General features: G+C 42.7%; 1 protein-coding gene across 1 annotated transcript; it reads left to right on the forward strand.

Annotated features, from left to right (window-relative positions):
• Positions 1–104,194: 104,194 nt before the first annotated feature.
• On the forward strand, positions 104,195–241,808 carry LOC146856922 (indolethylamine N-methyltransferase-like). The gene is made up of 3 exons (XM_085647390.1): positions 104,195–104,417; positions 168,353–168,560; positions 238,965–241,808. The coding sequence occupies exons 1-3, from the start codon at positions 104,276–104,278 to the stop codon at positions 239,401–239,403; spliced, it is 789 nt and encodes a 262-aa protein (XP_085503516.1). The 5' UTR covers positions 104,195–104,275; the 3' UTR covers positions 239,404–241,808.
• Positions 241,809–288,358: the final 46,550 nt, after the last annotated feature.

Consider the following 288,358-nt stretch of genomic DNA (forward strand, 5'->3'; position numbering starts at 1 on the left):
TGAAAGGATAAATTAATACAGGGACCAGTATTTACGATAGACTGGTGGACTTATAGATGCTTAGGATTGGTTATGGGACAGATGTATCTATGGATATATAGGCGTATGGCTGCATGAATGACACAGTGCTTAAAATAGGTGAGTGCGCTCATAGATGCTTAAGATAAGTGCAGGAACAGATGTATGTATGTATATAAGTTAGAATGTATGTATCAATTAAAAGATGGTTGGATGGTGCAGTGCTTAGGATAGATGACTGCTGGGCTTTAATTGGGAAGGGTCTGAGGACCAGCACTTATTTTCAAGGAGCCTCCAAAAGGGTCTCTATCAGGCTCTATTTTCAGCCCTCGCAAACATAGTCAATTTTATTTTTGGCACTCGATTATATAGTCAATTTTTTATTGCACTGCAGTGAGAGCATGCACATTGATTTATGCATGCTTATTTTGCTCTCTACTGAGAACTGGAGACATCACGCTACATTACCCATGTTGTAGAAGGAAGGGAAATCCTTAAAAAGAATGTTTTTTTCCAAACGTAGGATAATTGGAGAGGATTTTCTAAAGCACACAATGATACTTATCTTGATTTAGACCACGGCACAACTTGCATAGCCCACAACCCTTTAAGAGCTTTGTCCCCCCCCCTTTTAGAGCACCCCCACTTTCTGAAACGCTCATAAGCAAAGCATATTAAAACATGCAAGTAAAACATATACCATGCCATAGGGCACTTTATAAGTGTTCCCAGTGGTACTACATCACCTTTATTAGCTCAACATCTGCACGTTACTATATTCTGTGTTTTAATCGGAAACATACCCACCTCCCCCACATCCACCCCCACCCTTGCTTAACATAAACATAAACAGCACGGTTGATAAATGGGCCCAGTGAAACTACATTACCTTTACTAACAACACATGCCCACATTACAAATGTTCGTCTTATAATCAGCAACATACGCACATCCCCCACCCCCACCCATACCATGGTTAACCTTACGAAATCAAACAACGAGCCCCTGCACTCCCGTTACCGCCACTATAGCAATAGATAGACTTAATGTCAACAGGTGTCTACCGAACGCTCATCAGCAAAAGCTATTAAAACTTACAATTTTGCAACTCAAACATACACCATACCATAAGACAGTTTATAAATAGTCACAGTACCACTACACCACCTCAACACCCACCCTTGCTTAACTTTACACAATGAAAGAAGGAGCCCAAGCAAACGTGAAAGCGCCACTATAGCCATACACAGCCTTAACTTCAACAGATATCTCCTGGAAAGCTCATCAGCAAACCGTATTAAAACATGCAAATATGCGGGTAAAACTTATACCATGCCATAGGGCGCTTTATAAGTGCTCCCAGTGGTACTACATCACCTTTAGTAAGTCCACTTCTCCACGTTACTATATTCTGTATTTCAAACAGCAACATAACCACCTCCCCCACACCCACCCCCGCCCTTGGTTAACAGTACGAATTCAAACAGAAACCGCCTATTAAAAGTAGCGCCACTATACCCATATACAGGCTTAATTTTAACATGTGTCTACCGGAACACTTATCAGCAAAAAGTATTTAAACATGCAAATTGGCGGGTAAAACATAAACCATCCCATAGTATGGTTTATGAATGGGCCCAGTCGAAATACACCACCTTTACTAGCTAGACATCTATATGTTACGAAAGTCGCTTAAACACTCTGTAGCATGTATAGCAGGGCATGGGGAGAGTAAACAAAGTTCTAATTCCCAAACTTTTGATATACAGTCCCTTTACTGTATCTATATTAAAGATATTAAATGGAATGAATAAATTGACGAGTGTCTCAAAAGGGATAGTGAAGCTCACCATTAGTAAAACACGAACCACTTCAACACCTACATATATCTGCCACAGTGACACAGCCTGACAAATAGTATCACTTATAATCACATGTAGTTCTCTAATGTCAACAAAGTCATACAGAAAATATACCACACATTTAATTTTTTTTATCTCTCACACATTTATAAAACATCTGTTCTAAAGAAGCACTCCCCAACTACTTCTAGTCCAACAGACAATAATTAATTTGTTTACTACCATATATTTTAGTATATCTACCTTTTTATTATTCACTAGTCAGAAACTACAAAAACTATTAACTATACCCAAATGCAAACCAGAAACCATATTCCTATTATATCTCAACTTAGGATCACATGATGGAAACTATGCCTACATATTAAAGGAACATAGCACTTTTCCTAACTCCATCTCCTCTCCATGTAATCTCCAAACACTGTACATGGCCCTACTGTACAACAACCTACCCTGACTTACATTCAAACCTACCTCTCAGTGTCAAAAATAAGACCACAACCTGCCCACATAACATTTCTGCATTTTGTTTTATCGCTTTTAACTTAATAACACATATGTCTCCTACCACCACCCAAACCCACTATTTGCACAAAAGGTATCAGTTGCAAACTTGCGACATTTTCTTTATCTCCCCAAATGCATTACAAACTCAAATTAACGCTGTACCTCATTTTCAATACAATACAGTTCTAGAGAAATTACACTTCTTCTCTGTGAAAAATTCATAAACATATATAAAATACTTATATAACAACAGCTCAAATTTTATGCATATTTCAAAAACAATATCAAACACCACACTTTACTAACACTATATTACTTTGAAATAAAAAATACTTTCAAAGATAAAATTATAACCTCAAATTCTTAATCAATACTATAAAACACACAACACACCTTGTTCATTTCTAACTTACCTTTGTAGTTGTTATCCAGATTTCAAATGGCACACGCATACAATTCTCTCTTTCTCACATAGTACATGTAAAGCTCCGTCTTCATCAAGAATGAAACCAGGAATGGCACAATTTCTCTGACGCTCAACACATAAATACATGTAAAGAGCAAATCAGAATACTTCATTCCTTCAATTACATTCCAAATCTTACCTCCATTGGTTAATTTTGAATTTTCCTTCCGAAAAGCTACTTATTATTCCGCACCACATACAGGTCACAAGTTCAACCTATTTTATCACCACACTTTCTGGAACCTTCTACGACACCTGCAGGTTAAAAGTTCATCATTTATTTTTTTAACCTAGCGATATACTTTTCCATAATTTTATCAAACAGTTAACGTTACGTGCACGTTAAAAGTTCACAATAGGGGTCAATAGTTCATCAGCTTTATTCCCAACTCCAGCAGGACCTCACCTTACACCTCCAGCGCCATCAGACCCATAGAAGTCAGTGCTTTCCCCTTTCCAAATACCAACTTCATTTCATACACACAAATTTACCTTCGCACTCCCAATATAACACCCCCTAAGCACCATACACAAGTTACAATGTTCTAAACAAAAGTTCCTCCAAGTAGCTATAACTACATGCTGACACTATTTGTACAGATGTGGCACCGCGGCCAGAGCACATGACTTCACAGCATATGACACACAGTTTGGGCTCACGCTTTCATCCCAGAGTCCGGCAGCAACTCAGCTTAGCAGCATGAGACACATTACCTCACATATTTTCCGTACCCCAGAACTTTCAGACCAGTACGGGTCAGTAGTTCGTCCTAGTAGTTATAAACACATGCTGACACTACTTCCACAGCTGTACTGCAGCGGCCACGGCACATGACTTCACAGCATAAGACACACAATTTAGACTCGCGCTCTAATCCCCGAGTCCTGCACCACCTCACCTTAGCAGCATCACACTCTAGGCAATACCTCACTTAATTTTTGTAGCCTAGCACTTTCACACCGGTAGGTATAATTAGTTCACTTCGCACCCCCTCTATAGCATACCCTAAACACCCCACAGAGGTTACAGTGCTCCTACCCTCCTATTTCCCACTTTTATCGCCCTTTTTTCCCCTTACTCGCTTCAACAGAATCACAAAATGGCAGCCAACACTTCCTTCTTCCATGAGACTATAGACAATACCTCACATATTTTCCGTACCCAGGACTTTCACACCACTACGGGTCAGTAGTTCATCCTAGTAGGTATAAACACATGCTGACACTACTTCCACAACTGTACTGCAGCAGCCAGGGCACATGACTTCACAGCATAAGACACACAGTGTGGGCTCACGCTTTAATCCTCAAGTCGAGCACAAGCTCACCTTAGAAACCTCACACACTAGCCAATACCTCACTTAATTTTCATAGCCTAGAACTTTCACACCAGTAGGTATGATTAGTTCACTTCGCACCCCCTCTATAGTACACCTTAAACACCCCACAAAGGTTACTGTGCTCCTACCCTCCTCCTTCCCACATTTTTCGCCCTTTTTTCCCCCCTTACTTGCTTCAACGGAATCACAAAATGGCGGCCAACACTTCCTAGTTGCAAACGATCGCCAGTAGATAATAAACATCTATATATCAGTGAAAAAACCATAGGTTTCACAGACGTTATAGTTAGCTGGACATTTCACTTGTAAAAAACCAATGAAATTCCCCCGTTATAGTTAGCTAAGCTAACTATAACTCGCGCACCCGCAATCCACTGCTGATGACATCACATATAACATCACTCATGACATGGTCACTGACATCACTCATGACATCACTGATGACATCTCAAATGACATCACTGATGACATCACTGACATCATCCAGTGAATGTGTGTTTTTCTGAAAATAACATATGTTTTAAATATGTATATCTGAAGGTCAATGGAAGAATAAATGGGTATATAAGTGTCTAAATGGATGATTTTTTTTTAAAAATATATTTTGTAACTGACTGATAAAGTGTATCAAAGTGAATACATGGCTTAGTGAGTAATGTTTTAATATGTAAATATCTGTATCAGTCTCTCACTTTGTGTATAAGTGGCTGCATGGGTTGGTGAGTAGCTACATGGGTGTCTATATAGGTTATTAGTTGGTTTTTTGAGTATCAGTCTGAGAGTCTGCATGGTTTGGTGGGGGGTATTACGTAGTGCATAGGTGCATGAATGATTGACTCACTGTATGTGTTGAAGACAGCATGTGTGCAGGACTGTATGGGTGGATGAGTGTGTGTATGGGGGTGTTAGTGAGTGAATGACTGTCTCAATAGTGTCTCCATGAGTAACTACTTATGTTTTAAACTAGTATATGTGACTATTGGTGTATATAAGTGAGTATATGTGATAGTGAGAGATTGGAAGAGTTCCTGTTTCAATAAGTATGTGTTTCTATAAGTGATTGTTTAAAAGACTAAGTATGTGTAAGTTTCCGTAGAAGTAAATGTGGTGGTGTGTGTATACCTGTATATGAAGGTAAATGGATGTTTGATTCTTTATTAGCATGAGTGACTATGTGTGTGAGTAACTCTATGGATGAGTGGCATTGTGTAACAGGATGTACAGGTGTATGAGTACATATGAGTGAGTACATGTATGAGTGACTGCATAGGACTGTTGGTAAATGAGTAGATGTGTATGTGGATCTTAGAATTACAGAAGAGATTGTTGAAACTGGTATTGGAATTTCCAATATTTTTTTATTTTTTAGTCTCTATTTTTGAATGTGTGTATCAAAGGTTATATTAGGGTGAGAGGAGGTCTGCCACTCTATCACAAGGATGATGTCATCAGTGATGTCATCAGTGATGTCATTTGAGATGTCATCAGTGATGTCATGAGTGATGTCAGTGACCATGTCATGAATGATGTTATATGTGACGTCATCAGCAGTGGATTGCGGGTGCACGAGTTATAGTTAGCTTAACTAACTATAATGGGGGAATTTCATTGTTTTTTTACGAGTGAAATGTCCAGCTAACTATAACATCTGTGAAACCTATGGTTTTTTCACTGAATTTGCAAGGTTTTTTAAATGCTAATTCCTAACTATAACGTGTGTGAAACCCATGTTTTTTTCAGTGAATTTGTATGTTTTTTTAAATGCTAATTCTTATATTTAACGTGTGTGAAATTTTTTTATTTTTTTATCTTTGCAAGGTTTTTTACATCTTTTTTTTTTACTTTATATTCCCTTTAAACACTGTGGTAAAATTTAAAAAATTCTGCAATATATAATTTTTCACCTTTTTTTAACCAAAGAGGTAAGATATAGTAGTATAACATAGTGAATCTTTTTTTCCAATTTTTTTTTTTTTCCATGCGCGTACGGTAAGCTTACCGTAAGCGCACGTTTTGCTTTATTTACGTAATATTTCTACTCTGTTTGCGTATGGTTACGCAATTTGCGTAGACGTCCGTACTGCGTACGCGACGCGTAAGCGCATACGTTACACGCGTACGCGCGCGCGCACGTTACGCGGAAGTGTTGGAGCGTGCCTGTTATGCGCATGCGCGCGTGCGCGTGTCTTTTATACGCGCTTGCGTACTTTTACCGTAAGTGCTCCGTAAGCGCTCCGTAAGCGTAACGTATGCGCACGGTGGGTCATGTGATCAAGAAACAACACTTTTGATTGGTTTAAACTACTTTCAGTCCTAGAACTCTCCTACAACACACCCATTCCCCTCATTTCTGGTTGTGATCCCTTAGGAGAAGGAGCTGAGTTGTCTTTGTGATACGATGGCAGAACAGCAGTCCTCTTCTCAGAGTGAGCCTGGTAGCAGCATCATCAGAGAGAGAAGAAGGAAACAAAAAACTTCTTATGTATGGGAATATTTCACCTATCCAGAGGGGCAGAAAAAGGTAAATGCTCCTTTAGTCACCTGCTCACTTTGTGAGCGTGTCTTATCTAGAGGGAATCCTAGGAAGAAGTATTCCTTTGGAAATCACTCTATGGTTAGACACATTAAGGATAAACATCCCAGGACTTATGCTAGACATACTGGAGAAACATCTCCAGTAAGTCACCCAAGCACACCTGCAGAAGCTCAGCCGAGTACATCTTCGGCAGCTCAGCTGAGTCCTTCCTCTGCGGTGGGAGCATCACCTTTTTCTGGTCCTCTGGATATAAACCCTCGTTTTGGAAGGGTTACAATGAGGTGCACAAGATGTCATGGCCTTATTGTTCATGCGGAGACCAGTGTTTCCCTCATAAACAATAGGATAGACCAGCACATCTGTGGTCCTTGTTAGTATTCCCATTCTTTCTTTCCTCTTTCCCTTTATGAACACAACGGTTCTTTTAAGAGCCAACCTTACCTCTTAACTTTTTTTAAAAATTTTTTAATTTTTTTTTTTTTTTTTTTTTACCGTACGCGCATTTTTTTTTTTTTTTTTTTTAAACTTCAAAAAATTTAATCAACCTACAAGGTCCATGAGGGACTACTACAGAAATGAGAAAAGCATAGAGAAGAGTAGTGAAAAAAAGTGAGCATTAAAGTAAATGTGTGATAATTCCAGAAATTTCACACTTACCTGACAATGAAAATAACTTAAAGAAAAATAAGTGATTTATTTAACTTTCTATAAAGAAGTTTATTTTTATATTTTTCCTTTCTCAATCTGTAAAAAAAGAAAAAGGTATTAATATTTAACAATACATTTTAGAATACAGTGCACATATTTTCATATTTCAACAAACATTTTTGTGCCCTTTTTTTGCTGTTTTCAGAATATATTGCATTTCACTGCTACCTGAAACACCACTCACTTGTGAATACTAAGCATGATTGGACAGGATAAACTGCTGGGTGTGTGCTAACAGTCTGCTTATGCAGACTGTGTACTTTCAGTTGCAAGAGACATATGCATGGTTACTTCCAAAAAGAACCAGAGAGACATGAAATACATCTCTGACAGCAATTCCTCTGTGCTCACAGACTCATGCAAAAATCACCACATATATCCCCTCTCAAACTCATAACTCACCTTTAAAAATAGTTGAGAAAGAAATGTGGCACTCAAACAGCAGACTATCAGAGTCAGAATATCAGAGCTGTACACCTCTCTCTTCTGAGCAGAACCAATTAATGGCAATGTTTCCCTCTCTTTTTTCACACATATACATGTTAATGACAAATCTCAGTGCTTCCCACTTTTTTTCAAATGAAATCATACATTTATATTGGTTGAAAACTTCAACCCTTTTCCAAATGTTCCCTTCCCCCAACTTGACTTCTGCCTGCTACCATAGCAACAGCTCATGGAACACTGCTGTGAGGAGAGAGGTCAGAAGTTCACCACACAATGTTTCAAATCGAAAGACCAAGAGTGCTTCACCTGTCCAACCTAACAGCAAATCCAAACTATTCTTCTGTGGGAACACAATTTTCTGAACCAATACAAAACATGCTTCTAAAAATGTACACATACAGCCTAGTTTTTAGTGTAGAATGGTGTGAAACAGCCAATGAGTTATTTTTATTTTAAAAAAATATGTATGCCTCAATTTTCAAACTGTCTTTCACTTCATATTGCCATTCTACTGAAAGACACCTTCAGAGTGCATCCAGATCTCCTTGAAAGATGTTCACAGTGTGGATTGTAGGTCACAGCTATGTCTTCTGGAGTGAAACATTTGCAGAAAAAAGAGGTATGGTGAGAGACCTTGCTTTGCCAAATGTAGACATTAAATGGATTGGTCAGAGAGGGTTAAATTGGCACCAATTAATGCCTTTGGTGAAAACCTTTCTACATCTCCCACAGCCTAACCTTATTATTGTGCACTGTGGTGGAATAGCACTAAGCATAATTTTGATGCAAATAAGACCCTCTCATATATGTAATTTCTAAAGGAAATGCTCTAGGTATTACAGTTTTGATTACATCAAGATGACGTCAGGCGTTCCACACTTTTGTAATAAATATAGAATGTTAGAAATCTAGTTGTCATTAGGATACCGTTGAGAGGCAGAGGCCAGGGACACGGACTCTGAAAATTGAAGGCAGGTAGGAGGGTGCAGTGGCAACAATTTGACCACAATGGGTAGGCCGGAAGGGCAGTGGCAGCACAACAGACTATGGAGGGCAGTGGATAGGGGGGCAGGGGCAGCAAACCAACAATACAGGACTGGCAGGAGAGGCTGTGGCAATATAATAGACCATTTTGGCCAGAAGCTAGAGGCAGTGGTAGTACAAGCATACATGCCAACAGACCCAATTCAGCCAGGAAACGTCCAATATTTTAAACACAAGTGGGCTTTATTTGATCTGTCTCCTGTCTACATTCTCCTCTTTTTCAATGTAAATCAAAAGGGAAAATCAATACCCCAGTTTTTTTCAAAATCTCCGTTACCAAGTTCAAAATGTTAGCAAGTATGGTACATTGGATCATGGAAGGCAGCAGGAATTGGGGTAGGGACATGGACTCAGATAACAGAGGACAGGAGGGACATGGAGAGGTGCACAAAGCTGAGCATACAGGGCAGGCATCAGGGTTTGCAGCAGCACAATATACCACACAGGGCATGCGGATGGTAGTGCAGCACAACATTCCATAGACAGCAATAGGGAGGGGACAGGACCATGCAAATGGACAACAGAGAACAGAGGGGAAAGAGGCAATGGTAGCTAGCTGACCATAATGGACAGACAGGAGAGAAAGCTGCACCATAACAGACCATAAAGGGCAGGAGGGACGGATCAGGGGCATTACAATCGAACAGACAAGCCAGGAATGAGGGAATAGGGATCTGCACATGGAAACAGAGGGCTGGGGGCAAGGGGGAAGGGCAGGAGCAGCAAGATGACCATGGAGGTCAGGCAGGATGGGCACTAGAAGCAAGACACACCATGACGAGCAACAGTGAGACTATGATGGCATACACACAGACCATGGAGGGAAGGTAGGAGGGGGTCAGGGGCAGCTAGCTGACCACACAGGGAAGGTGGGAGGGGCCATGGCAGCACAGAAGACCATGCATGGCAAGCGGGAGGGTTAGTGGCAGCACAATGGCTATGATGGACAGGAAGGAGGGTGCAGGGGCATGCACAAAGGACCATGGAGGATAGAAGGGAGGGTCAGGACCTGGGCACAGACAAGAGAGTTCAGGGGAAGGGGCCCCACAACAGACCACGTGGGGCAGGCAGGAGGAGCAGTTGCAGCACAACAGACCAGGGAGGGCAGAAGGATGTGGCAGTAAAATGGACCATGGATAACAGAAGGAAGGGGATAGGGGCATGGAATGTTGACAGGCAAGGTGGAGGTGGCAGGGACAGGTTACAGTCATCTGACAATGCTAGGCAGGTGGGGGAGGAGTGGCAGCTCAACAGAACACTCAGAGTAGATAGGAGTGGCAGGTCCATGGAACATGGTGGGCAAAAAGGATGGAGCAAGGGCATGCACAAAGACATCAGAGGACAAGGGGAAGGAGAATAGGGGCAGCAAGCTAAGAACAGAGGCTAAGCAGGAGTTCAATGAGGGGGCATAGAATTCGGCAATGGAGGGCAGGAGGAGTGGACTGGTACATCATGCTAAATTGAGGGCAGTGGCAGCACATCAGACCATGCATGGCAGGAGGGAGGAGGCTATTCCATGGATTCAGACATCAGAGGATAGGGAGGAGGTGGATGGGGCATCAAACTAACTGTTCAGAGAAGGCGGGAAGGCCAGTGGCAGAACAACAGCCAAACCGGGCTGTAATAAGGGAGCAGGGACATGGACTTGGACAATGGATGGCTAGGAGGAGAGAAGGCAGGAGCAGCAAGCTTGGGTGGGGGCAGCACAATGCCAGGCCCTGCTTCCAGCCCCCCACCATCCATTGTGATATGGATCTTACTTAACATTAAAAAAAAACTAGAAATCTGCTGAAAAAAACAAAGATTACAGGGACGGTATAGTTAGACTCAGATTTCCCTCATACACAACCAGTGAAATTCAGCAGTTATAGTTACCTGAGCTAACTATAGCATACGCCCCCGCAATGTACTGCTAATGACCTCAGACATTACATCATTCATGACATGGTCAGTTACATCACTCATGACATCACTCATGACATCTCAAATGAGCAGTAAATGGAATGTAACTATAATCGCTGGAACTTTAGTTAGGGATAGTGTGTGTATATTAACACCCCTTTTTTTCCTTTTCTTTCGTGTAAGAACCATTATAATACGCAACGAGCCCAGATTAATATGGTCGATAGCCTTTCACTTTAAAGTAATGTGTAGTGCATTGTTTATGTTGATGTTTGCAATTCTAAGTATGTTTATTATGAATAAGTCACGTTGACGAACATACAGGTATGGCGGTCACGGGGCAAGATATGGTGAAATGACATTGTGTGCATATTAACACTTGTTTTCTTTTCTTTATTGTATCAATTCCTGAATTTTCACATCGTGACCAGGCCAATATGGCCGCCAGCTTTTTGGATTGAAGTAATGCACTGCTGATGACGTCACATATTACATCACTCATGACATGGTCAGTGACATCACTGATGACATCACTGATGACATCTCAAATGACATCACTGATGACATCATCTACTTGATCATCTGATGCACCTCCTCACACCCTAAAATACAGACTACCATTCTCGAAACCATAGACACACCAATACTAGTACAGCTACAATATTCTGTGCACTATACATGCAGACCTCTTACCAGCTACAAACAATTGACTGTATCAAAGCTACATAGCTTTGATACAGTCTTTTAAATACTCAGTTGGTACCTATGCAGTCTAGTAATCCTTCTGTCTGTCCCATGCACTTCTCCATTCAACCATCCAGCACTATCTACGTACCCTATCACTCTGCCAATACCTAAGCACCAAACTTTCACACATTATCTTGCAATTATAGTGCTTTCTTTAACCAGATAAGGTAGTTCTGATAGGAACTTTTTTTGTCTTCTTTTTTCTTTTGTATTTTTTTTTTATTTTCTTGAACAATTTTTTATTTTTTGGGGTGTTTTTTCAAAAAATGAACAAAAAAAGAACGAATAAAACAGGAAACATTTGGAATGACTTATCATTCCAAAAACAAAAAAAACAATAAATTAACAACGATGGTTGCGTTGCGCAGGACAAACTGCATCCACCGACTGCTCACCGAATCATATAAGTTTCTTACACTTCACGCAGTGTTGTTCGAGAAAGGCGAATTCTGGCCTAATGTCCATTGCAGGTATTCCTAAGAACGCTCCAGATGTACTTGCAACAGCTGGTGAGGGGTTCAAAGCAGCTCGCCTCATTTCCTCCCAAGCAAGATTGAGAAGATGTTTGGTCGGGAGATGCTTGTACATAGAAGCAGTGCTACAAGAGTATTTTTTTTCACTGCCTCTTGACAGGACTCGGTCACAAATTTTGCACGTCACCTTTCTCGCATTTACTTTCTTCTCTCCAGGTGGAAAAGTTAAGAATTTCCACACAACAGATTCCGGCCTCTATGGACGTGTTGCCTCCTTCAAGAATTCTTCTTCAGAAGATCCTTCCTCCTGCTGCTGCTGTCCAGATGCCATTTTGTTTGATATTTTTTGAAAAATACAAAAAAAACAAGCAAAAAGGGTTCTTGTAGGAAAAGAGATGTCTCTCTAAAGATTCTCCAACAAGAATGATTAAAATGGGTGTGGTCCTTCAATAGTTAAAGTGGGAAATGTTATGAACCAATGAAATCTTTTTTTTTTAGGCCACATGGAATCCGCAAGTTTATTATAAGTACAAATATATTATTTTTATGAATATCTTAGATAGTCTCTTGCCCTAATATGTATATTAAACACACATACATAACATTTTAAAACATAAAAAAATTTCACGGGAGTCGCACACCCAGCGCACCCCAGCACGTATATGAGGTCACGCGGGAGCCGCCACCGCTCAAGCGTCGCGTACCATAATGCGCATGTGTCGCAAATGCGTGGGAGCAGGAGTCGTGGACTGGTCGCAAACCAATCACGCACATCACGTAATATTAAATGTATATGATGTAACTGAAAAACACGCAGCAGTCGCACACCATACGTGGATCCTTCACGACATTTCTAAAATAGCGGCTAGAATCCATGCACCCACCGTGATGTGTACGCTTTGGGTGCGCAATTATGAAAAAACATTGGAAAAAAAAAATGAAAAAACAAAATAAAATAAAAATATTGAAATTTAAAAAAGCAAAAATTTTAACAATATTTCAGTTTACATTTTTTTACTTATTTTTTGCAATTTTCAGAAAAATATATAATGTTATTTAATGTATAAAATATTTATAAGTAAACAGTTAAAAACTGTAGAAAATCAGTACAAAAAATAGGTATTACTACTATTACACTTAAAAATTTGCATTTAAAAAACCTTTGAAATTCACTGAAAAAACCATAGGTTTCAGAGACGTTATAGTTAGAAATTAGCATTTTTAAAAGCTTTGAAATTCACTGAAAAACCATAGGTTTCAGAGACGTTATAGTTAGAAATTAGCATTTAAAAAACCTTAGAAATTCACAGAAAAAAACATAGGTTTCAGGGGTGTTATAGTTAGCTGGACATTTCACTCGTACAAAACCACAGAAATTCCTCCGTTATAACTCGCGCGCCCGCAATGCACTGCTGATGATGTCACATATTACATCATTCATGACATGGTCAGTGACATCACTGATGACATCACTGATGACATCTGAAATGACATCACTGATGACATCATCCAGTGAATGTGGTTTAGTTTGAAATTTAAATATGTATTAGATATATATATACAGATCTGTATTGAAGATTGAGTGGATATATAACTGTCTGGATGGAGGATTTAGTAGTTGTATGACTGTCTGTTTAAGTGAGTCACTAAAAGTGTCTCACTTAATACATGGATTAGTAACTAAACTATGTGAATGTGTGCATCACTGTCTCTGTTGTTGTATAACATGCTGCATCAGTTGGTCACTAACTACATGAGTGTGTATATTAGTTATTGATTAGTTGGGTGAGTATTTGTATGGGACACTGAGTTTGTGTGTGGTTGGATGGGGTGTGTGTAACTCTAATCCAAACAACCAGTATGCAATAGGGTCTAAGGAAAAAAAGTTTAACGACCTGCCACAGTTCTACTCCCCAAGTCCTACAATATCAAAAACTAATGGAACTGGGGGTCTTGCGATAGACAAATGTATATAAAAATATATATATCTGCATGTGTCAAAAGCTACCAAGACCAGGGGTGCAAAGACAGAATATCATAAGGAGAAAACAGAGAAACAAGAGAAAGGACCCTTGAGCACAGCTTGGATACCCATCAATTGTCTAAGTTATCAGTGTTAGCATCTGGTCATCCATCCCAAAGGAAGATATATCTCTTGATCATAGAGATTATCTTGTAAGGAGTAAGCTCTCTCAGTCGGATCAATGTAGGAACATCAGATGATCAAGGAAAGGAGACCATATATGTCTGATTATAGATCAATTGAGAGATTAGTGCAGTGCTTAGAAAAGAGTGGTGCGGTGTACTAAAATAGAGTTATGAGGAGAAGATACTGTTTAATGTAAGGAAGAGACCTCATACCCTAGATAAAAACAACAGTTCAATAAGCAGTGTTCAACAAATAACTGCTATATGTAAAGGTCGACATGTTTCAGCCATGCAGGAAAGATTTTTAACCAAGGCTTTCTTCAGGACCCCAGTTGTCAACTCTTTGCTACTGCATTAGTGTATAAGGGAAAAACAAAATAAGTAAAATGTGCTTATATCGCTATTGGAAGGTTGGACTTAATACAACCTTAATCTGATCCTCCGCCTCAAAAGATGCAGTAGGCATCTGTGAAAAAAACACATGAAGAATTTCTTAATCTCCAAAAATAATATCTAAGGAAACACTCCAACAGTAGGGCAGTTAACTGAATTGCCCTACATCAACACACCAATTAAATGTTAATGCTCACCCATTTTGATCGGGGGATGGACCTCACCTCGCCTGGAACCTTACTCAGGACTACGAGGCCCCGCTCTAAAGTAGGGGTGGGCGGAATTTGCGTAATCGCGTTACGCAAATCTCCGCGAAACGGTAAAAAATCTCCGCGAACACGCAGAAATTCCGCGAACACGCGGAATTTCTTGTTCGCGACACTTTTTTCCTGTTCGCGATCGCTGTTGGCGTGCTCGGGGTGAAATATCTCGCGAACACGCATATTGAGAACGCGAACAAGCAAAAAATTTCGCGAAGTCGCGGAACACAGATTTTTGGGCAATTTCGCGTTCTCCGCGGAACGCGAAATTACCCAAATTCCGCAAATTCCGCGAACGGAACGGAATTTACCGCCCAGGCCTACTAAAAAGGGAGAAGAGTCGCTATAGTGGTCAATCTCAATTGATAACATGAGGAAGCTATTCGTCCTCTATAAGGTGCTGCTGAACAAAGCTGCCGCACCCAAACATCTCGTATGTATACTCTTCATCTTCACAGCAGCTCATGTAAATGTGAAACCCTTTCCCCAAGTCTTAATATAATCACGATTAGCTGGTTAGGATTTAAAAACGTGGTCAACTAGCCCCACAGTTCGAATAAAAATACCGAATGCGGGAATCAAGTAAGGAAAGTGCACTGGTACGCTTATTATTCCTGCATAAAGCAGGAAGATGAACCTAGCTCTCATCGCAAGCTTCTTTATCAGGTTTTATACAGACTGCTAATTTGAAACTCTGCACAAGTCTCTTAAGGGCGGTGGGCATATTGACTATACACTGCTGAGACATGCTGTTTAAGCGTATCTTCCATTTTGAGGACAGATTGTATGAATAGGTATCTCGTGTTAGTCTCATAATAAGGACAATAAAGTACAGATGCAGATAGGTTCATCTTCCTGCTTTATGCAGGAATAATGAGCGTACCAGTGCACTTTCGTTACTTGATACCCGCATTTGGTATTTTTATTCGAACTGTGGGGCTAGTTGACCACGTTTTTTAATCCTAACCAGCTAATGGTGATTATATTATGACTTGGGGAAAGGGTTTCACATTTACATGAGCTGCTGTGAAGATGAAGAGTATACATACGAGATGTTTGGGTGCGGCAGCTTTGTTCAGCAGCACCTTATAGAGGATGAATAGCTTCCTCATGTTATCAATTGAGATTGACCACTATAGCGACCCTTCTCCCTTTTTAGAGCGGGCCTCATAGTCCTGAGTAAGGTTCCAGGCGAGGTGAGGTCCATCCCTCGATCAAAATGGGTGACCATTAACATTTAATTGGTGTGTTGATGTAGGGCGATTCAGTTAACTGCCCTACTGTTGGAGTGTTTCCTTAGATATTATTTTTGGAGATTAAGAAAATCTTTATGTGTTTTTTTCACAGATGCCTACGGCATCCTTTGAGGCGGAGGATCAGAATAAGGTTGTATTAAGTCCAACCTTCCAATAGCGATATAAGCACATTTAACTTATTTTGTTTTTCCCTTATACACTAATGCAGTAGCAAAGAGTTGACAACTGGGTCCTGAAGAAAGCCTTGGGTAAAAATCTTTCCCGCATGGCTGAAACATGTCGACCTTTAAATGTAGCAGTTATTTGTTGAACCCTGCCTATTGCACTGTTCTTTTTATCTAGGGTATGAGGTCTCTTCCTTACAATAAACAGTATCTTTTCCTCATAAATCTATTTTAGTACACCGCACCACTCTTTTCTAAGCACTGCACTAATCCCTCAATTGATCTATAATCAGACATATATGATCTCCTTTTCTTGATCATCTGATGTTCTTACATTGATCCGACTGAGAGAGCTTACTCCTTACAAGATAATCTCTATGATCAAGAGATATATCTTCCTTTGGGATGGATGACCAGATGATAAGACTGATCACTTAGACACTTAGACAATTGATGGGTATCCAAGCTCTGCTCAAGGGTCCTTTCTCTTGTTTCTCTTTTTTCTCCTTATGATATTCTGTCTTTGCACTCCTGGTCTTGGTAGCTTTTGACACATGCAGATATATATATTTTTATATACATTTGTCTATCGCAAGACCCCCAGTTCCGTTAGTTTTTGATATTGTGTGTAACTCTATGCATAGATGTGTGAATGGTTGATTGACTAGGTGTATAGGTTTAAGAGTGCATGTGGAAACAGTTGTTTGGGTGACTGAGTGTATCTATTTGTGTGTTGGTGAGCGAATATATGTTTTAGTTGTACATATTCAACAAAGTAAACAAATAAAAGGCATTGTATGTGAGAGTTGGTGTATATTACTAAGTATATATGAGTCAGTGATTGTGAGAGTAACTATATGAATGAGTGTATAACACAAATAAATACACTCAATCACCCAAACAACTGTTTCCACATGCGCTCTTAAACCTATACACCTAGTCAATCACTATATATTTGGCAAAGTATTTCGAGAGTAGTCAGACATCTGGGCTGCAACAATGAGAATGGTCTGATATTGATGACAACCTGTTGGTATCTGATCTTAGTGTACTACGTGATTTGGACAGTCTCATGAGAGACAATAGTAGCAGTGCAGATGATGATGTAGTGATCAGAGTATTCAATTTAAATGTATACCATTTAAAGCTGGGTCAGGTTTTTCACCTTTGGTCCCAAGTGATTCTACAGAACTATTTTCGGACCTAGTAGTGCAAGAACTAAAATAATTGAATACTGATCTTGAGCATGAAGTATCATCTGATTAATCTACAATAGGATATAAGAGTCTGGTGACAATACGTATATCTTTATATAAACTCTTGTGATGGTGTTCCAGCTAAAGAGAGAGATCCGAGTTTTGTCTAGTGCCAGTTTTGACATGCCATAAAATATCGCAGAGGGTTGATTGGTGGATTAGGAAAGCCAGCCATTACTAGCGCTTTAAAACAAATGAAATGGATTTGAGAGAGGGGCTATGGAGAGACGTGGGACACTTTTGCTGGGTGGTAGTGAGGGAATCCAATAAATAGGTCATGGGAGTGGTGGCAAAAAGGATTGTTGCACTGGGCCGTACTAGCGCTAAAGGCTGTGTTGATGGGTATGTGGCAAGGTAAAGTAATACTGTGGCTTTTTGTGGCTTTTTTAGTGTTTTTGTAGAACCTGAGGAAAGAGGACAAGGTAATGTGACTTCATCATTATTTATTTTTGCACACATCACTTACGCACACACCCACCAACTGGCTTAGAACAACCTATCTGTCTTCTACGTAGGATAGTGTTTTAGAAGGAAGGTTTTATGCAGTAGCAGAGATGGCATCTCGGTGGATGACTGCTGCTCAAGCCCTTACTTGGGTTATGGAGGACAGCTCTAAGGCAGGATCAGAGACTGAGACAGCAGATACTGAAACAGGGAGAGAACAATGGAGCTGAATCTGGAAGTGATTTTTCAGTTGGTGCAGCTCCATCCGACAAATCATCTTCCAGCCATTCTCAGTTGTGCTGTCCCTTCACGAGCTAGTCTGTGCAACAGGACAACAGTAGCAGGCTAGACCAACCCAGAGTGCTCTCTTGACAGCCCCTACATTTATTTCAGCGCCAAATTCTGCCGTTCACTGACGACGCTGGATGTAAAGTCGATCGGACAATTTTTTGTCAATTGACTATGTCCATCTCTTTTTGAATGTTGACTCCCTTGAGAAAATTGTGCAGCAAACAAATTTAAGTGAACAATTTCTGATGGAGACACTCTCGGGCCTCATTCTAGAGCACATAAGTGGACTCTTACTTCATTAGGGCCTTTACACTCAAAATGGGGGCAGTGCATAACGAACCTTGCTGTCCAACTGGTCTACTCCCACAGGTTGGGTAACCCCCATCTTTGCTGTTGCGGCACATGCTGCATTTCAATGATAATTCTGCTGCATTGCCGGGTACTATTCAGACCATGACATGTTGTTCAAAATACGGCCTGTTGTGGGACATTTGTCTGCCAGGTTTCCAGAGGTTTATACTCCTGGAAAGTATATAGCCTTCAATGAGTCCTTGATCCTGTACAAAGGGCGGCTGCTGTTCAGTACATTGCGTGCAAAAGAGTTCACTATGGCATCAAGCTGCACATGCTGTATGAGAGTTCTACTGGCTATATGTACAGCTTGAGAGTGCATACAGAGAAGGCCTCCACTCTAAACCCTGTAGGTTGCCCTCCCACACTAGAAGGCGGGGGAAGAATGTATGGAAGCGTGTCCAGCCTCTTCTTCACAAAGGTTATAACCTTTATGTGGACAATTTCTATACAGGACTAGAGCTGTTCAGTGAGCGGTACAAAGTTAGCACTATGGCCTGCGGTACAGTTTGTTGTGACCTCAAACCTTTCCCACAGAAGCTTGTTTGTACGAAGCTCCAGAAATACTGGAACAATGCATTGTGTTCCAACAAACTGCTTGCAGTCAAGTTCTCAGATAGATGTGATGTGTACATGCTCACTACAATGCATGATGAGAGCACTTCCACCATCACGGTTTGGGGTCTGATGGCCGAATTTCAGAATCCTACCTGTATACTTGATTACAACAAGAACGTGGATAAGAGCGACTAGGTTCATCAGTCATACAATGTAGGTAGTAAAACTCACACTTGGTACAAGAAACTGTTTACCCAACTGATCGAGATGGCAATATACAATGCACATGTTGTTTCTCTTCAGACAACCCCAGGAAAAGTTTTTCGTTGGCATTCAGTTGTCAGTCATTGAAAGTCTTACTGCCACAGAAGCAGCAGCTTCCAGTTCGTATGCTCTGGAGAACATGACAAGGCTGAAGGAGCAACACTTTGCTAATCACATTCCTGCAACACCTAAAAAGAGTCAACCATGTCATTGTTGTATAATCTGCTGTAAGCATGCTAAGAGACAGGAGAGCAGTATATACTGTACCCAGTAAACATCTTACTCAGCCCTGTGTTTTCTTGATTGCTTTAAGTTGTACCATACAAAAGTGAGCGTATGGGAAATTAACTGAGGTGGAGCTGCTGTTACTTAAACCTTTCAATGGCTGTGCATGGGTACCTGCCTTCCATAGGCCACTACTTCCCTAGGGAAGCAGCTGTATAATTTTTGTGCCTCTACTTGAAGAAATAATGGAGTTGCTTATTGCCTGCTCAACACCTTTACCCGCCATTAGAACATGGTAGTTGTTATGTTTGCCGCTTGACAAGTGCATCATAGTACCCAGAATGTGCACATAATGGTGGACGGAATGTAAGGCATGTTGTCACAGAGTACCTTGTGTGGTAAACATGTAAAGGCTTGACTAGATTATGAAGTGCTTTTTAGGGAAATTATGTTTAACATAAGGACCTCCCTGATTGCTTACGAGAACCAAAGGAAGTGTAATAAGTCAAAGAAATGTGCCTTGGAACTTATTCACCAACACTTCTACTTGTTTTCAAAGTGTGCAAACTCAATAAGTAGCTTGTATCATAACCAGTGTTATCGAAAAGGGGTACAGGACACAATATTGTGTATGATGATTGTTTTCACATCTTAAGTATTGCTTATGATGCTAGTTAGTATTTGAGTTTTCACACTTTCAAAGCAAAAGTAGAAGTGTTGACGAATGAGTCCCACAGGACATTTGTTTGGCATATTACTTTAGGGAACTTAGGCAATATACCCCAGGATGTTTGCTTGGTTTCAATGGTAGATTTGCTCGCTCAGTTCGAGGAATGAGCTCTCGGAGGAAGGCATACTCGGACTCCCCCAACTTACATCCACAAACTGGAAGGAGTTGGATTTAGCACAGTAGGTGCGCTGATGGCGCATGAAAGACACTTTTTCTTGAGCTTCAAGTAGCTAGGGACGGAAGTCATTAGCATAGGTTCACTTGGAAATTATACAGGATTAGTCAGGACTCTGATGAGGACAGGGAAATGACTGGGTAAGAAAAGCTTATGGTAGGTGTGCTTTCCCGGGGATATTGCATAGGAAAAAGGCAGATAGAAAAGGTAATACACAGATACCAATGCCATGACTAGATCGTCACCTATGGATTTAAACCCATTGGTGCCACATTCGCCCGATAGTGAATAAGAAGTAAGGCACAAATGGGTAAATGCTTGACCTGCTCGCCATGTTCATCCTCCGTCAAAACTTAGTATATGTTCAGTTTGCAGTAAGATAAGTGCATTACAGTCACAGCACTGCACATAACGGTGGATGGGACATATGCTACATTCTCACGGACTACCCTGTGTTTGAAAAACTACTGTTCTTCATAGTTTATGACGTTCTCTTTAGGAAACTTTGGAAAATTCCCCAGCACATTTGCCTTAGTTTCAATTGTAGATATGCTAGCTCATTTCGATAAATAGGCCTTGGGCATTCTCAGACACCCCCAACTTGCATCCACAAACTAGTACGAGTTGGATTTAGCCTAGTGTTCTGCTCGATTTTCCCGGCCTTCTTGTGAGGAGAGGTGATTGAATGTGACTTCAGTCTCTTACCATTCAAGTCTAAGGGTTAGAGTAGTGAATGGAGCCTATTTACTAGGCACTTCGACATGCTCCTGTGCTCTTCCCCATAGATCAGGGCTTGCACACATAGCCTAGGGGATAGATTCGTTAGTATTAGGGATAACCTGTCCTGTAGTGAGGGTATTTCATGGAGCCGTGCTGAATTCAGGCCTGGTAGGCCTCAAACGGGAGAGACTCCATCTTTCTTTCTGCTCCGGCAGCTTGGGATGCTTCTAGGTCAAATGTAATGTTTTAGTTATGAGGTGTTATTCGCTTGGAGAGAACCGGTTCAGGCCGGCCCTTATCGAAGGATTGTATTTTTCTTCATGCCGAAGACACTACATCAGGCCGGCCGGCTGGGAAAGTGTCCTTGGTACGGGGAGGTACAAGAATTTGGTGGGCGGCAGGTTACGGGCCGGAATTTTCCATGAGGAAACGCACCTCTATATTAGTGAAAGTCTGAGGCAGTTACATGTTCAGTCCGTAGGCGGCATCTAGCCGTTAGCAGTAAAGCTACTACTTATTCCAGGGAAGACGGACGCCATCTTGAAGGCGGAGAAAAACCGAGAGACAGATACTCTACTGGCAGAATAGCCAGAGAGGAGAGAGTAGCCGATAAGGAAGAGGTCCCAGTGACTCGGAGAAGGGTGAAGGGAACAGATCCGTGACTGCGGAGGTGTGACTTCCAGGCGAGCCGAGGCACAGACGAGAAGGGAACCTAGATGACCACGGAGTGCAGGCTACACACTACTAAGGTGATGTCGACCCTTTCTTATTAGAGTGTACAACTTAATCTTTCACTTTTCTTTGCAGGTTATGTGTTATATTGTAATGTTATGTGATCGCGTATGTAATGAGTAATAAAGTACCCAGTTTGTAGTGAACCAACATGTGCTGCGTGTTCTTGTATGAGAGGGTAGCCTATTTTTCTAGTCAGCTGCGGCTACATGAACAGATGTTAACCCTGATCAGGTAAGTGGTAACTGAATAAGGGAGAGAGGAGCCCCTCGAACCGGAGAACAGGCTATGCTCGAACTGGCAGTCCTTGTGTGATCTGATGAATAGTGAGACTGATTCCCTTTTTGTATGTTATGGTGATCATAGGATGAACTGCCGTCTGGGTAGAGAGGTCTGGATTCGTATGGGATCGCGAGGCCGCCACTTGTGCTGAGACTGCCGTCTGGGTAGAGAGGTCTGGATTCGTATGGGATCGCGAGGCCGCCATTTGTGCTGAGACTGTCGTATGGGCAGAGAGGTCTGGATTCGTATGGGATCGCGAGGCCGCCACTTGTGCTGAGACTGCCGCCTGGGTAGAGAGGTCTGGATTCGTATGGGATCGCGAGGCCGCCATTTGTGCTGAGACTGTCGTATGGGCAGAAAGGTCTGGATTCGTATGGGATCGCGAGGCCGCCATTTGTGCTGAGACTGTCGTATGGGCAGAGAGGTCTGGATTCGTATGGGATCGCGAGGCCGCCACTTGTGCTGAGACTGTCGTATGGGCAGAGAGGTCTGGATTCGTATGGGATCGCGAGGCCGCCACTTGTGCTGAGACTGCCGTCTGGGTAGAGAGGTCTGGATTCGTATGGGATCGCGAGGCCGCCACTTGTGAGACTGTCGTATGGGCAGAGAGGTCTGGATCCGTATGGGATCGCGAGGCCGCCGATTATAAGAGGTCTTGGTATGTATGAGTAGGAATTCCCTGTCCTTAGGTGGTGGATATATGTGGTTACCTATTGTAAATAGGCCCTAGGGAAAGGGAGGGGGTAACGTTCTGGCTGGGTTAGTGAGGCTCTGATGAGCGGGTTCTATCTGATCCGAAAACCCAAGCAGAACATTTGGCGTCACGAACCGTTTACGAAACCTGTGTGCGTTGTGGTTGTATCGTGTTTGCTTTCGGCGCGTGCGTGGTTTCGTTTCTATATTCTTTGTATATAATTGTGCGTATAGTTTTTTTTCTCTTTCCTTCTTTCTTTTCTTTTTCTTCTTTTTCTTCTTTCTTTTCTGAGATGTTTTCTAGAAAGTCGAAATCTACTTTTAAGTTGCCCGTTGATATTCCCGGCTGGAATTCAACGCTTTATGAAGCCTTAGCCCGTGAGTGGGCTGATTCTACTGGTTTGAGTGAGAATTGGAATTCTTTTTTGGAGCTGGCGGAGCCGGCTAATGTGATTACTTGTTTACAGAAGGCGCCGGTATCTAAGGGTGATGAGCTTCCCGTTTTGGGGCGCAGAGGTTGGATTGTTCTGTCTGCGTACAGAATTCTGCATGAGAGGTTGTTGAAGTTACAGAAATTGCATAAGGATGTGGAAGCGAACTTTGTTGAGATTCAGAATGCTCATACTTTGTTGCGGTGTCAAAATAAGTTGCTTGCTGACAAACTTGAGACTTACCAAACTATTGCCGAGAGGGCGGCTGTGCGAATTGCTCGTTATAAATACAAGAATCGGCGTGGTCGGGTTTCGACGCGAAAGGTGCGTCTGGTCGTAGCGAAAGCCGGACTAGATTGGAATCCTGATGAATGGGATGGTAATATCTGGAACTCGAGTGATTCTTGTTCCTCGGGTGAGGAGTCTGCCAAGCGCGAGTCCTCTCGCTCCGGCCGTGATTGTAAGTCTGCTTCTCGCGCCTCTGATGGTGCACCCCGTGATTGTGCTCGTCCTTCGAGTGGGGTCGATGCTCCTTACACTGATTGTTCCTCTACGTGTACTGATCGAGCTCCTTGTGATGCTCGCCCCGCGGTCTCGGTGCATCCAGTTTTTCGGCGGAAGTTGCAGCAGGCTCCCGGTGTTCCGAATGGTTTTGCTTTAGACTCTTTGGAGGATTTTACTCAACAGGAAATTAGTGATATTTTGCAGCGATTTCGGCAGCGAGCTGGTGAGACCTTACTCACGTGGATGGTGCGCCTTTATGAACTGGGCGCTGCTGGCATTATGTTGGATACTGGCGATTGTTTGAAGTTTTGTTCCTTGAGTTCCGATTCTACTGTACAGGATCATTTTCGTAACTTTAATGGTGGTGGTCAAATTTCTTTGCTTCAATTGGCGACTGAGGGTTGTAATCAAAAATATCCTACTGAGTCTGACTGGCCTGTGAATGACAAACCGTGGTATACTTTGCGCGATGCTGCACAACGTCTCAAAGAGGAGGTGATGAAAACGGCAATTTTTCTGAATACTGCTGACAGGTTGCTTGATGGTTTGTTGACATCTTCTGTGCGGAATCGTATTATTCGTTCTTCCCCTGTTGCTTATAAGCAGGTCATGATGACTTTATTGATTAATCAGACTGGTAACATGTTATCTACGGTGCTGGAATCGGTACGCCAACTCGGTGAGTTGGGTGAGTGGTTTAAACCTGAACGGCAGTCCCGGCCTGACACTCGTACTCCTGGTGACAATAAACTTACTAGACGTGATATCTTTTTTGGTCTTGTGGCCGATGGTGTGCGGCAGGAGGACATTGACGGTGAGACTACTGCTCGTTTGTGGGAAATGTTTCGCAAACATGGCTTGGATCGAAAGGAGGGTGCCCGGCGTGTTCGGACGACTGAGTGTGATCGTGGTTTTTCTGACGGTAGCGGTGATGACGACCGCCGTGGGCGCTCTGATCGTCGTGATGATCGACGTTATGTACGTGATTTGTCCCCCCATCGTGAGAGAGACAGAGAAAGAGAGGGGGAAAGAGAAAGGGGGAGAGATGATTATGTTAACAGCAGACGTAGAGATGATAGGGATCAATCCCCTGAGTTGAGAAGGAGAGAGGATCGACACAGTTTGGCCGATCGAAACCCGCAGTACAATGCAGAGGACAGGAATCCATTTCGTAATAGAGATGGATATGAACAGGAGGTATCGATACCTAAGAAACGTGAGAGTCTTTATCCTGATTTATCCTGGTGCACAGAACGCAGTAAAAATGACTAGGAAATAGGTCAAGCTCCAGTACACAGATGGGCTAACAGAGATAATAGACCCTATGTAGATATTGATATTTATTGGAGACATCGTAATGTCCAAAGAGCCCGAGCATTGGTAGATACAGGAGCGGAGGCCACTCTTATTCATGGAAAATCAAAGAAGTTTAAAGGTCAGCCTTTTACAATTACCGGATTAGGTGGAAAGGAAACTCCCGCAGTTCAAACTTTCCTTGAAATGAGAATAGGTAGAATTCCTAGAAAAGAATACGCTGTATTAGTGGTGCCACTCTTAGAATTCATAATTGGAATTGATATTTTGAAAGGAATTACTTTGCACTTAGAGGATGGATGTTACCAATTTGGAACTAAACATTATATATCGTCCAGGCCTGTACGGGTTGGTCGTTTAAGAATGCCCCCCATAAAAGTTCCCCAGGCGACAAAAGTGGTTTGTCAGAAGCAGTATCGTATTCCAGGTGGTCATGAAGAGATTAGTACCACTATTCAGGAGTTGGTGGATGCAGGAGTTATAACCCCAGTTACTTCTGCTTGGAATGATCCTGTTTGGCCTGTACGTAAGAGTGATAATTCTTGGCGCATGACTGTTGATTATCGAGAATTGAATAGACACACACCCTCTTTGACTGTTGCAGTACCGGATGTTATTACCCTAATTGAAAGAATCCAAAAACATCCAGGTACATGGTATGCGTCCATTGATATTGCTAATGCTTTCTTTTCGATTCCGATTGCCCCTGAGTGTCAGGAACAATTCAGTTTTACGTGGAACGGGCGTCAGATGACGTTTAGAAGTCTTCCCCAGGGCTATGTGCATAGTCCTACGATATGTCACCGGCTGGTGGCAGAGCATTTGGCTGAGGTACCGGTTCATCCACAAATTCAGATATGTCACTATATTGATGATATTTTGATCCAAGGCGAAACACAAGAGGAAGTTCAGACCCAATTGGACAGAGTCATTGAGTGCCTGCGTGAGAAAGGTTGGGAAATCAACCCGGATAAATTACAAGGTCGTCCCAGGCTGTGAAATTTTTGGGAATTAATTGGCATGAGGGGCACCGAGAAGTGATCCCTCAGGTTAAACAGAAAATTCTTGATTTTGCAGTTCCGAGGAATAGGAAAGAAGCCCAAAGCTTCATTGGTTTGTTTGGTTTTTGGCGCCAGCATATTCCTCATTTGAGTCAAATATTGGCCCCTTTGTACCGTGTCACGCGTAAAAAGAATGCATTTGAATGGGATAAACCACAGCAAGATGCGTTCAGTCTGGCAAAAGAAGCAATTCAGCAAGCTCTGGATTTATGGCCTGTACGTGATGGTGATGTGGATTTGAATGTGTCTGTACAAGGTCTTTATGCGAATTGGAGTTTGTGGCAGAAACAAGGCAAGAGTAGAGTACCGTTAGGTTTCTGGACCAAAAAGTTACCTGATGCTGGTGAGCGTTATACACCTTTTGAGAAACAGTTACTTGCATGTTATTGGGCTCTGGTGGATACCGAGCAATTGACTTTGGGACATGATATAGTTTTGCGACCTGAAATTCCTATCATGCAGTGGGTTATGAGTTCGCCGAAAACTCACCGAATTGGACACGCTCAAGAGGCGAGTGTGATTAAATGGAAATGGTATATACAAGACAGGGCACGTGTGGGACAAAAAGGAGTTGCATCTTTGCATGAGCAGGTGGCGCGGGCGCCATCGACTGAGACTGAGAGTGAATGTTCCGTACCTTTAGTACAGGAGTCTCCTGTTAAGTGGGGTAGACCTTTTGATGATTTGTCCGCTGAGGACAGAAACCATGTCTGGTTTACGGATGGTTCAGAAAGGTTCATAGGGACGAAACGGCATTGGAAGGCGGTGTCCTATAATCCGATCACACAAAAATTGCTGAGTACAACTGGTGAGGGTAAGAGCAGTCAATTTGCTGAACTCTATGCTGTTTATCAAGTTCTGAAACAAGAGTTACCTGGCACATGTCATATTTTCACCGATTCTTGGTCTACTGCCAATGGACTGGCAGTTTGGTTACCGACTTGGCATTCCCATAGTTGGAAATTGCATTCAAAAGAACTGTGGGGAAAAGAATTATGGCAGGAGATTTGGGAAATGCTCCCACAGAGTACTGTTACAATCTTCCATGTGGATGCTCATACCCCGATAGACTCTCTTGACAAATTCTTTCATAACATTGCAGATGAGAAATCTAAAATTGCTGAGGCAGTGGTGGACAGGCAAGATTCTGATATTGCGGGATTGGCGAAATGGGCCCACCAGAAAGCAGGACACTTTGGAGAGAAAGCCACTAGCAGGTGGGCTGCTGATCGAGGAATTTATATTCCCCTAGATTTAATCAAAAATGTTATTCTACATTGACCCATTTGTCAGCATATCAGGCAGCGCAAAGTGCCCCAAATTGTTAAAGGTCATTTACATCGCGGGAAATTGCCCGCTCAAATTTGGCAGATTGATTACATCGGTCCACTTCCTATGAGTAGGAATTGTCAATATGTTTGCACTATTGTTGATACATACAGTGGCCTGCTGGTGGCCCTTCCCTGTAAGCAAGCTACCCAATTGAATACTATTAAAACATTGGAATTGATTATGATGTATTATGGTGTGCCATTTCAAATTCAATCTGATAATGCATCCCATTTTCGTGGAAGATTGGTACAGGAATTCTGTGTGGAAAACAATATTGAATGGGTGTTTCATATACCATATTATCCACAGGCCTCGGGTCTTGTGGAGAGGTTGAATGGCCTGTTGAAAGATCAGTTACGTAAATTAACAGATGACAAGTATAAGAATTGGCGAGACTTTTTGTCTCAAGCGCTATTGATTTTGAATAACCGTCCTTTTCTAAATGCTGAATCCCCACTTATGCGTTTGTTTCCTCCGAATGTTGATGCTAAGCCCAATGAAATCAGAGAGACTGTGATGTACTGGGAAATTACTCCCGGAGCTTTGGCTCCATGTAGAGCGACCCCAGGGTCGGCAGGTTTAGACTTGCATGCCATGGATGACACCGTTATAAAAAGCAAGGATCGAGTCATCATTGAAACTGGTGTTGGTGTTCATATACCAACTGGGAATTTCGGATTAATCGCCCCTAGATCGGGGCTGGCTGTAAAAGGCGTTCAGGTGCTTGGAGGAATCATTGACAGTGATTATCAGGGAGAGATTAAGGTGCTCCTGCTGAATAGCAGTGAGGTTGACTTACTGATACATCAAACTGACCGAGTGGCTCAATTGCTAATAATGCCTGTTTTCAGTGGTGAGATCACAAAAGGCACTGCCCCAACGTTGCTAACTGTACGAGGCCAGAAAGGTTTTGGCTCCACAGATAATCCTGGGGCCAGAGTTTGGGTGCAGTCGCCTAAGAATCCCCCTGAACAAGCAGAGGTCATTGCAACCGGTCAAGACAACACCATTTTAGTTATGAGACCAGGGAAAGATAGCTGGGAAGCAGTCCCGGCTGACAAATGTTACTTACGAGAATGAATAATGCCTGTATTTGATTCTCTTTCAGATCATTCTTTGGACTGTTGCTGCAGGATGTGTCGGCGTTGGACTCCTTTTGGGCTGGTACGACGAGAGAGGAGGGATCCCATCAACCCGGGCTGAGTTGAAAACCCGAGTGTCGCGTTCCTTCGCTGCGTGGGATTCGTCGTCGAACTTTTGGACTACGTTAGCCAAACGGGTGACTAAAGCCCCTCATTTCTGCTTGACACCAATGAGATCGGTGACTGACATTCTAGCGACTTGTTTAGTTGCTGTCCCTGCTTCATTGGAGACTTTGACTCATATTTTCAATATATCGAATGCTCGCCCCAATGTTCTTCTGGGCGATTTTGCTACCCATGAGTATTGCCCCTTGTGTACTGTACTGTCAGATCCGATACCCCCCATCCAGTCCCAAATAGTTACCTATAATATCACACAGGGTGATTTGTGTTTTTTCCTTACCTGTGATCCTAGTGCGATTTCTGAATGTATGCGTTTAAGATTGAAAGGCGCCACTTCATTCACCGCTCATGAACGAACTTTGTGCCTTCAAAGGACACCGAAAACATGTACTTCTGTTCAGAATAACATGACTTGCAAGAGTTTGGTAGTTACCCCCAGTCATTATCGCACGATGTTACTACCTGCTGGATGGCTTTTCTCATGTGGTAATACCTCCTGGCCATATATCCCCGCAAATATTTCTGGAGGCCCTTGTGCCATTACTAGACTGAGCTTGTTAATGTTTTCATCACATCCGAATGCCAACTCTCGTGTGATTCGAGATACAGTGAGGTTACAGGAGGATTGTGACTCGTCTTTGCATTTATATTCCAAGTCTGAATACCTTAGCCTGGCTATTTCAATTATTGGTGTTCCTGCTTTGGCAGTTTATAATGCCAAATCTATTGGGAAAATGGCCTGCTGGATGGTAAAATCCATTAATCATACGTCTACAGTCCTGTCTGACATGCTATTAGACGCCCAGGGTGAACGTAGAGCTATCTTGCAAAATCGAGCGGCCATTGATTATCTTTGGCTTAAACATGGACACGATTGTTCTGATTTTGAGGGTCTTTGTTGTTTTAACTTGTCTGATCATACAAAATCCATTCAAGCTCACATTGATAAACTACATGACTTGACAGAAGAAGTTAGAAAACACATTGACCAGGGCTGGTTTGACTGGCTCTTTAATTGGTTACCTGATTTGCATATGTTACGTCAGATAGTAGGAGGTATTCTGGTTACTATCGGCATTTTGATTTCTATCTGTTGCTTTATTCAGTGTATTCCTTCACTACTTCAATTCTGCACACCTGGTACTAGACATAGATCAGTTAGTTTGGTTTCATATTATTCTTCCACAGATGTTAGTTCTGTTTAATGAATGTATAATAGACTGAAGTCAAGGGTGAAATGTTCTGCTCGATTTTCCCGGCCTTCTTGTGAGGAGAGGTGATTGAATGTGACTTCAGTCTCTTACCATTCAAGTCTAAGGGTTAGAGTAGGGAATGGAGCCTATTTACTAGGCACTTCGACATGCTCCTGTGCTCTTCCCCATAGATCAGGGCTTGCACACATAGCCTAGGGGATAGATTCGTTAGTATTAGGGATAACCTGTCCTGTAGTGAGGGTATTTCATGGAGCCGTGCTGAATTCAGGCCTGGTAGGCCTCAAACGGGAGAGACTCCATCTTTCTTTCTGCTCCGGCAGCTTGGGATGCTTCTAGGTCAAATGTAATGTGTTAGTTATGAGGTGTTATTCGCTTGGAGAGAACCGGTTCAGGCCAGCCCTTATCGAAGGATTGTATTTTTCTTCATGCCGAAGACACTACATCAGGCCGGCCGGCTGGGAAAGTGTCCTTGGTACGGGGAGGTACAAGAATTTGGTGGGCGGCAGGTTACGGGCCGGAATTTTCCATGAGGAAACGCACCTCTATATTAGTGAAAGTCTGAGGCAGTTACATGTTCAGTCCGTAGGCGGCATCTAGCCGTTAGCAGTAAAGCTACTACTTATTCCAGGGAAGACAGACGCCATCTTGAAGGCGGAGAAAAACCGAGAGACAGATACTCTACTAGCAGAATAGCCAGAGAGGAGAGAGTAGCCGATAAGGAAGAGGTCCCAGTGACTCGGAGAAGGGTGAAGGGAACAGATCCGTGACTGCGGAGGTGTGACTTCCAGGCGAGCCGAGGCACAGACGAGAAGGGAACCTAGATGACCACGGTGAGGAAATATGAATTTTATGATCAGTTATGTCCCCTATCTTAGACCCCAACGGCTCCATGTACATGCTACAAGTACATGTATGTTCCCTCCAGTTCCAGTTATGAAGACGCAAATACATGTGCGTCCAACGTCAACATGACCTCTTTCAGATCCGCCATGAATGGGTCGGATATTCCGTTCCTAAGTATGATTGGCCACCGACTTTATATGGTATACCTTTCACGTTTTACAGTTCAGGCGAGTAGGCCCTGAATTCTGCCATCAAGCCTTTTCCTGCCTTCTGCCTCTGAAAGCTCCAGTCTGAGCTCGCATCTGTATCCATGAACTTTGTCCTGCTCCCTCTGCGCGGCTAACGGTGCCTGACTCGGCCTGTTGCCTGCCAAAAACTGTATTTCACCTTCAAGTTATCTGCTCCGCTCCTCATCCAATGCATTTCTGTCTAGCAGTTTAGGTAAACATCCTTCCAGCTACCGAGCAAAGGGCCCGGCTTCACTGTCTTTATGCAAGTAATTCATAGCCCCTGTTACTATGGAAGATTCATGCCCCCTCGCATCTCATGTAGACACTTAGACGCCTGCACACGCACTAACAGCCAGTATAGAATAGATTCTGTCCGAGAGACCTTTCCTTTTGGATAATACAGTTCCTTAAACATAAGATATTAGATATGATTTAGGAATTAGGTTGACCTGACCCCCCAGACTTCTGTCTCCTCATGTAGAGCTAAATGTCAAGTCCCCTTCACCCTCTAGTTGCACGTCAATCACACGTCATGCGGCTGCGCGCGCATCCGTGCCAAGTATTTCTGCTGACACTGCAGGATTCTCTTATGGATCCACCCACTTGTGACATCATGTTTAATGACGTATCTAGTATACGCCTATATTTACGCCTCTTTTCATTACGTATGTGTATTCTTATCTGTATTATCAGCTGTTACGCCTCCTGCATCTGTCTTAATGTAATCCTTTTCATATATATATTGTTACTTGTCAATAATGTATTGCCTATCCCTTCCTGAACCTTCGTGGTGATGGAATTTGATTGCCTGGTTCGAACCATAATTCCTTTGTAAGGAATAAAGCCTTTCAGAACCTCTAATACCACGGATTCTGCCTCTTATTTTACTGAGTTATTCTTATTGTATTTTACCGCATCAAAAATAGTACAGGTAATTAAAATATTTACCACATAAATTGGCGCCCGAACAGGGACACTTTCCCATCTCACGCGCCGGAGGTGCGTTGCAGGCCCGGTCTCCTGCCACAGCTGGACGGACAACAACGCGTACCCGCAGGATTTCCTGTATCTCCCTCCGGCCAAGCGGGGGTGACTGAGGCTGCGATCAACACCCAGACGAGGCGGTGAGAAGTGCGAAGTATCCCGACCAGAGCCTAGCTGAGAGAGCAAGATCCGAGGTATACAGAGGCCCACCAGGTTCCGAAGTTCCGAGTCGAGTCGAGTCCAGTCCGGTCCAGTCCAGTTCAGTTCCGAGGCCTTCCGTTCCGTGCTACCCGGTGAGTACCGCTGCCGGGGAGGCATTTAGACGTGCACATAGTTTGTGCCGGTCAAGACGGGTTTGGGTACACAGACCCGGTCTGCACTGTTTCAGCAGTGTATCTGTACTGTTTAGCAGTATATCTAGTATATCTTGTATATAATTCAGTATTGTCTAGTATTAGTATTATGTCAGTAACTAGTTTTCTTCTAATTATCATTGTTCGTTAAATGTTAAATGTTAAATGTTTTATTTGTTTTAAAAATTGTGGTATGAATGGTTGTTCATTATTTTGTTTATTGTATTAATTGTGTTCAAAATCAAGTAGCAAGGTTTAAAGATGCCGCTCTTTTCAAAATTAAGACAGATCAAAACTAGAAAAGGGGTACTCGAAGAAGCTGTTCCCATTCCACCTAGGGACACTCCAGGGTACTTTATGTACCATAAGCATGGCCTAGATGCCGTATTATATCTTGATTTATGGGTGGACTACACCAAGGATTTACCAGAAAGCCAGAGGTGGCCCGCAGCTGGGACATGGGATGCAGATTGCATCATGAGAGTAGAAGAAGAATTATGGAAAAAGAAAGCCAGACAGTCACAGAAAGATGCCATTGAATTATGGCGTAAAGAATCGCATAGACGCACAGAGAAAGCGCTCAGACAAGAAGAGAAAAGTAGGGAGAATTCAAATAAAACCCGAGAAAATATATTAATTGAGGAAGGCACCCGAGTAAAAGCAGAACAAGTAGATAGACAAAGAAACACCCTTATGAATGGTATGTATCCTCTTCTGGCCGAGGGTTTACCTAAGGCCACCCCGGAAATACCGAAAGATCTGCCACCTCCATTACTCCCGACTAAAGCACATCCCAAGACCGCAAAAGATATTTTCCTTTCTTCCTATTTAGACGACGTAGCTCCCGAATATGTTAATGTTCCACCACACGCACTGTCTGTCGATGGTACTCAACGCCAAGATCATCAACCCCCACCTCCGCAACAACAAACTCCTACGCACATTCCAACAGGTCCATCTGTTTCTACCGCTTTTCCTGCATCTACAGTTTCTACCTTACATCAAACAAATCCTTTCGTGCCTAGCACCTCAGACGGTGCTACAGGAGGTACGACAGCAATTTTTGCCACGCCACCGCGAGGAAATAAATTATCTCTTAGAGATTTAGCATACCAACGTACACCCCAACTAGCAACTTCCGATATGTTTAAAGAGCAGCTAGTGGATTGTAGATATGATCCAGTGCCCGGTAAAAATGACAGAATGCTGCTGTCATCACTACGTATACGACGAGCTTCAACGTACTTAATGACACTACCAGGAATGCTCGCAAAGCTAGACAATATATATTACTTTGTCCAATCAGGGCAAGGCCCTGAAAGTATTGACGAAGCCATGGAATACCAGAAAGTGGATGTACAGAGACAATTGTTACGCTTCTTTATAAACTGCGTGATCAGAAACAGAGATCGGCCTGAGGTAGATCAGGAGGAAATGCAAGTACTTACCAGATGGGGTCAGAATATATCAGAAGGGAAACATGATAAACAGACGTGTATAGTAGCTATGTGCCGAAAGATCCGCAAAGAAGTAGAACGAATACATAAAGAAAGATTAGAGGCCGACAAAACTGAATCAGAGGGAGAGGAGGAGGAAGAATCAGAAATGCCCACAGGACAATTAGAAACGATGGCTTATGTAGGTAAGGGAAGATCTTTTAATAAAACCAGATGCTTTAATGATCCAATACGTCCGATACGTCCAGAATGTAATAGAAATTTTCAAGCCCCTATGTTGAATACAAGGTCTCCTGAACATCTATTCCAAGCTGCTGATAAATTACTCCGAGACCGAAGGGGGTATCATATGCTCGATTCCATGGATGAACAAGAATTAGCCAGGTCAGCAGTACAATGGGCTGACAGTCCTGGAAAATACAGTGATGATGCGCTAGCACACACGTTTTTAAATCTTACCCCAGACGAACAGCGATTAGCTGGTATATACATGATTCAGCACCTCCTTATATTATATAAAAGCCAACACTCCGATCCTGGTCCCCTACCTGACATATTGATAGAATTACTCACGAATAAATGGAGAGGTTCAGGTACTGATCTAATTAAAGAAATTCTAGAATATCGGAACCAGTATATTGTTTTCGTATGCCCAGAACATGTTTCAGTTCCCATCAAGGAAAGAAAAACGTATTACATAGATAGACAGAATCCCTTACGCGAGGTGCACCCAATTAAAGGTGATGACAATAATTTTAAACGCGTGTTTGTGTACACGCCCATAACTAAAATTGAATTATTAGAAATGAAGAAAGTAGTACCTAGCCATGACAAAGACCCAGCAGGTTTCCACCGTGAGATAAAAGACATGTTACTCATGGGAGAGTATACCTACCCCGACATTATGAAAATATTAAAAGTATTAATGCCTGCCGGTATTTACGAGAAACTCAAAGAAAAGGATTGGGAGGTGGGAGATCAAAAGATAGATTGGACAGCATTAGAAAACGAAGAAAAGGCCCGAGCTGCAGGTTCAGGGCTTGGGGAAAAGACTACAGCATTACCAGGATTACTAGTGCAAGTACTGCCACGCTTATTAACTACGAAAAAGGAAGATTGGGGTGCAATTTCAGCCTGTAAACAAAAACAAGATGAAGACACTAGTGATTTTTATTCCCGATTTGAAAAATGTTTTGGTATTAATAGTGGTATAAAAGCAAATAGCGAGTCGTATCCACATCTGTTTGTGACAAAATTAGTTGAAAATTCCCTGCCCCAAGTTAAGAATAGGGTATTAAAATTCGAGAGTACCTGGCAAGGTAACACCCCGTCACAGATGTTACAAATGTTACAATATCACCACAATAGAATTAGAGAGGAACAAGAACATGAACAAAGACGTATGAAAGACACAAAAATGAAAATGCTCGTTGCTCAGTCGGTACCAGCAGACGGTCATAGAAAGGGTACGACGCAGTCCAGTGATTCAGCGGGTCCTGTAAAAGGGACATGCAATTATTGTAAACAGCCAGGTCATTATATACACGATTGTGCAGTTCTGAAACATAATATCTCCACAGGTAAAACAAAGGAGAGATCACGTCCACCTGGACAGGATCAGATCCAACAGCAAGTACCTCAGCATGTGCAATCTATGCCAGTTCCACAACAACAGACCCTAGCAACATCACAGCCGCAGCCTATTGCTGCAACACAAGCAACGACACAACAGATGTACCAGTATGCACAAGCTGACTATCCCGATTATCAGCGATACACATGAAATAGCCTAGAGAGGGAAGTTGGCTTACCCCTTATCGAGGTTCCTGTAGACCAAGAGGGACCTTATGTACATAGCCACGTATTAGGGAAAGACCGAAAATTTCTAGTTGATACAGGGGCAAGCAGAACAACTATAAGTCACAGCGAAGTTCCAGGGGCACCCCTCTCAGGCTCACAGAATATTTCCCTTGGATTCTCAGGAAAGCCTATTATTAATGAAGTATCACTACCTCTTCCACTTACGGTTGGTCCATTGACACGAACTACAGATTTATTGCTTACTAAATCATGTCCAGAAAACTTGTTAGGTATAAAGACACTGAAAGCTCTAGGAGCTATAATATGTTGTTCTCCGGAAGGAGTACGATTATTTTTACGTCACTTTAAAGGTCACTATGCGTCCAGAGACATGGATCACCGGTTACAGAATTTACCTACACATTTATGGGCACAAGGCCCTACTGATGTTGGTTGCATGCACATTACACCATATCGAGTCACACTCAAAACAGGAGTGGTACTACCACGAATGCGACAATATAAGTTACCCCCAGATGCTGTTGTGGCTTTACTGCAAATCATTGACGAGCTCATTGCACAAGGAGTGGTTGTGGAAACCGACTCCAATATATGTAATTCCCCGATAATTCCGATTCTTAAACGAACTGATCCAAAAGCACCGCCAGTATATCGATTAGTTATTGATCTGCGCGAATTGAATAAATGCATTGTACCACAATACCCTGTGGTCCCAGATATCTCTTCATTACTAACAGCCATTGATTCAGAAGCAACGTTCTTTACTGTAATTGACCTCAAGAACGCCTTCTTTAGCGTCCCAATCGATCCGGAAAGTCAATACTTGTTCGGATTCAGTTTAAATGGACGAAGTTTTAAATTCGCACGCGCACCTCAAGGATTCACAGAAAGCCCCAGCATCTATAGCCAAGCACTGAAACGAGAACTTGACAGTATCCACATGCCAGCTAACACTGCCCTGCTTCAATATGTCGATGATCTGCTGATCACCGCCCGAAGCGAACGTGAATGTGAAAAAGCATCACTGACGGTTTTACAATTCCTAGCCGACAAGGGGCACAAGGTGTCCCCTTCTAAGCTGCAATTCTGTGTCCAGCAAGTTGTGTACCTTGGGCACTTGCTGTCCAAGGAGGGAAGACAGCTTACACCTGATCGCATCCAGTTAATTGTTAACATGCCGCCACCAAAGACACAAAAGGAGGTGCGGGCTTTCATAGGCCTCACTTCGTACTGTAGACAGTGGATCCCTCAATATGCATTTCTAGCAAAACCACTCATTCAATTGACAACACAGGAGGCAGCCACGTCGACTGTCCTCCCTTGGACTCAAGAACATACACAAGCCTTTGAAAGCTTAAAGAAAGCTTTATGTCAAGCACCTGTTTTGGCAACACCATGTTACAGTAAACCTTTTACACTTTTTGTTACAGAACGCGAAGGTACTGCCTTGTCAGTACTCACTCAGGAACAAGCAGGATCACACAAGCCATGTGCTTATTTTTCCAGTACATTAGATCCCGTAGCTCAGGCTCTTCCTGCGTGCCTGAAATCAGTGGCAGCAACAGCTCTAGCGATCAGACAAAGCGATGCCATAGTATTAGGACATCAATTGACAGTACAAGTACCACACGCAGTAGAGGTGCTTTTGAACCGGACACAAACACAACACTTGACTATAGCAAGACTGACGGGTTATGAATTGACATTGTTCCAGCCTCACATAGAAATCAGACGTTGTAGTACATTAAATCCTGCCACACTTTTGCCAGTAAATGGAACAGACCCATTGGCACATGATTGTATTGAAGTCATTACTATTACGACGAAACCCAGACAAGACTTGACAGATATCCCATTACCAGATCCAGACCTGACATTGTATGTAGATGGTTCATGCATGAGAACAAGTACAGGAGAGTTAGTGGCCGCTTATGCAGTCACAACAGACATTGAAGTCATTGAAACAAATTGTATTAACACTTTGTCAGCTCAAGCAGCAGAGCTCATCGCTCTGACACAAGCCTGTATTCAAGCTAAAAATAAGAAAGTCAACATATACACAGATTCACGTTATGCATTCGGAGTCGTCCATGACTTCGGCGTGCTTTGGCGAGAGAGAGGTTATCTAACTTCTCACGGTGCCCACATTCAACACGGACCCCTCATTCAAGCTCTATTAGACACAATTCATTTACCTACTGCAATATCGATCATGAAGTGTAAGGCCCATACGAAAGTTACCGATATCATTTCTCAGGGTAACGACCTAGCTGACAGAACAGCTAAACAGACTGCTCAGAATCAGACCCACACAACTGACACGACAAAGACAATAGTTCCGACACCAACACATTGCATGACAGTTAAGGATCCCGCCCCTGATGTAATTGACATACAGACACATGCTACACCAGAAGAAATAAAGAAATGGGCTGAATTAGGAGGGATCCAAACGGATCAAGGATGGATGACGAAGGGAAAATCTATATGGTTTCTCCCCGACTCCATGGTTCAAGTCATCATTAACACAATACATAGTCCAGCGCACCTAGGAGAGAAAGCTATGCTAGATAGTATTCAACACATTTGGTTCAACAAACACTTACGGGCAGCAGCCAAACAGAAAGTACGTACCTGTATGATATGTTGTCAGTTCAATCCCGGTAAAAGCATTCCCGTAGAGCAAGGTGGATTTCAACCTCCCGATCACCCTTTTGAAGTCCTCCAGATGGATTATATCCAGATGGAACGATGTTGAGGATTCAAATATGTTCTCGTAGTTGTCTGTGCTCTTTCCCGTTGGACAGAGGCTTATCCCGTCTCAGATTACACTGCCCCGACTACTGCCAAACAGTTAGTTCGAGAATTCTTCCCACGGTTTGGTTTGCCACGTGTTGTGTATTCAGATAACGGCCAGCCATTCTCATCCGAGCTAATGAAACACGTTTCACTTTTGTTAGGCTATCAATGGAAATTCCACTGTGTCCGACATCCCGAGGCAGCAGGTCTCGTGGAACGCCATAATCAAACTCTGAAAATTAGACTGTCCAAAGTATGTAGAGAAAAAGGTGTCGATTGGATAGTAGCCTTACCAGTTGCGCTCTTTTACATGAGAATGGTAGCACATTCTCGAACAGGGCTATCCCCGTATCAGGTGATCTTCGGTAGACCACCAAATATGTGGGGGACGCCTATACCCCGTAAAATCACTGATGTCGATTGTAATATGCTGACAGATTACCTGGCTTCCTTGATGTCTGCACTACAATCTTGTCGTTCACAGGTAGCTGCAGCTTTTCCCGATAACACTGAAGTAAAGCCCCATGACGTGGTTCCAGGGGACCTCGTGCTTGTGAGGAACTTCGACAGGAGGAGCCCGCTGGAGCCCCGCTGGCAGTCGCCTAAACTCGTCTTACTGACCACAAGGACAGCCGTGAAGATTGAGGGACGTAAAGGGTGGTTGCACTCGAGCCATATCAAAAAATTTCATGGACTACCATCTGACGTGGACTCTCAGCCCTGCATTCCCTCACAGACTGATTTAAAACTTCCCCTGGTTGAAAAGTCCGAGAGTGAAAATTATAAACTGAAACTAAGGTCTAGCAAGTCAGACAATTTGATTGTTTAAGTCCTCTCCAAGGTGAATCGGTTGAATTTGTCTCTGACATGTATCCTCTAGACCGAAATAGAGAGAGAAATAGACAGAAACAGCTCAAGAAACATGCGTACTGTAAATCACTTCGTAGTCACTGTATAATGACATTGTTAATTATGTTTTTTCTAAGTCTTCTGATTATTATTACCAGTATATTGCTACATATGTATTACCCTATTTCTAAGCGTGATTTCAATGCTACTGCTGAACATTCTTTTAGCGAATTACCTCCGCATGAGTTGTCCTATAGATTTGCGCTGCGCAACAACACTTTCATTAGTATGTTACATCATTCCCATCAGACCAGCAATGCTACGAATTGTTGGATATGTGGCCGACTCCCTCCCTATCAGAACTACAAGGGAGTTCTGCCTCTCTTTCCATATCCATTCACACACAATGGCTCCTGTGGAGCATGGTTTAGTTTGATTAATTCCCTAGATTCAAATTCAGTAGTTTATCAAGACAACTGGGTATGGGGAAACCTGAACCTAGTTTTACTTAAAGTCTGCTACCCTAACAAGGAGGGACTTCCCAAAAGAACAGGAACTGATCTAGAAAATGAAGTATATGGATTAGGTAACTTTACACTTAACCTTATGATTCTAAATGTTGAATCCGAAACCGTACCAATCTTGCCCGCTATGTCAGTATTTCCAGTTAAAGGTGAATTATGTGTAAGAAAGAATGGCTCCATACACATAGGCCATAGTAAATGTACTACTGTAATAGAATTCAGTGATCAAGGCAAGTCTACATTTAGAGCTTCTCGCCATTCCTACTTCATATGTGGCCAGACCGCATATATACGTTTACCTCTAGATTGGGATGGTACCTGTTACATTGCATTCCTTCTGCCACCTGTTTTCCTAGCCCCTCCTGATTATCATAGAAATACCCATTTAGTACACAATCGACAGCAGAGAGATCTCCCGATTGTCGATTACACTGAAACGGCATGGGAGCAATACACAGATTTCAATAAAGGTTTCTTTCCCTATATAGGTACAGTCACTAATAGTAAACTGATACGTAGATTAACTAGAACCCTTGAAGCAGTAGTGAATGAAACTACTTCCGCCTTAGGCAACTTAACAGAGGAGCAGTCTGCGATGCGGATTGTTGTTCTTCAAAATCGTCTTGTCCTTGACGTCATACTGGCCGATAGGGGCGGAGCTTGTAGAATCATCGGATCAAGTTGTTGTGTTTTCATACCAGAAAACGCGCCGTCAGTATATAAAGCCATAACTCGCCTTCATAAGATTGTAAGCCAGATACACCAGAATCCAGGCACCTGGACTTGGTCCGGTTGGTTCTGGAGCGTGTTGTCAGCCTGGGGATGGAGGATCCTATCCTTCCTAGGTATTGGCCTTCTCATACTATTCTGTTGCTGCTTGTGTCTACAATGTGGGCCAGCGATTTGTGGTCTGTGTGCCACATCGTGTATCCCGCCTTCAAATTTTCACTCAAGATCCCGGAAGAAGAAAGAAGAACAAATGATGCTATATGAACAGATTGATGGATTGATGAAAATCGATATTTCATGAAGGGTCCGTAGGGGACAAGGAGGGAATGAGGAAATATGAATTTTATGATCAGTTATGTCCCCTATCTTAGACCCCAACGGCTCAATGTACATGCTACAAGTACATGTATGTTCCCTCCAGTTCCAGTTATGAAGACGCAAATACATGTGCGTCCAGCGTCAACATGACCTCTTTCAGATCCGCCATGAATGGGTCGGATATTCCGTTCCTAAGTATGATTGGCCACCGACTTTATATGGTATACCTTTCACGTTTTACAGTTCAGGCGAGTAGGCCCTGAATTCTGCCATCAAGCCTTTTCCTGCCTTCTGCCTCTGAAAGCTCCAGTCTGAGCTCGCATCTGTATCCATGAACTTTGTCCTGCTCCCTCTGCGCGGCTAACGGTGCCTGACTCGGCCTGTTGCCTGCCAAAAACTGTATTTCACCTTCAAGTTATCTGCTCCGCTCCTCATCCAATGCATTTCTGTCTAGCAGTTTAAGTAAACATCCTTCCAGCTACCGAGCAAAGGGCCCGGCTTCACTGTCTTTATGCAAGTAATTCATAGCCCCTGTTACTATGGAAGATTCATGCCCCCTCGCATCTCATGTAGACACTTAGACGCCTGCACACGCACTAACAGCCAGTATAGAATAGATTCTGTCCGAGAGACCTTTCCTTTTGGATAATACAGTTCCTTAAACATAAGATATTAGATATGATTTAGGAATTAGGTTGACCTGACCCCCCAGACTTCTGTCTCCTCATGTAGAGCTAAATGTCAAGTCCCCTTCACCCTCTAGTTGCACGTCAATCACACGTCATGCGGCTGCGCGCGCATCTCTGCCAAGTATTTCTGCTGACACTGCAGGATTCTCTTATGGATCCACCCACTTGTGACATCATGTTTAATGACGTATCTAGTATACGCCTATATTTACGCCTCTTTTCATTACGTATGTGTATTCTTATCTGTATTATCAGCTGTTACGCCTCCTGCATCTGTCTTAATGTAATCCTTTTCATATATATATTGTTACTTGTCAATAATGTATTGCCTATCCCTTCCTGAACCTTCGTGGTGATGGAATTTGATTGCCTGGTTCGAACCATAATTCCTTTGTAAGGAATAAAGCCTTTCAGAACCTCTAATACCATGGATTCTGCCTCTTATTTTACTGAGTTATTCTTATTGTATTTTACCACATCAAAAATAGTACAGGTAATTAAAATATTTACCACAACGGAGTGCAGGCTACACACTACTAAGGTGATGTCGACCCTTTCTTATTAGAGTGTACAACTTAATCTTTCACTTTTCTTTGCAGGTTATGTGTTATATTGTAATGTTATGTGATCGCGTATGTAATGAGTAATAAAGTACCAAGTTTGTAGTGAACCAACATGTGCTGCGTGTTCTTGTATGAGAGGGTAGCCTATTTTTCTAGTCAGCTGCGGCTACATGAACAGATGTTAACCCTGATCAGGTAAGTGGTAACTGAACAAGGGAGAGAGGAGCCCCTCGAACCGGAGAACAGGCTATGCTCGAACTGGCAGTCCTTGTGTGATTTGATGAATAGTGAGACTGATTCCCTTTTTGTATGTTATGGTGATCATAGGATGAACTACCGTCTGGGTAGAGAGGTCTGGATTCGTATGGGATCGCGAGGCCGCCACTTGTGCTGAGACTGCCGTCTGGGTAGAGAGGTCTGGATTCGTATGGGATCGCGAGGCCGCCATTTGTGCTGAGACTGTCGTATGGGCAGAGAGGTCTGGATTCGTATGGGATCGCGAGGCCGCCACTTGTGCTGAGACTGCCGTCTGGGTAGAGAGGTCTGGATTCGTATGGGATCGCGAGGCCGCCATTTGTGCTGAGACTGTCGTATGGGCAGAAAGGTCTGGATTCGTATGGGATCGCGAGGCCGCCATTTGTGCTGAGACTGTCGTATGGGCAGAGAGGTCTGGATTCGTATGGGATCGCGAGGCCGCCACTTGTGCTGAGACTGTCGTATGGGCAGAGAGGTCTGGATTCGTATGGGATCGTGAGGCCGCCACTTGTGCTGAGACTGCCGTCTGGGTAGAGAGGTCTGGATTCGTATGGGACCGCGAGGCCGCCACTTGTGAGACTGTCGTATGGGCAGAGAGGTCTGGATCCGTATGGGATCGCGAGGCCGCCGATTATAAGAGGTCTTGGTATGTATGAGTAGGAATTCCCTGTCCTTAGGTGGTGGATATATGTGGTTACCTATTGTAAATAGGCCCTAGGGAAAGGGAGGGGGTAACGTTCTGGCTGGGTTAGTGAGGCTCTGATGAGCGGGTTCTATCTGATCCGAAAACCCAAGCAGAACACCTAGTGAGTGCGTTAAAAGTGCATGAAAGACATGTCTACCAGAGCCCTGTGTGGCTTTCGTGGGAGCCATTAGTAGAGGTTCACTAGGCATGCATTCAGTAATGTTCTGAAAGAAGGAGGTGGTTACCTTACAGATGGTAAAATGTAGTCAAACTGATACTGTCCTGTGATGGGCTCTTGTATGACAGCGGTATGTTAATGTGAGTGCACAGATCTCTTGGATTTGGCCTGTGGCCAACGGTATGAAACTCTTGTGTGTGGTGTATGAATGGCATGTAAATGGACCGTAAAGAGGTTGGTGCCTTGAAGTGGCGTCATGGCTCACCTTCAGCAGGCTTGGTTTCATTATTTAGATACTTTGATAAGTATTTGTGCTTTGAAGCTAGCATTTCTGGAGGTGCTAAAACCAACCAGTGTAAGTGGTTTATTAACTTTAACAAATGAGTACTAGATTTATATATGTGGCGGTACGATGGCCCTTAGTAAGAACTCCTTGAGGCTTTTTTTTGGTATTATGGGTTGCTGTGAATTTTTTGCCCTAGCTCAGCGATCACCTATGTAAACCTGCAATTTTTGAAAAGTAGACAAAGAGGGGAGTACAGGGGTGCATGACTTCAGTGGCTCTGACCAGGTTTTATTTATGAAGAATCCCCTAAAATGCTCATCCTTTGCTAAAAAAAATGCATTTTCCTTCCATTTCTGTGAGGAAAAGTCCTAGAATCTGCAGACAGCAACAAATTTCCTCCCACCCAGCATTCCCCCAATTCTCCTGAGAAAAACGTCCCTGTTGCAGGCACTTGTCCCACCCACACATGCAAGGTATTATTTTTGGGGGGAAACCGAAGGGAATACTGGGTGGTAGGACATCTGGCCAGCCCAGTAATCCCACAATATTCCCATACAGAAAAGTGAGGAAAATTTGACTTTTTAGCGAAATTTAAGGTTTGCCGGGGATTCTGGATACAGAAATATTGGGGATCAATGCAAGCCACATCTGCCTAGACTCCCCTGGGTGTCAAGTTTTCAGAAATGTCTGGGTTTGGTAAGTTTCCCTAGATGGCCTCCAATCTCGGAACCAAAAACGCAGTTGACCCCTTTGCAAAACCAGAATGTTTTGTGATAGATAATTTTGATGACTCCACAATACGTGGTTTTAGCCTTTTCCTGTCGCGGGCACAAGGCCTACCAACACAAATGAGGTAGAATTTTTATAGGGAGACTTGGTAGAATGCCGAGTTGATGGAAGTTATTGGAAGCCTGGAACTGAGGACTCGTGTGTGGCTGGGGTTGTGCCACTAAACCTACCTTTTGTCCAGCAGGAAGTGTCAGCGGCAGAGGAACGAAGAGCAAGGACTCCATTACCCAGATTCCCAGCGCCACTGGAACTGCTGCTGCGCCCGGAGGTGCACAAATTACAGCTGAGGCTACCGCTGGACGTGCTCGGGCCACGCCTGGGAAAAACCCGGGTCCAGGGCAGGCCCATCCTGCACCCATCAGTGACAGAAAGATGCAGGGCAGGGCCACCCTCTTGGCTTCTCGATCTAAGATAGTGTCCTGGGGACTTGAAGCATCCTGTGCGTGTCAAACCTACAGCCAAGGTCTGCTTTCTGCTTTGACTTTGTCACTACTGCCTGACCTCGTTTCATGCTTTTTTGACAGTGTGGCCGTTGACTTTTGGCTTTGACATCTGGGCCCAGTCGGCCACCAGTGTGACTATTATTTACTTTCCCAACTACACCTACTTATCCTCACAGTAGATTTTTCACTGTATTACAAAGGGTTTTTTCATTAACGTTATTTGTTGGGACTTTTCAGATTGTACTGGCCATGGTAAAAACGAAGCATCCGTGGGGGTGGAAACCAAATCCCCAAAGGATACCCTGCTGTCCTCCTCCATCTTGAACTGTATTGTGGGTGCAATGGGGGCGCTGGAAAAGAAGTTCATAAGTGCTGAGGAATCTTTAACAAATTGCGCTAACAACATCTCTGGTAACTCTGGCAAGATCCAACCTGCCCCTGTTATATCTCTCATTATTATTCCTAGTAGCCCACTTGTATATGGCCAGTGGGAATTTAAGGAGTCTGATAAGTGCAATCCAATTTCCCTCCCAACTGTCACATTAGATACACAACCACCTAGTTAACGTTTGAAAAACCCTTCTACGACTTTAATTATTACCACTCAGATTTCTTCTCTGCCTGAGTGTGCAGGAGGGGGGGCAAACGTCCCAAAATATTACCGTCCCAAAAGCAAATTTTAACCACCAAACCTGCTAAAAGATTGGATAACCGCCCGCATATAGAACATGCTTCCTTGACTGCCTTAGTATAGACCCATTATGACACGCTTACGACCACACTTAGCTCTCTCAGAGAGCAACTAAAAGGGTTTGACAGAAATGTGCTATGTTGATTAGATTTGCTGGGAGCGATCCAGACAACATCAGCGTGTTCCCCTCATCCCGGGAATCTCTCAGTCCCGACACAATATCTTCCCCGGTTGAAACCCGCGCCAACTCCTCAAGGCATCTACCATCCTCCTCCTACAGTTTTAACAAAGGCTGGTGGCACAAACAGCGCATCCTTATCCACCTCACAAAGTTAAGCACCCACCTTTCATTTCCTCAGCGAGCAAAGGAGCTATAAACTATCCTTTAGGGTCCGGTTCTAATTTTGGACCACTGTCTCTGCCATCCCACACAGACTCTAGTAATCTTCCTCCTCCACTATCCATCAATCCACAATGCTCCACACTGCCTAATCCTGATACCCTGGAGACAACACGTGTTTTCCCTACCTCCAAAATGGACCATCTGGAGCTTCCGCCAACAGCAACACACTATGTGGTGATTCTAGCCAATGTTCCCATAGTTTCTATTTCAACATTTGAATCATGGGAGTCCCTTTGGAACAAATGCTTAAATAAGCTGATCACAAGGGTAGGTCTCGGCGGGGCACTTTTTGCGGACCTTAAAATGATTAGGAGAATAAAAAGGGTGGGCCTGGGTATCAAAACTTTGGAGGGAGACTGTGTGGTGCTTTCATTCATATCACCTAGTTTAGTGAAGCTAATACTTGAGAGAGCTAGTTTACCATCCCTCACCACAAAGCAGATTGCTGTTCTACCTCTTGGGTTCTTTTACCAGCCGCCAGCCCAGTAGCCAACATCAACCCTTCCACACCATCAGGAACATCTTCCCCTCCCACAACTTCCTCTGATCAAAACTTTTAATAGGTTTGACTGCCTTTCCACTCTCGGTGGTGTGGACTGACTGAGGGATCCCACCTATTCCATTGGTGGCAATCTGCGTGGACCTGTAACACCTTTAGATCTCGCAAGGGCCTCTTGTCTTGACACTGATGATGCCAGCAGGTTTTACAAATCCCGCTCCGTTACGCCCCAAATCCTTGTATACCTGCTGATCCCATATTACCGAGACCTTCCCCGACTGTCACTAAGTTCCCTGCAGAAGCCAATACGGTTATGTACTGGAATAATGCTGGCCTACGCAGTAAAGCTACTACGAGTGAGTGGTATGATTTTATCACCCAATTTCATATTTTATGTTTACAGGAGACTTCGTCAGTGGGCCCAGTACACTTAACTGGTTTCAAAACTTATCATTGTCCAGTGATTCAATCCAACAGTGGATGTCCTAAAGGGGGCTTGTGTATTTACGTATCAATCTTGCTGTCTCAGGGTGGTGGCTGACCCCTTAGGCCCTTTACTAGAGATGGACATAGAGACTGAGGGTGAAATGAGGATGTCTGTGAAGGATATGCTGAACCTAATCGTGGATGAAGTGAGAGATATCAAGAGGTCGCAAAACGCTGAATTAACAGCGATTCATCAGAGACTGGACAAAATGGATAAAATCGAGGAACTAGTTTCTACTTTTCCAGCTCGTTTACTTGAGGCAGAGGAGAGGATCTCTTCTCTAGAGGACCAAATGGTTGAGGTAAAGCAGGAGTCCAAAGATGTCTCTAAAATAACAAAGGCTCTCGAGATCAAATTGGACGATTTGGAGAACTATAATAGAAGGTCCAATCTACGAATAGTGGGTGTTCCCGAAGGAATTGAAGGGACAGAGATGCTTTCATGGGTGACTACGTTTCTTCGTCAGGTGGTGATACTAGAGCATAAAGACGATCTCACTATCACTAGAGCTCATCGGGTTCCTGCTCGCCCATTCCCGAATTCAACTCTCCCGCGAACTATTCTTCTAAATTTTGCAGATGTCAGAATTAAGGAGCGAATTCTATCTAAGGCAATTCAGCAAAGGCAGTTCCCCGTGAATGACACAGCGATATGCCGAATCTTCTCCGATATGTCTGCAGCGGCGGCGAGACGTAGGAAGGAGTTCGTTAAAATCTTACATCTATTCAAAGCCAAAGGGGCCCAAGCAATGATTGCACAACAGTCTAAACTTAGAGTACTGATTAAAGGAAAATGTTATATGCTATCGGATGTGGAGGAAGCACAGGCGTTGATCCATGGGATTTAAAATGACCAGTCTGAAATTTAAGACTTAGTACCTGTATGCCTCTTGTGAAAATTGGATTATTCACAAATGTTTTTTTTTTTTTTTAAATTCTATGTTTGGTAATCCTTATTAGTATTTGGGGGGGGGGGTCACGGCCTTGGGGCCAAGGGGCGTAAGTTCATGACACACCAATGTTAAGGGAAAGGTTCCTGTGGCGAGCGTGGGTAGAGTCAGGTAGCGTTAGGAGGGTGCCACAGATTATTGGGGGGATGGGTTGGGTAAAAAAGTTAAAAATTAAGTTCTTGGCAAATTCTCTGTTGTTCTTATTTTCGTTGCTTTGACAATAGTTGGAGATAAACGTGGTTTTTGTGTTGGATTTTTTGCTGAACACTGATCTGGGAATTGATTGTCTAAAATGAGATTGGATAAAAGGAAAAAGGGGGGGGGGGAAATGTGTGTTATTGGCTCTAAGTAAGGGCTGTAATGATGACTAAAGTAAGTTTGAAAATTATTTCTTTTAATGTGAACGGCCTAAATAATAATAAGAAAATGCGGGCAATAGAGACATGGATTCTGACTGAAAATCCCGCAGTCATTTTTTTGCAAGGAACACATATTTCTATTTCAAATGCCGATAATTTTCCTATGTTTAAGGGGTGGGCCTCTTACCGGGGTTTTCCCTTTTTTTCTGAGTCACAGAGAGGAGCCGCACTTTTTCTCAATAGGATATTAGAGGCGGAGATGATTCAATCTGATGCGGATAGACAGGGTAGGTGGTGCTGGGCCACATGTAAATTAAGGAATAGACCATCGCACATTACCTTTGTAAGTTTTTATGCCCCTTTGAATGATAGTCCTGCAATATATGATGAAATGTTTCAGTCCCTACTGATGGTTGGTGGGGATATTGTGATCGGAGGGGACTTTAATATTCTCATGAAGCCGAATCTAGATTCCACCACCGGTGGGAAAAAACAGTTGAAACCTAAATCATTTCAGACAATTATGAATAATGTAAGGACTCTCGATCTTGTTGACCCATGGCGCTTTCTAAATCCTTATAAAAGAGATTATACCTGTTGGTCGGGAAGGTATAAGTCATTTTCCCGCATTGATTTTTTTCTGGTTTCTTCAAAATTTAAAACTCGGCATCATCGGATGTTACACAATGGCTTTTCCGACCATGCGATGTTAGTGGCTGAGTTTGTGCTAGGTGAAAGAACGAATATTCAGAGACGATGGGTCTTCAATAAATCTTATTTGTCTGATGAAATTTGGGTTACTTCTCTCAAAACTGAGATTAGGGAATATATTGAACGAAATATGGGGACAGCTCCTATCTATGTTGTTTGGGACTCACTAAAGGCATTCATTCGGGGGGCAGCTATAGGAAGGGATGCAAAGGAATCAGCTATTTATAGGGACACTAAGAATCAATTGCAGCAAAAAATACAGGTTTTAGAAGATCAAATGTACCATAATCCCTTTCCTAAAATACAGAATCAATTAAATGCCGCAAAACGGGAGCTGAATGCACATTACTTCGCAAGAAGTGAAGACATTTTTTGCAGACAAGCCCAAAAAATATACGAGCACAGTAATTTCACGGGTAAATTTCTGGCGTGGCAGGTTAAAGAACGAGCTGCAGCTAATTTAGTTTGATTACTTAAATCTCCAAGCAGCGGTGTGGATACTTCAGACGCAGGAGAGATTGGGGCAATTATGTTGTCCCATTATGAGAATATCTACACCTCACATCACACCACTGATCAGTGGAGATTAAACGATTTTTTAGATAAACATTGTCTCCCCACTCTTTCCCAGCTAGATCAAGAAGCAATGGTGTCACCATTTTCGTTTGATGAATTAGAGCTTGTAGTTAAAAGTCTTCCTCATGGCAAGGCCTGCGGTCCAGATGGTCTCCCTGCTGAATTTTTTGTTATGTTTTTTAGTTCTCTTTCTGAGTTACTTCTTTTATTAGCTAATTCTATGCTTGAGGGCGGTTCAATTCCAGCGTCCTTTACGATGGAACTGTGGTCAGTTTCTTGAAAAAGGGAAAGGAAGCTAAGGACCCAAATTCTTATCAGCCTTTCACATTACTGAATTCAGACTATAAAATTATTACAAAATTACTCTCTATTTGTTTTAATTACGTCTCTTTGCAACTGATTCACACAGATCAGAATGGCTTTATTGCTGGCCGCCAACTAATCACTAACACACATTATTTGATCGAGGCATTAGATTATTTTGAAATTCGGAACGTTCCAGCTTTAGTTCTCCTTTTAGATGCAGAAAAGGCTTTTGATTTGGTGGTCTGGGATACACTTTTTTTATTTTACAACATTTTGGTATTCCCCCTCAAATTATTACCCTAATTAGAAATTTATATTAGGGGGCAAAAGCTCATACTCTTGTTAATTCATGTATGGTGGGCTCGATCTTTGTGCAAAGAGGGACGAGGCAAGGCTGCCCATTATCTCCCGTTCTTTTCGCTTTTTTTATTGAGCCTTTATCAGTCGCAATCAGAAAAAGTACGGATATTCTTCCGCCTATTGCCGGCATGGATAAGCTTAAATTATACGCAGATGATATTATGTTGTTGCTGAAACCTGAGAGGCATACGCAAATACAGGCTTTTTCGGTATTTACAGAATTTGAAGCACTGGGGGGGTACCGAATTAACAAGAAGAAAACTGAGATTTTTAATCTGTGGTAAGAATCACGTTGAATTGCACCCAGATATTCAGAGCTGTGTTATTAATAGACCCAAAAGGTATCTGGGCGTCTTTTTTTCGCCTTTAGTCCGCGATTTGTATACGTTGAATTGCGAGCCCTTGATTCAAAAGGTACGTGATATGTTTTCACGATGGAACCCATTGCCTTTATCCATTTTGGGCCAGGTGGCACTAATTAAAATGTCTGTACTCCCCTTAGTCAATTTTTTGTTTTCTACTATTTCTTGCTCCCTTCCAGGCTCCTTTTTTTCAAAAGTTGAATCTTTATTTTCTGCCTTTGTTTGGGCTAAAAAGACTCCTCGAATAGCCATTAATACCTTATATGCAGATAAGGAACAAGGAGGTCTTGGTCTTCCAAGTCTGAAAGACTACTACTATGCATACTTTGCACAGTATCTTTCAAGATTTAAATTTCCACCACCTAGAAAGGCTTTGTTTATAAAAAAATGTTTTGATTTAATGTGTAAAGACACCAAAATTCCTTCTCCACTTTCGATATTCAAATCACCTAAATTAGTTAGATATAAGGTCCTGAGTTGGTTTTTTAAAAAGCGTGAAGTTATGCTGAAAAGGTATTCTCTTCCTTTTTTGAGTTTAATAACTCCACTGAATGATGCCGTTTCTGGATTCGAAATCAACATCGGGCCAGAAACTTTACATAATTGGGCCAGATCTGGGTTTATAACTTTATCAAACTTTGTGAAAGGTGGAGCATGGTTGACTATTGATGAGATGGCTATTTTAATTCGTGGAAACTTTCTTCTTATGGGTTCATATGCCCTACTGTATAAATCCCTGGTACAATTCGATTTAGCGCAGAATAGTCAATTTTCACACCTAACAAATTACCTTTTCTGGTCCCCAGTTTTCAAAAATCCCGGAAAATGGAGAAAAAGCTTAGTACAAAGTAGGGAGGAGGATGTTAGTGCCAAAGCAATAAAAAAGTGGCAGAAGCAGGAAAGTATTAAATTAACTGATAATTCATGGAATATCTTAAATAAATTTAATTTCACGGTCCTGAGAGGTGCCAACTGCCGACGAATGCTCTTTTTTAGTAAGTGACTCTTATATTACACCCCTGCTACTTTGGCTAAAATGTATAGTACTACGTCGCCCACTTGTTTTAGATGTACTCAACCGGACCTGGCTAACTGGTCTAATATAATGGCCTTTTGTCCCAAAATTAGGACCTTTTGGAAAGGAATGTTCTCTTTGCTTTCTCTTCATATACATTTTACGATCTCCAGCTATGAAAATTTAATTATATTTGGTTTTGATACAGAGCTAAATTTGGTTGATTCTTTGGCGAAACTTTTGTATATATTAGTAGCAGTGGCTAGATCATTGATCCTTCAGTATTGGAAGACAGAAACAGTTCCAACTGTAGATGAATGGTATCAAAAAATTAAGAAAGTCAGGAAAACTGAATTTATATTTGCTCAAAGGATTGGAGCATTATGTAAATTCACAAAAATGTGGGAATCTTACTTCGACTGAAATCATTTGATTATGGTAGATAAAATCCGATATCTGTTGTTATAATTTAAATCGCCAAGCTGTTTTTATGTATGCTTTACGGGGTCCTGTTTCAGATCCAGTATATTATTTATGTTTGATATATTGTAATATTTGTTTTGAATGGATTGCCAAGAACCCAATAAAAATTTAAATTAAAAAAAAAAAAAAAATCACCTCGGATATACTATCCTATTATCAGTCCTCTCACCTTCTGGTCCTTAACGACTGGTGGTATGGGGACAGAAGGGACCCGGCCTATGCCCGGGAGCGCTGTCTCATGGAACCCCACTCGCTACATACGATACTCTACGCGGCGCCGATACGAGGGGAGCTTCCCCCCGGGACACAGACGGTCTTCCGGATTTGGAGGCAGGCCCTGCGTCGTATGGGATGGTGGAATACCCTAACTGGGGAGACTCCCCTCTGGGGCAATGGATGCTTGCCGGAGCTGGCGGCTCTGCGGGGATTCACAGGTTGGGATAAAATTGGAATATCAACGCTGGGCGACGTACTGTCGGGTGTTACACTAAAATCGTTCCAGGAATTAAGCCGGGAGTATGACATGCCACGAACCCAGTTTTTCCGATACCTGCAATTTCGTCACGCCATCGCCCCGTATTTGGAGGGTCTGGAGTCCGTGCCGGAGTTCAGCCCCTTGGAGGTGAAAGTGTTCATGGGCGACCTGGAAACCAAAAAAATATCACGCATTTACCAGTCGCTGGTTATTCATTGCTCCCCCTCGCTACAGAAATTACGGGATGCGTGGGTAAGGGATGTGGGAGACCTAGATGAGGATGACTGGAGGGAAGCGTTAGCGGCCCCTAGGGAGGCGGCCATAGCGATGCGGCTGCGTCTCATTCAATTTAAGTACCTGCACCGCACATACTATACTAGACAGCGGCTGCGGCGGGCGGGTTTGATCGCCTCCCCAGATTGTCTTCGATGTGGATCGGAAGTGGGGAAACTTATACACACGGTGTGGAGCTGTGGGTCCTTATCTCGCTTCTGGAAGGGGGTGTGGGATAGCCTGTCGGAAGTCCTGAGGTGGGAGCTCCCTCGCACGCCGAGGTTGGGACTCCTGCACGTCATGGAGGGAATTGGGGGTAATGTCTTTAAGCGACATTTGATGCTACTGGGTCTTACCCTGGCCAAGAGGGACATTGCTCAGGCCTGGAAGGACCCGCGGCTCCCTTCGGTGCTAGCCTGGAAAAGGGGACTTGATTTTTGCATGGGCATGGAGCAACCGATCTTCGTGGCTCGGCGATGCCCGCGTAAACATTTTAAAATCTGGAAGCGGTGGGCAGACTTCAGAGGCATTTGGTTGGAGCCGCCAGTGGACCAGGACCCAGTGCTGGAATTATGAGGAGACAGGGCAGGCCAGGAACACACCACGTTATGGATGAGGGCCGAGCGATAGGAAGGGGGACCGAAACAGTGACCATGCGATGGGGGGGCGGGAACCGGGAGGAGGGGGCAGGGGGTTAGGGGGGGAGAGGAGGGTGGGGGGATAGTATAGGTTTGAAAGTAGGAGTAGCATGTTCTTAGTTTAACAGTAAAAAAAAACGAATTGTGATGTTGTTATTGTGATACAACCGCCTGGCTGACGTACCTGGAGGTCAGGGCTCAGCAACTGTAATGCAATCGCTTAATAAAATCTGTTCTTAAAAAAAAAATTAAAAAAAATCTTGCTGTCTCCTCTGAATACAACTGTAATCACTACTTGTGCTTTTTATCAAATTGTTATTTTACAAATGCCAGTGCACTCCTCCATTGCTATCGTAAACTTTTATAATAATGCTTATAGCCAGGAAATTACTAAAGTTCTTAATCGTCTAGACTACAATTTAGAGTCAGCCTTCCCAGCTAATTGCAAGAACCTAATAATTGTTTGGGGTGGTGATTTTAACATTTGCACTTGCCCGTATTCATCCAATAAGGTCTGTGGTATGATGTGTCCCGACAATAGCGATATTACTCACTTTTTCCACTCTGCCTAGGAGGATTCCCTAAACGACCTGCTGTTTAAATATAACCTGTCCTTTTGTAATGAGCTTATCAGTTCCCCAGTACCAGTGAGTTGTGTAGATAACAGCGTGATTGATTTTAAACTTTTTTCCCAGTGCCATTCTGAGTTGGTCTGAGGGTTTTCTCTCTGACGTTACACTAACGGATCCCCAAGTGGCAGCCTTAGAAAAAGGCCTCGGTTTCGTCCCCACTAATAGGGTAGACAAATTTAAACTCTGTCTAGAAATAAAAGAGTTTATACGTAAGCTCAAATTGAGAACTTTCTTTGCCGACAAGACTATCTCTGACAGTCATCCTTCCGACACAGGTTTGAGACCGAAATCTACCTTTAGTCCTTTGGACTCAACTATACCCATTGAATTGTTGACCTTTGAAAAGGCCGTGATGGAAGATCTGAACACGATATTCAAGAAGGAACACCAAACTTTTCAGAACACGACGAGATCTGAAAAGGAAGCACTACAGCAGCTTGCCAATAATTTTGACATCACCATAAAACCAGCAGATAAGGGTGGAGCAATAGTCATCCAAACGACTACTAACTATGACACCGAATGCAGGAGACTCCTAGGCGACCAGCGGAATTATGAAATCCTTCCCGATGACCCCACTGAGGCAGTTCGGATACGGATAATGGGTATGGTTGAAGAAGCAATCACACATGACTGGATATCTAAAAAAGAGGCTGATTTTCTTATTCAGAAATCACCCCGTACACCCTATTTTTATACCATACCCAAAATCCATAAAAACCTCGACAATCCACCAGGACGTCCGATTGTATCGGGTATTGGCTCCATTCTTGAGCCTCTATCTAAATTTTCGGACGCTTTCCTCCGCCCATTAGTTCAAGCCACCGATACCTACCTAAAGGACACTAAAGCAGTACTACAACTCCTTGAAGGTCTCACCTTTGACCCTACTCAACATCTATTACTCGGACTAGATGTGGAGAGCTTATACACCAGTCTCCCACATAATGAGACCCTTGACATCATAGAAGAGGTTCTTTTTTCCATCACCTGGAATTACCATACACCCAGGAATTTGGTCATGGAATGCATCACCCTAGCCTTAAAGAAGAATTTCTTCCTATATCAGGATGTACACTATCTGCAAAAACACGGTACCAGTATGGGGAGTACCTTCGCGCCGAGTCTAGCGGGTCTGTACGTCCACCATCTGGAATCACAGAAAATACTCCTTCAAAGTAACCCATTCTTCAACAACATCATTCTCTGGAAACGCTATATAGATGACGTTTTTGTGATTTGGAGAGGCGATTCTGAATCAGTATCCAGTTTCATGACTTGGCTTAATGAACAGAACACGTTCCTCAAATTCACCCACACTGTCTCTAACAACAACCTGGTGTTCCTTGACCTTAACATATATGCTGAAGAAGGAAAGCTAAAATCCAGAACACATTTCAAACCGACGGCAAAGAATTGCCTGTTACTCTATGATAGTTTCCATCCGCGGCATCTGCGGGATAATCTCCCTTACGGACAATTTCTCCGTTTACGACGGAATTGTTCAGAGCTAACGGATTTCAAAACACAAGCCAAAGATCTGGAAAGGAGGCTTCTAGATCGCAACTATCCAGAACGGATAGTCAAAAGAGGACTCAAGCGTGCCAGAAATAACAATAGAGAAGCTCTTCTGGAAAACCAAACACCGAAAGAACAGGAAACCAGACCAATTTGCGTAACCACCTTCAATACCCACTCTAACCAAGTGTCTAAAATTATCAATAAGAACTGGAAGATTCTAAACTGTGGAGGTCTGGACCTCCCAAAACCAATGTTCTCCCACAAACGCGGCTGCAACTTAAGGGATATCTTGGTTCACACCAGACCACGGCTTCTTCCTGCACATCAAAATACGTGTAGTCTGTTGCCACCCATCAGAGGGCATCACCCATGTGGCACGTGCAGTACGTGCCCTCTCACAAAAAAGAGTACCCAGCTCATTTTTTCAAATGGTACGTCATGGGAACAACGCAAGTTCACGAACTGTAACAGCAAGAACGTAATATATCTCATCACCTGCCCATGCGGTATGGAATATGTTGGCATGACCACGAGACAAATAAAGGTACGAATTGGAGAACACAAGAGTAATATCCGCTGCAAGAAGAGCACAACCAGAATGGCTACCCATTTTTTGAACATGAACCATGGTGTGGATGAAATCAAGTGGACTATCATTGTGCAACTCAACAATGATCGTGGACTCTTTGAAAAAGAACAACGTTGGGTGTTCCGTCTAGGCACTCATATAATGGGCCTGAACGACGATATACCTTGGGCACAACTGATATAACATGGAGGTATCCTTATTATACCTATCAGCAGCGTGTTGGTGCGAAAAGCCGGATTGTGTCCCTTTTCCCCCTAAAAAAAACCCCATTGTTTGGACACAAACTCCCCCTCCCCCCAATACGGCGCAGGTATACTTGCCTACACCAGCACACCTCTTTGGTGCAATCAATAACTTTATAGACTCATTTCTTAACTAGCGATCAGTGTCAGTAACAGGCCATGCGCAGCAATATTTTAATTACCAGCTCAGTGTAAACATCTTTCTCACACTGATTTTGAGCTCAGCATTGATCCTGCCCACGCACCCTAAATATTAAAGAAGCATTAGGTTCACCAGCACACCTCCCTTCATTTCCCCCGTGGTGTGTTACCTCTTTAAATCATTTTCATTTGATGTACCGGATTAGCAGCGGGCCATTTGTATCCTTCATGAATTATTTAACAACTTAAGATAAATAGTCTTTTAATAATTATGAGCTCAGCATTATTCTGCCATAAGCACCGTTATTAAGAATTTCTTTTTTCTTAGGTATAGCGTTTGCACGCTGGTGCATTTACATTGTTCCTGCCGACATCTCCTCACGGTTAATATTCTACGAGGAGCTGTATATCCACTTCCGTACCACAATGCACGCAGTCTAGTCTTCTTTTAAACCCTGACCCGGAAGCACTTCTATACACCGCGCCGCCACCAGCTGAAACCATTTTCCGAGCCAATCACGAGCTTTATAAGCATTCCTCCCGCCCTGGTTCCATCACACAGCGGAACCGCGGGAGGGACAGACTCGTAGCTGAGATTTTCAGCCAGGGCACGTAAGTACGGAGCCACAGCTCCGGGTTGCAGACGTCGCCCGGCACTTCTGTCAACGGAGGTAACAACTTGACCCCTTGTTTTATTTTCTCTCACCATTAGAATTGAGGCTCCATTACGATCCCACCCGTTCTAGGTTCATGAGGCATTATCCTCATTTACATATAAGTATGCTTTTCCTTTTTCAACCACGTTTTCTCACTTGAAATGCTAATAACTTTTCACGATTAGGTATAGAGTGTGTGTTTTCTGTTCTGTAGTGTCTTGTACTGTCCTTCCTTTTACAGGTCACTGCACCCCTTCCAGATAACGTTAATATTACAGCTGAAGCACGCAATCTAAGTCCCATTGCGTAGTTTTTCTGGTTTTTTGTATCTACAGGTACTACGATCTCCTACTAAGGAACTTTATTTAGTCTTCCATTTTTCCCTTGTTTTGCAGATTCACATACATACGATTAGGTATTGTATATACATGCACCATTTACTGCATCTGTCTCACTTTTGTATATAACTAAGCACATGCTCCAATTTGGGAGGGATCTTTTTTCCTGTCCTGATGAAGATGCTCCGCATCGAAACATGTTGACCCACAAGGAGTAACCACACATTACGTAGGCAAACTCCGCACTTTTGTTTTTAATAGCTCCAGCCCTCTTGGGACTAATTAAAGTTTTTTTCAGTCTCCTTGGGCTAGTTGCTTTTTAACACACACATATTCACAACCACAATAGACCCTCCCTTTACACCACACATAGTACTTCATCAAAAGTGCTCCCACGTAGTCGTAGGTCGCAGCACGCCCCGTCCCGCAGCGGGACGGGAAGACCCCTATGATGAAGCATGACACCATGGGCCATTCTTGGTGTGTGAGGGGTATTTAAACAACACTGAGTGTGCCCTAACACGTTTAGGGACACTCACTCACCATTATCCCTTTTATTCAGTCTCCACAGTACCTCCTTTTCAAGGTGGATCCTTTTGTTTATAACTGATACTAAAGTGGAGGACGTATCCACCTTAGCGCCTACGTAGGCCCTACCTCTACACTCCCTAATCTTGTTATATTTAGTTAGGGTTTTCTATATATGACATTGCAATTAGTAACCAGTTTCCCCAAAGTGTTGTCCTGAACACTAATCTTATGACTCAGAGGGGGGACGCACACAGAGCCACTATTTTGGAGGATATTGACATCTCCAGTCGTAATGGGTATGCACTAAGATGGTCCCTGGTGGAACCATCACATTTTTTATTGAAATTAATTTGGAAAAAGAGGGAGGCTTTTGAACTGTGCCTTGATGAGAACAAGTGTTTTATTATATAAAAAAGGGTATCAGTGAAGGGCTTTATGTTAACATGAGCAAAACCAGGGCATCTCATCCTGGCTCATTCGACTCGACTTGTTAAAAAACACACAGAAATCTTAAACTTGCTCTAGCTGGAAACGCAATACAAGTCCTGGAGGTACGGGAATGCAGATCCACATATAAAATGGCCATTGAACAATGAAAAAAAACCTTAAAGGAGGGCACTTGGAACTGTTTACTTGAAGCCAGTCTTTCTAATAACAATACTATGTTCTGGTGCATTATTGATTCTCCTTCGTATGAACCTTTAGAATGCCCCCGAGGGTTACTTTTAGACTAGCACAATGGAATCAAGGACACAGTTTTTCACACAATTTTTTACTCACTCATTTAGTAAGCACATCTAAAGAACTTATCAAAGAAACACATCTCATCAATCAAAAAACATCTGATCAAATACCCAAATGGCTAAAATAAATACTCTCAGGCTTATTTCCGCAAATATCTGTGGGTTAAACAACGCCGTAAAAAGACAAAAAGTCACCCAAGGCATACGGTCTTTAGGGGGTGATATCATCTGTCTCCAGGAGACACATATAGAGGGATGACAAAAACACCTAATAAATTCACTAGGGCTTAAAATTATAGGGGCTACTACACAAGGAGCTAGAATAAGGGGGGTGGGAATTATGGCTGACAGGAGACTTCCTTTAAAATACCCACGTGTCAAATCTGATCCACTAGGCAGATGGGTAATCACTGAGTGCCATCTCTTTTCTAATCCCCCTTTTACTCTATGCTCTATCTATGGCTGTAACTCTGACGACCCAGGGGTCATCAATTGGATCTCTGGAGAATTAGCTCACTGGCTCACCCCAATAATTATTTGTGGTGACCTCAACATTAATTTGCCCTGCGACTGGGAAACCGATACTAGGTGGAAATAGAAAGGCAGAAAACTGCTAGTATATCAAGCAATCATTAGCTTAGCCCAAACCCATGGGCTGAGCGATGTTTGGTCTAAACTTAATTCCAACCAACCTGGATATGCCTATTTTTCTGCACCCCACCGGTCATTTGCTAGACTAGACTATTTTCTCATTTCTTCATCCCTACTGGGCAAATGTACCATAGACACAGCGCCGCGTTTTATGTCAGACCATAACCCACTTATTTTGGAAATCAAAGGGCTAGAGAACTGGAAAGAACCCAAAAGATGGAGCTTTGAGAAAGCCCTCCTACAAGATATAGGCTATAGATCTCACATGCAAACCTGGATTCAGGAGTTTCTGGAGATAAACATCGGAACGGCCTCAACCATGGTAGTCTGGGATACACTAAAAGCGGGTATTCGGGGAGAAACTTTAAGGTTCTCGATTAGGAAAAATAAGAAAGACAAATTGAAAATACTCAATCTCCAGGAAAGGCTTAAAGAATCAGAAATTAAACTAGTCCAAATGGTTCACACTGGTCAGGATGTCGAGAACCTACAAAATGAGGTTATATTAATCAAGGCCGAAATAGGGACAGTATTTGCTGAAAAAACCGCAGCTAAATGGGCAGCGACGCGAGAAACAAATTATGAATGTAGTGATCGCATTGGTCATCACCTTGCAGTCAAAACTAGACAACAGACCATAGAAAGCCAAATACTTTCGATTCAAACACCAACAGGAGTTGAAACTAGCGATCCTAGTGAAATACAAAAAAGCTTTCAAGATTTTTACTCTAAGCTATATTCAGAGGAGAAAAACACGCCAGTCTATTTAGAAGATCCTGAGACTACCAATTATCTAAAAGAGATAGAGCTAAAACAGCTTAGCCAGGAGTATCGTGAACAACTGGAAATTATCCCGAACTGGGATAATATCTTGGAAGCCCTAACCAGCCTTCCAGACGGGAAAGCCACGGGAATGGATGGCATTCCCGTGGAGTTCTATAAAATATTCGCATCCCAAATTAAGCCTATCTTTCTAGCTGTGATAACCACCATATTTAACGGGGCTTCCCCTCCGGCCTCCTGGTCAAATCCCAAAATCTCTATCTTTCTTAAAAAAGACAAGTCACCTCTAGAAATGGGCTCTTATAGACCAATTACACTTATAAACTGCGATTCTAAGGTGTATTCCAAAATACTTGCTTCAAGAATTTCTACTGTAGCTGAATCCCTTGTGTCAGAATGGCAACACAGATTCATACCCAAGAAAGGCACCACTGAACACATTAGACGGGCCATTACTCTGTTTGACGCAGCACAGGTGACAGGAGACCCGATGTCTTTGATCTTACTAGATGCTGAGAAAGCATTTGACCGGGTCTCCTGGCTGTTCCTGTGGTGTGTCATGAAGAGAATGGGCTTCGGGCCAAAACTCACGCAGGCTGTACAGGCTCTATACCAAAGCCCGACGGCCTGTGTGCTGGTTAATGGGAGACTGACCGAGCAATTTAATATCTTTCGGGGAACCAGGCAAGGCTGCCCCTGCTCCCCCCTACTCTTTGCCCTTTATATAGACCCCCTAATCAAGAGGATTGAAAAGAACCCAACAATTCTGGCAATAAACATACAGGGAATCGACACTGAAATCATGGCTTACGCCGATGACCTGGCCATAACCACTTCTGAACCTAAGAGTGCCATTTTGGCATTGGAATTGGAGGCTCGAGAATTCGGGAACATTTCGGGATATGCACTGAATAAAAATAAAACCCAGATAATTATAAACAGGAAAATCAATTGGATTGATCCCCGGATCGTGACTCAGGCTAAATACTTGGGGGTCATAATCACAGCCAACATAGATGAAATTGTAACTGAAAATATATCCCCCTTGATTACCGAAACCAAAAAAGCCCTGAAAAAAATAGACAACTTACACCTGACTCTTGTAGGCAGATGTAATGTAATCTAAATGACCTATTTCGCGAAATTGTTATATTATTTCCGCTCCATCCCATTGGAATTTAGCAAGGCCAAGCTCCAGAAACTCCAACAAATTTTTACGCAATTTATTTGGGCTTACTCACAACCTAGACGAGCAATAAAACAATTGTCTCTTCCTAGGGAACGAGGTGGTTGGGCACTTCCTAATATAGCACTATACTATTGGGCCTCAGTTCTACAATACAGTACTGAACTGCTGAAGGAACATTCCATCCCTTTTCCAACCGGCTCTCCTTCGCCATTTCGGCTTCTATTGGGAGAAGCGACCCGCGGCTGCTTATTTAGACAAATATCCTTTGGATACTATAAGCATGTTAGGTTTAAGACATTGATGAACTCTTTTATGGCTTTCGCAGTATCCGCAAAACCTATGGGCTAGAAACATTTAACTATTATACTCCTATTACCGAGAACCCTAACCTTCCTGCCATTTTTGACAGGTCTTATCTATTGAATTGGTATACGGCTGGTATCACTAAGCTAGGAGACCTAATCTCCAACAAAGGAGTTAAGCCATTTTCAGAGCTACAAAGCAAATACGGACTGAAAAATCATGACACCTTCAAATACCTTGCTATTCACGACTTTCTCGTTCGAAAAGTCGGGGGGCCTGAAGGATTCTTGGAGAATGAACTCATTAATACACTGCGAACCCCAACGACCCCTCGAATAGGTCTCATTTACTCTATTCTAAATAGCCAAACCCCAGATGACTTGCTTAAAATAGCAGACAAGTGGCTTATTAAATTAGAGGCCCCGCACAGTATGTTTTACAACTCACTGGCGCTCTCTCAAAGCGACTTATTGTCAGCAAAACTACAGGCGCAACATTTCAAGACTATTTTTTTTCTATATATCACACCCAGTAAAATTGCAAAATGGGGGACAGGCAGGGGGACAATGTGCTCCCGATGCTTGGAGTTTGGTGCCGATGCAGTACATATGTTTACCGTCTGCCCCAAACTTACTCCGGTTCTCCGCAGAATTCAGGATTTTCTGGGAAGGGTCATCACACAGACAATAGCTCTAACCCCTATAACCATACTACTGGGAACCCAGGAAGAGATTAATAGGGAAAAAGGTGGGGCGCTCATCTATGTTGCTATGACAATATGGAGGATCTGTGTTGCATCGGCATGGATTGAGACTGACTCACCTTCTTTCCCCCAATGGCTAGCTAGGCTAGTTGCGACTTACCATCTCGAAAAGGCCATATACGCTAAAAAAGGACGCAAAGGGCAAAAAAAGGGACTAGACATCTGGGGACCCTTTTCCACCTGGTTGGAACAATCAGATCAGTCAGGTTCATATGTTTAATTGGACTGCCTTCTCTTTCCTTTTCATATTTTTCTTTTTGCTTCTTCTTTTAACTTTGCTTAAAGCTTCCTTGACGATTTTCGTACTTATTATTCTTAAGCTGTACATCTTTTCTCTGTGTCCTTGAAATTTGTCATTTGACAGTAAGGGGGGGTGGGGGGGTGGGGGGTGGATTGTTGGTATAACTCAAATCTATGTATCGTATGCATTGGAAAATAAAAAAAAAACTTAAAAAAAAAAAAAAGAATGCCCCCGAGTCGGGATAGCCATTACCGAGGCTGCTTGACTAGCTTATTTCACAGATCTATACTCCCCTATGAATTACTTAGTGAATACCCCGTCCACTGCATCCTCCACTAACTTAAGGAATTATCCAGTTTTTACTTTGGATGAGGAAGTTGTTGCACTGAAGACAAGCAAGGGTGGCAAAGCCCCTGGGCCAGATGGGATCCCCATTTATTTGTTCAAGTCCAACACTGACCTTTGGGGCCCCATCATTACCTTGCTCTTCAGAGCCTGTTTGGAAAAGGGTTTTCTGCAAACCTAGCCTGAGTCCCTTATCGTCCAATATATAAGAAGGGTGAACGTAACAGTCTAAAAACAATACAGGTTAATTTCCCTTCTAGATTCGTTAGTGAAGGTGGCAGGGCTCAATCTAATAATATCCTCTTGGACCTGTATTACAGCTTTAGAACTGGGTTGGGGACCATAGCACAGGCCATTAACCTGGATTTTATTATTGGTAAATACACACAAATTAAAGAAGGGAACCTGTTTTTATTTCGTGGACGTATCTTCCGCTTTTGATTTTCTGGTTCTCCAAAAATTATGGCTTATAATGACTAGCCTGAGAGTAGATTACACAATCATAAACTTCCTCAAAGACCAATACACCCTAGGTTGGGACAGAGTATGCTACGGCATTAAAGGCAATTGCACTCAGCCTTTTAATGTTAGACGAGGGATAAGACAAGGTTGCAAACTTGCCCCTATCCTGTTTAAACTCTATATTAACAGCGTAGGTTATACCTTGGCAAGCAAGTGCGCTGACCTACCCTAGGTTGGCCATCGTCCAATTCTGGCACTCTTTTACACTGAAGATGCCGTTTTAATAGCTCGTACTCCAATCGGACTTCAGCATCCAGTCGATGAATTTGTCAAGTTTATGCAGAACCAGGGCCTGAAAATTAACTTTGGTTAAACCTTCACCATGAAAATTGGGCGCACGGCCTCCCAAGGTTGTGACATTTTTATTGATGGTGTGATAATTCAGCACACAATTACTTTCTCTTACCTGGGGATAGTTTTTAGTCATTCTGGGAAGTGGCAACAGGCTATAAAATCCAGGTAACTTCAGTTCATTAAAACCTGCTGCAGTTTGCTAGTACTCACGGAATTAAACACCCGAGGGAAATGATGACAATCTACAAGGCTAAATGCAGACCCACTGCTATGTATGGGTCTGAACTATGGGATCACGGACAGATCGATAGTCTTTAACTAGAAGAAAATGCCTTCCTAAGAAACCTTCTTGCAGTTACTAAAAGTACTGCTACCTATGTCTGCCATACTGAAATAGGAGCCCCTCACATTGCAGACCTAATTAGGCTAAAGCCAGTATTATTATAGCATAAAATCTGGTCATCGTAACATACCACCCTTAACCGATTTATCATAACTGATTGTCTTAGATCCCCGTCTGCTCTCGATATTCCTTGGCTCAAATGTGTGCACAACTTTTTGGCAGATATTGGACATTCTGAGTACTTTGACCACCCCAAGAGCTTGGCTCTTGTTCAACGAAAAGTACTCAAAATGAAATGTTTATCGTCATTAGAGGAAACAAGACTAGCATCTGAAATCCTTAAACCTTCTGTCTTGAGGAATCAGATGATACTGGTCAGTTTTAATATGCAATTCTATCTAGCCAACGTGCTCAATGTGCGCCACAGGTTTGTGCTGACACGGTTCCACTTGGATATCTTCCACCATCTAATCAGCTTCCCCACCATCAATAACTGGTCATCGTACCTGGGGAAAAGTACCTGTGACGACATCTCTCTGCAGAGCTCTATGCACACCGTTCTGTTTTGTAAACATTTTTCTGAGACGAGGAAGAAACATGTCAAACCCTTGTTACTGCAGCTGGGCTTGTACAATATCGGCCAGCTTTTCTGTCCCTGCAATTTCTACCTAACATCTATATATGTGCTGTAATGTCTTGATTTCTGTGGTCCATCATTAATTGCAGGAATCAGCTATAGTTCGTACTTGAAGTTTCAATTCAGTGTGCACCTGATGATTGTTATTGCATCTGCATCTACTGTCGTTTTTTAAGTTTTTATACCTGTTTTAACTTTTATACTGGTTTTAAATCAATTTTTCTATGGACGTATTAATGTAGCTTTTATGATTCATGTGTGAATTTGAATAAAGCTTATTTTGATTGATTGGCTCCCCATATATTCCAGAACTTTCAATCACAGAAATTTGAGGAAAATGTGTTTTTTAGGCAATGTTTGAGGTTAGCAAGGGCCTCTTGGTAAATAAACATGCCGAGAGTCACACAAGTCAGCCCACCCTAGGTACTCCTAGGTGTCTAGGTTTTAAAAATGTATAGGTTGGATAGGTTTCTCTATGTGCCAGCCGAGCTAGGGTCCAAAATCTAGAGTTATCCACATTGGAAAAAAGGGTCCGTTTTTGGTGGGAAAATGCAATGAGTCCATGTGTGTTTTGGGCACATCCTGTCGTGGGCACTATGCCTACCCACAGAAGTGAAGTATCATTTTTATCTAGAGACTTGGAGGAATGCCAGGTGGATAGAAGTGTCTGGCTCTCTGTGGATTCCAGAATTTTTCATCACTAAATATGAGGAAAATTTGTTTTTTTAGTCAAAGTTTGCGGTTTTCAAGGTACTTTGGGTGAAACAAACACAGTGAGAGCCATGCATGTCAGTCCACCCTGGGTACCCCTAGGTGTCTAGTTTTAAAAAAAATATATAGGATGACAAGGGGGCAGATCTACAAGAAAGTGCTGCAGCGTGGCAGCGCAAGCCCTTTGGCTGCGCCACGCTGCGGCACTTTCGGAGCACAGGAATGCGCCATATCTACAATGATATGCTGCATTGCTGTGCTCTCCCCTACGCTGGCCCACAAACAGCTGCCAAGCGACGGTGCAGGCACCCTTGCACCATGATGCAAGGATGCCTGCGCCATGGGGAGATTGTTTTCGGGCAGGAAGGGGCACCTTCCTGCCCAAAAACAATCAATAAAGTGTTTTCCTCTTTCAATGCGTGCTGTAGAATACAGCACGCATTGAAAGAGGAAAAAATGAGGAGAAATTAAAACATTTCTCCTTGTTGCGCCTCGCTACGCCACCTCTAGGGTGGCGTAGTTTTCAGACGCATCTCCAGATTTACGATTTCTCGTTAATCTGGAGATGTTTCTTGTTCCATGGATGTTGCGTGGGAACACCCACAGCAACATCCATGGAACGCCCCTTCAACGCAAAGTGTTGCGTGTGAAGGGGCCGTATTTACAAGGAGAGGAAAAGTCACGCAGGGTGGCTTTTCTTGTCCCTGTAAATATGGAGGAGCCTCCTGTGCCACCAGTACATCACGAAAAGTGCCGTACTGGTGGCCCACGGGGCTTGTAAATCTGCCCCTAGGTTTCCATAGTTGCCGGCTGAGCTACGGTCCAAAACCTAGAGCAACCCACATTGGAAAAAAGGGTCTGTTTTTGGTGGAAAAATTTGATGCGTCCATGTTGCGTAATGGGCTGTTTCTTGCCCAGGGCACTAGGCTCACCCACAGAAGTTAGGTAACATTCTTATTCGGGGACTGGGGGAAATGCCGGGTGGACAAAAGTTTGGGGCACCCCCAGATTTCAGAACTTTCCATCACAGATATGTGAGGAAAATTTGTATTTTTAGTCAAAGTTTGAGGTTTGAAAGTGATTCTGGGTAAAAACAAGTGGGGAGAGTGACACAAGTCAGCCCACTCTGGGTACAGCTAGGAGACTAATTTACAAAAATGTATAGGTTGGCTAGGTTTCTCTAGATGCCGGCTGAGCCAGGGTCCAAAACCTAGTGCTCTCCACATTGGAATAAAATTGTCAGTTTTTGGTGGAAATATGTGATGCGTCCAAGTTGCTTTTTGGGCCGTTTCCTGTCCTGGGCACTAGGTCTACTCACAGAAGTGAGGTTGAATTTTTATCAGGAGACTTGGGGAAATGACAGGTGGTTGGAAGTTCTAGGACTTTCCATCACATAAATGTGAGGAAAATGTGTTTCTTTAGACAAAGTTTGAGGTTTGCAAGGGATTCTGGATTTTGTAATGTAGTTTGAGCCATGCTAGTCATCCCACCCTGTATGGATGTAGGAGTCTACATTTAAAAAATGTATAGGTTGGATAGGTTTCCTGTTGGAAGGTGGATTATTAGTAGGGTTAAGTATGCACCTCCCACCAGAAATAAGGCCGACAACACAATATACGGGTAAGAAAAGGTCTCAATAAAATACTCTTTTGCTCAACCCTTGGTAGCTGGCAATGAGCAGGCAGACTTAATACATTAAATAAGTAACACAAAATCCAACCCCAATTTATAAACATAGGAAACATTTTTATCTTTCAAATGACACCAAACCAACAAAAAAATTTCAACAGTGGCAAGTTGTTGGATTTAGCCCCAACAATCCTTTAAGTCCTTCAAATATTTTTTTAGCTCACTCCTGTCAATAGTAAAATGCAATAATGGGGAAAAAAGGAAATTTGCAGTTTTTCCCTCACCAGGGCATATGAAACATCTTTTAAAATTTCCCTGCTTATTTTTACATGGCACCCTGCCCCGGGGACACCTAGGGTAGATGTTAGGGGTGACCTATATGTACAAAAAGGTAGTTTCATGCTTTGAAAGTACCTTAAAATCCCAGGTCGACTTTGCATATAACTTCAGTTTAAAAGCAGTTTGCATAGGAGGGCTGACAGCTGGCAACAGAGCATTGCACACTTAAGTGCATGAAATCTGCTGGGCCTCTAAACCTACATGCCCTACCATTTACTAGGGACTTACAATTAGGTTGTCAGTACCCATTGTAATTACACCTAATTATCAAATATATTTTAATCAGAGCAGTTCCTGGGCCTGGTTAACAGGGCCCAGAGCACAGTAAGAGTCAGTTACCATTAGTATCAGTCACAAAATGGAGGTGATCAGGGAAAACTGGATGACTTTCTCACATTTCCCTAGGTGCCGGCTGAGCTAGGATCAAAAATATAGAGCAACCCACATGAGAAAAAAGGTCTCAGTTTTCGTTGGAAAAATGTGATGCGTACATGTTGTGTTTTGGGTCGTTCGCTGATTCGGGTCCTAGGCCTACCCATACAATTGAGGTAGAATTTTTATGGGGAGACTTGGGGGACTGCCAGGTGGATGGAAGTTTCTGGCTCCCCACAGATTCCAGGACTGCCCTTAACAAAAACATAAGGGAAAAGTACTTTTTTAGGGAAAATTTGAGGCTTGCATGGGATTCTGGATTTAAAAAAGTGGAGAGAGCCATATAAGGCAGCCCACCCTGGGTACCCTTCGGTGTCTAGTTTTCAAAAATGTATAGGTAGGTGCCGGCTGAGTTAGGGTCCAATATTCAGAGCTACCTCATTGGAAAAAAGGCTCAGTGGAAAAATGAGATGGATCGATATTGTGTTTTGGGTTGTTTTCTGTCACGGGCAATATGCCTACCCACACTAGTGAGGTATGATTTTTATTGGGACTTGGGGTTATACAGGGTGAATGGAAGTTTCAGGCTTCCCACAGATTTCACAACTTTCCATCACATAAATATGAGAAAATTTTTGTTTTTTAGTCAAAGTTTGAGGGTTGCAATGGACTCTGGATAAAAACATGTGATTGGAACCACACAAGTCAGCCCACCCTGGTTACCCCTTGGTGTCTACTTTAAAAAATGTACAGGTTGGCTACGTTTCCCTAGGTGCTGGCTGAGCCAGGATCCAAAATCTTGAGTTACCCACATTGGAAAAAAAGGGCCAGTTTTTGGTAGAAAAATGTGATGTGTACATGATGCGTTTTGCAGCGTTTCCTGTCATGGACACTAGGCCTCACAACAGAAGTGATGAGGCTGCCCACAGATTCCAGAACTTTTCATCACAGAAATATGAGGAAAATGTGTGTTTTTAGTCAAAATGTGAGGTTTGAAAGGGATTCTGGATAAAATATTTGTGAAAGCCTTTTGAGTTAGCCCACCCTGGTGCTGGCTGAGCTAGAGTCCAAAATCTAAAGCTACCCACATTGGAATAAAAGGCTCAGTGTTTGGTGGAAAAATGTGATGAGTCCATGTTGCATTTTGGGATATTTCATGTCACAGGCACTAGGCCTACCCACACAAGTGAGGCTTCATTTTTCTCAGGATACTTGTTGGAGCATAGAATAGTAGAATATTTATTATTACCAATTGGATTACTCTGCATTGTGACTTTCAGATGTAAACCAATGTATAAAAAACATGACTTTTAGAAAAATACAGTCTGAATCATATGCTAGAACGGTTACCCACAAATTTTGAGATGTACAGATAACCACTGCTCTTAAACTCCATATCTTGTGTCCATTACAGAAATACATAGGTTAACTAGATACACTTTTTCACTCTTTCGCTATATGTATTGGTCTATACTCAGTACTCAATGAAAAACCTTTGTATTGTGCAGCTGTGTGGACAATAAATTATTTGGCTTAGTCAGGGGCCTTGAGTACTGGAGCTATATACATGGCCTTCTGTCAAAGGCTTTCTGCCAGGCCTCTGTTCAGATCACTTTCTTGGGCTGTTTTTTTAAGTCAGCTCAGTCAAGGGAACAACAGTGATGCTATAGCTCTTGACAAACCTCTGGTAGAATCCAGGAGGCCTAGGAAGTCCCTCACCCCAGTCGTAGGCTTACGGGGTTTCCAAGTCAAGATTATCTGAATTTTGCCTTGGGGACTCTGCACCTTGCCCCGCCCACTTGGTGGCCCAAGTAGACTACATATCCCTGCCCTATCTTGCACTTACTGGTCTTGTTAGGCTTTCCTGTTGCAGTGCCTAAAATACCTCCTGAAGTTGGAACAGGTGGTTCTACCACATGAAACTGAAGACTGCCATGTCACCCGGGTAGACAGCACTGAAAGCCTTCATTCCCGCCAGGACCCTGTTAACCAACCTCCTGAAGGTGGCAAGGGCATTTTCTAACCAAAAGGACATCATACTAAACTGGAAGTGGCCCCACGAGGTGGAGAACGCAGACCAATGCTTTGACCCCTTGGTTAGGGAAATCTGCCAGTATCCAGAGATTAAGTCAAAGGTACTTATGACCTTGGCAGCTCCCAACCTATCTATGAGCTCATCGGCTCAGACGATGGGATGTGCATCAGTGTTGATGACTGAGTTGAGTCCCATATAGTCCACATAGATCCGGAGTTCTGTGGCAGTACTCGGTGGAGCAGCTTTAGGCACCAGCAATATTGGGTTGGACCAGGGACTGCTGGAGGGCTCCATTTCTCCTAGTTCCAACAACTTAGACACCACCACCTTGATGCTGGCTTTCACCTTGTCAGACAATCTGTAAAATGTATTTTTCACAGGACAGGCATACTGTCCCCTGTATCAATATCATGGATATGAAGATTTGTGAGCCCACTGGTCAGTGATAATAGACAGACAAACTGCCCCAGCAAGTGGTGACAGCCCCTCTGATGTTCTGGGGCTAGAGTAGGTGCGAGCTTGATACCTTCTATTGATTCATTTAGCTTCTTAGCAGATAGGAGGTCAGTGGTAAGTTCACTTACCCCTTCCACACCACCATCTATGACCAGGAGCATGGTAACCTCGGACCTCTCATAGTGGTGTTTCCTTGGGGTCCCATGTAGGTGACCTCTCCCTTTCTCTTATTCACCTCATAAGACCCAGTTTATACCAGTCTCGTGTGGCCCGGGGCTCCACTGGATCGACCACCCACACTCTTTGGACAGGCTGAAACTCAACCAGAGTGGTCTTTTGGTCATGCCAGACCTTCATTTCTTCCTGGCTGACTTCCAAGTTCTCCATAACCTTCTTCCAGAAGTGCTTCAACTGAGACTTGAGAACCAGCATGTAGCTGACTACATCCTGGGGTGGGGTTCCTGGGAGATCTTTCCCACCAGTCCTTCATCAGGCTGAGAGGCCCTCTCACAGGGTGGCCATACAGGAGTTCAAAGGGACTGAACCCAACTACTTACTTTGGCACCTCCCTGTAAGCTAAAAGAAGACATCACACTTCCATCTCATGGGATTTGACAGACCCACAATCATACTCTTAAGTGTCTTATAGAACCTCTCAACAAGCCTGTTGGTCTGAGGGTCATAGGGTGTACAGAACGTGTAAGTTATTCCACACTCATCCCACATGAACTTCATGTAGGATGACATGAAGTCGGTGCCCCTGTCGGACATCACTTAATTGGGGAACCCCACTCTGGTACAAATCTGCACTGCAGGTGCAGTCACAGTCCTCAGAGGCATGGCCTCTGGGTACATAGGGAAATGATCCAACAAGACCAGGACAAACCTGTTGTCTAGGGTGGTCTTAGGGTCCGGAGACCCAACAATGTCAATGCTCACCCTTTCAAAGTGGGTGCCAGTGGCAAGTAGGGGCATCAGGGGAGCTATTTGCTCTTTACCTGCCTTTCTACTGGACTTGAGGTGTAGCAGGACCTGCAGAATGCATCTGAGGTCATGCAAGTCTGGAGCCAGTGAAAGTGGTTGACAAGCCAGGCAAATATCTTGTTTTGCTCTGGATGTCCTACCAGGGGTACATCATGATCCTGACAAATTGAGAAGACTCTGTGGCACTGGGGAACCACCAACACACAGGTTGGCTCAGGTTTTAGACACCTTAAACTCACTATAAAGGAGGTAATTCTCCAGGTATATCAGGTGATCCCCAGAGGTGTTACATGCTTCGTGGGTCTTGGCCTGTCTTCTGAGACCCTCAGGAGTAAAACACTTCTTCTGAGCTTTGCAGAAAGTCTTCCTGGTTGAGTCTCCTTCGGCTTGCCAAGCAGCCATCTCAGACATTTCCCCCTGGGCAGCAATGTTCTGCCCAATAGATTCCAGCCTGTCACCTTAAGGCACAGCCTACACCAGGACATTGGAAGCTTCAGGGGAACATTTCCCATGGCCCTGACTATTCTCTTTTTGGCAGAGCCTGGTCTTTTCTTCCAGGCCCCCTTGGTTTTTCTCTAGGGCTGCCATGCACCTTGTGGTCAGGTACAAACACTTAGTCAACCCTAACATCTCCACTAAAAGGAACCAGAGCCACAGGATTGTGACTCTCATGATTGTCTGCTACAATAAACTGGGAGAATACATTAGGGATTGCCTGCTCTGAAGACAGGAAATGGCACCATACAGTTGTGTCCCTCAGAGCCTTCATCCACTGTCCCTTGATGATAATACGCTGTCTAAATTTTGAAGTTTGATAGACATTTGACACCATTTCCTCTTCACCAAGGGATACTAGGGTAACCTCGGCACTACCCACATGCTAACCAGAACAACCTCGTCCCCAAGTGCTGCACTGGCCCTGGGTTCATTGAAATCACTATCCTTGAGGTGGCTGTGTAGCTCTGCAAAACAATTACTGAAAATGTGCTCTCCGGCAAGCGGGTTGAATAGTCCTTTGTAGTCATTCACATCAGTGCCCTTCACACAACCATCCAGTCCCTTGTAAAATTAATGATCCACCCAAGACTGGTGAGCAGGCTCTCGCTGTTCCTCAACCTTTGCCTATACTTTTCAGGGGTGATACATATGGAGAAAGTATTCAAGAAAATGAAACTTGCTCAGGACATTCCCTCATTAACAGTACTAATATTGACATTAAGTGAAGAAAACAAAATGAATATACACGCACAACATCTACCCCCATGCCCTGACCCCTCTTATCCGGCAGCTGGAGTCTCTACCTGAGTTTCATCCGTGGCAGGGTCGCTTGTTGATGGGGAATATTGGGGCTCACAAAATCCAGCAAATTTACCAGACACTCATCGCACACACTAAGACCACTATCCACAAAACCCTGGAGGCATAGGCCGCCCACCTGCTGGCCATTACCGATGATGACTGGGTTGAGCCTTTTCTAGTCCTCGATATGCAGCCGTGTCTACCAGATACAGCCTAATCCAGTTCAAATAACTCCATAGGGTGTATTACACTCGCCATAGACTCTGGAAAATGGGAGCTATCCAATCTCCGATCTGTCTCCGCTGCCACGCGGATGATGGTTCGTTTTTGCACACAGTGTGGGGTTGCATGGTGGTTCAGCCGTTCTGGTCCAGCGTGGTGTCCTGCCTGGGTCGTGTTGTGGCGTGGGATATCCCTTTAGACCCCAGACTGGTGCTTTTACACAGTACAGAGGACATTGGGGGGAATCACTACAAGAGACACCTTTTATTTTTGGGCCTCATCTTAGCCAAGCGTGACATAGCACAACATTGGAAGGATTCTTCCCCACCTGGCTTCACCACCTGGAAAAAGGCACTGGACAGATGCATGTCGGCAGAGGTTGTAGTGTTTCAGGCGGGGGGATGCCCAGAGAAGCTCAGAAAGATCTGGTCCCGGGTGGGCCGCCTACAGAGGCATCGAATTGCCGCCAATGTTGCAGTCTGCTGCTCGTGACCTCATTGAACAATTAGTGGTGAACAACTTACATGTTTAGTGTCTCGTTGCTGATGAAACGTGGTTGGGAACTTCTTAGGTATTTACTTGTAATGTTTCTTAAGTATGTATGGTGCGCTTCGGGGGGTGGAAGGGTTCATGTTTCCTTGGTCTGATGTTCTACAGGCTATTGGGGATTTGCATAATGTGTCCAGGGATATTATTTGATGCCCTTCCTCTGTATTTTTCTTGTTGGGCTTTGCCCATCTGGTATGCTGAAAATTCAATAAAATCTGTTGTTAAAAAATATATATACACGCACAACATCTACATATGGGGATAGGAGCTTTACGCATGCTGAATTAATGAAAATAGAACGCAGCACAACTAAAACTCACTTTAAACTGGAAAATGATTTCGTGCATGCGCAAATTAGAATTACGTAAATAGTAACGTGACAAACCCTTTTTGAGAGGGACAGTTTTCATGCATGTGCAGAAATTACTAACATTGAGTCTTGAGTTACCGCATGCCTGGCATATGCTTGCCTGAATTTAAAGGGAGCTGTCGCTGCTAATGCTTTTGCTTGACAAAGAAGAAAGTAACATGGGATAGGGTAGAAGTGTGGGCTGAACAGTGAAAATTATGTATTTGAGAAATTAATATTTGTTTATGATTCCTTTATTAATAGAGTACATTTGGGCCTATTGGTGCGCCTAATAAAAATAAGATGGCTGTGAGATGGAGGCAAAGCCACGCATGCTCTGTGAAGTAATGATGTGACCTGTTGAAAGTGTGGCTGAACGGCTGCCAAGATTCAAGGATGAAATCCGTGTGAAAGAAGCCCTTGACTGCGGAACTGTATTGAGAAAATGTTATTTAATTCGCAACAATAGATGTATGAGAATTAAAATAAAATAAATTTTATGAATCAGCAAAAGGGGAAGGGTTTGTCAGACAAAGAAGGACTCATAAAAAGAATATGTCAGAATAAGGTGACATCAACTCGACTGCCTCTGGCCAATCAGAATTCGTATTTCATCTAGACTTGTAACTTTGAGGGTGGAACATTCTGAAATTAAGACTATAATCGGAGTGACTTAAAATTTTAGTAGTAGTCCTTGTCGTGAGTCTGTCAGTCAGTTAGGCGTATTGGAGAGACTGACATTGCTGAGCGAGGCGAGAGCTGTTGCTGCTGAGGAAAGAGAATAGACTAGGAAGGTTCACATTTGAAAGATACTTGATTAGATTGAAGATTCCGGAAGAATATCGAGGAGGGAGAGAGTGTAAGTGAGGGATGCATCGAGGTGTGTCGGGTTAATAGAGAAGTTTAGTAAGTATTACCCTGTCCTGAACCTGTCCTATAGCCTTTGTTTCCTGGGTCTTAATCAAGAGATCACTACCAGCCCTTTCTGGCCAGAGGGTTGATTTCCCATTTCTACCACTGGGTAACTATATTTCTGTCTCAAATGTGCATATGTTTTGCAAATGTATGATTTATTATGCATTCTGTCTCTTTATCTATCCACTCCTAATGCATTGATTTGTTGAATGAATCTGTGAATTGAATGTATATCACTAAATTAATTTTCTCTCTCATGAAATTTGAATAGTGTTTGCACTGTGAATTTGTATTAATGAGCGTTCAGGACTGAAATTTAGATAAACGTATAAAATCTTACCCAGAGTCTGTGGCTTATTTCACTAAGATCTATAGATTCAGAGTAAATTTGTTCATATCACCATCAACTATTCAACTAATGGTCCATTGACCAAAGGAAGAGTGTTGATCTGTGAAGATTAGTTAGACATTGCATGAATTTTCATGGGTAATATTGAATCTCAAGTGAGTTAACTTATCAATATCAGAGTGAATTACAAAACTTGACCACCAGCAAAACAGTCAGGAAAACTGATTATTGTATATGGGCCCATTGAAATTTTCAATTTTTTTATGAGATGTTTGTACCTGGCTTTTCGCTGGATCAATTTTTTGGGAAGTAGAGCGATGGTTATTATTGATTAGTTTGCTGATTATTGATTATTGAATAATAATTCTGAATATTAACTATATGTTTAACACCAAGAGTTAGTTTTGTGTTCTAAGTTGTCTGACAGTACAGGTACAGAGATTCCTGGGAATCCCAGGAACAGAATTTAGAAGAGTGTGGTAAGGAATTCACACTGCAGAAGATTACTCGTCTGTTGTCATAATACCTAAAAGCTAGGTGTTATATTAGGGACTATATCGTATAAGAGTAGAGTGTCAATGACAGTAGAGGGCCCGCCTGTGAAACTTTGGCCTTACCCAAAGGAGGAGTATCCATAGAGAAGTAACAGGTCCTCCTCAAGCTTAAGTGAAGGGTAAACAGTGTTTTTTACTTGTAGTGAAAGGAAGAATTCATTCTTTGAAGTGAGTGAAGACACCATCTTTGGTTTAGTTGAGCAGACAGAGTAGCGCTGTTTTTACGTTGTTACTAACAGACATTTATAAGGAAAAGTTAAGAAAATGCATTTTCATATACCCTTATGAAGGGAGGGTCAGTAGCAGGAGAAATACTGACATCACAGAGAGCCGCGCTGGTATTGGTTGAAACAGCGGGTGTGTGAAAAGTCCAGATTGTAAAGGGAGGGTCAGTAGTAGGAGCAATACTTAAGTCACAAAGAGCCGCGCTGGCATTGGTCAGACGAGTAGGTGTGGTGTAAGCATTAATTGGTCAATATACGAAAGCTGTGTTAGTATTGGTTGTGTGAAAGAAACAAAGTGAGATCTGATTGGACTGTTGGTGCGAGTCGCGCTGGCATTGGACGAGTGTTAACTAACAGGCTTAGTGAAAAACAGAAGAGTTTTTGGGATTTTATCAACTGAATTAAATAAGTCACAAGAATGAGAGAATAAAGTTGACTAATAAGGTCAAGAATTTCTTTAGGAAGGACAAGCGCATAGTAACTAGGGAGGGAATTCTTATGACACCTCCTAATACGCCAGCTTCTTATATGATGATGGAAAGTGGATATCATACGTGTGTGTGGTTAGAAAATTGGATAGAGTACACGAAAGATGATGGTGTTTTAGCTTTCCCTGAACATGATACATTTAATGTAAGAATTCTTCAGAATTTGAGAAATTGGATGAATTAGTTAGAACCAAATCCTAGGTTGACACAGTATGAGGCTTTGGAAGAGTGGGAAGTCGAGGCATTAGAGCTAGAGAAATAAAGAGGAGGCAGAAGAATTAATAGAGGATTTTTGTTTAGTAACCCATTTAACACTCGGGGAGATCAAATGAAAAGATGGAGAAGGGCTGTAGTAACAGAGGGTTTGTATCCAGTATTGATGGCTGAGAATCAAGAAGGGAGCAAATGAAAAGAAAAAACTAAACACCTGGGTGGGGCAGGAATAGGGTGTGATGAATCCAATGATGAGTTGTTGGAAGATATCCTAGTCAAGAGACCTCTGCCTTATCAAGAAAGTGTTAGAGATACGACTCCAAGTGCCCCTATGATGGGAACTCCATTGGTTCCACAAGTTCTAAATGACCCAGCAGCTCTCCAAGCATCACAAGAAAAGGAAAGGGATGTATTAAAACAAAAGAAGAACTAATTCAGAAAATGAATCAGTTAGGTTTGAATGCTGAAGCATTGACAGTGCCAGTAACTATCGATCCTGTTATTCGATTGTATGGTGACACACATGATACATCAAAGCCACAAAATATAACAGTTACTTAGAATAAAGTGAGAAAAGAGCTAGTGATGTTAGAAGATCTAAATAGTGATTCACATGTTGCATTAGTGTATCTCCCAAATCTTGAGACTGTGAGTGAGACCCCAAAAAGAATTACATCTAGAGATAAAAGGAGAAAAGTAATAGCTGTTACCCCAGTGACAGGAAATTCTACTGGATTTTCACCTGAAGATCTAGAAGAATAAGCAAAAGGAGTAGAGAAAAAGAACCCCAATCGAAAACTCTAGATGTAAGTAAGTTGAGAGTGGACTTGGAGGAAATGATTATTGGTACAATAAATTCAGACAGATTAGATTCATATGGAGGCGAAGAATTGTTGTTTTTGTGTAAAGGTATAACCTGGAGAACAAAGAATCTGCATGAGAATATAGTGGAAACTGCTTTAGAATTTGGAATAGATGCAGAGAAATCAAAAATATTACAGAAACCTTATAGATCGGAATTTACTGAGAAGGATCTGGAGAGTTTTAATGCGTCAGGAAGGAGATTACAAATAAAGGAATTGATGCACATTTTAAAGGAATGGGGAGATGTAGATCGATGGAGAAGTAGATGGACAAAAAAGAGGGATGAAGCCGCAACAAAAGAAGCATCTGCATTTCCGTTGAAAGAAGTAGAAAGGGTTGAAAGGATGTGTCCGATGAGAGAAGTTCTTGGTGGGGGATATGTTCATGTTCCATGGAGTAGACAGGATATTTTGTCCTTTACGAATGACTTCCCTAGATTAAGAAAAAAAGCAATTGAATGGTACAAGCAGGTAGAGAGATTTGTGAAGGTTTCAAAGGTTTTGGATGACTTGTTTGACATAGTGGTATCAGCTGAATTGTGGATAGAATGTAAATTTACACTTGATTGACCAACTGAAAAATATCCTAGAGACGCAAAAACAGGTGCGCCTTCGGAAGAAGTGATGATGAAATATAATCAAGTGATTACTTTCCTGAATGGGAAAATTCCCCCTAAAGAAAGAAACAGATTTGGTTAAAATAGACAGAACAACTTGAGAACCTAAAGAGTCGGTACATGCATACAACGAAAGGTTACTGCAGGTGTTTAAGCAGTATAGCGGATATGAAAATATTGGTGATAAAGATATGGGACATTTTGTCTTTTGTTTTGTGTATGGATTAAGGTCAGAAATTAATCAGATGATTTAGCAGCATATGCTTTGCTGGCAAAGTAAGCCGATCAAAGATATTCTGAAGTATGCGAAATACTGCAGTGATGACATTGATGCAAAGCATAAAAAGTTAACCTCTTCCATGCTCCTGACAGCCGGGAGCCATTACGTATCACGGTGGGCGTGTGCCACGACGGTTCCCGGCCGTCCGAATCCCCGCCCACTAATGGAAACGCACGCACAGTGCGGAAATTCCGCGCGCATGAAAGGGGTTAAAAGAGAAAGTGATGTGGGCACAAGTAAAGATAGTAGAATGCCAAGAAGCAACTTCTGGTTCTCAAAATGATAACCAGACGAATGTTCAGAATCAGTATAGTCAAGTGTCAAATGGAGGTAAGGGAAAAGGATGAATGAGTAAAGAAGAAGCGAAAAAGAAATATCCTTGTCATGGGTGCGGAAAACTTGGACATTGGAGGAACGAGTGTAGAAATATTCAACAGAATAATGTGGTAAATTAAGTTTTAAATCCACAGATGCAGAATGAGGTGGTTGTGAATCAATAACAGCAGCAACATGTAGTTACTCCTCAGTTGCAGGTGCCACAAGCCCCGATGCCCAACAATGTGAACGTTCAGGTGCAGAGGTACAGTGTAAACACCAGATATCATGGAGAAAGTGGTAAGAATGCACGGACAGTTCAACAATATTGGATGTAGGGTGATGAAAGTGAGTCAGCAATGTCCCAATGACGCTGCCTGAGGGGGGAGAAAGATTGCGTGCTTGTCGCGTCTTTGGTGGTAGATCAGTCAGGTCCATTTGTTGATGGAAAGGTTGAAGGAAACAACATAACTTTTCTAGTGGATACTGGCGCTACTCGTTCTACTGTGAGAGCAGCAGAAATTCCAAACCTACCCCTCTTGGGAGAAACTTTCCAAGTTATAGGAGTCTCAAACAAGCAAATAAGAACACCAGTCACAAAACCAATAGAATTGAATATTGGTATTTTCAGAGACATGCATCGATTTGTGGTATGTGATTCAAGTTCAGTAAATTTGCTAGGAAGGGACTTGTTGTGCAAAATGAATTGCACCATCTTCTGTACGCCTGATGGTGTTGCTTTCCAAATGCCTGATGAAGATGTTGCCTTTAAGATGATGCTAGCAAAACAGGGAACGGAAGTGGATGAGATGTTTTCACTTCTTACTGAAAATGATTTGCCTGATGAATTAAGAACCACAGTGAGGTCAGATGTGTGGGATTTTACAGTAAAAGAAATTGGTCTAATGGCGAAGGTAAACCCAATCAAAATTGTGATAAAAGAAGGAGCGATATATCCAAACACACCCCAATACAGAATGAGTCCTGAAGTAAAAGCAGGAGTTGCCCCAGTGATCGATCAAATGATTAAACAAGGTATTATAAAAGAAATATTGAGCAGTTATTGTAATTCGCCATTCATGGGACTTAAAAAGCCTAGTGGAAAATATAGAATAGTGCAAGATTTGAGAAAAATTTATAAAATAGTAGTACCTTGTTGTCCAGTAGTTCCGAATCAAACAGTGATTCTTTATCAGATACCATGGGATGCCCTTTGGTATACTGTATTGATTTGTGCCAAGCATTCTTTTCAATCCCATTGCGACCATTTAGCCAATATTTATTTGCCTTCTGGTTCGGAGACCATGTTTTGGCATGGTGCCGAGTTCCTCAAGGGTACACAGAGAGTCCCTTGATTTTTAATCCAATTCTGAAAAAATGTTTTGAGACTTTGGTTATGCCAAAAAATTCACTCTTGGTTCAGTACATTGGTGACCTATTGGTGGCACCAAAGACACGCAAAGCTTGTGTAATGGACCAAATAGCTTTACTGAATCATTTAGCAGAAGGAGGACACAAGGTGTTGCCGGAAAATTTACACTTTTCTCAATAAGAAGTCCAATATTTAGGGCACAAGATAGACAGAGGATTCAGGAAAGTAACATCAGAAAGAATAAAAGTAATTCAACAAATGAGCCTGCCTAAGACAAAGAAAGAAGTGCAAATGTTTTTAGGAGTGGTTGGATATTGTCGTCAATGAATCAGTGGATTTTCGCTGCTTGCAAAGCCGTTGACATGAAAAGATGTGATGGATCCGATTGAATGGGATGATGAAAGTGAGGAAGCATTTATAAAACTGAAAAGTTGGTGGTGTCAAGCACCAGCATTGGGAATGCCAGATTATACAAAAGAGTTTGGTTTGATCTGTTGTGAAAGAGAAGGTTGTGTACTTTCAGTGTTAATGCAAAGACATGGATTGCCCCAACGTCCAGTAACATATTTTTCTGCTACACTGGATCCAGTGGCTGCTGCATTACCCGGCTGCTTAAAAGCAGTAGCTGCTACTTGTGTGAGTCACAAACAGAGTTAATCAATTGTGATGGGACATCCTGTCAAAGTATATGTACCCCATTCAGTCGAGATCCTTTTAACAAGGACCCATACTCAGCACTTAACCCCTAGTTGGCTGACTAAGTATGAAAGAGTGATATTGGATGCTGAAAATGTAAGTGTGACAAGATACACCATGATGAATCCTGCTACTTTGTTACCTGATTCATATTGTGAAGAAGTGAGAGAAGATGTTGACCATGATTGTCTGGATGTGACTGAGATGTGTAAAAATCCCACATCTGACATCCTTGACGTTCCCCTGGAAGAGTCAAATTATGTAATGTTTGTTGATAGATCATGCTTAAGAAGAGAGAGTGGAGAATTGAGTTTTGCCTATTCTGTGTGTACTGTGTCAGGTACTTTAGAAGCTTCCTGTTTCGGAGGAGTCAAGCCTGCACAAATAGCTGAATTTATTTGCTCTAACAAGAGCCTGCAAAATTGAGAAGAAATTGAAAGTAACCATATTTACGGATAGTCAATATGGTTTTGGGATTGTGCACCACTTTGGCCGATTGTGGCTACAGAGGTGATTTCTGACTTCTTCATGATCTCCCATCAGAAATGGGAAAAATCTCAAAGAACTATTGGAAGCATTCCAATTGCCAAAGGAAATTGCAGTGGTCAAATGTTCTGCACATACGTCAGGAAATGATTATGTGACACTGGGTAATTCGTACGCTGACCAAATTGCACAATTTTGTACTCAACATACAATGTTGTTGAACAGAGGGTTGGAAAAAGAAGTTACCAATTGCCAACTAATGTTTTTCCCTGCTTTTGAAACATGGGACGAAGTTAGGTGTAGGAAGGTGGAATCTGACTGCATGGTTGCCCCCACTTTTTTCCTGGTGTTATGATGGTTTTTGACTAGTCTGGCTTGGATCCTGCTATCCAGGACCCCAGCCTATCTGCTTTCTCCCTTAAATGACTTGGAGTGCATATTAGAGGCACTAGTGATTGGATACTGTGGTGCCTTATGAGCCCCTAGTATATGGTACTCTAGGTACCAAGGGCATAGGTACTTCACAGGCTGAAGCATGTATTATGCCACCCCTGGGAAGCAGACTAAATCTGACACCACAGGCCTGCTACTGCAGCCTGGGTGAGGTAGTGTTAGCACTCCTCACTGAGGTATAGGTTCCCTATATCTCACCTTACACACACATATCAGTCACCCCTAAGGCAGGCCCTATCAATCCTGAGGGCAGGGTGCTTGGTTTACAATGTGAGGGGGTGCCTCTGCATGAGCAGGGCCCCTCTGCAGCTGGCAGAGTCTATTCTCTGTGACTGTTTGTGGATGCGGGTAAACCATATACTCTTAAGTGCATTATAACCTACTGGTAAATGCTAACTTTGGAATGACTGCATCAAAACATGTTGTGTTTGGTGTCAAACAACTTGGAACCATACCCCCACACCAGTAAGTGGTGTGGGAGTATGATCCCACCCTTCTAGAGGGGACGACATGTACCTACTGTGGTAACACGGTAGAAATCTGAAAGAGCCCTGGCATCACAAAATGGATGCCACCAGCACAGAAACTGGGCTGCCCTCCTGCTGCTGACCGAAACTCGCAGTGGAGGAGGCCCAACAATAGGCATTCTGTCACAGGGAGGTGTCACCACCTTCCAGACAGGGTTTAATGTATTGGGGCCGGGTGGGTGCACTTCTAGAATGCTTTGAAGTCCTGCACTGGGGGAGCAGTAAGCTCCTCTGTGCATATGCCAGCTCAAACCGGTTCAGCGGCTACCTGTCCCTACTCTGGCATGAAACTGGACAAAGGGAAGTGGGTGTAACCACCCCCTACCCTGACCCTCCCAGAGGAGTGGTCATAAAGCTAGTCCCTCCCGCTCTTTTAGTATAAGATAGGGAAAGCTTGCCATTGCAAGTTAGATATCCCTAGACGACGCTTTACAAGAAGAATCCTGGCCCATCGACATTCCACTACCTTTGGAAGACAGAAGAATCTCCCTTGGAGTCAAGGAGTTACTCCCCTGCTTGGCAGGCACCAAAAACCTTAATCAACGGTCGCAAACTTTCCCGCTTCTGCTGGAGTCCGAAGTTCCTGCAGCCCCAGAAGTAAATTTCCTGACTTCTCGACAGCCATTTGTGAGTCCCCAGCAAAGCTGTGGCAAGTGGACCCCACAAGTGATGAGGAACAGCAATACTCGGGTACCGTGCACTATTGTCAAGTTCAACCCCTTCACAACATTCTATGAACTTGTGCATTGGACCATTTGTGGCACAAGCCTCCAGCAGGTTGTGCACCAAACACCAGAGGCATACCTCGTCCCGAGTGACCGTGGGCTCCTGTAAAGCATTTCCTCATGAGGCATCTTTGCGATCCTTTGCCTGTTGGCTTGTGGGTCCCCTGAAGACTTTCTTATCAAACCAAAGGGCTCCCCTGGTTGCTCCAGGCCGGCCCTCCCTTACCCTCACTGGGTGAGACCCTCAGACCTTGCTGGTCTGCACCGCTGACTTTCGTCACATTCCACAAGACTTGCTGTTGCCAAGGCTTGTTGGCTCCAATCCGGTTGCCAACACCTCAGTAAGCTGCAGACATTGTGTGACACTCTGAATCCAGCTCCTGGTCATTGTCAATGCCTCCTGGACCTCGTGGGTGAAGAGTCAAAACACCCTTGATCACCTGAAGTCACCCAACTTCCGTAGGCATCCATCTTCCTGACCCCGGGTCACTGGCAAGTGACTGTGAACACTGTCCCTTCTGCTTTCAGGACATCTTCATCTTGAATCCAGCCTTGGATTCCACCGGACACTTCTTCAGTCTTCGCAAGCAGCAAATCTTCATCGGCTTCCATAGAAAACGACGACGCGACCCGACACCAAAAGACACCTATGCACCCGGCTTCCCTGGATGAGGTGACTCGTGCACTCTGGTGCTCCAGTATGTGTTGGCCCTCGAATTACTTACCTTGTAAGTGGCTTGCTTGTAGACTTCCTCGAAGTACCCTAAAACTTTAAAAATCCAACCGCGACTTGCTCCGTTGAAATCAAGAGGGAACCCGCTGCTGTGTTCTCACACTGCACGCGTCTCCCGTGGGTCTTTTATTTACATGCCTTGGGTGGATTAGTGAAGCCCTAGCGATTCTCCAGGCCTTGTCCCCGTGCAAGTCGACTTTCCTAACCCTCTTTTTTTTAAGTATATGGTCTGGTACGCCCCTAGGGCCCCAGCCATATATGTGCTTAACTTATTGTGTAACGTTGATATATGTGAATGTCCTTGACTTCTAATCTCATAAAGAGATTAGTAGAGTGTGTCTAGAAATAAATACATATATATTTTATATATATACCTGTGTGGTCTAAGGTAAAACAAGCTGCTTTACATTCTTCTGAGACTTAGCCTGAAGGCTGCTCTCCACAGCTACCACTAGGATAGCTTTCTTTAAAAGGTTGTCTTAAACCTATCTACCATAAGAGTCGAATTGGACTGGTGCAAGGTGGCCACTATAACTAGTGACCAGCATATGCCAGGCCAATTTCTCACATTAGGCAATTACAGGATGAGGCAGACTTAAAATAAAAGGTACATTGGATCAAATCAGGTTGCACAAGAAGAACAGATGATGAAGGTTGGGTGTGTCCAGATGGTAGGCCAATAATGCCAGATAGCTTGTTGTCACAAATTACTAGGGTGTATCATGGAACTACACACATTGGGAGGGACGCCATGATTAGACATTTCAGACAGATATGGTATAATCCCAAGTTTAGGGTAGTTGCAGAAAGCCTCTGCCACAGATGTTTGACCCGCCAACAGCAAAACCCAGGAAGGAAGACGGTTGTTAGTTGGGGAAAAATTGGAAGATTGGAAGAGCAGAGGGACCATTCACCAGATTACAACTTGACTTCATTGAGTTGCCAACGTGCAATGGTGGGAAGTATGTCCGTGTCATTGTATGTCTGTTTTCTCAACGGGTAGAAGCTTATCCTACGAGAAGGAATGACTGTCATACAGTTGCCAAACTACTGTTAAGAGAGCTCATACCAAATTTGGATTTCCAGTCACTTTTGAATCAGATAGAAGACCTCATTTTAATAATGAGATAATTAAACTAATTTGTGAAGCTTTCAAAATGGAGCAGAAATTACATTGTGCCTATCGACCAGAAGCCTCTGGAATGGTTGAGCAGCTCAATAGTACAATAAAATCCAGGTTAGGAAAGGTATGTGCATCCACTTCACTTAAATGACCTGATGCTTTGCCCCTTGTATTGATGAGCCATAGAAGCATTACTGACCAAAGAACAGAATTAAGTCTGCGTGAAATCCTCATGGGAAGAGCAATGAGACAAGCATTTGTACCTGGAAACAAATTGATGAACGTAACTGATGATTTAGTATTGGACTATTGTAGAGGACTAGCTGATCTGGTAGGTTCTGTGTCTCACCAGGTTGGAGTAGATGCGACTACATCATAGCCGAATCAAGCTCATGATTTGTGTCCTGGAGACTGGGTCGTGGTAAAGAAGCACACAAGGAAAACGTGTTTGGAACCCAGGTGGAAAGGACCTCATCAAATCATATTGGTTACGACAACCGCAGTGAAGTTTGCTGGCCTACCAAATTGGATTCATGCCAGTCACAACCAAAATGTCCCAAGTCCACATGAATGACAAGAGCAGCAACTGGTAGAACAAAGAAAATAACCAGATGCTGAGAGTTGTGAAGTCAAAGAAATCTGAGAGACAGACTCTGATGAACGCATTGACGAAGAACAACCGAATACAAGTCAAGTAGAGTGGGCACCAGTTACTGGGACTGAAGAGACTGCTCTAGAGACTGAGAAAGAGTTAGAGCTTGAAAGACAAGAACAAAGTGAACAAAGAACAGAAGAATTTTCTATAGAAAATCTAGACCAAACTCAGTCAGTGTTGTAACTAGTTTGTTCTATGTTACTGGTAAGTTGCAATATTTTTATTCTAATATGGATTTAGTATTTTCAGAAAACCCTATTAGAAGAAATATGAATCCAGTACTTAGTGGTAAAAATGCAGAGTTCATGGGAGAATTTTTCCTAACAACGAATCCCATAGATATATCACATGCTCATAGAAATAATTTAACATGTCTTTTGCGTGATGAAGAAAAAGATTTCCTAAATTTAGTAGAAGAAAGAAGGCAGGATTTCCAAATGAAAGCTGTTGCGCAGAAGTCACATGTACCGCCATGAGCTACATTGGAAGTAGATTATAAGAAAGGCGAGACTCATGCTGCAATGTCCCTAGACTTGTCAAAATTGGGGAAATTCTGTCTACATAAATTAAAAACAGAGTATAATACTATTTTCCTTGGTACTAGCAAATGTGAACATGCCTTCCTAACCATGGGGATTAAAAGGGGGAACTGATCCTGTTTTCCCAGGTATATATAATGTGAACGGTAAAAATGCCTCTTATAGGTTGCCTGCACGATGATACGGAAGTTGCTACCTTGACATTGTCTTCCCAAAGGTATACCACATAGCTAAGAACAATGAAATAGATGTAATAAGTAAAGAACTAACAAGAAGTAGGAGAGCAAGTTTTTCAGAGATAGTGGGCGACATCTTTGGTGCACTGATACTGTCAGTTGGAGTCATATTGAATTCATATAAGATATGTCAATTGTCTACAGTAGTTGATCATTTATCAACAGATACTGCTGGAGGATTTTTAATGATCAATACTGAAATGGTTGCAATAAGATCTATGCTTTGCAAAATAGACTTGCCCCTGATATTTTATTGGCAAAAGAGGGTGGAGTGTGTGGCATGTTGAAAGTTAAACAGCGCTGTACATATATCTCAGACAAAAGTAAAGGTATTGAGGGATATATCAAAAATATCACAAAACAATATAAAGACTTGACCCAACTGGACATTGACGGTGTTTGGGAAAGACTTAGTAAAAGTTTTTCAACAATAGGTAGCTGGTTTTCTACGTTTGGGAGTAGCTTTTGAGGGAAAATATTAATTCCAGCAATATCAATAGCATTAGTCCTCTTGATGATAATAATGACATATAAGTGTTGCAAAAGTAAAATGAGAACAAGATTATTGAATGAGACAAAGAATAAAAGGATAGGAAGGAAGAGGAAAAGGGAAGAGATAGAACTAGAGGAAATGAAGGAAAGTCTATATGGAAAGATGAAAGAAATGTATATAAAAGAGAAAAATGAAGGGTGTATGGAATGGAATGTAGATGCCAAGAATGGATAATGTTGGCACTTGGTAATGATGGGTATTTTCTGATGGCTCAAAAATGCCATCAGAAGTGGGATTGATGGAGCAAGGATTCAAGACAACAAAACTTGCTTGGAGCATTCCCTCATTAACAGTACTAATATTGAAAGTAAGTGAAGAAAACTAAATTTATATACATGCACAACCTCTACATATGTGGATAAGAGCTTTACGCATGCTTATTTAATTAAAATAGAATGCAGCGCAACTAAAACTCGCTTTAAACTTGAAAACGCTTTTGCGCATGCACGAATTAGAATTACGTAAATAGTAACGTGACTAACCCTTTTTGAGAGGGAACATTTTAACTCATGCGCAGAAATTACTAACATTGAGTCTTGAGGTACTGCATGCCTGGCACATGCTTGTCTGAATTTAAAGGGAGCTGCCGCTGCTAATGCTTTTGCTTAACGAAGACGAAAGTAACATGGGATAGAGTAGAAGTGGGTGGTGAACAGTGAAAATTATGGAATTGAGAAATTAACATTTGTATATGATACCTTTCTTAATAGAGTACGTTTGGGCCTATTGGTCTGCCTAATGAAAATAAGATGGCTGTGAGATCGAGGCAAAGCCATGCATGCTCTGTAAAGTCATGATGTGACCTGTTGACAGTGTGGCTGAACGGCTGCCAACATTCAAGGATGAAATCCGTCTGAACGAAGCCCTCAACTGTGGAACTGTATTGAGAAAATGTTATTTAATTCGCAACAATAGATGTACGAGAATTAAAATAAAATAAAATGTATGAATGAGCAAAAGGGGAAGGGTTTGTCAGACAAAGAAGGATTAATAGGAAGAATATGTCAGCATAAGGTGACATCAATTCCCCTGCCTCTGGCCAATCAGAGTTCGTATTTCATCTAGACTTGTAACTTTGAGGGTGGGAAATGCAGAAATTAAGACTATAATTGGAATGACTTAACATTTTAGTAGTAGTCGTCGTCGTGAGTCTGTCAGTCAGTTAGGCATATTGGAGAGACTGACATTGCTGTGAGAAGCGAGCTGTTGCTGCTGAGGAAAGAGAACAGACTGGGAAGATTCAGCTTTGAAAGATACTTGATTAGATTGAAGATTCCGGAAGAATATCGAGGAGGGAGAGAGTGTAAGTGAGGGATGCGTCCAGGTGCGTCGGGTTAATGGAGAAGTTTAGCAAGTATTACCCTGTCCTGAGCCTGTCCTATAGCCTTTGTCTCCTGGGTTTTAATCAAGAGATCACTACCAGCCCTTTCTGGCCAGAGGATTTATTTCTCATTTCTACCACTGGGTAACTATATTTTTGTTTCAAATTTGCATATCTTTTGCAAATGTGTGATTTATTATGTCTTCTGTCTCTTTATCTATCCACTCCTAGTGCACTGATTTGTTGAATGAATCTGTGAATTGAATGTATATCACTAAATTAAATTTCTCTCCCATGAAATTTAAATGGTGTTTGTACAGTGAATTTGTATTAATGAGCGTTCATGACTGAAATTTAGATAAACGTATTAAATCTTACCCAGAGTCTGTGGTATATTTCACTGAGATCTATAGATCAGATTAGTTAATTTGTTCATATCACCATCAGACCTCAGACCCTCGTCTAGGTCCACTCGCTCCGCTGTGCCATCTCTTGCCTCCAGACCCCAACCTCCTCTTCGGGAGGTTCGAGGGAGGCTGCTGCCTACTCCTTTGCCTGCTGCCCACTCCAACTGGCACCAGACTGCCTGAAACCACTGTAATCTTTCTCAACTGTTTTGTTAAATTTTCCCTGTTGTGCCACTGTTATTGTGCCCATCTGTGTCTTGCTCTAATTGCACCACTGTTTTTACTTTCTCGTGCCTGCCTGTTCCTTTCGCCTTCCGCCAGCTGCTGCCCCTGTGGCCCCTTCCCCTGGAATTCCCCCCGGGAATTCCCCCCGGAATTCCCCCCATAATTCCCCTGCTCCCACCTCCCAGCCTCTCCTCCCTCCCACCTCCCCTACTTAACGGCGGGTGCTGCGCAGTCGCGCAGCGGACGCACGCAGCGGGTGTGCTGTTGGCACGCTGAAGGCACGCAAAAGGCAAGCCCGTCAGCACCCGTTTGCGACCCGACTGCGGCCAGCGCCAGGAACCCTGGACCTCCCACTACCCATCACTATGACACCACCACCCTCCTCATACTCAACCCTGGAAGACTTAGGCCAACAGGCCTCGCCGAACACGACCCACGGCCAGTTCTCCTGCCTCCACTGCCGCCAAACCCTCACCGCCACCCCGGCCTCCAACACCGCCGACAGCAGCACCGGCGACATACCTAAAATGCATTCTCCTCAACACACGCTCCATACACAAACACACCATGGAAATCTAGAAACATACTCGACTCTCTCTCGCCCGACATCGCCTTCTTCACAGAGACCTGGACCAACGCATCCTCCGCCCCAACATCAGCACTGCCATCCCAGACGGATACAAGATCCAGAGGAAAGACCGTCCCAACCACCTAGGAGGGGGCCTCGCCATCACCCACAAGATCACCCTCCGTCTCACTACCTCCAGCAAAACCTTCCCTTCCGCCAAACACCTGCACTTCCAGATCCAGACCACCCCCAAATCCACACTCCGAGAAACCCTTGTCTACAGACCCCCTGGCCCCCGAACATCCTTCGCCGCCACCATCACCGACTTCATCGCACCCCACGCCATCACCTCAACAAACTACATACTCTTCCACCTAGACAACCCGAGTGACCCCAACTCCATTATCCTTTGTGACAACCTCGCCAGCATCGGACTTAAACAACTCGTCAACACACCGACCCACAGAGCAGGACACACCCTCGACCTCATCTTCATGGCAGGAAACAGCGTCCAATGCAGTTACACAATGCAGCCGCCATGGACTGACCACCACTGCTTACAGTTTGCCATCAACAAACCCAAGGCACAGTGTCTTGAACGCGAGGCAAGATGGACTCTCACTAGAGAGGCTCTGCCCGGCTGAGCCTTCTATCCGCCTACTATCCGCCTTTCACACAACATTTTAGTGCTGAATTACTAGCGCTCATTACCTCAGAAGTGTCCTGCACGGGTTGGAGCGTTTTTTGACAAATGGACTCGCCGATGCACCTGCTGGCGAGGTGAACCTGATTCTGGTGACCTCTACATTAAATGGCGGCTCCTGCGCGGCCCTGAGGTTGGCACGCCGCGATTGTGCTGGGGCCTCTGCACCCTTGAGGGACACTGTCACCTCCGGCGAGGCTGGCCCTGACCACCAAGCACACCCGGTGGTTATTGGTGGCCTGCCCCACGATCTGCCACCCTGTACAGAGAACTGTGCCCTTGTCACCGGAGTAGCTAGCGGAGCGGTGCCCCTGCTGCTTCGGGGCCTGCGAATCCTGCCTGGACCACCTGGAGCTGAATGGAGAATCTGTGCGGGACCCTGTGCGCTCGGCGCCGGCTGTGGTGAGTGGGGGGTGGCCTACCCCTTGGCTGATGACTGTGTAGGCGGCGCCGGTGGGGTTCGGGTCACGGCCTGCGAGCTGTGGCTGGGTGTAAGGACGTGCGGGAGTGCGGCGAACGGCGCTAGATGGCGGCTTGACGACACAGCAGTCCGTGATGCTCACTGGCTGACTGATCAGGCGAGGTGCTTGTATTGTGATGCACTGAGACAACTGCTGAATTCCAGAGTACAGTGCAGCTGTTGATCGATGGAAGCCCACCAAGTAATTACTGGATGCCGTGTAGCGCCTATCGCATTTGCATTGGGTGGTGGCCCCCCTCCGCTTCATTGCTTTGGCCTGTGACTTACTTTTGGAAGGCTACGCTCCTCTATGCCCCTAGACCCTGTTGTGACTGTACAACGCTGGCCTCATATGGGTGGTGAACTGTTCCTTTTTGGGGGGATCTCTACATCTGGCGTCACCATGCCCTAGCGTGCTTGGGGTGTACCTCTTCTGCAGAGGTGTGTTACAATCCACATATTTGTGCCACAAGGGGCTTACTTGTTGTGGCCGGAGTCTCCCTGGACCCTTTGTTGGTGAGAATTCTCACGGGTGTGTTGACTGGGCTTGTGATCTCGGGTCTCAAATCGCCATGGGAAGGACTGATAAAATTCAACCTCGCCTCACCTTTGAGGCGCGCAAATCCTCTAAGACTTCTCAGAGGGCGGCCTCGGACTCTGGCTGACGTCCTGGGTGCTGGGCCTCCCATCCTTGAGATAACGCTGCTGGCCATGCAGCGCAGTTTTCAGTCCATTGAGGGGACGATGGCTGCCGTGAATCATCACTTAGATCATATGTCAGCGCAACTTGAGAAACACAATGCTCATATGGGAGAAGTGGAGCAGCTCGTCTCTGCGACAGAGGATGGACTGAGTGAGGTCACCGAGAAGACGCTGAACATGGAGAAGGTTCTATCTCCAATTCAAGCTAAGAATGAGGATTTGGAGGCCCGTTACCGGCGCAATAATATCCGCATAACGGGCCTCCCAGAATCCACAAATGTTGGCAAGATGGAGCTATTTGTTGAGAACTTGATCAAGGATATTTTTGGTACTAAACAGCTCTCCCCCATATTTATTAAAGAACGGGCACATAGATGCCTCGTGGCGCGGCCTGTTCCAGACGCTCCACCTCAACCAATTATAGAGCGCCTGTTAAATTACAGGGATCGAGATGTGATTTTACGTATGGCCCGCGACAAGGGGAACGTTGTGCATCAGGGCAACTCTCTTTCCTTTTTTTTCCCCAATTTTACAGTCGTGGTGCAGGCCGCAAGGAGGGATTTTGGTGCCGTGAAAAAGTTCCTACACTCCGAAGGGGTCCTGTACGCTATGTTGTACCCTGCTTGCCTGCGTATTGGTCTTGAGGGCAACTCCAAAATCTTTACCAACCCCAAGGCTGCCCTTGAACACGCTAAACATTTGAAACAAGCACGTCAGGAGTCACAGGTGCTATCAGACAATGAGGAACAATAGGGGCTCGACAGCCCGTCCTTTGTGCTGTTGCTTTGTTGCCTGTCTCTGTATAATGCAGAAAGGTTGCTTCTAATCATTCCTTCTCTTCTCAGGTTGTTATAGTTGGGACTTAATGCCTATATATGCCTCTCTCCAACCGGGGGCTGGGGAACACTGTGACATTGTGTGTTAGGCATAGCTACCAGGATTGCTCAGCCACCTCTAACTAGCTAGGAGGCTAGAAGCGCTCTGACGCCCCCTAATGGGAGTACCCCATTTGTACTTGTTTGTACTTTTTTGTTGGTTGGGTTGGGTAGGCCTGGGTTGGGATGGCTACTCTAGTAAGGGGTTGATTTACCAAAACAGGGATGGCTTTGGAAAGTTGGGGAGGCCGAAGTGGGTGGGGGGTCAGCGGGGGGTCATGGGTGGGGTAGAGCTGGTACTGTCTGATTGGCATATGGCTGACTTCTGGAGCAATGTTCTGAATAATGTTCTTCGTACATATATGCATCCAAGGTCTATCAAGACTCATGAGTGGCCCTTTTAGATTCCTAACTTGGAATGTACGTGGTCTTAACAGTCCTAAGAAGATATGCACCGTGATAGCGAGCCTTGACAGGCCGAATATTCAAGTGGCCATGTTACAGGAAACCCATCTCACTAATATCTCTGAACGGACTGTGGGAATGCGATGGGCTGGGGTGTGGATTGCCTCATCTTATTCCTTGTATTCCCAGGGGGTGCTAATCCTGGTCAAGAAGGGAGTCCCATTTCAGGTTCACAACACAGAGACAGATGATCAGGGCCGGCTAGCTATTGTGTATGGAACGCTTGGGGGTACGAATGTGCTCTTAGTGAATGTCTATGGTCCGAATGTGGATGATCCCCCCTTTTTCGCGGATGTGTGGCATTGCATCTCTGCCTTTCCCACAGCTTAGACTATTTGGGGGGGATTTTAATACATGTTTGGATGTTCACACTGACAGGGTAGGAAAAGGGGCAGCGCAACATAGGCTATCTACAGATGCACTCCTGGGAATACAAGATGCCGGGAACTTACATGATATTTGGCCTGTGAGGCACACTGGGGTCAGAGAGAACACGTTTTTTTCTACGGTACATAGTATGTGGTCTCAGTTGGACTATTGGTTGCTGTCAGAGGCCGCTTGTACCTAGGGGGTGGACGTTCAACATCTGGCCAAGACTCTGTCAGATCATTCTCCTGTACTCCTTGAGCTGAGAGCTCCTGGTTGTGAATGCCCCCTGTTCTCGTGGCAACTGCAACCATCATCCCTGACTGATCAGGTTTTCAAGTATACAGTTGGAGAGGCTATTCATAATTATTTCAGCGAAAATGAAGGGACGGTCGACAATCAGGACGTTCTTTGGGGAGCATTCAAAGTTACAATTTGAGGGGTCTGTATTGGTGCACAGGCGGGGTTTCCTTAGGGATCTACGTAGTAGAATACATAAGTTGGCTGGGGAAATAGCCACCCTGGAACGGGCCTATGATCACGATCTGGTCCCCGAGACATTGTCTGCCAAACGCGATCTAGTAACTGAACATAACAAGACAGTGGATCAAGAAATGGCGCACAGATCCTGACAGTGCACTGCCAGTTATTACGGGGAGAGGGACGCCCTAGCCGCTCGCAGGCGCAGAAGTTGGCTGCCCCGCGCAGCCAGGCCCACATCACGAAACTGCTGGACGGGGAGGGAGTGGTGCATTTTGGCACTACTGAGATTAGCAAAATGGTGCTGGACTTTTAGACCTCTATGGGTACCGGGATCGGCCAGTTGTGGAGGATATTAATGCCTACTTGGATAATGTGGTGCTGGGCTGGCTGCCACCACACTATCGTGATTACCTCACACAAGCGTTTGGAGTTGAGGATTTTAAGCAGGCCAGTATGTCTCTACCGACTTGCAAAGCAGCTGGGCTAGATGGGCTCCCTAGTGAATTTTATAAGGCCTATGTGGACATCCTCACGCCTGCTAGAAGTATTTGCTGAGGCGTATGATTCGGGAACTCTGCCTTCCTCCCTTAAAGAGGCCCTACGAGTCATGCTCTTGAAACCTGATAAGGAAGCGAATGTATGTGACACAGGCCCCTCTCTATCATAAATATCAATGCCAAAATATTGGCTAAAATGATTGCAACCAGGCTTCAGCCATTAGTTCCCAAACTGGTACTTCCGGACCAGTTGGTGTTTGTGCCCTCAAGATCCACAACGCATACCCTCCGCACAGTTCTTTTCACTTTACATTATTTTGAGCAGAATTTCCAGGCAGTGGCTGTGCTCCTGGATGCGGCCAAGGCCTTTGATTCCCTGCAGTGGGAATTTATGTTTACTGTCCTGCTGCGGATGAGCTTACCATCATTCTTCTTAAAATGGATTCACCTCCTGTACACTGCACCAGTAGCAAGGATTTGCATGAATGGATGGGTCTCCGATCCCTTTTCTATTGAACGGGGCATGAGGCAGGGATGCCCCCTGTCACCTATGTTATTTGCGTTGGCGCTGGAGCCTCTGGCGTGCAAGCTGCATAAACTGCATGCCCAGGCGGTGTTGCGGTTTCGTCAGAGACCCTTGGTGGTGTCGTTATATGCAGACGACATGCTGCTCTATGTCCGCGAACCTGCCACGTATTTATCGGCGCTATTGCGAGAGTATGTCAAATTTGAGAGATACTCGGGTCTGGGCATCAACTGGGCTAAGTCCATCGTGTTTCTGTTAACGGCAGGTGCTAAAGAGATTGAATTAGACTATCCTTTGCAGTGGTCGGTCGATCCAGTGAAATACCTTGGTATTTGGCTACATAGGGACCCTGAGGTGGTGATCACGGCTAACTACGGCCGGGTCGTTGACACGATTTCAGACCAAGCAACACGCTGGGTTAAACTTCCTCTTTCACTTGCGGATCACATTGCGGTCATAAAAATGACTTTTGCCCTAACTCCTTTATTTATTTGGTAACATTCCTATCTGTCTAAATAAAGCGCTGTTCACTACACTGCAATTGACTCTTTTAACGTTTGTCTGGGGGGGTGGAAAGCCCCGTTGCGGCTGGAGTGTTCTGGCTCTGCGGTTTGGCCGCGGTGGCTTTGAGATCCCTGACATGCGCTTGTATTACTTATGCGTCCAGGCACAATTTGCGCATTTTGGGTATTACCCACAGAGGTTTCAGCCACACACTGCGATTGAGGCAGACTCCGTACTGCCAATGTCCCTGATGGCGGCGGCGTTGATGGGAGATGGAGGGAGCCCGCACAATGAAATTAGTCCAGTTCACTGTACGGCCTGGGCATGGAAAACTCTTGCTAGTAGAGCACAGTTGGATTATGTATATGCACCAAAACTGCTGCTCGCAGCGCACCCTGGTATTTCTGCCGCTCGTGAACGGGCAGCCATGAAGACATTGAGTGCGGTGGGGATCACTCCTCTTGGAGACTTATATAAACAGGGCCGTTTCCGGACTCTGCTGGACCTGCAGGCGGGTCATGAAGCCAGTCTGATGTTGGGATTTACCCTGCATTCCCAGAAGAACCGTAAACACTACTGGCCTTGCGAGCGGCGCTGGGGGGTGAGGATCAAAGCGGTCTGATCACCAAATTGTACAATGCATCTCTTCGAGAGCAAGAAATAAGTGCATCCTCCTCATACAATAAGTGGAATAACGTCTTGGGTTCTATGCTGACACTGGATGCCTGGACGTTTTGCTGCACCTTAGCTGGGCGCCTGACAGCAAATTGTAACCTCCGCTTCATCCATTTTAAATACTTGCACCAGCTTTACTACACGCCGTTTCAATTATGTAGGTTTGGCTTGTGTGCTGTGTGATCTGTGGCCAGGCTCATGCGGATTTTTTACACATAGCTTGGTCTTGCGCTGCTATTTCCAAATTTTGGTTACGTGTCACACAAGTATTAACTGATATTACTACGGAAACAGTTGGGTGCGTGCCTGAGGTATGTCTGTTGGGATGGGTGCAGAAGCTCATGCCCTGTAATAGGCGGCTAGTAGCCATATCTACCCTGTTCGCTAAGATGGCGGTAGCACAATGCTGAGGTGCAAAGACTGTGCCAACGGTCAGGGGGTGGATCCGAGATCTACTCTATTGTAGAGACCAATTGGAAATATACGCGGAGGAGTTGCCTGAAGCGTCCCGACCTAAAGACTTCTGGTCTCCCCTCTCTGGGTATCTTCTTACAAATCCAGATTTGGCATAATCTCCTGTGCAGATGTCCGCTGTCTATGGCCCGGGAGGAGTGGGACTGTTTTGTGATACTAATAGGTGCCACACTGTATTACTGTCAGAAGTCACGGATGTACGGACTAGTGCCGGGTTGGGGGGAAGGATGAGGAGGAAGGGTTTGTTTGCAATGGGTTTTTTCTTACTTGAACTGTAAAGAGGCTTGTGCATGATATATTGGCATAGAAACTCTGTTCAGCCCTTATTCTGGGGGCGATACATGTTAGTTGCTCTTACAAGCTGCTCAATAAAGATATTAAAAAAAACAAGGCACCCAAACCAGCCCCACACCCACTATGAAGGAACTGGAGCAAAGTTACCGACCCGACGAGCAACATTACTCCAGCCTCACCCAAGCCAACCACACCTGGGCATCCAACACAAATGACACAGCCAGAGAACTCCACACCTGGATCTCCAACTGCGCAGACAAGCTACCTCCACTATGCAACCCTGACAGACAACGCCCCAGGAAAGCCGCCTGGTTCACCACCACTCTCCAAGAAGCCAGACATACCTGCAGATGCCCGGAGAGGAACTGGAGATACACCAAGACAACCGAAAACCACACCACCTACAAGGACGCCATGACGGACTACCACAACCAGATGTGAGCCACCAAGAGGAACTTCATCCACAACAAAATCCCGGCCAACTCCACCAATTCCAAGGAACTTTTTTGTGTCATTCAAGAATTCACCAACCCACGCAGTGAAGCCACAGACATCACCCATTCCCAAGACCTCTGCGACAAGCTTGGAACCTATTTCCACCTCAAGATCAAAAACCTGTAAAAAAACTTCATCGACCATCCACCAGGTGACACAGACGGCCTGCCCCCAGAAACGTCAGCTAGCCCACCATCTCCAACTTGATACTGATCACGGCTGAAGACACCGACTCGACCATGAAAAGCATCCACTCGGGGGCCCCCACCAACCCCTGCCCCTTCACATCTACCACAGAGCCACGGTCGTCATCGCACCCGAACTACAATGCACCATCAACACCACCTTCAAAACAGGCACCTTCCCAGACTACTGGAAGCGTGCAGATGTCAGACCCCTGCTCAAGATGCCCACAGCTGACCCCACCGACCTCAAGAACTATCGGCCACTTTTGCTCCTCCCCTTCGCAGCCAAAGTTGCAGAGAAAACAGTCAACAGGAAACTGACACGATTCATTGAAGAGAACACCGTCCTCCACCCCTCCCAATCTGGATTCCAAAGCAAGCACAGAGACCGCCCTACTCACCGCCACAGATGACATCCGCACCACCACCTCAGCGGCATTCGACACCGTCTCCCACCGCACACTAGTCGCCAGACTACACAACGCAAGCATACAAGGAACAGCCCTGGACTGGATCCGATCATTCCTCACATGAAGAAGCCAAAGGATCAGACTCCCACCCTTCCTCTCCCCCCCCATGAAAATCACCTGCGGAGTCCCACAGGGTTCATCCCTGAGCCCCACCCTCTACAACATCTTCATGGCCACCCTCACAGTCATCGTCCGACAACACGGCCTCAATATCGTATCCTATGCCAACGACACCCAGCTCATCATCTTCCTCACCAAAGAGCCCACCACTGCCAAACTCAACTTCCAGAAAGGAATGCAAGAGGTCTCAGTCTGGATGACCAACAGCTGCCTGAAGCTCAACACCGAGAAGACAGAAGTCCTCATCCTCGGTCCCACCCCTTCTGCATGGGACAGCACCTGGTGGCCGACCGCCCTCGGAAGCCCAACTACCTCCTCAGATCACGCCAAGAACCTCGGCATCATACTCGACTCATCACTCACCATGAACCGTCAGGTCAACGCCGTCACCTCCAGCTGCTTCAACACCCTCCGCATCCTCTGCAAGACCTTCAAGTGGATCTCCCCTGAATCAAGGAAGACAGTCACCCATGCACTCATCACCAGCAGACTGGACTATGGAAATGTACTCTACGCCAGCATCACCAAGTCCCTACTCTGCAAGCTCCAGACAATACAGAACACTGCCACCAGACTCGTCCTTGGCATCCCCAAACATGAACACATCAGCCAAAACCTACAAAGTCTCCACTGACTCCCTGTGGAGAAAAACGTCACTTTCAAAATCCTCACTCACGCCTACAAATGCCTACACAACAATGGACCCAAATACCTCAACGACAGAATAAACTTCCTCATACCCAAAAGAAATATCCAATCTTCCAACCTCGCACTGGCCGAAACCCTGCGCATCCACAGAGCCAGAGCAGGCGGAAGATCCTTCTCTCACATTGCAATCAAGACCTGGAACGAGCTACCGGCAGACATCAGACGCGCCCCTTCCCTGGACACGTTCAGGATGACCGTCAAGACCTGGCTCTTCAGCTAAACAGATCTGCGGACCCCCCCTCAGCACCTTGAGACCCTAACGGGTGAGTAGTGCGCTTACTATTCCCTAATTGATTGACTGATTGATTAATTGATAGATTGATTGATCAACTACTCAACTAATGGTCCATCAACCAAAGGAAGAGTGTTGATCTGTGAAGATTAGTTAGACATTGAATGAATTTCATGGGTAATAGTGAATCTCAAGTGAGTTAACTAATCAAGATCAGAGTGAATTACAAAACTTGCCCCCAGCGAAACAGCCAGGAAATCTGATTCTTGTATATGGACCCATTGAAATTTTCAGTTGTTTCATGAGATGTTTGTACCTGGCTTTCCGCTGTATCAATACCATACTTTCTGACAAGGGCTTTCTTCATGAGGGGATACCTAAATCTACCCTTTTCCCTAGGGCCAGTAAAGCATCACTCTCTTTATCTCCTTTAGCTGCGATATGGCTGGCTGCAGCTTGGGTTCCTTCTGGGCTTTCCTGTTCTTCAGCTCCTCAGGTGGCAGGTTGTAACAGAACATACCTGACTGTTGTCCCTAATTGACAAGGGAGGTAATTTCTGTGAGAAAGTGGTCCTCCCACGTCTGCTGCTGCAGCTCAGGGCTTGGGGCTAGGTCTTTTTCCTCCTTCTCCTCTAAGTCTATCTGCCCATCCTCAAGATTATCCTTCTCTTGCTCCCCTGGTGTGGCTTGCATCCTCCTGACCTATTCAAAGGCTCTGAGGGCTATCATGAGTTTCATTTTAGTGGTCTTTCTCCCCCCATTTTGCCCCCTCCCCTTGCAGAGCTTCTGCAGCTCAAACTTACTGAGTCTGTCATTGCTCAGATCCAACTCCACTGTAGCAAAAAGGATGTGATGTAAAACATTTGGAACAAGGAAAAAATACCCAAATCAAAAACTTAGACAAAAAATCGACTTTACATTCAGATTGATTTAGGGATTTTAGATTTACACAACATCACTGAGTGACACTGCCAAACAGAAGTACTGGACCCCACCTCTAATCTCCAATGTAAGACATTGGGTTATTTGGTTATTGATTGAGGGAGATGAAAACCCTTCTCAAGCAAAAACTGCAAACCATATCGAGGTGAACCACAAAAGTCACTAAATTAACCTGTGCTTGACCCTCTTGTAGCTTGGCACGAAAGCAGTCAGGTTTAGCTTAGACGCACTGTATAAAGTGTTAATACCAGCCGCGGCCCGTGGAGGGAGTTCCGTGGGGCGGTAAGGCGGGGCGGGGGAGGGGCAGGGTGGGGGGTTCTAAAAACCGGAATATGGATAATTACAGGTAAGTAAACAAATAAATAAATAAAACGAATTTCGTAGCGCGCGCTGCATCGCATTTTGCGATGCAGCGCGCGCTACGAAATTTGTTTTATTTATTTAATTTTTTACTTACCTGCAATTAACCATATTCCGGTTTTTAGAACCCCCCACCCTGCCCTTCTCCCGCCCCGCCTTACCGCCCCACGGAACTCCCTCCACGAGCCACGGCTGGTTAATACAGCACACAAATAGTAATAAAGTGAAAAAACAGCACAAGAGAAATTCCAAACCAGTTAAGACAAATAGAGAAAATGTCAAAAAATAAAATGACATCAAATTAAATCTATTCAGTAGAACCAGAGTTATAAATGTTGTACGTTTTTTGTGAAATCTAGCACCTAAAATATCAAAGTGCCAACCAAGGGCATCTGGCTGAGCAAGAAAGGGACAAAGTCAAAAGTTATGGCCAACAGCGATGGAGCGTGGGTTGGAAACACAAGGAGGATTGGGTCCGGTCTCAGCTTTGCTTCAGGCTTAGATAATGTTCAGAAGAAAAGTCAAGTAGAAGGTAGAGTTTAGCTGGCCAATCCAGCAGGCTGTGTCAGAAGAGGCCTCTTCAGAATTGGGGACCCGCTAGATGAGGTTTCACTGAAGCTGTCAATAATGGTGGGAAAAAACTCTGAGTGGGAAAAGCTGGAATTCCAGGCCAGGGAGGTTGTCATTGTGGATGAGGAATCTGGGGCCATTGATCCTGGTGAATATTTTTGCTTTCAGGTTTCAATAACATTTTGGAGGTCAGAAACCTCCTGTAGGGTGCAGCTCAAGGCTATAGGAGATGATGCTTCTCAAGGTTGAGTACCAACAGTGAGGGGTCCTTCTGAACAGGATTTGCTGCTCTGGTAAAAAACATAGAGGGAGCTACCATGAAGTCAGGCCAACCAGCAATGCACCTTGGGTGGATCAGCTGGCAGGTAGGTCCTGGTCTTCTGTTGGTTCTTCTGGCACTTTTTGGTGAAAGTTCTTCTAGATGTCATATTTTGTGTGTTAAGCAGGAGGAGAACCTATAACACCTATAACACCAATTCCAAGGATCCAAGGCCCAAGGAGCCCCACTTGAGGGGTTTGGACTGACTTCAGAAGAGCCAGGTGCAGGGGTCAAGGTCTCTGGTGCTTGTTATATACCTGTAGCTCACACAGGAGGCCAGTTAACTAGCCCTTGGACTCACTTCTGGGGGTCCTGGGCTCAAAGCGATTGTGCAGTTCTCCTTCAGGCAGCAAAGAAGGCCTTCAAGCAGCAGGGCAGTCCTCTGGTGAGCCATGTAGACCACAAGCCGCAATGGCAGTCTTCTGAAAGTAGCAGGACAGTCCTTGGGGGGACAAGGCAGTCCTCCTAAAGTCTTCCTTAAGTCCAGGAGTGCATTAAAGACTTGTAATAAGGGTGGAATATTTATAACTGGTGCCAGCCTTTGAAGTGGGCGGACATCCTGGATTGCCCTCACATCTGGTTTTGGAAGGTTCGTCCCTTCCCCTGCCAAGGCTCCAAGAAGTCTGGGGTAACAAAAGAATAATGTCAGTTGTTTGTGTGTGCTGAAGGCAAGCCCTTTGAAATGTAAGTGGGGTAGGAAACATCTGCGCCCCCAACCATCCTTGCAGGATGGCCCATCATGCCTACATCTATTCACTCTCTGGCAGGAATACACAAACCCCCAACAACAGAACTATTCACAATCATATGACCCAGAAAACTGGCAGCAGACACCAAAGGTTAGGGAAATAAAATGCCAACTTACTAAAAGTGGTAATCTGAGAACTGTGGCAAAATCTGACTTTACCATTAAAAAGGGCTTAAAATTGCAAATCATTTGAGTCTAAACATGCCATTCAAACGTTAGCACTTCTTAAATGCAATAAGGTAACCCAATGTTATCTGAAGAGAAAGATAGGCCTAATGTATATAGAAGTTTTTTACTACCGGGATCATGTAAAACTTAAGGACACGTCCTATTTTTTAAATCCAATGCACTCTACCATATCGGCCTATTGGACCTACGCTATTGGTGACTTATTTGTATTAAAAAGGAGGTTTAAGCCTGGTAATAAAACTTATTTTGCCAGGTCAAAATGGCGGTTTAAAACTGCACTACAGGCTGCAATGGCAGGCCTGAGACATGTTTTAAAGTGCTTTTAAATTGGGTGGCACAATGAGTACTGCATGCCCACCTGTATTATTTAATTTATGGGCCCTGGGTACATGTAGTACCATATAATAATTATAGTTTAATAAAACGAGTCAATCAGGTGTAGGCCAATTTTATTATGTTTTAGGGAGAGAGAAGAACATGCACTTGTGCATTAGTTCGGAGCAGTAAAGTGCATAGAGTCCTAATACCTACAAAACGAATTCAGAAAACGTGAGGGTTGCAGGAAGTGCACAAAAAGGATGCTAGGCCTCACACTTTCACTAAACAAATCACAGATCTCGACATCAAGTTCATTAATCACTTCAGTTAGCATGCTGTCTCATTGTCCACTGGAACATGCTGTGAGCAGAAATATCTCTGCAGGTTGCTCTTATCTCTCCTCAGGCTGTCATTTTAATGGCACCCTGAGACCTTGGAGCCCTGTTCAATGGCACTGCTCGCCTCGCCCTATTGTTGGCACGGGGCACAGCTGCGCTACACTCCGGGGGCTCAGCTGTCACTTTAATCCTGAATGAAAGGCTTCAAATTTGTTTGCTTTTGATACATGCACAATGGCCACCACTGCCTCATGTAATGTAACTTGTGTTTTTAATGTTTTGAGTGTCTGCCATTTATTGCAATTTTTTACCTCTGCGTGTACTTTGTATGCTCTTGTAACCTGCACACGTCACTTTTTCCTTTTGTAACGTATCGTTTGCTACCTCTTGTATTTTGTTTGCTCTTGATACTTGCACAATTGTCACTATTGCCTCATGTAACGTACCGTTTGATTTTGTAACATGCTCAGTTGTAATGTTTCTCCTTATGTATCATTACTGTTCCTATTGTGAAGCGCTCTGACACCTTTGGGTAAAGTCCGCGCTATATAAAAACGCATTAAATAAATAAATAAATAAATACATCTGCCCCATCGCCTATACAGACAGAGGTCTCTAATGCACAGCACCTTGAGGGGGTGGAAGGTGTAGGACTTCGGAATCACACAATGCCATAAACACTAGTCTACTAACAAAAGTGTATCAAAGGGTTGAATCATGAGAATAAAGGTATTTAAAATAGTTCATGCACTTGCTACCTAGTTTTGTGTGCAAACGGTAAACAGCAGTTCAAGGTTTTCTAAGGCCAATATAGACTTGCATTTTCTAAGGTTGATAACAGGAGTACCATTGGCTTGGGCTAAAATCTAGTCACAGACCTAAGAAATCAAAAGTGCTGAATTAAAAATCCCAAGTATGCAGTATTAAAGAGCACACACAATACCTGAGTTCTAACGTTCAACAGCAAATGCAATCAACTATCCGTAGTTTGACCGGATTCTACGTCACAAACATGGCTGATATCCTGTCTGCTGTAGTATAGTCTATGGAATATGTAATATGGCAGACAGAATTTCTGATATGTTTGTGGATCAAGGCCTTATTTAAATTTTGGCTAATGGGATACCCTGTCCAAAACATTACAAGTATCCAGTCCACCGTGCTAGAAGTGCATTGTAGCCAATGACACTTTTAATATGATAAATGGGACATCCGTCACATTTTGACAGAGCATGCTATCTGGCAATATCCAAGTGAGGCTCTGAGTATGCCGTCCACCAAACTCCAAATAAGGCCCAGAGCTTCAGTGACCATACAATGAAGTTGAAGCCAAGAAAGAACTTCCGCTATCTTCTGATCTTTGGCTATCCACAAGGCGGGAGAGAGTGGGCTGCCAGTCCAGGGGCCCCATTTCTCGAACTTGTGGGGGTCAACGCTTGGAAGGGAGGAGGGGGTTGGGTCTGATTTCCAGAGAAGATCAGAATCTATCACCACCATGAAGATGCACAGTGATGGCAGGGTTAACACCACCCTCCTTCACAGTCACAATAATAGAAGGCGCTGGGCAATGAGATCAGCTGGGTGACACCCCAGTGTCCTGCTGCTGAATCCCCCTCTGTAGACATGCATCTCCATGGAGTCACCCCTTCTCAACCCTGTTGAGGCAGCAAAAATGTAGACTAAAGTATGTGAACTCTGAACTGTTGCAGTTTCCATTAATGCAAGATAGCAGTACCACGTGATGCAGGCATGCCTACACGCTTACCTATCAACAGATGTTATTTACGGTTGAGCTGCAAGTCAAACATTAATTTGCTACTATGTGCTCTTAACCTAACCGGTCAGAGACTTTCGTGGTTATTCTAGCTAGAAAGAGTCAGCTGAAGTAGAAACCTAGGAGGACACTGGAATAACAACATGAGCATCTTTACCCAAGGCGACGTTTACCAGACAAGCTTTGATCCAAAAGCCTACTTGAAACATTTCTGCAGCTTTGCATCAGGGCGGGATGGAATTCTGCATTTTCGACTTCAACAATATCACGAGACATTCGCACCAGGTGAGTGTATTTGCATGATCTTCCTGTCATGTCTTCCACGGCTCTATTTCCAAGCTTCGTGTTTTTTGCAGATCGCTAACGATGTTTTAGAAGCATGGGAAAAACGTGGTGCAGCCTTCTGCATGACTCTTCCTTTGTTATATTCAGCACAATTAGGATCTACGATGAGGCCTAAACGTGATCTGGACAACAGTCAGTTCACATAAATATTAAACTCTAATGATGTTATGCTCACCGGTTATCATAAATGAATTTGTTCTTCTAATATTGGCAATTTCTCTTAAAGCCAAAGTGAGTTGGCAAGAAAACAAATGTACAACCCGATGTATGCAATGGCAAACTAGTGACAGTTACTTGTTTAGGAAATGGTGGAGATAGCCATTCCTTTCATTCGATTTTCTTCCATGTAAAATACTTGCAGGCAACGTGAGAAAAGATGTGGTCTGTGGATGACCTTAGGTCTTGGAAACCGGGTGCCAGATGTTTGCATCTGTGCTCACTGCATTAATGTTCATCTGGTCTTTGTTTACCTGAAGGGGGGATTTGAGTGTTAAATAGGGGACGATAAGGCACCTTCGATAAAGTTTCTGCCTGCGTGCATGCATGTTTCATATCACAGAGCCAGGAGCCTGTGCAAAGATGCCAGTGTATCAGGCGCTGAATATGTGCATTCTTGGGTTTAACACACACTTAATAGACACCCCCTACCGAAGGCTGATTTGGCAGGAGGATGGATATCATTGGCCATCGAAGCCTCCCAATTTCCCCAAGCTGCCCCCCTCCCCTTTGTGTGTGAAAACATGGCCCCTTCCCACAGGAAGGCCACGGTGCCCGTGTGCTGACACTTACGATGTGGTAGTGAAAGCACTTTCAAGACATTCATTTGAACTCTATGCACGGGTATATTTGAGAGGAACCCTGACGCTTCCATAAAGAGAGGCGCTCTCTGTCTGTCTCTGATAAACGCAGGTGCTGTCTCACTCGCTTGAAAGTTAAAGCTCCGCCATGATGGGATGGGAAGGGGGATTTTACACAGACGTGGAGAAGCAGAAAAATCTCTCTGATATAGCGCATATGCTGTTCACTCGTCAGTGAGGCACAACGCTGTTGTCTGCGCTTGGTACACCCACTTCAGTTACAAAGCCGCACTCTCTTTCACAACACGCACTCAGGGTTCTAATGTCAGGTACAGCATTTGAAAAAAATTGTAATTCTGAGCAAATCAACTCCCCTCTATGGACCTCAAATTATTAATATGTGCAATGTAATGAATAGCGGTGACAGATAAACTTTCAAGGTCAAGGCTGTAAATTACGATTACAATTACACCTCAGGAGTGAAACAAGTCAATTTTGCTCCAAAAGCATCTATATAAAATGAGCATTACATTCCAGTTTCTCTTCACAATTTTAAATTAAGTGACTACCGTTTCAATTTTTGTTTTTAAAGGATCACTCATGAAATATTCCAGTACTTTATTCGTGCACAAAGTAGCCTGAATCCCGCAGTGGTTTGATGTGTCCCTGTCTCTTTCAAAAACTACATTGAAGGTACTGAGGTAAACTGTGCATATTTCAGTGCAAAATCCCTAAAAGACGACTTGTAGGTACTGGAAAGTTACATAGGTGTCACAGTCTAAGCAGAGAAATCTCAAAGTGTAGGCACGCATTGCTGAGCTTGCTTGCATGTTCGACAATACTGACAAACAACAAAGTGATGGGCTGAATAATTAATTATTCACAGTCACTGCCAATCACTCAGAGCTGTATTTCAGTCTTTCGTCCTCTGTTTTTTTTGCGTATCTATATGGCGCGAACTCGACCCGAAGGTATTGGAGTGCTTTACATGAGCACCGTATTTACATTATGTCCAGAATCACGGGATGTGGACGCGACCTCGGTACTCGAACCCTGGTTTACATCACCAAAGTCGGCAGTTTAAGCCGACAGACCACATCCTCTACCCTAGGCGGAGACTAGCTATATTTCTAGGTCCTGTTGCAATAGGAACAGTCCTTCTGAAACGCCACGTCAATGCCCCTCCAGGTGAGAATACAAGGAACCCCGGATTGGGTTTAGCATACACAGACCCAGTGACATTAGGTAAAAAGATGCTCCCTGCAGAATTAGATGTGGGGCACCTGAGTTTCCAATATCTCAAAAAAGTTGCCCCTTGGGCAGAGTTGGGTCCTTTGAGGGGCTTGGAGGCCCCACGTGCGCCGCAGTGGCTACAGGGGCCTGTGTTTTGTTCCTGCTCACACCTTGCCAATGAGTGAGTCCCATGGCTCAGTGAGTAAGGGACCCAAGTGTTGGCAAGAAGATTGCACTTAGGATTTCAACAGCAACAAATAACAAAGTGAAACAAATACAAAAGTGATGAAAGCGATGTTTGAATTCATCTTAGCTACTGTTCTCCAGAAGGAAGGACCTTCTGGCACGTGTTCCAGTTCAGAGGGGACCTGGCCTGGCATATCAGGCTGGACTGACCCTATCTGAGCTGAACCAAGGTTGATATGGATTGTCTGGTTCCTGCTAGGTGGACAAAAAACAGATGGACATGAACAGGACCATGGTAATTACGTCTGGCTAGCATTAATTCAAGCATTCCACACATCACTTTTTTCCTCATTGTGAGACCCTTAGGGCCATATGTACGAGGAAGTGGAGGAGCGTGTCGTTAGCCTCTTGGGCTTAATGACACGCTCCGCCACTTCGGAAACGCAGGGCTGCACCATATTTACAAGAATGTGGTGCAGCCTTGCATTTCCCCCTGCGATGGCGCTGAGTTTCACAACTTAGCGCCAACGTAGGCACCCTTGCACCAGAGTGCCAGGGTGTCTGTGTGCAGGGGAGGATTGGTTATGTGTAGGAAGGTGTCCCTTTCTGCACATAAACAATCCTAAAATGCCATTTTGTAACTTTCAAGGCAGTACACATGGAAATAGCAAAAACGAGGAGAAATAATGCATTTTTCCTTGTTTCACCACCTTAAGACCAGCATTTTGGTGCTGCCTCTTATGTACACCACCCTTGTACATAGAGGGCAGCATCAAAAACAACGGGTGTTGTGGTGGAACGCCCACAACAACACCCGCCGCACGCCCCTTTCATGCTAAACATAGCGTGAAATGGTGCCTTATGTACAAAGCATTGTTAAGCCATGTTAAGTGACTTAACACTTCCTTGTACATAAGGCAAGGCCCGATCGCCACGGGAACGTCACAAAAGCTGACGTTGCCGTGGCAATAGGGGCTTGTACATATGCCCCTAAGTGTGATGCTTATGTCCAAAACTGGGTTCCCACATCTCTGGGCTGCAGGACTCATGCTACACCTCAGTGCCTATCTAGCCTATCTAGGCTGAAGCCAGTTTCAGGTTGCTTGTGTTCCTGTTCAGAAAACACTTGGCTCGGCAGGACACGGTGGACTGTTCCTATCGGAGCAGAACCAAGGTCCAAGTGCACGTGGTTGGTTCCTGTCTGTGGTGGCATTGTTGGCAAAAATGATGGCTTGGACTGTGGCCCAGAGTAATTACCAGTGGCCCTGATTAATTCAAGCATTCTACCCTATATTTAAATGTTTTGCTTAGGGTGATGCCTCAAGCGTGGTGAGTATACTAAGGCAAGAGTCCGGTGCTCCCTGTGTCGCAAAATGCAAGATACAAAAAATTACATGGCCAAACTAGGACAAAACCATCTGGCATTACTTGTGTTGCATTTCAGAGAGGACATGGCCTGACAGCTTGGGCTGGACTGTCCCTACAGGTGCTTGGCCACGGCAGATTTGTGTATGGTTAGTTCCTGATTGTGGAGAAAAAAGTAACAAATCGACTGGAATGTGACTTGAGTAATTACCAGTGGGAGAGCTAAATTCAAGAATTCTACTGATCACTTTTTGTTTTCCACCTCAAGGTCTAAAGGTTCAGACAACACACTTGCGAACAAGTTAAGCTTATATTTCAGGGGATGTATGACGTTACAACGCATACATTTACATTGCGGTACACTACATCGCGGTTTTTACAACGCAAGTCGTTACAACGACTTGTGCTAGATGGCGCTCTAGGACAAGGAATAGGACTTAGGAGTAGTATAATTTACTATTCCAACTCCAGTCTACGTACAGTAGGGAAGGTGTTGGATAGTAAATTATACTATTCCTTGTCCTAGAGCGCCATCTAGCGCAAGTCGTTGTAACGACTTGCGTTGTAAAAGCCGCGATGTAATGGCATCGCGATGTAATCCCCGCGTTGTAAACGATGTTTCCCATTTCAGGCAGCAAAAGCATCAGACTGCAGCAGTTATGATAATATTATGACGGAACAGCAGCATTGATGATGCATAGATTTCACATTCTTCATGGATTCATAGCCAGAGGACAAATGCACCTCTGATGCCAAGGGAATAGTGTGCATCCCCAACCCAGTGTGACTAATGACCGACCCGGACATCAGCTTTAAATATAATTCTGCAATCCAGCCGTTGCCTTCAGATAAAAAAGCTTTTTGTGTGATTACCTGTGTTTTTGCTGACTTAGATGTGACTTGCTCCTGAATTTCAAAAATAAGACACCAATACTCGTGAAAATGCAAGCTTTTTTAGTGAAACCACTTGTCCCTAAACATTGGCATATCATTTTCTCAAAATATACATATTTTTTTCGTTATTTATCAGTTTCGTTTTTGGCTAATAAATGTATATTTTTCACACCAACTCAACTTGAAAATAATACCTTTTGCCCTGAAAAGAACATCTAATTTTTTCTAAATATAGTGGTGCGATCACTATAGGATAGTCATTTTAAGTAAGTATTCTCATTTCCTGCTGCCACCGATTGACCAAAACTGACCAAAATGAACATGCTCCATCATCGTGCACCGTGGATGCCTGCTAGATATTGGCTGCGGCTACCAGACGTCAGCGTACGCAACCAGATGGCGTGTTTACCAGCAGATACCTGAGATACACACAATATCCTATCGATGCCAACATGTTTTCCATTGGTGGGTACGCAATGTCAATGATGCGGACTGTGTGCCAGAAATACACCCAATTTATGGTAGGCGTGGCCATGAGATGATGCCCAAGAAGGACCATCTCATGCCTAGAATAGCATCCACATACCAGCATTAGCCATGGGTACTAGTATGCCATGGTTCCATACGCCAGGGTGACCACTGAATATCAGCAATGTCCTCATTATACAAAGCATTAACCCTTTGTTGCAGAAAACCCCCACTTATGCCAGGGATGCTCACCCAGTGCCAGTGATCCTAATCTTATGCTTGCTGCAGTGATGGGCTTAATGAAGGAAGATCATTCAGGAGTCAGAAGCCTGGACAGCTATGGAGGGCACAGATGGCATAACTGTGAGTTTTATTGGTAGTAGAGGTTGTACAAACATTGCCCAGCAGGGATCAGGAAGGGGCAGGCAGTGCTATTACTAGAGAAGATCTATAGGGATGCAGCAGAATCTGCACATTTCAGAATATCAAACTTGCCATATTCGTGTAGTTTATTCCACTGGAGAGCAATCTAGCTGCGGAGGACAACAGCGTCATGGGGCATGTCCACAAAGGTGTTTTGAATATAAGTGCCACTGAATCACTGGGAATGTAAGCTTTGGGCGACTGTAGATGAGAAGTAATATGGAACTTCCTATGGCAAGGAAGTCTCCCTTCTAAGATTCCATTCTAAGGTCCTGAAACACTCAAGGATGTCCCTGATGTAAGAAAGTGGGAAAGTATTGCTCTTACCCACTATGGTGTTTCCTTGCGCAAGACCGTTCCAATGCTATTTTAAGGTGGGAACGACAGTCATTAGAAAGGGCAATATTCTTCAAAAACCATGACCACCTTTCCTGGCCTAGCTAGTCTTAAGCCTGTCCCAGGGCAAGGACAATCTTTGATATACCCGGCCATGAACTCTTACTTTTGATGAGCGGTGTCCCACACGGCTCTGTTCTTTAAATGCACTTTTAAACATTCATTCATTTACTGCCAATGAGCTCACTGATGCAATAGTTCAGTTTTATTTTTTTCTGAGCTGAGTGGAGCAGAGAGGAATGAAGACATGGCCACACATGGGGCGTCGTGAATTGCACAAGCTCCTGAATCAGGCTGAAGCCAGTCGAATGTGTAATAAACTCAACCACAGGGTGCCATTCATTGTTTTGGCATAGCCAAGTATCCACATTTTCATCTGGACAATTAACACAAAAGAATGACAGAAGTCGAATAAAATATACTGCTTGTTATACCTACTCTAAACCTACAGAAAGAAGTTAATATCCAGAGACGAAGCTGGAAATCCTCCAACATAGACATGCAGGCGATAAAGTCTGGCAATGATTAACCAACAGTTTAGAATTCCAAGAGCTCCAGGCCACAAACACCTTGACCCCTCGGGATACACAGCCAAGCAGCAGCAAAGAGCACGTAAGGCTCGCTCTGCTTGGCTCGGCTATCAAACTGCAGTAAATACCGACGCTGTACGATGCGTTAGACACCGTTTGTGGGGTCACCGCAGGATTCAGAGTGCACAAATTCAGCACTGGGCATAAACTGATGCTACAGCTTTGTTTTGCCTGTTTTAAATCTAAAACTCAGAAAGAAAGTCCGCAAGAGTTTGCCTTGAGAAAATTGGGAAGGTGAAAAAGAGTGGCAGGACAGCATATACACTAATAGCAATCGGGTAGAAAACGACATTTACAGCCCTACTCGTGCTATCAAAATTTGCATTGGTGAAAACGCTGTCACCTTGCCAACATGCTGGGGGCATGTGATTTTTGTTAGAATATTCTCTTGCTAAAAGGGGTTGCCGCACTGCTTCTACTTACCTACCCTCAGACCTGCAATTGAGAACCTTCAGTAGCCCGGGGTCGATCGATACAGCCCGCGAGTCCTGCAGCCTGCCCTCCGCTGGTGACATGGACCCTGGGCCGGCCTTAGGGCAGTGCGACCGGTGCGGCGGCACTGGGCGCTGACCTGGAGGGGTTGAGGGGGGGCACTGACCTCAGGGTGGCGCTGTGATTAGCAATAATGTATCATTTAAAAGCACCTACTGCAGAGATCCTTGTGCGTCCGGTTTGCAGGCAGCAATAAAAATGTCATGATAGCTCTTGTGATTAATGGGCCTGCTAGAGAAAGAGATTGAGTTTTGTCTAGTGGCAGTTTTGTCTCAACATAAAGTAGTGCAGAGGGTTAGTATGTCTGCTGCAAATAAAAGATCTGTATTTTATGCGGATAGCTGAGTGGAATAGTATAGCAAGCCTTTACAAGTGCTTTAAAATAAATAAAATGTATTTCAAAGAGGGGCTATAGAGAGATGCGTAGCACTTTTGCCGGGTGGTAGTGAGGTAAACTGAGGAGGAAGCCATGGGGGGGGGGGGGGGCAAAAAAGATTGCGCACTGGGCACCACCAGTGCTACAGCTGGTCCTGCATGGACCGGAGAGGTGGTGAGGGGGTCCAGCATGGGGAGCACCCGTATCGACTGCATTACTAGAGTCCGAGGTCTGGACCATATTGTGAAGGTGTCTGGGGCTGGGTGCTCTGGAAGGGGAGCCCACAAAGACCCCACAGACATTGCTCGGTCTGAGGAGGTCTGCACACAGTAGGCCAGGACAAATTGACAGCCGGCCACGCGTTGCTGATGAGATCAACCCCCTGGAGGTGAGAGGACCCTGTACGAGGTGAACCGCATTGGTATCCTGTAGCAGTAATAGGGCCTGGCCCCATAGTGAGAGTGCCCAGCACCCAGGGCACTAAGGAGGGAGCCCTAATACAACACAGGGGCATTGCCTGAACTAAGGTGCCCGATCACATAGGTAGCCCTCCTAAAATTCTGCAGACCACGTTGGAGAAGGGTTAACCTCACCACAGGCAGACAGGAGCACCACACATCGCCCGAGGCAGAGAACCTACAAACAGCAGGGGAGCAGGGAAGTGTCCAGAGGAACATTGGGCTGCATACCGGTTTCGATTTCTGCTGCCAGTTGGCTTAACTCCTCGGCTGGGGAGAGAGACTACACCCTTCAGCCTTCCCTGATATGCCTGGAAGTCGCAACACACCTGGGGGATATCAGGGCGCCCTAAATTGTTAAGAGGCATCCCATAGCGCCTGGCTCGTTTTTCACTGTGTAGCGGAGGAGGTTATTTACCCTGATGTAACATGCCACCCAGTACAAGATAGTTTCTCTCTATGTCCAATTTTTCCATGACTGTTCCACCTGGATAATCATTGGTGATTTTCACTTGTCAATGTGGTAGCCTGTTACGAGGTTAAATAATGCTTAAGGGAGCCGTGACTATGGGAAAAAAGAAAGGATCCAACCTCTGCCCCATTCTGCCACCCCATGTCGCTACCATAGAAGATTTTCTTCATTGAGCCGTGGGGGCCAAATCTAAAAAAATCAAGCTGGTTGAAAGGAGGCATTTGCTGGACAGGGACATGTCCCTTGGACCCCCTCATAGATCACCCCCTTGCTCTAGCTTGGAAGGGCCCCCTCATGACAAGGGTCAATTTGGGGGCCGCAAGGAGGATCTGGGGGGTTATTCCTGGTATGGACATTTTGATAATTTCCACTACACCAGTTATCAGCTCGATGTGAAAACTGAAGGGTTGTCTATCTGCCGAGCCCCCTGCTATGGCACTGCCGGTGGCACAACCTATTTCTAACCCATCTGGAGAGGAGGGGGTTCCTCCATCAGGAATGTTTCAATTAGGGACATCAAGACACTGGTAAATAATACGTTGGATCCAATCTTGGTGAGAATTTCCAATATTGAAGACAGGGTTTCTGAGTTATTTTCCCTGATGATCAATGAGAGGGAGGGGTGCAGGGTAGGCCAGGAGCAGAGCAATGGGGGAAAATTGATTCTATTGGTCCGGTGTGGAATTCCGTGTCAACTCATGACCTTTGTGGTTTAGTCCCCATCTAAGCTGTATCAGAGCTAAGGGACGAGGGGGAACTCATAGAACAGTTGCTCCTCCCCGTCCTTTGGGTTACAGAAGGGGGAGTCTGCTCTCAGTGTTTCATACCAAGCCAGGGGGTGCTAAACTTGCCCCAGGAAGCAACTCCTTATAATATTGTCCCTGGAAATGTCCCCTCCAGCTCCATTGGGAAATCATATCAGGAACTTCTTATGAACAAGGCGATGCACTGACTTAGCTCACATCTCTCTCCCAGGAGGGAGCTTGCAGATTCTACCATCATGGCACGTAGAGTAAGCTGGATAGGGAAGGATAGGAATCCCTGGGCGGGAGACTGTGTGGTGGTTAATTTTAAACCCCTGGCTAGCTAGTAACCTACTGGCTGCTGACCCTCAATTGCCAACAGGTGCATTAGGGATAGGTTCCCTGCCTCTGACGTTTTTTTACAGACTGGGTAGCTTAGCTTGCCCACTAGATTGTCATCACTCTGTCAGGGAGTCCTTTCCATTTAATGGACGCCTTGCAATTAGGCCCTCCCCCCATGTGTCCACCTCGAACAGATTTCTCCCCTATATCAGTTTGGAGTCCTGTGACTGACTGGATTTATGCGATTCTTCCCAGTCTCTCAGGGCCCACAGTGTTTCCCCGGTAATTCCATCTCAGCACCCAAAGGGCCTCACGATGCTGTTCTGGAATATCGCGGGTCTTTCCTCAAAGTTTACTGATCCCAGGTGGGTGTGAGGTAATCTGCAGTTGACTAGGGGAGGAGGTTGAAATGGTCTCAGATGGACCCTCAGCGCCTTCAAGCCTCCCTCTTTGCAACTTGTTTGCGTGAAATCAACATTTGTCCCGATAGTGATGCAGGGTAGGGGATTTATTGGAAACTTTTATTGGCATAGCTCTGGGAGTTCGTAAACTAATGACTGTTACAGCCTCTAGTGCCCGGGTTACACAACACCCTAAATGGTTTGATAGGGACTGTTCGAGAACCCTGCCCCACCTGAAGCTGGCCTTTAAGCAGTCACTGAAGGACAGGCATTTGATAAAAGATTGTAGGCGGGCTTACAAGCAGGCTTAAATGGCATGAAAGCATACCTTACAGGAATCAGCCTGGGTGGAGCTCTGTCAAGCTTGCGAAACAGGGGACTGCTCTCTTTTTTGGAGTGTAGTTAACAGGCCTTGCTGTGCTGAGGGATCTGGTCCACTGTTATGAGATCACATTTCAGAACAACAGTGGGTGGATAATTGTTAGGATATTTACATTCAGGAGGCTGGTGGAGGTGTTATAACCCCATTGCACTCATTATAGTTGGGAATTGAGTGGTCTTCAATCTAGATGAAGTTACACAAGGCATTATTTCCTTGTAAAGCAACAAGGCCCCGGGCCCAGAAAGTACACCGCCAGACCTGTTTAAAGCAAATACAGAGGTTTGGGCCTCAATTCTAATACAGGTCCTGATTGCGGCTGCACAGGAGGGATTGTTACCCTTATTGTCTACTGGCGTGATTGTTTCAATTTTAAAGAAGGGGGACAAAGAGAACCCACAATGTTATCGGCCAATGTCTTTATTAGATGCAACGGTCAAGGTATTGGGGAGGGTTATCTTAAATAGATGGTGCGACTGGGCAGAAGAAAATAAAAGTTTGAGTGACGTCCAATATGGCTTTAGGGCAGGGATGTCGTCTTCAGACCAATGCTTGAACTTCCATCTAAATATTAATAAATACACGGTGGCATGGTCTGAATCTCCCCATTTAGCATTTATGGACTTGACGTCTTCATATGTCAGGGTGAATTTAGTGAAACTTTGGGATTTACTCAGTGAGATGGGGGTTGATCTTAGTTTTGTGGCCCTCCTAGTTGATCTCCATTCAAAGACCTCAGCCTCGGTGCCTTTTTCTCAAGGTGCAGCGTGTACTCGCTCATCCTTGACGAGCTGTGGGGGTTTGTCAGGGGTGCATACATGTTCCTTTTTTGTTCACCTTGTATGTGAATGGGCTAGACGCTGCACTTTTATCAGTTTCAGCTGACTGCCCCAAAATTGGTGACAGATTTCTCCCTGTTTTATTATACCGGTATTGCGAGGTCCTTATGGCTCAGACCGTACTAGGGTTGGATTTACTGCTGGCCAGGTATGTGTCTTTCATGGGGAACCTTGACTTGTTGGTCAACTTTTCAAAGTCATAAGTAATGGTAGTGGGCCCCAAATTGACAAGAAGAAAAACTTTTGAGGTATCTAATTTTACCCTGAGCAAAGTCAAGGCGTTCCCTTATTTGGGTGCTTTATTAGATGCTAATAATTGTTTAAAACCCTTGGCGGAGGCAACAAGTTTAGAGTCTGTAAAAACATGGGGGGCGTATTTAGTTTTGCACACAGGCTTGGCTCCATGGCACCAAGATATCTCCTACAAATCTTTCAGGCCAAGTGTATTGCACAGCTTCATTATGGTGTGAGGTCTGGGGGTACATCAAGTTGAATCGGATCCAAATGATGGAGAATATTTTTTTACATAAGATGGTTCAGGTCCTCTAGTCTACCCCAACATTTTCCGTGCATGCAGAGCTTGGGCTTAATCAAGTTTCGGACCTGAAAGCTTTAAACCGTCTCCTGTGCTGGATTAAGATCTGGTGCACAGCGGAACTGAAGCTAAGCCTGTTGATATTTGAGGACTGTTTGGCCTAGATTGGGTAAATAGTATACTGTGGATAGCTTATGTTAAAGCAGCTTTTTCTTCCATAGGCAGGCCTGACATTTTTTCGGACCCTACCACTCTCCTCGTTCAGGAGCTGGGGAGTGTTAAAAGGCTGTTTTTGGAATGCTCTCATTTGGAGCGAGAAGGATTAGAACTTCAGAAGCCATCAGTTCTAGACCACATGCTCTCAAAAACTGCAGGAGTGGGAGCCTTATCTGGTTTGGGTGTGCTCACAGCATGTCAGGTTTTCACTGGTCAGGTTTAGGTTCAATCAATTGCACCACCCCTTGGCAACCCCATGTGGGTGAGTACAGCCTGCAGCAAGGCCACCCTGTGGCTACGAAAATGTGTCTCCACAATATATGCTGCATTTTATAATGTTTTGCTCCTATTTCAGTTGGCGGAGGAAGTGCTTTTTAATTCCCTTGATGAAATCCCTGAATATGATACAAGTTAGGCCTTCCCTGGTGTATCTTCAGATGCTTCCCACTGAGGATGCGATTTTTACGTTTTTATCTTTTTTACGAGCTGTCTGGGTGTCTAGGAGGACCAGACCTGATTAACTGTTTTAATGTTCACAGTGTTTATGAGTATCATTTAATAATTTGATACTATTGTCTTTGCTCTGTATTCTTTTATGGCCATTTTATTTGCTGGATAAAGATTTATATTGATATTCTTGCTGAAAGTGTTTTTCAGGGGAGATCATTTTGTACAAAAGCTATTTGTGTCATAATATTTAATGAACTTTGCCTTTTTAAAATGTCACAACCTATGAGAACCGTGTGAAGGTTTCAATATTTTGCAAAAAATGTCCTGAAAATTCGAGAAGATCTTTGTATGCTACCAACCATAACCCTGGGTACTGTTGGCATCTGACTGCTGGATCATGTAGCAAGTGTGTAATAGGCTCTAATGAAAACAAGGTAAAGGGGTCATCTAAATTTCCAATTTTAGGAAGCTGCCTCTCTATATAGTGCACTAAAAAGAAGTACACTGCGTAGAGAGTCCAGTGGGTCCACAATTGGCTTACAGAGGCTAAAGTAAATACTACTACTACTTGTGGTAGTGTGGGAGATGAGTTAGGCTTATCAGAGCTAAGCATTTGTTGCACTCACAGAGGCAATAAATGAGACACAAACACACTCAAAGTATAAATCCAAATTAGAAAAATAACACTTCATTTTATATATGTTTTAAAACAAAGAAGTTTGTTCGAAGGTAAGTACTTTCTTCATCATCAATTTTTACACTTAAGTAAATACTTTACAGTTGTGCACCTTTACGCACAAAGCAATCCTACGAGAGGAAAAATCATAAATGCAATAAAAGTAAGTACAGTCGATTTCAGGGTTTCACCTTCTGGGTTTAGAACTGTGGTGGGCCAAGGTCCAAAGTACTACCAGCAGTTCTTCTGGTACTGGCTAGGTTTCACCGGGAGCATGGTGCTAGTGAGGTTGCAGCTGGATACGCTACGGTGAAGGGGGGCCACCTGGAAACAGGTTTCACTGAGAGACAAGTCCAAAAGCTCCCACATGGGTGCTTGGGTGTCAATGAGTCATGGAGCAAGGGGAAACAGCCGGTTCTTCATTACCCGGGCCGGGCAGATAGAGTGCAGAGTGGTTAGGGTGGCTGGGCTGGGGCGCAAAGGGGCTCCTTGCTATTAGGAACCAACAGCTGTCAGGGGCAAAATCAAGACAGCTGGGCTACTCATAAAGTGGGTCTCAGTGATTATAATGTCCTTCGATGGCTGCTAGGTTGTGGTACAGTGAGAATCCAGACTGGACTCTCACTGTTGGTGTTTAGTTCAGTGCGTCCAGTACCCCGGGGGTTGGTGCTGCACAGTTCTGGTTGGTCCTGCTGTTTTTACACTCAGTGGGGAGACATATTCAGCCTCCCAGAGCACAAGTATCTTTTCCTGGTCATCTGCAGCGTCGGTCAGGCCGGGAAGCTGCAAGGCGGTGAACCGAACTCTGCTTGTTGGTGCCTGCAGACTACTGGGGAATAGCTCCTCTACTCCAAGGTTGACTGTAGATGATTTTCGAAGTGCTGGCAGGATACACAAGGCTTTGATAGTTCTTACGTTTGCAAGACACGTCACTCTGTCACCATTGTCAAGAGAAGTGTCAAGAGAAGTGTGTGCAGGTAGGGTTTTGAGCCAAAACTTCTCATGTTCTCGCCAGGCTGTGACTCTTCTTCATCATTCTTCTCTTGATCCGTTGAATCTGAGTTCTTGTGTTCTGGGGTGCCACCTAAATACTCAATTCAGGGGTGTTAAAGGGGAGGGACAGCTAGTAGCCTATGGGCTACCTACCTTGAGGATGTCTACACGCTCCATAGGACCACTCACTGTTGAAAGTAGGTATACTCCTAACCTTAGAATACTAATATACTAATCTCACCTAAATCAAGATATGGTAATCGGAAAAGTGGGTTCCACATCAGCTGACCCACCTTAGGGTTGATGCTGGCTGAAAGTGGGACCACCCCCTAATTTTACTAATTTTCCCACCTGTTTTGCTGTCAAAAACAGGGGTCGGGACAGTGGGGTTGGCATCTCCACTATCTGGAGAGGCCTGGGTCGCATAACAAAGGGAAGTTTTCCACCCTGGAAAGGCTCATCCTGCATGAAGGAGGTGTAAACACCTCCACTCAGGGAAGGCTTTGTTACTGACCTCAGAGAGTGAAGGCTCCCACTACAGGGGGTCAGAAACTTGTCTAGGGTGGCTGTCTGTTTGATACCAGTCAGTGAACATGCTAGTTGTCGGTAGGTTTTCAAGGTTACCACCAATGTGTTCTCTGAGAGATTTTCTTAATAAATTGAATGCTGGCATCAGTATGGGATTATTATGATGAGATGTTTGGTACCAAATATCTGGGATACAGTGACGCCATCGTGTAGCTGGGGAACTCATAATCATGTATGTCCAGCCCATGTACTTTGTATGGCTTCCCTCTGCACTTGTGATATCAACGGGTGAACTTAGATAACACAGGGACACATCCATGTATGCAGATATGCCCTTAAATGGGTATAGTGCACCCTGTCCTAGCGACGTAAGTCCTGCTGTAGGGGTGACTTACTTATATAACATGCAGTGTTGTGTAGGCATGGCACACAAGAGCGTGTGCCATGACGACTCTTTGTTTTTCTCTGCACCAAGATATGTAGGCTCCAATGGCAGTTTCCATGAGGCTGGTGATGGGTCCCTTAGGGAGGCACACTTTTTGCTGCAGCCCTTAGGAACCCTTTTTAGTTGCAATGGTACAATTTAGGACAAGAATACTGGTACCAGGGACTCGGTTAGCATGAACCCAGTACACTTTCTGTCAAAGTTGCATCAGATGCCAGGCAAAAAGTGAGGATGTCATAAAGGGACACTTTCCCACACCCACTCAGTATCAGGGCTGGCCTTAGAGCAGTTCAACCAGTACTGCTGCACTCGGCACTGACCTGGGGAAGGGGGCGCTGACCTCGGGGAGGAGGGCACTGGGTTTAGCAGTAACTTACAATTTAAAAACACCTACAGCAGAGTTCCTTGTGCTTAATGTTTTCAGTCAGCATTAAAAATGTCAAGACAACTTTTGTGATAAATACTCCTGCTAGAGAGAGATCATAGTTTTGTATAGTGTCAGTTTTGACTCATCATAAAGTAGCACAGAGGGTCATATGCCTGCTGCAAAGGACGTGTACCGTGCAGATCACTCATCTGTATTGAATGTGGATAGCTGAGTGGATTGCTGTTTTTGTCACAGAGATGCTTTTGTTACTTCAGTTCATAATATAGAACCCTAACATAGAAGAGTGACTGTTCCAAACTGTTATCAAAGAGCTGCATGCAAACTGCATAAAATAGTTTAGGACGTTATGTTTTTTTCTCCCAGTCTTTCATTAACTATTCATAATGTTGCTGAAAACGGTTTTATTTGGGTAGATATACATTCTCTAAAACATGCTTTAAACCTAATTAGATATATCTTAGAGAGGGGCTATGGAGAAATGAGGTGCAATTTTGTCTGGTGGTAGTGAGGGAATTCAAGGAGGAGGTCATGGGTGGACGGTGCTAAACATGATTGTCACACCGGGCGCCAATCCTTTCGCGGAGCCTTCATGTCTATTCCAGAGGTGTGGCCTGGGAAATGAGCAGCCCCATCCTCTGTATCCACTTGAAACTGGTTCTGGTGGTTTTGGTGGCAGCTTTCCTCTCACTGTTTTGGAACCAGCCTGGCTTATTTTCATCTGTTTGTGAAAGGGCAGACCTCACTTAGGTAATCTACAAGTTAATGAAGTCCCAGAACACAACACACATGCCCTTCATCCAAGATGAAGAAAAAGACCACTTCACCCTAACTATTGTCTCTGCTGTGTGAGCAGTATTCATATCTTATTGTCAGTCAAGAACGCGCTAGGCCAGCTCCCTCCAGCTAATGAAAATTATCTGAACTAGGGCTCTAGCAGGAAAAGTATCAATTTCTTAAGTTAATTTTTCTTTTATTTGATAAAAATGTGACTTCACCAATGGATTGGATTTTGAATAAATATAAAAAGTAAACTTCAAATGACTGTTCAAGCTATTCTAACCATATCCTGTCAAAAGTTACAGATTAAAGTTTCCAACTTAAACACACTAAATTTGACTTTGCACATGTTCCACTCTTAGATAAGATGCACCCTTCCTTGTGGACTATATGATATACCTTATTAATATTAAAAATTGTAGAAAGACAATCCTTAGACAACTACAATTCTATGCAACTATGGCAATGATAGTTACAGGAAGATACTCAAAAAAGGCCAAGTGTACAACTAAACATGACTCATAAAAAGATTTTTGTTTTTACAAAAAATACTTTAAAACATTTTTAATGTACAGTGCCTACGTGATTGTGATTTGTGATTTATTTATTTATTGTTCAGTTAGTTAAAACCATAACAATATTACAAATACTAATTTTAAATAAGAGCAAATCGCATAAAAGTTACGTCTTTGAAAACATTTTAAAATGTATGTGTTTATAAAATATACTTCATGTTTTATCATTGCTCAGATTTAGCTTTCAGTTCTTGTTCGTGAGTATGTACAAATTTAATCAGTTTACCGTTCATTTGGGGGTCAGTAGAGTCCAGTCCTCTTATGATAGCTGTTCTGTATGACTTTATGCCTCTGTCCAGAAATGCTCGCCGTAATATTGGGGTTCATGCTGGTTGCAGTATCTTGCAGTGGCATACAAGATGAATCAGATCTTCCTTTTTATATCCAAAATGCCGGCAATTTTCATTTTCCTTATATTTCCAATGAGGGGCATCCGCAAGAGTGGGGAATTGTCCAAACCTTAATGTTATTAATTTCTTCTTTACGTAAATGGCGTAAGTGGAGTCCAAATAGGCCGCTTGTTTCAGTGTTTTATAAGTGTTGATCACTGTCCATGAATGACTTCTTGTAGAAAAAAGGTCTTTATCGACCAGCAGCGAGTGGAACTTTGCAGCCTTGTTTAGTGTTAATTTGAATGTTTGGTAGGACATTTGTTTATTCCACAGCTCACTTGTGCAGGTAACCTTTAATGCATGTTCCAAAAATGTGTATGCTGGCAAATGTTTATCTTGTTCCATTTTCTGCCATAAAGATTCATTAAAACTGTTTTCCTCTACGTTTTGTTTTATTTGGTGCCATACTTTTATGTATGTGTAAAGCCTGCCCAGTGTTTCGTTCATTAGCCCGAACACCAGGCGCATCTGTGCTGCTGAGGCAGTCTTCAGGAGTTGAAGAACCTTTTTATAAATGCGCGCCATTAGTTTTTTTAGGGTTTCCGAATCCTTCCCGTGCATTGTAGCACTGGCGTATGATAGTGTTGGCAGAGCTTTGGCTGAAATTATCGTTAATAATGGTTTCAAGGACAGTCCCTCCAGTTTCTTTGCAAGTGTTTTAAGGGCGAATATTAGTGCCCCTGCTCGCTGTGTCATATATTTTTTCTCAGTGAAAAACGATAATTTTTCATTGATGAATAATCCCAAATATTTGTAGCATGATACTTTCTCCAGTAGATTGCCCTTTAATCTAATATGTTGAGTCAAGGCTGTTCGGTTTGTAATAAGCATAGATTTGGTTTTTGAAAAATTTCATTCCACTTTATTTACCGACAGAAATTCGGAGAGTTTGTTTAGTAGTCTTGTTAAGCCTACCTTAGTCAAGCTTAAAAGAAAGATATCATCTGCGTAGGCGAGATGCGTTAATTGTACTTTTCCCAGCTTCGGTGAGTTAATTCCATCTAGCTGTCTTGAAAGGTCTGAGATGAATAAATTCTACGTAGTTTATAAGACAATGAAAAAACAACAACATATTTCATATTCAAATTGTCTCTCGTGATAATGATGGGAACTTAGTACTAAAATGCATATTATTATTTCAACAATTCACTTAATAATATTTGATACTTAGAATACACTAATTGCAATTATGTACACAATGATGAAATCAACACTGTATCAAAATGAATAACCTCATGACTCATAAAGTTGGTTATTTCATTCATTTAGTCAGCAAAATACTATTGTATCTCCTCTGCTTTCTTTTAGAATTGATATTATTAGCAGGGGGGCCTGATTTATTAATTTATAGACATTTAAAAGCAGGTGCATTTTGACAGGTTTACCAGGAGGGTTTATGCTTGCTGCAGGCAGGCTAAACATGATAGGCCTGAAGCCACGTTTTAATGGCCTACTGTGGTGATTGCAATGGATTGGTGTTGCGAGTGGTCTAAATACCATCCTGAATTCCGTCAATGTTAAATTATTTATTGATCTATTTGCATCTACACAGGGTATCTTCTAAATATGGGCATATTAATTTCTGTTTATTTTTGGAATGAAGGATTGACATTTCATGCCATTTTGTTTTACTTTTACTGACTTCTGCCCTTGTCACATAGGTTTAGAATTTTTCTAGCCTCTCTCCACTGCCTCGACTTTATCATACCCAACCAGCAATGGGGATTATTTCACCCTTTTTAATATTTTTGGGGATTTTCGCCCATTACGCCCACCCCGTATTCCCACCCATACCCCTCCCCGAGTAACCAACCTCAAGTTCTGTGGCATACCAATTGTGCCGATTTGGGTCCACCCCAGGAGGGAGAGAAAAATTATCCAACTACAAACATCATAGTGGCTCCCCTAGAAACCAAGATTTGAATCAGTGACCAAACCACCATGTAGTTCATACCTGCCCTCCAATCCACCCTGCTGGGATGGAAATGTCCTCTGCATGGTAAAGATGTGTACTCCTGCCCTGCGTGCCCAACTGTATCATTGCCTGGATCCCCAATGCTGATTTTTCTGTCATAGGCGAACATGGATCATATGTGCGCGCCATGGCATAGGCCTGTCTCATGGATTACAGCCTTGTTGGAATGGAAGGGGTGCCCAAAGCATTACCGTCATAATTGTGGGATGCTACTGCCTTCACCAGGACTTAAGCAGCACCAGTGCAGTGGTGGTGCAATGCCATGTGATGATTATTAGCAGTACCCAGGTCCTTTTCACCCTGAGTCATTGGACTGAGGCCTACAGGCTCACTCACCTTTTTAAAGGCTCCGCTACTGTGTTCAACTCACCCTTAGTCTACACTGGGTTGATGTAGAAGTGCATGCATTGGGCAAACATGTGCGAAGTGCATGTAAGTGCGCAAGCCATACACTACACTGAGGGTGCAGTGTGGAACAGTATGCACATGGTAAATTTGTGTGCGTTGGCAGAGAGTGTTTAAAGTGACACACTCTAGTGCAGGACTGAAGGACTGTAGTCTTGAACAGTGTGTGCAGACTGAGTTCATGTGCTGCAAGTGGAAATGCTGGTGGTAGATGGTACATGGGCACAACAATACTGGACAATGGAGCATAATGTGATTGTAAGCTGATTGCAGAAATGCCTACACTTGTACATTGTAAAAAGGACCTTGGGTTTCATTCTGGGAAGCCCAGGCCTTCCTGGTGAAAACTTGAGGAGTAGAGGAATCTCCCCCAGACATATTTGTATTCTGCTGCATCCCTGTGAGCTGGGTGGGACAAGCACTGGGTGAGGGGAAAGTAGGCTCTCCTTGTGCATTTCAAGGGGTGTTTTGATTCAGTGACAGATCACAAGGAAAGGGCCTCGACACATCTCAGGAGAAGGGAAATGAGGCTGATAAGGGAATCATAAATGCTAGCACTGAGGACCCCTTAATTAACTTTTGATGAACAGATCACAGTGGCTGACATCCAGATGTCAACTCTGCTCACTCTCATGAATCATGTGGGTTAATCAACTTCAGAGTCCTGACTGCTGTGTTAGACATCTTTCTGAAGGAAGAATGAAGGGGAGAGATGTCCATATCAAAGAAGCAGACCCCAAAATAAAACTTCAAAGTGCCAGACCTGAAATCACATTTTGTATCTGGAAAAGAACTATAAGTAGGGGATTCTGAGTCCCCATACTTTGCCATCTGCTGAGCAGCCAGTCTTGCTGCATTAGGAGGGAATACTCTGCAAGACTTCTGCCTGTGACCAGGAGTAAGGGCCTAACCTGCTAGTCTCCCTGCTGGGTGAGGGAACATCATCCAAGTAAACTAAGATCAACTACCCTGGGGCCTGGAGCACCAGTTCCTGTGTGCTAGCCAAGACCGGAATGCCCATGATGTAGAGGAGTGTGTTGCAGAAAGTGAGATCCAGATGGGAGCCCAGACGTGTGGAGCTCCTGTGCGAGGTGTGAGAAACGGTGTCGCACTTATCGGGCCATTGCCCGTGTGTTGTGTGGTGAAGTCCTGCGACCCCGGCTTAGACTACTGTACAATGACTCAGTGTTAACGTCAGGACAGGACTTTATTAATCTAGGATGATCCCATGAAAACACCGGATGGGTCTGGATTACTCCATGATCTTTATACAGCTCTTAAGATGGGACCATTAGTCCATGATGATCCCATAATGACTTCAGGATGGGTATATAAAACTCCTGAATGACTTTGAGGACTCCAGAATAAGATTGTTACTACAGGATGATGATTCTTTCATGACAGTTTCAAAGACTGCCATGCTTCCTATTGCAATTTTTTCTCATTGCTGTGTTATTAAGCTAAAAATTCGAGAATACCACACCAACATACAACCTATTATTGCACTCTTCTTAATACTTCCTTTTTCAGTTCTCACCTATTCTTTCCCATCTCTGATTACAATGTTGAGGGTAGACATAAATGAGTTATTCTAAATGCAAGTGTTACTAGTAAAAGGTTGCTTGGGTGAATCGTAGTTGTGTGCCTGCAAGTAAGACTGTAAGGCCCTCCTTATGAGTGGTCCAGGGTGGTATCCTGGACAATGAATACTAAAGCAGGCCATCCTTTCATGGTGTCTCAATGTCAGGAATTATCCGGCCTGCAAATACTGGACCTTGAAATCCTGGAGCAACAGACTCCAGACGTGTGAGTCGAGCTACTACAGCTGTAGACACTTGCTGCTCCCAGTCTCCATCTGAACTGCTTCTGCGCAACAGGTAGAGCTGCAAAGACTCACTCCAACCTTTCCCTCACTCCATCCCTCGCACAAAGGGCACAACAAATCCCCACATCCAATTACTACCTGCTCCAAGGAGGATGTAAAGGAATGCAGATTTGGCCTGTGATTTTCACTGGAATCTGGAAAGTAATATAGAATTGAATCATGTTTTCCCAGGTATGCATGTTAATCCTTATACCAGGAAACGTAGCTTATAATCTCCTCATTTTGGTGTGTTGATTCTGGCTCCAGTATGTCAGTACCATAATGCAGGGAACTCATAATAGGAGGCCAAGTGATGATGTAAGTGGCCTGCTTGTATTATGTGTCCCTGATTAAAGTGCCGAAGTTAATTAGATACCTAATTGAGAGATGATGTAAAAGTTTATGGAAATTGTTAGTAGCGGCTTATTAGTGTTCTAGTGGACGAGTGGCTGATGGAGTGGTTTGAGCAGATAGTAGGAGTAATTTTTGATGTTATGACTTGAGAAAATATTTGTACTGTTTCATCCATACTTTGAAGAGTGTAGTGAATGGCTGTGGATAATGGAGTGGTGCAGCATGAATCAGTGTGTGAATAGTGAGGTGAGATGTAATTGACTGAGCATGATTGTGTGGCAGGTGTAGAAGACTTAATAGTGAGAAATGCACTAAACGGATTAGATAAATAGCCGTGCATGAGCAAGTAATTAAAGAACTAGAGAAATTGGGTAATACTGTCATGTGGGTGAAGAGCACTGTAAGTGATGTGGGTGGCAACAAGTAATTGAAGCAGAGAGTGATTTATTGATTGTGCTGTGCATTCTTGAAGAAGTGTTTGTCGGTTTAAGAATGCTGCAACTGGCTATGGAAACTGCTGCTGGCATGAACAGATACAGGGTACTGATGTAAAATGGCTGTGGGTTGATGCTGTTTAGTGTTGCAAAAAGGACTTTAGTAAGTGGTTTGAGAGGCATTGGCTCCTGCTGTAAGTGACGTGGGGTTGGAAGCTGGTTTATTAGTAGGTGCAGATAGGCACCTACAATTAGTAATAACCACACAATCAAAAATAGGGTCCTGTCAAGTACTCACTACGGGCATATTATCAAGAAACGGCGTTAAAATTATTGCCACTTTAGCGGCAGAAAACTGCAGCTAAAGCGGCGATAGGGGGCTTGATAATATGCACTTAAGAACTCCAATAGAAGCCCATGGTCTGGTGTCAACATGGGCTTCTATGGGAATTCTCTGCGGTATATTATCAAGCCCCTTATCGCTACTTTAGCGGCAGTTTTCTGCCGCTAAAGCGGCGATAATTTTAACGCCGTGCTTGATAATATGCCCCTACATTAATCCTTGCTCAACCCTTGGTAGCTTAGCTGCGAGCAGACAGGCTTATCTTAAGAAACAAGTGTGTAAAGCATTCAAATACACCAATGCATTAAATACGTATGACACAACAAACAATAAAAATCCTACACCAGTTTTTAAAATAGCAAATATTTTTATGATTAAAATGATAGCAGTCGGGCATCAGAGTCTGCCTTGACAGAGGTAACAGATACTATCAGGCTGCTGCTAGACGAAGGGATCCCTACAATGTTGGTCCTTTTAGATCTGTCAGCAGCTTTTGACACCATCTCTCACAGAATCTTATTAGATAAACTGCGAGAGATTGGTGTCACAAGGATGGCATTAGAGTGGCTGCAGAGTTTCCTATCGGATAGATCTCAATGTGTACAACTGGACACCTTTGTTTCCAAGACTTCAACGGTGGACAAGGGTGTACCTCAAGGCTCCATTTTAAGCTCCACCCTGTTCAATATCTATGTGTCGTCTCTGGCCACCGTCATAAAATCTTGTGGGTTCCAAACCATCTCTTATGTGGACGTATATGCAGGTGATAGTCCCCATAGAGAAGGACCCCACAGTGACCAGAGACAGATTTAAGCATTGTATGCTAAAAATAGCCACATCGATGAGAAAGAACTACCTGCAACTTAATTCCAACAAAACTGAGATCTTATTGTTTGGGAAAGCGGAGGACTTGTGGACAGAGGAGTGGTGGCCTGGGAAACTTGGAGAATCTCCCACCCCAAAAAAATGGGTAAAAAATCTGGGCATTTTAATGGATAATAACCTATCCATGGAGGAGCATGTTAAGACTCTATCAGGCAAGTGTTTTGGACTGATGCGCACATTAAAAAGCTTTTCCCATGGATTTCTCTCTCCACTAGAAGGGTCCTGATACAGCCACTTCTAGTCAGTAGACTAGATTACGGAAACGCTCTCCTAGTGGGGATGAGGGAGGACCTGCTCTCTAGGCTACAAGTCGTTCAAAATACGGCGGCACACCTAGCATTAAATAAACCAGCGTGTACTCCATCCCTACCATTATTGAGAGATTTACATTGGCTTCCTATTAGGAAAAGAGCAGTTTTCAAACTTTTATGCCTAGTTTTTAAAGCACCCTATAGACGGGGACCTAAATACCTAACTAAGAAATTAGAATGGTACACCCCGGTACGACAGCTAAGATCCAGTATCCAAAAGGTCCTTCAAACGCGGAGAATTAAAAAAGTTAAGATGGGTGGCCAAGCCTTTTCCCACCTGGCTCCCAAATATTGGAATGCGTTGCCAGAAGATTTGCAGTCTTGTCCCACCTTGATTACCTTTAAGAAACACCTAAAAACTTGGCTATTTAACTGAATAACTCTGCATGAAGATACCTGCTTCCCGGGCGCCACGAGATCCCCTTGGGGATGATTTGTGCGCCATATAAATAATAAATATAAATATAAATACCAAAACGACAAAAGTCCAATGTAGGGAACCGGAGATGTGATTTTTTAAACAAGAATAACTTTCTAGTGCCTAAAAGCCAAAAGCGCCAACTTGGGACATCTGGTCGGACTCGACCGAGACAAAGTCAAAGTTTCAAGGCCATCCACGATGGAGTATGGGTCAGATGCAGTGAGCGGTAGGGCCTGATCAAGTTTTTGCCTTCTGACTTATTCACTTTTTAGGAGTTTTTTCTCTCAACATCGAGGGAAGGAGGCAGTGATAAGGCCAATTCTTAAAATGTCCAGTCTTGATAATAAATATCTTAACAACTAGAGTCCGATCTCGCTATTCTCACTTTTTGCCAAGCATTTTGAGAGACACCTAAACAGCCCCTTGATGGAGTTTGTGGAAAATCGGGGACGGCTGGACTCATCTCAGTTCGGCTTTTGGAAACATTACGGAACTAAAACTGCATTAGTTTCAGCCACGGACTGCATTGGGCAGCTAGTAGATGAAGGTCAAGGTGAGGCTCTAATTCTGTTAGACTTGTCCATGGCCTTCGATACAATCTCCCCTTCTCTGAACGCTTACAAGAAATGGGGTTCACAGATAAAGTAAAAGTAAATAAAGTAAACTTTTATTGTTAGATTAATTAAAACTGTTACAATATGAAATACAGTGACCAAAGTCTAGGATCAAACCCATCACTCCCAGATGTCTGACCAGCTTCCTCTTCTTTGCTGCCACCATACTTTTTCTCCTGCCTTGCCCACTTCTTCTTAGCTAGTTTCACATTCTCATTCTCTACAGCTGTATCAGCTAGTTGTGCCTCCAGCTCCTTTTCTCTGGGGGCCCTCTCTGGGTCCCCTGCTGAGAAGCCTCACCCCCCCATGAGCTGAATGTCTGGATCTGGTACTAGAAGTGATGGACACGTTGCCATCCTCTACCTGGAGGTTTTATTGAGGGGTCAACCCCCCCCTTCTCCTTTATTCCCTAGAGTTGACTTTGCCCAGGCCTTAAGGGACCTAATCATCTCTGCTTTTCTAATTCTGTTAGCAGCTGGTAGCCCCTTGGACCTACACAGTATCCTAATCTCAGCTATTGTGAGGTTTAATCAGAATAGCCAGATCAAGCTTCATGGCATTCCTAGTTTGGGTCACAATACAACTTTGGCACCAATTTTACCCAAAGAACAGTTTAGAAAATCAAAGATAAAGTCATTTAAAAATGTGTCGAAATTTCAAAAATTCTAAAATCTATTTTTGGTCTAGGTCAGTTCAGAGAATTTTTTTTTTTTTTTTTTTTTTTTTTTTTTTTTTTTTTTTTTTTAATTATTTTTATTAGGGCATCAGAAACATAACATAAATATAAAACAATATACATTAAAAAAAAAACAAACCATATCCGATGTCCAATTTAACATTTTTTATCCCCCCACCCCGGTGGATCCGACAAGGAAGAAGAGAAAGCGAAAAAAAAAAAAAAATATATATATATATATATATATATATATATGAGTTAAAAGAAAATATAAACATACAGACAAAGGGGTACATTACAACACATTAACTATTCAACCTTATTTAACCACTTGGTTAATGGTTCCCATATTTTTTCACCTTTGGCCCTTGTCTGATTTCCTCGTCTCCTAAACACAGATATCTCCCAGTTATAAACATAGATTAGTTTACTAAACCACATATGTAACGTAGGAGGGTCCGGATCAAGCCACATAGTAGCCAAACACAATCGTAATACAGCCATTGTGATATAAACCAGTTTCCTGTTGGCCTCCCCTATATCCTGATTACAAATCCCTAGCATTATAACCTGGGGGGACAGTGGGACTCGATAGCCTAATATAGATTCTAAACGCGATTCAATTTTAATCAATACTTGAGAGAGACTGGGGCAGGTCGCAAACATATGTGTGCTATCTGCTGCCAGAAGCCCACATCGAGAGCAGTGTATCCCCGAGGACCCCCCCCATCGGTAAATACGCGCCGGAGTTATATATAAATTACACCAAGTCTTATAGCCTTGTGCCTGTAAACTTGCAGAAACACATACCGTTTGGCTATACATGAGAGAATCTTCACATTCTCCCTGTCCGGCCTGTAGAGCTGTTTGCCATCTGTCAAAATGTTTAGCTAAATCATCGCCCATTGTTCCATTTAAAAATTTATATAGCGAAGATGTGGTGGCTTGGCCCCCGAAGATCATATCTAATAGGGGGATTCTATTCCGACACGTTACTTTTTTGGTGAAGAAATCCCTAATCTGTAAATACTTAAAGAAAAAATTATTCCTAATCATAAATTTCTCCTTTAAAGCCTCAAAAGGAAGTATTTCAGCATCGCGAATAAAATCCCCTATACAAAAAATACCTTTCTCAACCCAGTGTTTGAAATAAACATCCTGAAATATATCTGGGAGTAGGAAGTTATTGACTAAAGGGGAATATATATGCAGCCGCCCAATCCCAGCCTTTTTCCTAACTGCAGTCCAGACCCTATAAGCACCGAACAAAACCTTGAACTTAACCCTCTTAAAGTAAGCAAAATCAATATGTCGCATAAGAAGTCCTCTGGCTTCTATTCCATAAATCAAATGATAAATTGATATTTCCCCAACTTGAAGATTCCCCCAGTTGAGTAGTTCCCCCATCTGTTTCAACGCAGTTGCCCAATAGTAAATTTGAAAGTTGGGGACAGCCCACCCTCCCCTGTCTCTAGGTAAGGTCATATATCTAAGAGCCCTTCTGGGGCGTTGCCCCGCCCATAGAAACCATGAGACCACCTGATCAAGTTTCTGAAACCAAATTTTATTTATATCTAAGGGAATTGCTCTAAAAATATATAAGATTTTGGGCAAAAATATCATCTTAATAATATTGCATCTCCCTATTAATGTCAGATATAGTTTATTCATTCTTTGTGAATCGGATTTGATTTTCATTATTACTGGTTTCAAGTTAATATCAACTATATCCTGGATTTTAGAACTTATTTCAATTCCTAAATATCTTGCACTTGATGTTATCCGTGGGTCGGTTAATATAATTTTCTCATTGATGACAATTTGAGTTTTAGATTCATTCATATGATAGCCAGAGATATTGCCGAATTGCAGCGTTAAAATATTTATTTCCAGAAGGGTAGAGCGAGGGTCAGTTGTGATAATAGCCAAATCATCGGCATACGCCAAGATTTTGACGTTCCCCCCTCTTGCCGGTACAGGTTGTATTTTTGAATCTGCCAGAATCTTCCTAATTAAAGGATCAATATAAATGGCGAATAGCAGGGGGGAACATGGGCATCCTTGCCTAGTACCCCGTGATATATTGATTATCCCAGATTGGGTTCCCATTGATGCAATTCTGGCACTTGGATCTTTATACATGATTTGGATAGCTCTTATAAATCTTTCACCAATACCATTATATTTCATAGCCGCCCATAAAAAAGGCCAGGAGACCCTATCAAATGCCTTTTCAGCATCCAGCAGTATTAAAGCCATAGGGTCTCCTGTAACCTTAGTATAATCAAATAATGCGATTGTCCGGCGTATATGATCTATAGTCTCCCGTCCAGGCACAAAACCATGTTGCTGGGGGGAAACAATTTTTTTAATAACTGAAGCGAGTCTATTTGCCAATATCTTAGAGTAAATTTTGATGTCGCTGTTAATCAAAGTAATGGGCCTATAGGCCCCTAAATCTGTTGCTGCTTTCCCTTTCTTTAAAAATATCACAATCTTTGCCATTTTCCAAGATTCAGGAGGGGTATTTCCGCTCTGTACCATATGAAACATCTCCAACATAATCGGAGCCAATTGAATTCGAAAAACTTTATAAAATTCACCAGGCAGAAAATCAGGGCCTACAGCTTTGCCTAGTGGAAGTGAGTCTATAGCAACTTGTAATTCTTCTGGCTGAACCGAAGCATCCAACATATCCTGATCTAAAGTAGACAATTTATTTAATTTAGCTTCCCTAAGATATCTGTCGGTTTCAGATTGAATCCAACAATTATCTTCAATATCTTCCGAATATAACTTCTGATAGAATTTCTGGAAAGCCAGAAGAATTGCACCAGTATCAGTTACCAAACCGATGTCTGGATCTGAAACTCCTGCAATCCGTGTTGATACCTCATTTTCTTTGGTCCGGACAGCTAACATATGACCTACCTTTTCGCTACACTCATAAAGTTTGGACCTCCAGGCTAAGTATCTACCAGCAGACTTGGCGAATGAAATTTGGGTGATAGCTGATTTAACACTTACAATTGTAGATTGTGCTAGTTCACCCGCCCCACCTTCGGAAAGTATTTTAACAAGATTAATCTCAGCTTTCCTTAATTCTTCATACATCTCCTTAATCTTTTCCCTCTCTTTCTTTTGAGTCTCCCATCCATACTTCGTTGTTTCACCCCTGATCCCTGCCTTAAGAGTATCCCAAACATTTTGAACCCCGGTGCTTCCCAAATTGTACTCTAAAAACTGAGTGATCCATTTTGCCATATGATCTATATAGGATTTATCACTCAGCAGAGCCCTGTTAAAAGTCCAGCTGGATATTGGTTTAGAACATTTAATATTAAGTTCAAGGACCAGAGGGTTATGGTCCGACATAACTCTGGGAAATTTCCTGATCTTACTGCCCTGAACCAAATTTCCAGAAACAAAAAAGTAATCCAATCGTGCATGAGTTCTATGGGGAGCAGAGAAATAGGTGAAGCCCGGGTCATTTCCTTCCGTTTGTGCCCATATATCAATCAAGCCATGCAATTCTTTTAAATGCAAAAGAGACTTAAACACTTTTGGTTTCCGCCCTTGATATTCCACTTCGGGGTGATTGGATACCGCACAACTCACATTAATATTAAAGTCCCCACATAAAACAATTGGGGAGGGCCAGCCCACTAATTCTAAAGTTAACCAATCGAAGAGTTCGGGATCGTCCAAAACTGGTCCGTAAACAGAGCATAGAGTAAACATTTTGGAATCAATTGAACATTGTACAATAACCCATCTGCCATGTTGATCAGAGAGAGATCGCGTAAAGCACGCCAGACCTCTACGTGCCAGTATTGCAACACCTCTGGTTTTACCATCTTGCCGTGTCCATGAAATTAATTGAAACCCATCAAACTCTATTATTTGTTTATTTGTAACTGGAACATGAGTTTCTTGAAGGCAGATGATATCTGCCCTCAAAATTCGAATGTCCTCCCGTATCCTACGCCTTTTGGCCGGGTCATTAAGGCCACAGATATTGATAGAAGCAATCCTAATACAACCCCTTACAGATGAAGAAGACATCGAATTACATTGAATCCCATATCATCTAGCACCATAAAGGAAAAAACCAAATAACATCTAACCAACTCAAAAATATCACATGAAATCTTCACCTTCCCGATAGGATCCACAGCCCCCATCCCACCCCACCCCCCCAACCCAACATCAAAGGCAAAAAAGGTCCGCAGACCCTGGTGATGCCTCCCGTGTACCATCTGCAGCCCCGATCACCTCCCGACACCGAAGCAAAAGAAAAAACCCACAGAAAAAAGATCCTGAAAAAAAACCTCGAGCCGATTTGAAAGCCAGCATAAAGATACGTCTAGGAATATCTGAAAATGTCATCAATCCCAGAGTATGTCCCCCTCCTCAATGTTCAACCCCCCATTCTGAAAAAGCAAGCAGAAACAGGAATAATAAAAAGAATCAGTTACGATCCCGCCCAGTTAACTCCTGTAGATAAGTCCCGGCCAAAATCTCGGAAGTAAACAGCCTAACCTTCCCCTGATGGATAACCTTCAATCTGGCAGGGTTCATTAAATATACTTCACAGCCAATTTTTTGGAAGGGATTAATAAGCTGTCGCAGCCGCCACCTTCGTTCTACTGTTGTATGACAAAAGTCTGGCCGCACAAAGAAGGTCTGGCCTTCGGCGGATCTTTTGGCATCTGGTCTTGCTTTTTCAAATATTGCCTGTCTCAATAAAAAATTTCCAAAAAAAATTAGAATTGCTCGGGGGTGTACATTAGGACAAGTCCTGTTTTGGAGACAGGGGAGGCAAGATGGCGGCCGTGTAACCGTTGCGGAGTCACCTCCCGACTGATCCCTGATAATGCTCGCATAAAACAGATATTTGCACAAACCCGAGCCTGGCTTTTTGATCATCTTCATAGGTATATTGCCTACCTTTCTCAGATGATCGTTTTTCATGAGCTGTCTCGACTCTCGCTGAACATTGTAGGGGTCAGACGCGGCATCTTACGCAGTCATCGGCTGTTACGGGAGTGGCTTGCTGGAAGTCTCTGGCGGTGGGCGGTGAGAATGGCTCCACGAAGAGGCGTGCAGAAGGAGACCGCTAACGGCAAGGGCTCCGTTCTTTCCAAGAAGCCTCTCAAGATGCTTGAAGTGACTCGAGCTGCCGATCAAGAAAGAGCAGCAGGCGGCAAGAACGGAACTCCAAGTGGTGCCCGATGTCCCTCCTCCGAGGCGGGAGCGAAACCGAAGACTCCGACGGTTCCGGGGATGTTCTCCGGTAAACCGGTAAGCGGGAAACAGATAAAAACGCCGCTCGGGGAAGCTGCGAGCAGCATGATTGATACAAGTAACACATGTATCGTGATGGACAATGCTGGCAATAATGTAACAAGGGGAGCTCCTATAGCTATTACACCTGATTTCTCCTACACACGAGAGACTGACAATCTGCAATCTGTTATCCCAAATTCCTCTATAGAGGTGGCTGAAACAATGCACGGGAGTGGACAAAATATGGGTGAGGGTAGCACACAATTACTTATTCGCAGTAAACGCGTCAGTGAGCTGGAGGTTAAGGGCCAAATACCCGGAACTCCTGATGGGGAAAATTTCTTCTCTCTTACAGAGGATTCCGACTTTAATAATGCCACTGACCTAGATAACACAGATATAGATGCCTCCGGGGATGAAAGTGATAGCCCCCCCCCGACGGCTGACACTTTGAGGAGAGCTGCGAATAGATCCAAAAGGGGACGGAACATCTCTGAGGGTTTACGGCCTGAAAGTCTAGGAAACAATGAACAGCTACAGTGGGATTACTCTGCCTCTCCGGGAGCTATTGCTGCAGATGGATCCAGATTTCAAGACAGCGATTCTAGGGCTTCTGGCAGCCAAATAGAACCTGTTCCTTCTATAGGTCTAATATATGCTACACTCAAGGCAATGCAGGCAGAAACCCGTCAGGAGCATAAACGTACTCAGCTCGCGACTAAAAAAATACAATGTGCGATTCGTAAAACGACAAAAGCCTGCACTGAGATTGTTGCCAGAACTACTGCCCTGGAAGAACGTGTGGTAGGGCTAGAAGCTGGCTTGGAAAGCACGGAGCAGAAAACATCAGCGAATGATGTTAAAATGATCGACATTCTCTGGAAGCTGGAAGAATCCGAAAACCGACTACGGCGAAACAATCTACGCCTACTGGGTGTTGAAGAAAATGCTGAAGGGGGCGATGTGAGAGGGTTTGTGCTCAAACTCTTCAAGTCCGCTTTTCCCGAACTATCGCACTGGAATTGGGAGACAGAGATTCAGCGAGTACATAGATTCCCTTTGATGTTAAAAGTTCAGAGAATTTTTAAAGATCTTCACTTAAATGCTGTATGGTGTGGTGAAACACAATACTACCCTCACTGCTGATCACCAAATTTTGGAAGGTGGTGTATTAGTAGATGCAGGTAGGTACATACAACTAGTAATAATAACATAATCACAAGAAAGGTCCACTCAAGTTCTCAATAAATTAATCCTTGCTCAACCCTAGGTAGCCTGGCTGCGAGCAGATAGGCTTAACTTAGGAGACAGGTGTTTAAAGCATTTACAAACAACGATAGATTAAATAAGTAAGACACAACACACAATAAAAATCCAACTTCAATTTGTATAAATAGGAAACATTTTTATGATACAACTGACGCCAAAACGATTAACATTCAATTTAGGGAAACAGAGATATGAATTTTGAAAGAATTTCTAGTGCCTAAAAGCTAAAAGTGCCAACTTGAGACATCTGGTCGCACTTGACCGTGAAAAAGTCAAAGTTTCAGACTGACCACGATGGAGCTCGGGTCGAATACAGTGAGCGGAAGGACACGGTCAAGTTTTTACCTACTAGCTTAGTCACTCAGTCAGAAAGAACTTTATTCAGTCTAGCTAGAGCATAAAAGTATAAAAACAATGAATCCATACAGATGAATACAAACCACAATAGGATCATATAGCAAGTGGATTATAATTAAAAGACAATAAAACGCTATTAAAAACAGATGATCATAAAAATCTGAGAGACCCATACAGATACAAACAGGTAATAGAAGTGCACTTTTCACTTTGAGAACACAACGGAGGTGCTGTTATTTGCATGAAGCAAACAAACTTTGACATTATCCACAAGTCCTGAAATCCACGAAATATTGGATACTAGGACCCAGTTCAGTTCAGTTCATGAAGCTTTATTCGGTTCATAACATGTAATGACCATAAAAGCACACGGCAAAATGCAGAAATACAAAAAATACAGATGAAATAGAAACACATTTAAAAAGTCATACTTCTCCTGTAATAAATAGATTTACAGATAAAACTGGCAGTATAAAAACATATATCTGGAGAGTTCATATTATAAAGCAACCTCATTGCATCTTCCATATTAGAAATACCATATTTTAAAAACATAGGTTTTAAAAATGTAATCCTTACATTCAAGAAGAGAGTGCAGATGAGCATAAAGTGCATGCTGCTTTGTTTTGAATGACCATCGCACGGGCAAGGGCCTACAGGGTACCTTTTTTGTTGGGGGAAGGCCACCAAGACATGTACCATTCCTAACCTTAATCTGGTTAAGACAATGATACTAGGACCCAAATTGGGTCTTCTTGATGAAATGGCTTTGTAAACAGATTAGTAAATTTTACCTCAAAACTAGAGGATTCAACTAACTGGTTCTCCAAACAAAAAATAAAAAAAGAACATGGGAATGATACAGGAGACACATGTAAAGACATAGGGGAAGATTTACAAGCCCCTTGCGCCACTTTTGCGTCATTTTTCCGATGTTAAAAGTAACGCAAAAGTGGCACAAAAGGCTTGTAAATCTGACCCATAGTACTTTCACAAAAGAAATAGTCCAAGTAAGAGCCCTGTAGAAGTCCGTGAGGACGAAACACATTGGCTACCTTTGTAAGGTGATTTTCAAATGAAGAAAATGAATAAAGAACTTTCCTCTATACACAACAAAAGGGTATTGTGTACTATGTATTATTAAGTACAAGCTTTGTGTGTGCAGAATATTATGAGAATTGTGCTGAACTCTTATTTAAATTGAGCCATATGATTTGGTATTTATAGGGGGCTGGGGCTGAACCATTAAGGATTAATTTGTTATTTGGAGCTTTTCTCCATTAAAAGTTGAGAGGAGTTGAACTTCTGGTTCTGTGCCCAACACTGAGTATTCAGATTCTTCCCACTTTGATGGTAGGTGCGGTAATCTATTACCTCAACCCTTTCTGTATGTCATTATTATCGGTAATAGAAATGCATCAACTACTACATAATTTGCGTCACCCTCTGCTTTATAGCACATTTACTGATAGTGGCAGTTAAAAAACAAATTTCAAATAAGAAAAAGTCTGAAAACAAGTAAAAGCTTCTTTGCAATATCCAATGTTTGCTTCCCTTAAAAAAAAAAAGTAGCAAGAAGAATTTTCTCAGCAATGTATACAATCTACAGAAAAAAAACAAAAAGTGAATTGTGCTTGGTGCTGAGTAATCATCGCAGGGATGGGCTGTGGAAATAGAAGCGCTGAAAAAGGAGAGGCAGCCAGAAAATGCACAGTGCACAGTCCGAGCCTGACTAACAAAAATCGGTGGTGCTGGTTGCACACCCATGTTAGGTAAGTTTCAATGTCAGTGTTTAAACAAATCTCTATATACGGCTGGACAGTAGGCATATCAACCATCCTCTGAATTCTCTCTTCCATTCAACTAACTAAAGAGTGGTCTTTAGAGAAGTGTGGGAGGCAACTTCACCCCTGCTAGGAGAAGTAAATAGGTGTTTATGCCCTAGACTTAGGCAAGTGCCGGGAATATAACTTGTTCAGAGAATTGTCAGGCCTCGATCAAGTTTAAGACAGTCAGCAAGCACGGCCTTGTTGAATAAAGTCTGGCACCTAGACCAAATTCTAAGTCACAGGAGGAGTTATTGCAACCTTATAAAGTCATTTATGAGCGCATTCCCAACGGCAGAGTGGCATACAGTGCTTCTGGGGACAGATAATAACCTTTTAATAAAACCATTCTCAATTGCTTCCAGACTCCGCTGATCATTAATGCCCCATAACCCGGCACCATAGAAGGCAGTGGCACAGCATTTAGCTTTATAGATAGCAACAAGTTCTTTGATTGGTTTATGGCCCAATCTGTGGGCAAAGTTGAAGGGAGCCTCAACAGCTTTAGAGAAAGGAGCAGCTGTACTAATCTTTAGGAGGCCCCATGCTATATGAGTGTTAAATGGGATACCTAAATACAAGAACGAAGGCACAGTGTTAACCTTAGAGCTGTTAACCACAAAAATAGTGCTGTCCTTTTTCTTTGCACCAAAGATCATAACTTGTGTCTTGGTCTGATTGACCCTTAAATTAAGCTGGTCATAAGCCAAACAAAAACAATCCAGCAGGCGCTCTAGGCCAATTGCTGTCCTGGCCATTAGGACAGTATCGTCTGCATAGATTAACATGGGAACACAGCAGTTGCCTATGAAGGAACAGTGGACTCTGAGTTCAAGCAGATTCTCCTCCAGGCCATTCATAAACAATGAGAATAAGAATGGGGCCAAAACCAAGCCCTTACATGTGCCTCTCGCCAGGTTAAAGGCTGAAGTAGTCTTGTCGACCAGGGCATATCTCACACTGGCAGTGCCCTCATTGTGAAGCTCTCCAAGAAAATTGACAATGTACTGGTCGACCCCCATATCAGTCAACATGCTCCAGAGTTTGGACCTGTTAACTGAGTCAAAAGCTGTACTCAGGTTCATAAAGACCAGGTAGAACCTATCTTTCCTAGCTACCGTGTATTTACTTATGAAAAGGTATTAATTGAGGGACTGCTCCACAGTGCCTAGACCCAGATGGAAGTCAAACTGAACCTCTGAAAGCACATTATGTTCATCTGCCCAAGTCTAGAGGCGGTCCAGCAAAATGTGTCCCATAATGTTGACAGTTGACCTTATCAAAGATATGAGGCAATAGCGTTTCAGGTCACCTTTCGAGCCCTTTTTGAATTTCGGAACACTAATGGCATGGGAGCAACCCTTAGGCGGGCCAGTCACTAAGTCTATATTAAGGAGATTGGTCAAGAGGGGTGGGGGTCCATAATGAGGTATTAGCCTTAAACGTGTCTGAAGGTATTCCACCTGGGCCTGGAGCACTCATGGTCGAGCAACTCGCTATTGCCAGCAGGACCTCACTCAATTCTATCTCAGGGACAGCCAAGTATGTCGCCTGAGACTGAGAGTGTGCAGGTAAATCTAAGTGCGGCCCAGCTAGGTTGTTAGTAGAGCGATCTGAAGTCCCGGTGGCAGGACCATCATAATGCATTGGAGACCCAAAGCTCAGGGGGGATCATAGTGTCAATATACAGGCTATTGGCTTTCTCAAAATAGTTGCGACTAACTACTGCCCAAAATGCCTTCATGGCCCTTAGCTCGCTTGCTTGTAATAGAGAGGAAAAGACTTCTTCTCTAATGGCGATCTTCCTTACTTTGATGGTAATCTTATATATGGATCTACAACTTTTAACCAATTCCTGATCACTGGGTTTCTTCATTAGTAGAGCAAGCAGCTGGTTATGCGCCTTGGTACAGTCCAGATCTAACCATTTGGTGGACGATCTGTTACCTGACTTGACCAGGACCAAAAACAGTTCATAGGCTGTACTGAAAATTCTATTGAAGCTCTCCAGAAGCACCAGGCAACAACCCTGTTTGCAGTCATCAACTTAACATGTTAAAAAAAACAGAAGCCAAGAAACCACAAGCTGAGTTAGAAAGGTGGTTTCAGGAGCTATTGATCACCCCACGATTCCTAGAAAATGTTAAAGGGAGGGGGATAATTCAAGACAGCCTTGAAGGCAAATAGCGAGGCATGCAGTGAAAGGGCCAATATTCTATGGTCAGTATGGCTATAATCCAGCACCCATTTCCTGAGTGTCTGTGAAAAAAGAGTAAAATCTATTTGACTCTGGGTGCCCCTCCCATCATAAGTGGGTGTGATAACTGGTCTGTACTTAAGGAGTCATAAGAGAAAATTTAATTAAGTTTGACGAACAATCTGCTAAGTGTGTACCCCTGAGGGCAGTGAACAAAGTGGGCAAAAGGGTCTGTAGAGTCATTCATCAGGCCACAGACGATGGCAGCAAAGAACCGACAAGGTCTCATATTAAAGTGCCCCAGTAGTATCACAGCATAATCCCCTTCAAACTTCCAAATACATTTTTCAATTTCCTCTGACAGTGAGCCTACAAAGTAGGTTTCAGTGGTGTCAAAAAAATTGTTATACAACTTTTCCAAAAACAGGCAAGTTGATTGACATTGGAGCAAGATCATCTGATAATGAACAAAGTCACAATGCAACTACAATGCCTGGGCAGGGAAGCTGAGGGAAATTAGAGTAATGAGGCCCCCTTGGACCAACCCATAACTCCTGCAATGGCCAATTGGAAGTATATAGTGTTCCCATCCATAAAGACTTGTTCTTTGAGCCAGGTCTCTTGCAGGCAAATGACCACATAGTGATTAATGAAATGAATCCATTCTTGCCACCTAACTTGCTGGCCAGACCCACAACATTCCATGAAGCTATCAGTGTTGCTTGGGTTCCATCACATACAGAACCCTGAGAAGACCTGTCTCCAGTGGGCAAAATAGGCATATTGAGATCAACAGACTTGGTGGACCCATGCTTCACCGACAGGGTGCAAGTGACTTGAGGGGTCGCCACATTGGAGAGTCATTCCAGCTGGTCCAAGTTTGAAATAGGGGCGAATCTGATGGAGGTCAAGACGGGGTCTATGGGCAGCAGCGAGGTGGATAAACCTGCCTGTGGTTTGTAGAACTATCCCAATGAGAGAGCCTCGATTGCAGCTGTTGAAGCCCCAGAAAAACTTAGCCCATACAAAATATCTGCAGCCACCCTCTTGTCTCTAAAATTAATCACAACACAATTAGGGCATCAGGTTTGAGAGTATTACCCACCCAGGGGACTCAACTAATAGACTGATGTGGCAGTGAAGTAATACAGGACATTCTAGTCGGCTATATGCCCTTATTATCTAGTTTATTGTGGTCCTCCAGCATAGTATTGCTCGGGGGGATTGTTTTTCAACATCACCATAAAAGAGTTGCCTGGGGTGGGAGATGCAGCGTGTGGGTCCTACACGATAGGGCGTGCTGATTGTGGTCAGCACTTGCGATCCTGGTAGTTCGTGTCCCTTATGCTTGAGTCTGTCTAATGCTCCTTGATCAAGGGAAGACATGAGAGGCTGCTGTTGGTGCAATAATGAGCCTGAGTATACTTCTGTTCCTGAAGAGATGGCACCTGAGCCACCGCGGGGTGAAGACAATGCCATAGGTGCTGCGGGGTGGTGGTGCCTGTAGGAACAGATGGATGACGACTTTCTATACAATGCACAACATCACTTAATTTAGTCAAGGCTTCCTCCACCCTTTCCAAGCGGATCATAATAGGAGTCAATGCACTTGTGAAGGAAGACATCACACTGCTGACCGCCTCCCCAACTAAATCAGTCAAGGTTGTCTTCAGTTGATTTGAAGAGAAAAGACTGGAATCCGAGATTGAATCAGGGGTAGGGTGAGCATCACAGCTGGGGACAAATATATTGGCGTTTTGAATTGGCCCCTATTACAGCCCTTTTCTTTTTGCCTCCCAGACTTCTGAACCTTCCTGTATTGGCATTATTGGAGGGTCAGGAATCCCGTCTTGGATGGTCGCCAAGCTCCGTGGCCAAAGAGTCATCCATACTACCCACGCCCGGGAGGGAGGTGGTCAGGGCGTCGATTGCCAAAGCACGTACAGGTGAGCCAGGTGAGCCAGTGTTTGAGGCAAGCGTAATAGGCATCCTATTAGGCTCAGACAGGACACATGGTTGCTCACTCACCGGCTCCACCAGAGATGTCAGGGACAGGCCGCACTCTGCAAGATCAATTTCCCTATTGAGAATCCCCACGGCCCACTGCAGGAAGCTGCCGTGGTTAGTGCCTGGCACTGGTTTCATTGAGACTACCCACCATTTCACTATTGCCGACCAACTTGAGCTAAGGCCTAGCTACTAATAGCCACTACTAATAACTACTAATAAGTCAGTGAATATCAGCAAAAGTCAAAACACTGAGGTACCACTGAGAGGGCAGCCACTTACCTCCTCCCCTGAACTCATTGAACTTGGTGATGGCCGTCTCCACCACCCACAGCAGCCTAAAACACAATTGTAGACTTGTAGAATGTAGGCTATGCCGCAGTGTGATGCTGTAAAATATCAGTCAGAGCAACAGGCAGAACTCCCGAACATGAACAACTGCACACCAATTCAGTTCCAGGACAAACACTGGGCTGCAGATTATAGTAGGGTTTTCAAAAGCAGCTCCAGCTCCCAAAAAAGTCCACCAAATTCGTGTTTAGGCAATGCTCAAAATGGGGAACACGCACCTTTCCCTTGTGTCTCAGCACCATGAGAGATATACTCAAAGCTTCTGTGACTCCTGGAGAAGTGCTAAGAGCACAAGGCTAGCAAATTTGAGCCCAACCTGCTGCTAATCCTCCCATGGCTGTACTCAGTCAACCCTGATGCAAGAGCCTCCACAGTCCTGCCACACACCCATGCTCACCTGGCTCCCCATGTGAGATTAATGCAGTGACACCGACAGGCTGGCGGACTGGGGTACTGAGAGAACTTAAGATGGAAGCCAGCGAATGCTTAAAGGTGCCAACGTAGCTGAGGATGGGAACAGCGCAGAAACAGGCTTCACCTACAATGGATACAGAGTAGGAGATCCCATCCCTACAGTGGATCTACGGTGGTGGGTCTACTGTGAGCCTCCGCGGGCTTCATGGATTCCCAGTGGGTTTTGGTGCTCAGCTCGGCACTCCAACCATCACAGCATGTGATGTGTGGGCATGTGGGCAAGCATGAGCACAGCAGCAGGAGAAGACTCACTGTAGATTATCATCAGGACTGTACCTTAGAGGGGCACTGTATGAGGTGCCTCGCAAGAGCAATTAATACCTCATCACAGTGGAGCTCTGGATACTATGTGACTTTTTTGAGCTTTTTCTCTCAACATTCATCAAGGCACCTCTTCAAGCCTGTTTAAGAGTCAATGATGGCGGCTTGCTTCAGCGTGAGGCCTCAGTGAAATCCTGGAGGTCTTGAAGTTCCAGAGCTTCTGCAGGATGAACCTGAATTTCATGCCAGGTCACGGTTCAACGTCGGTGGCTTGACTGTCACGATGGGTCAGTCAACTTATGGAGCTTTTTCACAAAAAGTCTCCAAGGATCTTCTAGAAGATTCTTTTGGGTTCTTGAAGGGTCCACAGAATGAATCCAAGGTTTCAGAATCTCTGAGTTGCTCCTTGAGAAATTGGGACTGCAAGACCCACAATGCACTTGGTCTAATGCAAAAAAGTCCACTGAACCTTGTCTAGCTCTGTTCTTCTTGGTGGAAATGATGCAGGTACTTCTCTTTTAACCTGTTGCTTTCAGGGAGTCTACACCTCAAATGTTTGGATTCAGCCAAAGACCTTCCTCTTTCTGACGCCCAAAGTGCGCAGAAGGTGCAGTCCTTCAGAATGCAGCCCTCTTGGTTCAGGCCAGGGGTTCAGCAGGGCAGTCTTCTTCTTGTTACTTACAGACAGGGATACAAGTTGCTGGGCAGCTCTCCTGTATGTATTCAGTCTTCTGGTCTGGTAAGCAGGAGCGCACCCCTGACCAAATGGGTTGCAGTGTGCCACCCTCAGGAATGACTACTTCCCCTGAAGTGTGGCAACTTCTTGTCCCAGAAAGCATTGTTCCATAAATCTCTCCTGGAGCATCAGGTCCGGCTAACCCACCTACAGGTGTGACCAACTTTCCCTAACTCTCCCCATCCAGCCCATCTGCTAATTCAAATTACAGTGGTTCCCACCCGGCTGGGGATGCAGGAAGTGGGGGTGTGTTTTCTTCCTGTTCTCACTGTCTTTCCCCCTTTGAAGACCAGTTTGGCTACCGAACCCCCTTCCTGCCTTCTCACAAGATGTCTCTTTGTTTGCTTTCCGACACTTCACATCTCCTCAGAGCAGTATGGCTCAGCTTGTCAAAGGATGCCCAATCAGAAGAGGCTGCTACAGGGCTGAATTCAGGCACATCACAAAAGCAAGTGGTATATTTTCTTTTCTGAAGTAGTTATAATATGAATATGCCATGTTACAACGTATGCAATACATTGCATGCCATTTCAACGTGGTTGTTACAACGACCGCGTTGTTACATTGCATACCATTACAACGCAAGTAGTTACAACAACTTGCTGTAGGGGGCGCTGGATGTTGGAATAGTATAAATTACTATTTCAACTCCGGTCTGTGCAACAGTAGGGAAGGTGTTGGATTTTACATCCAACACCTTCTGCCCCCTACAGCAAGTCGCTGTAACGACTTTCGATGTAATGGTTTGTGATGTATCAACTTGGCTGTTGTAACAACCGCATTGTGATGGCATGCGATGTATCGCATGAGATGTAAACAATGTTTTCCTTATAATATATCCAATCTTGGCCAATTGTTGGATTTATTCTAGCTCTTATTTTGATGACACTTTGAGGTATAATTGTAGCTCACTCCTGTCAATAGTTAGACTTTAATCAATTTTAATAAAGCATTCCCATGTTAGCCTATGAAGCCAATGTACTACAATGGGGAAAATGAAATTGGCAGTTTTCCCTCATCATGGCTTATAAAACATATTTTATAATGTCCCTGCTTATTTAACATAGTACCCTACCCTTGGGACACCTAGAGTAGTCATTCGGGGTGACTTATATGTAAAAATAAAGTAGTTTAAGACTTTAGAAGTACCTTCAATTACAAAGTCGAATTTGGACATTGTTTAATTTTAAAAACAGCCTGCAAAGAGGGCCTGCAACACAGCAGTGCACACTTAAGCGCATTAAATCTGCTGCGCCTCTAAACCTACACGTCCTACCTTATACTAATGACTTATAGGTAGGTTGTCAGTACCAATTGTGATTATGCCTATTTACCATGTACATTTTTACACAGAGCACAGCCCTGGGTCTGGTTAGCAGAGCCCAGGGTACAATCAGAGTTATTAAAAAACAGCATCTAGTTGTCACAATGCTTAGCAAAGGAGAGGTCAAGTGGCTGAGATGTGTGGTGTGTTTTGTAACTGTGGGTTTGGGATGTGATTTATGCCAGTTTGCATTGCACAGTACCAAAGAATGGTGTGCATGACAGTGGGTAAGACTTAAATTAATGAGTGATTGGTTATGGAGGCACGCGGTGTTTTAAATGCCTGAGTCGGTGGTGTCAATAAATTGTGTCAAATATGTTTGGGGTACTGCAGTTGGGTATTTGTAGGAGTGAAGGATGAAAGTGATCAGCATTTGTGGATGGGTGGTGTTGAGTATGGTATTACTGAAAAGTAGTGGAGGGGTTGGGTGCAATACATTGGCAAAGGTATGAAGTTCAAAAGAGTGCCGTTAGTTGCTTTGCAACATAATGTATTGAGTTAGACATAAGCTCCAGAGGGAAACAGCGAGGTGAATATATAGTGAAAGTGACTAAGGGTCCGATTGTGAGTTTGGCAGACGGGTTGCTCCATCACAAAGTGATGAATATACCATTTCCTTTATTACAAGTTTGTTTCAACCTATGGTACTTGTAATAATGTGGATGAGATGTAGTGACAAAGGAAACTGTAAACCAAAAATTCAGTCAGACCCAAGCTGACAGTGATATTTTGCATGGTTGCACTTGATGGGTGCAGACTATAAAAATGGCACAAGTAACTGAGTAGCATTGTGAGTTGTTAAGTAATGGGTTGAAGTCAGTAACTATAATTAAATTGATGCAATAAGTAATATGGTGCATGTATGGTAGTAGGAGTGATTATACTACTAATAAGTGGTTTGTATAAGGCTGATGACTAATGAATGGTTTGAGCAACTTGTGTGGTCAGTGGTGGTGCACTTATTTATCGTTGGCATAGTAGTTTTTCGAGTGACTGACTGCTGCTGCATCAAACTGAATGTGTCTTACTGAGTGGTTTTATGTACTGGAATGTAGTTGTGTTTTTTCTTTTTTTTTCAATAATCCACATGCTATTTTCAACTATGTGAATGTATTCAATCTTTTAAAGTGAAGATTTTTATTCTTTTTTAAGCGATGTGATAGCGACCGTGTGTTGGTTTTGCAAATGACTGTTCTTCTACCCTCAGGATGGTGAAAGAATGGTCAGTTGTGTTGTGGGTGATGCTACCCGAAGGTCATCATGCTAGTGCTATCAGAAATGGTGTGTTCAGTGGCTGAGTGAATAAATGATAACAAGAACGAGGTGCATCATTCGACAGTCTTGCATGAAAGGAAGCAATTTCTTGAGATTGCTTTAAACGGAGTTCTTTTATCTCAGAAAGGATGAGCCCAAACATATTTTTCACTGTTTGTCCCAATTGCGGATCTTGTTGTATATTCTTAAGAGGAGCTTTCTCTCCGGCTAATGCTGGTGTTATGATTATATCAGTTGTCAATCCAATTTCTGTATGCAGAGGATGTTGAGGCGGGACTAAAGCAGGCTGTAGCGGCAGCAAAGCTTGTTTCTGATTACTTGCAGCTGCGTGAGATTTGGTAAAAAGAGGGTGCAGCAGATGGGGGGGGGGGTAGAGAAAGGCTCAGCTGTAGTTAAGGCAACCTTCCAGTAAGTTACTGTTTTCTGCATTCTCTAAGTTTTCTGCATGAGCCCTACTGACATCTCCACTGTTACCCACTTCTGATCTGCTCTCACTTCCCCTCTGAGTGCCCGGGACCTCCAGGCTCCCAGCTTCTAGGAGTTGCTGCACTTTAGTATCCTTCTCTGCTGTGTGTGTCGCAGTGCTCGTGCTTTCGGTGGGGGTTTCTCTGAGGTGCCCTTCTGGCGTTTCCTCTGAGCGGAGGTCGGCTGGATTGAAGGGACCGCATTAACCCCAAGAGGCTTGTGCTTAAGTGTGCGCATACTGTAGTTATAGCAGCAACCACCAACCGGCAGCAGTTTGTTCCCAACAACTAGAGGTCTCCCCTTTCCTGGTCAACTCCATTCATGACCAAGCAGGCAAAGGTCCAAACAAAGGGAATAGTTTTAACCAATATGGGCTTACGAAACCCTGTTAATATACACTATGGGGCATATTTATAATAACTGACGCATCCCTGCATATCAGCAGGGATGCACCAGTTATTTTGCGCCCCAGCTTCGCCACCATGGATGCGCCGCATTTATAATGCGGCGCACCATGGGGCAAAAACGGCACAGATGAGTCACGCATCTGTGCCGTAAAAGTGGCGCATTGCTGGAGTTGCGTCGCAAGCGCGACGCAGCTCCAGCAATGCTCTGGGGGGCCCTATCTTCACAATGCTGCGTCAATCCTTACGCCTGCTTCAAGCAGGCACAGGGTTTTGACGCAGCATGGTCTCAAAAGTGACTGAGTGAAATCTTGTAGATTTCACTCAGCCACTTTTAGGAGGCGTTCCTGCACCGGAACGCCCCCACCTGCCCTGGAACGCCTACATGTGGCGCAGGGCTTTACAACGTGACGCATCTCCCAGATGCGTCACGTTGTAAATACCCCGCACCATGGCGCAGGATTTGCGCCACTGCTGCGTCACAAAAGGGAGGCAACGGCGGCGTAAATGAGGCGCAAGTCAAACATAAATCTGCCCCTATATACCAAGGGAGCAAAGAGAGGGGAGGGAGGGGGGGGCGTAGCACAGACCCAATGTAGCAGTAGAGAAATGTAATAGTGAGCCCCTAATGCGCTGCTCACTATATCTCATGTGGCCGCCTAAGTTCTGGATTTGTAATAATAGTCTCAGGCGGAGCAGCTCACCACACTCCCTGCAGCACCTGAATATCAGCTCTGGATCCTGCCAGTATACATACTTCAGGGGTGGAAAGACTACGCCTTCACATATGCCCCTCACAGCCTCTCGCCGCTGACTGCGCTCTGACATCTCTGCATCCTCCAATGGCTCAGCAGAGCGTGGCAGAAGCAGGACAGCAGCGAGCCTGCGCGTCGGAGGCATGGCCAGACCTGGTGCACTAATGGAGACGTGTGTAGGAAGCGTTCACCTTCATCTAGGCAAAACTGTGCTCTGTTGACTGTCAAATATTGAGAAAGCTAGAAGCAAATGTCCGGAGCAGATGACAGAGGCAGAGGAATGGGTCTCTGTTTTAGAACATAAAGTGGAGACCTTTCAACAGGAGATTACGCAGATAACGCAAAGTAAAGATTCTCTGGAGTCCAAGCTTCAAGATTTGGAGAACTATATCAGATTCTAAAATCTTTGTTGGGGGTTCCAGAATTGGTTGAAGGGCCCCCAGTACAGAATAGGGTAGAATCCCTGCTGAAAGAGGCTATCCCTGAGCCAACAGGGGATTTGACAATTGCAAGGGCACATAGGATACCCTCTCAGTGTCTTACTAATGCAAAAAACTCTCAAACAATCTTGGTTAATTTTGTCGATTTTTGAGTACGTGAGAAGATTTTGACAAAAGATCTTTCACAACACAAACCGTGCCTCAATTTAAGATTTTCTCAGATATGACAGCACTTGCTGCAAAAAGGAGAGGGGATTTTATGCAGATGATTGACTCTTTTAAAACAAGAGGGGGACATGCAACTATTGTGCAGCAATCCATGCTGAAAGTTCTTACTAATGGCAAATCACATATATTTGATGATTTAGCGAAAGCACTGGGGTGCCTGCAGCAGATGTCTTGTGCTCTGTAAAATAGCCACATGCTGACAAGTTTTGATGTCTGTAGGCTGTAGTGGCATCTATGGGCGTGGAGGGGCTTCTGGTTTTGGCGATGAGGCCTTGTTAAAATATTATGGGAGAAGTGGCCAGGAGTGGAAAGACTTAGGGGCATATCAACAAGGGCTTTATCTCTGCTTTTTTGGCTTTAAAAGCCAAAAAAGGAGAGATAAAACTAGCGCCCTATCAACAACAGGGTGCTAACGTGCAAATTTGCATGTTAGCACCCTTTTACTCTACGCTTCCCCTTGCATCTCTAATGAGATGCAAAGGGGGCGTTCCAGAGTAAAATAATAGGAGAAATGTCGCTAAGCGACATTTCTCCTATTATCAAGAATGTCGCTAACCCTGTTAGAGACAAAAAAAGCAGCGCTAATCGCGGTTAACGCTGCTTTTTTACGTCTGGTATTTTTCTGACTTAGCCATGATATCCTATGGAAGGAGGATATCATGGCTAAGTTTGCCTGTCCCTATCAACAAGGTAACGTGAGATTATCGCTGGGTTTCCAGCGATAATCTCACGTTAGCCTGTTAGCGTGAGGATTTTTATCGCTATTGAGATAAGCGTTGCTAATAGCACGCTATCTCAGCGATAAAAATTCACGCTAGCCGGCGATAATTATCCTAGCGCTAAGTGCGCTTAGAGATAATTATCGCCGGTTGTTGTTGATATGCCCCCTAGTGTCTTTTTGCTAATCAGGGACACACAATCAGAGGCGCAAAGTCATGGCACCTAGGGCACTTAGTGGGATTTGGGAGAAGGTGTGGGTTATTCTCCCAAAGTGCACATGGGTGTGGGTCAGATACAGTGTGATAGATGGGGGTAGGGTAGGGCACTGGGTGTGTAAATGGGGTAAAAAATTGAGAATTCATCTTCTTGTTTTGATAAAAGTAATAGATGTGGAAGATATAAGCAAATGTTTGATGTAGCAAAGCGTCAGGAGAGGCCCCTTCTTTAACATCATTTCATAAGGATATGTGTCTATGTATTATGCGCCTTAACCCTTATAAGCACTTTAGGAACTTATTGTATCTCTGTACCCACAAGGTCGATCATAGAAGTAGGTGGAAAAGGGATATTACTTAATTGCGGTGGTGGTATTACCGAATCCTGTTTTAACTATGTGTATAAGTATGTTTTTTCGTTTTTCACCTTTGCTCAGAATGCATCATGCACTTTGCACTCTGTGTTTATATGTGCAATACTATGGAAGCACTCCACACTTTGCATTCCCCACATTGCACTTTATTTCCTATAGGCATTTTTACAAGGGGTTTAAAAATAAAACAAAAAGAGACTTAGTTTGCACTTTGATTAGTTGGAATTGTCATTGGGTTATTATGATTCTTTATGATAAAACTGCTGATGAAGGATATGTACTTAATTTTTCTGTACACTTTAGTGGTTTTGGTTCGGGGTGGTTTAGTACCTCAGGGAATGCTTAATGGGAATAGGTAGCTAGATAGTAATGTCTTTAAGATCAACTCATAGTGGGAGTTCTATTATGAATGCACAATGCACTTTAAAATATGCGTTGGGAGACGTGATGATTGGTAGGCACATTTATGAGTTTACTGTATAAAGATTACCTCTGCATTGTCTCTAAATGTGAATGGCCTCAATAATAAGATTAAAGCTTGAGCCATAGATGAATGGATTCAAGGCCATACCCCTGATATTGTGAAAGACTAAATCTACACACAGAATTATTGGACACTGGACTAGTGATCAATATGTTTCCACAGCTAATGCCACCCGTAATGTACATTGCTATTTTTATTAATAAATCATTTCATTTTCAAATTACTTCATTTCAGGCAGATAAAGAAGGTAGATGAGGTCTGATTAGTGGGTTAAACAATCAGTGTAGATTAACAATATATGCACCCTTAGAAGATAATCCAGCACCATTCTTAGATCCTTGCTATGCACTCTACAGATTTCAGGGGCGGTAATATTAGGTGGTGATTTTAATTTTTTGCAAACTCCGAAAATGGATTTGCCCTCTGGGACCCGCAAACAAAACAAACGCCGAATAGCCAGGGCTTTGACAGAATGCATTCAAAAACTAGATCTGATTGATATCTGGCGGGCTAGGTACCCAGAAAAGAAAGAATACTCGTGTTTTTCTGCCAAATATAAAACTGCGGCCTGACTGGACGCATTTCTTACTTCCCATAAGCTAAGACTAAATAATTATGTGCATATCCAGAATCACTTTTCCCCATCATGCACTGATAAAGATGGAGATAACAGGGTTTGACAAACGTAAGCTAAGCTCGAGATGGGTCTTTACTAAAATTCATCTTGAGGACGAAGGTTGGTGCACTGAGGTCCATAATTATATAAAATGTTTTGTTTTTCAATCAAAAAGAGCTACAGCTAAACTAGAAAGTGTCTGTGAGGCCTTTAATGCTACCATCCATGGCTATATAATCTCCAAAGATATTGTAACAAAGCGCTCTCAAAAGATAGAGAGGTCACAATTAGAACTACGAGGCAAATGAACAATATATCGGAAATAAGAGAGCAAAAACAAATTGGCTCTCGTACATGCATGAAAAAGGATGCAAGAATACTATTATAACATAGGTTGTTTGGCCAACTCCGCATACTTTCAAAAAGTATATGAAGAAAGTGAATTCTCTGGGAAATTCTTAGCTTGGCAAGCAAGAGAGTGGAAAGCATCCAACAGGATAACATCTTTGGTGGAAAAAAAGCAAGGATCTGCATGACAGAAGAATCACAAATCCATGAGTATTTCTTTAACCATTCAAAAGCCATCTATCCCACAACACAGGAGGTTAATGTTTTAAAACTGAAGGAGTTTATGCATACGCTTACAGTCCCCAAATTACAGGTAAATCATCATCATCATCATCAAGTCTTTACTTCAATTAAAATAATCATAAAAGACAGCACAAACAGTATCAGGTCAAAAATGCTTAAGATAAAAACACAAAGCCATAAATAGAAATCATAAGACATATCGCTAAAAACATTAATTAGTACTAAACTTTCTATCATATAAAAAGGCTCGAAAGTACAAAAATAGCAATAAAAACATAGAGATACATCGATAAAATGTGTGAGACAAGATAATTCAACACCATTATAAGTTCCTTAACAGGGCTACGCTAAAATAACTGTACGTAAAAGTAGTTATAACTAGACTTGGGTGTCTCCTATGTTTTTGGAACGGAGAAGCCAAGCCCATTTCAAAAATTTCGCCATAGCAATAACTATTGGGTCGTTAGTGGATGTCTGCAGAATCCTTAATGCCTCCGTGGCAGATCCAGTACCTAGGTTGATACAGATAGATTTCAACCATTTAATCCTGGGTAACTTATAGGCCGGACACACAAAGAGAACATGAGATATGGATTCCGTCTGGGCCTGGCAAACAGGACAGTGATCTGGCCCATGCAGAAGCCATTTGCTTGTAAAGGTGTTGATCGGAAGAGAGCCAACCCTAAACTGATGGTATAGTTTCCTATCCATAGGTTTTAGGATGACATCCCAGTAAGCTTCAAGTACAAAGTCCTGTTTGTGCGTCAAAAAGTCCCTCGACAGGGTGGGCCTAATAGTAGAGGAAAAATAATTACTCTTAATCATGTCCCAATAGGCGGTCTTAAACTCCCTTTTTGTTGGGAATGGGTTTTCTTCAGGGTGCTCCCATAGACCACACATCCCCGCCCACACAGGGTGTTTTTTACATTCTGTAGCCATTTGATCTTACCCAAACAACCAACCCCCCTGAAATCCAGAAGAGATTTAGCATATTGTGAAAGCTCGGGAGTGACCCAGAGCCGTCTCCAGAATGCTAGTGGTCTATATCGGGCTAAATCCTCAATACATAAGCACCCAAATCCATAAAGAGGGGCAACAGTGGAGAAGATTGCGGAAGACTCGTGATAGCTCTGACAAATTTATTCTGAGCTCGTACCAAGATGGAGATGTTCTCATAACCCCATAATTCGGCACCATATAGGATTGAAGTGGTGACCTTGGTGGTATATATTTTAAGAACAGGGGCTATGGGCTTGGTAAACAAGCGGCTATGTTCTTTCACAAGAGCTCCTGCCAGCTGTGCGTGTTTTAAAGCTAGCAAGTCAATGTGAGGTTTCCAGTTAAGCTTCCTGCTTAAGGTAATCCCCAGGTACACAAACGCATCTGTCTGTTCTAAAAGGGCATTATTCATGTACACACTGCTTTTAATGATCTTGTGTTTGTGAAAAACCATGAACTTTGTCTTGTCCACATTTACCACCAGCCCATGATCTTGACAGAACACCTCAAACCTAGATAAAGCAGCCTGCAGCCCCTTCTGTGTCTTAGATAGGATCAAGGTGTCGTCTGCGAACATGAGCAGTGGTATCCTCAGCCCCGCCAAACTCGGAGCATCAGTATGACATGTGGAGTAATAGTGGACCACCCTGTCAATAAACAGAGAAAACAATGTGGGCGCCAGGACACATCCCTGGCGCACCCCCTTTAGGACAGGAAATTTATCGGTGACCTCACCCTTTGAGCCCCACCTAACCTGTGCATAGTTCGATGTGTGCAATTTGATTAACATGGCTAATAGCTCCTGGGGCATCCCTGCGTCCGAGAGGACGCTCCAAATTTTATTACGAGGGACCAAGTCGATTGCAGGCTTAAGGTCGATAAAAGCTGCATAAAGAGATCCTCCCCCTATCTTAACTACTTTCCAGTAAATCATAGCGAACGTAAAGACTTGGTCGATGGTGCTAGTAAAGGGGCGAAAGCCGGCCTGCAGTGGTGATAGAATCTCATACTCCTCAATCCACACTTGGAGTCTACTGAGGACCAACCTGGCAATTAGTTTCTGCCTTGGTAAATCATTTAGGGGATCTGCTGGCAGATATTGCACTTAAAAAAATAGAGGAAGTGGTGCAGTCCTTAGCGAACGGGAGAGCAAGTGGAGAAGATGGATTCCCAGCCGAGTTATATAAAGACATTTCTGCTGTATTGAACCCTGATTTGGTAGTATTGGCCAACTATATTCTGCAGGGGAAGAGGTGCCATCCTCCTTTAATAAATGGCGGTAGTGGTCAGTTTTTAAAGAAAAATAAAGACAAGGAGGATATTAACTCATATAGACCAATAAGTCTCCTAAACACTGACTTCAAGATTATAACTAAATTGGTAGTCTACAGAATGAGTAAGTGCATAGGGTCAGTCATACACCCAGATCAGTGTGGATTTCTTCTAGGGAGGCAGCTATCTTTAATCACCACTTTGTTAATTGAGGCCTTTGATTACTTTAGCCAGAATAAAATCCTGGCCCGGATTATGCTGCTAGATGCAGAGAAGGCTTTCTGCATCTCGGCTGCATTTGGATTCCCTGCTAGAATTATCAGCCTGATCTCTTGGTTTTATAGAGGGTCCTCAGCACAAATAATAATTAATTCCAGTTGTATTGGCACGTGCAATGTATACAGAGGAACAAGACAAGTTTGTCCCCTATCACCGATACTTTTAACTGTTTTTATAGAGCTATTATCAATTACAATTTGTTTGAACAGCAATTTAATCTCTCCAATTTTGGGGATGATAAATATAAAGCTGTACACTGATGATATAGTCTTATTTATTAAACCGGACCTAGAGATCCAATAAAGTATATTTGAGATTTATCACAAATACCAACTGATGGGAGGCTACAAGATAAATAAATCAAAACCAGAGATCCTTCTATGTATTACTGCACCAGACACTTTAATACCAGAATTTTGTTCAGTAGTTAATACCAGACCTAGGTATGTGGGAATATAAGTTTCAGAGAATATCAATGATTTATACATTTTAAACTTCGTTCCTCTGCTGAATAAAATCAAGAGTTTGTTCCTAAAATTGAATAATTTACCTCTGTCAATAACTGGTCGAGATGCACTGATTAGTATGTCAATTTTACCACTATGTAATTTCTTATTGTCTGCCATTCCAAGTGCAATGCAGATGAAATTTTTTAAGGAATTGCAGGGTATGTTCACACGTTTTCTATGGGCAAATAAAGAACCTAGATTAGCTATAGATACATTATATAGACCTTTGAATGAAGGTGGATTGTCCCTCACAGATTTCAGGGAATATTACTTTGTGACTTTTGTACATACTGCGTACAGATCAGATAAAACTTTAAATACCCACAGATTTGAAAAAAAAAATTAGATTTAATTTTTCAAGAATATAATATTACCACTCAGGTATAAGGTTTCACAATGGAATATAAAATGTAGGCAGCAATTTTTCAGCCATTATGATATCCCGATACTCATTGCAAAAACCCGTTTATCAGATATATATATTTGGGAAGTTCCCCTAGTGGATAAGAAATTAGTGTTAAGTTGGTTGAGCAATGGGTACGAAAAGATATGGGATTTTCTGGATGGGAGTTGGAAAAATTGGAACAAAATTGAAGCTAGCATGCAGCATCATACAGCATCATTACAATGGTCCTTTCTTAGAATAAGGCATTTCCTACTGGATCTAAATCTCATACAGATGGTGGCATCTGCAAACCTTATCAAATATCTGATAGAATCCAACACCGTAGGTCAATTAGCTGCTAGGTTTCACTTTTACATAACTATGGAGCGTCTAAGCTCCATGAGAAAGTGCTAGCTAAATGGCAGCTAAATAGCAAACCTCCTGAAATATGACCAGGACGTTAGTGGCTAAGGACGGGAATGGACTTGTTCAACAAGTCACGATAGGCTAAATTGCCATATTTCCATCACTAACGTATGATGAAATTGAGCTCACTAATACTGTTCATGGTGCCTGGGACTCAAAACTTTGGTCACTCAAACTGAGCTCTTAATATCTAGGAGGTTTCTGAAAGTGACTGCTATACTGCAATCTCTTCTTCCCTTTTTTTGAAAAAATTTAAACAGATACAACAAGAATATATGGCCCTGAAGAAGTCCTTAGGGACAAAACGCGTTGGCTACTTCGTTTTCTTTTAAAGAAGATTTTCTGAATAAAGAGAAGTTATACAACGACCTGCTGATTGGTTTCTGAAATTCTGTCATCTACAATATATGCTATTACTGAGTGTTTGTCTATAATTATTTTTGTGTAGTCTTCCATAGGGGACATAGGGGTATTGCGTCTCAGATCTTTGGCACCCAAGCAAACTACCTCAACCCAACTAGGGGATAGGTGCAGTCATTGTTGCCCCATACCTTGTGAGTTTTGTGTTAATAGATTCTGGCTAACTGTTTTAGATGCGAGGTTGAGGAAGAGGACAATTGGACGCATATGTTGTGGACCTGCCCAAAGCTGAGTAAGTTCTCGGATGGGATCAGTCAATTTTGCTGTCACGTATTGTGGCTGCAACAACCATTTGACACTCTGAAAACCATTTTCAGGTATTCACTAGAGTTAAAAGCTGATTTACTATTGAAAAATACAACTCTACATTGTGACTTTAATAACTTGATCCTTTATCCTTAAAAAATGGCGGTCTGAGGAAATCCCCACATTCCAACCATTTAGATCCAAAACAAATAGGATTAAAGAGTTGGAAAAAAGGTACGCATTAACATCTGGATCAAATTGGAAATCTCTTGAGCTATGGCAAATATTTAACTAAGTAGGGGTTATGTGGAGCAAAATTCTGTTACAATTAAATTAGTTCAACATTTTAAAGGTAACTATGTGATTGATTGTTTAAAATTATCTTACTTTGGTATGTTCTGTTGTCATCTTTCAAACTTTGAGATGTGCTGTGAACAGTGAGATTGCATTAAATTCCACTGACCTTGCTGGTGATTTTTCAAAAAATAAAGGCAATTCTTCATGTTCCGGAAATGGCAGGAACTAGCACCCAATTAGGATATTGTTAAAATCACACATTTTCATTTGAACAGAAATAATTGCTTGTCTTTGCTTTAATGACTATTAGAGCATTTTTCAACAGTTGTAAAATACTTCATGTAATTTCATTGTGTATTTGGCATGATAAAGTTAATCTATTGACATGGAAAATAATCAAGTAGTTTAATGTGCAAACATACATATAAAACCTAAAGAAGAAAAAAAAGAATGAGGCACATTGTGAAACAATGTTGGTGCAAATGAGTGTCTAATGAAGCATATGAGTGACTTAATCATGTACAGGTGGTTGGGTTGAAAAGTATTGCACCTTGATGAGTCTATGGATGTTACGAAGGTCAGTCAGTAAAATATATTGAGAGTACGTGATTGAAATTGCAATTGAGGAATGTTATAAAAACTGATGGTAAGAAATAGTGTACACTGTCCTTATTAGGAATGCTGATATGAGTGTGTATTAGTGGTGTGTTGCAAGTAGCTGGGTAAATCACAGTATGTAAGTGGTGAGTGTTGCTGTACAATGGGTGATGATAAAAGCTGATTCAGACTCAACAGTAAGCAAATAGTGTTATGTGGTATTATGAGTGTATCATAAGTTGCCTGCCTCAGTGGTCAATTAGCTGTGTCACATGTAAACAAATTAGGTGGGGGTGATAACTACGAGGCTGAGCGGTTTCAAAAGAGGTAAAGGAGGGATGACATAACTGGCTTTGCTATTTTTTGTTAACTTATGGATACTGAAAGTGTGGCATTGATTGAATGTGAATAAGGAATGTTACCATGCAGGAACTGTTTCAAGTAGCTCTGGTTTAGCCTTCAGTATGTGATGATAGTTGCTATAGCACAGTGGTTAGGTGAACAACAATTCATGTCTGTAAAGTGTTAAAAGTGGCTGAGGATGATGGTGGAAGTTGTGTGATATCGTAGACATGTAAGGGCATTATGCCAATCTGGGGGTATGAAATGAGCAAATGGTGGTGCAAAGGTAGAGAACAGCTGACAACCATAACACAGTGCACATGGCAGAAGGCAAGGATGTGCGGTCAGTGACGAGTGGCGTTTTGAGTGGAGACGGCAAGTGGATGAGGGATATCTTGTGACCTGTGTGAGTGAATAGCACAGCTAGTAATATGATCTACTTTCTAAATGGTGTTTGAAATGAGTGCTGATGGGAATGATTGCAAATGAGTCCTATTGTGAGTGAAGAGATTTATACCCGGCTGTGGTGGGAAGATGGTGGTGGTTGGGAAATAGAATGTGTTGTTAAAGGATCTGAAAGATACAGAGGTGTGAAAAGATAGGGATTATTGTAAAAAGACAATGCAGTACTCAGTGGCTAAAGATGGTAGATGTGTTGTGAGTGATAGATGCATGTTAAGGGTGGTGCAGATGATGGGTACAGAGATGGCGGGTGACTGACAAAGGCCACCTCATTTCTAGTACAAGACATTTGACAAATATATGTATTTTGGCAGTGGCAGATTTGGGTTGGTTCAATTGAACTTAATGAATTTACAACTCTGAAAACAACAATTTGCAAATTAACAGCCCAGGATTTAAAGCATGCAGCAAACTCCTGGCTTCATACATTAGAAAAACAAACAAAGGTCTGGGTACATAACTTGCATTATTAGGGGCATCATTGTAAGACACAGTGTGCATGTACTGCCACAAAGATAAGATACAGTATGTGTCTGCTTTAAGTGTTGTTTACAATTTACAAACGAAATTGAAAATCCGTTGCCATTTTTAACATCTGAAAACCAGTAGAAAATGATGTTCACTAAAACTTTATGGGAGACGAAGCCCAATGCTTACTGCACCCCAATATTTTATTCTCCCTAAAATATACCTTCGGTTAGCTTGCTTCGGCACTCTTCAACTAGTGATATTTGTCACCACCCTTTTTAGCTTCATACACAGCAAAATAGCGGGGAAATTTAATACATGACTGAGTCTACTCAATATCTGTATTCGAGTCCAATGAAATGTTAAAAGGGTTTTATTATAAAATCTCAAAATACATGATAGAAAATAATTATAATGCAATGTCACAAAGGGTCAGATACAGGGTACATAATCGGAAATCAAAATTATTCCCACTAAGCAGTAAAAAGTATCAAATTGCATTTCCACTAGAAAAATAAATGTACTGATAAATGAACAGAATTCCTAAAAGGACAAAGAAGCCCTCAAAATAATCAGACAGATTCTTCTGAGGAAAACAAAAGGTATCAATGTCTCACCCCCAAAACAGGAGGTTTTTATACACATTTTACACATACGTAATATGTAAAAAATTGCAAATTCAGCACAGTATATGACTAGCAATCGTACATATTGGACAAATCAGAAATATGATTGTCATTAAAATTATTATAACTCTAATCCATTTCTATGGTAGAGAACATTTTCCCTTAGTTTCCACAGCAGCAGTATTGTTCAGGGATGCACAACACAATATGAAACATTTTCAAACAAAGACCCATTCATCAGTGTTCTAACATGCCTACATCCGACCTTCAGAATGATAATTTAAGTACACGAAGAAAGTTTAATTCATAAAACACGCTCTTGAAGAAAAATAACCAATAAAGTCACAGTGTTCTGTACTCTGCAAAGACTGAGAGAAGAGAAGACATACAGAGATACATTGATTGGGAGGGGTAATGAGCAGGATCAAGATTAACAAAACACCACAAACAGCATCCGTTTTGATAAAATGGTGTCACTGCAAACATGTGGCCTAACTAAACTACATTAATAAGCTCACTTCTAAACCTCTAAACTTAATAATTTGAAGTGGAATATTATTATTTCATCACTTATGACTGTATTCATTCTAAAAATCACCAGTATTCAAAAATAATTTGGCACGCAAAATTGCACATTTTAGGAATAGCTTCCACAACTGAAGAGTTTAAAACAGTTTTCTATCATTTGAAAAGTAGCTTAGATATTTATATATAACCTGTAATGGTAAAGAATGTATTCAGAGGAATCCATGCTTCTGAAATGGTAGCAGATCAGGTAAAGCCAGTTTTTACAGGTCAGCCTCCTAATGAGGATAAAAGAAACACCTTTAGAAGGAAATGTGTATGATAAAAGGTTGCCCAGTGCTGGCATACATTCATCGGGTGGATATCACTTGTTCTTCATTATAACATGGTGTAGGTTACCATGCCAAAAGGACATCCACATTAAAACCTGATACCACATTTCTTTTCCATATAGTGTTTTTCCTGTCCAATAGTGGCAAACAGATGAGCCAAGGGGACAGAAGGAGTAGCTGTGCATCAGTAACCTCTGGAATTACTGTACTACTAAATATTGACCACCAGAATATCATGGTACAAGAAATTCAAGGACACAATCAATATCAAGGGACAAAATATCAAAAGTGCATATAGGGAAGGACACATTTACTATTCATAACTCCACATCTTTGCACCTTGAAGTTACATGTGCCACCTAGGTATACACTTTGGAGTTAGGTATTAGCTGTTGATATTTTTTTATATTCTGCTCTCAATATAGGGTTCCATCAATAATCTGGGGTCAATATACAGGTTGCACACCTCTCCAGATGCAGTATGAGTGGAAATAACTATGGGGTATAAACTGCTGTACCTTTCCAGTTGGGTGGATACAGCAAAATGTCTCTTCTGAATCAACGTAGAGTACCCCACCACATTAGGATGTAGTCTATTCGAATGCTTGAATTAACAGGGTGCCCATTTCCAAGGTCATTGTAATGAAACAAGAGGGAGACTGATATGGAATGCATCACTTCTATTAGATGATTGAGGGGCATGGCTAGGATCCGAGATTTCAGGTTTCCCAGCTTCCAGGTCTAACTTAGCTCATCCAGTCTAGGTTCTTTTCTTTCCATTTCTTACAGTCCAGAGTATTACAAATATAAACTTAAGAGATAGCATAAAATATTTTATAGAAAAATATTGAACTAGATGAGCTCACTCAGTGTCTTCAGGTCGAGATGTGTGGATTGGACTGACTTCAAACTAAATTTGACAGTTTTCATCCTTTCTTTACAAGGCTGCTTCCTCTCCAGAGACTAAAACTTAATTTAGGGACATTTCTGCAGGTAACAAAGTAACCATTCGCAAAGTTTCTTTAATGCAAAGGCCTTCTAATACCTATGTTATTATAGTGGCCAAGAGATTCCCATGCTGCTATCAATGAATAACCAAGCTACTACCCTGTGAGGGTACTCCCTGAGGACCAGTCTAGGGTGGGTGGTGTAGAAGAAGTGAGATAAAACAAAATTTGTGTGATGTGCAATATATCATCCCCGGTAGCTGAGTCTCAAGCTACCAGATCTAGTGCTAATTGTGGAGGGAAAAAAAGAATATGATGGCAGGATGCAGGAGTAAAAGGAGGGTTAATGACAGAGTGGAGTAAACAATGGGAAAATTACAACTGGGTGCGAATGGTGTAAGAAGAAGGATGACAAGAAAAATGTCTAAGAGAAGGAAAGGAAGGGAGGACAAAGTAATATTGACTGGCTGAAGAAAATGAAAGAAAAGAGAGAAAGATGAGAGAATGATTGGAGAAAAGGGATGAGAAGGAAAGAATGCAGAAAATGGAGCATGAAGTCACAAGAGGGGGTAAAGAAGGGAGAAGAACCAAGTGGATGAGAATCTGTGAAGCAAAAAAGCATAACTGGGAAAAACAGGCTTAAGAAAATAAATAATGAGACATATTTGCTGAAAGGAGAAAACGCTGATTTATCTCCCAATGAGATATAAAGTTATCATCAGGAATCCCTTGCACGACCTCCTCAGCCATCTGTCCTTGTAAGGTTTGTCTATTCAATAATATTACATTGGGTCATAGTGGCACCTATTAATTTCAGCAATTGCAGCACTAAGAAACAGTCTGAAGTCTGTAAAACAAGGCATGCTTCTACATAGAAAAAGACAGGATGAGAAAGACAACAGGTAGAGGAAGACATGAGGCAACAGGGAGAAAGACTGAGGGGAGGAGGGGGTAAGTAAAATGCTTTGTGTTGGAGGTTCTTAACACAGTGGCCAAGGTCCACACCATTTAAAAATTAAGTGAGTATCTAAAGGAAAATGCCTCTTTTTATATTTTCACTCCCATTTTTCTGGACAGATGCTGCTGTTTTTTTAACTCTGTGTAATGGGGCATTGCTAACCAAAACCCAGTGCATTTGTTCTGACACGTAAAGCATGTCAAAATTGGCTACCCTTCTGAGTGACTTTTTTATCTTACCTATGAGTCCCTAGTATATAGTACAAAAGTGCACCCTGGACTTGTCAATGAAATGTCACCAGTGCAGTGCAGCCCGTTTTCTGCCACCATTAAATTGACAATGTAAAGCTTGTCTCCAGTCCGGCCCCTGCAACCTGGGTATAAAGTTTTAGAACTGCCAACTCAACTTGGGAAAGTAAAGGTTTGCCAAGCAAAAACCTTCATTTTTTATACTTATATATTAAGACTAAGATTGTCCCCAAATGGCTATAGGGTAGGGTGCATGGTATTTGAAAAAGTGGGCCATGCATGAGATATGCTTTACATGCCCTGCCAGGGAATCACCCCAAATCGACACCCCCCATGTTGCTTCTCACTGTAGCAAGGCTTTGGGTCTCCCTTAGGAAAGCACTGGCTATACTATAGCCTAACTTCAGTTTTGAAGTAGCTGAAAAAGTATTCGAGGACTCATTTACATAGTAATATAAAATCCAACTTAATGGCCATGATTCATTTTTGGCTCACGCAATACATACTTGCTCTGTTTCTCTTTCCTCTATGGAGTTTGTATATTTAGAGTGAATTAAGCTGTATCCTGCAATCCATCCATCAATCCAACGGTCCCCACAGGATAAAGCCAAAAGTGACATACCCAGGTACGCCCAAGGACTATAAAATTAGAATCTGCTCATGGAATATTCACGGGTTCAGAGAAATGGGCCAAGACCCTGAGACGTAAGCTTATTTGCAAAGTTTCAACATCATCTACAAGAAACGTGGAACCTGACACCAAAACCCATTATTGGATATGTAGAATTTCATGTCACGGCGGAAAATAATTATAAATATGGGCACCCAAGGGGTGGGCTGTCAACTTATCTAACAGAAAAATTAGTTTGGCAAACGGAAGAACTAGACACTGGTGAACGCTGGCTACAAGTTGTGAAACTGGAGAGCAACAACCTTGCAAACACAATGCCTTGGCAGCTACGGATTTTAAACATATATATCCACCACAGTAAAATGTGGAAAAAGGAAAAACTGGTATGCCTGATTAACCTAATAAAGGTTCTGCAGAAAAGCAATCAAAACTGTGAGGTGATAATCACAGGTGACTTCAACTCCAACTTAATAGGGAGCAAGATAAATAAGAGAATGTGTCAAAAGGAGCTGGAGGAAGTTAACGAACTGAAAAATGACCTTGACACCTTGGGATTATATATTCTGAATGGTAAACCAAAGGGAGATCAACCGGCTAGGATCACCTTTTTAAGTGGGAAGAAACAATCAATCATTGACTATACCATGGTCAGTAACGAACTTTACTTCACAGTTGATTCGTTCTATATACAATCCCACCCGGAAAGTGACCATTTGCCGCAAGTTTTGACCATCAACGCAAATCTTTTTTAGAAAGAGAAAATAACTGCACTATTAGAAATCCCGGTAACACACAATCTGAAGAAACTAAAATGGTGCGGTACGAGCGTCACACAAATAATGGTCGCCGTACATAAATACATAAATGATGGGGGGTCACAGTGTGCTGAATGATTAGAAGACATTTGGGAAAAATTAGGAAAGTTTCTTTTAAATACATTTCTGGCACTCCTGGGACGTCAAGGCACACAAAGAAGAACATACAAACCATGGTTCAATATACAGCTTTGCGACCTAAAAAGGGAAATTACAAGGGAAGCAAGAAAAAAAGCTACTACCGTAAGATCTGGAAAATCAGTAATGAACAAAAATATCACAGGCATGAGGAAGAAACATAGGGAGAGGTGTAGAATGGCAAAAAAGGAACGCATGGAAAAGCTCTGGGAGAAATTACTTTGGGCCAGTAAGCTGCCAAACAGTTGTGAATTCTGAGGCATAATAAATAAGTTAACAAAGAGATCAGGAATGCCTCAAAAAGCAGGAATAAGTGAGAAAACATGGGAACCACATATACAAAAAGTATACAAGAATACAAACAACGAAATGATAACGATTTTGGAATTTGGGGCAGATGCTCGTCAGGAGGTAAAGCATAGAACATTTGACATCAGTCCCCTTTCCCGGGAAATAGCAAAACTTGAAGACATCTCACTCCTCCACGATAATGTACAATTTGAGGATAAATCACATGAACCAAATGATAATGCTTAAACACCTTAATTAACAACAATCAACTAAAAGAAGTAATAAAAAAACTGAAAACAAAGGGAGCAGCAGGGCCAAATGTAGGTGTGGGCGGAATTTGCGAAATCCACTTTCGCAAATTATCGCGAAAATGTTTAAAATGATCGCAAACAAGCGGAAATATCGCGAAGATGCAGAATTTTTTTTCCCGCATGTTCACGAGATTTTCTGCATGGTTGCGGGTCGCCATGTGGTCGCCATGTGGTTGCTCGCGGGCGCGGCCATCTTGTTTTGAGTTGTCTCTCGGTGCATGATCGCGAGAAGAAAGACGTGATCGCGCGACGCATGACGTCACTGCGGGCGCAAACTGTCGCGAGACAGCGCAAATGGCTAAAAACAATACAACATCTCATGGAGAACGCGACCGGATCAAGAAAACTTGTCGGCGAACGCAGGGATTCAGGTAAGGCGATCGCGCGCGCATGAGAATGTATTATTTTACAGCGCCAGCAAGAAACAAATTATCGGCAAGCTGCGGAAAGCGGAAATTTTGACATTTTCGCGCTCTCCGCGGAACGCAAACATGTCAAATTATCGCAATTTCCACGAACGGAATGAAATTTTCGCCCAGGCCTAGCCAAATGGGCTTCCAAATGCAATCTTTAAACACGAACCGGACTTTTGGGCAAACTATCTTACGCCGCTCTTTAATTATTTGTACTCTCAAAATAAGATCATTAATTCTTGGAGAGGGAGCATATTTCATCCCATATATAAGAATGGTAATTGTAATGAGCCTAGTAATTACAGGCTTATAGCCCTGACAGACGTTGATGCAAAACGTTATGCTTCCTGTTTATTATTACATCTACAAGAATGGATGGAGGAGAAAGGTATAATTCCCAAATATCAAACCGGTTTTAGGCAAGGAATGGGTACAAATACGTACTTGGCAGCAATAGCAATCCTTATGGAAAAAGCTATTTCAAAGAAATCAGGTCTATTTGCATGTTATATTGATTTAAAATTGGCTTTCGACAGAGTCCCACGTGATCGACTTTGGACAAAATTGAAAGGATGGGGTGTACCACAACAACTAATAAACTCCATAGTAGCCCTCCATAGCGAAACCTGGGCTCGGGTGAAGCTGAGAGATGGCAGCATAGTATCATCTAAGATCAATATAAATAATGGACTGAAACAGGGGTCCGTTTTGGCCCCAAGCCTTTTTAATTTGTACCTTGCTGACCTGCACATCCATTTGTCAAAAGTAAACAGCCATCCTCCGAAATTGGCAGACGACCACATACAGTATCTGCAATATGCGGATGACATAGTGGTGTTGAGCCAAACCCCAATTGGCTTACAAAGAGTTATTGACCACCTGACAAACTACTTCGACCATCAGGGGCTGTAGATACTCAGGAAAAAAACAAAGGTGGTGCGACTAGTGGGCCCAAGACCCAAAAAGTTCAGGAGGTTCGCCAAGGGCAAACAAATAGAGGAAGTTGGCACTTACAAGTATTTGGGCATCAATTTAGGGCAATGCATGTCCTTTACTGATCAAAAATGTGCAATAAGAGCAAAGGCTCAAACCCTAACCTATGCAGACAAACAGCTACAATTGAAATTGAGTTGCCCTTCATATAGCCATCTTTTAAAAACAATGGCAGCACAATTACTCCCAGCGCTGGCATACGGATTGGAAATATGGCATGGCCGGGAATTTGGAATTTTAAACGATTTAGAGACAAAGGTGTATAAAGCTGTTATTAAACTTCCCAGAGCAGTGTCACTCACTAGCACAGATCCGCCTGGAATTTGGACTTCAAAACCAGAAATTACAGAGACAATCTGTTTTTGTGAAACTATGCTGGAAACTTCATTCCACAGAACCCGGCACCTTGAACAATCTATGCTGGACAGAAATAAAGGCCGAGTTTGATAAAAAAAAAAACACATTCATGGGGCAAACATCTAAGATCAACTCTGGTGGAACTGGACATCCAAGAGGCATGGAACGGCAAAATGGAGAGGGTGGCGCAAAGAAATGGTCTTTTTTAGACGATAAAAATACAGTGGCAAAACAGCGACATTTTTGGAAAGTGATAAGTTCTTATGTACAACTCAAACCGCAAGACTACCTAGCAGCTCACTTCAGATTGTTACTAAAAAAGAAGTATATGCTGTATCGGTTTGGAGTACATGAAACCAAGGATTTGCGACTAACTTGGAAAGGGAAATTTCAAAACGCAACTTGACAACTATGTGGATATCATAATGAATCCCTATGCCACGTAATTTGTGTCTGTCCTACAGTCAACAAAGCTAGAAGGACGCTTTTAAAACCAATTTTAAAAGAACTTAACATGCGTACCTGTAGACCGGGGGCGGGGGGGTCATCAAACATCTTAATTTGTCGACGGGTAAAGTTTTTAACTCTGATTAACTCACTTTTAAAAAGAAGCAGACATTGAACCTGCGAATATGGTTACTTTTGAGTTGGAAAATCTTGCATATACCCAGACATAATGATGCACTTTATTGTGAAACTGTTTTTAATTTATATTTTAATAATTTTTAGTGTCATGCTCTATGGTTGTAAAAAACCAAATAAAGAATAAAGTACCCACCCATCACCGCTATGCACTTAATCGGCCATGTATTTCAATATGACAATATTAGTAGATAGGGAATATTTTTAAAAGATACATGACAAATTCAATTGTTTTTCCTATAACATTTTAATCAGTAAATGATAGATAGTAAATAAATTGCCATATTAAAATAAATTTGTAGCACAACTAACATGTATAAGTTTCCGTCCGCTCAGAAGACAACGTCTGTTAAATGAAATGATTGCTTTTACTTACAGCAGAAAAATATGTTTTACTTTGGTGTCCCAGTATCATTATAAAACAGCTCTATCATAGTTCAACTAATATTTCTTATTGAAAGAAATCCCTTTCACATTTCCATCTACATACTTTTTTGTGTAAGATATACTTTGAAGAAGGAGATCAACTTCCACTCAACAATTGAACATAATTTACACATTTGCGTTAAGTGTTACTTTTATATGGTTATGCTATGCAGCCGAAGAGAAACTCAGAGGTGTACAAGTCAGAGTGAAACGCATCTCTGCTGAGCATCATATGCATCGAAAGAATGACACAATAAAAGGCTTGCTGGCAGATTCCCAGGGGCAGATTTATAAGGCCCCTGTTCCACTTTTGCATCATTTTTAACATGGGAAAAGTGGCTCAAGGGGCTTGTAAATCTGCAACCTAGTTTTTACCACCTTCTTGTCTCTTTAAATTCGTATCAAGATTACATATGCAAACGATCACAGAAGATAAGGAAAAGGTTTAGCAAGCTAGGATTTTAAAATGCATAAAGGACACATATGATCACAATTGTAAAATGAATGTGATTGGCACTAAATGACCTACTCATAAATCTATGCTTTCTGGTCCTTTCTCCCAAATGTGGAAGCCGAAGCTGCATCTATTTTTTGCAACTGTACTTGCCGCATTTGTCCTTATTCCCTGCTTTTATCAAATTCAAGTATGAACTTGTCTGGCATAAAATAATGTCCTTTGTTTATTCAACTCTTTAGCTATGACATCTTTCTGAATTTGAGATGCTGATCTTTTTTTTGTTTTTCTCACTAGGCAATGTATCTGGGCATACCCTGATCGATATTGGTTCTGGACCCTCTATCCATCAAATGATCTCTGCCTGTGAAGCCTTTGAAGAAATTATTGCTTCAGATTTCACTGACGCAAACCGCCATGAACTTGAAAAGTGGCTGAAGAATGAACCTGGAGCATTTGACTGGAGCCCAGTACTGAAGGCTGTGTGTGAACTTGAGGGAGATAGGTACAGTATTGGGCAAGTTTATGCCATTCCTTATTAATGAAAACCATGATTTTGAAATAAACTATTATATTAACTGTTCTCAGCAAATATGGTTGTTTACATTGCATGCAAATACATTGCATGCCATTACAACATGGTTGTTACAACGACCCCGTTGTTAGAACACATACCATCACATCGCAATTCATTACACCGACTTGCTGTAAGGGGTGCACTGGATTTAGGAATAGTATTATTTACTATTCCTACTCCAGTTTGTGCAACAGCAGGGAAGGTGTTGAATTTTAAATCCAGTACCAGTGCGCCTCCTACAGCAAGTCATTGAAATGACTTGTGATGTAATGGTATGCGTGGTAACAACGCAGTCGTTGTAACAACCGCGTTGTAATGGTACCGCATTGTGGAGACAGCATTGTAAACGCTATTTATCATCGTCATCATAAGTTCACATTGCATTTCTGTCTTGTCAAACGTTCTAGTCGCTGAACACGTTCTTCCTAGTAGATATAGGCTTGCTTAATGCTCACCAAGCTCTTGCCAATAGTAAGCACAAAATAACGTATGATACTGCCATAATAGATAGTTCGAATCACCATAAAATGTATGAGAAAGAAATGCAGCTGTTTTTTCAAAAGAGCGGAATACAAGTATTAATGCGGTTTAAACAGGTAATTCAAATAATTACAATGTAAGTGTAGAGGGAGCAGACGTATTTCCTTAAACATATTCTTTTCTGGGATTTTTCAGGCATAGGTTTAAAATATTTCAAAGAGACAGTTAAGGTGTATTATCTCTAGTAAGCAAAGCCACAGAACATTATTGGATTGGTAAGCATTAGGGTAATTTAATATATATTGTATGGTTACTGTTTTGTTTCAGACAGACTGCTATCCCGAGCAGTGGAAAGTCAAGATGGCCTCCATGTTTGCAAACCAATACAGTTATCCTCATCCCAGACTATAGACAAAGTGATCTAGGAAAATATACTCAGTGCAATATATATATATATATATATATCATATCACACCATCAATCCTCAGCTTCACGCCATAGACGGAGACAGACCACAAGTAGGTGCCAAAGTGTATAATTTATTAGCCTGTTCGGTCCTGACGCGTTTCGGTTCAAAAAGAACCTTGATCACATGACAGGGGTACAAAGCGTCATTACGTTTTTAAAGTGACAGTGCAATGAAGGTATGTATAAACATAGTAAAAAGACTGTACAAAGACTGCGGCAGCTTACAGCATTTCTAATTAAAAGATAATTCAAATCACTGGTCATATTAATGTATTATCTTCTGGCGGTCGCCAGTAGATAGTTATAGTTAGGACCGAGTTTCCATAGGAAATCTGAAAATTCTATTTTGAATAACTTTGGCGCCGGTTGACGAATCTTCGCGAAATTTTCAAAACTAATGGGGCGCTCCACTCAGCTCCTACCCTGAAAGTCAAGCGGGGGCTGAGAAAAAATGGGGGGTCCCAAAACGCGTTTCCCCATGCATTTTCCCATAGGATCTTTAGTCGAAGGTACAGCCTGAACGGCTGAACAGAATTACTTGAAATTTGGCAAAGAGGTAGTCCTCAGGTCAGGCATGTGCCTTTTGCATATATGGTGTCAATCTGTTCAGTAGTTCCTGAGAAAATTGCAGTTAAAAGTACATAAATATCTATAGGCGGGCACCGCGCGAGCGTAATTCTGATTGGTGGTTACATGCCAGTCAACATTCGAATCGGTCGAAATCAGGAAGTGTCGGCCGCAATTTTGTGTGTTTTGTGTGTGACAGTGAAAAAGAAAGGTGGAGAACGTGAAAAGGGGGCAGGGTAGAGAGTTCCTGAACCCCTAGCCTTTGTCAGGGGGTCCCTGAAGGACCCCGAAAGGTGAAAAAAACTATTTTTTTTTTCAAAAAAACGCGGGGTTCGCGCACGGTGCGCGCGCGGTGAAAAACCTTAAAAAAAAAAATAACATTTTAAACGAGCCATTCCATATTACAGGATACAGTGAATCTATACCTATATACATAGGTAGCTTATTGTAAAATAAATATATAAAAAATATAATGAAACATACATAACTTAGCATTTAAAAAACTATCACATGTGTGAAACCTGTGGTTTTTTAAGTGAATATATATATATATATATATATATCAGCGAAGGGCCGTGTAGGGCGTTTAAAACGAATTTCGTTGCGCGCGCAGCATCACCAAATGCGATGCAGCGCGCGCTACAAAATTCGTTTTATTTATTTTTTCGTAACTTACCTGCAATCGGCCGAATGCCGCATTTTGCAACCCCCCACCTTGCCCCACGTCACCGCCCCGGTAAAACGCCCTACACGGGCCGTCGCTGATATATATATATATATATTCACTGAAAAAACCATAGGTTTCACACACGTTATAGTTAGGAATTAGCATTTAAAAAACCTTAGAAATTCAGTGAAAAAACCATAGGTTTCACACATGTTATAGTTAGCTGGACATTTTACTCGTAACAAACCAATGAAATTGCCCCGTTATAGTTAGTTCAGCTAACTATAACTCGCGCGCCCGCAATGCACTGCTGATGACGTCACATATTACATCACTCATGACATGGTCAGTGACATCACTCATGACATCACTGATGACATCTCAAATGACATCACTGATGACATCACTGATGACATCATCCAGTGAATGTGTGTTTTTCTGAAAATTAAATATGTTTTATATATGTGTATCTCAAGGTCGATGGAAGAATAAATGGGTATATAAGTGTCTAAATGGATGATTTGTTTTTGAAAAATTGATTGTGTTACTGACTGATTAAGTGTATCTCTCACTTTGTGTATAAGTGGCTGCATGGGTTGGTGAGTAGCTACATGGGTGTCTATATAGGTTATTAGTTGTTTTTTTGAGTATCAGTCTGAGTGTCTGTATGGTACAGTGGGGGGTATTACGTAGTGCATAGATGCATGAATGAGTGACTCACTGTTTGTATGTGTTGAAGACAGCATGTGTGCAGGACTGTATGTGTGGATGAGTGTGTGTATGGGTGTGTTATTGAGTGAATGACTGTCTCAATAGTGTCTTCAGGAGTAACTACATATGTTTTTAACTAGTATATGTGACTATTGGTGTATATATGTGAGTATATGTGAGAGGGAGAGATTGAAAGAGTTCCTGTATGAATAAGTATGTGTTTCTATAAGTGATTGTTTAAAAGACTAAGTATGTGTAAGTTTCCGTAGAAGTAAGTATGGTGGTGTGTGTATTACTGTATATGCAAGTAAATGTATGTTTTATTCTTTATTAGCATGAGTGACTATGTGTGTGAGTAACTCTATGGATGAGTGGCATTGTGTAACAGGATGTATAGATGTATGAGTACATATGATGAGTGAGTACATGTATGAGTGACTGTATAGGACTGTTGGTGAATGAGTGGATGTGTATGTGGATCTTAGAATTACTGAAGAGGTTGTTGTAACTGGTATTGGTATGTCCATTGTTTTGAAATTTTTAGTCTCTATTTTTGAATGTGTGTATCAAAGCTTATATTAAGGTGAGAGGAGGTCTGCCACTCTATCACAAGGATGATGTCATCAGTGATGTCATCAGTGATGTCATTTGAGATGTCATCAGTGATGTCATGAGTGATGTCACTGACCATGTCATGAGTGATGTAATATGTGACGTCATCAGCAGTGCATTGCGGGCGCGCGAGTTATAGTTAGCTGAACTAACTATAACGGGGCAATTTCATTGGTTTGTTACGAGTAAAATGTCCAGCTAACTATAACATGTGTGAAACCTATGGTTTTTTCACTGAATTTCTAAGGTTTTTTAAATGCTAATTCCTAACTATAACGTGTGTGAAACCTATGGTTTTTTCAGTGAATTTCTAAGGTTTTTTAAATGCTAATTCCTAACTATAACGTGTGTGAAACCCATGGTTTTTTCAGTGAATTTGAAAGGTTTTTTAAATGCTAATTCCTAAATATAACGTGTGTGAAACCCATGGTTTTTTCAGTGAATTTGCAAGGTTTTTTAAATGCTATTTTTTTTTTTATTCTTCATTTTTTTCAAACATATTTTTAATTTAATTTTCTTATCTTTTATAAAGACTATGCTTAAATTTTTAAAATCCTTAAATATTTTTTTTATATATATTTTTTAAAATAAACATGTAAAATTTATTTCCAGTTTTTTTTTTTTTTTTTTTTTTTTTTTTTTATAGTACGCGTACCGTAAGCTCACGGTAAGCGTACGGTTTACGCAACGCCCGTAATCTATCTACGCTGCTTGCGTATAGTTCCGTACTTTGCGTAGCCGCGCGTACTGCGCGTAGGACGCGTGCGCGCTTACGCAACACGCGCACGTTAGGCGGAAGTGCCGGGGAGTGACTGTTATGCGCATGCGCGCAAGCGCGTGTCTTTTTTACGCGCACGCGTACTTTTTGCCGTAAGCGTACCGTAAGCGTACCGTAAGCGTACGGTAGGTCATGTGATCTTGAAACACAACTTTTGATTGGTTGAAACTACTTTCAGTTCTAGAACTCTCCTACACCACACCCATTCCCCTCATTTCTGCTTGTGATCCCTTGGGAGAAGGAGCTGGTTTGTCTTTGGGATACGATGGCAGAACAGCAGAGCTCTTCTGAGAGTGAGGCTAGCACCAGCAGCACTGTCTTGAGGCAGAGAGCGAAGAAAGTAAAGCCTTCTTACGTTTGGGAGTATTTTACTTTTCCAGAAGGCCAGCAAAAGGTGAATGCACCCTTAGTTACTTGCAAGCTGTGTAAGCGTGTACTTTCTAGAGGTAATCCTAACAGGAAGTATTCCTTTGGGAATCACACCATGAAGAGACACCTCCAGGAAGTACACAGAAGGACACATGGTCATCTTTTTGGAGGTAACTCTTCAGAAAGACGAGCCAGTACATCCACAGCAGCTCAGCCTGGACCATCATCTGCAGGGCAGACTCCTTCTTCTGCAGGTCAGGTGAGCCCTTCATCTGTGGGGGGAGAATCTCCTTTTGCTGGCCCTCTGGAAATTAACCCTCGGTTTGCGAGGGTTGAAGTACGGTGCGCCACTTGTCACGATCTAATTACTTATAGGGAGACCAGTGTTTCCCTGGTGAACAGTAAAATAGATCAGCACACTTGTCGTACCGTCTAATATTCCCAATCTTTCTTTCCTCTGTCCCTGCATGAACACAACGGTTCTTTTAAGAGCCAACCTTATCTTTCATCTTTTTTTTTTTTTTTTTTTAAAAACTTTTTTTTTTTTTTTTACCGTACGCGTACGGTAAGCGTACCTTTTTTTTATTTTTTAAAAAAAAACACTAAAAATCATTTATCTCATTACAAAGTCCTTGAGAGACTACAATTTTTATTTTTAACTTACCATACTCACTCAAAAAAATATTTATTCATTTGTTTTTTAAAAAAATAGTTTTTAAAATGGTTGTAGTTTCCGAAAATTTTCTATATCGATCTGAAAATAAAGAAAAAAGTATTAATATTTTTTATCCATTTTATAATACAATACACATATTTACATTTTTTACAAAAAAATATTTTTGCCTTATTTTTGCTGTTTTCAGAATATATTGCATTTCACTATTAATTGTGAAAGCAATTGCATTCATCATTTTACAGCGGGCAAAAAAAATTAACAATCACAAAGATTGTATTAAAAAAGCCCAGAATGTCTTCTCACTTAAACTTATCATTACAGAAATGCATATTATTCTAAAAAAATATCATCTAAAAACAATACTTTTTTCTTTAAAATACCGTCTGATATGTTTGTTTCAGAAGTATAATCACAATATTATATCTCAAATAACTCCAAAATACATCTGATTTTATTTCCTTTAGGCCAAATAGTATTTTTTTTTTTTCCTGGAATAAATTTCCAAGGGAAAACCATTAAAATTCTAAAGTTTAATCTGTCCAGATCTCACCAATTCTCTGTAACATTTTGGTTCACGAAAATTTTTTGAATAATTTATTTAGTCCACAATAGAATTGCTTACTTTTCCACATGGCCAAATAGTAATTTTTTAAATCATTTTTGAAAAAATTTCCAATGGCAGTCCAATAGCATTCCATAATTTAAAATGTGCAGAAGTTACCGATTATCTCTAAATTATTGGTTTTTGAAAATTGCATTAAAATTTAAAAAAGTCCACATTACAATTGGTTATCTTTCCTTTAGGCCAAATGATAATTTTAAAAATCTTTTTTCTACAAAATTGCAATGGTAATCCAGTAAAATGGTAAAATTATTTTGTCCAGATCTTGCCAAATCTCTCTAAAATTTAGGTTTCAGGAAGATTAGATAGGAATTTGCTAAATCAAAAGGCAAACGTTGTTTGAAAATCAATTGGGAATCATTACACAGTGTCCAGCCTTTTTCACATTTTAGATAAACTGTGTAATGTCCAGAAGTAACAGTAGGTCCATCATGGAAAATTATTGCAACAGTTACAAAAGTTTTTCCTGAAATTGATAATTGCTGTCCTGTAAACTTCTTTATTAAAGTATCCAATTTTGATCCATCAGCTCTACATCGTTGCATCATTAAAATTACATACTGTCCGTATTCCCTTAAAATTAATGTTGAAAACATGTCAGAATTACACTCACCACATTTCATGCTATGATTAGCATCTTTAACTAATTTTGCAAAAGTGACTGTTTTACTCTCTGGCAATGTCAAATAAATAAACCTTTCATTATCAACAATAGAGCCACATATATTATAACAATTATCACAACTATGTTCCCATTTATAAGAGAGACCAAAAAAAATGTCAATGGGAACTCCTTCTTCTTCCACTACCTGAAGAAAATACATCAAAAATTCGTGTGCATCTTGCTGTTCATTTTGAGAAAACTGTGTTCGTCCTGAACATACATCTAAAAGTTTTCTAATTTCAGTAGCACTTTCTATTTGAGTTTTATCTTTACTCAGCTTTTGAAAAAGGAGACTGAGCTCTGAACAGAATCTTTTTCCCTGATTTACTATTATCTGCTCTTGCAAACTTTCCAGATAAAATGCAACATTCAGCACTACATTAGCGTAGCAGTTGACACCAGAGCTATTTTCAAAATGACATCCTACAACCTGTTCTTCATTTTCCTTATTCTTTTTGCTTGCAATTACATCACTCCTCTTTTTTTTCCTCTTCTCTACATCTTCATTACAGATATTCTCATTTCTCCTTTTACGAGAAACTACACGTTTCTCCAACACAGGATACTGACCTAAATGAGGAGCATAGCTTCTTCTTAATCTATTATACTCCTTTACACAGTTTGTATCAGCACTAACTTTTGAGTCATCAAAGTCTATCATGAATAAACCTGATAATGTTTTGACTCGTGACAAAGCTACATATGCCATACCTTCTTTGAACACAGTTGAACCAATGTTCACAAATGCACAATCTACAGTCAATCCTTGAGACTTGTGGATAGTTACAGCATATGCTAGTGAAAACGGAAACTGCTTCCTACGTACATATAAGTCTTTCACAAGCATGAAACGAACTGAACAACGACAAATGTCTTTAACTTCCTCTATCTGATCAAATTTTATCTGTAAACATTCAATTCCTTCTTTTTTCTGATAATTAATAAAACCCACAACTCTTCCCATCGCTCCATTCACTAAGCCTTTCTCAACATCCAAATTTCTCCTTAAAAACACTCTACAGTTCATGCAAACATAAAGATTTTTTTCTAATCCTGCTGTTTTGGAGATGTTCTTCTCTAGTGAGTCCAATTTATTTTTCAGTTTGCCTGTTACTGTGACTGTAATTCTTCCATCCTCAATTTTGTCCACTGCTTCCAATTTCCTGATGTCTTCCTTTTCCAATTTCAAAAGCTCCTCATTAAATATTGAGCATTCACGTAGAGTTGGCATTAAGCAGATGACACTTTTGTTTTCTGCAATATTCTTGTATATTTTCTCTGCAACTATTTCTTCCTTTGGAAATAAATTATGTAGCAGCCGACTCTGTAATGCTTTTTTCCCAACATCTGTGAGTAGTCCAATCCTGATATCTTTCAGAATACTTCCATATTCTTCATCGTTTGCTTGCCTCATATTAGTTGTAAGTTCCTTGTACTCAAAGAAGGACCAAATATTTGTATTTCCAATGCTTCCCAATGACTTCTTTGTGTCTTCATGTGTCACAGTATTAAACACTGGTTGTCCTTTAACTGGAGTAAGTTGCAAAAGATCCCCAAAAACTATGACGTGTTTTCCACCAAATAACACGTCATAGTCTGTCTTCAAAATTTGCTGCATTCTTAAATGCACAAAGGCAAGCATTAAGTTTGATACCATGCTCACCTCATCAATAATGAGAACTTGCATCTTCTTCAATACTCGTGAAACTTCCAAGGATGCTTCTCCAGTTAGCTTGTTGAATTGTATTTTGTTCTCATGCTCCACTGGTAACATTAGCAAACGATGTAAGGTGATTCCTTTTATGTTATATGCTGCTAACCCAGTTGGAGCAGTAACCACACAAGACAAAGTAGAATCCGTTTTTTGCTTTAGGTAGCTTCTGATGACTTTAATTAGGAAACTTTTTCCAGTGCCAGCTTGTCCGCTTACATACATCCTGATTGGATGAAATGATGTGCATGAGCACTCTTTTTTGATATGTAGAAATCCGTGATCAATTTTGTTTTTGATCTCTTCATAAATTTGTTGCTGCTCTTGATTCAGTTGTCTTTCCAAATTTTCTAAGTCTATAAATTCTTCTTGAGCTTGATTCATAGCCGTTTCCACTTCATTCATGGCTATTGATGCTTCATTTTCAACGATTGGTTGTCCTAGGGGATCTTGACTGTGTGTTCCTGAACTTTGGCTGTCCTGAGAACTGTCTCTAGCTATTTCTGCTGCAATTGTAGTTTCCTGTTCAATTTCTTCATTTAACATTTGCAGATAAGTTGAGAATGTACTGCATTGTATGCTGTCTTTGCAAGCATTAAAAGAATCTTCATAGCTCTGGAATTCTCCCAGTGGTTCATCCTCTGTACGCCATGGTTTAAACAACTGTAAAAGAGCCAAGTAGTAAAATTCTTTCTTGTCGGTAGTGTCGCAACTCAGCTTCCGGTGATTTATCAAACTTCCTTTGGTTTGCTTCACCAAACATCCTTCTTCACCAACAACTTTATATTTTCCACTGTTGATGTCTTCTGCAGCTTTCCGTGAATAAATGTAGTTCTGTAACACTTCATAGAGACACATGTTCTCCAGATGATGACTTCTCTTGGGATAATATGTGTCCAACATGTTTGTTTTCAATATGTCTGTACTTTCTGGGTCATTCTCAGCCAAATATTCAATTTCTCCAACAGATTTCAGTACCCGATTTCTCATTGCTGCAAGGCCTAAACTTGCCCAAATTATTCTTCTTGACTTCGAGTAGAGACTTGCAGAAGATAACCTATCTGAACATTCGTAGGATCCAATTTCTCGATGCGATAACATCTTCAAACTGAAACTGTACAGCTTCTTACTGACAGTCTTCTCGTGAGAAATCTCTTCCCACATTTCCTTCAATTCTGTTTTTTCTGATTTCGTAATGTAAGACGTTACATATCGAGCAACAGCAATGGAATTGTCAGCAACATACTGTATATCCATGTTAGCGTTCCACATGGATAAAATGACTGGGTTGTAGTCATTTATATTTTTTGATTCTTCTTTTCTTTTAAGGTTGTAGGTATTCTTAGGTGATTTTCTTGTGATAGTATGTCTCACAGCTGACATAAAACTGTTGACTCTTCCATTTGTAAGAACAGGTCTAGGAAATCCAAATCGACATTTAGTGTAGTATTTTTCTTTGCTCTTGTATTTCCGTCGACAGTATTTTCCACACCGATGACTTTGGAAACGTAGAACTTGCTCCTTTAACTTGTTCTCTTCTGTGCTTTTAGGTATAGCACATGTTGCATATTCTTCAATGTAAGATAACACTGCTTCATCAGTATCTGTTCCAAACTTTGGGGCATCCTTGATCCACAGCAGCATATGAATATGAGGAGCACCTCTTGCCTGGTACTCTTTTCTCCAAAAGAAATCCACTACTTCTCCAAGGGGTGGATTTTTTTTATTGCAGATGAAGGACATCATAGCCTCAAATCTATGATTGAAATATCTGCAAACATTAACCGGATCCAATGAGCACAGTTCTCCTGCTGTCTTGTATTCGATGTTTTTAATGTTTGAATTGGCCTCTCGTAGAAAATCCAGTAAATCATCCCAAGCGTACTCGGCACAGCTTAGGGTAAGGAACCATGTTGGTGTTCCTAAATTGCGTAACATGCATTTTAGTTCACCATGGCGTCGGTACCAATATTCATTTGTCCCACGCTGACAAGCCATCAGATTGATCAGTTGTGTTTCCAAATGATCATCTCGGTGCTGCACTTTCTCCATAAAATCCTTAGCAGACACATTTTGTAAATGTACTCCACTTTTTAAAATGTGATTTACTGCATAAGACAGTGCAGACAAGTCGCTTTCAAATAAAAGATGGAACAAATAAGGAATACTTTGTCGAAATCTGGGATCTTCAGCATATAGTCTTGTAGTTCGATACTCTGAAGCTGGAATCTGTTCTGGACGTTCATCGTATCGTCCTCCTTTTCCTTTAGGAAACAGCTGGGGAAAACATCGAGCTTCCAAGCTCTCCTCCCATACACTCACGGGATTTCCTTTTGCTTTCTTCATCTGAAAGAGATCAATATTGTCTCCCATAACTTCTTTCGAATGGAGAGGATGTATGCTAAAATGTTCATAAATTTCTTCTTCCTTTGACTTGTCCACTTTTTCAATTTGTCCAGTTGGTGTTTCTGTGTCTCCTTGTAAATCTTCTTCTTCTTCTTCTTCTTCTTCTATATAAATTGATTCATACCATTTGTTATTTTTTTTCAAATACAAATTTGCTCTTTGTACTTTCCGCACATCTACCAGCTCCTGCCAAATCTTCTTATTCTTTGTAGGTACACCATTAACCAGAATAATTAATGGTTCAGTTTCCAAAGTATCCGCATCAATAGTTTCCATATTTTTTTTCAAATCCAAGGGCAAATACACCACTCTACCTTTTAAACCTCTCAGTAAATCTGAAGGAGGTAATTTACCAGTTTTGGGCTCCATACGTACTATGGTCTGGAACGGATGAACACATTGAATGAGTATAGACTCATATGTATTTAATTCAGAAAGTTCAGCAGGAATAGCATCCAATTCTAAATTATTATGTACAGCTCTGGTCGGCATTCTATTTTCCTCTAACTTGTTGTAGCAGTATTTACAAATACGCTGATCTTCACCCAATTCAAAACAATTTTCAAGAAATATATATGTGGCAAAATCCATCCACTTATAATTATCTTCATTTTCACTCTTTCTGTAGAGATCAACATTCCTAGTTTGTTTTCTATAATGAGTTCTGCGGCAACAAATACAAGTAACATTTGGTCTTTCATTAGAGATTATTGCAAATTTTGTTATGTGATCATTAAATGTCTTACTTACACAAGGTTCTACATTCTCTTCCACTTCTGCCTCATTTACTGTGTCCTTCTCTGCACTGTTTTGTTCAGGACCAAAGTAACAAAACTGAATTTCATCAACAACCTTCTCTACATCTGATACCGTTCCTCGGAACAGAGCCCTATTCAATTCATTTAACTTTATTGCTGGACTTTTGGCAAAATACAACCGTCTCACAAACTTTCTCATTTCAGTATGATGAACAGCCAGCATCCTAAAATGATGGAAAACACTATTGCACACTTTTCTAGATAGACAAGCAAGAGAATGACCCTGCAAACCAGTATTCTCTCTCACTCTGCATGGATCCAGACTTTGAAGCACCTTAATCTTTTGTTTTACACTTTTTTTACTATATTCTCTTAGAAACTCTCGAAATCTGTCAATAGATTCCTGACGCACAGTGCAAATACTACTACAATTCCAAGTGTACACTGGGGCTTTAGGACGTCTCCCCATTGCCTCATCTGCCATCACTTGTACCTCATCTCTTGGAACCATTATCTCCTTCTCCATTATGCAACCATTTTTTACTTCGTATGAACGACCTCTGGTGTCAACTGCATGCAGCAAACTATTACTTTGAAAATAGCTCTCTTCATTAAAAAAAGGTTCACTACTTGAACTATGCATCCACTTTCCTAAAAAAACTTTACAAAAGTTTGTTCTGTTCACTACTCTTTTGCTTTTGCTTTGTGATTTCAGTACATTAACCATTTTATCTAATGTACGCATCCTATTCAAAATTAAAATGAATAGTTTCCTTTTTAATTCTAATGCCTTTGCTGCAATGGCTTCAATTTCTTTTTTTCTCTTGTAATATTTTGCCTTTTGCTTATATTTCTTTATATCCTTTATCAAATTGGACATAACTCTTCTCTGAAACATTTTTCTACGTATCTCTTTAAATGCTGTTTTTCTGTTTATGTTAAACTTTTCAATTGCAGAAGGTATATTTGCATTAACTAAATTCTCAATTTTTTGCTGTTCTCTATTTTTTGTTACATTTTTCCGAGAACAGACATTTTGTACATTTTTCTTTGTTTTGAATATTTTGTTTAGAAATTGTTTTTTTTGCTTACCAGAAGATTTTTTCTTTTTCCCAACATCAGCATCTTCTACTAACTTTGGTCCTCCAGTTGTCTTCAAATATAGTTTTTTTTTTAGCGTTTTTTGAACTCGAGATTTTGTAGGCATCTTAAATTTTGTTCACTGTTCTTCAGCAATACCTGAAAAAAACTAAAAAAAAAATCCGTTATTGTATTTAAATATATTACTAAATTTCTTTTCACAATAGTCACAAAACGAAATTTCTTTGCCAATTTGAATGCACACAAACTGCTCTTTTTTTTGGGCAAGTGAAAATCTCTTTTACAAACTGTCACATTATGAAACCACTTTTCAGATTTTTTAAAAAGCCCATGTCCACAGTGCTACACTCCACCAAGGGCAACCAGCCTTAGTGATGCTGAATGTATTTGCATTACAGACTTAAACCTGAAAACCCCACTGGCTTGTACATACTGTGCATGACTATACACGGCAAGGACATGGGTGTGTGCTAAGCCTCTGCTTCTTCCCCAAAAAATTCGCTCCCCCTTTCCATCTAATGCAACTGTGAAATCACCAGAGCAAGACGCAATAAATCTCTGTCTATAATTCTTCTATGCACACAGAGTCATGTTTTCACATTAGTGCCAAAACGAAATTTCTTTGCCAATTTCAAAGCACACTTACTGCTCTTTTATTTTTTCAGGGGCAAGTGAAAATCTCTTTTTACAATTTGAAATCACTTTTACAGACTGACACATTATGAATCCACTATTTTTGCTTTATTTAATTGCACGTGTCCAAGCTGTTTTTTTTTCAGACCACCACCATGTGCATTCTCTGTGACTGCCTACACTCCACCAAGGGCAACCAGCCTTAGTGATGCTGAATGTATTTGCATTACAGACTTAAACCTGAAAACCCCACTGGCTTGTACATACTGTGCATGACTATACACGGCAAGGACATGGGTGTGTGCTAAGCCTCTGCTTCTTCCCCCAAAAATTCGCTCCCCCTTTCCATCTAATGCAACTGTGAAATCACCAGAGCAAGACGCAATAAATCTCTGTCTATAATTCTTCTATGCACACAGAGTCATGTTTTCACATTAGTGCCAAAACGAAATTTCTTTGCCAATTTCAAAGCACACTTACTGCTCTTTTATTTTTTCAGGGGCAAGTGAAAATCTCTTTTTACAATTTGAAATCACTTTTACAGACTGACACATTATGAAACCACTATTTTTGCTTTATTTAATTGCACGTGTCCAAGCTGTTTTTTTTTCAGACCACCACCATGTGCATTCTCTGTGACTGCCTACACTCCACCAAGGGCAACCAGCCTTAGTGATGCTGAATGTATTTGCATTACAGACTTAAAGCTGAAAACCCCACTGGCTTGTACATACTATGCATGACTATACACGGCAAGGACATGGGTGTGTGCTAAGCCTCTGCTTCTTCCCCCAAAAATTCGCTCCCCCTTTCCATCTAATGCAACTGTGAAATCACCAGAGCAAGACGCAATAAATCTCTGTCTATAATTCTTCTATGCACACAGAGTCATGTTTTCACATTAGTGCCAAAACGAAATTTCTTTGCCAATTTCAAAGCACACTTACTGCTCTTTTATTTTTTCAGGGGCAAGTGAAAATCTCTTTTTACAATTTGAAATCACTTTTACAGACTGACACATTATGAAACCACTATTTTTGCTTTATTTAATTGCACGTGTCCAAGCTGTTTTTTTTTCAGACCACCACCATGTGCATTCTCTGTGACTGCCTACACTCCACCAAGGGCAACCAGCCTTAGTGATGCTGAATGTATTTGCATTACAGACTTAAACCTGAAAACCCCACTGGCTTGTACATACTGTGCATGACTATACACGGCAAGGACATGGGTGTGTGCTAAGCCTCTGCTTCTTCCCCCAAAAATTCGCTCCCCCTTTCCATCTAATGCAACTGTGAAATCACCAGAGCAAGACGCAATAAATCTCTGTCTATAATTCTTCTATGCACACAGAGTCATGTTTTCACATTAGTGCCAAAACGAAATTTCTTTGCCAATTTCAAAGCACACTTACTGCTCTTTTATTTTTTCAGGGGCAAGTGAAAATCTCTTTTTACAATTTGAAATCACTTTTACAGACTGACACATTATGAAACCACTATTTTTGCTTTATTTAATTGCACGTGTCCAAGCTGTTTTTTTTTCAGACCACCACCATGTGCATTCTCTGTGACTGCCTACACTCCACCAAGGGCAACCAGCCTTAGTGATGCTGAATGTATTTGCATTACAGACTTAAACCTGAAAACCCCACTGGCTTGTACATACTGTGCATGACTATACACGGCAAGGACATGGGTGTGTGCTAAGCCTCTGCTTCTTCCCCCAAAAATTCGCTCCCCCTTTCCATCTAATGCAACTGTGAAATCACCAGAGCAAGACGCAATAAATCTCTGTCTATAATTCTTCTATGCACACAGAGTCATGTTTTCACATTAGTGCCAAAACGAAATTTCTTTGCCAATTTCAAAGCACACTTACTGCTCTTTTATTTTTTCAGGGGCAAGTGAAAATCTCTTTTTACAATTTGAAATCACTTTTACAGACTGACACATTATGAAACCACTATTTTTGCTTTATTTAATTGCACGTGTCCAAGCTGTTTTTTTTTCAGACCACCACCATGTGCATTCTCTGTGACTGCCTACACTCCACCAAGGGCAACCAGCCTTAGTGATGCTGAATGTATTTGCATTACAGACTTAAACCTGAAAACCCCACTGGCTTGTACATACTGTGCATGACTATACACGGCAAGGACATGGGTGTGTGCTAAGCCTCTGCTTCTTCCCCCAAAAATTCGCTCCCCCTTTCCATCTAATGCAACTGTGAAATCACCAGAGCAAGACGCAATAAATCTCTGTCTATAATTCTTCTATGCACACAGAGTCATGTTTTCACATTAGTGCCAAAACGAAATTTCTTTGCCAATTTCAAAGCACACTTACTGCTCTTTTATTTTTTCAGGGGCAAGTGAAAATCTCTTTTTACAATTTGAAATCACTTTTACAGACTGACACATTATGAAACCACTATTTTTGCTTTATTTAATTGCACGTGTCCAAGCTGGTTTTTTTTCAGACCACCACCATGTGCATTCTCTGTGACTGCCTACACTCCACCAAGGGCAACCAGCCTTAGTGATGCTGAATGTATTTGCATTACAGACTTAAACCTGAAAACCCCACTGGCTTGTACATACTGTGCATGACTATACACGGCAAGGACATGGGTGTGTGCTAAGCCTCTGCTTCTTCCCCCAAAAATTCGCTCCCCCTTTCCATCTAATGCAACTGTGAAATCACCAGAGCAAGACGCAATAAATCTCTGTCTATAATTCTTCTATGCACACAGAGTCATGTTTTCACATTAGTGCCAAAACGAAATTTCTTTGCCAATTTCAAAGCACACTTACTGCTCTTTTATTTTTTCAGGGGCAAGTGAAAATCTCTTTTTACAATTTGAAATCACTTTTACAGACTGACACATTATGAAACCACTATTTTTGCTTTATTTAATTGCACGTGTCCAAGCTGTTTTTTTTTCAGACCACCACCATGTGCATTCTCTGTGACTGCCTACACTCCACCAAGGGCAACCAGCCTTAGTGATGCTGAATGTATTTGCATTACAGACTTAAACCTGAAAACCCCACTGGCTTGTACATACTGTGCATGACTATACACGGCAAGGACATGGGTGTGTGCTAAGCCTCTGCTTCTTCCCCCAAAAATTCGCTCCCCCTTTCCATCTAATGCAACTGTGAAATCACCAGAGCAAGACGCAATAAATCTCTGTCTATAATTCTTCTATGCACACAGAGTCATGTTTTCACATTAGTGCCAAAACGAAATTTCTTTGCCAATTTCAAAGCACACTTACTGCTCTTTTATTTTTTCAGGGGCAAGTGGAAATCTCTTTTTACAATTTGAAATCACTTTTACAGACTGACACATTATGAAACCACTATTTTTGCTTTATTTAATTGCACGTGTCCAAGCTGTTTTTTTTTCAGACCACCACCATGTGCATTCTCTGTGACTGCCTACACTCCACCAAGGGCAACCAGCCTTAGTGATGCTGAATGTATTTGCATTACAGACTTAAACCTGAAAACCCCACTGGCTTGTACATACTGTGCATGACTATACACGGCAAGGACATGGGTGTGTGCTAAGCCTCTGCTTCTTCCCCCAAAAATTCGCTCCCCCTTTCCATCTAATGCAACTGTGAAATCACCAGAGCAAGACGCAATAAATCTCTGTCTATAATTCTTTTATGCACACAGAGTCATGTTTTCACATTAGTGCCAAAACGAAATTTCTTTGCCAATTTCAAAGCACACTTACTGCTCTTTTATTTTTTCAGGGGCAAGTGAAAATCTCTTTTTACAATTTGAAATCACTTTTACAGACTGACACATTATGAAACCACTATTTTTGCTTTATTTAATTGCACGTGTCCAAGCTGTTTTTTTTTCAGACCACCACCATGTGCATTCTCTGTGACTGCCTACACTCCACCAAGGGCAACCAGCCTTAGTGATGCTGAATGTATTTGCATTACAGACTTAAACCTGAAAACCCCACTGGCTTGTACATACTGTGCATGACTATACACGGCAAGGACATGGGTGTGTGCTAAGCCTCTGCTTCTTCCCCCAAAAATTCGCTCCCCCTTTCCATCTAATGCAACTGTGAAATCACCAGAGCAAGACGCAATAAATCTCTGTCTATAATTCTTCTATGCACACAGAGTCATGTTTTCACATTAGTGCCAAAACGAAATTTCTTTGCCAATTTCAAAGCACACTTACTGCTCTTTTATTTTTTCAGGGGCAAGTGAAAATCTCTTTTTACAATTTGAAATCACTTTTACAGACTGACACATTATGAAACCACTATTTTTGCTTTATTTAATTGCACGTGTCCAAGCTGTTTTTTTTTCAGACCACCACCATGTGCATTCTCTGTGACTGCCTACACTCCACCAAGGGCAACCAGCCTTAGTGATGCTGAATGTATTTGCATTACAGACTTAAACCTGAAAACCCCACTGGCTTGTACATACTGTGCATGACTATACACGGCAAGGACATGGGTGTGTGCTAAGCCTCTGCTTCTTCCCCCAAAAATTCGCTCCCCCTTTCCATCTAATGCAACTGTGAAATCACCAGAGCAAGACGCAATAAATCTCTGTCTATAATTCTTCTATGCACACAGAGTCATGTTTTCACATTAGTGCCAAAACGAAATTTCTTTGCCAATTTCAAAGCACACTTACTGCTCTTTTATTTTTTCAGGGGCAAGTGAAAATCTCTTTTTACAATTTGAAATCACTTTTACAGACTGACACATTATGAAACCACTATTTTTGCTTTATTTAATTGCACGTGACCAAGCTGTTTTTTTTTCAGACCACCACCATGTGCATTCTCTGTGACTGCCTACACTCCACCAAGGGCAACCAGCCTTAGTGATGCTGAATGTATTTGCATTACAGACTTAAACCTGAAAACCCCACTGGCTTGTACATACTGTGCATGACTATACACGGCAAGGACATGGGTGTGTGCTAAGCCTCTGCTTCTTCCCCCAAAAATTCGCTCCCCCTTTCCATCTAATGCAACTGTGAAATCACCAGAGCAAGACGCAATAAATCTCTGTCTATAATTCTTCTATGCACACAGAGTCATGTTTTCACATTAGTGCCAAAACGAAATTTCTTTGCCAATTTCAAAGCACACTTACTGCTCTTTTATTTTTTCAGGGGCAAATGTAAATCACTTTTACACACTGACACATTATGAAACCACCATGTGTAACTACAACAAAAACAATTCCCATTTCTATTATTCATTTCTTAAGTTACCACATACATACCCTCTCAAACTGTAAACTCACCTTTAAAATTAGTTAGTTCTGAAAGAAATGTGACACTCAAACAGCAGATTATCAGAGCCAGGATCTCTGTTGTGTTCACCTGTCTCCTCTCAGCAGAACCAGATAATGGCAAACTTTCCCTCTATTTTTCCACACATATACATGTAAGTTTCAAATCTCAGTGCTTCCCCCTTTTTTTTAAATGTAATCACACATTTCTATTGGTTGAAAACCAACCCTTTTCCAAAAGTACCCTGCCCCCAACTTGACTTCTGCCTAGTACCCTTCCCCCAACTTGACTTCTGCCTGCTACCATAGCAACAGCTCATGGAACACTGCTGTGTGCAGTTAGGTCAGAAGTTCGACACACAATGTTTCAATTCCACAGAGCAAGAGTGCTTGACTTTTCAAACCTAACAGCAAATCCATAGTACTGTTCTTTGGTTACACATTTTTTTGTACCAATACAAAACATGCTTCTATTAATTTTCACATACAGCCTAGTTTTTATTCTGGAATGGTTTGAAACAGCCAATCAGTTCTTTTTAATTTGTAAAAAATATGTATGCCTCCATTTCCAAACTGTCTTTCTTTTCTTATTGCCATTCTACTGAAAGACACCTCCTGAGTGCATCCAGTTCTCCTTTGAAGATGTTCACAGTGTGGATTGTAGGGCACAGCTATGTCTTCTGGAGTGAAAAGTATGCAGAGAAAACAGATATGGTGAGAGACCTTGCTTTGCCAAATGTAGACATTAAATGGATTGGTCAGAGAGGGTTAAAGTGGCACCAATTGATGCCATTGGTAAAATCCTTCATTCAAATCCAACACCCTGACCTCATAATAGTGCACTGTGGTGGCAATGACCTAGGCACTTTGACTGGGGTAGGTCTGGAAATGCTTATGAAGGACACCTTTGCACAACTGTTTACACTTTTCCCTAAAACTGCCTTTGTGTTTTCCAACATATGCCAAAGGCAAAAATGGAACTGGTCCAATCATTTCTGTCCGCAGATTGACAAAGCAAGAAAGCACGTCAACAAATCTGTTTCTGCTTTCCTCCGTGACTATGGTATGGGTGCCATTTACCACAACAACTTGCGTTATGACATGCAAGACATTTATAGAGGAGATGGTGTGCACTTCAATGATGAAGGGAACAGAGTCTTCCTCTTGAACCTTAGACTCTGCATCGGTACTTACTTGTAGGTACCACTAAAAAAATGACTTCATAAACACAACAGCTCTTTTTAGAGCTCCCTAATTTCTAAACTCTTAAATCTGCTTTTCATTTATTTATTTTTATTTTTTTTACCGTACGCTTACCGTAAGCTTACCGTACGCGTACCCCGTGATTTTTTTTAAAATCAATAAATGTTTTTATTGTACTTTTCTGTCCTTCTTTGACCCCCTTACAAATGTTAGGGGGTCTGTAACTCTCCTCATTGCCCCCTTTCCTTGTTTTCACTCTTTTTTTTCAGAGTGAAATACACAAAATGGCGGCCGCCGCTTCCTGGTTTCGGCCGATTCGAATGTTTACTAAGATCTAAGAGCCAATCAGAATCGCGATCGCGCACGCCACCGTACGCTTACCGTAAGCGTACGGTAAGCGTACCGTAAGCGGGCTCAGATATATATATTGATTTAAAGGCTATTTTCTCAGAATCTACTGAACAGATTTACACCAAACCTACAAAAGGCACTTCCTTGACCTAGGGACTACCTCTCTGCCAAATTTTGAGTAATTCTGTTCAGCCATTCGGGCTGTAGCTCGTTCTAAAGGTCCTATGGAAAAATGCATGGGAAAAACGCGTTTTGGGACCCCCCTTTTATCTCAGCCCCCGCTTGATGAATCCCCCCGAGACTTTCAGGGTAGGAGCGGAGCATAGCGCCCCACCTATTTTGAGAAATTCGCGAGGATTCGTCGACCGGCGCCAAAGTTATTCAAAATAGAATGTTGAGGTTTTCCTATGGAAACGTGGTCCTAACTATAACTACCTACTGGCGACCGCCAGTAGGTAATATGTATATATATATATATTTATATATATATATATATATATATATATATATATATATATATATATATATATATATATATATATATATATATATTATCTACTGGCGGTCGCCAGTAGATAGTTACAGTTACAACCTAGTTTCCATAGGAAATCTCAAAATTCTATTTTGAATAACTTAGGCGCCGGTTGACAAATCCTCGCGAAATTTTCAAAACAAATGGGGTGCTCCGTTCAGCTCCTACCCTGAAAGTATCGGGGTGATTCGTCAAGCGGGGGCTGAGAAAAAAGGGGGATCCCAAAAAGCGTTTTCCCCATGCATTTTTCCATAGGACCTTTAGTCGAAGGTGCAGCCCGAACGGCTGAACAGAATTACGTGAAATTTGGCAAAGAGGTAGCCATAAGGTCAAGGAAGTGCCTTTTGAAGGTCTCGTGTAAATCTGTTCAGTATTTCCTGAGAAAATAGCATTTAAAACCATATCCATATCTATATGCGCGCACCGTGCGCGCACGGTGCGTGCACCCTGCCGTGCGCGAGCGCAATTCTGATTGGTTGTTAGATGTCGGTAAACATTCGAATCGTTCGAAACCAGGAAGTGTCGGCCGCCATTTTGTCTCTCGCAGTCTGAGGGGGTGAAAAACAAAGGTGGAGAACGTGAAAAGGGGGCAGGGTGGACAGTTCCTGACCCCCTAGCCTTGGTCAGGGGGTCACAGAAGGACCCCCAAGGGAAAAAAAAAAACATTTTTTTTTGTAAAAAACCGCGGGGTGCGCGGCACGGCACAGACTGCGCACCGTGGGTGCTCGCTGCGTGAAGCGCACCGAGAGCCCACGGTGCGCGCACGGTGAAAAACCTGAAAAAATAAAAATTAATAAATACATAACTTAGCACCGTGGGTGCTCGCTGCGCGAAGCGCACCGAGCGCCCACAGCTCGCGCACGGTGCGCGCACGGTGCGCTCACGGTGAAAATCCTGAAAAAAAATAAAAATTATAAATACATAACTTAGCATTTAAAAAACCGTACAAATTCACTGAAAAAACCATAGGTTTCACACACGTTATAGTTACGAATTAGCATTTAAAAAACCTTGCAAATTCAATTAAAAAACCATAGGTTTCACACATGTTATAGTTAGCTGGACATTTCACTCGTAAAAAACCAATGAAATTCCCCCGTTATAGTTAGTGCAGGCAACTGTAACTCACGCGACCGCAACCCTCTGCTGATGACGTTGCAGAAGGCATCCTTTTCTCTTACAAAAGAAGACCTTAGGGCCTACTTTGCAAATTGTAAGCACATTTTGGCAATTCCTACACAGAACACTTCACATCCATTGCAAACAAATATTGGCAAGGCCTCACTAACACCATACTAAAAATGCAAAGGCTGTACTGCACAATGTAATCAGCAGAAATATAGCTGCATGCAACTGCAGACATTGAACAAGCGGTCACACCACCCAAAGCCCATCTCCAGACACAAATTAAGATTCTCCTCGAACAAACTGAGACCTAAAAAATAAATGGAGGAGAGATAATTTCAGAATTTGACATGTATGAGGAGATACTAATTGGTAGCATATGGTGGAATGCCTTCAGATGCCTTCCGACATTTCCTAATGGAGGATGCCAGCTTTCCAGTTCATACAAGAGAAGCCCTTAGGATACAGTTGTTGCAGCATCACATTTTTGCCAGCCATTGGGGTGCAGTTAAAAGTACCAGAGTTGAATTTTGCAGCTTTAAACAAACAGTTGTGTATGTTGCAGTAAGGCATCCTTTAGTAAGGATTCAAAGCACTGTGGCAGGCATTGACCTGTTTTTAATTTTCATTTTTTGGTCTTCAGTTAGCAGTAAGATTCTGATCATTTTTCAAAGAGCGAATCACTTTTGCTTTATACAGTTATTAGTGTTTGAATTATTTCATTTTGTTATCTCCCAACATCATGAGGTTTTGCTTTTATTAACGCTGTTCTGAGGAAAGAAACCTTGATAAGTTTGCTGACGTTGATACTGCAGAAGGTAAGTAACGTTTACAATGTGATCTTTGCCATGTTGGACATTACAACAGAAATAGGACAGTACAATGAGGGCCTTTTAAAGCATTTTGCAAGACAGGACTTTACAATGCACTTAAGTCTTTTTTTTTTTAAATGACAATTTTTATATCACTAAAAAGGCTTTAAATGTAAGGAATTGGGTATTAATGGATCAGGGGCAGGTAGAAATAAAGGAGCAATGGTTGTCAGGGTTCAGGGGTAGGTAGAGGGAAATGGAAAAGGGAGGTAAGGGTTCTTTAGGGTTCAGGAGTACAGAGAGGTAAAGGGAGATAAATATTGTTTTAGGTTTCAACGGTGGGTGGAGGTAAACGGAGGTAAGGCCAGTATGAATTCTTTATTCTGCTTTTAAGAGGTGTAGGAAGCTTGCTCTGTATATGATATTACCACTAGGTGGTAATACCGTGCACAGAGTCCAGAGCTTCCCCAAATGTGTACAGGGGTCAATTTAAAGTCCAAAGTGTTCTATTAGTGGTAGTGTGGGCGAGCAGCCTTAGGCCTAACACAGAGGAGTGCAATATATTTATTGCACAGCAGTGATCAATAATAGACACACAGCTCAAGAAGGAGATCCAAACCAATTTTAGAAAAATATACTTTGTTGGCATTTTATTTTAAGACCAAGGTCTTCATAATCAGGTACGTACGTTTTTAAATAAAAATACTTTTCGCTTTCATAAATTGACAGAAACTTTTCAGCACAGTCCAATGTTATACTATTGGGAAAACAATATTGAGGTTAAACAGGTAAATATGAAACTTACAAACCCAGTCTTCAGAGCCAAAAGTCAGTGAAGGCCAGGGGTAAGGTAAGTAGCAACATACTTCGACCCATTGCTTTCCATTGGAGACCGGGTGCCAGAAGCCACACTGCTTGCATGCTTGCAGGTAAGTAGATTGGTTGCAGGGGCCAGGCTTTGGGAATTAGGTCAAGCACAGAGGTGGCCACACTGCAGAACCAAACATACACCACCAGCGGCACAGGGGCGACTGGGTGCAGGGTGCAAATTTGGCATCGGGCCCCCAATGCTATTTAATAGGGATTCTTCTTTCGGCAAACAGGCTGCAGTCACGGTACTGGAGGTTGCAGGAGGGAGACCAATGACAGCAGAGGTAAGTAGAGATGCAGGGGGTCATAAGGGCACCATTAGTTCACCTCACCAAGGCCAAGGAGCTTCAGGTGCGGGAGTGCCTTTAGACGTCCGAGTCTTCTTACATGAGGCGGTCGCTGTCGGGGAGCCTCCGGATTCACACTGCAGGTGCCGTCGTGGAGGGCAGGAGAGGTCAGTCAATGCTGGAAACGAGGTCAGGATCACTGGGGAGATTTCACTACACAGGTGAGCCACTCAGACTCGGGCCGTTGGCATCGGGTGCAGAGTGGGCAAGAGACGTGGATCCACCTGCATCAGGAGTCCTTGGAGTAGGTTTCCTCAGGATAGTCCCACTGTTCACGAGAGATGGGCGTGTTTTTCGAAGGCAGCAGTCCTCCCAGGGGTTTGAGAGGTCATTGGCTGCAAGACAGGTTGCAGGTTTGCAGAAGCTGGAGACAGGCCGGTAGGGCTGGGGCGAAGGCAGTCGTTGTCTTCGGTATTCTCTGAACAGTCATCTTCTCTCTTCATAGGTCATCTCAGATCTGAGTTCAAGGTCTGGGGAAGCCACCTAAACATTAAATGTAGGTGCCATTTTAGGAGAGTGGAAGGTACGGCCAATGGGCACCTATCCTGGGGTGACTACACGCTCTATTATGCCACCCTCCTGTAAGAGAGAGCATGGACTTAGCCTTGATTGGAAGGGTCTCCCCATCTTCAAGATGGCGTGGAGTAGAATTTGTGGTTCACCTTACCTCCCCCACCTTAGGGGTGGGGTTGGCAAGGGTGGGCATACCTCCTATTCTTTTGTATTTTTCCTGCTGATTTTTGCGGCCAAAGTTCGGGGGGGGGCAAGAGCTGCCATCTGCTGCTAGCGGCAGTGGCTGGGGATCACATTACAAATGTGGCAGGCCTTTGAAGTTCCCCTCTTCGAGCACTGACCCAGCCTAGGGTAGGAAGCATGACTCCTCTGCATTTGTTCTGGTCCAAGAGAGCAGGGGCTCTCTACCCAGGGGTCCAGAAACATATCTGGTGGTGGCTGGCCTCCTACAGCCATTCAGCGACCACACCAGGGCTGGTAGGGGTTTGAGGGCACCACTGAGGTGCCTCCTGAGTACATGGTACAATAAATCCTGCACTGACATCAATGGGAATTGATTGTAAGTGGTAGTTTGGTACCAAACACACCTGTGTTCAGTGAAGCCGAGTTGTCATGTTCCCAGCCCATGTACTCTCTATGGCTTCCCTGCCAACTACAATATTTGAAAAATGGACCCCAATATTATAGGGGCACATTTGCTCATGCTATTGCAGATATGCCGTCACCTGTGGTATAGTGCACCCTACCTAAGGGCTGTAAGGCCTGTTAGAGGGGTGACTTAGCTATGCCTATAGGTAGTGCTGTTTGGCATGAACCCATTCAGGCTTCCATGTCAACCTTGTTGTTTTCTTCCTCACAGGGGCATTCAAGCTGCAAGACAGTGGCATGAACCCAGTGAGGGGGGTCCCAGGGGACCCTATTCAGATCCCAGGTCCTAGGTACCCAGGGTATCATTTTCTAGGGACTTACAGGGGGCAAAATTACCAATTGGGAGTCTGTTTTGGGGGAAGAAGCACTGACATAGGGAACCTGATTGGCAGGAACCCTGTGCACTACATTTGAAACCACATCAAACCAGGCAAAAAGTGGGGGGCTAACCATGCAAAAGAGTCACTTTCTCACAAGAGGCATAAATGAAACTAACACGGACAGGAAGAAACATGAATTACACTTAAAAAAGAAAAATAGGAAAACAAATATCCATACATCAAACATACGACAAGATATAAAAAATCCATGTTATGCATAAACATTATTATAAACTACTAAGTTCTATGATGGTTTGAGCAGGGGCGGATTAGTAAGGCGGGCACTTGGGCGATGGCAGAGAGGCGGGCCAGGGGGATAAAACAGGCCCCAAGTGCGGGGTGGCCTCAAGCTCCAGGGGCCCCTTTAGCACAGTACTCTGTCTGGAGAGCTCCTGATTGAGTCCAGAGGGGGCCCCTCCAAGTACCTTGCAGAGGAGATCCCTCAAGTTTCGTTACGCCACTGGGGCATAACGAATTACAGCTGTGGGCAAACTCTAAATTGATCAACTAATTACATGGATGTAAATATTCTTGAATTTGAGTGCTGAACCAATTCTGTTGATGTTGATTTCCAAAGCAAGATGAACGAGTTCAGAAATACTTAAGTGCTCGCAAATTCATTGAGGCAAGCAATACTCATGGCTTAAGCTGACGAAAGCAAATCAAGTACTAAGCAAATGGGGTTTACTAACCCATTTAAGCAGCACTCCTTAACAATCAACTGCATCGAGCTCCATATACATATATCTGTCATCTGTTTGATTAACTCTACATCCAAGATAAAAAGACATTAAGAGCCCGATTACATGTAGCTGCGGTGGTGGTGCAGGCAAGGTCGCACCCGCTGTCTGACCGCCCTATTACAACTTGGGTGCTCAGACCACTATTACACCGTCACAACCAATAGGGATCAGAGATCATTGGTGGTAGCATGGTGGTCTTGAGGCCACAATATGCTAGATGGGACCGCCACAGTCCTTCCAAGCATATTATGAGTTTCCTGTCTGCCATGACTTTCACAACAGTTCATACTCCATGAAAACCGTGGAGGAGAGAAAACAAAGGAATCCTTTCAGGGCCCCCTGTTGCCTCAGGGCCATGGAGTGCATGGATGGGAGGCACATGTTGTGCCCCACTCTGTGCATGCACCCCAGTACCTGCATGGCATGGACTGCACCAGTCCATGCCATGCAGGTACTGCCTTAGAGGTTTCCCTTGTGGTGCGTATTACCACCAAAGAACAGCTCGACAGTGACTGGAAAAGTCATAATCAGGTGGGCGGTGCGCACATGGTGTGATAGTGGGGCAGTGGCATTGCGGTCCCACCCCCACACCTCCAAACTCATAATCAGGCCCAAAGAGAGGAGTGGGATAATTACTTGCCCAGTTTTCTTTGACAGTGAAAGAAGATAGAAAGGGGAAGAAATCCCCTGCAATTATTATGAAATCAGTTGTGCTGGATGCACCCCTGCCAGTCAAAGTTGGTACAAAATAGAAAGGCTATAGCTTACATCACAGGTAAAATAAAGACTGTATGTTTGCCAAGACAAAATTCAAAGATTTGTTATAAAAAACGGGTTAAAAATGAAATTGGTCATCCCTAATCTTTTTTAGGTTGCTGTTGACAGATATGGATGAAATGTTACAGAGAAAGGTGTTAACATTTCCCACCCTTAAAAAAGACAATTTTAACACTTGAAGTCTTTGGGCCCGATTCACAGAACTAACTTAAGACAAAATCCTAAACTTACTACTTTTGGTATTCACAGAAGTTAGGATTTTGTCTTAAGTTTGTCTTAAGACAAACTTAAGACAGACTTAAGACAGTCTTAAGACAGACTTAAGACGGTCTTAAGACAGACTTAAGACAGACTTAAGACAAACTTAAGACAGACTTAAGACAGACTTAAGACAGACTTAAGTTAGGATTTTGTCTTAAGTTTTTCTTAAGTCTGTCGTAAGTCTGTCTTAAGTCTGTCTCAAGTTTGTCTTAAGTCTGTCTTAAGACTGTCTTAAGTCTGTCTTAAGACTGTCTTAAGTCTGTCTTAAGTTTGTCTTAAGACAAACTTAAGACAAAATCCTAACTTCTGTGAATACCAAAAGTAGTAAGTTTAGGATTTTGTCTTAAGTTAGTTCTGTGAATCGGCCCCTTTATATCTAATGCTGTCACTATTGTAATGATTAAGCCTATTATTATAATAATTAATCCTCAAGATGTGACGAGAACCATCACACTCAAGGCATACCAATTGAAAATATGAGGAATCATGGAAACAGAGAAAATCAAATCTCTTTATAACTAAAAACCTAGTCAGAGTTCAGCTCGTCATGAGGCATCCCAAGGGAAATCCCTCTGGTGCGGGCACCAGAGGGATTCCCTTTAAACCAAAATAGCCTCGGGAGCTGGGGAAGAGCTTCCCCAGCTCCTGAGGCTTCCCCCCCTGGTTTCCCTGAAATTACGATCGGCGCGCAATTCGCTCTGACGTCATTTCAGTGAAACCAAAACTGAAATGAGCCAAGAGGCTCATCTCAGTTTCCCTTTCTAGGTGCTAAGGGGGCTATCTCAGCCCCCTGAGCACGTAGAAAGATGGGAGAGGTATCGTTGGAAAGGGGAGAATCTCCCCTTTCCAATGGTTCCCCTCCCAGTGGATCCCTGCCTGATTTTGGCAATATGTAGTCTTTTTGCCCCCGCTAGGGGGAAGATGGGGCAGTAGCCCCCAATCAACCCCCGGGGGGCAAAAAGCCCACTAGACACCTGGGAATTTTTCAAAAAGTAAAAATAGGGGTGGGGCTGCCCAAAATAGGCAGGCCCATGCCCCCAACCCACCCCCCAATTATAACAGTCTTTCTGCCTCCCGGGGGGCAGATGGGGCATTGGCCCCTAATCTTCCCCTTCGGGGGGGCAGAAAGCCCACTAAACACCAGCGATTTGTTTTTAGGTTTTTTTAGGGTGGGGGATGCCCGAAATGGGCACGCCAATGCCCCCACACCACCATTACAGCCTTTCTGCCCTCCCTGGGGGGCAGATGGGGCATTGGCCCCTAATCCGCCCCTTCGGGGGGTGGAAAGCCCATTAGACACCAGGGATTTTTTTTAGAAACTAAAAATAAGGGTGGGGGCTGCCCAAAACAGGCATGCCCATGCCCCCACCACCCCAATAATTACAGTCTTTCTGCCCCCCGGGCACAGATGGGGCATTGGCCCCTAATCTGCCCCTAGGGGGGGCAGAAAGCCCACTAAACACCAGGGATTTGTTTTTAGTTTTTGTTTAGGGTGGAGGCTGCCCGAAAGAGGCACGCCAAGCCCCCACCCACCCGCCATCATTACAGCCTTTCTACCCCCTTGGGGGGCAGATGGGGCATTGGCCCCTAATCTGCCCCTTTGGGGGGGCGTAAAGCCCACTAGACACCAGGGATATTTTTAGAAAGTAAAAATAATGGTGGGGGCTGCCCAAAACGGGCATGCCCATGCCCAACCCACCCGCCACCATTACAGCCTTTCTGCCCCCCTGGGGGGCAGATGGGGCATTGGCCCCTAATCTGCCCCTTCGGGAGGGCGGAAAGCCCACTTGACGCCAGGGATTTTTTTCACGCAATTTTATTTAGGGTGGTGGATTTTATTTCGGGTGGTGGCTGCCAGAAACAGGCTCGTCAATGCCCCCACCCCCCGCCACCATTACAGCCTTTCTGCTGGGGCATTAGCCCCCAATCTGCCCCCCGGTGGGGCAGAAAACCCACTAAATGCCAGGGATTTTATTTTGTACAATTTGTTTTAGGGTGGGGGCTGCACAAAATGGGCATGCCAATGCCGCCAACCCCCCGCCACCATTACAACATTTCTGCCCCCCGGGGGGCAGATGGGGACAGTAGCAACCAATCTGCTCCCGGGGAGGGCAGAAAGCCCACTTGACGTGAGGAATTTTTTTGCGCATTTGTTTTAGGGTGGGGTCTGCCCAAAATGGGCACCCAAATGCCTCCACCCCCCCCCCCCCGCCACCATTACAGCCATTCTGCCCCCTCCAGAGGGGCAGAAAGCCCACTATCCACCAGGGATTTTTTTTGCGCAATTGTTTTAGGGTGTGGGCTGCCCGAAACGGGCATGCCAATGCCCCCACCCTCCCCCCCACAAAAATGACAGTCTTTCTGCCGCCCAGGAGGCAGATGGGAGCTGTAGCCCCCAATCTGGCCCCCCCTGGGGGGCGCAGAAGGCCCACTAGAAACCATGGATTTTTTTGTTTTATTAGTGTAGGGGTAGGGGCTCCCCAAAATGGGCATGACAATACCCCCACCCCACCACCAGAGAAATTTCAGTCTTACTGCCCCCCCGGGAGAGCAGATGGTGGCAGTGGCCCCTGATCTGCCCCCTGGGGGGCAGAAAGCCCACTAGGCTCCAGCGAGTACGCAGGCTTTTCTTATGCGTGGGGGTGGGGGCTGCCCAAAATGGTCATACCAATGCCCCCACAAAAAATAGCCACAGTCTTTCTGCCCCTTTAGGGGCATATCGGGATAAAACCCCCTTCCCCGATTCCCCCCAGGGCGGCAGAAAGCCCACTGGGCTCCGACTTTTTTTAGCAATGTGCCTACCTGTGGATTTTGGGCCCTAGCGCAGTTGGCACGTAGGTAAACCTAGCAGACCTGTAAATTTTTTAAAACTAGACACCGAGGGGAATCCAGAATGGGGTGACTTGACTGGCTCTCACCAGGTTCTTTTACCCAGAATCCATTGCAAACCTAAAAATGTGTCCAAAATAACACATTTTCCTCACATTTCTGTGGTGGAAAGTTCTGGAATCTGCGTGGGTCCACAAAATTCCACATACCCCATGTTCCCCAAAGTCTTCCGAGAAAAATGGTACCTCACTTACATGGCTATGTCTAGTGCCCGCATCAGGCAAGGGCCCAAAACCTATTGAGGAGACATCAAAATTACCTATCACAAAACAACCTGGTTTTGCAAAGGGGGTCCCATGAGTTTTTGGCCCCGGGCTTGGCGGCCATCTAGGGAAACCTACCAAACCTACACATTTCTGAAAACTAGACACCCGGGGGAGTTAAGGGAGGTATGGCTTGCATGGATCCCCCAAAGTTTCCTTACCCAGAATGCCCTGCAAACCTCAAATTTAGCGGAAAATATAACTTTTTCACATGTTTTTGTGTGGGAAAGTTGTGGTATCACCGAGCTGACAAAATTTCCTACCACCCAGCGTTCCCCCGGATCTCCCAATAAAAACAGTGCCTCACTTGTGTGGGAGGCCCAAATCCCCACGATAGGCAAGGGCCCAAAACATATTGGGGCAACATCAAAATTGCCTATCTCAAAACGACCTGGTTTTGCAAGGGGGTCCCCTGGGTTTTTGGCCCGGTGCTCGGCGGCCACCTAGGTAAACCTACCAAACCCACACATTTCTGAAAACTAGACACCCAGGGGATTCCAGGGAGGTATGCTTGTGTGGAACCCCTAACGTTTCCTTACCCAGAATGCCCTGCAAACCTCAAATTTAGCTGAAAAAATCACTTTTTTTCACACGTTTTTGTGTGGGAAAGTTGTGGCATCAGCAGGTCTCCCAATAAAAATGGTGCCTTACTCATTTGGGAGGCCCAAGTACCCGCGACAGGCAAGGGTCCAAAACGTAGTGCGCCTCAACAGGCAAGGGTCCTAAACGTAGGGTGCCTCACTACGTTGTGGGCCCTTGCCTGTCACGGGGACTTGGGCCTCCCACACGAGTGAGGCACCATTTTTATCGGGAGACTTAGGGGAACACTGGGTGGTAGGAAACTTGTGTCAGCCCGGTGATGCCACAACTTTCCCACACAAAAATGTGTGAAAAAGGTGATTTTTTCAGCTAACTTTGAGGTTTGCTGGGCATTCAGGGTAAGGAAACATTGGGGGATCCATGCAAGCCATGCCTCCCTGGAATCCCACGGTGTCTTGTTTTCAGAAATGTGTGGGTTTGGTAGGTTTCCCTAGGTGGCCGCCGAGCACCGGGCCAAAAATCCAAGTGACCCCCCTTTGCAAAACCAGGTAGTTTTGAGATAGGCAATTTTCATGTCGCCTCACTATGTTGTGGGCCCTTGCCTGTCGCGTGTACTTGGGCCTCCCACACGAGTGAGGCACCATTTTTATCGGGAGACCCGGGGGAATGCTGGGTGGTAGGAAATTTGTGTCAGCCCAGTGATGCCACAACTTTCCCACACAAAAATGTGTGAAAAAGGTGATTTTTTCAGCTAACTTTGAGGTTTGCAGGGCATTCTGGGTAAGGAAACGTTGGGGGATCCATGCAAGCCATACCTCCCTGGAATCCCCCGGGTGTCTTGTTTTCAGAAATGTGTGGGTTTGGTAGGTTTCCCTAGGTGCCGGTAGAGCTAGAGTTAAAAAACTACAGCTAGGCACTTTGCCAAAAAAGGTTAATTTTTCACTGCGAAATTGAGGTGTGTCCACGATGCGTTTTGCACCGTTTCCTGGCGCGGGCACAAGGCCAACCCACACAAGTGAGGTACCATTTTTCTTGGAAGACTTTGGGGAACACGGGATGGGTGGAAATTTGTGGATCCACGCAGATTCCAGAACTTTCCACCACAGAAATATGGGGAAAATGTGTTTTTTCTGGCAATTTTTTAGGTTTGCAAGGGATTCTGGGTAGCAGAACCTGGTGGGAGGCAGTCAAGACACCCCATCCTGGATTCCCTTGGGTGTCTAGTTTTTAAAAATGTATAGGTTTGCTAGGTTTCCCTAGGTGCCGGCAGAGCTATGGTTAAAAAGTACAGCTAGGCACTTTGCCAAAAAAGGGTCATTTTTCACAGCGAAATTGAGGTGTGTCCACGTTGCGTTTTGCACCATTTCCTGTCACGGGCACTAGGCCGACCCAGAGAAGTGAGGTACCATTTTTCTCGGAAGACTTTGGGGAACACGGGGCGGGTGGAAATTTGTGGATCCACGCAGATTCCAGAACTTACCACCACAGAAATGTGGGGAAAATGTGTTTCTTTTGGCAATTTTGTAGGTTTTCAAGGGATTCTGGGTAACAGAACCTGGTGGGAGGCAGTCAAGTCACCCCATCCTCGATTCCCCTGGGTGTCTATTTTTCAAAAATGTATAGGTTTGCTAGGTTTGCCTAGGTGCCGGCAGAGCTATGGTTCATAAACTGCAGCTAGGCACTTTGCCAAAAAAGGGTCATTTTTCAGTGCGAAATTGAGGTGTGTCCACGTTAAGTTTTGCGCCATTTTCTGTCACGGGCACTAGGCTGACCCACACAAGTGAGGTACCATTTTTCTTGGAAGACTTTGGGGAACACGGGGTGGGTGGAAATGTGTGGATCCACGCAGATTCCAGAACTTTCTACCACAGAAATATGGGGAAAATGTGTTTTTTCTGGCAATTGTTTAGGTTTGCAAGGGATTCTGGGTAACAGAACCTGGTGGGAGGCAGTCAAGTCACCCCATCCTGGATTCCCCTTGGTGTCTAGTTTTTAAAAATGTATAGGTTTGCTAGGTTTCACTAGGTGCCGGCAGAGCTATGGTTTAAAAAGTACAGCTAGGTACTTTGCCAAAAAAGGGTCATTTTTCACAGCGAAATTGAGGTGTGTCCACGTTGCGTTTTGCACCGTTTCCTGTCACGGGCACTAGGCCGACCAGCACAAGTGAGGTACCATTTTTCTCGGAAGACTTTGGGGAACAAGGGGTGGGTGGATATTTGTGGATCCACGCAGAGGCCAGAACTTTCCATCACAGAAATATGGGGAAAATTTGTTTTTTCTGGCAATTTTTTAGGTTTTCAAGGGATTCTGGGTAACAGAACCTGGTGGGAGGCAGTCAAGTCACCCCATCCTGGATTCCCCTGCGTGTCTAGTTTTAAAAAATGTATAGGTTTGCTAGGTTTCCGTAGGTGCCGGCAGAGCTATGGTTCAAAAACTACTGCTAGGCACTTTGCTAAAAAAAGGTCATTTTTCACTCCGAAATTAAGGTGTGTCCACGTTAAGTTTTGCGCCGTTTCCTGTCGCGGGCACTAGGCCGACCCACACAAGTGAGGTACCAATTTTCTCGGCAGTCTTTGGGGAACGCGGGGTGGGTGGAAATTTGTGGATCCACGCAGATTCCAGATCTTTCCACCACAGAAATGTGGGGAAAATGTGTTTTTTTTGGCAACTGTTTAGGTTTGCAAGGGATTCTGGGTAACAGAACCTGGTGGGAGGCAGTCAAGTCACCCCATCCTGGATTCCCCTGGTGTCTAGTTTTCAAAAATGTATAGGTTTGCTAGGTTTCCCTAGGTGCCGGCAGAGCTATGATTAAAAAACTACAGCTAGGCACTTTGCCAAAAAAGGGTAATTTTTCACTGCAAAATTGAGGTGTGTCCACGTTACGTTTTGCGCTGTTTCCTGTCGCGGGCACTAGGCCGACCCACATAAGTGAGGTATCATTTTTCTCTGAAGACTTTGGGGAACGCGGGGTGGGTGTAAATTTGTGGATCCACACGGATTCAAGAACTTTCCACCACAGAAACTTGGGGAAAATGTGTTTTTTTGGGCATTTTTTAGGTTCGCAAGGGATTTTGGGTAACAGAACCTGGCGGGAGGCAGTCAACTCACCCCATCCTGGATTCCCCTGGGTATCTAGATTTCAAAAATATACAGGTTTGCTAGGTTTCCCTAGGTGCCCACAGAGCTATGGTTAAAAAACGACAGCTAGGCACTTTGCCAAAAAAGGGTCATTTTTCACTACAAAATTGAGGTGTGTCCACGTTGCGTTTTGCACCGTTCTTGTCGCAGGCACTAGGCCGACCCACACAAGTGAGGTACCATATTTCTCGGAAGACTTTGGGGAATGCGGGGTGCATGGAAATTTGTGGATCCACACCAATTCCAGAACTTTACACCACAGAAATGTGAGGAAAATGTGTTTTTTTTTTTACAAAAGTTTAGGTGTGCAAGGGGTTCTGGGTAATAAAACCTGATGAGAGGTAGTCAAGTCACCCCATCCTGGATTCCCCTGGCTGTCTAGTTTTCAAAAATATATAGGTTTGCTAGGTTTCCCTAGGTACCGGCAGAGCTAGGGTTAAAAAGCTACAGCTAGGCACTTTGCTAAAAAAGGGTCATTTTTCATTGTGAAAATGTGGTGTGTTCACGTTGGGTTTTAAGCCATTTCCTGTCATGGGCACTATGCCTACGCATGCAAGTGAGGTACCATTTTTATCGGGAGACTTAGGGTAATTTAGATTTGTAAAGGAACTGTTATTGAGTGTGACGAGAACCATCACACTCAAGGCATACCAATTGAAAATATGAGGAATCATGGAAACAGAGAAAATCAAATCTCTTTATAACTAAAAACCTAGTCAGAGTTCAGCTCGTCATGAGGCATCCCAAGGGAAATCCCTCTGGTGCGGGCACCAGAGGGATTCCCTTTAAACCAAAATAGCCTCGGGAGCTGGGGAAGAGCTTCCCCAGCTCCTGAGGCTTCCCCCCTGGTTTCCCTGAAATTACGATCGGCGCGCAAGTCGCTCTGATGTCATTTCAGTGAAACCAAAACTGAAATGAGCCAAGAGGCTCATTTCAGTTTCCCTTTCTAGGTGCTAAGGGGGCTATCTCAGCCCCCTGAGCACGTAGAAAGATGGGAGAGGTATCGTTGGAAAGTGGAGAATCTCCCCTTTCCAATGGTTCCCCTCCCAGTGGATCCCTGCCTGATTTTGGCAATATGTAGTCTTTTTGCCCCCGCTGGGGGGAAGATGGGGCAGTAGCCCCCAATCAACCCCCGGGGGGCAAAAAGCCCACTAGACACCTGGGAATTTTTCAAAAAGTAAAAATAGGGGTGGGGCTGCCCAAAATAGGCAGGCCCATGCCCCCAACCCACCCCCCAATTATAACAGTCTTTCTGCCTCCCGGGGGGCAGATGGGGCATTGGCCCCTAATCTTCCCCTTCGGGGGGGCAGAAAGCCCACTAAACACCAGCGATTTGTTTTTAGGTTTTTTTAGGGTGGGGGATGCCCGAAATGGGCACGCCAATGCCCCCACACCACCATTACAGCCTTTCTGCCCTCCCTGGGGGGCAGATGGGGCATTGGCCCCTAATCCGCCCCTTCGGGGGGTGGAAAGCCCATTAGACACCAGGGATTTTTTATAGAAACTAAAAATAAGGGTGGGGGCTGCCCAAAACAGGCATGCCCATGCCCCCACCACCCCAATAATTACAGTCTTTCTGCCCCCCGGGCACAGATGGGGCATTGGCCCCTAATCTGCCCCTAGGGGGGGCAGAAAGCCCACTAAACACCAGGGATTTGTTTTTAGTTTTTGTTTAGGGTGGAGGCTGCCCGAAAGAGGCACGCCAAGCCCCCACCCACCCGCCATCATTACAGCCTTTCTACCCCCTTGGGGGGCAGATGGGGCATTGGCCCCTAATCTGCCCCTTTGGGGGGGCGTAAAGCCCACTAGACACCAGGGATATTTTTAGAAAGTAAAAATAATGGTGGGGGCTGCCCAAAACGGGCATGCCCATGCCCAACCCACCCGCCACCATTACAGCCTTTCTGCCCCCCTGGGGGGCAGATGGGGCATTGGCCCCTAATCTGCCCCTTCGGGAGGGCGGAAAGCCCACTTGACGCCAGGGATTTTTTTCACGCAATTTTATTTAGGGTGGTGGATTTTATTTCGGGTGGTGGCTGCCAGAAACAGGCTCGTCAATGCCCCCACCCCCCGCCACCATTACAGCCTTTCTGCTGGGGCATTAGCCCCCAATCTGCCCCCCGGTGGGGCAGAAAACCCACTAAATGCCAGGGATTTTATTTTGTACAATTTGTTTTAGGGTGGGGGCTGCACAAAATGGGCATGCCAATGCCGCCAACCCCCCGCCACCATTACAACATTTCTGCCCCCCGGGGGGCAGATGGGGACAGTAGCAACCAATCTGCTCCCGGGGAGGGCAGAAAGCCCACTTGACGTGAGGAATTTTTTTGCGCATTTGTTTTAGGGTGGGGTCTGCCCAAAATGGGCACCCAAATGCCTCCACCCCCCCCCCGCCACCATTACAGCCATTCTGCCCCCTCCAGAGGGGCAGAAAGCCCACTATCCACCAGGGATTTTTTTTGCGCAATTGTTTTAGGGTGTGGGCTGCCCGAAACGGGCATGCCAATGCCCCCACCCTCCCCCCCACAAAAATGACAGTCTTTCTGCCGCCCAGGAGGCAGATGGGAGCTGTAGCCCCCAATCTGGCCCTCCCTGGGGGGCGCAGAAGGCCCACTAGAAACCATGGATTTTTTTGTTTTATTAGTGTAGGGGTAGGGGCTCCCCAAAATGGGCATGACAATACCCCCACCCCACCACCAGAGAAATTTCAGTCTTACTGCCCCCCCGGGAGAGCAGATGGTGGCAGTGGCCCCTGATCTGCCCCCTGGGGGGCAGAAAGCCCACTAGGCTCCAGCGAGTACGCAGGCTTTTCTTATGCGTGGGGGTGGGGGCTGCCCAAAATGGTCATACCAATGCCCCCACAAAAAATAGCCACAGTCTTTCTGCCCCTTTAGGGGCATATCGGGATAAAACCCCCTTCCCCGATTCCCCCCAGGGCGGCAGAAAGCCCACTGGGCTCCGACTTTTTTTAGCAATGTGCCTACCTGTGGATTTTGGGCCCTAGCGCAGTTGGCACGTAGGTAAACCTAGCAGACCTGTAAATTTTTTAAAACTAGACACCGAGGGGAATCCAGAATGGGGTGACTTGACTGGCTCTCACCAGGTTCTTTTACCCAGAATCCATTGCAAACCTAAAAATGTGTCCAAAATAACACATTTTCCTCACATTTCTGTGGTGGAAAGTTCTGGAATCTGCGTGGGTCCACAAAATTCCACATACCCCATGTTCCCCAAAGTCTTGCGAGAAAAATGGTACCTCACTTACATGGCTATGTCTAGTGCCCGCATCAGGCAAGGGCCCAAAACCTATTGAGGAGACATCAAAATTACCTATCACAAAACAACCTGGTTTTGCAAAGGGGGTCCCATGAGTTTTTGGCCCCGGGCTTGGCGGCCATCTAGGGAAACCTACCAAACCTACACATTTCTGAAAACTAGACACCCGGGGGAGTTAAGGGAGGTATGGCTTGCATGGATCCCCCAAAGTTTCCTTACCCAGAATGCCCTGCAAACCTCAAATTTAGCGGAAAATATAACTTTTTCACATGTTTTTGTGTGGGAAAGTTGTGGTATCACCGAGCTGACAAAATTTCCTACCACCCAGCGTTCCCCCGGATCTCCCAATAAAAACAGTGCCTCACTTGTGTGGGAGGCCCAAATCCCCACGATAGGCAAGGGCCCAAAACATATTGGGGCAACATCAAAATTGCCTATCTCAAACCGACCTGGTTTTGCAAGGGGGTCCCCTGGGTTTTTGGCCCGGTGCTCGGCGGCCACCTAGGTAAACCTACCAAACCCACACATTTCTGAAAACTAGACACCCAGGGGATTCCAGGGAGGTATGCTTGTGTGGAACCCATAACGTTTCCTTACCCAGAATGCCCTGCAAACCTCAAATTTAGCTGAAAAAATCACTTTTTTTCACACGTTTTTGTGTGGGAAAGTTGTGGCATCAGCAGGCTGACACAAATCTCCGACCATCCAGCATTCCCACGGGTCTCCCAATAAAAATGGTGCCTTACTCATTTGGGAGGCCCAAGTACCCGCGACAGGCAAGGGTCCAAAACGTAGTGCGCCTCAACAGGCAAGGGTCCTAAACGTAGTGTGCCTCACTACGTTGTGGGCCCTTGCCTGTCACGGGGACTTGGGCCTCCCACACGAGTGAGGCACCATTTTTATCGGGAGACTTAGGGGAACACTGGGTGGTAGGAAACTTGTGTCAGCCCGGTGATGCCACAACTTTCCCACACAAAAATGTGTGAAAAAGGTGATTTTTTCAGCTAACTTTGAGGTTTGCTGGGCATTCAGGGTAAGGAAACATTGGGGGATCCATGCAAGCCATGCCTCCCTGGAATCCCCCGGTGTCTTGTTTTCAGAAATGTGTGGGTTTGGTAGGTTTCCCTAGGTGGCCGCCGAGCACCGGGCCAAAAATCCAAGTGATCCCCCTTTGCAAAACCAGGTAGTTTTGAGATAGGCAATTTTCATGTCGCCTCACTATGTTGTGGGCCCTTGCCTGTCGCGTGTACTTGGGCCTCCCACACGAGTGAGGCACCATTTTTATCGGGAGACCCGGGGGAACGCTGGGTGGTAGGAAATTTGTGTCAGCCCAGTGATGCCACAACTTTCCCACACAAAAATGTGTGAAAAAGGTGATTTTTTCAGCTAACTTTGAGGTTTGCAGGGCATTCTGGGTAAGGAAACGTTGGGGGATCCATGCAAGCCATACCTCCCTGGAATCCCCCGGGTGTCTTGTTTTCAGAAATGTGTGGGTTTGGTAGGTTTCCCTAGGTGCCGGTAGAGCTAGGGTTAAAAAACTACAGCTAGGCACTTTGCCAAAAAAGGTTAATTTTTCACTGCGAAATTGAGGTGTGTCCACGATGCGTTTTGCACCGTTTCCTGTCGCGGGCACTAGGCCAACCCACACAAGTGAGGTACCATTTTTCTTGGAAGACTTTGGGGAACACGGGGTGGGTGGAAATTTGTGGATCCACGCAGATTCCAGAACTTTCCACCACAGAAATATGGGGAAAATGTGTTTTTTCTGGCAATTTTTTAGGATTGCAAGGGATTCTGGGTAGCAGAACCTGGTGGGAGGCAGTCAAGACACCCCATCCTGGATTCCCTTGGGTGTCTAGTTTTTAAAAATGTATAGGTTTGCTAGGTTTCCCTAGGTGCCGGCAGAGCTATGGTTAAAAAGTACAGCTAGGCACTTTGCCAAAAAAGGGTCATTTTTCACAGCGAAATTGAGGTGTGTCCACGTTGCGTTTTGCACCATTTCCTGTCACGGGCACTAGGCCGACCCAGAGAAGTGAGGTACCATTTTTCTCGGAAGACTTTGGGGAACACGGGGTGGGTGGAAATTTGTGGATCCACGCAAATTCCAGAACTTTCCACCACAGAAATGTGGGGAAAATGTGTTTCTTTTGGCAATTTTTTAGGTTTTCAAGGGATTCTGGGTAACAGAACCTGGTGGGAGGCAGTCAAGTCACCCCATCCTCGATTCCCCTGGGTGTCTATTTTTCAAAAATGTATAGGTTTGCTAGGTTTGCCTAGGTGCCGGCAGAGCTATGGTTCATAAACTGCAGCTAGGCACTTTGCCAAAAAAGGGTCATTTTTCAGTGCAAAATTGAGGTGTGTCCACGTTAAGTTTTGCGCCATTTTCTGTCACGGGCACTAGGCTGACCCACACAAGTGAGGTACCATTTTTCTTGGAAGACTTTGGGGAACACGGGGTGGGTGGAAATGTGTGGATCCACGCAGATTCCAGAACTTTCTACCACAGAAATATGGGGAAAATGTGTTTTTTCTGGCAATTTTTTAGGTTTGCAAGGGATTCTGGGTAACAGAACCTCGTGGGAGGCAGTCAAGTCACCCCATCCTGGATTCCCCTTGGTGTCTAGTTTTTAAAAATGTATAGGTTTGCTAGGTTTCACTAGGTGCCGGCAGAGCTATGGTTTAAAAAGTACAGCTAGGTACTTTGCCAAAAAAGGGTCATTTTTCACAGCGAAATTGAGGCGTGTCCACGTTGCGTTTTGCACCGTTTCCTGTCACGGGCACTAGGCCGACCAGCACAAGTGAGGTACCATTTTTCTCGGAAGACTTTGGGGAACAAGGGGTGGGTGGATATTTGTGGATCCACGCAGAGGCCAGAACTTTCCATCACAGAAATATGGGGAAAATTTGTTTTTTCTGGCAATTTTTTAGGTTTTCAAGGGATTCTGGGTAACAGAACCTGGTGGGAGGCAGTCAAGTCACCCCATCCTGGATTCCCCTGCGTGTCTAGTTTTAAAAAATGTATAGGTTTGCTAGGTTTCCGTAGGTGCCGGCAGAGCTATGGTTCAAAAACTACTGCTAGGCACTTTGCTAAAAAAAGGTCATTTTTCACTCCGAAATTAAGGTGTGTCCACGTTAAGTTTTGCGCCGTTTCCTGTCGCGGGCACTAGGCCGACCCACACAAGTGAGGTACCAATTTTCTCGGCAGTCTTTGGGGAACGCGGGGTGGGTGGAAATTTGTGGATCCACGCAGATTCCAGATCTTTCCACCACAGAAATGTGGGGAAAATGTGTTTTTTTTGGCAATTGTTTAGGTTTGCAAGGGATTCTGGGTAACAGAACCTGGTGGGAGGCAGTCAAGTCACCCCATCCTGGATTCCCCTGGTGTCTAGTTTTCAAAAATGTATAGGTTTGCTAGGTTTCCCTAGGTGCCGGCAGAGCTATGATTAAAAAACTACAGCTAGGCACTTTGCCAAAAAAGGGTAATTTTTCACTGCAAAATTGAGGTGTGTCCACGTTACGTTTTGCGCTGTTTCCTGTCGCGGGCACTAGGCCGACCCACATAAGTGAGGTATCATTTTTCTCTGAAGACTTTGGGGAACGCGGGGTGGGTGTAAATTTGTGGATCCACACGGATTCAAGAACTTTCCACCACAGAAACTTGGGGAAAATGTGTTTTTTTGGGCATTTTTTAGGTTCGCAAGGGATTTTGGGTAACAGAACCTGGCGGGAGGCAGTCAACTCACCCCATCCTGGATTCCCCTGGGTATCTAGATTTCAAAAATATTCAGGTTTGCTAGGTTTCCCTAGGTGCCCACAGAGCTATGGTTAAAAAACGACAGCTAGGCACTTTGCCAAAAAAGGGTCATTTTTCACTACAAAATTGAGGTGTGTCCACGTTGCGTTTTGCACCGTTCTTGTCGCAGGCACTAGGCCGACCCACACAAGTGAGGTACCATATTTCTCGGAAGACTTTGGGGAATGCGGGGTGCATGGAAATTTGTGGATCCACACCAATTCCAGAACTTTACACCACAGAAATGTGAGGAAAATGTGTTTTTTTTTTTACAAAAGTTTAGGTGTGCAAGGGGTTCTGTGTAATAGAACCTGATGAGAGGTAGTCAAGTCACCCCATCCTGGATTCCCCTGGCTGTCTAGTTTTCAAAAATATATAGGTTTGCTAGGTTTCCCTAGGTACCGGCAGAGCTAGGGTTAAAAAGCTACAGCTAGGCACTTTGCTAAAAAAGGGTCATTTTTCATTGTGAAATGTGGTGTGTTCACGTTGGGTTTTAAGCCATTTCCTGTCATGGGCACTATGCCTACGCATGCAAGTGAGGTACCATTTTTATCGGGAGACTTAGGGTAATTTAGATTTGTAAAGGAACCGTTATTACCTATTGACTTTCGATGCATTTCTGCCTTCCAAATGAAAGACATTGTGTAAAAAAGAAGTCATTTTAAAAAATGACTGATAATTCTCATGCTAGTATGAGTATTCCCAATTTCGGAAATGTGGAAATATCTACTGTTTCTAATCTCTATATTTTGTTCCCATTTAAGAAATACATAGGTGTCTTTCATACCGATTTTTCCATGCACACATTTTTACAGAATAATTACTATATACCCGGTACATAATAAAAACCATTGCAAGTTGCTGCTCAGTTTTTGGCTCTGGGTTCGTCGGGTTCTTGGTGAAACTACAAGTCCTATATATCCCCACAACCAGTAATGTTCAGAGGATGTAACGGTATATTGCTTTCAAAGAGCTGTCATAATTAGAAGAAGTTACAGGTGAAAACGTTGGCACAAAAGGCTGTTTTTTTAACAAATTTTCAATTTATCCTATATTTAACTGTTAGTTTCTATAAAGAAACCTTGAGGGATCTACACAAATGACCCCTTGCTGAATTCAGAATTTTGTTCAACTTCTCTAAAATGTGTAGCTTTCCAGGATCCATTATTGCTTTTGTACACATTTCTACCATTAACTGGAAGGAGGTCAAAAGCACCAAAAATAGGCTATGTCCCAGAAAAATGCCAAAACTGTGAAAAAAATGTTGGGGTTCTGACAAAAGTTTGGTATCCCCTAAAAGCTGGGAAAATGGTGATTTCAGCCCCACAAACCCTTTTTGGATTACATTTGCAGGGAAAAATCCAGATGCTTTCATTTGCAGCCCGTTTTTCCCATAAAAAACAAACATTTGCTGTATTTTGGCTCATTCCTGTGACCCCTCCAGGGGAATCCACAAACCCTGAGTACCTTTAGAATCCCCATGATGTTGGAAGAAAAGGACGCAAATTTGGCGTGGATACCTTATGTGGTCAAAAAGTTACAGGGGCCTCAGCGCGCACTACCACAAATAGCCAAAAAAAGGCGTGGCACAGGAAGGGGAAAAGGCCTGGCAGCGAAGGGGTTAAAAGAAATATCATAAAAAGTATGATTTGCAGGACCATTATTAGGCTTGATACAGGCTTTGTATAAGGCCACCTATGTGCTAACTTGCTTTTTAATTTGTTTTTCTTCTAATTGTTTTCCTTATTTTTAGGCATTCTTCCCTGCTTTTAGAGTCAGCTTTTTATTGTTCAGGGACATTACTGGGGCACTGTTAGATTTCTTATCCTCTAGGAGAGGGCGGATCCTTGATTGCCTTAACTTTGTCTGTCTCTGCTCCCTGGTCCGCTTCTCGTTTCCGCAAAGGCAACAGAGTGTTTCTTCTAGGCGAAGCAGGACAATCTAGAGGCTCCTTTAGGGTTAGAGTTCACTCAAGTTTTTAATCCTGCTCATTTCTAGGCCTAGGAATTTAAGTCCTCAGTGCGGACACACAGCAAATGAAGGCAGCTAGTGCAAAAGAAAACCAGGCTGTGCCCATCTGTGTCCGGTTTGTGCCCAGCTCCAAACATTAGTTCGGGTTTAGCTTGGCTCTCGCCCCGTGTTGCACTTTCTCGAAGGACAAACTCTTAGCACTGAACCCTTGCATAAATGGCTGTAAAATGAACTCTCCGGATGATGCAGTGATGCCTCAATTTTGCGGTGTCTGCTTATCTGCTCGGCAGATACTTTCATAGATGCGTGTACCTTCCATGATCAAATGTACCCCTTCACTGATCGATACAGTTTATGCCTTCTTTACACTAGTACCAGACAATCTCACCGCTCTGTTCTTGAAGTTGGGTTGGCGAATGTTCAGTCATTACCCAAACACCTAAAATATGGTGCACTGTTGCGTATGGACAACAATTTAGACACCCTCCCGGTCCTGTCACAGATTTTCTAACATTGTGGATGAGAAACTTAGGGGCATATTATCAATGGGTAGTGGTAAATATCGCAAATCGCGCTTAGCGCAAATTTGATTATCGCTGTCTATCGCTGGTTTATTTCGCCATGTTAGCTGCGTATTAACAACGCTCTGCAAACAGGCGATGTACAAACCAGCGATAGACGGCGATAATCCTCATTAGCGTGTGAAATCCGGTGATGATTTCACACGCTAATGAAAAGCTTGATAATAGGGGAGTGTGGACGTAACCAGATGATCCACCTCCCATACAAAACATGGCTAACTCAACTTTCAGGTAGGCGTAAGTATCAGGCGATAACCGCAGTTTGCGTGGCCTTCTTAATCGCTTCGTGGGTCCTGGGTCACGTTATAAATACTGCGATATCGTAGTGATATCTGTCATGTTGTTTCTTGGCAGGAATGCCGACTTTGCATCTAATTAGAGATGTATATCGCTAAGATGCAAAGCGTCACGAAAACAGCAGCTAACAAGCGCTAATGCATGTTAGCGCCACCTTGATGATTGTGCGATAAAAAAATTGCCGCTTTTTCGGCGCTATGTGCCAAAAAAGCGGCGTTATGTCCTTTGATAATAGGGTCTTCACGTACTCTAATCTGACTGTGTTGGTTGACTTTATCCTGCCGTTGGATGGCTCTCTGACAAGGCTGGGAGGACCTTGGTGAAGGCTTGTCATGCCTTTGCCCTTTTTTCAGTTTGTCAAGCACGTAAAACTCTAAAGTAGCCATATGCTGGATCTTATCTGTTCCAATCTTCTACTTTGTTTGAAGGCTCCCCTTTCTTTAATTTGTTCAGATCAATTCTTTATCCTCTTTTATTTGGAGGGAAATACTGGGAAATCTCAACTTGCTTCGCAAGACCCAACAGATGTGCAGCTTGCATCTACAATTAATGCAGACGATATGCATGCATTTTTATGGCAACTAACCGGCTCTGTCTGATAATATGAATGATGAGGCCACATTATTTAACAATTGGCTGCAGGAGGCTGTTATCCTTTCTGTTATGATCAGAAAAATCTGAGTAAACACTTAGAGAAACAGTAGCATCGAGGTTTTGCCCCTGTTAGCAAGATTCATTACAAACTTGCTATGAAGTAATCTCATAACTCCATAATTCTTTCTAAACATTCCTTTTATATGGCCCATATAGCTTCCACCAAGAACTAACTTTTTAAACTTGTTAAATCATTTCTGAAGTCCTGTAATCCACCACCTATTGAGTGATGTGAGCAATTATCCTCAATTTTCAAGGATACATATTGTGCTTACTTGGTAAGCTTGCTGCCGCATTAGTATGCCTATAGTTGCTGCTGACTCTGAACTAAAATCAACTGTGTCCTACTCCTTGAACAACGTTCATCTGATCTCTCTGATGGCTTTGCAATAGGCCTTACCCATCCATTTTCTCCAATCAGAGTTTACACAGGAAGAGAGATTTTAGTTTCACTAATAACTTTCGTGTTGTTTGACATATCTTCATGAACTTTTCCAAAACAAACACTCATCCACTTCAGTTCCATTATGGAAAGCTTTGTGGTGATCTGCCAGGGAGGGGCTAGAAAAAGGGGGTCTCAAATGTTCATTTCCCATGTTAATTCCCACAGAAAAAGTTGGGAAGCGATACAGAATAAACAGCTAAACAGAATTACACCATATTTGGCAGAAAGTTAGAACTTTATTCAGGAATGTGCTTTCTGTGTTTTGGTGTAAATCTATTCAGCCGTTTTTGAGAAATACAAGTTTAGAGAGGTGCTCGGGGTAGCCATGTAGGGGTTAACAAAACAAGTAAGTCCTAATTGGCATGCCACAATATGCTATGGCAGCCATTACAAGACTCAGAGATGTGTTCCTGCATCCTGAAAATAAAATTAAAATATATACAAGGGCATAGGGTGAGCACACCTTGATCTGACAGCTCCTCCATTATTGGCTGGAAACAATATGTACAACATATTGTGGCAGCCATCACAGGACTTAAGGTTATGGTTCTCATTGGAATCTATTGTACTGAATGGAGGATTTTGAGGGTCACAAAAAAGTAGATAACAGATTTTAGTCTATTAATGAATCTTTTGTGGCATTATTTAGTCATTTTACAAGTTATGTTGTGTTCTAAGGTGATTTTACCCAGTGGAAAATGCCATTGTCTGCTGGGATTTGATGAACCATGTTTGAGAGAAAAAAATGTTAATGTCCGTGATGCGGCTGGTCCTGTAGTATACCCGGGAGTTTTGGCATTCCCAGCCACGCTAATCAGTTTGTTAACTTCCCAGATGAATAAACCAGTTTAATCTGAGGGACACCACTAAGGTACTGCCGGAGTGTTGTGGGGAGTTGACATAATTGATGACATGATATAATTGATGACAACACTGTGCAAGGCAAGGACACAAGTTGTAGTTACTTCAGTTAACTGTAACTGATGAATTTCAGTGTTTTTTTTCAGTGGCAAGCACCACAACACGAAGGTGGGGGCAGGGTATGCAGATAGGCAGCGGGTGGGGATTACAGGGAAGCAAAAAAATAATAATAGTTAAAAAAAGTACCTTTTCCCTGCAACCTACGGCAGCCGCCACAGCCTTGGAGCTCTCCCAGCAGTCTCTGGGAAGGCAGAGGCTATTCAGCGAATCCTGGCGTTGCTCTCTTGCTAGGAGAGCAGTGCCAGGATTGGTATTAGCGGCTAGCTCTGCCGCTCAGTCACTGCCTGTGTGCCTACGGCATTTCTTCAACCCAGCTGTAAACACAGCCGGATTGGAGAAATAGATGTGTGCATGTATGTTTGGCCGTCCTAGGACGGCCGGCCAAACATACATACATGCACACTTCATAGTGCCACCACCGGCCTATCATGGCCAGGCCCGGCCCTGCATAGATGTCAGAATCAGTCAAAGAAAATCAAATGATATTGTTTCATTATCATTTTATTTTTCTATGATTGACTCTGCCGAATGGAGCGATGCCCCTCCACCATTATGGAGGGGCTGCCCTGTGTTTTTGTGTGTGTGTAAAATGTTACGAGGTAAAGCGCTACATTTTAACTGACATTTTCCCCTAACAAGAACCTGACTTTAACCTTTTTTTCAGTGAATGTATATGTTAACAATATGCATTGCAATAAATTATATTCACTACAGAACAATTCAAATGGTAATATTCCTCAATACAGTTGTATTAAGGGATCAAACCCAAAAATCTACCTGGTGCAGACAAGTGCCCTCATAAGGTGCTACCACAAAGACATTAGCACAGATTGTGGTAGCATTCAAACAAAGCAGAACATAACTTTTCACAGGTGCCTTAAGCAAGGCTGCCTTCAGTAAGATCCCAAATGAATAGCAAGAGGTGCAATAATTGCAGATTTCATTTTTAAAATATTCATGATTGTTTATTGAGGTGTTCTCCTTTTCTTTAAATAATTACTGCAGTTAAATATTCACGGAGGTACTCGCTTTACTTGATGATGCCTTGATTTTGTCAAAGAGTTTTAAGGGTACTTAACCGCACTCAATGTTGCTTACTTTGAATGATTGAGAACAGTTCAGGTGGTAAAATAACTATTTCAGCAAGAAAGTAACTCCTATGTAAACTACTTTACCCAGAAAAGGAAATGTGAAAGATATAAAAGAATATTGAAGTAGCACTCAGACATGGCAGATCAAAACATTTCACAGGTGTCTGATTTCAGTAACTGCATATTACATTGTGGTTGTCATTTAATGTGAATTTCATTTTTCACACTTGATTTAGCATTAAGAATTCATCTATCATAATGTTATGAAATAACAATTACGGGTACAAGGAAAAAAAATCTTCATCATAGATAACAGTCTAACGACTTCATCAGATGTAGAGTTCCCATGCTGCAATCTATTGGGAAGTAGAGACCTTTCTGAAGCTGAGATTTGAAATGTATGCATTTCCAGATTTCTGATAAATCAAAATAAATCAAAAATCTTGAATATATTAATAGATTATGGGCGGGTACATTTTTCAAGACAACTACTCCACTCTGATGGTCAAAAAATGCTTAAATATTTTGTAGACTACTTCACTAACACAAACAAAGGTGCTATTATTGCAAAGATTTATGAAGGAAATGATAGTTGACTTTGTGGAGAAAGAGACTGCATTTTATTTTGTGAATTGGAAAGATAAACACAATCATTATGATTAGAATGCTGTACCTTAGGTATCTCATTCTAAGAGATAGTCTCTTGACTTTCAGAATTTTTTTTAGTCATATGGCTATGGACACTGTGAGTATTTCTTGAAGCCTTAATGGCGTCCAGGCATTAGAGTAGCAAGGATTCCATGGACCCTTTTGCAATCAAGGAAAATTGGCACCTGACTGCTGTTTTCATAGTAAAATTATGCAAGAATAATGGTTCAGTAGACGCCTGTGGACTTTCGGCCCTGGTGCCAACGTACTTGCTCCACTATTGATAGATATGTGCCAGCTTCAATTACTGAATGGGCTAACAGCCCCTGATATTTTGAAATTGAACAGGCCATGCACCTGACACTCCTGAAGAAATGGTCATGGTTACTAAATGAATACAGATTGATCATAGCAATGATAGTGGGAGCTTTGCATTACCTGGTCTAACTCTTGGGACACTCAAGACCAAGGAAAATCTATGTGCATCACGATTAAAAGACCATCCTTTAAATTTTTAGATTGCATTACGATTAAAATGGTCCTCAAACATTTTAATCTTTAGCGTCGCAGAATGGGAACGTTTGCACTACTTGCAGATTTACCGTTGAGTATTACATCTTACCAATAAACCAGCAGAAATCTTTCCATCAACGCCATATGAGGCGTTCATTCCGGATAACATGAAAACAAGGAATCTCATCTAATGGATTAACTGCATCCTTGTTGAGTTGTTCGGAAGAACAGATGGAAGTATCAAAATATATCAGCAAGACACTTGTGAAGCATGTTGATGATCGAGTGGGCTTGGAGCAGCGTAATGTTGGCTCTACCCTTTGACATTATGAATAAACTGTATATACGTTCATGCAGTACTTTATATTTATGTGCTTTAACACCATTAATGTAAAGTGGTATATTTGATTGAAATACTGAAGGTGCATTTGTTGTATAAATTAGATATTAACATGAGTGTGCATGCTAATGTTTTTTCTTATGGTAATACCAAATTGCAGTTTCATATATATATACTTTTCTGTAGCTTGAGTAAGTTTGTTAATATCATATACATAGTTATGTATTTGTTTGAAAAGTCTTGAAATCATTTTATGGTCATGCATTTAAAATGCGTATTGAAGTGATTTGCTACATTAAGTTGACCAAAGGCCTTAAGCTTTTGGATTCTAATGGTAAACCTTCAACATGAAAGTTGCATTGGTTGCAATGTTTTTCTCTTCATTGCAGGTGCATTCACATGTTCGCATAGTTACGGAAAGGCACATTGGGTATCAGAGATAGTGAGGCTTGGGAGAACAACTTTTGGCAAGGACGAGAGGCTCTAACGAACAAAGGGAGGGCTCGATTCATAGAGATGGGAGAAATCCAAGGATGTTTTGATGTTCAGACCAAGAGAATGGAGTATCAGATGAAATAGCCAAGTTTTACTGTGAGAAGGAGGAAAAGCACTGGGACACATGCTGCAGCGTTATTAGGTCCATAACATTTTTAGCCTTATTGTTAAGTAGCTTATTTCCCCATCAAAGTCTCATACCGCTCTCTCATGGCCCTACAGTGGATCTTGTTTTGTGTCGAGAGGGGTTGGATACAAAGGATCAAAAAAGCAATCCAATGATAACCAGGAATTGGAGAACTGAACTACAAACTAGAAATTAAACTCATGTAGATTTCTCTCAAAACAATATTTTAAAGATAAAACATTATCACGTCAAGCCCAAATCTCCTAAAGAAACGTACGCCAGCCAGAATCATACACACTAGGAGCTCAGTTAAAGCTATGAGAAATAACAGCATTAAAATTTGATGTTTTGAGACCTCTCTAAGATGATCCCCTCCAGTCATTAGTTTCTCATTAAGAATGCACCCGCAATTAAAGAGAAACAATCATGATACCTGAGTTGTAATGGTATCTTAGCTTAGTTTATCAGAATTTAAGGCAACAAGTGCATCAATAATTCACATTGAAAACAGTTTAGTTAGGATCTAATAAGGCATTTGAAATAAAATACCCAAGCTCAGGAGTTCAGGAAGGGACAGGAAACATGCCAGTTCAAGTAGTCTCCAGTGGAGGTAAAGACCACTTAGCACACACAGCATATGAATCAGTTCGTGATGGAAGCCAGGTGAGTCTGCATTTGGCAAATCAAAATTGCCCAGGAAAGTCTGCAAAGACGTTTGTAAATAAGGAGATAGTGAGCAGCTCATCCGTCACCATCCAACTCCAACAGCCACTCTGCTCAGCAACGCAACCCCTGTCTGTTAAATCAAGCTATATTATATTCTTAAAATTCTGGGGATGACACCTCCTAGAATTACCTCATCTAGTCAGACCACTCAGTCCATTAGACAGTTCGTATAGGAAGGGTGTCAGGCGACATTAAGAAGACACAAATTGTAGAGAAAAATGTGGGACAATTATGCAGTCCTTAAGAAAACCAGTGTGTGAAACGTCAAAGCAATGCTCCTTCACCAAGAGCACACAGCGGAATTCAAGAGGACAGTTTCCCAGGCAGCTGGTCAGGATAGTATCAATAAAACGCAGCTGAGTATCTGGTACAGTACATTAGAACTCAGGAAAGAAAACACGGTTTCACGTTATCTGTTATACAGCAATGTAAAATACTTCACATATGCCATCAGGCCTAAATGAAATTGAGCTAAAATAACATAACACGTATCTGGTTAATAAAGATACATTCATATGAAATATCAAACATTTTAACTCTAGTATAATGATGATGCACTTGAAATCATTTGGGGCCAAATGTACGAACCATCAATTAGCGAGTAGTAAATTGCGTCGCATTTGCGACTCACAATTTTCAACTAGCTAATTGGGATGCACAACAGTGTCTGGGACGCTGTTTGCGATTCCCAGTGGGGTTGCAAATTGCATGCCTTATACATATTAATGAGACTGTTGCAAGTTGCGACCCCATTGGGAATGGCTGGCACTCCCAGGGATGGTGGCCTGCTGTGGGCAGCAGACCTCTATATCTGGGACTTCTTTTAAATAAAGCATTTTTTTTAAATACAGCCTGTTTTCCTTAAAGGAAAAACAGGATGCATTTAAAAAATAAAAATGAAACGTTTCAGTTTCATTTTTCAAGGGCAGGCAGTGGTCCCTGGGAAAAATCATATGTACATCTGGCCCTTAGTGTGGTTCACAAATAATACATGTCAGTATGACAGGCTAATACTTTTTCAAAAGTACTAACATGTAAATGTATTTAAAATTAATTTACAAGATGTTGTTATAAAGGCACAATATTGGAACATCAATATTGGTACATGTACGCAATTGCGGTCACAAAACATTCCTCCGTTGCTTAAGGAGTCACTATTAGGAAGGGACACCCTTGGAACGCCCCTTCCTACTAGCGAGTCGCTAATCCTATTTTGTGAGTCGCAAATTGATTTGTGACTTGCAAAATGGGATTAGTACATAGGCCACAGGTTTTTTGAGGCTCAAATGGGTCTAAAACCCATTTACGCATGCAAAAAACCTTTGTACATCTGGCCCTTAGCGTGGTTCACAAATAATACATGTCAATATGACAGGCTTATACTTTTTCAAAAGTACTAATGTGTAAATGTATTTTAAAATTATTTTGCAAGATGTTGTTATAAAGGCACAATATTGTTACAATAAAATTAAATTTATGAACGTTTCATGAAGACATTAATATTTAGAATTGTGTATCACCTACTTTTCTTTTGTCATTTTGGTGCACACTGTACCTTTTCCTGCATGCTTTCAAGATGCAGTAACTAAAATTTTCTTATTTTTGCCATCTTTTTTATAATGTGCAGTTGGTGCACGTTTATTAATTTTTCTCTCTGAAAGTGTCATAATCGGTTCCCTCAGGTCTCTTAAGTTTAAATGAAATTTCCTTTCCAACAATTTCCTCTTTGATGGGGCATCAAACTATCATACTCTTATCTTTAACTCATCTGATGTTACTTTAGAGTTCTATTTTCCTCATTAGTTTTAATCTAGACTGCTTTAGAGCTTTCATTTCATCATAATAACCGCATTGTCTTTCTTCCAATTCAATCTCATCTCTCTTTCTCTTCACTCCTCTTGTTTCTGTCTTTGTCTTTATGCATCTGTAGATTTTGATAGCAGTAATTAGTATTAGTATGCAAGCAGCAATTATTAGTACAGGCCTTAAAATGTGTTTTACTAATCCACTTTTCAAGTTATTAATCCATCTTCCCTTTGCCAAAAATCTCTTGCTGATTGATTCCCATGCTCCATCAGCTTATAATCCCCTCAAATCTTTTTCCAGATGGGTAATGTTAAAAATGTATTTTTTAAATACTTACTTGTATCAGGGATATAGGTACAGCATTGTTGAACCTTCAGCATTCGACAGACTCCGTCTTCCTTCATGAGGAGGACGTCTAACACAAGTCTATTTTGAAACACCAGAGATCTCATAGCAATCATTTTGGTATCTATGGCTAAGAGCCCACCCTGCAGTATCAGTTGATAGTCTGTCAACTACAGTGGAGAGTTTCAGAATTTTTTGAGATTTTAATATCACCCCAGCTGATGGAATTATGGCACCGAATATATCAACTAATATTTCAGCAGCACTAGCACCCCTTTTAAATCTGGTATGTTTTACTTAATTGGTTTCATCAGATTGATCCACATGATACATTTTTGGAAAAATGATTGCCATTTAACAAGATCCATACTATCTTTTAGACAGCCTGTAATAGCCATTTTTCCCACAAATGTTGTAAATACCTGGAAATACTGGATCTACATCTCCCAAATATAATCTTCAACTACCCACAAGTTGGAAAGTGTGATCGCATTCACTGGAACCGACAAAGGTATTAATATATTAGTTTTCCACCTTAATATGCATAGCTTCCCTTTATGTTGCCAGTCTAAAAAATAGAAGCTGTGTTCCTATCTGTTTAAGTTCAGTTTTTTTTAGAGCCCATGGTGGAATTTGTGCGTGATTTGCAACTTTACCCATGCTATCTCTACGTCTGTCTTCGATTGAATCTGTAAAATCCTTTTCTACTTTATGTAAGAGGCTTCTTAGATTGTGTAATTGTATATATGCAATGTCTAAGATTTGAGTAGTGTTAAATAATTCTCCCATCATCTCAGCTGTTTGAGTATCAGGCACAGGATTTAAATGTTTTCTGAAAACAATAGGTCATAATTAGAATAATAATATTGGCATTGTCTTTTGCAATTAAACAAGCTAGTTAGTATACTGCAAGAAATCCCATATGTATCAGGTACATGGTGGCAGGTAACTCCCTCTGATACAGAAGTGGGCAACTGTAAGCATACAAAACAATTCCTGGCATCCATGGCCTCTACATATTCATATAAGAGCTGAGCAAAAACATTCAATGAAAAATCACTAGTACACTGATGTTGAGTCTTATCAGCTAGCATGTTTAGTCCAATGTTATTGTTTTCTATTGGAGATTTAGGAATTGAAGTAGCTTTAGTATTTTCTAAATACATGTGATGAGGCAAATTTAGAAATATGACACGAATTATAGAAAATGCAGCAAGTATACATGCACATAAATGTTTACGTTTCAACGACACCAGATTTTGATTTATGTAGTCTATAGAACTGGAACTCACGTCTTTGTTAAAATTTGGATTAGTTGTCAGTAGCATAGCAGCACAAATGAAAATTTGGAGCTTGTTGCGTTAATTTCTTTTTATCACAGCGCATATCCACTTATGGCTTTGCTATTTCAGTTCATGTATTGTATAGATGCTTGTACTTCCGTCTCCTTTTGTATTCATTTGAATTCTTTATTTTTTTTTTTGCAATGTTCAATTTAAGCACAACAGTCTCTCGAGGAAGTTCGTAGTAACTTGGATTGTTGTGCAAAAAGGTGTGGTATGATTTTTCCCAATCTTTGGACACTAAGCAAGTTCAATTTGGTGCTGTGTATTTGCAAATTTATATCTTTGCTCTGTTGGACCTTTTTACTTATGGCCCCTCATCATCACTGTTGATTTGCTCTGTAATGGCATATGGTACTCGACATTCAGTTAGCATGTGTCTCAGTCTGTCTGTTCTTTTGGGTCAACTGTCTCCATTTACCACTCACGTTTCAGCTGCACTGTTGCCTTCATTCAGGTCAATATCTAGCCTAGTCAGCTCTTCTTTGTGTGACCCTTCTATACCCTCAATAACTGACTCCCTCGGATCCTCCTCAGGACCAGTGCTAAGAGTCACCGTAGTTGGAGCCCCCTCTACTGTTTGGATGACCTGAGATGGTTGTCTCACTGTAACCACTGGCACATCCGAAACCCAAACAGGCACTGCATCTTCAAGGGGACATGGGACTCAGTGAGTGTGGGCAGCATGCACCCAATTTAGAAGACCACCACATTTGACAGCAGTTGTGGTTACTAGAATCACTTGGAATGGCCCACTCCCAAAATGACCTGCTAATATTTAATAAGCCGGCTTGTAGTGAGATGTTGCATTCACTCACATGTAGGCAAGATCTGAATGGAATGAGGCACATGCATTCACAACGGATATCCCATCACAATGCTCTCACTCTGTTACAAAATCACATATGTTGCAGCAACAGCTTTAAGTGATCCTGGCAAGGCAGCAGCTACAGGTGCAAAAGTAGCTGAAAAGTATGCTACAGGTCTACGTGCAGTACCAAGCCTCTGAGCTAGTACTGACAAAGGGCAACCTTTGCGCTCACTGCAAAAATGTTGTTGTAGTTGGGCATTCCTAAAGCTGAAGCTCAACAAAGACTTTCTTGCATTGCCATAAAAGAGCGCATGCATTCATCATGCCAGGGCACTGGATCTGACACATTTTTTTGAGTAAGCCTTTAAAGCGGGTTTTCTGTTAGAGAGAAATTGAGAATACATTTTTAAGAATAGCCAACCATTCCTAAAGCAATGCAGACTACATTTTGTATGTTAGGTGGATTCATTTTCAGAATTACAGTAATTCTGCCTTGCGACACCTTTCTGACACCTTTCTCAATGTGATGTGCTGATTATTGAACATCTCTCTTGCAGAATTACAATTTGTATGGTGACACTTTATATCCATTTTCTGCCAAATTATTCAGTAACGCAATGGTATTTCATACACAAGCCTCCTATATACTTGACGCTACCAGCAGGCTGTCAATATACTGTACAAGGACAGAGTCATTTGGCATCACTAATGACTCCAGATTCTTTTTCAAGATCTGGTTAAAAATTGAAGGGCTTTCGGTATACTGTTGAGGGACTCGGCACTATAACAAGACATGATTGGCAAACCAGAAAGCAAAGAAAAATTACATGGCCTCTTGCAATGGAATAGAAACAAAGGCTTGACATAAATTGATGACAGGGAGCGATCGGCTGATGGGTTGAGCGGCGGAGCCCACACTCCGTGCGGTCACCTGGCGTTTGGCTCCTCCCCCTCCTTCCTTCTCGGCTTTCGGCGGTCATGGAGGCTGACCGTGGTCGCAGCTGCAGGCGTTTCCTGGCAAGACACACTGTGCTGGGGCTTTGAATTTGGATGATTTTTCCCTCCTGCTTTGTTCTCGTTGGTCGGCTTGCTGGCGGCGCTGGAGTTGTTTCTTGGAGTGGGCGATGCCGCTACTGCCGCTGGAAACCACCCGCGATTGACTAAATCCAAGTCCGTCGGATGCCAGGACAGCGCAGAGCAGGTGAGCGAGACGCTCTGAGCTGAAATTATATTTGGTTTATAGGTGGTCGGGATTCGGCGCCCTGATTTCGGTTCCTGTTGAAAACAAAAGGTGAAGGAGGTGAGGAGGAAAAGGATTTAATTGACTGAATAACAATTGGTGAACTTCCCTTAAGTAATGGGGAAACTATTAAATGCACGCATTAATACAAAAGTAAAAACTCGCCGCCAGCTGCCTATGGACATAAAGAACGCGACCAAGTTAATGGATAAGGATCCCCTAGAGAGCTCAGATGAGTTAGAAGGACCCTCTACGGTACCAGCAGGGCAACTCTTTACACTTGAGAGTTCGGCGCGGGCCGGAACAAGGAAGCTCAGCACTAATTTGGGTGCTTTTCAACCAGCTCAACCACCTGAATCACTGTCTCCCACTCAGTGTGACTCTGATGGTGAAGTTAAAATCGAAACCAAATTGGCTGATGGGTTGAAGGTTGGTAAGCAGTTCCCCCTGTTTGAGAGGAAATCCAGTATGCTCTCGTTAAATAGCTTAGCTTGCGTAGAGGGATTTCAAACTGCGACTTCTTCGGCAGATATCCAGTCTTCAGAAACAGCGTCCAAGTCTGCATCAGAGTCTGCACCAAGTACTATTTTAGTACCTCCTCGGTTTCTTTATCAAGATGAGCATTCATCCCTGCTGATTGCGCAAAAGCAGGACGATCTAACAATGATACCTGAAATAGCATCACAAAATTCTTCCCGAATTGGTTCTCCGACCGCTTTGGATCCTAATACTGCCCAATTAATATCAACGAAGCTGTCTTCATCATCAACCATGGACACTCCTTCCATAAGGTAAGCCGACCCCCTCAGCCCTGTTTTAGACATGAATACGGAGTCCATAGGTGAAATTCAGATGTCAGTTAAAGACATGTTGAACTTAATTTTGGATGAAGTTCGGGAAATAAAAAGTTTCCAAAAAGCTGAATTAGCCTCAATACATCAGCGCCTGGAGAAGATAGAGGACTTAGTCTCAAGTTTTCCACTCCGTCTGCAAGAAGCTGAGATGCAAATCTCTACCTTGGAAGATCAAATAACGGCAGTTAAAAAAGATGTCAAAATAATCGATAGAAGTAGACGCGCTTTGGAAATAAAACTCGATGATTTGGAAAATTTCACCAGAAGATCGAACCTGCGTATTGTAGGAGTTCCCGAGGGGGTAGAGGGATACAATATGGTGCATTGGGCGACCTCCTTTTTAAAACAGAAAGTAATACCGGATCATGAGGGGGATTTAACAATAACCAGAGCACATGGGGTGCCTGCCCAGCCTTTTCTCCATTCTATTCTACCTCGTACAATTCTGTTAAATTTCTCAGATAGTCGGATAAAGGAAGCTATTTTGACTAAAGCATATCAGTTAAGACAATTTTCTGTCAACGAGACAACTAAATGCCGGATCTTTTCCGATATGTCGGCAACTGCCACACGCAGGAGGAAGGAGTTCATGAAAATGCTTCATTTGTTTAAAGCTAACGGTGCCCAGGCCATGATTGCTCAACAATCTAAACTGAAAGTTCTGGCACAGGGCAAGCAGTATATGCTGTCAGACCTGGATGAAGCCCAAGACTTACTGAAGGAAATCTCTCAGGGGCATAAGGGTGGAAAGTGATGGCTGAATTAAAAAAAAAAAAATTCTCTTTTGAGGGGGAGGCGGAGTCCAGGACCCGAGGGGTGTAATACCAGGACACCCAAGGTTTAGGGGGTTAGATCTGTGGCCGTTGTGGGGGAGGGAAGTAGGGCCACAGGTGGTGGGGTGGGAGTCACGTGGGCGGTGGTGGGGGATAGGGGTGATATGGATGCACAGGATGGGGGAGGAGGGTGAAAAAATTAAAAAAATGAAGTCTTTAGTGCTATGTTTATTAAATATTTTGCTTTGGATAGATGGTTTTCGGTTTATAAAATATAAAAAGAGAGACATACGCGTAAAATATGTAATTTATTTTAAATTCTTAGTGGTGAGGGTTTGAAAATTATTTCTTTCAACGTGAATGGCCTAAATAACAAAAAGAAATTGTGGGCAATAGAAATGTGGATCAAGTCTGAAAATCCTTCCGTAATATTGTTGCAGGAGACTCATACCCCATCTTTAAAGCTATATCAATTTTCAATGTTTAAAACATGGGCCTCATATCGTGGTTTCTCCTCGTTTTCTGAATCTCAGCGAGGGGTTGCGATATTTATAAATAAGAACATTTATGCTGAGATTGTACACACAGATGAGGATGGCTCAGGGCGCTGGTGCTGGGTCACTTGTAAAGTTAAAAATAGACTGAGACCTATCACGTTCGTTAGCTTCTACGCCCCAGTAGATGATAGTTTTTCAGTCTACGAAGATTTGTTTCAATCCTTGTTGATGGTGGTAGGAGAAATAATTTTAGAAGGGGATTTTAATCTGTTTATGAATTTAAAATTGGATTATACCACGCAATCAAGGAAGCAATTTAAACCTAAATCGTAGAAAGTCATTTTTAACTATAAAAAAACTTTAGACCTTTGCGACCCGTTAATAAGAGAATATACATGCTGGTCAGGGAGATTTAAGTCTTCATCCCGGATCGATTTTTTTCTCGTTTCTAGACAGCTTAATATGCTGCATCAGAGGTCCATTCAAAATGGGTTCTCAGATCACGCAATGTTAGTCATCGGGTTTGCTTTACCACAAAACTTAAAGACTCCCAAACGTTGGGTATTTAATAAAACATATTTGAATGACGAAACATGGGTAACATCCTTGAAATCAGAGAATAGTGATTGCGTATCCCGTAATATTGCAACGGCTCCCCTCAATATAATTTGGGATGCCATGAAGGCCTTTGTTCGAGGAATTATTATAGGTAAATATGTAGCAGTATTTAAAGCAGCCAAATGTAAAAAGAATGCCCTGGAACAAAGAATACATGTTTTAAATGAATCAAGGCAGTTGAACCCCTCCAACACTATTCTACATCAATTAGATGAAGCAAAAAGGGCATTTACCACGTATTACTACACTCAAAGTGAGGAGATTTTTTATAGGCAATCTCCAAAAATATACGAAGAGAGTAATTTCACTGGGAAGTTTTTAGCCTGGCAGGTGAGAGAACAAGCTGCGGCTAATTTGATTAGAGGCTTAAAATTCCCAGTGACCCAGATAGACACAGTAGATTCGGTGGGGATAGGAAAGATAATGCTTTCACATTATAATAATATCTATAGTCAGCAACATAATATTGATCAGGAAAAGCTAGCAGATTTCTTAGAAAATTGTGCATTGCCTTATCTCTCTCAAACTAATCAATCAATATTGTTGAGCCCATTTTTTTTGAAAGAAATAGAATTGGTAGTTAAAGATCTCCCAAATGGTAAGGTTTGCGGCCCAGACGGATTGTCTGCTGAATTTTTTAAAATTTTTCTCTGTGCTTTTTCTAATATTTGTTTGCAATTATTGAATTCGATGCTGGAAGGAGCCCTGATCCCGGACTCTTTCCGGGAAGGAAGCGTGGTGAGTTTTTTGAAGAAGGGGAAAGAAGCTAAAGACCCGAACTCGTATCGATCTATTACCTTGCTAAATATAGACTATAAAATCGTCACAAAATTATTATTAATGCGTATGAATCGAATATTAACAGAGTTGATCCATTTGGATCAGAATGGCTTTATTCCAGGTAGGCAACTGTTCACAAACACGCATTATTTAATTGAGGCTTTGTTTAAGTTTTTTATTGAGCCCCTGGCCGCCGCAATAAGGAACTGTGTTAGTATTCTTTCCCCAGTTCCCTCAATGGCAAAGATCAAACTCTATGCGGATGATATTATGTTACTAATTAAACCCGAATTCCACTCGCAAGTAAGGATTTTCAAGGTTTTTGACGAATTTGAAGCCTTAGGGGGTTATCGGATCAATAAAAAGAAAACAGAGATTCTGATGTGTGGGAGTAGAGATCTAGAAATGCATCCCGATTTAAGTTGTTGTATTAATACTAAACCGAAAAGATACCTCGGGGTCTTTTTCTCTCATACAGTCAAGGATCTTTATACGTTCAACTTTGATCCTCTTCTTCTAAAGATCCGCTCAATGTTTACCAGTTGGAATTCTTTACCATAATCGACTCTGGGTCGGGTTGCCCTGATAAAAATGTCCATTCTTCCTTTATTTAATTTTTTGTTCTCCACTATTCCTTGTTTTCTGCCAGGAACTTATTTTTCCAGGGTATAATCTTTGTTTTCCGCATTTCTCTGGGCAAAAAAGCAACCTCATATAGCAATTATCACTCTTTACGCGGATTTAGATCAAGGAGGACTCTTTCTGCCAAATATTAGAGACTACTACAACGCATATTTTATACAGTATTTGTCGAGGTTTAGGAATCAAACCCAAGGTCAGACCTTATTTATAAATTTATTTTTTTACTTAATTTGTTTAGAAAATGAGATACCGCCCCCCGCAGATTTTCAAATCTCCCAAATTAGTCCGCTATAAGATTTTGTTATGGTTTCTTAAAAAACATGCTGCTATGTTTAAAAGATATTCACTCCCATTGATTAACGCAACAACCCTACTGTACAGCATTTTCCCATTAATAGGTATTAAAAGTGTATCTGAGATAACGGGTAACTGGGCCAGGGCAGGATTTATTAAAGTTTTTATTTAAGTTTTTATCGATTTTTACAAAAATGGAGTATGGATAACTCCAATAGAGATGGCATGTTTTATTCAGAGGAACTTTTTGTTGGTTGGTTCTTACAATACCATCTTTAAATTTTTGGGACAACTTGATATCGCACAACTTAATCAACCAACTCAATTGGCTAAAGACCTTTTCATAAATGAATGTGTAAGGAAACCTGGGGAGTGGAAGAGTCACTTACCTTATAGTAGGGAATCGGATTTATGTCAAAAAGCAATTAAAAAATGGCAGGAACAGGAAAATCATGTATTATCTTTGAATGTTTGGAGGACCATTAACTATTTTAATTTCAATACACTTCGAGGTGCCAATTGGCGTAGAATGTTATTCTTTGGGAAATGGTTGTTGTATCGCACTCCTGCGGCTATTTCCAAAATGTATACAAATTATTAATCAAACTGTTTTAGATGTTTACAGTATACTTCCGCCAATTGGTCTCATGTAATGGTCCATTGTATTAAAATTAGGGTATCTTGGGATAAAATTATGATCTCCTTAAATGAAAAATTGATGCTTTATGGTTTTGATCCGGATCTTAAAATCCCTATCCAGTTCGTTAAATTACTGTATATCGCAATGGCAGTGGCAAGATCTTTGATATTGCAGAACTGGCGGTCAGAACAGATCCCATCTAAATTAGAGTGGATACAGAAAATGAGGAGAGTCAGGAAAAGTGAACAAATCTATGCCCTGCTGGTGGGGGGAGTAAGAAAATTTGATAACATTTGGGGACCTTATTTTGATTGATTTCCATCGGGTTGATGATGCTTACCTGCAATATTTGGCTGTATTTTATGTTGAATCTGTTTTCGTTTTATTTGATCCTATGTATAGTTGATCAGTAATGCTTTAATGTCACTAAAGTACTTCAATAAAAAATAAACAAAAAAAAAAATTAATTGATGACAGAAAACCATTCAGCTTTGCATGGAATCTGGAAAAGGATCAAAGCTAAATTTTGGTTCCACAGGGCAACATGGAATCACAATCTGATTTACGTAGCTGTCAGGGTTCACGGGAGGTTTCCTCCGCGTAATTCGGAACCCACCACTGTGAATATCATCTCCTCGGTTAAACCGAGTAATGGAATTCATGGGGCTCTCAGTTGGCGTATTTGTTGGCGCCGCTGGATTTCCAATATGGCCGCTGACGCATTCTTGGGTCGGCGTTCTAGTCTTTACTGAATTCTAACGCAGCAGGTGAGGCGCGCCTGCCAACGTTCTCGAGCGCACTTCACCAGAGAAATTATCGAAGCAACACGTACCTCACCGTCGTGGAAGCTAGGGTAGGTCGCGTCGAGGAATTTCGTCGTGCTATCCTTCGACGGTCACCTTACATACTCAGGTTAGTGTATCTCGTAGTAACTTGAATAGTATATAGAACCTATTCCTGACAAGTAGGAAGTCCGAAATCTAGTCATGAGTGACAAAGAGTAGTTCAGAGTCCGGTGACAATTCTGAGTTAATTCCGCAGAAGGAAAAGACTCTCTCAGAGGATACATTAAGACTCTCTTGGAGTATTCATAGTTTAAAACCTGAACAACGCGAAACCCTCCTCGCACTGTTCATGTTTAATTCCTGTTGGGACAAGACAGATAGCGCATTAGTCTTAGAGTTTCCGAGTAAATCTACCATAGTACCTAAACAGCGAAAAGAACCTCAGACATTATAGATAAAAAGGTTATCAAAAACTAGGAAGTCTATTTACGCCTAGCTTACCGTTATCAGTTCCTAAGGCTGTAGCTCAACGAAAAAGTACAACATGCTCACGGCTAGAAGATGAAGTAAGTTAACAGTTACACACAGCAGTGTAGTTATACTCGACAGAGAAAATTCACGTTACTCACCTGTTTAATTCTATTTCCAAGACCCGACACCACCTTCACTCCAGTAAGAAAAGAAGAAGAAGAAAGGGTTAGCAAGAGCCAGAGCAAGTCAGTTGTTACACACTCAAGCAACTGAGAAATAGAAGAGAGGTTTGGCCCTGAATACCTCCTGGTAAGACAAGCTAATTCATTACCTCATATACAGTAAGTTAATTGCTTAAGGAATTGTGTAGTGAACAAATGCTAATTGTTGCAGAATCGTTTCTCTACAACGACGAAGATATCCAGGGCTGTCTCTTCTCTGTCCAATTCCCCTTTCCCCCGTCGACACTTGCCCGTAGAGAGTTATACCTATTCTCGCGGAAACGTTCCGATGGGGGCATTGGGAAATTAGCATCATTCTGCTCCCGTGTTAGTTGAAGACTGTAAACGCCTCTGACAGTAGCATAGGCCTTGTACAATATGATACTTAATATTTGGATTCTGCAAACCCATAATAGGAGAGTTGCATGAACATCCCACATTATCTTTTAGAATTCCCTGCTCAATCAATGATTCAATAAATGGTGTAATCCCTGCCATGGTTTGTGAACTCAGATTATAATGGGGTATTCCTGGAAATTCAACATTAGGCTACACAGTAATTCATACTGGAGCCACACCTTTAATTAGGCCAATATCATTTCCAGTAAAATCCAAAAACTTCTGGTGGCACAGTATCTCTCAATTCTAGTGGTAAATATTTACTTGTTAGTAGAGGAAACAATCCTCTAGCTTCAGAATTCTGTTTAGATATTTTTTCGTAAAATATCTTCATCATTAGTATGAAAGTCAGTGCCCTTTGGTGTACAATATATTGAGCTTGCACATGCAAGTCCCATCCTAGCAGATTCACCGGCTTCGAATCACACTCAAATGTATGCAATCTCAAAGGACCCAATTTGGACTTGTATAGGTTTTGTTACTGAGTTTGACATTAATCAATTTGAAACTTTGACACCTTGGATTCTTTCTCCCGAGAGGGGTAGGTTTGGAGCTTCCGCTATTCTCACAGTGGAATAGGTAGCACCAGTGTCAACAAGGAATGAGATTTGGAGACCCATTTACCTTGCCATCCACGTAGGGACCACTCTGGTCTACCTCTAAGGATGCGTTAAGAAAGCATTCCTCCTTCCCCCTCAGGCACCGTAATTGGGACATATCTGAATCTGTGTAATCAATCTGAATCAAGTATTGTTAGGCTACATTTTGATTTGAATCTGCTTGAGCATTTTTGTGAAATCCTTTGTTTCTGAACCTGACCATTCACTTGAAGCATCGGGGATTGGGGCATGTTTGGATTTTGATTTTTCTGCCCATGAGTTTTCTGACTCTGTACCAATGGACATTAGCTTGTCCATTCATCTGATTAAGAGGATAAAATCAACACTCACACTTCCAATGCCCAAATCTACAGTAAATGTGACACAGATAAGTCTTTTACATCATCTCGATTGAAATGCCTCTACCTCTACCTTGTTGTGGCAGACCCTGCTGTTGTCCTCCACCTACTGCTCACATTCCGGTATTCGACTGACAATCTCCCTGTATCATATTTGCAAAATCACCACCTGTGCCACTGTAACCTTTCTTAGCAGCTTTTGGTTGAGCTATCATCTGCTTCTCTTTCAGCTTTTTATGCTTAGATTCTAGTTCATCTCCACAATACTCATCACAGCGGAGAATTTCATCTGTAGGCTTGCTTTGCCAGCAAATCAAATTGCTGTCAGGTTTTAAGCCGTACACAAACCAGAAGACAAGATTTCCCATATCCTTTTCTGACACAGTCTCCATTCCAGTGTATTATTTAAATGCCTGCATAACAGTTCGTAATAGGCATTCACTATCTCCTTCAATTCCTGTGCTGACCTGTCAATTTTTACCCAATCAATTTATTTAAGAGACATTTTCTCTTTCTAATAGGTATTAACTTGATTGTACTTTTTCATTACCTCAGGTGATTGTGCACCAGTACGTGGATGTTTAGCTGGTACCGTTTCAGGCCAATCTATAGTAATATTACATTATGCCCACAAATCACCTAGAACTACAATGTCAAATAGTGTATCCAATACTGCAACAGTTCATAAATCTCTCAACTTACTTGTACCATTCAACGGAATTTTCTCTCAATCTCGGGAAATCGTTTGTAAGGGACATTATAACTGGTCTTGTCCATGGACCATGTACATACGCTCCTCCACGTATTTCTCTCATAAGGAGCATTTTTACTCTTTCTCCCCCATCATCTTAAAAAACTGAGATCCTTGGCATTGGGATTCTCGTTGCTTTCTCCTTTTTGGCCCATCTGCCTTCCCACTTTTATAACTTTTCCCATTTCCTAAGTGTAGTCAACAAAACTTTGATTTTCAATTTCCTTCCTAGAGGTCTCATATTCTCAATGTCTCTGTCATTGAATTCTGTAGTGCCTTTGATCTTTGTATGTCCACCCTATACTTCTTTCCCAAGTCTGAAAATGTCTCCTGTGTGTTTCAAGCGCATCGGGTAATGTCTTTACATATGAAGAGTAGCTTGTCATGCTGATATGCAGCTATCTTAGCGGACTTATAGTTCCCATTGTCATTTCTTCTAGTTCTACTTTGAGTTTTGCTACATCAAGAATCTTATCATTACTGGTTTTTGAAGCAGTGGTTCCTTGGGTTCCTGCACTCCTATCATATAGTGAAGCAGCTATGTCTATTATCCAATCATCAAGTTCTTGAGGTACAGGTCCTAACTGTCTTTCAGACGTGTTCTCAAGTACATTTTCACTCCTTCCTTCTGCACCTGTAACAGGAGTGGATGGAGAAAGTGGTACGTCAGAATATGGTTATCCCAACTGAATATTTCTTTCCCCTATATTTTGAGTTCCCTGTCGTGGGGTCTCCATGCCATCTCCAGGTACTTGTGAAGTCAAAGCTTGTCCAGACCTCCCACTTGAAGTGGTTTGTTGAGATGAATTTGCATTTGAGCCTGCATTCGTTCCACTAGGAACTTTAGCTGGAATTGGAATTCATAGCTCTTGATTTGTATGTCCTGCACTCAAATTTGTACACTTAAGAACTGAACCACTCATCTCAGTAGGGATAGTTAAAGTATGTGTGTTTTGTCCTCTATTCCCAGATTTTTATAATAGAACTACAAGACCTTTGGTAACTGGAATGATCAGAGCATCTGGTGCACATCGCACAGTATGAATATTTGTTTCTGATCTCCCTGCAACATCCTTTGCAGGTAGAAAAGGATTATGTGTATCTGAACTTGATGGAATGACAGGCAAGTTCAGAATTTGCCCTCCATAAGAATTTGTTATACTTTGGGAATGCTCTTCATTATGAGGTTGTGGACGATTTAATAATAATTCATTTAAGATGTCAACATCTATTTGTTCCCACTCACTAAGGGCTACAGATTGCATAGGTCTCGGAGGTGTATTGATCTCATATAAGGTTCTTTGCAAATTCAAATGTTAAATGTTCCATACTGTGGAAAAGCTAAAGGTCTATCTTTCTCACTGTATTTCATCCACATCTCAAGCCATGTACATGTGTGATATCCTCTCTACGGTGTCATGTATAAAGCTTGGCTGCCCTTAGGTTGTATCGGTACCCCTTCGCTCGTGGGCACCAGCACATCTCCCAAAATCAAACTCTTTAAGTTTTTCAAAAGCCTCATTTTTCCTCAATGTTAATATTGTTCGTCACACATGATTCACTTTGTATATTCCAATATTCACTTCCTAATTTAGTTTCAATCAACCAATACCAACTCAACACTCGTTGATGTTGTCAACCAATCCCAGTGATGCATTACACCACCCAACCAATACCAACATGGCATCCTGTGATGTCGCCTCACTCATTACTGCAGCTATCCCTTCTTCACAATTCTCCGCACATGTTCTCTTTAAGCAATTTTCACAAAATGCAAGTGTTTCAAAAACTCCTGTCTGCTCCACTAGAGGAAAGAATAGATTCCACTCGCTCAGAAGATTCAATAAACACTTCAAGCCCATTTTGTTCTAAAACAAACTCTAAGTGAAGTTTTGACCAACACGGCCTCATTCTGTTATAACTGATCCCTGCGCACTGAGAACAATTGCACTGACCGTGATCCCTTAACCTCACAAATAGAAAGTTCTCTTCACTTAGTGGTACTGCTGACAATGTCTCACGCACAGCACCTTCAAAACCACAGCAGACAGACTTACTCAGTATATACCATACTGAGACCACCTGTAGGTGTATATCCTGGGATCTTAGGCCACTTCGGCCTTGATAACAACTTCATCTTTACTGCACAAAGCGCATCACTCAAACATAGCTCTAAACACTTCTCATGACCTCACACAACCATTTTACCGCAATCTAAGCTTAAGCAATAGCAACATGCAACCCTATGATACACCACTGTTTCATCGCCTTAATCGTTCTCCTCCAATACTAGTCCTTGGTCACCTTCAACTGAACATAGAGTTTTGGACTCAGTCAAATTTTAATTTGGATCCTAAATAGGGATCTCAGCACGAATTCTCTTTATATTCTAACTTAGTAGGGTTCCCCCTATATTCTAATTTTGTCGGGCAGGAAACCATCCAACACGTTACCAGAATTGCTATAACGTTACTAGGCTCATAAAATGTGTACCTTTTTTGTTAAATATCTTATTTACTAGTCAGAATCTCACACTTCTCTCTCTCTCACGTCCCTTTTATGGATCTTATTTTGTGCAGAGAGGGGTTGGATATAAAGGGGCCCAACAGTCATCCAATGAGGACCAGGAACTTGACAACAACTACAAACTAGAAATCAAACTAATTTAGATTACTCTCACAACAATATTATAAAGATAAAAGATAATCACAGCAAGCCCAAATATCCTAAAGAAACGTAGGTGAGCCAGAATCATACACAGTAGGAGCTCATTTAAAGCTATGAAGAATAACAACATTAGAATTTCATGTTCTGAGACCTATCTAATATGATCCCCTCTAGTCATTAGTTCATAATTAGGAATGCACATTCAATTAAAGAGAAACAATCATGATACCTGAGTCATTATGGTAATTTAGTTTAGGTAATTAGAACTTAGGGCCACAAGTGCATCACTAACTCAGGTAAAAGATAGTTTAGTCAGATTCTAATAAGGCATTGGAAATAAAATACTAAAGCTCAAGAGTCCAGGAAGGGACACGAAACATGCCAGGTCAAATAGTCTCCCAATGAAGGAAAAGACATCTCAGCACACACATCATATGTGTTAGTTTGTAACGGAAGCCAGGTGTGACCGCATTTTGCAAATCAAGATTGCACAGGAAAGTTCAGCTAAGAAATTAGTAAGTAAGAAGATAACGAGCAGCTCATCCGTCACCATCCATCTCCAATAGCCGATCAGCTCAGCACTGCAACCCCTGTCTGTTAAATTGAGCAAACTTATATTCTAAATGTTCTGGGGATGACACCTCCTGGAATCACCTGATATGGTCAAACCACTCAGTCTATTGGTCTGTTCATATCGGATGGGTGTCAGGTGACATAAAGAAGACAAATTGTAGAGGCAAAGGTTGGACAATTACGGAGTTCTTAAGAAATCCAGTGTATGAAACAGTAGAACAATCTCCTTCAGCAAAAGCACATAGACACATTCAAGAGAACAGTTTCCCAGGCAGCTGTTCAGGATTGTGTCAATGAAATGTGGCAAAGTATCTGAGAATTCAGGAAAGAAAACACTGTTTCACGTTATTTGTTATACTGAGGAATTCTCTCCATATCAGTAGATGCAGCAAGACAAAATACTTCACATATGCCATCAGGCCTACAATTAACTGAGTAAATATAATGTAAAAAATATCTGATTAATAAGCATACATTCATAAGAAATATAGAACATTATAACTCTAGTATAACGTTGATGTACTTGAAATCATTTAGTATGGTTCACAAATAATATATGACAGTATTACAGACATATACATTTTCGAAAGTACTAACTTGTAAATGTATTTAAAAATGTCATTTTCAAGATGTTGTATTAGAGGCACATATATAAAACAGAATCTATGAAAGTTTCATGAATACATTATTATTTAGGAATATGTGTAAATTATTATTTTATTCTCATTTTGGTGCACACATTTCATAGGAAAATAACATTTAAATTGAATTTGTCATCATATTCATCTAAATCTTGATGACTAACTAGTAGATAGTAAAGTATGATTAGAGATAAACTCCATAACGTGAGGATTCACCATTTACACATTTTTTAGCACACGTTAATAGACTATAGTTCTATTCTTTTAGTAAATTACAGTCTATATCATTTTTATGCATGATATCCATCTATACCTTTTTCTGCATGCTTTTAAGATGCAGTAACTAAAATATTCTTATTTTTATAATCATTTCTGTAACGTGTACTTGGTGAACGTTTATTAATTTTGCTCTCAGAAAGTGTAATAGCCAGTTCCCTCAGGTCTCTAAAGATTACATGAAATTTCCTCTCCAACACACGTTGGGGTTCTCGAATGTTCTGTGAAGTTTTAATTAGTGGTCACATTTTAGCTCTAGTCAGATTCCCTTCAGACTCAGAGGGATACAAACCTCTTTGCTATACTTCTGTTGTGTAGCTTTATGATGTGCAATACTCTTGATGTTGGAGACTTCCACAGAAGTCTCTGCAATGCTGACACCTTCCTGTTTTATGAATCAACTTAGGGTTTCGTAAATTTGATGCTTAGTTTCAGTGGAATAAAAAGGACTCCACCGCCCCTGCAATGCGAATACCCCCTCAGTACAGTACCCTGGCCTTAGAGTTCCTGAGTGAGTCTAGAGTGGGCCTCCATGTCCTTTGCAGGGGTGCCCCCCTCAAGTTTCGTTACTCCACAGCTTAGTTTAGGAACATTATGATTTGCTCATGTATAGGCAAGAAGACTAGAAATCCTACAGTGATCACCAAATTTTGTTTCTTGTTTTCTGCATTCCCTTTACTGAATTCCATGTATGCTTTATGCTATTGAGGTTGAATTTGTCAGATGATTTGGATAACCCATAGTAATTCTGTATTTTTACAATGTATTCTTGAAACTTGTATACAGAATTTGTAATAAACCTACAATTAATCCTAGGTATTGACTTTTAGGTCATGCAATTCGAGGTAAATCTGACAGAGGGCCTCCAGTATGTAAATATTGAATTAGTTTCAACCTTGGGCTACCCAGACCTTGTTATTATTATTTTTATCTTTAATAATTTTAACCTTTGGATGTAACCAATTGAATAAAGTATTTGATGTACTTTTCATGCACTTTATGTTTCATTAAATCTCAGAATCTGCAAAATATGAGCAAAAGTGTACATTGTACTTTTATGGTCATACGACCGAATAAAGTTGATTGATTGATTGACATTTGATCCCAGTTATTGACTTTAAGGTCCTCACTGGGTTGCCAAATGGGTTATACTGTAATTTGAAAATTTGGATGATGCTAAATCTTCTTTAGTTCCTAGGCATCTAAAAATGGTCTAACACAGTGAATTTTAGATATTCGGCTCAGTGCTCTGGCAGTCTCAAGAACATACCACACAGTGGTTCTCCTAACAATGCATGCACGCTGGTTACTTTGAATAGATAAGGTGCATCCAGATTAAAAAGCTATGTGCTGTAGTTTTGAAGTGGAACAATGACTATCTTAGAGTTTTTGTGCAAGTGTATTTGTACCATTCTCGAAACAATAAAGGGTGACATTCTTCAGTACATCTGAAACCCTAGGAGTACTCATATTGGGCTCGAGGGACTGTGACGCAGGATATTCTAGCCGACCACAAAATATATTGATATGTTCCATACAGGATGCGCCCAATGAATGCAGTCTCTAATGTACATCTTTACAATGCAGAAGCTGCCATGCAACAGGAACTCGAGATATATTGTACAACCATTGGCAACCTTTAGTGACCTATATTTCCAAGTTCGACAAAACGATAATGTGCCCACCTCGCCTTAGGTCCCTGGAATTGTTCGCCTAATGTTGTAGCAGTAAGCAGGTACTACATAATTCCATAAACCAGGAAAAAACTACTAGATTTAGACTATTCGGGTAACGCTTTTCCTGTCACTCCCATCAAAATGATATAATATTGGGATCCTAAAATAGTTGTGCTTTCTAAGTTCTAATAGTTTCTAGTATGGTTCTTTTCACTGAAGACTTGCTTTCTTTACATTAAAATCCTAATAAATAAGACGATGATAAATTAGGTCAATAGATTCATTTCATTTAGATCAGCTGGGCTTATTTGTGTTCTGCTAAGCTAGCACGCTTGAACCTAGTGGCAACCACCCTAAACAAATATCATACATTGTTTGTGATATATACTTCATTAAATAACACTTTGCCTCTGTTTCTTTTTGTTAGGGAAAAGTGGCTTCAGAAAGAAGAGAAGTTACGAAAAAGAGTCAGCCGTGTTCTAAAATGTGATGTTACACAGAGATATCCATTGGACCCCATTGTGCTGCCTCCAGCCGACTGCCTGATCACATCCTTGTGTTTGGAAACTGCATGCAAAGACTACAAGGCCTACTGCACTGCCATGAAAAATATCACCTCGCTTTTAAGAACTGGGGGACATTTAGTGATTGTAGGGGTACTTGGTGATACGTTCTACACTGTTGGGGGTCAAACCTTTTTCTGTTTGAAACTGGATGAGGAATCAGTGAGAAAAGCAGTGATTGGAGCAGGGTGCACCATCACAAGATTGAAGATATTTACAATACCTGAAAACGATCACCAGTCTCACCTTACGGATTCCTATGCAAATTTCTTTCTGGTGGCATGCAAGGAGGCAGCCATGTAATTTGAATAAAACAGAAAAGTAATACAAAGGTATATGCAAATAACACAGCACTTAATTTGGCAAGTGTTTGCTGGTGATCAGTACCAGCCCTTAGGGCCCGATTTAGGTTTTGGCAGACAGGGTACTCTGTCAGAAATACAAATGATTACCCTGTCTGCCGAACCATGGGTTCACCTTTCTCAAACAGAGCCAGGCAGACCTTAAGGGGCATATTTACGAGTAGAGTTGGGTCCCTCTTGCACCAGGCAAGGTAGTACTAGCGCGACGCAAGTCCTAAATGAGATTTACGAAGCGACAAGTGGCCACTTTGCGAGATCCTGAGTGGCTCCATGAATCTAGAGAAAAGCGACACAGCGCAAATCACTGCAATTACTCTGCACAAGGAAGGCATTCCATGGGTGTTGCGTGGGAGTTCCCATGCACCTCCCATGGTTTTTGACACTTTCTCAGATTTGTCAGAACTGGTAAACCTGGGAATGTACCAAAAAGATACGTCTTCCCAGGTGAGACATAACAAATAGAAATATCTTTATTTCTCCCTGTTACTTCCTCTTTTTATGTGTTCTACATTCTGTAGCACACATAGAAAGAGGACTATGCCTCTCCTGATTGTTTTTGTGCAGGAATATGCCCCTTCCCACACAAAAACAATCCTGCATGCAGCACCATGGTGCAAGGGTGCTAGCATTGGTGCTATGCTGCCAAATGGAAGCAAGCGCTGGGGAAATGGAAGAAATGCACTGTATTGTCTTAGAGAACTTTCCTGCCATTTCCCTGTCACACTGTGTAAGGCAGCAAGGTGACTTGCTGTGCTGCACTGTGTGACAAGTTCATAAATCTACCCCCCACAGTAGTTTTTAGTTGACAAAGCCCCTGTTGCCTCCCAGCAATGGAAATGTTCCCCCGACAGTCCAATGGAGTAGGAAGGAATGGTCTATATTCATTTTTTTTTCTTTGTCTGTCAGGACCAAGAAAAACCTGGAAGCGTGGGGCAGAAAAAAATTACTCTCACATTGTTTGGCGAAAGCTCCCAGGATGTAGGGTGTCGTTGTTCTTTTATTTTCCTGAAACAAACTCCCATTTTGGAGTTTGTTTCTGATAAACAAAAACTCTTAAAAGGGTTGGTGAAAGGCCATCAACTGATCTTTTTGTACATCGAAAGGAACCACCATGGCATTATTTGCCTTTAGAGGACAGATTAGGCAGCAACAAAATTTGACAAACAGTAGTCCATCAGATGGTAGAGGTCCTCTGATAGGTGTTTATTTCTTAACACTGGCATTTATTTCCAACACTCCACCACATGATGGCACCATCTGTCTATATTAGAGAAGAGCACATCAGCAACCTGTAACACACTGATCCTCATGTAAAGCGCTCTGATACCTCTGGGTCTAGCCAGCGCTATATAAAACTCTTCAAATAAACAGTGGAAAGCAATTAATTACATGGGGCCATATGTAGGTAGGCTGTGTTTTGCGATTCTTCAATTGCAATTTTTAGGGAATCGCAATTAGAGAATAGCAAAACGCAATGTAGGTAGGATTAGCAAAATATTTTGCGAATCCCACCTATTCCTTATTTGCGATTTTCTAATAGAGATTCGCAAATAAGGAATACCTTGCCATTTATTCATATGGGCTAAAAGGCCCATAGGAATGAATAGGAAGACATTCTCAATTTGCGATTCTCAATTAGAGAATCGCAAATTGAGAATGCAATTTCAAGGTTGCAAGGGTGTCAATAGGACACCCTGTTGCACCCCTGAAATGAGCATGGGTGCACATGTGGCGCACATACATGCCCTAAGGGCATGTATGTGTGCCACATGGCATTTTGAATAATGCAAAAAACTGCATTTGTCAAAGAAATCGCAAATTACCACCAACCTGAAGTTGGTGGTAATTTGCGATTCCTTAAGCCAAAATAGCACAACTTGGGTGCTTTCTACATTGCATTTCAGGAATCGCAATTTGGGATTCCTTAAATGCATTTGCAAAATAAGGAATCGCAAATATAGCGATTCCTTATTTTGCATGTGGGTTGTTGTTCCCTACATTGCATACTGCCCAAATTGCGATCGCAAACGCTGAAATTCTGCGAATTTCAGCATTTGCGATCGCAATTTGCCTTTCTACATATGGCCCATAGTGTATAAATATTATTTCTTACTCAGGGCTAATGTTACACAATGTTTGACCATTTAAGTCCAAATTAAATAGCGACTATAATGAAGTATACCAAAATTCCAAGGATTTAATATGGTCCTGTTCTACAAGACAAGGTATATAGTCTCTCAAGTTTTCTTTACGCCGTTTTCACACTTCGCCACTCGTAACGTTGCTATTTACGGGTACCTGTTAAGTTTTTCTTTGTTTCAGGAAAATAAATGAATATTAAAAAGATCTCTTGGTGTTGATTCATTAAGAACTTTGACTAACTTTGGAATATGCTCAGGATATATCTATTTTTTTAGTTTAAATGGTGTAGTATTTCTATACCTTTTGCTATATGGTGGATGGCCGTTACCATATCCTTTGAGCTACCCAAATTTAGTACCTTGATTATCACACAACTTTGTATAGTATGGAATTATACCTCATGCCACATTTGTTGGAGTGTGATGGGAAGTAGGTATCATTTGCACTGGCATTTGGCAGCACTGTCTGGAACAGTGAATGGTGCAGCCTACAGTTGCCTCCATAAAATACCTGGGGCCCCAGCTAGTAAAAGCGCTACACTGCATACCTGGGATACCATCTTTATAAAAAAGAGAACCACCTTCCAAAAATGTGACCCCATCTTCCTATACAGCTCTTTTGTGTCATGTGTCTTTTGTTGCTACAAATTTAGAAATCAAACTTTTCTTGCCATGATTGTAGAGATATCTTTATCGTTTTTGGTGTCACGAAAAGATCCAAAAATACATTCTTAAATGTAAGCAAGTTTTTATTGTCCATACGAACTTATTCTACCCTACCCTCCAACTGACAACCCTTAGGAGCATGTGCCTCCGAAATATGCATTAGTCCGTTAAAGGCATCTACCTTCATATTTTTCACCAGGTAAAACATTTTACCTGGAATTAAAAACAATGGATTTTTGTACCGCTAGGAAATAACGGGGGTGGATAGGGAATAGGTTTACCCCTAACTTGAAACTTGTTACTGTTGAAAAATCTGGCATGGACATATTTTGGAAACTAGTACATTTCACACAATCACAGTCAGTCCGACATTTGGAACCACCGTTGAATTGAGGGGTATCAACATGTTGTGAAAATAGCTTTGTTTTTAAATAAATACATCCCTAATTCCTGCTGTCAATTCAATAAATTCTGCTGTCACCGCCGATTTTGCCATCACTGAATGGCCATTTGGGGCCTCGAATGTTGAATCTGAATCATCTGTCACCCGCCTCACTACTGCAGTCTTTAATGCTTCGGTACTTTGACCAGTGCACCACGTTTGGTGACGTGTTGAAAAGTCTCACTATTCGAAGAAAATACAATTACCAACTGACAAAAGCTTAATGGAATATCTTCTTTTTATCAAGGTTTGTTACTTGTTAAAGGTGAGATTTCTTGCTTTCAAAATTCAGTCTATAATAAGTTAAGATAAAAAAAATCTCCTTCTTGTTTATTCATAGATATTCTGACTTTAGGAGACAATTAATATATACTTATAGGAAGATATCAATAAAATAATTAAGCGTTTACTATTGTGGATACCATTGAAAGCAAAACATCACAAATGAAAGAGATATGCTGTGCAAAAGAAAGACTTTTAGCTATTCTTTCTAGAAGGACATGAAACAGCAGATAATCAATTCACTGCAATGATGTCGACGAAAGGCACTCTCTATACATTTTCTATAATGCAGCAAGGGGAGGAGAGAATAAGGGCGCTATGTGAAACCGTAAATGGTATTTATCAAACAGGTTCCTATCACTTCTCGTTGGAAGAATGTGAAAAGACCATGTAGACGATACAGTGGGTAAGATTGGCAGCTGACTGCATGAAATATGCCATTCTCGATAGTCTATACCAACTTATAAGGAGGCTATGTTTGCTTGAGCAGTCATGCTAAAAGTGCAATGTACAACATTGTAATACAAAATAGCAGTACGTTTAAAATGATTCTTAATGTGCAATCATGCAAAGGCTTTAGTAGTTCTTTAAGCAGGTGTGAAACAGTGTCCTCCTTTTTCACTATTTCACTATTATATGAAAGCACACATGAAATCAGTGGTGTTCAATCTAATCAGCATGAAATTCAGCGTGTTTACAAATGTAAATCTCCACATTTATAATCTTCAGTTTTATAATTTTCCATACTTATAATATTTGGTATATAAGTAGCGGCAAATCATTTATTTCTGCTGATGTGGTGACTACATTGAAACATTGGAGCTCCTGCTTTTTCCGGCCATTAGAAGCCTGGAGCATTCTATAGTTTTCAATGAAGCTCCCAACATTCCAATGTTCTCATTGCTCATGAATGCTGTGTGATGTGTTAGTTATGCATGTGCAACATTCTGACCCCACGAAGATAAACTCCCCTTTTGTCAGCAAGGACAAAATTTACGGCACTATGACAGTTTATTGGAATTACAGCTGTTTAGTCACTAGGAGTAGCAGCTGCTATCGGCCATCAGTGGTGAAACGGGAGGGGTTAAAAAAAGAGAGACACTGAAAAAAACCTTACTGTTAAAAAAGACTCATTTATCAAAAATGACGAGTGACAACGAAGTTCAGCCGGAGCAGAAGTTTATTCACCTTCCAATTTTCCAGTACAAACATGAATGCCCAACGTTTCCCCCAACGCTCACCACCACCCGAGTCTCCCTGTTCGAAACACAACACTCCGCGTGGTTTCCACGAGCAAGATGCAAGTTTGCTCGTGGACACCACGCGCCATGAACGAATATGTATACAACACATCTCCCTCCCTTTATTATTTATTCATTTTTTTTATTTTATTTTTTTTTATACATTATTATTCGTTAAACTAAACCATAATATAATCTTTAAACCTTCCCGGGCAATGGTGTTCACGTTTTCTTCCAGAAAAATCTCTTCTCCAATGAGAACACCCTGGTTGTTGATCATACCTCATTTCATTGTGCACATTCTCCAATCGTGTGTCATTTTTAACATTTCTAAATGGAATGTCATTGCTTACATTATCTAAACACATGTCATTGGATACATTCCCGGATGGTTGTGTAGAACCCTTAAATACAGAAACTCTGCTCAGATTCCAAACACTTCCACCCTCTATTCTCACCGCATTGTTGAAAACTTGTACAACCCTCTTTGGATCTGACCAGCTTTGGGAACCCTTAAGGACATTCTCTTTCCTCTTTATGCGAACCAGATCACCCACTCCAATTTTTTGTATGCTCACTGGACCTCGCTTCTGGTCCATAGTTTCTTTCATTTTTTTTTTATACTCACTGACCCTTTGTCTAACTACATTGTAATCAACAGCAACCAACTTCTTATCATCCATACCCTTCTTTAACCACCATGGAACCAAACAAGTACTGGGCTTCCGTCCTCTCAAGAGCTCGAATGGGCTGATTAAGGTTACTGAATTAGGAGATGTCCTATATGCTAGTAGCATGGACTGTAGAGCATTGCTCCAATTGAGTCCACCCTTAATGGCAAGTTGGATCGCTTCCTTCACCACGCGATTAAAGCGTTCCACCTGACCATTTGACTCCGGATGGAAAACTGAAATTCTCCTATGAGTTATGCCACATTTTTCAAAAAATGACTCAATTTCTCTGCTAATGAACTGGGGACCATTGTCTGTGACAATCTCCTGAGGAATACCTTCCCTACAAAATATACCATCAAGAAATTCAATGACACTTTGTGACGTAACTTCCTTAACCATCTTGATTTCAGGCCACTTTGAAAAATAATCAATTAGAACGATCCCAAAGCACTTATCCTTGGGCAAAACATGAAATGGACCAATAATGTCGAGCCCTAGTTTCCTCCATGGCCCAACAGGATACTCCACAGGACATGACTCAACTCTTAAAGGCACCGCAGATTTGTCACTATTCGAACATTTGTTACATTTGCGTACAAAATGTTCCACAGCGGAATCAATGCCAGGCCACCAAAATGCTTCCCTTATTCGCCTCCTAGTGAATGAAACTCCCAAGTGTCCCTCATGGCCAATTTCCATAATGGTTTCTCTAAGAGAAAAGGGAGGAATTATTCTGTCCATCCTCATAACCAACCCATTCTCAATGGCTAATTCATCATGGACCTTGGAATAGCTCATCATATCACCAGATAATTTTCTTTCCTCCGGCCATCCCTGCACAATGTAATTCTTAACATTGCTCAATTCACTATCATTTCTCATTGCTTCCATCCAAACCTTTTCATCTAGACTCGCCTTATCACCATGTAAGAGATTGATATCATGCGTTGTGAAAGCAACTTCACAATCATCCTCCTGATAATCCTTATTACTATCCAAAGGTAACCTGGACATGCAATCCGCATGCATATTCGCTTTCCCCTGGACATATTCAATGTGAAAACGAAAAGATTGTAACCTTGATGACAACCTAGCTAACCGTGCAGACATGGATCTACCGCCGCCAGGAGACATTAGAAAAACTAACGGTTTGTGATCAGTTTTTATTATGAAATCAGTCCCCCACAAGAAACTTCTAAAGTGTTCTGCTCCCCATACGCAAGCAAGTAACTCTCTTTCAATGACAGAGTAGTTCTTCTCTGCATCTCTCAAAACCCTGGACGCATATGCTACAATCCATTCACTAGAATTATCTTTCTGCAATAAAACACTACCTAGACCTAAATTGCTTGCATCTACCATAACTATGCATTTTTTCCCTGGGACAAACGGTCTTAAACAAGGTGCATTAACTATGAATGCCTTCAATTTCTCAAACGCCTCAGTCATGTCACTTGTCCACACAAACTTTGCATTTTTTTTCAATAGGCACCTGAATGGTTCAGTCTTCATGGAATAATTAGGAATGAATTTAGCATAAAATTCAATCAACCCAAGAAAAGCAACCAACTGTTCTTTCGAGGTCGGTAGAGGGGCATTGGTAATGCTCTCAATGTGCTTATGTTTTGGTTTGATCCCCTTCCCACTGATAGTGTGTCCTAAATAATCCACTTCCTTTGCCTTTATTTTGCATTTATCTAACCGAAGAGTAAGGCCTTTCTTTGCTAAGGCTGCAATGACGTTATGTAAGTTCTCATCGTGCTCCTCATCATTCCTCCCAAAAACTAAAATATCATCTTGGAAAGCGATGGCCCCTGATAGCCCTTCTAGAGTTTCTTTCATCAACCTCTGGAAAACAGAAGCAGCACTGGCCAACCCAAATGGCATACGACGATACCTGAATAGACCTTCAGGTGTGATAAACGCCGTATAATTTTTTGAGTCGTCAGACAGGACTACCTGGTGGTACGCGCTTGCCAAATCAATGCAGGAGAATACTTGCGCATCGGATAGAGTAGAAACCATCTCATGCAAATTAGGAAGAGGATGTGCATCTACCCAAATGACTCGGTTCAAACTGCGCAAGTCCACACATAATCTGAGCTCTCCTGAAGATTTGACTGAAATCACAATAGGAGAAACCCACGGGGAAGATTCTATTGGCTCAATGATGCCATCATTACAGAGATTTTTTAACATACTCTTCAATTTATCTCTATATGACAATGGGACATTTCTTACTTTTTGACGTACAGGAATGGCATTCTCATGGAGTTTAATTTCGTGTTCAAACCCTTCGTATTTCCCAAGCTTGCCACTGAAAACACTAGGGAATTCCTTAATGAGCTCATCCACAATAACCGGACCATGGTGAACATCATGGTCAACAACAAAAACTGGGGGATTGGCTCTTGGGTCAAGTTTGATGCTTAATTCGTGTTGATGTGGCCACCCTAAAAGTGATTTTCCTGACTTTGCCACATAAATTTTACTGTGAGTTTGCCGTCCTGCGAATTTTATGTTCGCGTAAAAATATCCAATCAAATCAATCTTGTGCCCTGTGTAACCACCTGGAGAAACATCAGGATCACTAAGTTCCTTTTTAGGCCAATTTTCGTTGAAAACTTTCAAAGAAATAATAGAATACCATGCGCAAGAATCAACCAAGAATTTCAACAACACACCATCAACACTGATGAGACAGGAAGGAAATTTCGAAACTTTGTCATCACTACATACATTAATTACAGTGTTAATTTCATTTTCATCATTGTCATAGGGCGGCTCATAATCATCTGAAAACTGTATGTAATTTACTTTCTTTGTGGGTGTTTTGCAAAACCTACTGAAATGACCTTTCCTATTACATTTAGAACAAACTTTCTCAATAGCAGGACACCCTTTGAAATTTGCTAGATGGCTGTTGCTTCCACACCTGAAACACAGTAATAATGAATTATGTTTCTCACCCCTAGCATTTGAATACTTAGTTCTGTTCCCATTTTTCGCAAAGTTTTCAGATCTTTGAGCAACAATTCTTTTTTGTTTATCACTATCTTTTAACTCTTTGTTGACACTGAATACATCTGTTTTCTCATTTCCTCTAATTTCTTTCACGAACTCTTCAGAGTGTTCAATGGATTTTGCAATATCAATAGCTGCATTTAATGACAAGTCAGATGTTGACCATAATTTCTCCTGAACTTTCTTGCTGTTTGTACGCATTAAAATTTGATCTCTCAGTACTTGTTCATATGATATATTCTCAAATTTGCAAGAAGCTGCCAACGATCTGAGTGCTGAGACATAGTCTTCAATAGATTTGTCGCTGCGTTGTTTACGGGAGTAGAAGATAAATCTTTCCATCACTACATTTTTTTTTTTTCCAAAACGTATGTTAAGCTGTGTCGAAGCATACTGGTAAACATTAATTCTCCCAGGACTAATCAACGCAGGTAACGTTTGAAATTCTTTTAGGCCAAATCCACCTAAGCAATGTTTTAACAGTGACAATTTCCTTTCTGGTTCGCAATCCTCGCCTTCTAAAACCTCCACATATGCCAAAAATACTGGTTCCCATACTTCCCATGGCATGGGAGGATCACCCGATGATGATAGAAATGAAGGAGGAGGTACGATACCAGACATATTGCACTATAAGTGGTAGATAAACTGTAAATTTTACATGCAAAATAGTTATTATCCTGAATAACAATAAACTTAAAACACATAAATTATTGTAACTCACATATTGTTTGTCGATTTCTGTAGATTATCTTCCATTAACCTGACAAATTAATCACACCCCAAACTACTTTCAGCAACTAAAATTGAGTTTACATGAATATGTGCTGTCTCGGTTCCTTGTGTTGAATCAGGCAATCCAAAAACAAGGTTGTATTTACGAAGAACGTGACGCGATGATACAATCTGCTTCCAGTAACTGAAACTGAATTTACACGAATTATGCAGTCTCGGTTCCTTTTGTTGAATCAGATAATCCGAGAAACAAGATTGTGTTTACATTCTTGTCGATCAACGTGACGCGCTGATACAGTGCGCGCATGCACACCGACGCTGTGAAAATCAAAAGAAAGCAAGTGCAGGATCCTTCTGCAATCGTGAGTAAATAAACTCGTTTTATTATTTTTTTTTTTATGATCTCCGATGAAATCCTTGCTGTTTTCTTAAGCTGATTACTCCCTCAACACATTCATTCCGACTTACTCTTGTCAGATTAAATGCTCGTTGATAGACTGCTGCAGACGGATGCCCCTTGTAATCCAAAAAGGCTTGAATTTTTTTTTCCGTTGAATTTGTCCTTTTCGAGACGCTCCTTACAGTGTCAGTTTCATCTGAACACAATATTCCCTTTAAAATCAGCTTTTCTTCTTCAAATATGCAAGGGCGGTCCGTGCCCGATCGTCGCCAATGTTAAAAAAGACTCATTTATCAAAAATGACGAGTGACAACGAAGTTCAGCCGGAGCAGAAGTTTATTCACCTTCCAAGTTTCCAGTACAAACATGAATGCCCAACGTTTCCCCCAACGCTCACCACCACCCGAGTCTCCCTGTTCGAAACACAACACTCCGCGTGGTTTCCACGAGCAAGATGCAAGTTTGCTCGTGGACACCACGCGCCATGAACGAATATGTATACAACACTTACCTTACTGGCAGCCACCTCTCCTCCGTCTTTCTTGCTGATGCAGTAACAGGAAGCACCCAGGTTTCCAGACTTCTCTAGCCAATCATGATGCTGCTATAGGTCTGAGCGCCGTGGCTCGGCGCTCAGACAGAGAATGGGAGGCTGGGCATGTTCCTCACCAGGCAATCTATTACAGTGCGTAGGACTGTTCTGCCGGCCCAAGACGGCCAGCCAAGCAGTCATGTGCACTTGGGGAATGCCATCACTCCTCCCCTGCTCGTTGGGCAGCCCAGTCCCACCCCACCCCGCACCTGGGGAAAATAAAATAATAATATCCTGGTGTTATTATCATTTAATTTTTCTTGTGGGAAGATGCTCATCCGCCTTAGCGGAGGAGCCTCTACTGGTCACTAGACTAAATGCAATAGCGTAGGAATTTGTAACCCTTTCTGAGATTCAGGTTTTAGTCCCAATTTATGGATAGCCATACCTGTAGAAGAGAATAGGACAGAAACTGTTAGTCTCAGAACCAGCTCTGTGTCACATGAAATGCTGTGGAGACTGTTTAGGGGCATGACAGATAGTGTGGGGGGGGGGTGCAAGTAATAGTGATGGCAAGTTGCAGAGCAAATAGATAAAAAAATAAAATAATCTTTATTTGCATTTTCCAAAGAAATGACATACAAAAGAGAAAACAAAGAAAAAGAAACAGTCGGTCAGGATCATAATTTACATAATCTGTGGTAGCACAAGGAGCACATATCAATCAATAGGAATATCCCCAGTGGCTAGTACATGTCTAACAATTAACCCATGGTATTCAGCCACATCTACACTGCTGGTTTCGACCTTACAGCAATTGTCATGAACATGCATTGATTACCATCATGTGCAGTGGTACTGTACAACATAGTTAGGATCAGGATGCAGCACTAATTATGTCCTTTGGCCCTACGGTACCTATGGTGTCTGTGGAGGCATATCGTTAGGCTCCTGCAAACGCTGTAGGCATGCTAACAAGGGTTGCCAAATGTCCATCGGTCTAGAGGCGGGTGGCTGCAGTAGAGCATATGTATCGCAGGTGGTGTTGCTATGTCATGCTGTGCATCCATGTGTGGAGTGTAGGGCTAGCTGTACCCACCCACTTAAGGGCCACCTCGCGTTTGGCTAGCAGAAACGCTATCGCTACAAAATGATGCCGGGACTTGGAGAGGTCATGGACATACCCCAATAGGGCAAGGAGAGGTGATGGTGCTATGTCCATTTCAACCATCTTAGATATCTCAATGAAAATCGATGTCCAATAAACCTCCAACTTGGGACAAGTCCGCGTCATATGGGCAAAGTCCGCATGCGGGGCATTATATTTTGGGCAGGCGTCAGACCGCGCTGGGTCAATGCGGTGTAGTTTACTGGGGGTGAGATATACACGCCGCAGAAACTTAAAATGCAACAGTTTATGACGGTGGTTCGGCGATACTTTCTGCGTTTGCTCACAGCAACGCCGCCACTGAAGGTCAGTTAAGGATTGTCCAAGATCGCCCTCCCAGGCAGCCCTCACCGCCGTGTCTCTACTCGGGAGCCGTTCTATTGCCCACTTGTACACTCTAGCAACCAAGTGGTTCCCATCTCCTCCGCTAATGACCCCAGTCAGAAGAGGAAATTCAGTGGGCGCCAATGGGTAGCTCTCAATGCACACGCATGAGCACAAAATGGTCTAAAGTCGTGGCCTCCCAGAGTCGAGGGTCCTCCGTGCACGATAATATGTGCCCCCCAGGGAACAAGTCCACAAAGGTATGTAGCTGAAATTTAGATAGTGTATGTTTGACTAGCGCCTCCTGCAGGATAGGTATCCAACTGTTACTGGCCAAGGGTAGTGCATGAGAGTACAGGGCACTCATGCCAGTCACCTTCCCCGGCTTGCGCCAGGCCCAGCTCGTGGTGGATAGTGTATGAATATCACGTGGATCCCAAGGGAAGCCGCATGGCAGCAATGTGTGAAGCGGATCCGAAAGTGCCAAGTCCGCCTCAGGCTGATAGTATGGGATCCGGACATCCGTGTTCTACCAGTGCCGAGCAAAACTGGCCTGGGCAACCAAATAGTAAATGTGCAAGTTCGGTACACCAAATCCGCCTCTCTCATATGGTAGCACCAAGGTGTTCCATCCAACTTGAGGCTGTCTCCCACCCCAAACCAACCTCCCAAGCAAAGTGCGAATTCTGTAAAAAAAACTGTTATAGAGAGGGATTGGGATGTTCGTAAAAAAATACAGAAACTGTGGCAACACCACTATTTTTATTATGGCTATTCGACCTGCCATGGACAGGGGGAGTCGCAACCATTGTTCTACGCTGCTTTCGAGCCTCTCAGCCACCGGACCATAGTTCAACTGCAAGACATGGTCCTGGTCCCTATGGATATGGACACCTAGATACTTGACCGAGTCGTCACACCAAGTTAATGGGTAGTTTCCCGTTACGGCGCAAACCGCACCGGTCAGCGAGAGCACCTCTGATTTACCCCAATTGATGTGTAAACCTGACAAGGTGCCATATCTAGTAACCTCGCCAAGCAGCAGTGGTAAATTTTCATCAGTGCGCCGCACATATAATATTATTTTGTCGGCATAGAGTGTGAGCAACAGCGGTCCCGTCTTGAATTGTAAGCCACGGTGGCTGTGCTTACTCTGTAAATGGAGCACCAACGGGTCTAGTGCCAGTATAAAAAGGAGGGGTGACAGGGGGCATCCCTGCCGCGTCCCACGGGTAAGAGGGAATGCCCTAGTCTGTGTGCCATTGAGGTAAATGCAGGCCGTCGGCTGGGTGTACAACAGTTTGATCACTGCCAAAAACCGTTCAGGGATCCCCAGGGCGCAAATGGTGGCATATAGGAATGGCCAGTTCAGTGAATCGAATGCCTTTTCGGCGTCCAACAGCACCACTACAGCTGGTAAAGTCTGGCCTATGGAGAACAGGTAGCTTTACTTTAGTGAAAAACAAAATTGGGTGTAATTCAGTACCAGGAAATGCTACACACATCAGAGCATGCCCTATCTTACACATACAATGCACCCTACCATAGGGGTGACTCACATGATGCTGAGGGAAGGTTCAGGGGCTGGGAAGTGGGTGCACTTCACAGCCAAGATGGCAGTTCTGGAATGCACACAGACTCTGCAGTGGCAGGTCTGAGACACACTTTACAAGCTGCTTCTGTGGGTGGCGCAAACCAGCGCTGCAGGCCCACCAGCAGCATGTGGTTTACCAGCCCTGGGCACACACAGACCACGTTACTAGGGACTAACAGGTAAACCAAATAAGCCAATCATGGATATACCAATTCACATGTCATATTTACACAGGGAGCATTCGCGCTGTGGCATTCAATGGCAGTGGCACAGCTCCCAGAGCATCTGTTACCAGCAAAAACAGAGGAGCCAACAGCGAAAAATGGATTTGAGACCAACACGCAAAGGCAGAAGCTGCTCCATCATGGGACACCGAAATGGAGGCCAAGCACAAGTCCGGAGAACATAGCTGCCAAGCAGTCATCTGGTGAGGGTTTAGCAAACGTTGTCTTGAGGAAATAAGCCCATATCTCAGACACTTCACTGCTGTGTTGGTGATGTGTAGTACTTGATACAGCCATATGCACAAGGCCTGAAGGTTGGATTTCCTCTGGTGCACCTTGATGAAGTTCTAGGACCGGAGGACGATTTCAGACATCGGATAGGCTGTCAGTAAAAGCAGCTACAACCTGATTATAGAAAACATAGAGAAAGCAAGTACGTTTTTCATAGTGCTGAAGAACTGCATCATTATTTAATTGCTGGTATATCTCAGCAGCAGGAAAAGTTGGATTTAAAGGCAGAATCTTATGCAATCAAATTAAATATTTTATAGAGGTTCATGTTGGACTGGGTCATTTGTGCATGCCTTTCTCTACGTGTTTTTTCGACCTTTTGTTGGCTTTAGAACTACGGTCACTTTACCACTCCTAATCAGTGCTACAATGCAGGTGCACTCTCCTTTAAACAAGGTGTGATTGGTTTACACCTATTTGGCATATTTGATTTACATTTTAATCCCTTATGTTAGAAATGGGTGTCACTAGTTAGCAGAGGATTGTACTCTGTCCAAGTAAGGACACTTGTTCTAGTCAGGGTAAAGGAGTTACACACCCAAGACAACTCCTGCTCACCCCTTTGGTAGCTTGGCATGAGCAGTCAGGCTTATCTCAGAGGTATTGTGTAAAGCATGTGCTCATACACACAGAGTAACACAGCAAAAACACAAAAAAGGACACCACACTTGTTTAGAAACATAACCAATATTCATCTGAATAAAACAAGACCAAAATGACAAACATCCAACATACACAAGTAAAGACATCACTTTTACAAAGTTCAAAATAGTTAATTAACTAGGAAACTATGCATGCGTCACTTTTATCACAAAGTACCTGGGATGCATCAAAATCAAAGATGAAAACAGGCGCTTGTCAGCCAAGGCACCAGAAAAGCAAAGCGATGCATCGGTTCCTTAATCCAGGGACAGGTAATGCATTGGTTCCTTACTGTCAGGAGAGGTGACGAGTCGATTTCTTACTGCAGCACAGGAGAGATGGTGCGATGGCTCCTTACTGTTGGGGAAGGTGATGCATCGGTTCTTTATTGTCAGGGGAGGTGAGCATTGATCCCCGGACACTTGCCTTCAGTTCCTTACTACCAAGCAATATCAATGAAGAACTTGGTGCACAAGTGTGATGCCTCAAAAATCCAGACTCACCAAAAAGATGCTTCAGAGGTGAAACAGATGCTGCATCGATTTTCCAGCTTTGAACCTGGTGATGAGTCGATTTCTTCAGCTGCAGAGCAGGGCAAGCATCGGAGTCAGAGTGGGTGCCTCGGATGTCAGAGACTCAGTGCTCAGGATTCTTCAGCCGCATGGCAGGTGCTGCCTCGATTCTTCAGCAGCACCACAGCAATGCATGGGTTTTTAAAACTGAAGGTGGTGCTGCATTAGAAAATACAGGTGTTGGAGGTTGAAACATGGATTGCCTTGGTTCTTTTGCAGCAAAGCCACCTTCAAGGTCCCACAATTGGAATTGGCACCACTTGGCAGGTCAGAACTCCCAGCAGAGGATTTCAGGTCTGCAGATGAAGTATTTGATGGCCCGAGGCTTCTTAACAGGAGGCAAGCACACACAAGCCCATGGAGAACCTTGGCAAGCAGGGTGTAGGCAGTCAAGTCCAGTACTTTCCCTCCCAGGACAAAAGCAGCAAGCAGCAGGTCAACACAACAAAGCAACAAGCAGCATGGTAGTTCTCTCCTACAGCATCCAGCTTTTCTTCCTGGCTGAATCTCCTCTTAGTCCAGAAGTGTTCTGACTGAAGTTATAGTGTCGCTGCTCCAGTCCTCATTCAAGTTTCTGCCTTTGAAGTAGGCAAACTTCGAAGGAAAAGTTAGAACAGAAGTTGCGCACTCAAAATTTCTCCAGGTCAATATTTTAAGCAAAATTAGTTGGTGCAAACGAATTAATCCCCCTGAGTAGGGAATTCAAATCGTGGATAATGATAGCACGTTCCTGAATAGGAAAATGTCTTTCGTTTTGCACTCAATCTCAGAGATATGATCTCTTTTGTGAAATTAAACTCAGGTAAATCGGAATTTATTCAAGTGTAACTTGAGTTTATTAACCGTTGTTCAAAGTTAATGAAGTCAAAGAATTGTATTCATTCTTTATCAATGCATCATATATCCAACTGCCCAATGCATTTCGGGCTTTTTTTAAGCCCTTCTTCAGGGGCGGTACTCTGAAAGGATAAGGTATAGGGTTCAGTATATATATACATTTTATAAACAATCAATGGAAAAGAACAATTTTTATCCAAACAATTATACAGTAGATTTTGATTGTAACAAACATGGTCATGTTGAAACAGTATTAAAAGTAATACGTTCGTAATGAGTAAAAAAACACAATACCAGTGTTGGTAATTACCAAAATGGAGGTACACTACACATCAAAGTGATGTGAAAATATCCACTTGTTTTACATGTTAAAACAACATACTGTGATGTGCATTTACCAAGGTCATAGGAAATAGTGAAGCCGAAATGGACCAAGAAAGTTTGGGTGGTAGTGTAAGTAAAAAAATTAAATGAAAAAATGAAAATGCCATATGGGACAAAGTAATGTGGTGTGTATTTGCCAAAATTGTAGGAAAAAGTAAAAACGAAATGAAAAGAAAAATCTAGATGGTGGTGTGGGTAACAAAAATACATACAGCGTGGGGCCTTTTAAAAGAATACAATCACTATCTGACAAGTAACGGAAGATCAAACTTACAGTTGGTATGGTGATGTATAGGTTCTCCTGAACCCGGGAGAATCAAATTGGAAATGCTCCGGTCAGTGTAATGGATGGTAATCATGTGATATATAGACATGTGATAAGGAAAAGTGCGGGAAAACGAGAACTACAAAGAAAACAGACTTGTAGTTCCAAGAGGTAATCATGTGATATGTAATGAAGAAAAATGCGGGAAAAGGAGAACTACAAAGAAAACAGACTTGTAGTTCCAAAAGGTCAATAAAGTTTAGTGAAACTACCCGTGCAAACAAAATATAAAATAATAAACAATATGTAAAATAATAAACAAAAGTGAGTGCAGTTAAATCTGTAAAGGAATTAGGCCAAAAGTAAAAAGAAAAATGGAATAGACAGCGTGTGACACCGAAGAAACACATGTAATTCGAGTGATTCGAACCAAAAGCGATAGTTCAAAAAATGTAAGATATTATCAAATCCTGGAGCTTGTAAGGAAGCGTCAATGTAATAGTGCAATAGTACATGTGTATAAGATGAAATTAGTAAGTTAAATAAAATAAAATAACTGTAAGATTCAACATGAACTGTAAAGTTACACAAGGTACTAGGGTATCACAAGTCGGGTGGAAAGTTCAAATCTCCAATTTAAGGTGAATAAAGGAGACCTTAATTACAGAAAACAGCCCAGATCATAACGCTCGTTAAGACCTTTCGGATGTATGGAATTCAGCTTGTGGATCCAAAATGTTTCTCTTTGTAATAGATATTTACTATTGTCACGACCCCTCAGCTGGGGAATCTGTTCAAGAACCAAAAATCGCAGTTGACAGATGTTATGCTGATGCTGGTGAAAATGAGTTGCGATTGGTGATTTCGCCTGTTTGGTACGTATATTGCTTTTGTGTTCATTGATCCGTATACGGATTTTTCTCTCAGTTTTGCCCACATAAACCAAACCACATGGACATTTCAACATGTAAATGAGATTCTGACTATTACATGTGGCTGTAACCTTGAGTTTGATCGTGTTGCCTTGTGAAGGATGTTGGATGTTGGTACCTTTGATGATAGAGTTACAGTTACCACAGTTAAGACATGGTAAAGTACCTTTGAAGGAGCTGGTAGTGAGTTCATCAGCTTTAGACAATATTTGTTTGATATTGCGTGATCTTTGGTAAGCAAATCTAGGTGATGTTTCAAAAATGTTATTGAAATCCATTTCCATGCTTAACATAGGCCAATACCTGAGGATGGTTTTTTTTATGTTGAAACTTTGTGTGGAAAATTTTGACACAAATGTCATTCGTTGATCAGATACCCTAGTACCTTGTGTAACTTTACAGTTCATGTTGAATCTTACAGTTATTTTATTTTATTTAACTTACTAATTTCATCTTGTACACATGTACTATTGCACTATTACATTGACGCTTCCTTACAAGCTCCAGGATTTGATAATATCTTACATTTTTTGAACTATCGCTTTTGGTTCGAATCACTCGAATTACATGTGTTTCTTCGGTGTCACACGCTGTCTATTCCATTTTTCTTTTTACTTTTGGCCTAATTCCTTTACAGATTTAACTGCACTCACTTTTGTTTATTATTTTACATATTGTTTATTATTTTATATTTTGTTTGCACGGGTAGTTTCACTAAACTTTATTGACCTTTTGGAACTACAAGTCTGTTTTCTTTGTAGTTCTCCTTTTCCCGCATTTTTCTTCATTACATATCACATGATTACCTCTTGGAACTACAAGTCTGTTTTCTTTGTAGTTCTCGTTTTCCCGCACTTTTCCTTATCACATGTCTATATATCACATGATTACCATCCATTACACTGACCGGAGCATTTCCAATTTGATTCTCCCGGGTTCAGGAGAACCTATACATCACCATACCAACTGTAAGTTTGATCTTCCGTTACTTGTCAGATAGTGATTGTATTCTTTTAAAAGGCCCCACGCTGTATGTATTTTTGTTACCCACACCACCATCTAGATTTTTCTTTTCATTTCGTTTTTACTTTTTCCTACAATTTTGGCAAATACACACCACATTACTTTGTCCCATATGGCATTTTCATTTTTTCATTTAATTTTTTTACTTACACTACCACCCAAACTTTCTTGGTCCATTTCGGCTTCACTATTTCCTATGACCTTGGTAAATGCACATCACAGTATGTTGTTTTAACATGTAAAACAAGTGGATATTTTCACATCACTTTGATGTGTAGTGTACCTCCATTTTGGTAATTACCAACACTGGTATTGTGTTTTTTTACTCATTACGAACGTATTACTTTTAATACTGTTTCAACATGACCATGTTTGTTACAATCAAAATCTACTGTATAATTGTTGGATAAAAATTGTTCTTTTCCATTGAGTGTTTATAAAATGTATATATATACTGAACCCTATACCTTATCCTTTCAGAGTACCGCCCCTGAAGAAGGGCTTAAAAAAAGCCCGAAATGCATTGGGCAGTTGGATATATGATGCATTGATAAAGAATGAATACAATTCTTTGACTTCATTAACTTTGAACAACGCTTAATAAACTCAAGTTACACTTGAATAAATTCCGATTTACCTGAGTTTAATTTCACAAAAGAGATAATATCTCTGAGATTGAGTGCAAAACGAAAGACATTTTCCTATTCAGGAACGTGCTATCATTATCCAAAACTTCGAAGGAAAGCCATTGTAGTGTACGAGACCCTACCTTTCCCTGCCCTGGCTCCAGACACTCTACCGGGATGGTGGAGATAGCTTTGTGTGAAGACAGGCACAGCCCTATTCAGGTGTCAGTGACAACTCCTCCCACCACTCTAGCTCAGGAAGACCAATCAGCTGGGTAATGGGCCACGAGGATATGCATGGTGCACCTCAGCCCCCTTTGGTGTGACTGTCTAAAATAAATGAACAAATAGCCCAACTGTCACCCTCCATCAGATGTACCTTTTGCAGGAAGGCCGAGGCGCAGAATGATAAAGCAAGAAAATGTCCACTTTCTAAAAGTGGCATTTTCAAAAACCAAGTTAACTAAAATATGTATATTTAAATTGTGAGTTCAGGGACACCAACTATCTATCTCTTCCCAATTAGAAGTTACACTTGTAAGATGTTACACGGCAGCTTCAATGCTACCCTATGAGAGAGATAGTCCATGCAATAGTCAAAAACAAAATTAGCAGTATTTCACTATCAGGACATGTAAATCACACTAGTACATGTCCTACCTTTTAAATAAATGGAATCCTCCCCACTGAGGCTACATTGGGCCTACCATAGGGGTGCCTTACATGTCGTAAAACGGAAGGTTTGGACTTGGCAAGTCGGTGGGTGTTAAAACTACACACAGACATATTGCAGTGGCAGGTCTGAGACATGATAGCAGGGCTACTCATGCGGGTGTCAGAATCAGTGTTGCAGGCCCGCTAGTAGCATTTGATTAAAGGGCCTAGGCACACATAGCGCTCTTTACTAGGGACTTACCAGTAAACCAATAATGCCTATTGTGGATAAACCAACTCCAAATCCATTTATCCACAATGAATACAATTGACTAACTCTCTCACTGCACCAGATGGAGATTACAGATCTGATTCTACATTACAAACACAAGCATTTCTCCAGCATAAACAAAAGATATCCTCTTCCAAATGAAGTAATGCCTCTAGATCAATATAATTACTTCATCTACACTGTTGGGCCTTCTCATCGTGCCATAAAATCAAAACACCAATATGCTGCAGCATGCACAATCATAAAGGGGTGCATGCATGATGGCAGGTTCTGTTCTGAAAGACTTGCATGCAGTCACTTGGGGGCTGAACAGCACATCTGGCAGAACTCAAGGTCCTGGTACTGGTACCACAAAATACGGATTATGGATTCCTTCCACTTATAGTGTGTGATTCGTATTATTGTGTCCAGTCATATAATGAATGCCTTCTCTATTGGGCCCAGAATGGATTTCGAGGGTTGCACAATCGAACACAATTTGCTTTGGGAACAGGTGGCAAAGCTGTAGGAATGCTTGCCAAGGGCTCATGTTATTCACACATTGAGTCCTCAATGTGTTGGCATTCATTTTGCAGGGAATTCCATGGCTGATGAAGCCACTAAGGCAATAGTTTGCACTGCTGCTGTTGCTGCAATCACTCTTTCTAGCATGAGATTAGACAGAGACATCATGGTGGCTGTCAATGCTGCTCACAATAACACACACCTGCAGAAAGGCATTCCACTGAAGTGCTCGTACCATAGAGAATAGAGTGATACCAAACACTGATCGCAGATTGAGGTTGATACTAGCTGCACATGAGGGTTTGGGTTCAGCACATACAGGGATTACTGCTACAGTTTTGTTATGGATGCAACAGACTAAGGACTTTGTCATCAAAAGTGACATCTGCCAACAGATGAAGGGCTCTACCATAGCACGCCCACCTCAGATGCCTCTTTTGATTTCAAACACGTCTTTGGCTTGTGATTATTTGAAAGACTGTGGCCCCTTACAATCAGACGGGCCTTACAAGCACATCTTGGTGGCAGTAGATTTATGCTCCAGATTCCTATGTGTATGGCCACAGCGGTCGGCTGATGTCTGAACTGTTATCAAGGATTTGCAGGTCCTTAACGGGACATAGGCAATTAGCACATTACATTCTGACGAGTATCCCACGTTTAGCTCTCAGGCTTACAAAGAAGCCATTGGAAGCTTTGGTGTGACCTTGCGGTACTCCTCCTCCTATCAACCTGAGGGAAATTTGATAGTTGAAAGGTAAAACCATGACTTTAAGCATGCCTTATCAACAAGGGTACTAGGTTCAGGTCACAGTTGGGTTCATCACCTATATGAGGTCCAGAGAACACTCAATACATGCAAAGAAAATCCTTGGGTGGTCATACTCCACATGAAATCCTGTTTGGAGTGGTGAGAATGTGGGTCACAGACCTTGAAAATGTCAGCACAGTGGTGACAGACACACTGCTTGACAACAATTAATGTTTGTCTGTTTTACAGGAACTAAAGAAAACCAGGACACAAAAAGCAATGTCCTAGTAAAACGCAAAGCAACTGGACAAGTGAAGGTTGTATGAGCAAGACCTGGCTGGGTCCCAAAGATTGGGGATCTGTTCAAGGAGAAAATTGTGGACAAAAAACTATTTGGGCTGTCTTGCAGAGCACCTGCACCTGTCCTGACTGTCGAACGTACCAGAACTGTACTTCTTACGCCCCTTGTCAATCAACAAGACAAAACAGGTGTCTCAAATGATCTGTTCAAACCACACAATATTGCCGAGTCTCAAAAGTAGGCCACATGGGCTCCTGGGTAGCTACAGCACTCCTTTCGGTACGGTTCAGGAAGTTCAGATGGAAGCTTTAATAACTAAAGAAGATTCCCCCTCTCCAACGAGAATCAGTAAACAACAATGTAGTATTTCTCTTTACTGTTGAAAAAACTGCAACTGTAGAGTCAACTAGTACAGAAACACAAATTTCAATGCAAATAATTGACGAAATCTATGTGAATATGCCACAGAGTGAGTCAAATCCCAGTTCTTCCAAACCTGCTGAGCTGCCAAAAATAGAACGAATGGCATCACGCTACTTCATGGACTATGACGACTTCCCATCTGATTGGACAGAACCTGAGATGCCTCTTCCTTTTAAGCTACAAGTGCGTGCTCTCCATCTTTGGCAGAAAAAGACATACTTTGTTACTCCTTGGTTACACCTCTGGATTACAATCCGATTACTATTTCCGGTCCTCTGTATTGGTTTGGTGACTGTCCTTTTCCTACTTCTGAATGGTCATTATCTCCCAGAATGCTCTGCAGAACAACCTGTGAACTTGGCATTGAAACCACATGTGTCATTGCACCGTGACCAAAGGGAGCTGTCCCTGGTGAATATAACAGTAGTTCCAGTTCTGGAAGGTGTAGTGTGGGACAGGGTATTGTATGATGTGTAAGGTCCAAATGAACTTTTACAAATACCATATTTGTTTAAAATGTCCTTAAATTATATCATCACCTTTAGTACTTTCCTCTGATGATTGGGATATTGATACAGTACATTACATGCTATAACATCTAGAGCAGTCAAACATGTTTTCTTCTGATAAATTGTATGAGGGTACAATACATTATGGTAATATGTTCTGTTACCAACATTATGGTCACCATTTTTTACACAAAGCAAGTGCTTTTTATAATTTCACCCTTTGTCAATACTGCCTAACACCATCAAAAGGTAGTTCAAAAATATTTGCACAGAAGTTTGATTATTTTTCTGTTTTTGAGACATTAGGCCCAGTCTCTTATTATTATAGGCTTGCACCTACATCTGCAAAGAGAAATATGCTAACAAACACTAAGCTGATAAACTCTGCTTCCTTTCTTTCCCAGCTGTATGTACTGGGTTTTGACTTTTGGTAAGACACAATAGATACAAAATCTGTTTGGGGGACAAAGGATTGGCAGGTTCAGGGAACATGTTTACAGCATGCCTAATACCACATCGAATAATTTCTACCACATCAAAAAAAATTCCTGAATGAAACAGTGCAACAAACTTCCTGTCTTTGAATAGATGAAGGATTTGAACAAACATCGTTTTCCACATTCTCATGTTCTGACAATTGGCAGCATTTCACACAATCTAGTGAGGATAAACTAGATGCCATGATACCCAATGGTTCTTACAATTCATCAAACCACAGTTGCAAGGATGGTTGGTTTGGCCTTTGGACACTAATGGGTGTTGTTAGAACTGGGGGTCTCTAGTTGGCAGAGTAGGTACCTTTGACCAAGTAGGAACCTTTGCTTCTGAGTCAGGGAAAGGGGATTACACTACTGGATAACCTCTGCTCACCCCCTTGGTAGCTTGGCACGAGCAGACAGGCTTATCTCAGAGGCAGTGTGTTAAGCATTTGTGAACACATACAGTAATACAGTGAAAACACTACAGATGGACACCACACAAGTTTTATAAAAATAGGTATTCTTTATATAGACTAACACAAGACCACAAATGACAAAAATCCACAATACTCTACACAAAATTGACTTAAAGATGGTAGAATTTACTTAGTTCAAGTTGATGGTAAATGTGACAAAGTTCTCACAAAAGTATCTGGATGCGTAACGCAAAATAAACAAAAGGCTTGCAGAATTGGAGATGTGTCGGTTCCTTGCTTCGGGGGAGATGATGTGTCGCGCCTCAATGCTTGCGCAGAGTAGGGTCTTGGGCCTTACCGGAGAGGAGGTGATGCGTAGATTCTCATGCTGCAGACGGTTGTGATGCCGCAAAATGGCGCCTCAATGCGATGCAACAATCCAGTGCGATGCGATAAGATGGCACCCTTGATGTGACAATGTGAAGACGATGCGTACATGCCCTGCCAGCCTTGCGGCAACTCTGTACCTTGGAGCCGTGACAGGCCCTGCAACACTTCTCCAGCGATGCGACGACAACAGCTGCGGCACGCTTCTTCTTGTTGCGTCGCGCTTCCAGCTCCCAGCGACACGCAGACTTCGGCAGATAGAATTCCCAGCAAGGAAATTCCGAGGGGAGCTGGTGGTGAAGTCTTTTGTCTCTGAGACTTCAACAGGAGGCAAGCACAAGTTCAAGCCTTTGGAGAAATATTCTGCAAGATGATGTAGTACATGCAAAGTTCATTCTCCTCTCCTTGGCACTGAAGACACACCTGTAGGCCAACCCAGCAACACAGCACACTGGCAGGAGGGCAGTCCAACTCCTACAGCTTCCTTTGGTTCTTCTTCTTGGCAGAGGTTCCTCTTGTTGTTCCAGAAGTGATCTAAAGTCTTGGGGTCTGGGTCCCCATATTTATACTACTTTTCTCTTTGTTCTCTGAAGGCAGAGAGGCCTTTGCCTAGTACAAAGTAGTTCTGGTCAGTCCTGACACACTTCGTTGACAAGACACCTTCTTTCCTTTCACAGAGCAGGCCAGGGACATCAGACATACCACAGGAGGTGGAGCCAGCATTGTGGAGGGAAGGCACATCCCTATTCAGGTCCCAGGTGCAGCTCCTCCCACCCATCTACATGCAGATCTCTCTATTCAGCCCTGTGCTGACTCACCCTCTCTCCTGGAATACCTCAGCCCCTGTCACTCAAAGACCCAGACACACAATACACACCTAGCAGAGGCAGGCTTGGACAGTTAAGCAAGAAAATACCTACTTTCTAAAAGTGGTATTTTCAAACACAGAATGTTAAACCCAACTTCACTAAAAGATGTATTTTATCATTCTGAGTTCAGGCATACTAAACTCGAATTTCTACCATGTTACCTGAGGCAGTTAGGTTTAATGTAATAATCAATCTGCCCATTCTGGCCTATGGGGAACATGTAGCCTTGCAATAGTGAAAAACTAAAAGGGCTGTAATTCACTATTAGGACAAGCCACACACAACAGGGCATGTCCTACCTTACACTTACAATGCACTTGAGCCTACCATAGGGGTGTCTGATATGAAGAAAAGGGAAGGTTTAGGGACTGACAAGTGGGTGCACTTGGCCAGTCAACATGGCAGTCTGAGACTGCACACAGGGTCTGCAATGGCAGGCCTGAGGCACACTTTACAAGCTGCTCCTGTAGGTGGCACAACCAGTGCTGCAAGCCCACCAGCAGCATTTGATTTACAAACCCTTGGCACACATGGTGCTAGGGTCTGACAAGTAAATCAAATAACCCAATCATGGAGTCACTAATCAATACATCAATTTAACATAGGGAGAACATATGCACTTTAGCACTGATCAGCAGTGGTAAAGTGCCCAGAGTCATAAAACAGCCAACAAGAGGTCAGAAAAAATACAGGAGGGAGGCAAAACGTTTCAGGGATGACCCTGCAAAAAGGGTCAAGTCCAACAGGTGTCAGTTAAGATTCCTGGCAATGACAAAGGGTTAAAAATGAATAGGCCTTACCTGTGATATGCATAATCTGAACATTGCAGGGTGGTGTCATCATATAGCGTTGGGAAATAGCGCCTTGATTTGCTAAAAACCTCAACACTTTCTAACGTGAAACAATACTTGTCTCTTCTTTCTGATGACATGGATCTCAGGGATTTCTTGTTAGGTCCCTGGAATCCACGTCAAAAGCACTTCTTGTGTGCAATATACAATGAACTGTGGAAGGTTTCTCAACAGGAAGCTGCTGAGAGACTGCGCAAGATCGATTGGGTTAATTTAGAAAAGGCTTTGGCTGTGGTTGACAATTACCACATTATCCTCCAGGACATATTCACTGGGCAACATAGTGTCATCTGAAATTGATATAATGCAGCAGGATATGTTTATTTTACAGCATGGACAATCACAAGTATAGTCCATTGTAATATTAAGCTGGATGCTTTAAACATTACGTTCTGGCCACGTACCGTGTTGTTATATCACAAACACCAATCTGTTTTCTGCATATGACTTAACTGAAAGACAGATATTGATGGCACAAAGAGATGCAAAGTATACCATGTTGCACATTGAAAAATTAGATCACTTATCTCTAACCGTGGCTGAGACACCATCCACAGACTGGATAATCCAAGGTTACATTAGACTGCTAGTCATGACTTTCCAATTCCATTATTGCCTACAATTCCTCAAAGCAGGCAGATATAAAGTGCTAGGGGCAGGTTATGTTCATGAATAATGGGAATTACCATTCAGGTTTAGATGGAGGAATGAGGACACAGAAGTCTTTCTTAGCAGTTCAGACTGTGAGAAGGCTTTGAGCAGGTCCTTAGTATGCAAGGACATTTTACTTCATGGGGTTTGTCACGCTACAGTTGTGATCTTGTCTTCTTATCTGAAGTGTTTTCCGGCTGCTGTGATCCAACCAGTTCTCAGGCTGCTCTCAAATGGGAGTTACTTGATGCTGAACGCTCAAGGATGCAGTGGGATGGACCAGCCATTGCTTATCTGGTGACGACAAATTCCATGGTTACTATTTGCACACAAGTACTGTCTGCACCTGCCCACACAGTTATGAAGGCATCGCTATAGTCTTCGATTAAAGTTTCCATCAAATGCTTTGATTCTCTGAGTAAACTGAAAGCCATGCTTTTTCAAAAAGATGTGGCCTTAACATCTGCCAGAGAGACGTTTGATCTCCAGGTTGCACGGTCCTCATCTGAGATACAGACACTACTTCATACTAACTTCCCACTGCATTTTGGAGAGGTGGTCCCCTGTATCTTTAATATGTCTGATACGAAGGGTATAGCACACTTTTTTAAATGTATTGTCTCTGGACTAGTTAGCACCTTTCAGACGAATTTTGGAATCATACCATCTTTCATGCAGCGTTTTTTGAGGTCTACCACTTGTTCTTATTGAAATTTTCTTGCTCTGCAATGGACGTTCCAGTTCAAACCAGAATGGAGACAGCGCTGGCTGTGCAGAAATACCATGAGCACATGATGCACTGCTTCGGCACACCTCGGCTTCGAGAACTGAATGAGCACTGGTCCTTATCAATCAAACTTGTGTGGCTTCACTGCGTACAACATGTATTCCACTGCCTGCATTGCAGCCATGAATGCATATAGGATTTCTCCCTTGGAACACAATTGGTTGTACCATTGGACATTGAGGTACAGATGGACCACTTAATGGCCCATGGGTATGGTTGTACCTAGCATATTCCACTGCTGATTAAAGCATTCTTTGAGCCACCCTGGGATGCTTTGGCTCTTACTGAAATGTTAACCGACTTTGTGAAACACTTACAGGATGTTGTCCCTCCTCCAGAGGCTGCTGTGGGAACTTGATGGAACCACTTTTGGTCTGCAAACTTGCTTCGAGGTGCATCTCTAGGAACGTCTTCTGCGGTTGCCAGCAACAGCAATGTTGTGACTACCACTCGGAACAAATAAACAATTGGCTTTTCCATTTGTTGGGTACTATTTAGCCTGTTTTTAAACTAAACTAATCAAAACAATATTTTTCAGCTTTATCTAGTCATCGTGCGTTTCTGAGTGTTTGAGATTTTAAACAGTATAATTTCTTTTTAATGGCTTTTATGAATATTTTAAAGGGAAACTTGCTTATAGATGATTTTAAAAGTGGTTTGAAACTTTTATTTTGAGTTCAAATATGGTCTTCTGCTCTTTAGATAGGTTTGCACATCGACCATTAGTATGAGGAGTGGTTGTTATGTGCCCGAGTTAGGCCCGTGTACCAAGGGCATATATTTTCTTACATGTTCCTCTTTTCTGCACAGTACCAGTATTGCTACTACCTTTTGTACATATTCGCTTGGTAGACAATGTTGGATTAGTGTCTCTGAAACTACGTCTGTTTACACATTATGCTTCACACATCATTATCACAATGCCTCAGACACAGAGTACAAGGTCTTTCTGCACAATGTACAAATGTCATTCTATCTTCACCCACGGTGCGACAGGGCTATCTATATATCCATAACATTGCTAATCTATACATACATCACAAGGATGCTTTTATTATAAATAATAAGCATCTCAGAGGATTAGTAGAGGTGGCACTTCAGCTGACACCAAGTGTCCCTGTAGGCTGAGACTTCACCAGCAGATGTCTGACATCTCCATGAGGGGTGTAGAGTGCATGACCAGGACGGGGTCCTACATTCTCTCCTGCCAGGTAATGGGGTTGGATCATTCCATGGGGGAATCTTGGTCCTATACCTACATACACTCTAGACACACACAGAGTAGGTTTTGCATAGTAGGAGAATGCTTGATCACTACCTTTTATTATATGCACTTTTAATTTTTATATGTCCTGGTTGTGAAAAAATTCCAAAGTCATTTTTCGCTACAGCAAGGCCTATCTATCTTATAGGATAACATTCAGATTACCTTATTTAATCTTATAAGTGCAATTCACAATCTGAAAGAGATGAACTTTTCGAGTTTGGTGTCCCTGGAATCACAATTTAAAACTACAGCCTATGCAGAAGTCGAATTTTAAATTGCAGTTCTGAAAATTCCACTTTTAGAAAGTTGGCTTTTTCTGACTTTAGCCATTTGGTGCCTGCTGCCTGTCTCTGATCACTTGTCTGGGGTGGGTGACATATGGACTTTGTGTACTTCTTTCAGACAGCAACACACAATGGGAGCTGAAGTGTAACTTGATGGGTTATCCTGGTAGAACGGGAGGGAGGAGCTGGGTACAGCCTCACTTACACCTGAAAAAGTTGTCTCTCGTCCCCACACAAAGAGCTGCATAAATCCCTGTAGTGAGTCTGGAGCCGGGGAAGGGAGGGCAGGACCTCTGTGCACTTCAAAGGCCTGTCTTTGTGGTCTGCCCCTCTTTTTTTTTTTTTTTAAACATAATTTTATTGATTTTATAATAGAGGACAACGCCCACATACAGTCATGTTAATCACTGGAAACCGTGCATTGTAAATGCCTGAAATGTTAACAAATACATAATATTTGTAGAAGATATGTCTATACAGTTTACCAGTAATAAAGATGTAGCCATATATTAAACAGTGCCAATAGTAGGCAATGTTTGAAAAAAAACACAAAGCACAGGATAATGGTAAACAATGTTTACCACAAATGTTTTTGCCTGCAGGGAATCACAACACGGTCGTTACATCGACTGTGTTGTGATTTTGCATACCATTACTCCGCAAGTCAGAACAACGACTTGCGGAGGGGGGGAGGTGTTGGATTTAAAATCCAACACCTTCCCTGTTGTCCACACAGACTGGAGTTGGAATAGTAAATTATACTATTCCAACATCCAGCGCCCCCCCCCCCTCCGCAAGTCGTTGTTCCGACTTGCGCAGAAAATGGTATGCGGAATCACAACGCGGTCGTTGTAACAACCGTGTTGTGATTCCCTGCGAGTGAAAAGAATGCGTCATAAGTACATTCCAGGATAATAGCATATACTGAAAGTAGCAATCGTGGCGTAAACAAAGGTAGACTATACATTGTCACAACATGTCTAATCCTCAATAAATAAAAGATATAAAGATAAACCAACACTCCCCCACCCCCCCTGTTCTCTGATTCCAAATACTGTCGGAGATCCCAAACTCCTATGGGGCTATCCCTTGTGCACAGATAGAACATGATACATAATAATGCCTATGAAAAAGAGCATTAAACCACAGCCTTAAAAGCTACACGCAGGACTGTTGTACACCATCTACTAGATGGGCTGCTGCGCGTTCAGGTAAGTAATGGCCATTTATTAGAAGGAAAAAGACTGTCACAAAACCAATTCACATAAAGAGAAACACCATCGTAAGCACAATCCAGATGTATGTCCAAGTTGGAACCAGATAAGTTCTACTAAACCAGGAGATGAAAATGCAAATTTGAGTTGGGGTCTTTTGTTCAGTTTAAGCTGAAGATGAAGTAGAAATTGACGAAAAGCTATGTCTGTCCATATAATAACCACTGGCACCCAGGTGAAACAACGGGGGCTGTTGTGTATTAGAAGAGGAACAAATTACAGTACTAGGCAGTTCAACTGTAGGCTCAACAGGTGGAGAGGCATATTCATGCGCAATTAAAGCTGATGGAGGAGCAAACAACAAATCGATCAGAGTCTCCGCATCACTTTCTAGTTGTGTAGTTGGCGTTGAAGCAGGCGAAGTTATTAGACTCAAAGTAACATTCCGACAAGGAATGCTTGCAGACCCACTATTCAGACTCAGTCATATGGTGTAGCTTGACATGTCCAATGGAAAAAATCGGTTCTCCTTGTGGCCAGGCAAAGGAGGGAAAATCACCTTACGAGTACCCTTTAATCCAAGAACTGGGACAGGTGCACAATAAGAGGGACCAAATTCTTTTTTGTTCTCCAGCTTTTCTCGGACCAGATCACCAATTCTAGGGAGCCAGCCAATAACAGGAATCAGCACCGCTGCTTCAGTGGACGAGGGCAAATTATATTCAGCCGTGTGTCACGGGTCTTTTGTAGGTCCTGTAACATAGTACAATGGTTATCTATGTCAGTTATTGTGGCAGCTGCCACAATGTCTAGACCATCAAGGTCTGGCACAAACATTTTAATGCCAAAGAGCATTTCATATGGGATCCGCCCACCCAGAGATCTTCTAGGGAGATTGCTAAGTGCACGTTGGTCTCCGTAAAAATGAGTTAGCCAACTCCTGCCAGTTCCTAAGACTCTTCCTGTGAAAGATTGCTTTAAGTCACGGTTCATTCGCTCCACTACTGAATTGTCCTCAGGCCTGCATGGAGATGGAAACTGCAGCAGCACCCCCAGAGACGTCATTGCATCCTTGTAAGCCCTAGAGGCAAATGCCGGACCTTGGTCAGAATGGAAGGTGCCACAGGCAAATGTTCTGACAAAGACATGCAAATCTCTTATGACATTTCGAGCATCAGCACTACTTTGCAGCCATTCACAAAGAAATCTACCGCAATTATCCCCTGCAACCAAAGTATGTTTATATACCATGTCTGACGTCAAAGGACCGCCGTGATCAAGATAAATACAACCAAATGGATGATTTGAAATATAAAGCTGTGTATGAGGTGGACGTGTAACCATAGAGGGCTTAATTTGTTGGCAAATTTTACAAGAAAGTACATAATTACGAGTCTGTCTTTATAAGCCCCCCCATAGAAACAGTTGCAGAGACTCCAGCATGTTCAAAAGCCACTACTTCATGTGCGGCAATGATCAATGGAAGTCTGCGGTTCCTTGTTGGCAATCAGCTGATCCCCAACTGACGGAATAGTTGCAAACGGGACTTGATCAGGAGATAAGTGATATGTATAGCGTGAAGGAAAACCTTGAGGAAACTCCGTCCCATCCTTCGTCTCAACAATAGCCGCAAAAATATCATTATCAATCTTAGTCATGGACCTAGTAACAGCTGCTACTGAACATGTGGCAACTACAGATTCAGCTGCCTCATCAGCCAAATAATTACCAACAGCATGTACTCCCACATGCTGATGGCCAAGAGTATGAATAACATGTGTAAGTGGCAAACGTTCCTTAAGAGCGGCCACTCGAACTAAAGCGTTTTATGTTTTTTTGCGCTACCTTTGGAGAACCGATAATTATTCTGCCACCAAAAGAATACATTTTCATTTAAATCCTGCACACTACAAGAGTGGGTACATCAGGATCAGCAAATTCTAGAGCTAAAATCAAAGCACGTAGCTCTGCCAATTGAGCCATACAGTCACCAAGTGACAGTGTGTGCACTATGGAAGATTTAAACTCACCATCAACAATTGTGCCTGCCACTATAGTGCAGGCCGCTGCATAAGCATGCTTGGACCCAATGGCTGGCTGAGCAGAACCGTCAGTATAGATGATACATTTGTACTGATCAAGAGTAAGCAAAGACAATGGAGGAGGATGAACATGTTCATATTGTAAAAACTCCTGCATCTGCAAAGAGGGATCAAAGATAAAAGTGACATCAACTGATGTCAAACAACTTGCCCATTGAATCCAATGTGGATGTAAAGATTTAGAATTCGGAACGCTCGCCTTTGTCACCGCCTCCAAAGCAGGAATAGGCAAGACCATAAGAATGCGTTTTCCCTGCGCCAGAGAGCGTTCTTTCAGAATCTTCACATGCACAGTTGACAAAAAAATTTCAACTGTGGAAAAGCGCATTCCCTCTGATGTATACAAATGCAATTTGTAAGCTATTGGTACTGTGTCACCCACATTGAATGTCAAATAAGTGAAACCTACAGTCCCAGGTACCATTCTGAAGACCACGTTTGTAGAATTGTCACAGGTTAACAAGAAATTGGTCGCAAGCAGATCAGACTGCACAGACCGAAGAATTTCAGTATTTTCCGGACACAAGCTGGATGACGAGAAAGTGAATTGTATCAACTTGTAAAGTGGTTTGATATGCTGGGCATAATCAGGAGTGTATATCCTCCCAAAATGTTTTAACTCCCAGCAAGGATTGCAATTTTTTCAATGTAGTTGGAGGTTTCAATTGAGCACATTTCTCCAGAAAGTGGAGGGACGACCCCTGACTTTCATTATTCAGTTCTTATCCCAGAAAAAGTAACTCCAAGCAGGCAATATGGGATTTTGCCCATTTGAATTTGTAATCAAAGTCAGAAAAACTCAGTATAATGCGATCCACGTGCAGAAGATGCAGTATTATTTTATCATCCGTCAAATAGATGTCATCGACATATGAGAAAGCATCAGGATCGCTGTCATGCAAAAGTGACACAATACGTGCCCCAAAAGCACCGGGACTATTCGTATAGGCCCTAGACAAGCGTGTAAATCTTTTCTGATTGCCAACAGCGTGAATGCCATCCAGTTACAGCTTTCAGGAGCCAAATTGTGAGTATGAAAACCATTGCAAATATCCAGTGTTGTTTTGTATTTTTTGCGAACAAGGTTATTCACTAACGCAGAGCTGTGTGAGTTCTGTACTGCAAACATGCAAACATGACTGTTTAAATGTCTGTAATCCAAAACTATACGATATGAACTGCCGGGTTTTGATATCAGAAAAAGAGGATTATTCATGGATGAAACACAGGGTTCAATGACACCCTGATATTCCAATTGGGTCAATATTACACTCACGGATGCTTTCGTGTCTCGCTTGATCGGGTATTGTTGTTCTGGCTGTGGCATTGATCGTAAAGGGATTTCATGTTCTAGTGACTCTTTTTCACAGCCCACTTGATTACGATACACAGCCGCTGCATAAGCTTGTTTAGCCTTTTCCGAGACATAATGAGAATAACTGGGTAGTATTATGTCCTCACTTCGAGAAGAAGCTAAAATGAAAGGTGGAGACCAATCAGCCTCCATCATCAAAATGTCATAGGAAGATGTTATGTTGTCCCAAAAGACCGCTTTAATTGTGCGTTTTTTAATCACCTTCAATTTGAAAGCCTATCTTATAAAGCCTAGCAGGGGGTGCAACACGTGTGTCCGCTGTTTCCACTGTAATGAATGTGTCAGTTGCTGTCACCTACAGACATTAGTGGAGTGCCTCACGCACTATGGTAGCTTCCGCTGCACTCTCTAGGAGTGTTACCGCCCATGTCCAATCGAGGATCAGGGTTCTCACTGTCTGAGGCATACTGTACTGTTAATGCTGCAACGTTTTTCTTCTGTAATAGGGCTCAATACGGAGGTGGTCCCTCTTGCTTGACTTTTATGTCAAATTGGCCCTGCGGATCACGTCCCTGTGGAGAGGTCTTGCCTTGTTGGCAAACTTGTCGCTCACCACTACCGAATTGTTGATCTGATGTTTCCTGAAAAGAACGAGGATCAGGAACCTGAAACCTCTCAGGAGTTTTAATAGTAGAGCGGTCACGCAATTCATATCTACACTCAGAAGTTTTAGTTGGTGGGGAACCCGCACATGAGCCAGCACATGACCAGATGTCCCTCCTTCTCAGGAAGAGGTTTATTTTGAGGAGGCTGTGTCAAAGGTCGCACTCCCAAACTATTGCAGCCCAATGATTTATATACATCCGCAATATTAAGCGCAACTCCCGTTGCTTGTCTACGTCCGCCACTGCCGATAGACGCTGACAGACTTGTAGGCTAACTGACTCACCTTTTACATTGGCAAGAATCAAATCAGAGACTTTAGGGAACATACCCACTAATCTAATCTCTTACTTGGTAGACCAGTATCTTCTGAGCCTGTTTCTAATCATGGACTTAACTTTCATGCTTTTGTCTGTTAAATTCTTCATGCCAATTGAAAAATGAAGGCCAATGTTTTTCATCAACTTTATGTGGGAAATGTGAATTTTTATATGGTATGAGCATGTGAATTTATCATGTAATAATGTCACTATCCTGTATCAGGTCCAGTTAGGTCTGTTTGTAAAACCTTAGCTAAGTCCTGGGTAGCTATGGCACAGAGAAGTCACGCCATATCAAACGAACAAGTGTAAAACATTAAGAAGTACCAAAACAGTAAACAGGAAGAAAACACACAAAAAATAAAAATCTAACATCAATTTATAAAAATAGGGTACGTTTTTATCTTGAAATAGACACATGAATGATACAAATCCAGCAGAGGTATCTGAAGATTTGGGGGCATATGTATCAAACTCCTGTTTAGCGAATCCTAATTTGCGATATTTAAACGGGATGTAAAAAATGAATCGCAAATCGAATGCGATTTCTTAAAAATCGTAAATAATTCTCAGACACCCGTTTTGCGATTTCTTAATAGCCAAATTCGCTAATTAAGAAATCGCAAAAACGGGAATCTGCTATCCAGGTGCAGCCTGATGACATCAAAAACAGGAAACTGGAGTAATTTCCTGCACCTGCTCACCTGAGCCACAACCAGAGGCTGCTTGGGGAGTGTGAGGAGGCATCCCAGGAGAGTGCAACCAGCAATGGATTCCACAAAACAACAGCAGGGCAAGGATGCAGAGAAAAGGAAGAGAAAACATAAGTTCTCTGAAAAGGAGCAGGAGGTCCTCATTGAGGAGATGGTCTGCAGCCATGAGCTCCTCTTCGGCAAGAAGGCACTGCGTGTCCCAGAGGCGAGGAAGAGGAAAATCTGGCTAGAAATACAGAATAAGGTGAATGCAGTGGGAGTCACCACACGTACCATCGAAGAGCTGCGCAAGCGGTGATACGACATGTGCCAGAGGTCCAAGGAGAGCGTGGCAGCCAGACTGAAGGACGCAAATCAGACTGGAGGAGGACCATCCACTGCAGAGCAGCTAACCCCCCATGAGGAGCTCGTGGAGTCTACTGCCTGAGAGCGTTGGTGGTGTGGCTGACATAGACAGCTCCGACCCTGCATCCAGCAGTCAAGGTAAGATGCATGCAAAATCAATCTGCACTCCTCCCCATCCCATGCACACTTCCCCAAATGCGCATAGTAAACTCCCAAAATGTCAATCCAGGCCAGGTTTTACAGCACACCCAGCAATGCATCATGGGACTCGTAGTACTGTGTCTGACTGTGTGTCCATGAGACTAAGGTAATTAAATGCAACATGTGAGTTGGGGATAAGTGAATGATACAGTGTCAGAGGTTAGCCCAAAAAAACTGTAGGAACTTTATTGATTGCCACATGCAGACAATAACACTAACTCATGTAGTCCCCTTTACATCCACAGCACATGGCATGGCACAAGAAGACAGCGCAGAGGGAGAGGAGCCTGCACACCCTGCGGACGCCAGCGATGACACTGAGCAGCAGCCAATCCAGCGCAGGAAGCGCGCACATGTGCCCCCACTGCCTCCATTTGAGGACGATTTACCTGGCACAGGGGATGACACCGACAGGAGAGAGGGGAGTCAGGGTGTGTCACACATGCCCATTCATGACACACAAACGGCAAGGAGTAGACCACAGGAGACATCCAGATCATGGCCCAGGAGCAGCATTGCGACTGAAGCAGAGGGGTCCGTGTTCTCAGACCTGGAACAGAGCATGCTGCAGGAACAGCGCCTGCAAAGCAAAGCACTGCGGTCAATTAATCGGCAGCTATGCTGCATACACAAGGACCAAAAGAACATGGGGGAGGGCTTCGTGGCCATGGCAGGGGCGATCCATGAGCTCTGTGACACTTTGAGGCACACCCAAGCCGCCAATGACAGGGCTGGCCGACGTGCCAATGCACGCCTACACAATTACACAAAGGCCGTGAACCGCCTCTGCACCACCACCAGCACCCTCACACGCAGAAGCGTAACAATGCAGGTCGAGATGGCACACTGCTGCCAGGATATTGCCGGAGGACTTGCGCAGGTAACCACTGCTGTGGAGCAGCTGCAGACAGCCAATGCTGGTGGCAGCGCACTCATGGCCTCTGCCGAGAGTGAGGACACCTCTAGTCGGAGCAGCCTCACTCCCACCTTGCCAGGGGAAAGACGCCGTAGTGCCAGACAGGGTGCAGGCCAAGGGAACACCATGGGGGGCACTCAGCCTGGACGTCACTGAAGGAGGTGAACATGTGCATGGACACTCACTGCAATACGGGTGCATGAACCCGAAAATGCTGCTTGCACAATTACTTGTGCCTTACCTGCACTGTGTGCACAACATGTGCTGGGGACAGCTAGAATTTCTTCAATGTGAAGTGTGAATAAACACTTAACACATTATCAAGCTTTTTTGTCTCTTTTCATCATTACTCACCTAGAAGGAGTTTTGTGTGATCTCAGTCCGTCTCTGGCGTCCAGCAGCTGCCCCAACTCCTGCTGCAGGTCTGGCAGGGGGAGCAGGGCGCTCGTCATCCGATGTGTCTGTATCGGTCACATCAATTGTGGTGCCTTTCCTCTTTGCCATGTTATGTAGCATTGTACAGCTTGCCACGATTTTACAGCAGGTCTCAGGGCAGTATTGCAGTGCGCCTCCGCTTTTATGCAGGCACCTGAAGCGGCTCTTTAGGATTCCAAAGGTACGCTCAATGATGCAGAGTGTAGATCTGTGTGCCCTGTTGTAGCTCCTCTCACTTGCATTTGCAGGATCCAGATATGGGGTCAGGATGAAGTCGCGCACTGCATAGGCACTGTCACCTGCATGGACAAACACAATAGGTAAGTCAATGTCCCCCCCTCAAGTGATGTAGTGTATGTATTGATGTGTGCCATGTATTTACCTAGCAGGTACCTCTCCCCAAACTCTCCAGCACTCAGACGTCTGTGTATTCCGCTGTGTCTAAAGATGAAGGAGTCATGTGTACTGCCGGGGTATTTGGGTACGATGTCAGTGATGATATATTTTGCGTTGCATACAATCTGTATGTTGAGGGAATGGTAACATTTCCGATTTCTGTAGACATATTCAGTTGCTGATGGGGGTGTGATGGCCACATGGGTCCCATCGATGCAGCCAATGACGTGGGGGAAACGTGCAATCTGGTAGAAGTCCAGTTTTGTTTGCTGTAATGCCTGTTGGGTGTTGGGGAAGTAAATGTGATGTGAGAGCCTATGTAGCATTGCATCTAGGAAGGCATGGAAGAAGCGCGAAAGTGCACTCTGTGACACCCCACCAACCTCCGCTATTACCCGTTGAAAACTCCCTGACGCCAGGAGGTGCAGGGAGCACAGGACCTGCACATGTGTGAGGATTGTTTGTGTCCTGCGTGTAGGGTTTTCCAAGTACGGTTTCAGCTCCTCAATCAGGTCCATTATGGTATGTGGGTGCAGTCTGTACTTGTCGTAGATGTCCTCTTCAGTGTGCTGGAACAGAGTGATGCGCAGCCTGAATATACGCTCCTGTTTCATTCTCCTCTGTGTAAGAGCCCGAATACGCAGACTCCTGGCTATCACAAACATTCCTGCCATTGTGGGTGGGTCTGTTGCATTGTGGGGTGGTTTAAGTATCTTGCACCAGTTTACCACCTGCATACAATTGGTGTTAATAGCGATTTCTTAATTTGCGAATTTTGTGAATTCGCAATTTGCGATTTTTTCTTACATGTGTCAGCGATTTCTTATTTTGCGATATCCTTCTTGCGAATTTCGCAATGTTAGGAAATCGCAATTTAAGAAATCGCAAGGATAATCGCAGATTGCTTGTTTCACAGACTAAGAAATCGCTAATTTAGCGATTTCTTAATTTTCTCTTAAGATGTGTGTCATACATATGGTTTAGCGAAAAATCAGTCGCAAACGCTGCTTTTTGCGATCCGCAGCGTTTGTGAATCATTTTTGCTTTCATACATATGGTTCTTGATCTTTAAAAAAAGCACTAAATCACTGCTTTTCTCTTGATGCAATAAAACATTGTAATCGAGTGCAATGGTGGGTTAGCCACAACAAGCAAGTTGAAAACAGCTATATGGGCTCTTTTGGATGTGCTAACTCCAACAGGGAGCTAGTCACAGGAATCAAACCGGTCCAGGGAGACAGTTATCTGTCACTTTCTGTAATCTCCAATCCTTTCTGAATCCTTAGGTTGAACCACTACTGAAGTCAATAAAAGTAATCCTGATGCAAGGGATATAGGATGCTGAAGGATGCTAATGATGCTGGACTGGTGCAGTGGGTCTTCTTATGTCCACACATTGGTCTTCAAGCATTTTTGCGGGCGTCTTTGGCCTTAGTGGTCAATCTGCCACAGTGTCCAGGTGAGCTCCAGCATGCACTTAGTTGTCATTGATCCACTGGTTACAGCTGGTTTCCTTTAAGTGGAAACATCTTTTTTCAGGGTGATTTGAGTGCACTCTGATGACTCTCATGGGTACTGCAAGCTCTGGGGTGGCTCTTTGGAGTCAAGACTCGGTTCCCCATACCGCACTTTCACATCCAACAGTGGTCAGGGTTCTTGGAACTGGGCTGTCAAGGGAGCAGGCTACTCAGCTTTTATGACTTTGTGGCTGAAATAGGAAGTCAGCCAATCGACTCTTGGAGTCACTTCTGTCTGCACACTTGGTCAACTTTTTTTCAATTAGGGAACCACAGGCCCAGTCCTCCCTTTGCCAGTCCTCAGGTTAAGCAAGTGCAGCCCAGTAGTGGTGAAGCATCTCTTTGCTGGGTCCTGGGAGCATTAGAGCAGTCCTTAAGTCTTATTTCCAGTACAGAAGTGATATAGGTTCTGGGTGCCAGGGGTGCAACATTTATGCTATGTGCTTAGGGAGTGGTGTTGGCTAATTAGCCAATGGGCTACTTGATCAGCTTCCGCCTAATGACTACTTCCGGTGAAGTATGGTATGTAGCTATTCCAGAGTGCACTATAGTGCCCACTTCCAAGATGTCCAGACCCTTCTTTTGGTGTGTAGAGCTCCCTAGCACAACCCATAGATGTGGCTACCTAGGGCTACACTCCCCTTGGATATCGGGTTTGAAACAGACATTCCCTCCCTGCCCAAGATGATTCAAAGGTTGTTTCTAGGCATGGCCGGAACAGGTAAGAGTGGTGGCATGGGGGGGGAGGCGGGGAGGAAGTCCACAGATGGTGGGATAGGTAAAACAAAATAAACAAATGGATAAAACCACTTACCTTGCTCTCGCAGCATCACCGACTCGCCGCCACGTCCTGCTGCACCGCTCTTACCTGTACTGGCTGCGCCTGGTTGGCTTCCCTTTAAAGCTTATATACTGGGCTCATACCCACTCTGGCCATTCTGCCAGAAGGATGTCTTGTCTATGCCCTGGTCAAGTATTATGTTCTTATGCCTGAAAGTCATTCTCCCTAGGAGACCAGTGGGCTATCTTGAGAACGGCAGCTGTTTGCAAAACAGCACCAGGGAAAGAGGACAACAATATGGCAACGTTCTAACATTTACATTATATTCGATTTGGGAAACAAGTCTGGTTTAATGCAGCTATTATTTTGATACCTTAAACTATCAGATTTAGTAGTCTCATCTGTAAGTTAGCATTGCTCCGTTGTCAGCGTTTAACCCTTACTAGCCAAATGGGGCTACTAGCATTACTATACTAAAAACAACATTGTGTTTTTTTTACTGCGAGGACATGTTAAGCCATCAAAAACAAATGTTCTTCTTCTTAATATAATGCACGCTACCATTGGGGCTTGTAAAGCCTACATTAGGGGTGACTTGTATATATTCAAAAGGAAGCTTTGAACTTAGCCAAGGGTTTAAATGGTAAAGTTGAGGTAACAGTTCAAAAGCCGTTTGCCAGTCTAAAATGGCAGCCTTGGAGTTATGTTTTGCTCTCTCACAATTATAGGGGAACAATAAGGGCTTCAGTCCATGAGGGACACTTAACTTACAGGCACTTGGTATCATACACTAGAACACTGTAAGTAAGGTAACTTATGCCATTTTTGGGGTCACTCAATTGAACATATACTTTTAAAGGTTAGAGTACCTGCACTGGGGCCTGTACGGATTGTCCCAGTGCATGGAAACACAGCAGCATTCATCCAACATTTTGGCAGTGATCATGCAAAAGAGGCATTTCCTTACACTTTATATTTGGGATTCTTCAATTTATTTTTCAATTTTTTCAAATATTCTAGGTAAAAGGTGCTGCTATGAATATAACATTTCTTCCCAGTCTCATTAGCGAGCCACCCCCACTATTTCAGAAATCTGAAGGTGCCTTCACTACATTGACAATACATAGCGTGTGATGGAGTCTCTTTTGGTGGGGGTTCATATTCTTAGATTGTTCTTCTCTTTTTCCTCTTCTTCACAATTACACAACAAAAATAGTTGCCTTCTGGCCTTGGACTGCAACTTGTCCCTTGGAGGGGTCTGGGAAAAAATTTAAGATAGGGTAGAATGCCCCTTCCTTTCGACCGGTCTTCAGGTGTCTGACTAGCACTTCAGTTCTAATATGGCATCAAAGACGCAATTGTTCATTTTGTAGATCACTAATATTTTTGACAATCAAATTCTTGTAAATGGAGCCATTCATTGATGTAAAAGGACTGAAAGATGGTAGCCTTTTTTTGTATTATAGATCCATTATCATGGCACAAATATGCAATCTAATTTTGAAGCTGTTGCTGGCTTGTTTTCACTTGAGGGATTAAGCTGTTGACCAAAGTAGCTGCCTGCTCACTAACATTTGTGCATGTGTGTTTTTACCTTTTGTAAATGGTCCTGCATCAAGTTCAACAGTGGAATGGCTTGGCTCATTGTACAATCCTCATTGTTGCCTACTTTTTGTTAAACTCTCAGGCAACAGTAGCCTTTGGCTCAGGCACTCCACTCGTTTGTCAACCTGGATTGTCACAGTTTTAGGAGTTGCAACTCCACTCTGTTGTAGTAATTGATAGACATGCACTGCTCAAACATGCATTGCTGCATGTAGAATGTTGAGTTCCAACGGGCAGGAACTTCCTGTCTGAGGACTTTCACATGGACTTGAGAGCAAGATCTAGGACAGGCGTCTTGTATGTTGTTGTAGTAATTTTCCTTATTAAAGAAATCCTGCACAATTAGGATAATGCAATGAGCAAAACAGCAAATTCAGAAATACCCCCCTACGCCATCGCTTTGACAATAATGTTCCCTTGTCAGTAGCAGCAAATCCAATGGTTGTGAGACCTCAGACAATTTGTAGACTTTATTATTAAAATCTTTCAGGATGTTGGCAGCGGTATGTGATTGCAACTGTTGCATGCTGCCAAATGCCTTTAAAAATGTAAACAATAGTGAGGCCAGTGGGAAGCCTTTGATTAACCTTATCAAAGAAGACCCAGTGTAAAGTGATGCACATGTAGTCTATGGTCTGTTAACTGGTTCACATGTGTGTCGTGAGGTGGATAGACAAGGCTTCCTCACCTGATGCTGATATCTTCTTCCTCACCTCCTTTCATGTCTCTTGATAGCAGCTATCTTTTTGAGGTGCTCTTTACACACAGGTATATCTTAGTATTCTTAGTATTCCAGTTGGCTCCCAGTACCATAATGCACACGTAAATTCCCACAACACACTGGCTTTCAGCAAATTGTACAATCTTCAATGTAGCCCTCATGCAGTCTAAGTGTAAAAATGTCTCCCACCAGAGAGGAGAGATTCTATGTAGAGCCCAGTTTAGAAGAAGTAGTGGAGCTAGGTGGTTATCTTTGCCATCCATAGAACTGTGTTGAGGTTCTTGAAATGAATTAATCAGGTGGGATTGGTGGTAAAATATTAATCAGAGCTGGCTGAAATAAAGCAAACTGCAGGTCATTTGTGGTACTCTCCACATGACCAATCAATGGTTCATCCTTCTAATTTCCAAGGTGTCCATCAACCCTCCTTTTCATTTGTATTCCAAGGCAGGGCACTGGGGCCCAATCCATGTCACGATCCTCTGATGAGGGTTGGAGTAGATGGCAGAGGGCTTCTTCTCTTCCTGGGCGGTGGTAGTAAAGGCAATATGTCCATTGGAAGAGCAGTAAGAACATCCAGCTCTTCTGCAACAAGATAAACTTTCTGTATTGCTCTTACCTCTGAAACATCAGTCGTCAGAAACTGTTGAGTTTCCTGTGAAGACGATTCAGTTTGCTGTTGAGCAAGGTGTCTGCTTCTTAGGGGTCATCTTCTTTACTTCTTCTAGGAGTGGTCAGTAGCATAGCATGAGCAGAAGCACTTAGCACAGATATCTCTGGACTCCAGTGTCAGCTAATTACCAGACGTGTCTCTATATCAGTCAGGATCCTCTCATGCTCCAGCATGAGATGAACAATAAGAACAATAACAATGAATAGAGTGAAAATTGGCAATTCTTGCAAATGCAGGACCGTGTCATGATTGATCACCCCACCATAATAGCAAAAATTTCTAATGAATTAAATTAATAACAAATACCTAGATCCCTTCAGGACCCATGGAGCTCCTATGAGAGACAGACGGAGGAATTTAAATACATTATTATAAAAATATCCAGTGCCCTCCTAGGCCCAAGGGGTCCCTCGAATATTCAGGCGGGAGGCGAATATTGAATAAATAATTATAATAATACATGGTGTACTTCAATGACCTATGGGATCTTAATAAGTTGCAAGAGGACACAGGCAAAAATAAAATACATTAATATAAAAATTACTGGTGTCACTCCAGGATTCATGGGTCCCTAATGGAGGCCGGGGAAGACAGGTAAAAGTGGAGTATATTAATATAGAAATCTGTGATGCCCTTTAAGTTCCTTAGGAGTCCTGTGGAAGGTGAGTAGAGGCAGGCCATAATAAAATAAGATAGTATTAAAATACTTGGTGTTCTTTCAAGGCCCAGAGGGCCACAATGAGAGGCAAGGCAAAGTAAGCAAAAATAAAATGTTTTGAAATAAAAATGCTTAGTGTCCCTCCAGGGTGCATGGGGCCCAGACAGGAAACAAGAGGAAACAGGTAAAAATTGAATTAAACATGATTATAAAAATGCCTGGTGTCCCAAAAGGTTTCAAAAGGCTCTTATGGGAGGCAGGCCGAAATAAAAAAAAATATTATAAAAGTATCAGGGGTCAAGCGGCCCCAATGGGATTCAGAAGGGAGAAGACAACAATCGAATACATTAATATAGAAATGCCTGCTGTTGCTCCAAGGCTCATGGGCTCCTATGGGAGGCAAGGGGCGAGAAGTAAGAATGGAGTAAATTAATATAAAACTACTTGGTGTCCCTTCAGGTTCCAAGAGGCTCTTGTGTGAGGCATGGGGAGGAAGGACAAAATCAATTACATTAGTATTAAAAAAGCTAGTGTCCCACCAGAAACCCCGCGGCCCCTATGGAGGCAGGCAAAAATGGAGAAAAAAATAGCAGTGTCCCTCCAGTGCTCAAGTGGCCTCTAAGGGAGGAAGGGTGAAGTAGACAAAATTTGAATAAATTAAATAAAAATAACAACGGTGTACTACAGACTACTACAATCAGCCACTAGAGCAAATAGATATAATTAGGAATAATATATTAGAGAGAAAACAAAACAATGATTAAAATAATGGTGGGCATTCAGAAAAGAAGGAGACATGGGCCAGAGGTATGAAGGCATTTGCAAAAAGTATGATTAGCACAATTGGGCTATTTTTAATCACAAAAGGGCCTTTTGGCATGTAACAAACCCAAATTGTGAGTCCGTGACATGTTACTGAATTGCAGTTTGAGTTTGTTTCTATAACCTGAATCGATAATTGGAAGGGGCTGTTTAGGTCAAATATGATTGAGTTAGTATGGGCTGGCAAGCAACCCAGGATAGCCTGGGAGGTACTCACACTTCCTCTGGAACAAGGGCGGCTCGGAGCTCCAGATTTCGCATTATATGCTTATAGTGCACAGGCTCAGTACCTACAGTTCTGGCAGTATCCAATACCATTCCAACCGCATGTGGCCATAGAAATAGATAAGGTTGCACCCTTTCCCCTTAACACAGCATTATATCAGGAATGCAAATGCCCACAGGATGAGACTGACACAACAGAAATGTTGAGATGGGCCTGGCGCGGGCTCCGCAAGCGTGCGAAAATGCCCAGTTTATATGCACCGGCCATGCCATTGCCAATAATCCATTATTCTCCCCGATGCAGGACATGACTACACAGCATAGGGCAAAAATAAACATGATAGCAAGCGGAGCAGATCTATACCCAAGAGGGAACTTCCTGTTGCTCCAGCAAATGTGCTCCACACCACAACCAGAGGCACTAGATATGCTGATGTTTTATCAACTACGTTCAGCATGCCGAGCAAGATACACCTCATTCCCAACAGCCCCCCACCACTGCCTGCCCTAGAACATATGCTAATGGTAAACTCTGCTCGAAAGTTGGTGATGCGCCTATATACTATCACTCAGAGAGAATCCCCTATTTTTATCCCCACATCCCACATGGGGTGGGAGACGGAGTTAGGAGAGACAATGACGGATGAGAAGTGAAAGTTCTGCTGTGGGCAACTGAAGCAGTTATCCCCAAATTATAAACTATGATTAATTCACTTTAAGTACATACACCGTTTGTATGCCACTCCTACACAACTGTGCTGTATGGGATTGAGATCAGAAGCATCCTGTTGGCGCTCCAAAGAATGGGGGCGAACTTCATACACGTGGCATGTGAATGCACGACTATAGCCACTTTCTGGACAAAAATATTTAATCACATTGAGTCTATTATTGAACAGACAATGCAAAGGACCCCCATAGTGGCGTTACTGGGCTAGGTCCGGGATACTCCACCCACGGCGAGGTAACTGGTGGCATTATTGCTGTTAATACACCAAGGAGCAACAACCCACCCCTCTATACTGGCCTGGATAAGGGACACAACATACTGTAGGGACCAACTGTCCTGTTACTGGGAGCTATCACTAGTCAGATCTCAAACCAAAGACATATGGGCCCTATTCACAAGCTGGCTTCAGAATATAGATAGAGACGAGACATAGAGGAGGTTTGTGGTACACAAAGAGTGGGTATCTCCCCCCCACCCCCCTCTCCCCCCATATGTCGGCAGAAGAAGTGCATGGTCCAATTGTAATTGTGACAAAAACAGACAATAAGTCAAGTATACTTAGAAAGTGGATGCTTTATTAGTTATATTGTAGATAATGCTGGAAAAGCGTGATTGGCAATGTATTGTATTGCCGATAACAATGTGACCGTTGGGGCCTGTTTATTTTTGATTGTAAATGTTTCATTATGATTCATGGATATAAGACCTCAATAAAATATATATATATATATATATATATATATATACATATATTCACTGAAAAAAACATAGGTTTCAGGCACATTATAGATAGGAATTAGCATTTAAAAAACCTTAGAAATTCACTGTAAAAACCATAGGTTTCAGGGACGTTATAGTTAGCTGGACTTTTCACTCGTACAAAACCATTGAAATTCCCCCGTTATAGTTAGTTCAGCTAACTATAACTCACGCGCCCGCAATGCACTGCTGATGACGTCACATATTACATCACTCATGACATGGTCAGTGACATCACTCATGACATCACTCATGACATCTCAAATGACATCACTGATGACATCATCCAGTGAATGTGTGTTTTTCTGAAAACTACATATGTTTTATATATGTATATCTCAAGGTCGATGGAAGAATAAATGGGTATATAAGTGTCTAAATGGATGATTTGTTTTTGAACAATTGATTGTGTAACTGACTGATTAAGTGTATCTTAGTGAATACATGGCTTAGTGAGTAATGTTTAAATGTGTAAATATCTGTAACAGTCTCTCACTTTGTGTGTAAGTGGCTGCATGGGTTGGTGAGTAGCTACATGAGTGTCTATATAGGTTATTAGTTGGTTTTTTGAGTATCAGTATGAGTGACTGTATGGTTCGTTGGGGGGTATTACGTAGTGCATAGGTGCATGAATGAGTGACTCACTGTTTGTATGTGTTGAAGACAGCATGTGTGCAGGACTGTATGGGTGGATGAGTGTGTGCATGGGTGTGTTAGTGAGTGATAGACTGTCTCAATAGTGTCTTTATGAGTAACTACATATGTTTTAAACTAGAATATGTGACTATTGGTGTATATAAGTGAGTATATGTGAGAGTGAGAGATTGAAAGAGTTCCTGTATGAATAAGTATTTGTTTCTATAAGTGATTGTTTAAAAGACTAAGTATGTGTAAGTTTCTGTAGAAGTAAGTGTGGTGGTGTGTGTATAACTGCATATGCAAGTAAATGGATGTTTGATTCTTTATTAGCATCAGTGACTATGTGTGTGAGTAACTCTATGGATGAGTGGCGTTGTGTAACAGGATGTATAGGTGTGTGAGTACATATGATGAGTGAGTACATGTATGAGTGACTGTATAGGACTGTTGGTGAATGAGTGGATGTGTATGTGGATCTTAGAATTACTGCATAGGTTGTTGTAACTGGTATTGGTATGGCCATTGTTTTGAACATTGTAGTTTCTATTTTTGAATGTGTGTATCAAAGGTTATATTAGGGGAAGAGGAGGTCTGCCACTCTATCACAAGGATGATGTCATGAGTGATGTCATTAGTAATGTCATTTGAGATGTCATCAGTGATGTCATGAGTGATGTCACTGACCATGTCATGAGTGATGTACTATGTGACGTCATCAGCAGTGCATTGCAGGCGCGTGAGTTATAGTTAGCAGAACTAACTATAACGGGGGAATTTCAATGGTTTTGTACGAGTGAAAAGTCCAGCTAACTATAACGCCCCTAAAACCTATGGTTTTTTCAGTGAATTTCAAAGGTTTTTTAAATGCTAATTTCTAACTATGCCTACAGAGATAGGACATATGAAGAAAGAAGCAAAAACGCACGAAAGAAAAAAAAAGAAATGCAGAAAGAAGCAACAGAAGTCCTCAAAGACGAAGAAAAGTGCAGGAAGAAGGATAATGTGCAGAAAGAACAAACAGAAGAGCAGAAAGAAGCCTTGTTGCAAAATCATCCTGTACCCTCAACTTTTTCAGACGGATACTGGTGGTAACTGAGTCTGACTAACCAGTCCTAGAGCCAGTGCTATGTTAAAAGACACTCAGAATACAGTGAAAACACCTACATACACCAGGGGACACTATGCGTTGGGGTCCCCCCGTGATCAGCATGACCTCCTCTGTAAGCCCCTAGTATATAATAGGGCAGGGAATTAAAACTACCTCTTAAAACACGCCACAGGGCGTGTTTGCACACGTCACCTCAGGCCCCGTCCCCTCACTTCCCCACTGTGTAAACACGCCCTGTGGCCGTTTTAAGTTGGGAGATTAAGTCCCCTTGAATCCTGAGGGTCCCTAGGGTCCAACTAGACCACTAGGTACCTCCAGTAAGCGCCACAGAGCTGCGTTGCAGAGAGATGTAAAAAGGGGCACGGCCTAGACCACCTCTCTGCAATGCAGCGGAGTGGTGCTTACTGGAAGCACCTGGTGGGCTAGTTGGCCCCCAGGGTCCCTCAGGATTGAAAGGGAATTATTTCCCCAACTTAAAACCCGCCACAGGGCTTGTTTGCACACGTTAACTCAGGCCCCATCCCCTCCCTTCACCACTGTGTAAACACGCCCTGTGGCCGTTTTTAGTTGGGAGATTAAGTTCATTTGAATCCTGAGGGTCCCTAGGGTCCAACTAGCCCACTAGGTACCTCCGGTATGCGCCACAGAGCTGCGTTGCAGAGAGGTGTAAAAAGTGACACGGCCTGGACCACCTCTCTGCAACGCAGCTCAGTGGCGCTTACTGGAAGCACCTGGTGGGCTAGTTAGCCCCCAGGGGCCCTCAGGATGGAAGGGGAATTATTTCCCCAACTTTAAAATGCGCCACAGGGTTTGTTTGCACACGTTAACTCAGGCCCCGTCCCCTCCCTTCACCACTGTGTAAACACGCCCTGTGGCCGTTTTTAGTTGGGAGATTAAGTTAATTTGAATCCTGAGGGTCCCTAGGGTCCAACTAGTCCACTAGGCACCTCCAGTATGCGCCAAGGAGCTGCATTGCAGAGAGGTGTAAAAAGTGGCACGGCCTGGACCCCCTCTCTGCAACGCAGCTCAGTGGCGCTTACTGGAAGCACCTGGTGGGCTAGTTAGCCCCCAGGGGCTATCAGGATTGAAGGGGAATTATTTCCCCAACTTAAAACGTGCCATAGGGCGTGTTTGCACACGTCACCTCAGGCCCCGTCCCCTTCCTTCCCCACTGTGTAAACATGCCCTCTGGCCGTTTTTTAAGTTGGGAGATTAAGTCCCCTTGAATCCTGAGGATCCCTAGGGGCAAAATAGCCCACTAGGTACGTTCAGTAAGCGCCATTGCAGAGAGGTGTAAAAAGGGGCACGGCCTGCACCACCTCTGTGCAACACAGAGCAGTGGCACTTACTGGAAGCACCTGGTGGGCTAGTTGGCCCCCAGGGTCCCTCAGGATTGAAAGGGAATTATTTCCCCAACTTAAAACGCGCCAAAGGGCGTATTTGCACACGTCACCTCAGGCCCCATCCCCTCCCTTCCCAACTGTGTAAATGCGCCCTGTGGCCATTCTGAGTTGAGAGATTAAGTCACCTTGAATCCTAAGGGTCCCTAGGGTCAAACTAGCCCACTAGGTACCTCCAGTAAGCGCCACAGAGC

The sequence above is a fragment of the Triturus cristatus genome, chromosome 3_2 (assembly GCF_964204655.1).
Source record: "Triturus cristatus chromosome 3_2, aTriCri1.1, whole genome shotgun sequence".
Classification (NCBI taxonomy): Eukaryota; Metazoa; Chordata; class Amphibia; order Caudata; family Salamandridae; genus Triturus; species Triturus cristatus.

Excerpts from the sequence above, each read along its gene's own strand:
- LOC146856922 (XM_085647390.1), top strand. The coding sequence starts at position 104,276 with ATGAGCATCTTTACCCAAGGCGACGTTTACCAGACAAGCTTTGATCCA. Across the intron at positions 104,418-168,352 it reads TCACGAGACATTCGCACCAG|GCAATGTATCTGGGCATACC; the intron begins GTGAGTGTATTT and ends TTTTCTCACTAG. Across the intron at positions 168,561-238,964 it reads TGTGAACTTGAGGGAGATAG|GGAAAAGTGGCTTCAGAAAG; the intron begins GTACAGTATTGG and ends TCTTTTTGTTAG.